Source organism: Cydia amplana, chromosome 12 (assembly GCF_948474715.1).
Source record: "Cydia amplana chromosome 12, ilCydAmpl1.1, whole genome shotgun sequence".
In the NCBI taxonomy this organism is placed as follows: Eukaryota; Metazoa; Arthropoda; class Insecta; order Lepidoptera; family Tortricidae; genus Cydia; species Cydia amplana.
The window spans coordinates 4,125,383-4,394,307 of NC_086080.1; the positions used below are offsets into that span (position 1 = coordinate 4,125,383).

The window sequence follows — 268,925 nt, forward strand, 5'->3', positions numbered from 1 at the left end:
TTCACATGCTATTTTTCTATGACAATTGATTCCATTCTTATCTAGTATCAATAGTTTCTTTGGGGTCAACTTACGATAATGTACTAAAAAGCCACAAATTAATAAAAACTTTTTCCATTGACCCCAAAAAAACTATTGATACTGGATAGGAATGGAATCGATTGGCATACAAAAATAGCATGTGAAAAATATAAGTTTTTATTTTCATACAAATTGTATGGGAAATGTTTTCCTCGATTTGTGGCTTTTCTAGCCGGATTTTTTTTTTGTTCCATACAAGCTTTTGATCCTCAATAGGAATGGGATCGATTGGCATCAAAAAAAAGTTTGTCAAAAATTACCTTTTCCTCGCACCCTGTATGTTTTTTCCAAAATCTGTAAAAGCCAATCTTCATTAATTTGAAATCGAGGGAAGGTCTTCTAAGACCGTTTTCTCGTAGCAGCACGGGATCTGGTAGCTGCCCTCACTGACCCAAAAAGAAAATCCACCTGTATTAGTTAGTGTGGTTCAAATCTTGGAAATGGCATTTGAGCCACTTTCGGATTTCCGATTGAGTTGAAATTTTGGATACGTATGCAAATCGGATGACAATGCAATCGGGTGACAAAAATGACTAATAACTAGTTTTTTGCCAAAAACTTATTCCCTATTCCAATATCTTATACTGATAGGGTATGCCCATTATAGGGGGCCCATTACTGGATCCACGTCCATTACCGGGGTTCCATTACTGGAGCTTTGGTGTCCATGACTGGAGAAAAAAACCATACTGTTAATTTATTAATTATGTGGAAACTAACTGCAGTATCTTTGATACAACACGCCTGAAACATGAAAGAAGGATAGGATATTCATCTTTTAACAAGCTAAGCGGTAGAACTTTTACATGTATCAGGGAAATATCACAAATACTCAAAATTTCCTCTTAAATGTCCCATGACTGGTGCCGTTACTATACCGTATTATCAGTTAGATAGTTGATAGTAAATTGATATTGAGCCGCAAATTGGATTAATTAATACGCGTCGAGTGGAACAGATCAAAATCATCCTGATTGACGTTTGGTATTCAATTTCAATAAAAACAAAGTTTGAATAAACTGTCATTTATTTTATTATAAGTATTAGACACTGATCATTTATATTTTAGTCTAAAAACATAAAACTAAGGATTTTTACAGTGCGTGTCAAAATGTGTTTATAAATGAATGTGTTACATCGAATATTAGTACCTAAACAAAGTGAAAATGTGTTGTGTGTAAAAATGAAATGGCCATGTGTGTTAGTGTTGTGTTTCGCGTGTGCTACGGAGAACGCGCAGAGGGAGATGGAAGCTCAAGATCCTAAGGTTTTGGAACCTGTGGTTATAGACCAGGTTTTAGAACCTGGGACAGAGGGATTGGAGTTTTTGGAGAGTACTGAAATAATCAGCGCAGAGAGAAATCATAGCGTGAGTTTTTTTTATTATTTCTTTATTTTTAACCTTTTGCTTAAAGGTCCCGTCACACAGGCGCGTTTTCCGGGCGGGGCGTGAGCGTTTTATATGTAAAGGCGGCACGCCCTGCTCACGCCCCGTGAACATACCTTGGCAACACAATCATATTTACGGAATAAATATTATCTAAGTATATAAACAATATAATTAAAAACGTTAACCTATAAGTATAAATGCAATGCTTAAGGTGAATTCTAATTAAAATTCCAATTGCGTACCAAGAAGCATCCAAGAAGCTCATAAAAACCTTGATGTTTGTATATTTATAGAGCAAAATTTGAGGCAGTGTTTACGGTCTACCGTGTCCTTACGCCTTCAGCTTTTGATTAAGTATAGAGTCAGACCAAGAAAAGTCTGCAGCGGATTTGATAGCTCACGCAGTGCAAGTGTTATTTTAAACGTCAAACTTCTATGAAATTATGACTTATTAGCTGTTGCCCGCGACTTCGTACGCGTGGATTTGTACATTAGCTTAGAACATTATGCAGCAAAAGATAGCAGTAGGGACGGTTAATCATTTGTTAAGTATTATACAACTTAATTATTAGATTTGTCTTTCACAACCTGGCTACGAAGTTTCAAGCCCCAAACTGAATAAAATTGTTCTCGATATAATCCCTCTCAACAGTCAACCCCCAGGAGATTTTCAAGTCCACTATTTAATAAAACCTACTACGTAACTACCTATTTACGAAGCTAGAAATTCCTAGGTTTAAATAAAATTTGAAACCTCTACCAACCTTACAACGCCTTTTTTAAACCTTTTAGGGGATGATTTTTTAAAAACACTAAAATCACTTTTCTTGTATTCTAATAATATGCCTTTATACAACGATTCAAGTCCCGCACTCAAATAAATGTTTGCCCTCCAAACAAATTTTCAACCCCTTGTTCACCACTTTGGGGGATGAATTATCAAAAATTCTGAAATTAGTTTTCTTTTCTTTTTATAAAATACCTTTTTACGAAGTTTCAAGTTCCTAGTTTTAAATAAAATTTGAACCCTATACAAACCTTCAACCGTTTTTTAACAGTTTTAAGGGATGAATCTTTATAAACGCTGAAATTACTTTTCTTGTGTTCTAATAATATGGCTTTGTACAAAGACTCAAGTCCCGCACTCTCAAAAATATTTGATTTCCATACAAACTTTCAACCCCCTTTTCACCGCCTCAGGAGATGAATTTTAAAAAACGCTTAAGAGTCCTTAGTCCTACAAGCGAGCGTTTTTTGCAATCTGTTACCTTTTTCATTCAAGATTACGACGTAACTATTAGTATTCATTCAAAAACTGATAACGTACTTAAATAATCATTTCTTAAACTAGCAAGTAAGACCGTTCAAGTTGACATTTTCTCTTTTTAAACCTAAAATAAATGAGTTTTCTTGGGAGGCTTTTTCAAAATTTGCAGTGAGAACTGTCGTTTCGGTTCTCAATTTTGCAGTAAACAAGAATCATTTGATACAGAAATGATTACAATTCAATTCACCATATCTTTTACGAGCGGCTAAGACTATTGAAAATCAAAGATTCATTAAAAAAAATGGATATTTAACCTTCCGAACTTTCTTCATTTTTTGGGTGAAAACAGGGTTACATTATATTTTTTTATCGCAAATTGTACTATTATTTTGCCCTAAAAATAATATTATAGCAAACTATAACTATACGTTAACCCATAAAAAAATAATCATAACTATAGGACCTACCTTGCCGTAAATTTATATTATTTTAAAACACGTATAAATCACGCTGCACCGACGCCGCGCGCTCATTCTCCGCCGAGGCGGCTTAGGGGACGGACCTGTGCTCGATCGTCAGGCGTTCGGTGACTATGGTGCGTTCGTAAACAGCCAGAGATTTCCGAGAAGTGCTGTATACAGCGACTAGAAAATCTTGATACAAATAAGTACATTTTTTACACCATATTTAATTTCAACAACAGACTCTCGCTAGGTGATAGGTTTTCAGTGTTACTTGAATACTGGTTAGGTTTTGCATTATTATTATACCCGGACGACCTGGATAATGTCCAGGTTCTCATGATGGAGTCAGGAGTTGGTCACCGAACTCCTAATCTACTCATCATAACTCCATCGTGTTTGGGCTCAATAGATTTGCCTCGACGAGCACCTTCGTTCTAGATGAGGTCCAGGTTCTCATGATGGAGTCAGGAGTTGGTCACCAGAACTCCTAATCTACATATTATCACTCCATCGTGTTTGGGCTCATTAGATTTGCCCTGACGAGCACTATATATCTTGAGGAGGTCCAGGGTCTCATGATGGAGTCAGGAGTCGGTCACCAGAACTCCTAATCTACTCATCATAACTCCATCGTATTTAGGATTATTAGATTTGTCCTGACGAGCACCATCTATCTAGATGAGGTCCAGGGTCTCATGATGGAGTCAGGAGTTGGTCACCAGAACTCCTAATCTACTTACCATAACTCCATCGTGTTTGGGCGCATTCGATTTGCCTTGACGAACACCATCTATCTAGATGAGGTCCAGGTTCTCATAATGGAGTCAGGAGTTGGTCACCAGAACTCCTTATCTACTCATCATAACTATATCCTGTTTGGGCACAATAGCTTTGCCCTGACGAGTACCATCGATCTAGATGAGGTCCAGGGCACAGGGCTATATTATAGTTCTTACGAACAGATACTTATCTCTCAAAGAAAACTCAAATGCCTACCGTTTTAATACCTACACAAAAATACAATGGAATGACCTTCAACGCACCGCGCGCACCGGCACAAAGCTAGGGTTGCCGACGCTTAGAAATTATTTTACAAATAAGTACCTACCTACTTACCTAAACTATAGATTGTATGAAAGATACCTACCTACTTACCTAAGGTACAAATATAAGTTTTATTAATTGTAAAATAACTATGAGCAAGATAAGTTGCAATAAGTAATTAATAATTATAATATTCCTTTTATCATTATTAATTACTTATAAATTTATTTTATTATTCTCTTTATTTATCTTTTGTCTTAAGTTAGGGTTTTTCCTTATTTTATTATTTATTATGATGAGTGACTGCGAAATATTTTAAAAGGTCATATCTCCCTACAGTAACCGTAGTGTTTACGCCGTTTTATAAACCGCGTAAACACTACGCGGTTTATAAAACGACGTACTACGTAGCTTGCGACTATCGTAAAAAAAATTGGTATAAGTACTTATATTGAGAACGTCTAATAGTTACTTTTCCTATTAATCGGTAGAGCAAACACGGATTTTTTTATTAGTTTTTTTTTTGTGTCTGCATCCATCCACAATTCCACACTACAACATGTGTTATTTGTTCGTGAAGAAGACATTTATTTCGCATACATTTTGGCATATTCGAGCGCCGGCGACCAACTAGCTTGATTTTCTACCGTGAACGGGAAGAGATTCGTAGGTATAAATCCGTGCTCGCGCGGAGAGTTCCATAGGCCTGAGCGCCTACCGCGAACCACGTTCGACGTGTTGCCTCTCTGTCGCACTTGTAAATTCGTACGTAAGTGTGACAGGGAGGTAACACGTCGAACGTGGTTCGCGGTAGGCCGTCTGTCCAGGGTATCTTAATGGAGTGGAGCGAAGATGGCATAATATAAATAATCGGATTTCGGTATTGACCCCGACGAGGCCATCAAACAAAAAAAAATGTGGAATGTAGTCAACGGTATCATGGTTTTAAATAAAAACAATGACTGGTTTTAACAGATAGGGCCAGTTGCATATCACAAATAAAGAAACATGTTTATTTGCAGTATGGACGGGCCCCGACTTTCCCCTAAAAACAGAAATAGTACAAAAAGACGACAATTTGTGGGCAGCAAAAATGTAAACAAAACTCATGGTTTGTCATGGTTTGTAAAAAAAAAACAACGGGTTGCACTCCGGGAGTGCCGGCAGAAGTGAAAACTCAATGACTAGTGCAAAATGTCTGCAGCACTATGTATAATTGATGTTAATGCCATCTAGCGTTATTTCGTCGCATTACTTGAAACCCCTAAGCACATCACTGTTGGCACTCGAGTTATATTAATACCGGTTAGAGGGAAACTCACTAGATGGCATTTAAATCAATAAAGAAAAACTCAATAACATTGTAACAGTTTTTTGATCAGGTCACGTGTCCGTCTTACGGTCACGTGATCTGTCGCGAGTTTAACATTTTTTCCCCACCTCAAAAAGTGCACAGCGCCGCTAAAGAAGTTTGAAAATACAACACTACTACAATGACGAATATTAGTAGTAAGGTTTATTCGGGTAATTCCGAAAATAATTGTAAAATCACTCATATTCCGTTGTAGTAAGAGTCAGCTTTCGGAATTATCCGCCACTATTTGTTCATTCGGAAATACCCGAATACACCTTATTCATAAGAAGAGTGATTGTCACAATAATTCCATGCCAGAGGTCAATATTGTTATTATTTACTCGCCTCTGGTTATATATTATCCCAACACATACACTCTATTGACTACGACCATGCTTATAAAATAAAATAAAGAGTGCCAATATAACGCTAAAAATAATGTTACTTTGCAATTAAATTGAAAAGTATCAATATTATTCTCGCCTGCGTTGAAACGCGCTTAACTTTGCCGGCGCTCGCGTACCGAGCGCCAACGCCATCTATCGAGTGTTATTTCGTGAAATCGGTGAACGCTCTAAGGAATAAGGCCTCTTAAAAGTAGTTTTCTTCTCTTTTAATGAAATAACTTTTCACGAAGTTTCAAGTTCCTAGCTTTAAATCAAATTTGAACCCTATACAAACTTTCATCCCCTTTTGGGCCCTTTTAGGGGATTCGTTTTTAAAAACGCTGAAAACACTTTTCTCGTATTCTAAAAATATGTCATTATACAAAGATTCAAGTCCCGCACTTAAAAAAATGTTTGACCTCCATACAAATTTTCAACCCCTTTTTCACCACCTTAAAGGATGAATTTTGAAAAACGCTGAAATTGGTTTTCTTCTCTTTTAATGAAATAACTTTTTGCGAAGTTACAAATTCGTAGCTTAAAATAAAATTTAAACCCTTTACAATCTTTCAACCCCTTTTTAACCCTTTTAAGGGACGAATTTTAAAAAACGCTGAATTAACTTTTCTTGCGTTCTAATAATATGGCTTTATACAAAGATTCAAGTCCGCACTCTCAAAAGTATTTGATCTCCACACAAACTTTCAACCCCTTTTTCACCACCTTAGGGGGCGAATTTTAAAAAATGCTGAAATTAGTTTTCTTGTTTTATAATTAATACCTTTTCACAAAGTTTCAAGGTCCTAGCTTAAAATAAAATGTTCACCCCAAGACAAATTTTCATCCCCTTTTTAACCCCCCTAGGGGTTGAAATTTTAATAACGTTCAAATAATGTTATTTTGCTATCTTATGTTATGCCTTTTTAAGAAGTTTTAAAGAATTTGTAATGGATTCCATCTTTCAACCCCTTTTTAACCCTGTAAGGGGATGAATTTTTAAAAACGCTAAAATTACTTTTCTTATTTTCTAATAATATGGCTTTGTACAAAGATTAAAGTCCCGCGCTCAAAAAAATGTTTGATATCCATACAAACTTTCAACCCCCTTTTCACCACCTTAGGGGATGAATTTTCAAAAACGCTGAAATTAGTTTTCGTGTATTTTAATAATATATCTTTTTACGAAGTTTCAATTTCCTAACTCAAAATAAAACTTGAACCCCATACAAACTTTCATCCCCTTTTTAACCCCCTTAGGGGTTGAATTTCTCAAAATCGCTTCTTAGCTCTTATACATTTTATAAATGCAACCTAGTGTCCAAATTTCAAATTTCTAGCGTTTGTAGTTTCGGCTCTGCGTTGATGAGTCAGTCAGTCAGTCAGTCAGTCAATCAGTCAGGACACGTGCATTTATATATTGACTTATAAACAACACTTGCACTGCGTGGGCTATCAAATCCGCTGCAGACTTTTCTTGGTCCGACTCTAAGTCTGAATTATTTTTGCACGTTAGCAGCCAGTCACACCTGCCTCATCTTCTTCCTCTTCTTCCGGTCCACAGGATTTATTAACGAAATATCAATGAAGAGAAATATCATAAGAAAACCGGAAAATCCAAATAAAGGCCTGTGTTTTGAAATGAAATGCGTTTATTTGCAGATAATTGCATTATGTGCAGATAAGATAGTAGAGTCAATATTATTATGTCTAGATAATGTCAATACTTTATTTTATACTAGTAGGCATGCAAAATATTTGAAACCTATTTACATTAAATTACATTACATAATCCATTACAATAATTTATGAAGTATTTACAATGAAAATAGAGCCAAGAATATAAATTAATAAATAATTAAGTGTCACGATATTAATAATAATCTACATTTAAATATTCCCTTATTGTGCTGATGTTTTCGTAGAAACTAGGGCCTACACTCTCCAACGCGCTTATTAGTTTCCTTTTCGATTCTCCTGGCTAATTAGAAGGAATCAAAAGATATGGCGCGCCGCGCGAGTTGCGACAGCAGATATGGCCGTTGCGCGGATTTTTACCTTTTAACTTAACAACACTCTCAATACTTCTGTTTAAATTTGGCTTGTCAGATCACTCGGCTATATTACAAGCTAGTAGTCGAGGAGTATAGTTTTCTAGCTACACTTTACTGAATTTTAATAATTCCACCACTCCAACAGTTCAGTAAATCAGTACTATTCAGTATTACATTACAAGCACTTGTTTACCGTTGTACAAACGAATCGTCGATCTACTGCCGTATTCGAACTTCAAGATATTCACAAGAGACGACACGTACTAGATCCATTCTAGATACGTTATAGTTTAGATTTCAACTAAGTTCTCTTTTGCTGCGCAATTCGGGCAACCAATGTCACTTTTACGATAGATCGTGTTAGATATCTATTAGATGTGAATTAGATCTCTAAGTAATATCTTGTGGAAATCGTTCAAAAGTATCTCCAGAATCGCGGAAATGTCAAATTTGACAGGTTAGATCTTAAACATATCGTTATCGTATCTTGGCGATGTCTAATAGATAGGTATCTATTACAAAATCCGAATCGGGCCCCTATTCGCGTAAATCGCGTACAATTCACGTTATTTGTTTATCTTATCTCCGATATCCGATTGACATCAACCCATCCCAACAAGAAACGCAGTAAATCCAAATCAATTTGATAAAATGTCAACACAATTGTATGCTTTATTTCAATGGCTTAAAATCCATTTATGTTTGTTACTTCTTGGCATTGCGTTTGTATTTGTCTGTTTTCGGTTATTCAGACAATCGTGTGCTTGCCTCATTATCATCAGATTGGTCAGAACGGAAAATTGATAACTTCAGTTGTTTTAGCAGCAGCAACTACATACGAGTATGTGTATACAAATATGTCTTAGTAAACGCAAGCGTAAATACACTATTTTAATCTGAGATTAAACATAAAAACTTAACTATAGTTTTTGCCTAAAATTTAGTGTTTAGTGTTGTGGTAATAATATTTAATAATTGTGTAATACAGTGTAATACCTACAAGGTAGCATGAAAATCACAGAACGACTAAAATACCAGTGCCTTTTTCCCTGTGTTATTCATTGACTCATTGTGATACCAATGTGTTAAATATGTGCAAAAGTGTGTTGTGTCTCAGTGTCTGTTTGTTTACATTTTCTGGCATGGCCACGTGGTGTCTGGGGCTACAGGACTTTCCGTTATTTCCCGGTAATTCTGGGCAGAGAATAATTCCCGGATTTCGCCCGCCTCACCCTCGCCCGATCTACTTTGTGAGTTCCATAATTTTGCGACGGGATTCTTAGTATTTTAATTTACATCGAAAATTATGTAATAAATAGGCGATCCATGACTTTAATGAAGTGAATGAAGTACATATTCCTTTTCCTATAATATTAGATTCAGTTTTTAGACATCGGTTGCCATCTGACATAAATACTTATCAGAGTGGCGTTATTCCTTCCTAAATCTCTTTCAAATCTAACAAACCGTCAATAATCGTTTGTCTTTATCCGTCATTTTGACATTTCTGGTTGTTAGAAAGAAACAAAATTTAACAGAACTTTGTATGAGGTTGGTAAGTTTTATTAATTAGAGAGTTTTTATTTTTGATATGGCGGCTTACCATGACGGCAAAGACAGGCGAACTAATTATGTTGGCAGCCGTAACACAATCACACATAAAATTACAGTAAAGCTTAGTAAGTTTTGTTAGCTTCGGCTAAAATTTACACCCTCGTTTGTTTATAGATCAATTTCGTAATAAGGCGAAACAAAGGAAAATATACACTAAGTCTCTTATTCCAGTCACATACTGAGTCTATCGCCTCAAGGGAACCAGTATACTAATATGTATAAGGTCTATAAAAGTGAGATTTTCGGTGACGCTTGGGTAGTTTTATGGACCTTAAAGTCACAATAAGCTTGTTTTTTTTCATGATTTTAATAAAACCTGTCGAACCAAAAATTACAAATAAACAAACACCAAAACAACGTCAGAACAAACAAATATCATAAATAAAATAAATTAATTAAAAATTAAAAAACACGACTGCAGTTTAAAAGCGAACTGAAAAGCTAAAAATAATTTTTAGTTATGTTAGTTACTCAACTTAATGAATGTAAAATATAATATATAAGTGTTCTGTCAGGGTCGTAAACAGCAAACGGAAAAGCTTAGGCTCATTTAGGATCGTGACTGTACCTGTATATTTTATTTCGATGCAGTCGGGGACCTTGATATATTGAATTTTTCCCATTCACAGGTCCCCGACTGCATCGAAATAAAATATACAGGTACAGTCACGATCCTAAATGAGCCTCAGCTTTTTCGTTTGCTGTTTACGACCCTGACAGAACACTTATATATTATATTTTACATTCATTAAGTTGAGTAACTAACATAACTAAAAATTATTTTTAGCTTTTCAGTTCGCTTTTAAACTGCAGTCGTGTTTTTTAATTTTTAATTAATTTATTTTATTTTATACATTTTAGTGACCATACAAACCAATCACCTTTTTTATATGATTTAAGGCACTTAAGTTGCTTCAAGGAGCTTTCATCATGTTGATATTTGATATGTTAGCATAAAACGTGCTTAAAAACCTAAATAGGCCGGACCCAAAAACCAGACGTATTGAAAAGTGCTATGGCTTAATATCTCTGCAACTACATAATTATTTCCCATTAGTTGGCTTTCGGCCTTCGCAATTAAGATACTTAGGGAAGCTGCAGAAAGCATGCACCTATCTTACGTTCCGGGCCTTCGGCCCTACGCGAAGCTCGGCCTTCGGCCTTTGCAATTAAGAATCTTGGGGAAGCTACAGAAAGCGCGCACCTTTCTTACGCTCTGGGCCTTCGGCCCTACGCGAAGGTCGGCCTTCGGCCTTCGCAATTAAGAAACTTGGAAAAGCTGCAGAAAGCGTGCACCTTCCTTACGCTCCGGGCCTTCGGCCCTGCGCGAAGCTCGGCCTTCGGCCTTCGCAATTAAGATACTTCGAGCTGCAGAAAGCGTGCACCTTTCTTAAGCTCCGGGCCTTCGGCCCTACGCGAAGCTCGGCCTTCGGCCTTCGCAATTGAGATTCTTGGGGAAGCTACAGAAAGCGTGCACCTTTCTTACGCTCTGGGCCTTCGGCCCTACGCGAAGGTCGGCCTTCGGCCTTCGCAATTAAGAAACTTGGAAAAGCTGCAGAAAGCGTGCACCTTTCTCAAATAATTTGTACATTTCGATCACATCTTAGATTAATTCTTCTAATTCTATAAAAATTGGTATGCTGGTAAAGTACATGAAGCTGAACAATTTCCACCATATTTCCCAAAATGTCCAAGAAAGTTTGTATGAAACATTCCTTTTTGTTACCAAATGTGTAAGGAAATCTGGTAACAAAAAAGGATGTTTCATACAAACTTTCTTGGACATTTTAGGAAATATGGTGGAAATTGTTCAGCTTCATGTACTTTACCAGCATACCAATTTTTATAGAAATCTAAGATGTGATCGAAATGTACAATTTGTTTGAGAAATGCTCACCTAGTCAATCGTTCAAACCGTTGCTTTCGTATTTGACACTTTCGCAATTGAAAATAACGTAAGCGCCACGTATGACGTTGTCGTATATAGCTGCAAAGGGAAATGTCATTAGCGCGATGTAGAACATTTCGTATTTTCTCTCCAACGATACAATTAAACATATAACTTATATATATTCGTATGATCGCCTTAAAAAATCCTTTCTTCTAATATCCCATTCAATAGATTTAGACAATTCATTTATCTTTGCGTTATACTTACATTTTGTAAAATCTTGTCCTACCAAATGAATAGTTTAAACCATATTTTGTGTACAGTTTTAGAATCGTCTTTCAAAATCCTTTATTTTAATACCCAACTCGATAGGTTTATAAGTTTTATTTTTGTTTCGGTTGCACAATTTGCAGTGCATAATCCGCCATATTGGTTTTGTGATGACGTCACATAGCCTATGTTACTCGGGATGACGTAAGGATTCCAATGACATCTCAAACACCTAAATCGGTTCAGGCACTTAGCTGTTACGGTGTAACAAAGAAACTTACATACCCACATACAAACATGAACCCTGAAAACAATACACTCTTTTTTTGGGGCAGTCGTGTAATAAATAAGGGTTAATTATATTAAAATTATTTTAAACGAGTCACTCACGTATTATTAAATCGAATAGCTCGACATGTTTCGATCCAATTTCCGATGATCCGACGTGAGTGACCCGTTATCTGTCGTTATGCTTAGAGAGGACAAACGACGATCATCAGTTGATTAACTTAGCAGACGTTTATGAATAAGTAACGCATAATCTTAGAATAAATTTAAAAGTGGAAAAATTACTGTCTTGGGTGAGACTTGAACTCACGGCCTCTGGATAGATATTCCAGCGCTCTGCCATCTGAGCCACCAAGACCTCATCCATAGCCAGCAAATCTTTCCACCATATTATAGGTTTAGGGGACCCTTAGCGACATCTACCGTATGAGAGTTCAAGTCTCACCCAAGACAATAATTTTTCCACTCTTAAATTTATTCTAAGCTTAATAGCATCGGTCGCAGACGTTTCTGCTTGTAAAAAATTAGATTAGTAACGCATAATGTTCAAATATCGTTGTCCACAGGACGGCGGTCCAGATCCTCCAGACCCTCACTACCCGGTCCAGCATGCTGGTCCAGCGAGGAACCTGATCGCAGTTCCACTGCCGCTTAAGGAGTCAGACCATGAGCTGATGTTCAACGTGTCCTGGCTGCCGCCTCTAGGTGAGTATATTTCGAGGAACATAGTTTGTTGATATCTAGAGAAACATGTTATAGTTAGTTTAGTTGGTTATTCAACCAATCAGGTTAGAAATCTTAGATATCAGGTTAGACATAGGGAGTTTAGGTGCAAACTAAGTTACTCTAGAATGCTAGTCCAGCGTGGAAGCCCTAGCCGTGCCGCCAGACGTGATTAAGGGAAAATGGAAGCTACCTTTTTGACCCACGGGCTACGGCCCATTGAATTGTATGAAATTTGGTTCTTTTTGCGGGCCTAGTTGGCAGTCTCGCGTTTCCTTGGTTTGTATACCCCTGTGCTAGGCTATTTGATAAAAGTGGGAGGGTTGACTAAATTACAGTAACCACTGGACTATCTAGTTTACCTACAGCAAATGCTGCAGCAAGGACATGGAAGAGGAGACTACAAGAGGGAGGCAATGTTGACGTTACAGTGCTATTTTACTGTAAGGTCTGTAAGGCCCCATTTCTCTGCTGATTCAACCTAAGCGGCAACGAGGCAGTGGAGTATGTCAGCGTCACATCACACCGCTAAGCCTCAAACGCGAAATCAAACAAAGTACACTCCGACAGTATACAATGAGGATTACCTTCACCTCTGACAAAAAATAGTATTTTATACAATCGTGATATAATGGAGAGCCTTTCAGTCGAGTACCGTGTTTAGGCAACGAAGCTTGCTGAGTTGCTTAAGTAAGGTACGAGATTGAAAAGCTTGATTATATCACTATTGTATACAATACTTTTTCTACGAGTCAACAAAAAAAAATACTTAAAACTAGTAGAAGAATCATATATGTAGGTAAAAAAACCAAAAGTATACAGTTAAGATGCGCGAGTAGCCGCGATACCTTCATACTCGTACGCGACCCGGCCGCCGCGCCCCGCGCCCCCGGCCGGTTGGTCAACGACACCTTCTCGTAACCCATGAGGCCCTGGTACTTGATCCGCGCTTTCAATTGGTCAATTTCATTATAGTTGACTAAACTGTATCGAAATGAATATTATAGTTGACTAAACTGTATCGAAATGAATATTATAGTTGAGTTGTGGGGTCCCATAGTGGAAAAAGTATACGATTTCACTTTGGTATCACTTTGGAGTCTTAATTCAAGCATTGCAGTCGACGAGTAGAAAAAAACAAAGTACGCTCGTAAACCACAGTAGCTCACAGTAACTACTTTATATAAAAACTCGGAACTGGACATTGCTATTTGTTTTTGTTCCAGGGTCGCCGGCTTTTGACTACTCCCTGGAGGTACACAGTGAAACTGACACTGAAGACTGCAGGATGACCATGTGTTATGAATACAACATTCCTGGGGTAAGCTACCTTTTAGGCAACCTTTCCACTGAGGCGGAAATGAGAGGAGAATACATCAATAGCGTTGATTTTAATCCAGCGTAGTGGAGAGGAGATGCTGTTGGTTGATTCCCGCAGGTTTTCTCTCATCTCTCATCTTCGCTTCAGTGGCAAGGCAGACTTAAGAAGATAGTACTACTAATATTGATGCGACCAAGTTACCAATCAAGCCAAATGCCAGTTGCCATCCAAATGCCATCTTAAGACCATGAATATAAGTGTTGGATTGTGTGAAAATGTTAAATTGGCCACGTAAGGTGTTTTTTTGTTTACAACAATCATTTCGATAATAATAATATTATTTTTCTCGTTAATCTTAGCGTTTCGTTTCGTTTTCTGTAGACGATTGTATTCTTGGCTAGGCCTCCAGATCCATGTACAAGGAATAGACTAAATAATTTTTATTTTATGTGATTTTCCTTTGCCTTTGCCTTTCTATAGTATTTCAATTCGCCCATGGCATATGCAGTATATACATATGTAGTAGCTATAGGTACAACTTATCAGTATGCGACGTAATAAGGTACGCTAACTGATAATTTGCGATTTACAAGCAATTTTTTGGTAATCAATGACAGTAGATAAACTAAGTACTTATCTGCTATCTATTACAATATCGTCGACCACGTCATTAGATAACACTCATGCAGTAAATACTAGAACCTAGGCAACAAAGCCTAATCGGAGTGCCTAGTCATGATAACAATTATTGATAGACGCCATTTGAAAATTAAATAATGTACAGAAATACATTATTTTTTGTTTAGTGTTTTTTTGTCAATACGATTGTCATCTTGGCTAGGTGCTCAAAATATCTGAACATGCACTTTAACTTCTTGATACATTTTTTGTTCATATATTTGTGAACACCCTAGACTCAGCTAACTATGCACGTTATTGAACAGAACAATATAAACAGAGGGGCTACCGCAAAAACCGAATTTCACAAATTGCGGTGATCTTTCTCCAATGAAGGCGTAATTAGAGTGAAAGAGAATAATGCCCCCGTAATTTGCGTACCTCGATTTTAGTAGTAGTAGTAATCACTTTATTGTACACAAGTTACACAACTCAGATTAACATAAAATTCGATTCTCGCGGTTACCCTGCGGGTGTAATTTATTAACGTCATATTTTTGCCACAATTTGTTATTGCAAATGCCCTGCAGAGTTAGCTTGGTCGGACTTTACCTTTGCTAGGTATAAATCCTGAAGAATAAAATAATTTCAATGTCACTGTAAGAAATAATCCAAATCAGATTTATTATGATTATGAGCCTCTCAGGATTTCCGTTCACTGCCCTCGGCTTCGATCAACACGGGCTTCCGACACGTCGGAAGGGATAGGCCCAAGCGATATCTTGACATTCAAATCATTCTGCCATTTTTCGCGGAGGGGAACGTGCACACAGTCGCACTTCTCACACACTTACATACAAAATCCAATCTGTAATGACGACACAAATACATAGAAAATGACACCCTACACAGACAAATCTTGCACACCTCGATCTGTTTTTGTGTACGGACGAATCACAAGTGTCACAACACGCACACTAACACATTTTCGTCAAAGAATTTTATTGTTTTCTGAGAGATGAGAAGTCGGATTTGTCGCTCGACCGATCCGCAATTTGTACGGGGCGAGCAAAATCGATAAATCCAGCAAGTAGTAACCTCTTTTTACAACAAAAAACCGAGCAATTAGGCATTTTTTTCTGCTGCTGTGTTCACTCGCGCGTCTAGTCTCGGTCTAGTTAAAAATCCGAGCGCAACTAGTTTTATTACCCGCGCTAGATCAGTTGATTTTGTACCTAGGCAGAGGGGAAACAGTGCGAATGCCGCATCCCTTCCGTGTTGATCTAAGGCCCTCGGGCACCTCTCATAATGCTCTCTCTTTTTATATCTCTGTAAATATGAAGTCAAAGTTCAAAATAAATTTAAAGTTGAAATAAGTTAGTGTAAACAGGTTTAAATACATTTAAAGGTTTTAAATTAATTACACGCGAGTGAGTTCACACGAGTTCAAATTCGCTAGTTCAATTTGCTACGCTGTTTGCATTCACTTAAAGATAACAAGATGTATAATGAAATGACGTTTCTATTATTTAAGGTTGTATCTGGCAGTTCATTATTTAAAATTAACCACCCTTGAAAGTAAACGAACTAGAGTTGGAACTTAATAAGATACACTGTTTTACCGTAGTAGGTATATATCTGTACCATACATACTGTCTTTTCTGCAATTGTATGATTTACACCCGTTATTGTCACCAGGACGCTACGTGGTGGACGATCCCTGCGCACGCGAGCCCCGTCCCTGAAACTTGCGCAGTGCGACCAGGCTGCGCGTACAAAATAAGGCTACTCGCGCATCCGTGGGACGGCCGGACCGAGGCTACTCTGCGCACAGAGTTACATGGTAAGATCCTCCATATCATCCTATGGCATTTGATCTAATTCATCAACTATCGACAATTTTGAGCGTTGAGCCACGTCCCGGAAACTTGCGCAGTGGGACCAGGCTGCGCGTACAAAATAAGACTGCTCGCGCATTCGTGGAACGGTCGGACCGAGGCTACTCTGCGCACAGAATTGCATGGTAAGTTCCTCTATGTCATCCTATGGCATTTGATCGAATTTATCAACTATAACTATCGACAATTTTGAGCGTTGAGCCACCTCCCTGAAACTGGCGCCGTGCGACCAGACTACTTAAGGATGACTCACGCTAGACCGGGCCGTGCCCGGGCCGGGGCGTCCGACATGTCATCTTCTATGACGGCGGATTGGTGATCACGTGGTTATTTCCAAAGAAAAAGAAGCGCCGGGAGCTCCAGTTCGGCCCCGGCCCGGTTTAGTGTGAGTCATCTTTTATTCGTTGCAAAATAAAAGAAGAAAACAACACGTGACACGAAGTGGTCCCGACTCAGCATGGTGCTAGCCTGGCTGGGCTAGCTGGTCTTCCGTCGTGGCCATGATTATGTGGCTGCACGACGTGGAACACAATGTATAAAACAAATAATAAAAAACACATCATTTATTATGACCAACATATTAATACATTATTATTATAATACCTCCACAATTCCCATACAGCACGGCTCTTTTAGTCCAGTCAAAGTTTGTAAACAAACAATGCTGAAATAGCATATCACTCGTCGCGATGCATTAAAATTTGTAGAACAGCGGCAAACGTTCGGTCACGTGATGCGGTTATAGGTAGGTATACATTATCAGAATTTAAGGCCCTGCATCGAAAAATAACAGGATCTTTGAAAGGTGGCAGTGGCTAGCCCCGGAAACAAACAGATGTGATTTTCGGATATGTTTCTTGACTATATGATAAGGGGTTTGATACTAGTCGAAACACGAATGCTTAAAATTTTCTCGATGAAAATAAAACCAAACTTACGTCTTAATTTTTCGTTTTAAGCGTAGTGCAACTAGAAAACATGCCTATATCCAGCATAATCCACCTTAAATTAAAGGTTTTCATCTCGTCTTAAGTCTCATTGAACTAAATATAAATTTTTGTAACGTCAGATGGAGCTAAAGCTCACACAATATTCATGTGCGGCGCGAAACGCTTCCATGTGTGTGTTCTAGCGGGGAGGGAAGAACTAGTGGGCGTGGCTTACGGAGCGGTAGACGCGGCTTTAGTAGTCCTTTAAACGTTAACTTTCAGCGTCAACAAAAAAAATGGTTCTCAATGTGGCCTTATGTTTTTTTATATGTTAAATTATTTCCCTAGAGCTCGGTTTCCCCAAAATCCTCTTAGATTGAGGGATGAGTCCAAGTAAGTTAAGTCCGCAGTGTGATAATGTTGTGATAGCAGCAGGTATACGGTCGAGTTCACAAATCACAACCTCCCGCCGCCATTCGCCTTGTATTAAACTATCATCTTGTTCCAGAATGCGTGTCAGGAGTATGCTCATGCGCACATGCCCCGCGCCTCCCCGCGCCGGTTGTACGCGCTGAAACCGTCTTGGACATGGGAGACATGTTTGTGAACATCAGCTGGTCACTACCTCCCCCGGCCTACCCACAGAGGCTACCGAAGGGGCTGAAGAAACAATTCTATTTTGTCAGGTATTTATCACTTCTTCTTCTCTCATGTCGAGGTTCCTCTAAAACCCTAAACAGTGGATGCCCAGAAAGCAGCGGTGCTGACAGCCCAGCCCTGACCGTCGCGTCCCTCAGGTCAGATTTGCCTCGCACCTGAAGCTTAGAAACTTTGTTGGTTAATCAGGCGCGGATCCAGCCCTCAATAAAGGTTGTGGTCACAGCCACCCGTAAATCGTCAAGTACGAGTCAGAGTAGTAGGCGTCGAACTCGCTCATGAAGTCATGAACAATCATGACTTTTGAACGACCATCCTGATCTCAATAGACCGTGAAAGTGTGACGTCACAAGTTAATGTAGATATGTATATAACATCTGCTATCCTGCTTCAGCATTACACACCATATCAGCTTTGTTGTGAAACGATTATTTAGCTTGTAAAAGCGTGCATCACATTTGTGCAAGTAGAAAAAGCGGCAAATAAAATAAAAATAGGTGCTAAAGGTTGACCTCCGTAGAATATTTGAATTTTGCTCCTTTTTTTACTGACAAAGTGGGTTTGCCAGAGTATACTTCAGTCTTCGCAGTGAATTTTTTTTACTGTTAGGGACCTCCGCTAAGTTTTTTTACCATTATGTGGGTATGCTGTACATGCTTGTATCGTGCGTGCCGGGTTTGATATACAGGGTGGTCCAAACCTTGACGTCCAAAAATTTTTTTTAGATTCCTCACGTCGTGGGCTATCAGAATATACCCCATGTATGTTAGCCGATTTTTCGTACTTTTCGAGTAATGATTTTTTAAACTTTTAAATTTTGTTAATGAAATTCCGGGGTTCCCGTACAGAGTGGCTAAAAATAACTGCATTCCCGTTGCCAGGGAGGTTATGGGATTATACTGAGCAACTTTTACTATGGGACCAACCCCGAAATCGCGAAAAAAAAATTACCCTTCCATAGAAAATGGACCATCAACCAAAATGTATCAAACAGCCAAATTTTCTGATAGACAGGAACCACGACGTGAGGAATCTAAAAAAAATTTTTGGACGTCAAAGTTTGGACCACCCTGTATATATGAGGTGTCAATCGATTAATCTACATGACAAAGATATAATTTTAAAATATTTAGCAGATTTTTTACGAGAAAAACTTTAGTAGGCTTAAAGATTTCAAACGTTTTGTTTGCTATTAACAGTATCGGTGAGCAAATGGTGTCCGACGCGCACCCATCGCCCTGGTTCGCCCACAAGATCATTAGGCATGTCCCAGCCTTCGGCCCTATAGCCGACGGCGACGGCCCTCGCTACTACCTGCTGCCGACGGCCGAGAGGAGAGAAGACAAGAGGCTGAAGGACGTAAAACTGCTGGCTAGAGTCAGCGTGGTGGATGACAGGACGTGCATTGGACCAGCGGGGAATGCTACGGCCTACGGTAAGAGAAAAGAGTTCCCCATAGAATCACCAGGCACGTTGCAGTCCCGCGATGAACTTAGATACTACCTGCTGCCGATGACCAAGAGAAGACAAGAGGCTGAAGGACGTGAAACTGCTGGCTAGAGTTAGCGTGGTGGATGAGAGGACGTGCATTGGACCAGCGGGGAATGCTACGGCCTACGGTAAGAGAAAAGAGTTCCCCATAGAATCACCAGGCACGTTGCAGTCCCGCGATGAACTTAGATACTACCTGCTGCCGATGACCAAGAGAAGACAAGAGGCTGAAGGACGTGAAACTGCTGGCTAGAGTCAGGGTGGTGGATGAGAGGATGTGCATTGGACCGTCGGGGAATGCTACGGTCTATGGTAAGAAAATAATCTCTTAGAACCTGGCACGTCGTATCCCCGCGATGAACCTGGATACTACCTACTGCCGACGGTCGAGAGAAGAGAGGAGGTTTCTATTTTATGTTCCTCAGTGGAAGAACAAGAAGAAACAAAACTGGAGTTTAGTTCGAGCCGTGGGCACTGAAAGCCTGGGTCACTTTTTATTTCGTAAATATATGACATCTCACATCTATTTCCGTTTTCGTTCGTTTTAGTTTTTAGTTTTATCAGGCCTCACTGAAAATCAGTGTCACGTTGTGGGTCCTTAGGACTCACTTCGTGACACTCACTGCCCTATTCGAACTTCAAGATATTCACAAGAGACGACACGTACTAGATCCATTCTAGATACGTTATAGTTTAGATTTCAACTAGTTCTCTTTTGCAGCTCAATTCGGGCAACCAATGTCACTTTTACGTTAAATAGAGTTAGATATCTATTAGATGTGAATTGGATCTCTAAGTAATATATTATGGAAATCGTTCAAGAGTATCTCCATGCAGAATCGCGGAAACGTCAAATTTGACAGGTTATATCTTAAACATATCGTTATCGTATCTTGGTGATGTCTAAAAGATATCTAGTAGATGTCTATTTCAAAATCCGAATCGGGCCCTAAGCTGAGTGGGGACCTTTTAGCACAATGTATTTTTTTCTTCTGCTCGTCCTAATGAATTTTTGTTTTTATATTTTGTTATTTTTTATGCTAATTTGTTAATTTCTTGTGCTAATAAATATAACTTACTTACTTAATTATAATTTAGATTTTTTCTACATAAAAGTTTGTAGGTAAGTATGTAGTGTTTACGCATACCTATAGATTACGCTACGAGTATTTAGGCATGGAAAACGCGTTGTCTTCCCAAACAAAATAAAACCATAACACGCGCTATATTTTTAGACAGATCACTCAATCGTTTGGTACATTGTACAGCCCAACGTGTTGTTACGAAAGTTACGAAAGCGCAAAAATAGTACAGTCGCCATCCGATATATCGGAGCGGCCGAGGTGCTCAAAAAATCTAAACACGCACTCTAGCGCCTTGACAATAGAGGCGTGTTCAGATATTTGTGAGTTGTGAGCACCTTGACCGCTCAGATATATCTAATGGCGACTGTATAATATGTTAATCATGGCTAAATTGAATGGAATTTACTGTATTATTATAGTCGCAGGCAAAAAATTCACCGAAGTAAAAGCGAACGAATTTTTTATGTAATGAACGCTGATGCTGCATTGAAATTGAAATTTTGCGACTTTTGAAATGAGAGAGATAAAATGAGGTGCTTATGTAAAACACAATCATCATTAGTCAGCACACAGCTTTTATAGAGGGCTGTGGTAAAGAAATAAATAAAAAAATAAAAAAAATAAAAAAGCCTTTATTGCCATGTAACTACATAGTTAAAACATACTTAAACACATGAAATAAATACAATTTAAACAGTTATATAACAATTAAATAGTTATAGTTTTTGTAATGTAAGTGAGTGTCACATGGCCCCAGTTAGGGTAAAGGCCTCCTCCATCAGTTTCCATTGTTTCCTGTCCTGCGCTTTCAAGATCCAGTCTCTACCAGCTTTCTTTTGAATTTCGTCTATCCAGCGTTCTTTTGGCTTCCCTCTGCTCCTCTTACCAGTGGGGCCCATCCACTCGGTTACCGGTTTCGTCCATCTTTGGTCTGTGATTCGCGCTACGTGTCCCGCCCATCGCCATTTTAATTGTAGTGCGTGTTGTCCGGCGTCTATCAGTTTGGTTTTTCTGCGGATATCTTCACTTCTATATCTGTCTGTAAGTTTAACACCAAGGATGCTTCGCTCCATAGCGCGCTGGCAAGAGCGTATTTTTGTTTTAGTTCTCTTTTGGAAGATCCAAGTTTGTGCTCCATATGATAGACAAGGTAGCAAGCACGAATCTATTACCTTCTTTTTGAGCTTTAGGGGAAGTTTAGATTTTAAAATTTCTTTAAAGCTCCATAACCTCTTCCAAGTCATGTTGATACGGCGTTCTATCTCGTCCTCATGTCTTGATTTCTCGAAGGAAATTTGTTTACCAAGATATATATAGCTGTCGGCGTATTCTATAGTTGTATTATTTATCGTTATAGGGTCTTTTACACTATTGGTAGCGACTTTAGTTTTGGACGTATTAAGTTGTAATCCTATATTTCCGCTGACTTGGCTTAGTTCTAAGATCATTTTTTCGAGCTCTGTAGATGATTTTGCGAAAAGGACGATATCATCAGCAAATCTTAGATTACTCAGGAATTCTGAATCGATATTGATTCCTTTTTTATTCCAATTTAGCTCTTTCATGATATCCTGCAACACAGCTATATAAATATCCTGGGGGACAGCGGGTCTCCTTGTTTTACTCCTTTTCTGATTAAGATTTTTGGCCCAAGTGTGTCCAGCTTCACCCTGCTTGTGCTCTTCTTATAAATATCCTTAATTATGTTAATATATATACTCGGGACATTTTGGTTTGAAAGTGCTTGCCATATGCTCTCGTGCGAAATTGAGTCAAACGCCTTAGCGTAATCGATGTATGCTAGGTAGAGTGGCTGTTTATACTCTTGATGTTTTTCTATTATAAGTTCCAATGTATGGATGTGATCTATAGTCGAGTAGCTCGAACAAAAACCAGCTTGCTCAACTGGTTGCTGTTTCTCGATCATCGGTGCTTTTCTTTTTTCCAGACACATTGCAAATAGTTTGTATAATGTAGGGAGCAAGCTTATGGGTCGGTAGTTGTTAATGTCCGTGGGGTCTCCCTTTTTATATAAAAGGATTATCCTTGATTCTGCCCATATTTGAGGAATTACTTGAAATTCTACAATTTTATTAAAAAGTATTGTAATAGGTCCCAATAAAATGTTTTTTCCAATTTTCAGAGCTTCGTTGGGAATGCAGTCAAGTCCAGGGCTTTTTTCTTTCTTCAGTTTTTCTATTTTGGCTGATATTTCTTTGTTTTCAAAGGGTAATATATTTGTTGTAGAGCTGTGTTCTTGTTCTGTGTCAACTTTTATGTACTTAATATCGCTGTTAAGTCCGTCGTTGTAGAGGTTCTGGTAGAACTTAGAAATAAAAAAGGTTTATTTTATACATGGTGTCGCGTTCAGTATGAATCATGTGAAAGCAAGTGACAGAGGACCATACTAGAAAGCTACCGATTTCTTCGAAATCATTAATTATCGCTGAACTTACATCGGGGTCATATCGGTAGCTTTCTGGTCCACTAGCACTTTATTTCTAAGGCTCGAATCGATTAATTTTGTTTATTTGTATGAGTAAAATGCTTATACATTGCATGTAAATTGTTTCAGATCCAGCAAAAGTTGCTGAATCCGCATTTGATACTTATGTAAGTACTATATCGCCGGATCAAAGGAAAAAACCAGCTATGTGCAAAAAAGTTGTAGAACGGAATAGTTAGTTTACGCCAAAGGCAGAACCAACCAATCAACCACCACCAATCAACTACATATGTCTAGTCGCAATCAGATATATCGGAGCGGCCAAGGTGCTCACAAAATATCTAATCTAAACACGACTCTATTGTCAAGACGCTAGAGTGCGTGTTCAGATATTTTTGACCACCTTGGCAGCTCCGATATATGTAATGGCGACTGTACATATATATAACTTTATATGCAGGAAAGGAAATGAAGTCTATAATAAAGTAATTATCATTACATTAAAAAATGCATGTCATATTTAGTGACCCTTCCATATTTTTGATCCCCCTTTTGTTGCCAGATACTATGGCTCGTCTGGGTCACACTGGGCCTGCTCCTGATCTGCGTGGCGGGCTGCGTGGCGAGCGGCGCCGGCGTCGTCAAGCGCGTGCTGCGCGCGCTGCGGCCCGCGCCCGTGGCGGGGTGCCCACCCACACACGGCTGGGGGTGAGTACTATTCAATAAGCTGGTTATTTGAGTGAGTGACGTCATTACAACGCTAAACTGGAATTGGGCGGGATATGTTGCCCGGCAGAGTAAGCGCCTGGCGTTCGTTAGCTCGTTGGGTGAAAGACATTCGGAGGATGGCGGGTATTTTCTGGATGAGACTAGCCTAGGACCGCGAAAAGTGGCGTAGGTACACGAAGAGAGGCATAATGATGAAGCTGTTTACAACGTTTTTTAGCTGACTTGAGATTGGGTGTTTCAGAACTTTCAGCGATATTGACAAGTTTTATTTGTCTTGTCTTTGTCCCTACTTAACCATTTCCCATGACCATAGTTAAGACATCTTGAATAATCTTAAAACTAAGTGTTTACTACAAACATAGTATTACTGGAAATGCTCCATAATACCTAAGAATTTATTTTCATAAATAAAATCTTACTCTTACTGTTTTAAAAATAAAATATTCTTCCATTAATGGCTATCGGCTATTTTTGTGCTTTCGTTTGGAATTTTCTCTCGATATATTTGACAGTCCACCGTTGTTATATAAAAGGTTTCTAATTAGAATTCGCTGTACAATAGTGTGAAAGTATTGAAAATAGTGAGATTTTAATCAAACCTATGGTTCACCTTTTCACAATCTACGAGCAGTATCCACGGGTCCTAAAATTGCGCGAATAATTCATATAGGCGAGGCGTGTGAACATTTTAGAAATATTAGTACAGTCACCACACGGGATTGTTACGCCATTTAAGGCCAGTGTCGCGTTCTAGAAGCGTTCTAACCTACTAGGTGTCCCGTTAGGTATGGGAAATTATAAATGAGTAGGCAGAAGAACGGTACAAAATATTTATTACCACAACTAGCTCAGATGGTAAAGCGGGTAAAATGTCGTGGTTCGCGCTAATACTTATTAGGATCGGATTCCGCTAATCATTTGCAGCCGAAGTACTCCCCTGACGGTGCCGAGGTGGTAGGCGCCGTTTTTCTGATCGGCGCTGAGTTCAGCGCAGCTCGGAACTGCGTGGCGCTGAGTCGGGGAAAGGGCCAGAAGCACGCCAGTAGCAAAACGGCAAGCGGGCGGCAAGCAGGAAGCCAACAAAAGTCACTCTGGACTTTGGAACTTAAACTTACTTTGGAAATACTTATGGAACTTTCTGATTAAAATACGGAATTTAATATCAGAATTCTAACGTAAATACCTATTGATTTATATAAACAGTCCTTATACTATTCCTGTAGGAGAATCTCATTAACCCTAATTTGGATTTGATAAATTACTTGACTTTGCATAAATAAACTTAGAATAAAAAGCATCGTTACGAACCCATCAGTCGTTCGGCAAAGTCTCTCAATCATCGTCAGTACAATATTTATTTTCGATTCAATTTGCGTTTCAAAAACGCATTTAGCGGTATTTTTCTACTCTAAGAGACGATCTAATACTTTGTAATGGCTTGTATTATATAAAATGCACATTAAGTAAGTAATTAATTTGGAAATTCACACATTCGTAAAATATATCATTATTAAAGTAGGTACTTACTTGCCTAAAGGCCTACAAAATCCTCAATAAAATTAAAAACATACATTTAAGAACTTTAAATGAAAGTTATTAAGTATCTAAACTACTCATGGTAACGGTAAAAGAATAGATTGAACATAATAATAATAATTCAAGATTTTTCGTAAAGTTAAGGCCACTGCACAGTAAGCAAAAGCATTGAAGCTAATTATTTTCCATTGATTACCGACAGGTCCTTACAAATTTAATATTGCTTAGTAATTCCTACTGCGTAACCAAACAGACAGGTCAATTCGAACGTAAACTGACATCATAATGATATTTGAATAATGTCATTTAGTTATCGTGCGTCTCGCGCGCGCCAATACCTACATGTACCTACGAGCAAAGATATATGTAACTCCGTATAAGATGAATATAAAAGTCTAAGGAAAAAAACGTGCATCTGAAATTAAGAAAAAGTCATTCTCGGATAGATGGCGCGCATACAGCATACACCTTTGGCCTATGCTCGGCTAGATAGCGTTGACGACACCATTTGATATTTAACAATTTTAACACATATAGGTATCAGTGAAAGAACATGGGTCGAATTGATATAAAAATAATAAAATAATTTATCCATATATATACATTTTTGATAGTATTATACATTTTTATTTTGAGTTTTAATCGTGTGTCGATAGATGGCAGTAAACTTACTGTGACTAAAAAATTTACTATGACAGGACCCCTCTAATATACTATCTATTCCCTTTGCTACGGACAATTACCAAGGAAATGCACGATTACTAACAGGATTCAAATATTTTCTGATGTCAGTGTGCGTTCGAATTGGCCTGAGATTTAATTGAAATTATGCTTTATTGGGCATTTGTCGGACATTGGCCAATAGAAAGCGGGGAAAGTGATTTACCGGCAATTCATGTTTGCTGAAGTATTTCTTTATATGTTAGATGCGAAGTCAATTCTAAGTTATCATCTTAGGTTTACGACAATCTGTATTGTCGGCTATTCGAATTCAAGAAAGTAACATCATAAAAACAATTAAATTAAAATCAGAGGGGCTACCGCGAAAACCGAATTTCGCAAATTGCGGGGATCTTTCTCTTTTACTCCAATGAAGGCATAATTAGAGTGACAGAGAAATAGCCCATCAGTGGTCAACTGGTCACGGTTCCGCACATCCACACGGAGGCTGATTCTGAGCGCACAATCTCAACTTGACTTGTTATTGTTTTGACACTACGATGACATGACTCGCAGTGCATTTCACGCGCACCAATAAGTGCGAGCGACTGTCTCATTATCAGCATTTTTAGAAACTATATTGCCTGTTTTATTAGTAGAAATAATAACTATAGCTGGTCACGCAGATCTTGTCAGTAGAAAAAGGCGGCAAATTTGAAAAATGTAAGCGTGAATGGATATCGTCCCATAGAACATTTGAATTTCGCGCCTTTTTTACTGACAAGATTTGCTTGACCAGCTATATGAAAATAATTTTAAAATGATATCCGTAAATTTCATTCATAATCATTCTTCAATTTTACCTAAAGTAAGTATCTATAAGTAGCATTATTACCTAATCTCACACTCTATTTGTATTTCCAAAGCGATTGCTCATATCAATGGCAGAACGCATTACCCTCCTTTCTTGCAATACGGTCAACACAAAATAAGCAAGTCAGAAGCTAAGCTGTTGGGTAAATTATAATTTCAGGTCAATAACAGTCAAGAATCACTTTTAAATTAAACCCTTTTCCTAATTTTATTGCGCATTTGGTCGCCTACCTAATAGTTAAACTTTACTATAAAAACCATAAGGTAAACGTACTAGTGTTCGTCACACAGTATATGTCATCTTGAAACTTAAGTCATTGTCAATAGAGGTGACAGCAGGGTGTCATCTATTGGGCATTAGCATGTCGAGCACAGGGACGTTTACCTTATAATCTTGTATAAAATTAGTGTACGTGACTTTTCGCAACATCTTTCATCCAGTGTGGCTACCACCAGTTTGGCACTGACATAAACGCCATCGAGAACGTAATTTACTTTCTATGCATCTCGCTCGTACTCGCATATGAGTGCGAGCGGTTTAAAATTAGGACGCGAACTGCATAGTTTATGGTCAGTCAAATAAATTAAAAGTTAAAAACATTTCATTCTTTATTTTCGCGACAGCAATGTTGAAAACTAATTCCATTATTTGACGAGGTACAAACTTTTGAAAAAGATGAAGCTTAGGTCCTTTTTAGCCAAAGATGTGAACCAATCTTGACTAATTTATCCGTGTCAGAAATTGCGCGCTTTAGATTTATATGAAACGAAATAAATATCAATAACTCTCATTATCTAAAAGGAAATGGGCAGTATTTACGTTACAATGTAAGTAATGCTGTCAGAATTGGTATTGGGGCGTTTTTTTTTTTGTTGTCCCCTACACTTTTTTTTAAATTTGGGATTTTTTATGTTATTTCTACTCAGAATCACGAGCTCTTTCTATCCTAATAGGAGAAAAAAAGTGGCCCAAAATTTCCATACATTTTTCGATCTTTCCATTCCGCGACCGCCATACAAAGTCTATGAAAAATGGTGACGTAATGGAAATAAAAACCTTAGGACACTTTTTTTCTCCTATTAGGATAGAAAGAGCTCGTGATTCTGAGTAGAAATAACATAAAAAATACCAAATTTGAAAAAAAGTGTAAAGGACAACAAAAAAAACGACCCAATATTGATATAGAGCTAACTATAGCACTATATGTATGTATATGTCTTAATTTAATTTAAGCGTATTTTATTATTTAATTAATTAGCTCGAATCCCATATGGACATATTTTCTGGAATAAATTAATTTCATTCAATTTCATTCAATCATATGATTATAATTCTACAGAAATGAAAAGGTACTACCGAACATAACTCATAAGGAACCTATAAAGGGCTTAAGTTTAATAATAATAACATTAAATTAACACCTCTGAGTAACTACCTAATAATTTCATCCTAAGTACACATTATTTTAATTTGCGTAATTCTAGCTTTCATATGGGATTGCTATTCAATAGGAGGGATTGTTAGTCACCATTGCATAACCTCTAGAAATCTGCACATGTGGTGGAATACGGAATCGCCTGTTTACGCGGATGATGTCACGGTGTTACCTAAATATAGGTAAATCTAGGTCCACTCCGTTTTGGAGTCAATTTCATCATGTTACGTCCGGGTGAATTGGGTTATGGACTTTTCGGGCTTTTGGAGCAATTTTCTAAATACTTTAAGCTAATCTGGTTGTTCAATAATATGAAATGTTTAGTTATATGCTTAACAGTTCTCAAGACCAAACTATAAATTTAACTATTAACGGATGTTAGCTGTAAAATCCATGCAAACGTTTACCTATGTGTAAATACTCCATAGCACATTCACATTAAACAAAATTAACAGTGCAAGCACAGAGTATTTACACGGAGCCTTCACTGGCTATTTCAAAATCCGCAATTAGGTAACTGGATCAATTTCACCAAACGAGCATTTTTGTCTAATTCCCATGGAATTTTGAAATACCAACATTACACAAAAAAAAATATGCTGATAATTTGATAAAAAATATAATAAACATTAATTTTCTTATGGGGTAAAAATATTCATAAAACTATAAAAGTTATTTCAATTTAAAATTTTGGTCAGGGCACGGGAATTAGTGTGTCCATGGGAATTAGATTTTACTAGCACGGAAATTAGAACATGGCACAGGAATTGTTTTCTTAGCTTATTTTGGTAGTTAAAACTATTATTTATGTATATTTTAATCTACAATAATATACTTCAACCATACTGAAGCGGCATCGAACATATTTATCTACTTTAATTTTAGTTTCGGACGACAAATCTACGAAAGTATGATACACTAAAAACTACGTATTTGACTAATAGTTTCCTTGATTTTAATGGCAACTAATCTCTCTTTCTTAGTAAAATATATATATTTCAAAACAATACTTTGAGTAGTTGCGTAAACATGTCCGCCTTACATACAAAACTATTCATTAAAAAGTGTCATTATGTATCTGCATGTAGATAGGTACAAGGTGTATGATCTGCTTTATGGCCGTATAGGAAATGATACTAAGAAATAAATAGGGGCACAGAGAGAAGAAGTTATTGTGTAAGTTAATCTGAAGAAATCGAATATGCTTCATAAATTCATAACACAAACAATTGTTTAACCACATATGAGGTAAGGTGGGGTAAGACTATCACCGGGGTAAGAATATCACAGACAGACAGACATGACGAATCCATAAGGGTTCCGTTTTTTGCCATTTGGCTACGGAACCCTAATAAGATATCTAATAGTATTACGGTTTTAATACCCCCCTGGCATTGTCTAAAATAACCGACTTGGTTTCACATTACATCTCAAAACTTTTTTTGTAGTAGAAGAACTGCGTTGCGAGACTTGCATCTTTTTACATGTAATGTTTTTGATAGGATCCCATCTCTTTTTGTAGGCTGTCCTTCTTTTCAGGTAATCATACCCATACCATACTGATACTATGTATACACATATCATAACACCTTTCATAACATCTTTATTCACACTCACATCGTACATCGTAGTGTACCTTTACTTTCCCTACTAATTGTAAGAACTAAAAGGTAAATTTGTTATCGCATATATTTCTATAGGATTACAAACTTATTTATGCAGTTATTAGATCTTTAGAACGTGACTAATATTGCAGTATTATTAGATTTTTATTGGCTTAAAAAGCTTAAACCTAATTACGTTTCAAATTTGGAACTTGTGGGTATGCTAGAAGTACCTTAGAATAATGATGATCGTGAGTGATTGTGTCAGTGACAAAACTAAGGGATTTTAAAGTGCATTAATTCTTAGATTACATGTTCAAATTAAATGTTATTTTGACCGTGCCACTTTGTTTTGCTCGACTTGGCGGCGGCACTGCCGTGTCCCCAGATCCTTTGTCCTTCCCCGGGCCTCAAACTATCTCCATGCCAAATATCATCAACATGATATTGGTTCAGCGGTTTAAGCGTGACGAGATAACAGACAGACAGACAGAGATACTTTCGCATTTATAATATAGTAAGAATAGGATATATTTAATTTTTCTTGTATTAGAAAAGCTAATTTATAACAACTAATCTATTAAACGAGCAATTCTTGTATATATTTCGGGGATCTCGGAAACGGCTCTAACGATTTCGATGAAATTTTATCATATATGAGGGTTTTCTGGGGTGAAAAATCTATCTAGGTAGGTATCTCTGGAAAAACGCGCATTTTTGAGTTTTTAGGTAGGTAGGTACCTATATGTTTTCCAAGCAAAGCTCGGTCTCCCAGATATTTAAACTTTATACGGCATACGCTGTCAGCTGTCAAATTTACAAAAACATTCATTTTGTTTCATGTAACCTTAGGTACAGGTATTATAATATGTAATAATTCCAGAAATAGTTTTATGTTTATATAATATTTTAATGTTATATTATAATATGATCAATGAATAAGGTAAGGTGGGGCAAGACTAACAGTACAAGGATTCCATACAAGTGATAGTCTTACCCCACCTTACCTTACGTATTAAAATTGCCCGGGTTATTCGGGTCGATCCTGTATGTAAATACTATAGTACTTATACTAAAAAACTATTCACAGATTTTTGTGCATTTTTTAAGATTTCCTTAAATGTAAAATAGAAAGATATACGTCGTATTATTATTACATATAATATATATTCAATGCCAATATATATAAGTAATAATAATATGACGTAAACATTGCCAATTAACTTACATTGCCCCCAATAAAAGATTTGTTGACAATATATGTAATACTTTCTAATTCCCGTGCCACTTAATCAGCTGTTTTAGGTAAATTTGTTATGGGAATTAGGGCACGGAAATTAGAATTCGTAATAAAAAAATTCGCCAAAAATTTAAATCGTGTTTGACCAAACTGTTATGTTATCGCTTACATAAAGATACATAAAGGGCTCCTAAATATGACAATTGCTATTGAAAAGCTATGTGGAAAATAAAATTTATAAGGGGCATCGAAATTAGAAAAAAATTGTCGCCCACCCGGATTCCGAAATACTTACGCGATTTGCTCGAACACGCCGCGGCTTGACTTACATCCGCTTGCTTTGAGAGACAGCCGAATACTGCCAGTACAGGTGAGGCGGGACACGAGGCGGTTCAAATACAAACGTCGGCTGTCAGAGCCCTTTGAGTTTTGCCGACGAAATTTTACTCGCGCGCTCGGACAAAATTTAAACATCGATCACGAGTTATTTACCACAATGAAGTTAATAGTATATGTGCTCAGTGATAGTAAATATCATCTAGTTTAAGTATTTGACACTAAATTAGTGGTACTAATGTAGAATTTTTCGTAGGATTTTTCATTATGCTCAAAAGTAGATTCCGGACAGGGCACGGGAGTAGTAATTTGAGCCTTTAGGTATTTTTATGTGTACTCTAAAAACCAACTAATCAGTGAATTCATATGGAACTCGGTGTGAAAGTGTGACTTCTTTATGTAAAAAAAAATTGGTAAGTATTGTCTGATGCTAACCCGCGATTTTCATCACGGACAGAAAAAAAATCGTGTTCAGAAATTGACCCTACTAACTAAATCCTATTTTTAATTTGCAACGCCACGCGGTTTTGAAGAAAACTTTGAGTCCTCCCATTTCAATACCTACATCAATTAGCATCAAAAAAGTTATACAACAGACCTGTCTCACGGCCCCCTCTTTAAGACAAGGATCTCCACAATGCGTTGGTCCTGTCTACATCGAACTGTTTCTGAAGATTCTGAACAGAAAGCACGTAATTCAAACTTATACAATACCTTTTCCTGTTAACGATCGCTCAAGAACCTTCATGCCCCAGTACACATCACACAAATATTACACCACTAGAAACAATATAAAAAGCAACATCATCCGAGATGCAGCGTCCGAAACATCAATTTACTTTTACTATGTATCATAATGCAATATCAGGGCAGTCGAAGTGTTAAGATTGCACCATTATGGACTATTTTAAGCCACCTTCTAACATTTCCTTTGCCTTTAAATATGAACCTTAATAATCACGAAACAAGGTTGCATTTTACGTTATCATTTCTCTAAGAAATGACGTTCGGTAAGTTATAGTTAGGATGCACTCTTAAATTATTGAACATAATGCTTCTTACGTTATATTGTATTGTGGTAAGGTTACGAAATAGTTTTTTAGCATTGTTAGTAAGTAGATTGAGTGCCTAGGTAACCGAAATCTAGGTGTTTGTTTCAACATTAAGAATGCGTAATATAATAAGTATAGTCATTACTTTGTTAATCCCAATAAAAGTAGACCAATGGTAATTAATGGGTTATTTGTAAAAAAAATTATTGCTTAAATAATATTCGAATGAATAACATAACTGAACTGACAGAATTAATCGATTGATGACCGATAGAAGTCGATTTACGTAACTGTGGACGATTTATCGAATGGTATCATTGTCATTATATTGGTAGAGTCTGGAAGCGACATCTTCTTTAGTTAAGTACCACTAAAGAGTAAGTACCTAAGCAACGTCATGACCTGGTATTCAAACAAGTCATATGGGTCAAACAAATTTCAAAAAAATCAGTTCTGTGGACAATATAAATTAAAAGGTAACGGACCCAGGAACAATATTAGTAATTAATTCGTTTTCATTATTTGAGTCTCAAATACCGTAAAATGGGGTGAGTAGGATTCGCGGGGAGAGTTGGGTTATGAATGGGGAGAGAAGGGTTGAAAGGGGGGTGAGATGGATTTTTAAGGCTACTGCTACAAAAATTATGTATTCCAATTTAAAATGGAGCTATAGTAATACTCATAATAAAAAAAATCGATCAATCAATCTTCCATAATCACCGTTGTATGAAAACCCAACTCACCCCAAATACGAGGGACTACGGGGTGAGGTGGGTTTTCCTGTTTATCGTCAAAGTTATGAAATGGAACTACCCAAAATAAAATAAAAACTAAAACACAAACGTCCGGAACACTTATTATATACACCATTCAGTTTGCATATGTAAAAATAAAATGTTATCGAGGTTTGAATGTCAGTTTTGCGCCTACTCACCCCATTTTACGGTACTGAAAAAATATATGCCTGCAGCCTGCGCCCTTACAAGCGCCGCGCAGCGTAAAAATTAGCTTTGGATTCCTTTAACTTTGCGATGTCTACTGGAAAGGCGGGAACGCGTGAAGCTTACAATAAAAAGTGTATATTACCTACCTAACCCAAATAGGCTCAGACCAATTTACAGTGAAGGAATTTGATTTTGTGCCACTTTGTGCCTATCTTATCTAACACATCTCGTAAATATTATCTACGTATTAAGTGTGCACGCGCAAATAAAAAAGATTATTCGCGCGTGTCAAGGCAGGCCAAGGCCGGCAGACGCCATTGGCTTTTTTAGGGTTCCGTAGCAAAATGGCAAAAAACGGAACCCTTATAGATTCGTCATGTCTGTCTGTCTGTCTGTCCGTCCGTATGTCACAGCCACTTTTCTCCGAAACTATAAGAACTATACTGTTGAAACTTGGTAAGTAGATGTATTCTGTGAACCGCATTAAGATTTTCACACAAAAATAGAAAAAAAACAATAAATTTTGGGGGTCCCCATACTTAGAACTGAAACTCAAAAAATTTTTTTTTATCAAACCCAGATTTTTAAATTTGTTTTGGTTTTAACTACATATTGTTATGTATATTTTATTTGCCTTAGGTATACTTTATTGATTAGTGAATAATTAGAAGATTTTTTCAAGACCACAAACTAAATTAGTACGGAGATAAGAAATCCAGCTTCATGGTCTAGACTGTTGTTATGTGTATCTTTCCCTATATTTCGTTTTTAGGTCACTTTATTCCACGTAATCGCACAGATTGTTAATGTATCGCGAGCTTTTGCCAATAATTATGTTCAATTAGTCTGACAAGTCACGTGGCGTTGCAATGCGTTATGTAATGTTGCCTGCGGGCTTTTTTGAATGTAATTTTATGGGAGGAAAGATTTAATACAAAAAGTAATGCCTCGCAAGATTCTATTTGGCCCTGAAATATTTAGCTCGTTTTTTTAGAATTAGAAAAAGACTACGCAATATTGACGTGTGTTTTAATTGAAAAACGCTTTTTAAAAATCAGTAACTACCTATTACTTAACTATTATTAAAGCAAAAGAATGTAAATAGTCGTATATGATTTATAATTGTTACATATTTGCCGAGACTTATTTTTCAAAAGTGCCTTTCAATAAAAAGACACGTCAAGATTGTTTACCTTTTTTCTAATACTAAAATAATTAACTACCTAAGTATAGTGTCGCTACAAGCAGTCACATAGTGGCAGCGTCGCAGCCAAAAAGGCGTTTTTCATAGAGTTTATTACAGAAACTAATATTCACAACAATTGTCATTATCTCTAAAACTAGACCGATTTCAAATAACTTTGTAGGACATTTTAGTATCTAAATGTGGTCAAAAATACACCTTTAAAATCTGTCGGGTTATGTGGGCCCACGGTGTATATCTACGTAAACATACTTAGATTATTTTATTTGCTCCGGGGAGTGGAAACAATATGAGGAAAATACTTACGTAAGTATTTTAAGTTAATTTAACTAAAGTATTCATTAATTTAAGTATTGCTTCCAGTGAATGAAGCTGTTATTAAATAAAATTCTTTTTTCAACTTTCCTAATGTAATAAGCCAGGTAAAATTCCGTTAAAACCACAGATTACATTTCTTAGACGTCGCATTAAAGTCTTTGGAAGACTCGCGGTGAAACACTACCGTAAAACTTCCCAGCTATGGTCCAAACCCTAATATATTCATTCAGGTGTGACATTTATTTGATTTTTAAAGTTATTAGGCTAGTACAAATGAAAATAAAGACCCATACATAACCAAAAAGAACATTAGTATTGATACTTAATTACTTATTGAACTTTTGGACCATAGTTGCAATACTGGACTATACTTAGTTGGAAGTTGGGAGGTTTTACGGTAGGTACTCCAAAACTGACTGAAATACTACGCATTCTACGCAAGGACCGCCAGACGAAAGTAGCTTCCATTTTATCTGACTTCAAAATTTAAAAGAAGGAATCGGTTGAATGTTTTATTTTACATTGATTAAAATTGTAATTTATGTGATTTCAAGTAGGTAATTAAAGTGGATTCAAATAAAGTACAGGCTGCGTGTTCGTTAAATTGCAAAAAAGTACAATGTTGGCAAAAAGTCGTCTTATTTGCACCATCTAGAAGGTGATTCGCATTAGAATTAGTATATTAAAGATTTTCCTGTTCAGGTTTTTTGTTTACAGTTGGTAATTTAAAGTTGATTGGTTTGTATTTTATATAAATAAAATTTCTTAAAATAATTAACTGCTAATGCTAACAACTTACATAGCTTGGCCACTTTGCTAAGCTGGTAGTGACACTATGTATATCTATATAGTGCAGAGTTGGTGGGTCTGGGTTCGAATCCATAACATCATCCTCATCATATAAAATATCATATAAAACTAGTATTTCAATGGTAACTGTAGTATATTCAAATGTCATTTAATTCCTTGATATTGATTTCTATTCATATTTTCTGCACATTAGTTTAATTTAGATTTAAGACAACCTATATCTTGGAGTGATTTTAATCTTAAACATACAATAATATGCTTAAAATTTTAATCATTTCTACATATGTACATATGTTTTTTGCATGCCTGTTGGTCAAATGTAGCGACACCACTTATTGTAAGATTACCATCACTGTATGTACCTATATTTGCAAATAAAACATTTTGAATTTGAATTTGAATTTGAATCATCTTGTCTTAAAGCGTTTTTGCCACTGTGCGAGCGAGACATGGCTACGCACCACCAGGCCCACACGCGGCCTATGGCTAGCCACCAAAATTGGTGTGGGACGGATGTACTTGTTCGCGGAGCTCACTCCGCGATTTCGTCACGTCGCAACAAGTACATCTGTCCCACACCAATTTTGGTGGCTAGCCATAGGCCGCGTGTGGGCCTGGTGGTGCGTAGCCATGTCTCGCTCGCACAGTGGCAAAAACGCTTTGAGACAAGATGATGAGGATGATGTTATGGATTCGAACCCGGAGTCATATCTGTCGTAATCGTAACAGACGCGTTTTGTTAGAGAGAGAATATTCTGTACCTAGTACTGTATCTATTCTGTGGCAGCACTAATTACAAGGTGAAGCCGCCCTTTTCGAAACCTCGTTAATAAAAAGTATTTCTTTAACTACTTCATATGCAACATTTCTAAGCACAAACTGTCAAGTGCGATTGCCTCATAATGCCAGAATGATGGAATGACCGTCCAGCTCGGATGTCAAGGGTCGAGTTTGGTAATGAGCGAAAAGTATAATACTTATGGGTATGTAATAGGTAGGTTACAACATATTGTATACCTTGGTTTTGCTATAAGTACACCTTGCTTTTGCATCCTCTATTTCAAAAGTTCTTGCAATTTCTCCGGATCATTTTTGAAAACCCAAACAACAAGTGATCGAAAATAAGTTTGTAATATTTGAGGACTATTAACTTAGATATGAACACGAACAACAAGATATATTTTTTCTAAGAGTTTATATGAATTTATTAAAAAATTAATCCATCCAAAAAAAGTTAAATAAAGCTAGTATAAAAAGATTTATCAATTAACTTAATGCAGCTGTTTTCGAAGAAATTGGAAAATATACAAAACTAGCGACCCGCCCCGGCTCTGCACGGGTTAACAAATTACCTATACATAAACCTTCCTCTTGAATCACTCTATCTTTTAAAAAAACCGCATCAAAGTCCGTTGCGTAGTTTTAATTATCTAAGCATACATACATACAGGCAGACAGACAGAGAGCGGGAAGCGACAAGCGACCCCTAACAGTGGGGAGACACTCCTGACTTCGGGCAAACTCGGCTCCGTTCGGCTCAGCATTGCTCCAAGCAATTATTAGGGTTATTCGACACAACTTGACGTCCTGTTGCGTGTACGACCACAGATAAGATAATGGCTTGAATTTTGACAACCCTAAATAGCCGAAAGGGATAGTGCCATACGTTAGAAAGGGATATGACGATTCGACCCTGAATCGCTGTCAAACTTCGGTTTTGTAGGAAGTGTCCTTTCTGTACGGTAGTACTATTAATTGTTCTGGGCTATAGCCGCGAAAATCGAAGTTCGCAAATTGCGGGCATTTTTCTCTTTCACTCTAATTACGCCTTCACTGGAGTAAAAGAGAAAGATCCCCGCAATTCGCGAATTTCGGTTTTCGCGGTAGCCCCTCTGTGCCGCTATCTCATATTTGAAAGGTAAACTGTAAGAGGCGATTAGATGGACGGTAAAAGTAGAAATGCTAACGATATCGAGTCGTGATTATGGCGGCATTATGGATTCTAAATTCTAAGTCTAGGAAGTCTAGTCGTGTACGGCCACGAAACTAGCGAGCGATCAGTTACACTTGACAAATACAAATAAAACTGTTTTGTTTAGTATTATTCTAAGTAAAATGTTTAACTGTTACTACTACCTATATAAACTGAGGACGGCTAGGGAATCTTCAGCTTAAGATAATATAATTATAAGTAAAACTAGCCACCCGCCCCGGCTTCGCACGGGTTAACAAATTATACATAAATCTTCCCCTTGAATCACTCTATCTATTAAAAAAGCTGCATCAAAATCCGTTGCGTAGTTTTAAAGATCTAAAAGGGACAGACTGCGGGAAGCGATTTCGTTTTACCTATACTATATGATTTTCTTTCCAAATGAATACCGTATATTCTGATTGTTTACTTAGAGCCTCCTCCACACTCGTGCGCGTCTGGAGAGGGCCTAATAGCGTTCGCGCGTTTCATGGCCCCAAGCGCGATGCCATTAATTTCGGATGACTCTTCGTTGCATAACGTCATTGTGGTCATAATGGCCGACGCAATAATGCCTTATTTAATAAAACTCTTAATTATTATTATTACTAGCGCCATGTAAGGGCACGATTACGATGTTAATGTTAACTCATCTCGCTTAATATGTTGATAATTGTGATTGTTATGTTACCTGTACATTTGTATGGTCTTATGATGAAAATTTCTTCATCTTTTTGTTTTTTAAGCGCAATCTTATTATTTGTTTTTTTTTACAGTATACAGCGTGTATTTTTATACAACCGCAACTGTAGAGTCTGTTCGGAAAGAGAAGAGTCGTAGAATGTATGGGCCCGATTCCGATTTTGATCTAGATATCTATTAGATGTCTAATAGACATCACTAAGATATGTCAGTGTCCAGTGTCATAAGTGACGTGTTTGTTTGAAGAAACGTCACTATTGACACAAGTTTGACACTGACATATCCAATCCATATCGTTTCGATATCTAGTATTTGACGTATTTTCAGTGGCATGAAACGATTTAAAATATTTTTATTAATTTAGCATTTATTAACTTTAATTAATTAATGCACTGCGTGCATTAGTCATGACTTGTCATAGTTGTGACGTCGCGTCAATAAGTGCCACAATTTTTTTTTTTACCAAAACATAATTATGAAAGTTGAATCATTTGGGTCTATATTAACTACCCTTACAATATGCGGGAATATCAAAAATACACACTGAATATTATTCTTGTACAGTGCATATGGATGGTGCTATTTTCCCGAACTAGTGCGGGAAAGAGCACTTTCCGTGCGTATGTCGAAAGTTTAAAGCAGGGATGTTGCGAATATCCGCATCCGCATCCGCAACCGCGGAACTTCCGCATTATTTTCAACATCCGCATCCGCATCCGCATCCGCATAAAATCGATGCGGATGTAATGCGGATGCGGATGTGGAACAGGTCGGTACAGGAACGTCTTAGCATCGGCGTAAGTGCTAGACTGCTAGGTAATTTAGTCATTAACCAAAAAACCTATTAGAAATGAGCAGTCAAGCGTGAGTGGGACTTAATGTACGGAGCCCTTGGAATGCGAGTCCGACTCGCACTTGGCCGGTTTTTTGAAATAAAAATTACTAAAATGTAATATTTGACGTTTTTTATGGTACTATCTTGACATCCGCATCCGCATCCGCATCCGCGGATGTAAGCCTTTAAAAATCCGCATCCGCATCCGCATCCGCGGATGTCAAAAAATCGGCATCCGCAACATCCCTGGTTTAAAGTGCCATATGTACTGTAAAACGTTGTACCTTCGATACACGAGCGAATAGTTACGAATTTCCTCTTTTCCGCACTTGTATCGTAAATAAGTCTATTATCACACCGAGTTTGATATTTGTACTGAAGTATGTTTAATCAATTATCATTATATTTTATTATATTTTGGCGATATCACAGCGGTGGCTCCATTCGTCTGATCTAATGTAGGATTCGGCAGTTTGCCCCGGAACCTCCGAAACACGATACCCTTCGGCGAAAAGTAATATAGGTACCTATATAATGTGAGGGCACGAAATACGCATGGTCAAATTATTATTTTCTGTTCTGACCTCTGAATATGTCACAATTTTTCATAGCTAACACACGCGAACGCGATAATTTTGCCATGTTGCAACAATGTGGCCAACATTACCTTGCCAGTTGCAAGATCCGCGTGATTCTGATAAAGAAATCATGACTCGTGTCAATCTAGCATCGTCATGACTTTTGACATGTGACCTGTGTTAGCAACATTGAAGGATTCTATATTTAAAATCCATGAAAATTATTATTATTCGTTGCCATAGCGGCACTTCATCAATTTTCTTTCCTACGACAATGTAACGTGGTTTCTATATTTTTACACGATATTTTCACCAATTTAAAAATTCAAGATCATGTGAAGGCCAGACCTTTTCATATGGTCCTTCTATGGAAAAAATCAGTGCCGAAGATGGAATCACGCAATAAAGTACATTGAAGGTCAGAAATCATTCTTTATCACGCCGACTTATTGAAGTCCTGAGCGGCGCATTATAAATGATAAAGAATGCAATATAATACATTCTTCTCGCCAACGGCGCAATAAAAGAAGAATAAAATAATTATCGTTTTTTCTTTCGCCGTCTTGCAAAGCCGAGCGGCGCAATACAAAGAAAAACGCAAGATTCATATAATATGAAACGCTATGATGCACCAAACAAGCGCTATCATAAAGCGCGTGCAAGCAACATTTAATCGTCTCGTGTACTCAACGTGCTATCTGAACGCATCCCTTCGTGCTCGTGCAAGCAACATTTAATCGTCTCGTGTACTCAACGTGCTATCTGAACGCATCCCTTCGTGCTCGTGCGGGCGGCAGCATTGCGCAATCCTCGAGTTCCTCGACCAATCGCAGCGCCGTACGTGAACGCCGAGAACGCAACAGCCCAATAGCCCAACACTGCGATTCAACACAGCGATAACGCGACGACGCCATTACCCGTTTCGTGTTTGAACAATTTAATTTCTTTACCGAATTCAGTAGATCACTTGTGAGTTGTGACTTCGTGTATTAGTGTATAATTGAAATATTTAAGTGTAGTGATTGTTTAGAGCATTTTATACAGAATTGTAAAAATGTCAGACACCGAACAGAAAGAGGCAATGGCAGCGAGAGGTCGCGCCAAAGGCTCGATCACACGTTTAAAAAACAGCTTTGACCGAGAAGCGCTCATAAATTCGCCGATAGAGTTAGTGCTAGCAAAGAAAACTAGGCTTCTAGAGGCCTTTCGTGAGTATGAGCGCCTCACTAGCAAGGTTGCCTCGCTTTTTTCCTCCCCACCAGTTACTCTCGCCACCGATGACGAGGAGGTTGAAGACAATTACATTTTATTGGTAGCTCAGTTAGATAGCATCATAAATGTTATCCGCCAAAGGGACAATCCTCAAGTGGCTGCTCAATCCACTACCAGCAGCGCAAATGGCGTAAGTGTCAAGTCGGACAACCTCAAACTGCCTCGGGTCGTGATAAAAACATTCACAGGTAAATACACTGAATATTACGAATTTATAAACATGTTCACAGCCATGATCGATAAGTGTAGTTCTTTTTCAGCCGTGCAGAAGCTGTATTATCTTAAAGGTTTTTTAAGTGATGAACCGCTCGATTTAATAAAAAATCTGCCATTAGAAGACAACAGCTATCCAGAAGCACTGCGCTTACTGAAAGAACGATACGATAATAAAGTTCGAATTACGCAAGAACATGTTAATGCACTGCTAGATATGCCTACAATCACGCGATCTAACGTCACTAATTTACGAAATTTTATTTCAGTTGTCAAACAGCATCTTGCTGCTCTGCAAAACCTGGGTGAGCCTGTAGATAAGTGGGATGCCATAATTATTTGCATCCTATCTAAGAAGATCGACCTGCCTACCTACAGAGCATTTCAACTGGAGCGAAATAACAATGTGTCGCCCACGGTAAAGGAATTCCTAGGTTACGTGGAAAAACGTGCCCTAGCATTTGAAAACACTGACGTGCAAAAGGGGCCTTCGCAGAGCTTTGTCAGCCATCCTGTAGCTGCACCAGCAAAGCCGTCAGCGCATAAGCCTCAGCTGCAATGTTTATACTGTAAGTCTGCACACAGATTATATAATTGCCCGAATTTTAATTTAGCTTCCATTCATAAACGCATGGAGTTCGCTTCAACAAACAACTTGTGTAAGATTTGTTTGTCACAACACAAGCGCAAATGCAAATTTCATTTTCGGTGTAAGGTGTGCAAGCTACAGCACAATAGCTTATTGCATCAAGACAAGTCTCCCACTCCTTCTGTAACCTTGTCTGCAACAAGGAATAGAGCCCATAATATAGTCTTGCCTTCTGCTCGTGTCAAGCTGATTACTAAGTCAGGGGTAGCAATATATTGCAAGGCATTGTTAGATGGTTGCTCACAGGCATCGTTCATTACACAGAAGATTGTCGATTTATTGGGGTTACCGATGCAAAATACTAGTTCTAATATAACTGGTATCAAGAATGCCAAGCATAAGATTGACAAATGTATAAACCTTGATGTGCATTCTGCTGTTTATCCATTCAAAATAAATGTCAATTGCAAGGTTGTTGATAAAATAACAACAAAGTTGCCACAGATTCCTATTAACAAGTCGCACATTACATTGCCTACTAACTGCAAGTTAGCCGATGAGAATTTTAATAAGCGTGGTGATGTGGATTTGCTGCTAGATGCTGGTGTCTTCTTTCAGATTCTTCTGACGCAGATGAAGAATAATGGAGACCAAGCTACCAAACAGCCTTTTGTGACTGCGGGCAGTGCAAGTACTTCGGCACCGAGCTTTACAACCTCGAGTGCTGCAGCTTCGAGTACTTCAATAGCATGCGCCGCTACACCACAAGGCCCTACACTAGTGCAGACATCATTTGGCGTGATCATCGGTGGTCGAATGCAGCTACCTGCAAGAAAAAAGTCTAAACAGGTAATATCTTTGCTGTGTAGGGAAGGCAATGAATATTCAAGCGATCTGTCAAGTGATTTTGGGGAAACAAAAAAGGTGCCTGGAATTTTCCTAGATAATTTACCAGAGCAAGACTATTGTGATAACCTTTTTAGGGAATCTACGAAGCTAGTAGATAATACATATGAGGTCTCACTGCCCACTAAGGTCCCTTTAGAGAAAGTCAACTCTGAGTTAGGAAAATCTTGTCACTTGGCACCTAAACTAGAAAAGAGGTTACATGAAAAGAATGAAACTCTTTTCACAAATAGTCATGAGGGGCATGGGCAATTAACCCTGCATAATGAAAATTGTATCCTTTCAGAATATTCACCTGTGCCCACCAAGTTGCCTGAACTGAAAGCCGATCATACCAGTGCTCTGTGCCTTACAACCACAGCGCACAACCCTGATCTCTTTGAAATAATAAAAAAGTTTTCTACTATAGCAAAAATGACCCATGTTCTTGCACATATTCTTAGGTTTTGCAATAATGTCAAACTGACATCCCAGAATCTTAAGGGTTTCTTAACTATAGTCGAACTCAACAAGGCCCTCATGTTAATATTCAAACATGGGCAAGCTCAATTATTTTCAGATGACTTAAAGATGCTGCAATCTCACAAGCAAGTTAAAGGTAACTTAAAACTGCTGATTCCCTTCCTTGATACCGAAGGAGGCATTATACGAGCTGGTGGTCGACTGCAAAACGCGTCGCTTCCTTATACTGCACAGCATCATGCTATTAAAAACTTGATTATAAGAAATGAGCAAATATGTTCACTAGATACGGGACAAAATTTAATCTTATGCTATTCATGACAAAGGTTCTGTATAATAGATAGTTTAACCACTGTAAAAAAGATAATACATAAATGTGTAATGTGTTTCAGACTGAACGCGGCTGCAATACTTAGCTGATGGGTTTTATGCCAGCCCCACGCTTCACAACTTCGTGCGAGTTCGTGCTTCGTGCGAGTTCGGTATTCCTAGTTTAGTCATACTGCGTAGTTACAATTCACCTCCTCTCGAGTGGCCCATGGCGAGGGTAACTAACTTATTCCCGGGGAAGGCCGGTACAGTACACGCAGTATGTGCGGTCATACTCACAATGGGCCCATTACAAAAATATGTGTACTGCCTATAGATAGGAACTTAGCCTTATCTTTAGTTATAAGTGTCTCAAGTGCCTATTATAAAGGCATACATTTATGTATTTATTTTAGTGTAAACAAAGAGCTTTTGTTTACATCTGCTAAGATTTGTTTTGAATTTATATGCGCTCGGTCTTAGTGCTATTAATTTTATTTTATTGAACGTTAACAATTAAAAGATAATAATTGTATCACTGTTATACTTAAACATGTTTCTTTAAAAGTAAGTAATATATAATTTAATTGTAATGACTCGATGTTAAATGTTGTTCATGTTAACATACGCATTTAAATGAATTTAATTTAATTCCATTCTCGTGGCGCAATAATGTTAGCAACATTGAAGGATTCTATATTTAAAATCCATGAAAATTATTATTATTCGTTGCCATAGCGGCACTTCATCAATTTTCTTTCCTACAAAGATGTATGTTTCGTGATTTCCTAAATAAAACTCAATTTTTCCTATTGAAGATATTTAATTTAAAATCTACAGTCCACAACAACTCTCCACCTATGAAAGCCATGACCTTTTCAACCTGTAATGGGCAATGGGTACTTCCTAGTGCAGCTTGTAGGGTTATGATACTTATGACACACGGATCTTATCTTAGGAGTCACACGAGCCCGCTTCAAAAAAGACGGTCCCATGCAATTGAGTTCGCACCCCCCTTATAACTAACTTTTAAACCATGGGTCCAAAAAATTGGGTAATATAGAAAAAAAACAACGGGTTGCACTCCGGGAGTGCCGGCAGAAGTGAAAACTCAATGAGTAGTGCAAAATGTCTGCAGCACTATGTATAATTGAGATTAACGCCAACTAGCGTTATTTCGTCGCATTACTTGAAACCCCTAAGCACATCACTGTTAGTACTCGAGTTATATTATTACCAGTTAGTGGGAAACTCACTAGATGGCATTTAAATCAATAAAGAAAAACTCAATGACAATTTTTCGATCAGGTCACGTGTCCGTCTTACGTCTTACGAATCTTACCTCTCGCGAGTTTAACACAAAAAGTGCACAGTGCCGCTAAAGAAGTTTTCACTTCAAAAATCTTGAAAGTAGAACTTAAGAAAGACATCCAATTAAAAACTATAGCGAATATGAATAGTTAAGCCGCTTTTGAGTTATCGCAAAAGTCTTCCCTTTTAGTAAAAAGACGTACAAAACGCTGTGAAGGTATTCCCTCTTGCTTGTGTAGGTACCTTAAACATACCTAAACTGTCATTCAATAGAACTTGCTAACTATGTAAACAAACCGCCATACTAAAATTGACACTGAATGTCAGTTTACTAGTAACTTTTGTTTACATAGTTAGCAAGTTCTATTGAATGACATTTTACTACATGATAGCCACCGTCCACGGCAGCCTATTCTGACGGACAGGTAACTACGGAACCCTACACTGAGCAAGACCCGGCAGGCTTTAGGCCGGATTTTTGTATAAGTTGTTCATAATGTGGAGTCTCTATGGTCTGTCGTTCTGATAAGCCCTATATAATATAGGTATAGTACGGCTCTTCTGAGGTGAACTTTTCGCTTCAAACCGTAATCTTTCAAACAAAGGCCATTGTCTCTATTATCGCAAAAGCGCTTGCTCCCGACTTGGCACGTGCCAGTACAACATTCATATTGAAAAACAACCGGTATCGTCATAGTATTAAGGTTCAAATTTAATGTCACTGATATTCTATATATTACGTTTTGGTAGTGTAGGACGATAGACCGCCCCGAAGCGATACGGCACTCATATTATTTTGATACTTAGTGTGGTGTTAAAAATGAAACACGGTTATTTATGATAAAGCGTTGTATATTTGTTATATAACAAAATCTAAGGTAACAATGTAAATTTAAGATTAATAAGTTTAACATAGGTATAATCAAAATTTTTCTGTGTAGGTATATAAACAGTTATACGTACTACTAGATAAAATCGTGTCATAAAAAATCAGATATAATCAATTTCTTTCTTATATTATAACCGACCTTTCTTCTGACCGTTGACACGTGACGTTTTGTTAGAAAAGCTGTACGCTTCAAAGCTCCACGTTTGCCTTATCAGTGTTTTTATTGTTACTATGCGTCGGCATCACATCAGAGGTGCTAATTTCACAGTATCGTTATTTTAAAGATAAGAAAAAATAACAATGCTTGCAGCTGCACCTTTGTAAATTATTACATTTACCACCGCAAGCTAATAATTTAAATAAAACAATATAATATTTATTACCGCGTTTCATTTTTAACACCACACTAAGTATCAAAATAATATGAGCGCCGTATCGCTTCGGGGCGGTTTATCGTCCTACACTACCAAAACGTAATATCTAGAATATCAGTGACATTAAATTTGAACCTTAATACTATGACGATACCGGTTGTTTTTCAATATGAATGTTGTACTGGCACGTGCCAAGTCGGGAACAAGCGCTTTTGCGATAATAGAGACAATGGCCTTTGTTTGAAAGATTACGGTTTGAAGCGAAAAGTTCACCTCAGAAGTGCCGTACTATATATCATCATCATCTTCCTCGCGTTGTCCCATTTTGCCACGGCTCATGGGAGCCTAGGGGTCCGCTTGACAACTACTTAATCCCAAGAATTGGCGAAGGCACTAGCTTTTACAAAAGCGACTGCCATCTGACCTTCCAACCCAGAGGGTAAACTAGGCCTTATTGGGGTTAGTCTGATTTCCTCACAATTTTTCTTTCACCGAAAAGCGCCTGGTAAATATCAAATGATAAATATTTCGTACATAAGTTCCGAATAACTCATTAGTACGAGCCGGGGCATAATATAATATACATTATATATACTAGTAAACAACCCCAGTATTAACGTAAATAAAATGGAAATAATATTCGTTATTGGGACGATGTTTAAGCTGGAAACAAATTATCGGACGCGGCTGACGGACGCGGCTCACAGCCGCGACTTATAGGTATCTAGATAATGAATATACACTGAACTGTGCAAACTATCGGAGGTAAGCCGTGGACGTAACCTTGAGCCTTCGGACATCCGACAGAAATCTGGCCCGCTGGATGTTCCTGACTGTGCACACTTTTATGTCGCGCGCGTCAGCCGCGTCCGTCAGCCGCGTCCGATAATTTGTTTCCAGCTTTATTTGTAATTCTGAACTTGACTGTACGTAAACACGCAGATGAATGACGCAAACTAAACAAGGAGAAAATATATTCCAAGCCGTAGAGAATACAATAACAATTATCGAAGGTTTCCACCCAATTTCAATAGTAAGTAGGTACTTTAATATTATAGAGGCCAGGACATAAGGGATTTCTAGTAGGTAAAGCAGTTATAGACGGACGAGCGTAGCGAGTTCTGATAGGGATACGACTGATACGAGGCATGCCTTTACAAGCCCAGGTATACTCTCAAACAAATGCACGGAAATATTAACCTACAAAGTAATACCTATTCCTTAAGAACCTAAAGCTTGAAGGACATATTTTAGTTCGACATCATTTACGTAGTTTGCTCTCGTCTATTTTTTGTCTACAGAATTTATTATATCGCGTCAAGATAATACATTCTGCTAATATTAGTGTATACAATTGGAAGTCCCTTAATTTCTAACAAAAGCTGTCAAAAAGTGACATCCGCTTGTATTACAAGTTACAAGCTTTTGAGAAACGGGCCCCTAGTCTTCTCATTGGCACAGTGTGGGCAGGAGGCATCTTTACTTAATACCCATTACCTTATTTATTAAGGTGTCGATTGAGAGGTATTTACGAGTAACAAGAGTGCTTACTCTTCATCTTAACCTTTTTAAATCTTAAGTAACCTATCCTTGTGCATTAAATGATCAATTATACATTGAGCATTGCATCAACAAAACCTCACCCGCTATACATATACAATCAGTCATTACCTCACTAATGTCATTAGTAAGTAGCTAATTAGCGTTTGGGGTCACATTTAAGATTGTTTATTTTGTGATAGTGACGAAAAATTTCAAAAGAAAGAAAGAATGAAAATACATTTATTTACGTCAAACCAAACCAGTAATTACACATTACGAAAGTATTTACCTAAGCATATTTTATATAAAAAGGTGCATTTGCTAAGCACCCTGAGCTCAGCAGTATCTCCTATCCAAGATGACAATCGTTGATAGTAAACGGAAATTGAAACTTGAACAAGTTTGGAGATAGTCACGTGACTTTTGGTAGCAGTTAGATTTAGTTACATTGCGGACCATTGAGGTTACATCGATTCAGCCGACCGATCAAACGACGCAATGTAATCAAACTCGCATGCAAGTTCTTGCCCCGTCTAAATGAGCCTTCAGTTAGGTAGCATATACGTAGTTTTGCTAACTTACAGGATATTGTTTTTTTCAATCAACCTTCTACAGTTCTCGAAAAGCAAGCTAAATAAACTCCAGCTTGCACATAGGCCCCACCACTGCAAAACGGCAATTAATAATTCGACATGCAAATACGGGCATGTAAATTTCATGCAAGCTAGATAATTACAGCTAGCCGATGAATTTGTCAGTCAATATTAACCTTTGGCTTTCGAAAGGAGATCGTGATCCGCACTTTAATGAGTTTCAGACTCTTACGATTTGGCTTTAGGCATAGGCACTAGGTAATTTGTGACGTTCGAGCGCCGACCGCCTTATGGTACCTTTACTCGTATGGCGGTCGGCGCTAACGCTGTTAAGTAAGAGCCCATCAACGTGCACACTAGCGCCACTGTTAAATAATCGTGATTATTTAAATTTAACGAAATATGTATATTTAAAAAATAACGACGCTTCAATACTATTGCTCTGCTGCGCGACGTAAGCACTCCTCTTTTGAGTTGTATTGTGGGATAAAGACGAAAGATCTTATTTCGCTCGACTAGCGTCAACTTCAGTCGTGCTAGCTGCAGCGTGTTGCATAATTAAGTACACAAGGCTTAAACTTTTAACACAAAAACCTATCCGAAAATGACAGTCAAAAGTGCAAATTGATTGCATCTTAACGTTAACTTTCAATGTTAGAATGTCAAGAGTACGTTCACTTTGCGGTTATAGAAGGTAGGATCCTATAGAAGTGGTATACGCGTGCCTCCGTGAGGGACAAAACATAGGCAATGCGACACTATGATTGGTCGAATTTATTTGTTGCCCACCATAATACATACTAAATTTACGGTGGGGAATAAAAAAAAATGAGACTGTGAAAAGGACAAACAATAATAGCGCTTTCGCTGCTACTCCTACTGAAAGATACATAAGACTATCCCGTTCGGTCATTTCCCCCACCCCTCATGCCAGATCCAGTTATATACTAGATTCATGTTTGCGGTTGACATGACCATTTGATCAATGCCCAATATGGCGGGTAATTGAATGCATGGTCATGACCCTACTGTGGTTATTTAAGTTTTTAGATTTTTTAATACATGGTTACAAAAACATTTAAATTATTTTGATAGACGGCAGTAGTTATTGAATCGTATTGTGTGTAGGCTGCATGTGGATGAATTTCGCAAATTGCGGGGATCTTTCTCTTTTACTCTAATGAAGGCGTAACAAGAGTGACAGAGAAAGATGCTCGAAATTTGCGAACTTCGATTTTCGCGGTTATAGCCCTGGGCCCGTTTCTCAAAAGCTTGTAACTTGTAATACAAGCGGATGTTATACTTTTTGACAGGTTACACTTGAAACAGAAAGAAAAAGAAAAGCTATATTTAGCGTACTTAGGTATGAGCATGTACTTTTGACTACCACTTTGGCTGCAGTAGGTAATGGTAAATGACATACATACATGATTTCAAAAATCTTCCTGAAATATTTTGACATAAGTACATCAAGGTACCATTTATAAACGCCTCCCCTCCCCTTTTTTAAAACCTGGAATTTCCATTTCTCTCTTTTTAATAACCATATATGTTAGAAAGAGACATGCTCGCTTGATTACTGGGGGCCTAGCCAAGTGACAATCGTTTGATAGAAAAGAAAGGGAAATAAAGTATGGAAATTATCACGTGACTTTTCGTTGGATTTGTCATCCCGGTACATTTTTCTTTTCGATTTTCAGATTTTCCAACAAATTTTCACAATTTGCACAAGTTTATGTGGTAATTAATTATCTAGCTTAAAAGTCGTAAAACAAAGGTTAAAATAAGTTGACCTAATTGAAAATTGTCACCGACAAATCTACTAGCCCTTTTTACCCCTTTTTGAGATTATTCACGTGATCTATGGGAATATATTCCTACATAGTACAATGTTGTTACAGAAATAGACCTGTTTCTCAAACCTTGCAAATACATCATAAGTAACTCCCACGCATTAACCGTGAAAAGATACTTCTCGCTTTTGAAGTAATTCAAAGACATAAGATACCTTGTCAAGATACATTATTTCGAAATCTCGACACCGCAGAGTGTATCAGCCAAGTGCGCAAAGTAATAAGGCAACACACCGACTAGATGTAATATTTAACAATAATTCCAATTAGCATTCTGAGGTCTAGTATGTATAACTATCTTGTAGTATTTAACCAAATCAAAAAATTCAATAAAAACGTCTAACAAAATGCGTCTCAAAATGCGTTTGTACGTAAAGCTTGTAATTTTTTTTTAATTATAAATGGGCTTAATCATAGCCACAGACTAGCCGAGGCGAAGACGTGACCTACGATGGAGCGAGCTAACAATAAGAATAAGATATGAAATAAGTTTACTCTCCCATACAATCGAAGTTATACGCTCTCATTTTCATTGTATCTATGTCTGGTACTCTGTTTAAACCAATTTCAAAAATGGAGGAGATTATTGTTATTGTAATATGTACAAAGAAAACAGAGCGTATGTTATACTGCTACTCGCGTGTAATTTCTTTGTATTACAATTGCTAGCAACGAAAACTAGTATCAGACATAGATATGTATATGTTACATAAATGTTCATGCTAAATTTCACGTTATTTCAGAATGTCCTTTTCAAATAAAAGCGTAACGGGTGTTAACGTCATAGAACTTGGCATATTTTTTACATTTTATGTTCTTGCGGGATCTTGACATTCCGCAATCAATCAATCATCGGACTGAATAAACAAAAATACTAGCGTAGTACCTAAGCGAAGCGGTGTTTCGAAATTAAACTGTTTTTCTTTTTGATGCATTTACTGTGACATTTATACCTAGTGGCTACACTCTGTCTCTTGCCAAATCTGTGCTAAGTTAACTTGGACCGCCTCCACATCAAGCATTACAAGTACATTATGATTTATGCATTGCAAATTCGTATATAATTAACATGCATATTTGTAGTACACGAGCGTCACTTTTACATTAAATCAACTTTGACCCTACTTTCATTCTCTAAAAGCCGTACATAAATTTAGCGCGCAAGTGTTTCTCAAACTTTACGTCCATCCTAGAAGATTGACCTTTAAAAGAGATCAATGATTATGTTAGGTTATCTATCTATCTTGTTTTGGACACATTGACAGCATCAGATTAGACGTGGGGTGGTTTAATGCCAAGAAAAATAAATTGTTTCAAAATAAAAATATTTGCCCAATATTTAATTGTCAACAATTTTTTTTATATAAAACTCATATAATATTGAAATGTGCAATATACAGGTGAAATCTAAATTTCGAATATTTTGCTGTGAGGATTAATTTTATACGAATATACCATGGTCTCTCTTGTTTATATTATTTTTCTAATAAAATATATAGGTAGGCAGGCATACCTTAATTTTAAGGTAAAACTAAATAAAATTTCAATGTAATTTTTTCTTTAAAATTAAATCACTCTTTTTATTTTAACTATAAAACTCCCGTGAGACTCAAATCTATTAAAATTAGCGAGCTATTTGACTTAATATTACGTGAGTGACCCGTTTTAAAATAATTTTAATAAACTTTTTTTGGTAAGGTGCCTGTTTTATTTCTTACTTTACCCTTTGCGAGTTCAACTATTTTGCTGAGCTTCAAAGTACAATTTTGACATCATTCACAACCGTGAACTCTGAACGAACACTTTGGGAATCCCAAAAACAAAACTTCTAATTTAAATTATGCTAATAAACGACCCAAAACCCGTAGAACAATAATAGCAAATCCGTTCGTAGGCAACGTTTATATTGCCACATCTACTGAGAAAAAAACATCACAATAATGGTTTTGTAACTGTTCATTTTTGGTCCATGCAGTGAGCGTAGGCGGGCAGCAATATGATGCTATTTTTAGGGTTCTGTAGCCAAATGGCAAAAAACGGAACCCTTATGGATTCGTCATGTCTGTCTATCTGTCTGTCTGTCCGTCCGTATGTCACAGCCACTTTTTTCCGAAACTATAACAACTATACTGAAACTTGGTACGTAGATGTATTCTGTGAACCGCATTAAGATTTTCACACAAAAATAGAAAAAAAAAACAATAAATTTTGGGGGTTCCCCATACTTAGAACTGAAATTCAAAAACTTTTTTTTCATCAAACCCATACGTGTGGGGTAAGTATCTATGGATAAGTAGGTCTTCAAAAATGATATTGAGGTTTCCATTATTGGCCGCTTTTTTTACTAGTTTTTAGAATCGCGTTAATAATTAAGAAATACATATTCCTCAGTTTATTGCATTTGTCGGATATAAACACTACTTAATGAATATATTTTCCCGGTTTCTATTTAATGCCACTGACTTAATATAAAAGAAATAGACACACAAAGCAGAACAAAAACGTCAAGAAATGTGGATCCCAATGACGTTTCGCACCATTTGCATTGATGATAAAAACGCTTACGTAAATTTTGAGTCAAGATAAATGTTTCGTACAGAAAAGAGCTTAATGTCGTAAGCATTAAGTGTCAAATTTGCAAACATAAGTACCAACACTGTTAAAAAATTTAGTCCGATGGCACTAAACGTAACGTATTTACGTCAAACAACGTCAAACGAGAATAATGAACGAATAGAGTCACTTTGGTACACTTTAATATGTATTACTGTACAGGAAAACCAATTGAAGTAATAAATAAAACAAATTTAATTTAATCGGGAGCTCAAATAAAATTAATTCGTGGTTCAAATTCAAACAAATTAAATTTTTAATTCGTAAGTATACGCCTTTAAATACTAATTTCCTTGAAATAAATTCTACTTATTAAATAACTGTGTATTTAAGATCTACATTTACTCATAGCACGGGTGCACGAGGACATTTAGGTACTGATTGGATTTTTTTTATAAAGTCTAAAAGTATAAAAAAATCCTGTGGTTGTCACTGTGTTCAGACAGATTTAGCATTTACAGTTAGTCGATATAAGCCCTTATTGGTGGTGTATATGTCGGAAACAGGGAAATGGACCGACACACAAGTGCCGTTTTGCCTTGTTTAAAACTGCATCACCCCTATCTCTTGCTATAATTAAATAGCAGTCCACTTTGCACGTCGCATAGGTTTTCTTGGAAATCTTGAATTTAAACATAATATTATTCCTTATGAATTCCATATAAAAATATAAAAAAATATTGACCTCACATCGACTCATTAGATTTTTGTTCCTTGACATCCCTTCTTTGGTACTAACAAATTAATTTATTCAAAACCATAAAATTACCACCAGATTACATAAATTATGTAATGCTATCCAAAGAACTAACCGAAAGAAATACATTCCATCCTTTTTCCTTGTTTTATCATTGTTATTTTTACATATTTTAACGGCACATTTCGTAATTGTTGACAACTTCACATTTGAGCGTTTCAAACAAGACTAAACGAAAAAGTAATGCATGATCTGTTTTGACATTACTTTTCTGGGGCCATTTTTGGCGGCTGATTGGGTATCCAGTTCTTTATACTACATCAATGTTTAATGCAAATTAATATCATTACCTACTTTTAATAAATGTATGTATTTTTTTTCTTTCTAATTCCGCCTGGTCGATGCGGATTAGGATCAATTGGTTATGGTCAAGACCTAGGTGAGGGTGGGGAGGGTCGATCCCTAGGGGACACTTGGTAAACTTCATTTTTAATCAAACCAAAAGAGATACATTTTTTTGCACTGGTAACACTCATTCATTCGTTCCTAACTTCACGTTCTGTCATGGCACTGTATCGGAAAAGTCAGTGGTTCAAAAATGGCGGACGGTGAAAGATTTTCTGCGTACTATATTAAATTTTCGGTAAGCTTTAACTGGATTTATTTTATAATATGAGATGGAAATGATGTTAGTGAGTGTGCTTATTTTATTTGTTGTTTATTGAAGTGATGATTAACTTGGATTACATTGATATACGCGAACACACGTTTCGAGTACGGCACGTTTTATAATCTTACTATGTATGGGGAGACTTTGTCTTTTTCTTCAGGGGAGATATGATTCCGGGATCATGTCACCCCCAAAGCGATCAAGTATACATTGTAATAAATTTACTTACAAAATGATTCATAGTGCTATCATAAATATTTTCTTTTCTTTAGTAAATCATGCCGCAAAAGTACGACCAGAGAAACACTGATTTAAACTTTCAAGGTTTTTGACTCATTATTGTTTACTAAAACGGGATTTAATGGCGTATAATTCAGTTTTTAATTATACAACCGACTCCGAACTCCGAAAACGGAATTATCCCCGTGGCCTTTGAAAAGACTAACTAAAGTTAACATCAACATTTTACGAACTACCCGCACTTGGTCTTGTTTATCAAGTTAAACGTTTTACACACAGGGGATGTTACTCGGTCGACAAACAACACTTATAACGATATTTGGTTTTCAACCGGCGATATTTGTTTTTATGGATGAAATGCTATTTCAATGGCTTTCCGACCTTATGTACTATAGAACCGACGGTCCATAGAAAGGATTTTAGGATTATGCAGCTCAAACACCATCCTCGAAACGTGAGCAGTAAATTTCTAAACTTATTCATTATAGTAAACAATAACGAACTGAGATGGGTACCTTCATAATAACTTTAAAAAATTTAGCTTGTTACAAGAAATTTTATGTTAATAACATAGATTTTTGTTTTTTTTTTTTAACTTTTTTTTTGGTTCAAAAATTGATTCCCTATTTTATGTTGTTTTATGGATAATACGATTACATTGTTTTTTAAACGTATAAGGTTATGGATTAATATGTGTTTGATATCTTCATATATTAATTTTCTGTAGATAAAGTGAATAAATTAATGTAGATACTACCCTCGAAATATGACATTGGCGCTTAAAATCTTTTTACCAAGTGTCCCCAAATCTGGAAGACTTGATCCCTTCGGCTTAGACATCTGATTACCGGAAATACAACTTCAAAGCATGGAAGATGCAATATATATATGTTTGCTGTGTATTTTACAAATTATAGATGCATTGCTAATAGCGATCCGAGTTATATAATCAATGAGAATCTGGTATGGGGAGACATGGTAAAAATCTGTTTACCATGTGTCCCAAGAACCAGGGTCACTTGATCCCCCTAGGATCAAGGCTCCCGACCAGGGGTAAACAAGTCTCCCTTACATAGGGGACACATGGTAAAAGTCAACAGTATGGGTTTTCATTAAATAATGGTCTAATTTATTGCACAAATCTGTTCTAATTCAAACTATTAATGAAGAGATAAATTCTGAATCGTATGGTCTATAAAGTTTTTCAATACTACAAATAGTTAAGAAAATGTATGCTAAAAACAAAAGGGGTGATCAACCCTCCCCAGTTTCCCCTATTCAAGTTTGTGATTGAATGGTCATTTGATTTCAGTTCTGCCCTAATTTTAAATCACAAAATAAACTTAAAAAAACAAACCTCCTTTGGATCACATTCATTTTTTCTCCGTATTTCTTTACCTCTAAACTTGATGTTTGATGTTTAATAACTGTAAACTGTCAAATATCAAATGACAAGCGAACACCACTGTAGAGTTTTATCCTGATTTCGCTTTTCTCTTATCACTTAAACCATAATCTGTAATCAGCATACGCCAATCGGCAATCTGTGGAACGATTCCTTTGCTTTACACCATTTTACGGAGCACTTAAACTTTTACAGCTTCTACATCAGGTAATTACCATTTTATCCATTGTTCTAAGAAGTTTATGATCAGTAAAAAGTTTTCTTGTACTTAATATGCAATGTATTTTGTATCGTGATATAGCGAGAACGTAACGAATGTCGTTTTATTTTATCGATTCCTAGTTATTTATTGAACTATAAAAGAGGAAGAGGAAATTATGCTTTTTAAATTTTCTAATGCATCAATCGATCATAAATAATATGAGAATTAAATTTTACCCATAAAAGTTTGGAACATGAATATTCCACCCTGTATAATATTTTCTAAAGCTATTTGAGGGTTGATGTTGTATGTATTCAGCTCTACAAGTCAAGTGAAATCAATATCAAACTGAAATCAAGTTTACAGTTTCGAATGCCGCTTTTGATTGGCTCTCATATTGCTAATACATAACAGCACTCAAATATCAATAGGACATACTATAGATCAGCGGTCGGCAACCCGCGGCCCGCGGGCCGCATGCGGCCCGTGAACCTGTCACTTGCGGCATCTAGTCATGTCATATTAACAAAGTGCGGCCCGCGTCAACTTCGTTACCTACTATGTGGCCCTTGGCTGCTAAAAGGTTGCCGACCGCTGCTATAGATGGATAGATAGATAGAGAACAAAAGCAATGTATGTAAGCTTTTGAATTATGAAATTATAAATCGATTCAACCGATAATTAGTGTTCATTGCGCCAGACATGTACCTACATTGTACAACACTCAGATGACCTATTGTGGCTATTGTGAACCTTAACACGAGGATATAAGATCCACAATTTGTGTGTTTAAATGATCATGTGCAATGGACTGGGTGTTGTTTGTAACTCATACCGCTTCTTGATAGCAATTCTAGACCAACCAGTAATAATTAATAGTTACAAAATGTATGTAGGTATAAGCTTTTAACACCTATATCCATACTATAGTTCGTTTTTTTTAGCATTAGAAAGAACTTCAAAGAAGGTAAGCGATTTTGACATGTCTTTTAATTGAAAAACACTTTTTTAAAATCAATAACTATTACTTATGAAAGCAGAAGACTATAAAAGATCGTATTAGATTCATAATTGTTACATATTTACCGTAACTTATTTTTAAAATGTGTTTTTCAATTAAAAGACACATCAAGATTGTTTACCTTATTTCTAATGCTAAAAAAAACGAAGTATATACCTACTTATCTTCTCTTTTTAACAGTAATTATTGAGACACTTAAAGTCTATTTTTTTATTCGGTAGACTAAAATGACATTTCATAATATGAACATAAAATAACATTTCATAATATGAAATGTCATTTTAGTCTACCGAATAAAAAAATACACTTTACAGCAAACCACAATTCAAGGAGGTTGCGTTGTGGTTTGCTGTAAGCCTGCCTAGTTGCTATGGCAACCTTCGGTCTCCATTATTAATATCATTAGAGTCTGTGCAGAAAAAGAAGAGTCGTGAAATGTATGGGGCCCAATACATTCCACGACTCTTCTCTTTCCGAACAGAGTCTATAATATGATATTGATATGATGAGATAAGATATTGTATTGTGAGATAGAAATAAAATCGATTTTCGTTGTTGGTGGTGGAATCTGTGCCTAATTTTTGCAATACATTGGTTGTTTTGCTGGCTGTCAGTTATATCTTATATCTGATCTGACCTGTAAATCTAACGCCCTAAAGTGTCATTCTTTGGAACTTGCTAACCATGTAAACAAAAGTCACTAGTAAATTCATACAGTTTCAATAGGGCGGTTTATTTACATAGTTAGCAAGTTCCATAGAATGACACTTTACTGCGAAAAACGAAAAACGAATTGTCTTCAATCTGCGTGTCTATAGCTCGAATATGCAAGAGCGATAGGGAGGCAGATAACGAAATTTGGATTTTCGTTTTTCGCGGTAAGCTCTACTTGTACAGTCAGCGGCAGAAGTTGCTAAGCGGGCCAGGTGTTTAAAATTATCTTGACGCGACTTTATTGTTGAGATAATAAGAGCGTGTCACGGTAATTTTGCACACCTCGCCCGCTTAGAAACTTCTGCTGCTGTACTGTAGATAAATAATTCAGATTACGCCAAATTTTGGGTAACTAAGATCTAAGGTCAAGTTATACTAGAATTGGTTTTACTGTACAAACAATATGATTTATGAATTGGTCGTTTGCAAACTGTGTAGTTATGATTTGCAACACGGACAGACGGACTGGCATGCTAATTAATAACAGTAGAAATGGTTGCTAATTAGACACTGCTCAGCCGGCCTAGCCAAGGTGACAATCGCTATCGCTTCAACAACGAAACGCTTTGTGTCTCTCTATCACTCTTCCATATTAGTGCGACAGTGACAGTTGCGTTTCGATCGCTACGGAGCGTAAGCGATGGCATGTTGGCTACACGGCCTGGTTTGATATCGATCTTGGGCATTGTTCGGGGTGTGCGACATGTATAGTTTGTCAAAGGACTGTCTCATTTCAAACATAGACAGAGTTAATCGTACTGTTTTTGTCTTCCACTAGTACTAGCACCCAAAAGAAAGGGATGGGTATAGTTTTTTTTGTGCTTATTTACTGTCAATTTGGTCTAACCAACTAGAGTCTGTGTGGAAAGAGTAGTCGTGAAATGTATTGAGCCCCATACATTCCACGACTTTTCTCTTTCTGAACAGACTCTATATACGATCCTATAGTTCGTTTTTTGTAGCATTAGAAAAAAGGTAAACCATCTTGACGTGTCTTTTCATTGAAAAACACTTTTGAAAAATAAGTCACGGCAAATATGTAACAATTATGAATCATATACGATTATTTATATTCTTTGCTTTCATAAGTAATAGTTACTGATTTTTAAAAAGAGTTTTTGAATTATACACGTCAAGATTGCGTAGGTAGGCTTTTTCTAATGCTAAAAAAAACGAACTAGCCCTGCTAAGCCAAAAAGCGCTATCTCAAATTGTTTTTCAGATAGCGCTACTTGGCTTAGGAGGACAGTATAGGAGACCCTCAAAATGATCCATAATAACTTCATACCAACCGCCTAATTAAGGTAAGAACTAGTTAGTCTGGTTACAGGAGATAATGATCGATAAATGCGTAATTATAGCATCTGCGTATTGTGACCGATGGGACTTTCACCGCGTGTAGGAAGCGGATGACGATCGAGCGTCGCGTGCGCGTGCGCTTGTTCAAACATAAGGCTGCTCTGAGGCTGTCAAGAGTACGTAGGATGCATAATTAATTCATATTAACATTAGTGACTCGCTTTATAGGTACAAAATGTCCTTTTGCAAATCAGTAACTATCTATCTAATACGTTTAAACAAGTAATTCATTAATATTTCGGGGATCTCGGAAACGGCTCTAACGATTTTGATGAAATCTGCTATATGGGGGTTTTGGGGGGCGAAAAAACGATCTAGATAGATCTTAAAACTCTGTGAAAACGCACATTTTTGAGTTTATATATGTTTTCCGAGCAAAGCTTGGTCTCGCAGATATTTACTTATGAAAGCAAAAGAATGTACATATATACGTATAAGTATATGATTCATAATTGTTACATATTTGATGTCACTTATTTTTCAAAAGTGTTTTTCAATAAAAAGATACGTCAACATTGTTTACTTTTTTTCTAATGCTAAAAAACCGAACTATAGCCGGTAGTGAAGTATCCCTGCGAAGTAAAAGTAATATTATAGTTGGTCAAACCAATTTGTCAGCCAGTAAGAACCAGGAAAACTATAATACTCATCCTTTTCTTTTGGGTGCTAGTACTAGTGTAAGACAAAGATAGTATGACTCTCCGAGTCTATGTTTGAAATGAGACAGTACTTTGACAAACTATAAATGCCTTTACCAGGATGCATTAATTTAGGTAAGTATATATAGAAAATATTTGTTCCTAACTTATGGATGTTTTCTATATTCATATTTATTTATCGTACACGTAATATCCCCAAAATATTCCGCGATGTGCACTTCTGGCGGTTGCAGTATAAAAATAATCGGTATATTGACTTCGATTTCAAAAGTAACGGAAAAAATATTGATTTAGTTTGCACTTTGTCTTTGATACAGGTAATGAGAGGTACCTGTGGAATTTATAAAACGCATTCGTAAAATAGGTAGGTCCGTAGATTAGATAGATATAGCGTAGATTCACGGAAACGGTAGAAAAATGATGCGACAACATTTATGGACTTTACTAAAATTAGTAGTTTTTGCACTAAGTATAATATTTTTCACATAGCTTGGGTACGATGACATAGGTATCTGTTAACTCCATACAATGTATAACCTCAAAACTCAAAAGCTTTCTAGGTTACAACTGTCACCGTACTTACTCAAGCTATGTGAAAAGTACTATAGAGTCTGTGCGGAAAGAGAAGAGTCGTGGAATGTATTGGGATAGATTTCACGACTCTTATCTTCCGCACAGACTCTACTTAGTAATAACAATAAAACCGACATTCGTCAGACATTGTACTGTTAAAATATTAATTATAGGTACATTTAAGTGGCACAATATGCGCAATCAATGTTTGCCGTAAAGCCTAATCGAATTAGAGACACTCAGATATTTAATTAGCGACTGTTCATCTATGACTGATTCAGTATCAAAATGACACAAGCGACTCACACGTCCACCCCATTATAGTCCATATACTGTAAGTTAATAAGGAATCGCGCGTATTACTAACTCTTGCGTAATTACAGATTTGAAGATTGGCTTTATTAGAGGAAATGTGTGAATTTTATGTTGATTCTTAATACATGTATTCGTAAGTGCCGAATAAACATTAAGGTTGACAATGAGAGACCAGCATTAATGTACATTAAGGATGACTCACGTTAGACCGGGCAGTGTCCGGGCCGGAGGTTCCAGGCCTTCGTTTTCTATGGAAAGCATCAGGTCACCTGTCATCTGTCATAGAAAAGTAAGCGCCGGAAGCTCCGGCCCGGACACGGCCCGGTCGGACTGATCTAACGTGATTCACAGATACACAGATATATTATGTTCCTGAGTCTTGGGTGTTTTCTATGTATTTATGTATTTGTATTATTATATATATATCGTTGTCTGAGTAACCCACAACACAAGCCTACTTGAGCTTACTGTGGGACTTAGTCAATCTGTGTAAGAATGTCCTATAATATTTATTTATTTGTATGTACTTATGTAGTTATACCTATATATACCTGTATAGTTTATAGAGCATAATACTAACAATATTTTATAAGGCATAGTCGTAAGTACTAACAAAAAATTATCCCTGATGGTCTTTAAATAAATGAATTTATTTATTTATTTATTTATTATTATATGTAAAAGATAACTCAGTTTTTTACTATTATATGACCATGCCCTCAAACAGTCGGATTTTAAATTCTAAAAACAATTCTAACGCCCAGATTATTTATTGTCACAATACCAATACAACCTTGATCAAAATACATATTCCATACGTTCCAAAACTCTCGTCTTACCTAAACGGCACATTGCGAAAGCAATCTCTTTCCATAAGAATACAGTTTAAATTCCAATGACGAATAAAGTTATTATACGAGTTTTTGAAATCGATATTTTTACGCATAAAATTCATAGTATGATAATAGGGTGCTTGGCTAATTTCGAATGTTTTTGTCATAATAGCTCTTCGCGCTGCAAACTTAAATTTGCCGTTGATGATACTACGATGCTGGAGTTAAAATCACTTTTATAGCAGCAAATATAACTTGGTGGAGTCATAAAATGGCGGTACGATATGTTTCACAGCTTGAGAGTTGAGAGATTGATTCATCTTGTTTTGGTTGAGTGCATCAGGATTCTGTAGTTTCCCACGTTTATTGTTTATTTATGATGTTATGACTGCGACGTTGTACAATTTACTATGAATTTCAGATAGATATTAGACATGGTGTTAGGTGTACAGGATGGCCCATTTAGATCGGTCAGTATGGGAAAATCTAAAACTATAAGACATACGACGATCTCTTCTTAGGAACCATGTCATGTAACAAGAAAAACTGCATACATTCATTTAAAAAAAAATGTGTACTCAGCTCGGGAATCGAACCCGGACGTTTTGAAAACAAAAATCTAAAATTATTTCTATTTAGATATCGATTGTGTAGGTCTTAAGCAGTAAATGTTACTATGAAACATGATGTCTGAAATGAATAAAATGCATTGTTTTCATATCCTTTAATTCTTATTAATGTTTTAAGTGGATATAATATTAAGTTGGAAAAGCTACAAAAATTCTAAAAATAAAATAAATTACCGCCCTTGGCCCTGGTTTATTCCAGTCGTTTTTAGACTATTGGCCCGATTCGAACTTTAAGACACGTCTAGATACCTACGATATATAATAATTTGACATATCTTAAAGTTCGAATCGGGCTGTATCATCGGTTCAGATAATTATATTTTACAGTATTATCCTTTAATTTATTTTAGTATGTTTTCGAAATGGCCACCATTTTTTTCAATACATTTTACATAAAAAAAATTAAATGTATGAATGCAGTTTTTCTTGTTACTAAAATCGATGGCATGGTTCCTAAGAAGAGATCGTCGTATGTCTTATAGTTTCAGATTTTCCCATACTGACCGATATAAATGGGCCACCCTGTATATCTAGGCTTATAGCAGCTTATTTTATCCTTTCACACAATCTTGACTAAGTATATCATTTACAACTTACAATTATTTATTCGTGAAGTTTTGACCGTGAAATGGCACGTGGCTATGAATGCGACCCAGTAGGTACCCCTTAGTGTAAATTTCATTCAATAGCGTGACGTGAAGTCTCATTTTGTATGGAATTGTTGAGTTTCCAAAACGTCCCGCTTGGCGCGCTGTTCAAAATCCCATACAAAAATAGACATAACGCAAACGCGAATGCTCGTTACACTATCGAATGAAATGTACACTCCCCGGTTCTGCTCTCGATGGCAAACTGAAAACGGAGTAGGTAATATAATACTGTAAAATATAATTATCTGAACCGATGATACAGCCCGATTCGAACTTTAAGATATGTCAAATTATTATATATCGTAGGTATCTAGACGTGTCTTAAAGTTCGAATCGGGCCAATAGTCTAAAAACGACTGGAATAAACCAGGGCCAAGGGCGGTAATTTATATTTTTTCTACTCCCGTACTTTTATTTGTCATTTAAAGAGTCGTGCACACACCTTTAAAACCCTACTTTATAGTTGTCAAGACAAGTCTTTAGTCTATTCCCCAAAAAAGAATTTGTGCATACACACGCAGTATCTTTTTGGCGATTTTACGATACTTCGTGTAATGACCACTTAAAGAATAATGAATGAAATACAGTGTTGCCAACCTTATTTTAAATGTCATCTCTGACAAATAAGTGAACCATAGACATGTTTTTTTTTTATTTCATTCATTCATTCTTTTCCCGCCAGTACCCTCCATTTTTGCTACTTCTTGAATTAAAAATATTTGTTACTCACGCCACTCGCCTTTTTTGACCTCTCTTAAACAACGGTTGCATAAAATACTATTTTAGAATATGTATTTGTCAGAATCGGAAAATCATACATTTGATCAAACAAATAATCGACCTTCACTGGACGTAAATCTGATTTGATAATGTCTCGTATCCGGTTAATCAATTACACTCAAGCGCAAATAAAATCGGCAACTTTCTATTGAATATTTTATACGGAGTTACTCGCTTTCATTGCTCTTGAGTTGAGTGTAGATGTTACATACGAGTTGATTGAGGCCGTCACGTCACAAGGGAGGTGTCCCTATTTGAACAGAATCACTAATAAGGTTAGTGATTTTGATTTTGCCAAATACCGAATCCATGGTCTCGGTCTAAACGCTTTTACTGTTATTACCTAACCCTAAATTAGTCATACAAATGAATCTTAAAACTTAAAAGTACTTATTGTTACGTGCCTATAAGTACAGACTTGCCTGAAATGCGGTTCGTACGACCTGTCACGGCCTAAGCCTCTACCATCAGTTGCCTGAGTATTTCTCACTTACTTTATGTGAATAAACGTGCCTTATGTCACGTTTTACGTTTCTTTACGGTCTAATGTGCCTAACTTCACTCCACTAGAAACGATGCTGTCCCTTTCTAAGTATACTAAAAACAGTGCAAGAATTATATCGGAGGATTGTACAGCGCCCCTAGGAGTCACCTAAAGAACTAAATATCAAAGTAACCTACCGAAAACATCGAAGTTTGCAAATTGCGGGCATCTTTCTCTGTCAGTCTAATTACTCCTTAATTAGAGTAAAAGAGAAGCATGCCCGCATATTGCGAACTGTGAAATGTTTTAGCTGTTTCTATGGTTTCTAATAGGGTGATCACTGATCAAAAACATAAATGGGAAATGAGAGCCAAGTCCAATATTTAGAATATGCCTCGGTGTTGATTTTGCGGAAAAAAGAATTGATATCTATATGGGTGCCAAGTTCTAGTTCGCTTGTGATGTAATTAAAGTTCAGGATTTTACTTGACTAGTTTTTACGTACACGCTATATTATATTTGTCTATGTTACTTTTTTAAGAATTTAGTTTGTTGGTATAAAAACTAGACAAGACAAATCCTGAACTTTAATTTCATCCCAAGCGAACTAGGACTTGCACCCAGGGTAATTCGCCAGTGACTGGCCAGCTGGCCACCTTAAACTAATGATGAATTCTATTCATCTATAAAATGAATTCAATGTAGTATAGGTTCAATAACTGGTCAGCTTTCAATAACTGGCCACCTAATACTAAAATGAATTCTGTTTATACGTGAATATAATTCATTTTTAGTTTAGGGCCAGTAACTGGAAAAATACCCGGTATAGGTAAAGATTTCAATTCGTTTTCCGGCGAAGTCAACAACGACGCATATTTTTTATAAGTACCTAGTATTGAACTTGACTTTCATTTCAAATTATTTTATGTTTTTGATGCATTATGATTACTTTTTGTACAGAAATCATTAGTATTCATCATAATTGATTTCGAAACTAACATTTATTTCTATTTAACAATTATTTCTAGTTAATATAACACATAGCCGCTGAGTCGCCAGTTCTCTTTTAAACTTGGCTTGACACGCTACCCGCCATTCTTGAATTTGTGTGTGTCACTTTTTACAGATTCAACCATAGAATTAATATGACTAGAACAACTGTCAATCTTCAAAAGTGCGACCAAAAATGAAATGCAAGTGTGTGCGTAAATTGTCTATGTGAGATCGAAAATAGTGATGTTACAACATATTAATAATCTGTCGATGTTTGATTGCTTTATCGACTACTTTTTCAAATGTGTTATTTTAAACGTTAAAATTCTACGACATTATGACGTATAAATAACACTTGCACTGCGTGTACTATCAAAATCGTTGCAGACTTATCTTAATGTAACTCTTACTGTGTTGGAAAGTGAAGTTTAAATTTACCGCTAAACATGAGCACCTTCAAAAAGGTATAACAATCGTTATTATTTGAAGTCGGTTATAAAAGCTAATATCTTAATGATGTCTTGTGAAGAAATAATTACATAGCTATTAATATACCGACAAGTTATCGATACTGTCATATGAACATTTTGTCAAGCCCTAGCGTAAAGTAACAGGTTATGTTTTTACACAAAATATTTTAAATTATAGACTAATATGATAAAATATTAGCACACAAAGGAAGAAAAACTTATAATAAACTTTATAAACCGGCTTCTTACACTTTTTACGCTGTTATTTTGACAAAATATCGTTATGAAAATTTCGCTAGGAATATCATAAATCCTCTGAAATTTGTGTTTGCTTGGATTATTTGGCACTGTAACACTGAAATCCGGCACACTACAAGACGCAATCTTCACTGAATTACTTTATTTAATACTTTTCGTCCTAATCCGTGTATATTTTTCAATTTGAAAATTACTGTGATACGCTCTTGGCCGTCCGCGGCCGTCGTCAAAGTCAAAAGTGGTCACGTTTTCTCATTGGTAGTCTGACTCTTTCGCACTCATGGTATGTTCATATACGTGATGGCTTCCCTTTCGCACACTTCAGCTGTCTGTCAAGCGCGAGCGCGAAAATGACAAGTCTGTGGATTCAACATTCATTTTACAATATTTAAAGATTTGACGTTGCCATAGTTACGAAAATATTAAACATATCAATGTTAGTAAACAATGTATAAACAGTGCTGTGTTCAAGAAAAAAATGCAAAATAATATATGATAAATACGTAAACACCATTAATAATCGTGTTAGAATTATACCTTTGCGTGTTAAAAAATATGAAGCAAATTATACGGGCTACTTTTGGCTACATAAATAAGATTATTATGTACTTATGTTGAAAATAGTACACACGTGATAAGAAATCTGTATTAAAATAGGTATGTATATATGTTAGGTCTTGCCCTGGCCTCGCTTTGTGTAGGTTGCTGTACGTGCCGGCGTACTAAGTAAGTAACATTATACGGCCTTAACAGCGATCTAAATTTTATGGTACCTAAATGATCTCGATCTTAGCACTTTCAGTGCCAAGCGCCCCTTCCCAATACAAAATGAACCCACTCAGCGGGTTTTTGGGCAGTGAATGTGTTAAACCTTATTTTAATTTTCAGATTGTGAACTACCAGCAAAAAATGTTAAGTTTTATATTTCCTGTTGCCAAACTGACGAGACATGAAACATCATCACCACACACATGAAACATCGAACTGAACTTGAACATCGGGAAATAATATATAGGTAGTAAAGAAAAATAAATAAACTCACAGAACATTTGTATGTTTTATTTTATTTAAGATATAAAATAATAGGCAATAATATAAAAAATACGTAGGAACTCTCTCTGTGTACATATAAACAACAGGTCTTGCAGTAAGTATGTATATTGTGTTACTATGTGGTATGTGCACCCGGCAACAACAACACAACATGTCTATGTACCGCTCCTTGACATCATCATCTTCCTCAAGTTGTTGTCCCGGCATTTAGCCACTTGCCAACTAATCACTTCTACAATGCATACAACAATGAACGATTTGCTTGCACGCATGTACCGCTGGATGCCATCCGGGTTTGTATGGAAATGTTGTTTTCAATCATAGGTTCATGCCTAAAAGCAAAAACTGCTCGTAAGTAATGTGATCTTTGCAAATGTACTTAACTAAACAGTAGAAATAGGAGTAAATATAACTCATTACCTTTGTATCAAATCAGCCTTTTTTCGAGCTACTATTTGATTTATTCCGTATTAGTTTTGCCTGGAGTTCACGTAACTCTTATAAATAAATACATACTACGTTGAAAATTGCAAAGATAATCGTGAAAAATATGTTTATTTGTTGTGTTTACAAGTTGACAGAAATGTAACGTCGAAAACGCACGTATTTTTCGATGACATCTGTCACGTTTATTCGCGTAAACGGCGTAAAGTAATTAACTTGTATAATTCTGGCTCAGTTTTCTTTATATAGTTAGAAAGAGAGCGTTTTAGGTGTGAAGTTAGGCATGGATAGAAAACTTACGTAAAAACGTTAGGAACTCATGGTACCAGTTGAAATTTTTAGTTCTTTAAGTGACCGGTAGAGGCACTGTACAAATACTCCATACATTTTCCTTAACGTTCTCACTGTCGACTGTCATTTACGGAACTCATGGTAGTGCTTCTAGAGACCAATTCCAAATCACATTTTGACATAAGTTATGTTATATCAGTCGCGCGTGTATTTTGCTCATACCCGTACATGTATTGGCCCGAGCGAGACGCACGGGCGACTAACATCATTTCTAAATGATACCCATATCACTAGCGACCCGCTCCGGCTTCGCACGGGTTACACAAAACCTTAACAAATTATACACCTAAACCTTCCTCAATAATTACTCTATTGATAGGTGAAAACGACATGAAAATCCGTTCAGTAGTTTTGGAGTTTATCGCAAACATACACACAAACAGACGGACGCGGCGGGAGACTTTGTTTTATAAGGTGTAGTGATTTTGATATGACAAAGTAAGTTTAAATAAGACGATATATCGACGCGGATTCGGCAAAAGCCGATAGGAAAAAAATGTATGTCTGCGCAATAAGAGCGAAAAATTCGTCGTTCGGCTCGGCTCGCATCGGCCGGCGCCTGCCGACGTGTCGACGTATTTTTCCTTCTTATTGCATGAGACACAAAGCTTTTTCCTATCGGCTTTTGCCGAGTCCACTTCGACCCGATCTGGGGAGACCCTAAGGGCTCATTTCGACGGTGCGAGAACCGGCATACGAGTTTCTTTACATTGCGCCGTTTGATCGGTCGGCTGAATTGATGTAACCTCAATGGTCCGCAATGTAACTAAAATCGTAAACGAGTTCGCGCGCCGTCTAATCACGGTATTCGGAAAACAAGATCCGTTGTAGAGAAGAGAACGATACAATATGTACTAGATACTAGATACCTGGTAGGTAGTTTAGATTTCAAATATTCTTCTCACTTGATGGTCTCATCGGAAGACCAGCGCTGGAAACCACCAGCAACATGCTGAGATGAGGCCATTTCGTGGCACTTTAATCTTATTTTGTGTTTTCTGTCATATTATGTATTGTCTGTGCTTACGAATAAATTATATTCTATTCTATTCTATACTATTCTAAATATCTTTTGCAGTTCAATTCGGGCAACCAATGTCATTTTAGTACGTTAAATTATCGTAATAAGATCGTTTTAAAATCTTTTTTAGATCTAAAAAAATACATAACGAGACGTTTTAGCCATTGTGGAAACCATTCAAATTTGACAGGCTGGATCTTAAAAATATCGTTGTCGTGTCTTAGTGATGTCACTGATGTCTAATAGATATCTGATGATATCTAGTTCAAAATCCGAATCGGGCCCTAAATGAGCCCTAAGCCTCTATTCTGTCTAAGCATAGAGTGACCTGAAACGCGGCGTACATGACCCGTCACGGCCTGGACCCGTCACTTCCGCTCGATTTGCCGTATTGACTGATACGTAACATCGATTTTGCAACCGCTTTCTTCTCGTTCATTCGATTTGAGCTCATAATAACGCAAAAGTAAATAACGTACCTACTAAGGAAATTACTTAAATAAGCGGCGGCGGAAAAAGGCGAAATATTTTTGATCTGAGTTACTTTGTATATCAATCACTAGCGACCCGCCCCGGCTTCCTCTTGAATTCTCTTGAATCACTCTATCTATTTAAAAAAAACCGCATCAAAATCCGTTGCGTAGTTTTAAAGATCTAAGCATACATACAGACAGACAGTTAGATTTGATGTACCTATTCCTATTGATATGGGCCGACGTTTTAAAATGGTCTCGCCGGAAGACCAGCGCTGACTTTCGGGTTAGCATTATGCTGAGGCGAGACCATTTCGTGGTAAACTATAATTTCTGTTTAAAATATACTTTTTGTAATACGTTTGTATTAAATGTAGTTAGTTTGCCATGAATAAACGAATTCTTATTCTTATTCTTATTCTTTTAAAAGCTTTTATTACGTTTTACGTCACTCCGTGACATCGGTCGAGTGTTGAGTATTAACGATTTTGAAGTACCAAACAATTCGTTTCCCTGACTCTTTGTTGTACTTATAATAATTATTTTAGGGCGTCTGATTGCCGGCGCGGTAGCGCGGGCGGATGAGCGGGTTAACGAAAAATACGGACGCGTGCGACGGATTTTATTTTACCTACAACGGCACCCGCATGCGTGCGCCCTATCTGTGCACCCGCCCACGCTAGGGGGCGTCCTTGACGTCTAGTCTTTGAGATTCTATGGGAATAATAGTTATTTGTTTTACAAGGGAGCTATGTTTATGTTAAACCCTCGTGATCATATTGGGTGTACTGTACCTTAAGCGTTTCAACGCACAAGGTTTACACAAACTTAGTACTTCTCACATATGTCTATCAAGTACTTCCTATAACGAGCCTAAACTCGATATGTTTGTGTTCTTGCATCGAGGAGTTCCTTTGGCTACCTACCTTCCGACCGCATCATCAGATCAGCTCCATGTTAGAATATTATTGCATTGTCTGAAGCTGAATACAAGTGTGTAAAAAACAGATTAATTGAATCTTTCATGTCACATATGTCTCAGCAGTGACAAGCATAAATATCAGACCTCCCGTTAACTATTTCCCCGTCTCAGTCAGTCTGTGAGACATCATTATTAACCCAGTCTCTTTGTGAATCGATTTTGACCTCAATGCCCTGAACATAAAGTCCACGCATCTATCGCGTAACGGATGATATGATAATGATGTGCGTTCGATACAGATCACGATGTGTATATTACGTTCACGTCTCGACAGAACTGTTGTAGCGCATGCTGTTGTGGGGAAATTATAAAGTGGTGTATTTCTGAAATGGCTGTGTCCGATTAATTATCATATTATTTACTTGCATTTATGGCCACGTTACATATTAATAGTGTCTTAAAAGCTTATTATAAAGATGTAATTCAGAAATAAATTTGTATGTACCTAATGGAGATTATCAAAAGTTCGTTCAAAGTATATAACAATCAGTATCTAAAGAGAGTAGAAAGAAGCTTCTATGCAATTGTATAATCTACATTCTCACACTAAACTGAATTGATATGTAGGTACAACATTTTCATAGAAAATTTCGTAACATAGGACTACGTACCTAGTACTTACCTTAAATTAAAATCTTACTTTAAAATAACCTGCTATTATTCCTTTGTAAGTTCTCGCAATTTGTCTTAGACTAGATTTACACATTAATTAGTGTTCATTCAATTCAATTCAATTCAATTCAATATATTTTATTTTGGACCATGTCCATAGTGTTAGTGTACATTCCCTTAATCTTATGTTAGTGAGACCTATACTAAATTACCTATAATAAATTATAAACTACGCCTCTGGACCCCATATGTACATCGTCCCAGTGTTTCCAGAAGGCGCAAGCAGGCGATTCTAGCGAAATGTGAGTTCATAAATTTGCTACGAAAGTATGGCTAGATATAGGGTTTGCAATCTGGATCCGAAATGTATGAAATTATCCGGATCTGGATCCGGATCCGCGGATCTTCCCATACATTTCGGATCCATCGTGCAAACCCTAGCTAGGTATAATGTAGGTATGAAATTACATTTAACACTAACCAATGTGTACCCAAATCGGGCCGTGAGTCACGCTAACCGTATTCAGTAGCGTGACACAGTCAAGTTAAACACATCAAACCATCATCAAACACTCTTAAACAAGGACCTACCCATAACATTAGTCACTTCCTGATTATCCAGATCGCGGGTTAGTCTGACGCAACCCGTTACGGTTACATCTTATTTGCCATTTGCAAAACAAAGCTCTTTCTATGACATAATTGTACCGAGGTCCGTTGATATGCCGCTTTGATTGGGTTGAGTGGGGCTTTCCTGAACTATACCTAGTTTTTTATTGAAAAACGTTGAAAAATTTATAAATGTTACTTATGAAACGAAAAGAATGTAAATTAACAAATTATAAATGGTGTATAATTGTTACGTAATAAGTATTTGCTGAGACTTCTTTTTCAAAAGTATTTTTAAATAAAAATACACGTGAAGATTGTTTACCTACCCTTTTTCTAATGCTAAAAAAACGAGGTAAGTACCTATAGGACTATCTGGGCCGATTTAGGGTTCCGTACCCAAAGGGTAAAAACGGGACCAGCTATTACTAAGACTCCGCTGTCCGTTCGTCCGTCCGTCCGTCCGTCCGTCCGTCTGTCACCAGGCTGTATCTCACGAACCTTGATAGCTAGACAGTTGAAATTTTCACAGATGATGTATTTCTGTTGCCGCTATAACAACAAATACTAAAAACAGAATAAAATAAAGATTTAAGTGGGGCTCCCATACAACAAACGTGATTTTTGGCCGAAGTTAAGCAACGTCGGGCGGGGTCAGTACTTGGATGGGTGACCGTTTTTTTGCTTGTTTTGCTCTATTTTTTGTTGATGGTGCGGAACCCTCCGTGCGCGAGTCCGACTCGCACTTGGCCGGTTTTTTATTTTTCGTCAGTTTTTCATAATATTGGGTAAGCTTGAAAAGCGCCTCATACTGTGCGGAATAAACACGAAAATCCAATTTGGGACTAAATTTTTTTAACATAATTTTCCCTTTAGTTACGATAATACCATAAGTTTTCTGAAAGATTACTTTTTTCGAAACCACGGGGACAATGCCGTCCTCGAAACGTCGGAGCTTAAAAAGTAGGTAAATGTGCCAATTAATGGTTTCAAACTTATAAAATTTGTATTGACGATATCTCTACCTCAACCCCAGGCGTTCTAAATAACTCCTTGAACTCTCCGATAAACTGCAATAACTCAAAACGCAGACCAGAAAATTATATTCAAATTGAAATGTAAGCGCTGCGATCGACGCTGTCATGAACCCGATAAATCATGCGCGTGGGCAGTTAGAAGAAAAACCCCGTAACCGCGGTTATTACTTTACAATAAACTAGCGACCCGCCCCGGCTTCACACGGGTTAACAAATTATACATAAATCTTCCTCTTGAATCACTCTATCTATTAAAAAAAAACGCATTAAAATCCGTTGCGTAGTTTTAAAGATCTAAGCATACATAGGGACAGACAGACAGCGGGAAGCGACTGTTTTATACTATGTAGTGATATGGGGCATTATCCATAGATAATGCCCCTTATCATAATAAGGGACCTTATTGTCGATGGCGTTTACGCCGCACAGCGTCGCGCGGCATTGTAATTATATCGGAGCATCGTTAATAATGGCGTAACCGCCATCGACAATAAGGTCCCTTTTCATAGATAACGTCACATATATGTATTGATTTATAGGCGCTTCCTCCAAAATCCTCAGAAACCTCAAAAAACATTTTTTCTGAAAATAAATATGTTCATGAATTGTACTTTGTAAACAGAGAAATCCCAAAATTCACACGTATGTAGATGATAATACGCGCATTTTTAAGTACACATCTTTAAATCAATATTTAACGCTAATTCGGTAAGCGTACATAACTACATACGTACCTATTATGCGTTTTAATCTTTATGTGTAAATATACGATTCCCACACACAGAGACGGATTTTAAGAGGAAAGGGGACGGAAGCTTCTCCATACAAAAGTAGTCCCCATTTTCCTCTCTGGATATTGACATTATGGACAATATTTTACATAATTTTGATGTATACCTACAATGCCTACGTTAGATTTTTTACGATTTCTTGATTAACTACTCGTATTTTAGTTAGAGTTAACAGCGAAAAACGAATTCCATATACAAATTTAAGCTTCTAACTTTTATAAAAATTCATAAATCAAAAATAAAAAACACTTCGTAATTAAGTGACACTTTTGTAGGATAAACTACGATAGAGTGCTTCTAATTTGTATTCGGCACAGAATGAAGAACTATTCCTATATACTAACCTACCAAACTTTATCCAACTCTGACAAAAACATCGACAAAGATTATTCTTAAAAATAATTATTATCAGACTTTAAAAATAATTATTATATCTTCTTTACATTGGCACAATCTAAATTTAAAAATAATGATAACAAATTCGCTAGAGACTACTACGTTGGCACACGAGTGAGCTCGCGGTCGGTGGTCGAAAGCGCAATGCAACATCCGAAGACTTCTTGCCAAAAAGGTCAAGAGAGTGCCGTATGTTATTATACGAGTATCTTGTGATACATACTCGTATTTGCAACGCCGATTTACAGACGCGATAATGTCACGAAAATCTTGTGTATTACTGTTGGTATGTCAACTGCTGAAGCACTTTAGACAGTACAGGGGCCTTACCATGTCTTATTGCAATTCTGTTTAGGACCTAAACTGAATTGCTAAGGAGGGAGTTATGTATTATGTAGCTCCGTCCTTTAGCAATTCAGTTTAGGTCCTAAACAGAATCGCAATAAGACATCATGGTAAGGCCCTAGGGGTTTGAATTGAATTGAAATATGAATTCTGACCCGCCCGAATGGTATATTTTTATTTCAAGTGTGTTTCAATTTTGCGGTTACATATAGGCACAATTAATACGACGTAGGTACGTAAAGAGTTAAGCCATAAGTAAAGAAGATTATCACTTTAAAAGTCAATTTATATAGACATTTAGTAAAATACTAAGCAGATTTTGGTAAGATGTCATTAATTCGTTTTATTTTGACTCATTAGGTTCCCTACCGCAACCTCAAAATATGTTATGTCGATATTTCACTTGCCAAATTTTCATGTTTTTTTTTCATAATCCATCGGATTGTCAGAAAGGTCAAAAGTCTAACCAAACCTTACCATTGCCAATGCCGTTTTCAAAGGTTTAGAAAAATTTATGGCTTTTTAATAACGATAATTTGCGATCTCCAGGTTAATGATTTATTCAAAGAGCGCTTGAATAAGCTTTTCCAACTGTTATGATCAGACAGTAGAAAAAAATGTATTATTTCCTTACTAGGTTCATAGTCATACGACTTTTTTACGTTAAAATATACCTTAATGCATTTTAATGCACATATTTAGCTTGTTGAATAATATTACGAGTGGAGAGTATTTTTAACAAAAGGAATTCGAGAAAACGGTATTTCAGAGGACAAAGTGCTGTATTTTATGAATAACCAATAAGAAAATTTAAATGTGAATCTTGGTGTCGTAGGTACAGTAAGCTGCAGAGATACTTAACGTACCTCTGCAAACAAGTTTCTATGCAGGGGGGTCAGTTATCTCTGCAGCTGTATGCTCGTTAAACTCTAGTATGAAAGATTCGTGACGACATATAGTTACCAAGCATGCAGCATTTTGTTTTGAGTACCTAACTGTTATAAAAATTACGTCATTTTACTCATTAGAGTCCGACTATGCCAGCCATACTCTAAGTGTGTTCCGCGGAACCCTAGGGTTCCGCGACACCCCTGCAGGGGTTCCGCAAGAATTTAGAACACTATGCTTTAGTCGCCTCGAAAAATTTTACTATGCCGCCACCGTATTGTAGGGTTCCATCAAGTATTTCGCTTTCCAAAAGGGTTCCGTCAAAAAAAAGATTGAGAACCGCTGGACTATGCTAACTTTACACTGACTTGAGTTATAAGTTCATCATCATCATTGGCCACAGCATTTGTTGTAGATGTTTGTTGCGGCGCTTGCGGGTTTACGGGGTCCCGTATCGCCGTCGAACCCACGACTACTAGATCACTAGTATAGTGCTCTGCCATCTGAGCTACCAAGACCGTACCCCTGCAGCGGTCGCGGCACGCGCACCACAAAAAAGTTATGCTCGCGAGGTGTACAGTCAGCACCAGAAGTTGCTAAGCGGGCCCCGTGTTCAAAATGACATTGACGCGACTTTATTATTAAGAGAATAAGAGCGTGTCAAGGTAATTGTAAACACCTCACCCGCTTAGCAACTGTACCTACTGCTAACGGAGCCACTAGTAAATAATAGTGAGAAATGAGCAAACTAAGTTGTGTGTAACCTCTTTAAGTCGGATTTTGCCGAAATTTTATGGGACGAAAAATCGATTTTTGCATTTTTATATGTTTTGCGAGCAAAGCTCGGTCTCCCAGATATTATTTATTATCTCGAATAGGTAAATAAGAAATCATTCTTGTGATCTTATCCCTGAAATCTTTACATAAAAGTTTCTGTTTTAACATTATGAAAAATATGCGTGAAGATGGCATGTGCAACTGTGCCGAAATAAGGATGACTCACGCTATAGTTCGTTTTTTTTTGCATTAGAAAGAACTTGAAAGAAGATAAGCGATTTTGACATGTATTTTAATTGAAAAACACTTTTTAAAATTCAATAACTATTACTTAAGAAAGCAGAAGACTATAAAAGATCGTATTAGATTCATAATTGTTACACATTTACCGTAACTTATTTTTAAAATGTGTTTTTCAATTAAAAGACACATCAAGATTGTTTACCAAATTTCTAATGCTAAAAAAACGAAGTATAGACCGGGCCGGGGCCGAGCCGGAGCTTCCGGCGCTTCGTTTTCTATGGAAAACACCACGTGATCACCGGTCAGCCGTCATAGAAAACGACATAGCGGACGCCTCGTCCCGAGCCCGGCCCGGTCTAGCGTGAGTCATCCTATATCGGGAACTCATTAAAACATTTAAACATCAAACATCAACATTTATCCAGCAAATAGGGCACGTTTACACGTCAACATGAAATTTAAATACAACCAAAAAAAACACACTTCAATTATGAAATAAATCTAACCGCAAATATCAATTGAAACTAAAGTACATAGGTATTACAAAACAAATATACATGGTAAATACAAAGTTTTCGATAGTGAAAAATAGAATCGCCCAAACGTCAAGATTGTATGCAATCTTGGGATTAACTCTATTCTTGGTAAGTCTTTAAGTTTTTGGGGGTTATGAAACATCAAGCAATATTATGTATCATCACAAATGTCATAAATTTGTACAAATTAAGATATTTGGGTTTACCGGGCGTAACCATGGCCTTTGACCATGTTTATGGAAGGAAAATTACGTAGATAGCCAAAGGCAGTGTCGAAATGTTTTATTATTATAGCCTACTAGGTACTTCCAGGACTTTAAGTACCTACTAATAAGTGCCAATCCAAGTTCCAATTTGGGAAAATTGATCTTGAATAAATAAGTAAGTACTGTTCAATAATTTATGTAAATATAAATAATTTAGGACCGTGCAAATGCTAAATTATGGATGTTGTGTAATAAACCTTTAAGTGAATTCAGTGTGACAGTGACCTACGAAATTGAAAGGATAAAAACTTGTCAAAGGACATCAGAAACATGATCATCAACGTCAATAAAATTGGCATCCTATACCTTCCATATGTATACTGGTCAAAAATCGTGAGTGCAACCCTCGGTTGTGCTGTATAGAGCAGAAAAAATCGTTCTCGAAAAAAATGCTAAAAGATGACTAAAAATTCAGTCAAGATCCTGGTTATATGTAAGAGGTTAATCACGCACTGATACGTTAATGCTATTACCTACCTCAAGCACCGATGACCGTTACGATCATTGTTTTCACCGAAGACGAATTCTACTAGTGTCATTAAATTCATAATTCTCATATGCCCGAAGGCCGAATGTTAGGAAGACACAGGGAGAGAGGTGTGGAGCTCACGGCAGTATAAAAGCGTACGGATTTTGTACGGAGCATCACACAACCTCGGCGCCTCCGCGAGTCAACATGAAAGCATTCTTGGTAGGTACCGTGCAGTGAAAGTGTTGTGACCCGTGACCTCACGCTTCCTTATGTCGACACGTCTTATGTTACCCGATAATCGTTTTTCCAAATTTCAATTCAAGTGGACCGTAGTTTTTGTCTAAATTGATTTCTTGTAATCGAGTGGTTCTTTTTCAAAATTGTTTTTTTATGGTGAATCAATCGGGCCGCAATTTGGATTTTGAGTGACGTGCTAAGGATTGGCAATTTTAGTGTTCTGTCCTGGAGTTGCAGTGATTTACATGTTATATAAAAGTGTTTTGTTTTCCGTAGGTATTAGCTGCCGTAGCGGCACTCGGCTCGGCCAGGCCCGAGGCGGGCTACAGCTACAACGCTCCCGGTGGCGGTGGCGGCGGTGGATTCTCCTCCGGCGGTGGTCACGGAGGCGGTTTCTCCTCCGGTGGTGGTCACGGCGGTGGCTTCTCTGGTGGCTTCTCCTCCGGCGGCGGACACGGAGGCGGCGGTTTCTCCTCCGGTGGTCTGAGCTCCAGCAGCTTCGGAATCGGCGGCGGCAGCGGTGGCGGCTTCTCCTCCGGCGGCGGATTCTCCTCCGGCGGCGGCGGCGGCGGTTTCGGCGGCGGCTTCGGCGGCGGCTTCGGTGGCGCTCCCATCGTCCAGAAACACATCTACGTCCACGTTCCTCCCCCAGAACCCGAAGAACAGCGCCCCCAGATCATCGGCGGAGGCGGCGTCCCCCAGAAGCACTACAAGATCATCTTCATTAAGGCGCCCGCTCCTCCCGCCCCCGTCGCGCCCATCATCCCCGCCCAGGCCCAAAACGAGGAGAAGACCCTCGTCTACGTGTTGGTCAAGAAACCGGACGAACAGCCCGACATCACCATCCCCACCGCCGCTCCCACCCAGCCCTCCAAACCCGAAGTTTACTTCATCAAGTACAAGACCCAGAAGGAGGGTGGCTCTATCGGAGGTGGATCTATCGGAGGTGGAATCGGAGGCGGCTCTGGCATTGGTGGCATCTCTGGCGGTAGCATTGGCGGTGGTATCGGTGGTGGACACGGCATCTCCGGCGGCAGCATCGGCGGCGGACACGGCGGCAGCATCGGCGGCGGACACGGCGGCAGCATCGGCGGCGGACACGGTGGCAGCATCGGCGGTGGCTCCGGCGGAGTCAGCTCCTCGTACGGCCCCCCCGGCCAGTCCGGCCCCTACTAAACACCGCGCCGAGCGTCCCCATGTGATACCTGCTTTGCCGGCGACTTAGTTTTAAGTAGAACAAAAAATTACGGTGCCTAAATGTATTTATGTAAATAGTAATTTTAATGTATCATAATTAATTCTAGTTGTATTGTAAAATACTTTTTTGCATAAAAAATCGATAAACGAACGAACATATCATCTTCTTATTCCAAGCCCTGAAACTAAAACTAAAAGCTCAAAAATCTCCGATGTCGCATCTTTGTATTAATTTACACAATTTACACATAGAGATAACAAACAGGTGGTTATGTTTGGTAGAAAGTACGTTTTCTACATGTGGGCGACACGAGTTATTACGTAACCTGGATTGTGACCTCTTGCGTAACCACTGAAACCATCTCGCCTTACGACACCTATAAGAGTTTCGCTAAATATCCATTGCAAAACTTATCCGTAGTTTCCACAATTTCACCACCTTGACATTTCGAGTCCTTTAAACGCGTTAAAAAGTGGATCACAACAATGATGTTCAGTACGGATATGATGGTCGTTCTTGTCTACGTGACAGCGTGATAAAACGGTGTCCGTCACTTTCTTTCCCACGGTGTTAAACAGTGACAGTTATTTTATCACGTGGATAAAGATGGATAAAGCTATCCATAATAGGCTGGCAGATTACATAAGTGCAGGCGGAAACCGGTCAACGGTTTATATTATTTACTGAATATTTATAATACTCGAGAGTTTCGTAATTCCTGTGATCGTGTTTGGGCATATCATTATTGAGTTAACGTATACGTTGGAAAGCTGACTCGTAATATTTGCCAAGAAATGTGTGTATTACGAAAGTGAAATTTTCTTTTGTGTAAAACGACGTTTGAGTGAGTCATCGATGTTTGTTTGAGTAAATTGACAAGTCGAGTGTAGAATATGATTAGTTCGGCATTTTATGATGTAAGGGGGAAATTTTCGTATTTTCAAGTTCTGTTAATGTGTGCCTATGATATTTATTGTATGTAAACGTCAGCCGTTACGGAAAACAATCAATCAATAAAAACTGTCTAATACAACCAAACCAGATATAATACAAATTCAGTCAGATTAATATCACATCAGCTCTGGCCTTAATTTTGCCTAATCAAGCTGTGTCAAAATAATTTATTATAAAATTCTCAGACTCGCAAATTACAAAACACCAACAAACTAAAGAGGTCAGACACCTGTTCGTATTCTAAACATTTCACACTAAAGAGGATTCTACATTTACCTTATTTTTTTCTCACGACAATAGTCTCGACTAGGTTAGACAATGCACACAACCAAATGCCCCATAACTTCTATAACGTCGTATATTTCAATACTGAGATACTGCAATAACAATCTACTTGCCCTACAATAGAGTTGGCTTTTGAATAGAGATGGTAAACACTAAAGGACATGTTGAAAGCATACAGTTTATTACTATAATTTGTATACACTCACGTAAGAGCCATTAAGGTCACGTAAGAGTTTTAATTGCTTGACTTTCTGTAAGTGTAACAACGTTTAAGAGGAAATGCGAATGCATTGCAAAGTCGTTACTGAGCTCCAGTTTTAAACTGTTATTTTTTTCACAAACGCCGAGAATCAAATTAAAAGTTAAAAGTTTACTACTCCAGCAGCAATTGTTTTATTGTAAAAATATTGAATAATGAGCTTTCTGACTTTGTCTAAAAAGACAGGGTCGATCTCCGAGTTTTATTAAGGGCGAGGTCACGTTAAATTTTTTTTTATGGCATGCTTTTTTTTAATTTACATGCGTACTGTAACTCCTTTTTACTTACGCAGCATCATCATCCATCCGATTTATGAGTAGAAAAAGGCGGCAAAGAAAAACAGGCGGGAAGGATCGATCTCCCATACAAATAATGAATTCCGAGCTTTTTTCTACTGACAGAGTTGGCTTGTGTATTAGAGCTTAGTTTTAGGTAAGTATAAAGATGTTCGTGCATATTTTCAGAGTTTGGACATAAACATACCTAACTGAAAAAGTTAAATTATAAAATAGCTTTCTTTATTATCAAATAATCAAAATATTTTCCATTTTCGCTCCTATTTTCCCGTTACGTCATGTTAAGTGAACTTTCTTCACAATTTATACATTGTAGTTATCTGAAAAAACAAATGAGGGTTATATTTCACTGACTTAAGGAAATTCTAAACCAACTTCCATAGATTATCGTAAAAGATTACCCTATGATTATGTGAACCTGCGAAACTATTGGGTAATTAGAAGATTGCCGTAATAACTGATTCCAATTCAGCAGAAACAATGAGATCCCACACTAGTGTTCGTTACGGGCCTAACCGGAGTACCAGTATGGCGATAGGTTGCTTTGCGTTTAAGGTCAGAGTTCCCGAAGCAAAATTAATTTAATAATTCAATTCATCGTTAACAATTAATTGTAATTAATTTATATACAGTGAGCGGTGATTTGATATTAATGGACTTATGTAATGTCTGAGTGATTGATGACTGTCGAATCCGTACTTCGTAACATGAAGTTTCTTATGACTATAGTACGAGTAGCTTTGCTCATAAGTATCAGTTTTTTCAGAAGCTGCATATAGTGCACATATATTATGTAACATACTTTACTTCGTATTTCAAGTATACCCCGCCCGATACTTGAGACTCGTGGTGACCACGACCGACCGACATATAAATAATGTAACGGGGCGTGGTGTCACGATCAGATAAAACCACTATCAATTATTACATGCACAGACAACGGGATGTTACGACATATTTAAATTGTTTCCGATTCGCAGAACCTGTAGAGAAACAGGTTCCGAATACCTAGTCAAACAAAAAACAACCATAACGGAAGCCTAATAAGGTTTAATTTCATGTTATGTATGTGTGCCTACATCTTAAAATTAGTGCTCAAAATTCGTTCAAAGCAAAATGAACGCAACGACACACGTTATTAAGTTCAAATTTAAATACATATAGGTCTGAAATGTACTTACCGGTACTATACCAGTCACGTTTACATTGAGAGTGAGAGTGTACGGTAAAAAGAGATTAATTTGATGGCTCAATTCGAAGTCGAACAATGGTTATAAGATGTCATAGCGATACGATACCGATGTCGGTGTCAAAAGTGACGTTTTTTTATCAAAAGTGACGTTGTGGTTGAAGCAATGTCACTTTAGACACTGACTGATCGGTATCGTATCGCTGTGACGTCTTATAAGCATTGATCGAATTGGGCCGTTGGTACGATGACGATATCGGTTTACACGTGTCTCATACTTGTTCATGCGTTATGTATGGATGACTGAATATGAAATTACATTATTTAGACGAAAATAACTCAGTGTAGGGTTTTCTTCCTTGTTATAATGTCTTAATGAAGGCTCCGTGTCTACTGATACCTAGGTACGTAGTTTTCGATATTATAATAATTACATAATATATTTACCACCATACCATAGTCCAATACTATAAGTAAAGTGTCAATCAATAGAACTTGCTAACTATCTAAACAAACCGCCATACTAAAATTTACACTGAATGTCAAATTACTAGTAACTTTTGTTTACATAGTTAGCAAGTTCTATTGAATGACACTTTACTGTAACAGAACTAAAGTTCACAGTGTCCACGTATTTAATTACAAATAGGTACCAATAAAACTTGGCTGGATCAGTACCGCGTGTCTAGACTCTAGATTTATAATTATAATATATTCACACCAGGGATGTTGCGAATATCCGCATCCGCATCCGCAACCGCGGAACTTCCGCATTATTTTCAACATCCGCATCCGCATCCGTATAAAATCGATGCGGATTTAATGCGGATGCGGATGTGGAACAGGTCGGTACAGGAACGTCTTAGCATCGGCGTAAGTGCTAGACTGCTAGGTAATTTAGTCATTAACCAAAAAAACCTATTAGAAATGAGCAGTCAAGCGTGAGTGGGACTTAATGTACGGAACCCTTGGAACGCGAGTCCGACTCGCACTTGGCCAGTTTTTTTAAATAAAAATTACTACAATGTAATATTTGACGTTTTTTATGGTACTATCTTGACATCCGCATCCGCATCCGCGGATGTGAGCCTTTAAAAATCCGCATCCGCATCCGCGGATGTCAAAAAATCGGCATCCGCAACATCCCTGATTCATACCTAAACCAAAATATTAGTTTTGGATCATAGTTGGGAGGTGTTGAACTACAGTCTATTTTTTATTTGGTAGACTAAAATTAGATTTCATAATATGAACATCATGTGTCATTTCATATTATGAAATGTTATTTTAGTCTACCGAATAAAAAAATAGACTTCAGTCGAGTGTTTTTTTTTATCTTTTTTATTAGTGAACATATATTTGTAAAGATTTATTTACGACTTTCGCTAACGTGTACATAGTAGGTGTGACAATGACTTTACTACCCGTTTAACAGCAGTTATTCAATAATATCAATAGTTTACGTTTGACAAAGTTCACCGACCCACGTGTCCGGAACACGAACTTGTAGAAAGCAAGCATCTTCTGTGTTTGTTTATGTTAATCGGTTCACGCCGTAGTATTTAGTAGTAGCCCTGACAACGTGTTTTACTGTGTTGATTCTTATCTTACGTAGCAAGGACTTTTCATGTTTGTTTGTGCATAATGTACATGTCACCTCGGCCTTCGTCGCCTAGGCAGTATTTAGTAAACAAAACCGGGTTCGGTAGATTTCCCTAGACCTGTCTAAATAGTAAATACCAAACGCGCACTACAAACGACACGAAGTGCACGTAATAATAGTCACCCCGCCTACGAAGCTCACGAAGCTGCATGTGCCGGGTTCAAATCCCGGTAAGGGTTTGTTCTTGTGACGAGCACGGATAAAGTTCATGGATGGCATTGCGAGTAGGTACCGATAGGTAGGTACAAGAAAACTTCCCGATTTCAAATCGTAAGTTTCGTAATAAACAGTGATAATGAGATGGGTTTCCCTTTTACCTTGGAAACTTGGAGCTACGGTTTACGACGTAGTTACAGGCTTTAATTCAAGTTACTTAGATAAAGTGACGCCGTCTTAAGTAGGGAAGGGCGGGGCTAAAAAGTATGCAGTTTTTCCTGAATGCCAAATTCTGCTTGTACCTAATCGAAATTCTCATGTGGACCCCAAGCTTCGCGCAACTTCAACGCTACGTTTTCAGCAAAATAAATCCAGACTTTAAAAGAAGGTTTGGAACAACCAGCCCGAAATCTATTAACTTCTTTATGAATTAAAATAGTCTTCCCTCAAATCCTAGACTCCGTCTAAGACTCTAAGCTTAGAGTCTGTGCGGAAAGAAAAGAATCGTTGACTGTATGGGGCCCAATACATTCCACGACTCTTCTCTTTCCGGACAGACTCTATACTGTGACTTGGCAAACGACAGTGTGTGGAAGCGTTACCATAAATGCACAATTCCTATGAGTAATATGGTGTTTATAATGGCGCTGTGACACTTTGTCGGTACAACATTAACTAAGACGGACTCTAAACTCCCGGCTATAATAACTCACCAAGCAGCCCTTGTTTATTGCCTCACAATACTCATTACATAATTTCCAAGCGAAAAGCTTATCCATGCCAGTATGACATAAGGAAACCTTTAATGAAGTTAATGATTAATAAAGGTCATTCAACCCACGTAACACTCATAACATTGTATCGTCGAAATAACGAAACTTAACTAACTTAAGACGAAACAGGAGCTGAGATTTAAATATTTTAGGTAAATATACCCGTCTCGCTAACGGAAAAGGCTCCTAAAAATCGAGGTTTCGTACTCGACTGTTTCCTCCTGCAAAACTTAACCAATCGTAACCAAATTTGGAAATCTAAATGATTATGAAATTATCTGTTTCGGACCGTTTTGCTTTTTTGGCTAATTGATATCAGTTTCGAATACCACGCCTCTCATTGCGGCATAGTCAATTAGGCCATTTATGAAGGGCTCTAGCGCCTTAAAAAACAAAATGATCAAAAAAAGCAAAACGGTCCGACACAGATATTGACAATATTAATCTGTGTTAAAAAAAATCATTGCTCTAGCTTCGAAACCCACGGAGGAAACAGTCAAGTACGTTTGTATGGAGAAATGACCACTCCTGTTGGCTCTTAAGAGCTGTATTATGAATGTCATCGGTGACATTGATTAAGTACAAATACAGTGAGTTGAGGCTGTTAAGAGAGCCCTTGTGGATTCGAGAAATTTTGGCCTGTTGGTCGAGTTGTCAGATTAGTCTGTAATACAAAAATAACTGGGGCCATTCGTATTTGGGCGAATCTACTTTTTGACCGACACAAATTTGTCCACAACTTTTAAATCTACTTGAATCTACTATTGTTTTATTACAAAATATTTCAATAACTTTGCTTATTTTTCAAAGTTAGTTTAGAAAAGGTCATGATGTTCATAATTTGTGTCGAAATCTAAAAGGTCCCACTTTGTCACTTACCATAAGGACGAGATTTGCTTGTATCTTTATACGAATAACCTGTCAAATCGTTCTTATGGCAAGCAACATAGTGGGACTTTTTGCTTACACACAGGGCCTTATAACTACTGTTTAAGTTAGTTAAATACGACGATAAATCCTAAAAGTTAATCATCTATGTAAATATACGATCTTTTACGCAATTTCTTTATATATTTTAATATGCATTAAGTGCTGTAAATGAAATACGACTAGTAAAATAATGAGTTTATTATGCATGAGATGTCTGCGCATCTTGTAGCGCATAAATTTGACGAGATAATCCATGTAAATGGAATGAATTATATTATCTATTATATTATGTATTAATTCGGAAAGAGAAGAGTCGTGGAATGTATTGGGCACCATACATTCCACCACTCTTCTCTTTCCGCACAGACTCTATATATTAATTAATCTAATAATGTTAAGTGTTTCGTTTTGGCAACAAGATTAGTGTTTGTACATTTTTGTTAATTTATAAAAAAATGGTTTTATTTAGGTTTAAGTAATAATTAAACGATTTCAATTGCTTAATAGATTTTAAGCTGTACCTATATTTTTAGCCACTTTGATAATACATAGTTTCAGAGATGTATAAACTTAGGTAAGTATAATAAGAAATGTATCATCTAACCAATTTAACGTCTGGCAAAAAATTCGCTAGTAACAGTCACTTGATTTTGGTGTTATATAATACACTAGCATACCAGACTACACCAGAATTACTTGTGCAGTATTGCAGCGCGACATTACTGCCGACTGCATTACTGCAAAATTGTCAAATATCCAGGCATCAACATCGATTTTTGACTCATTTGAGTAATGGTCGCGTTGCAGTACTGTTGTAGTACTTGTAGTAATGTCACCGACTGCATTACTGCCGCAAGCGTCAAATACTCCACTCCACTGACAAACGATTCCTCGCGCAAACTATAGTTTTTAAATAAGTTGATTGACATTCCTGTGTCGATCTTCAAAAGGCACAAAACAATTCTTACTATGCCATCAAAACATAATACAAAAGTCAGCTCCAGATATTGTTTGTAATTTTTTTAAGAGCTGGTAGAAATTTATTTAAGAAACACATAATAATATAAACTATCTACAAATAAACTTAAAATAAACGCCTGTTTATAAATTGTAATTCGTCACATTGTTCGACAGACATTGATCTACAATCTACAACGACATCCCACTACTCCGACATATGTCACTTACATATATCAACAGCAAACTCAACCATACGGCCTTATACACAAGGTTTCATTTCAAATAAATCTTGAATAGCGTGACGTCTATCAATGAATGGGAAGAACGTAGGTTCTCATGGCGTGTGTGACGCATTGTCACAATCCGGATATCCATAGTATGAGTTATGTTTTTTCCGGATTTCGTATAATGAACTCGGTTATGTAATTATAAATTATAACAATTAATCGTAAGATAATTATCGAGTAGGGTTTGATATATGTTTTTACACACGTAGGAGGGTTCCATACTACAGCGGGTTCCGGGTGATGATGGGGTACCATACTTTAACTTACACGTATTTTACAAAAATGCATTAATACAGTACATATATAAATACAAAGATGTCCTTATGCTATATCTTGGCATGGTCGGTTGACTTAGATCAGTGGTTCCTAACCTGGGGGTAATTACCCCCGTGGGGATAAAACTGGTATTTTACGGGGGTAATAAGCTAACCTAATATAACAATACAACAAACGTACACGTTTTATTTTTTTATTACCATTGGGAGGAGGGGTAAAATCAGGTTCCCTAGTTAGTCATTAGGGGTGACCGGACTGAAAAGGTTAGGATACACTGGTAGATCTAGCTTGAGTTTCAGTATTTCGTAATGGCCATCACCAATTTCTGTTATCCAATCTGGACACGGTGCGCGCATTCCGTCAAACCCACTCAGATCAGATCTAAAGATGGATATGTCTTGTCATCTTGAGAGAAAGGAGTCTGCAATCACTTGATCGTGTAAGAACTAACTTGATTAGGAAATTGATATCATTTTTTAAAGTTCCGTGCCTCAAAACGGAACCCTTATATCTTAGGATCACTTGTGTGTCTGTCACAGCCTCTTTGCTCCGAAACTACTGAACTAATTAAGCAGTTGAAATTTGGTAGACGTAGGTAAGTCTGTGACCCAAAACCGGGGATTTAAAGTAAATAGATAAATTTGAAACGTATTAGAACAAATTAAATTAATTTCAGAAAATATTTTAATTTGTTTTTATTTCAAGTAGTAACAGTACTATATAGCTATATTTATAAACTGGTTTTTAGATCATAATTAATCTCGAACATACATACATTACCTCATTTTTCCCCAGGTTTCTCGGGGGTTAGGTTAGGTTAGGTTAGGTTAGCATATTGATTTGATCACTGCCACTACACCTTAGTCTTACCAAAGTTGAAACGGTGGCGTAATATGAGGCATTATCTATGAAAAGGGACCTTATTGTCGATGGCGCTTACGCCGCACAGCGTCGCGCGGAATTGTATTTATATCGGAGCATCGTTTATAATGGCGTAACCGCCATCGACAATAAGGTCCCTTTTCATAAATAACGTCACATATCAGGCAACAAATTCTGTAAAAATTATAATTGAAATTCAAAGCCCCACGCACAATTTCTTTCGGTCAAACACAGTAAATGGGTCAAAAACGATCTGAAACACCGGTGTTTTTTCTGTGGACATTCTGATACATTGTTCTAAGAATTTTATCATAGGTGCAACTTTTAAGAAGTTAAGGTTTTTAACATGCCTATAAGGATAAACAAAGGATATTAGGCTTCAAAGTCCGTTTATTTTGTAAGTCTATAGAAAATTAGATACAAAATGTAAAACAACAACAAGACACTAAAATATTAAAATAGTATTTGATCCAAATACGATAGTGTCATGAATTCAATGTACCTAATGAAAAACCATATTAATATAATATAATAAAGATTTGGTTTCGAAAATAAATACCTACGTAATCCCCTCAATTAGGGCCAATCGTATTCACCGTGTAACCTGTCAAAAAGTTGTTCCATAAATCACAATGCATATCAGATTATATCCACCTGTCATATCATAACACAGAGCGGACATAGAACTAGCGGAATAGGACGTATATAGTTCTGTGATTATATATATAGGAGCGGCCGAAGGGCTAAAAATATCTGAACGTGCATTTTAACGCCTTGACAATAGAGGCGTGTTCAGATATTTGTGAGCACTACGACCGCTCAGATATATCTGATGGCGACTGTACATCAAATCAACCTTAAGGTTAGTGAGAGTATCTACAGTAACATTGAGAACAGTGAACTGATCTATTTCAAACCTTATTACCTTAGGGATAAGGTCTTTCAATACACAGTTTCATCTCCGTTTGTACTTACGTAAGGTAAGGCACGTAGAAAGCTCACTGCATTGTTTTTACTTAGGTACTAAATCAAGTCAACAGAAATGGGTTTTCACTAAGCATAAGCCGTGTATGTCGGTTGGTCATAAAGTGCAATCATGTTTTTGATCGATTTAAGCATTTATAATTGGACGTCAAAGATAGGTTTACAATTTTCGCCTTATCACAAGGGAGTAAGGTGCAAAAGTGTAAACATATCTTTGACGTCGACTGTAAAATTTTTTGGTAAGTTGTCATCATTACAACATGTTATTTTGACAAATCAAATAGACAGACCTCTGCCTCTGTAAATCTTGTAAATTTTGACAAGCGCGAGCACGCGCGAGCGCGTATTGGCAAGATAATTTTTGATCACTGAATGGGCAAAGGGAACTAGTCTACTGCAAACATTTGCCAAGTCATTTAATTAACATAGGTACATACCATTTGTATGTACGAGTCGTGACAAACAAAATAACTTGTCAAAGACGCGTCTGTAGAAAGCGGTTACACAATGTCGGATGTCTGGCCAATAATCGTGTATTTTAAAATTCACAAGTCGTCTTTACCATCTTAAAGGAAGTGTTGCCAACTCGATATCTTTAAAGATGACAATAGAGATGTGGAAAAGTTCCTAAAATTTTCAGGTGAAAATTTCGATGGATGAAAAATTGCCAGATTAGCATATTTGTATGCTAAGGGCCAATTTTTTAGTTTCCGGTTAAACAGACGGAAGACGGATAGGATTTGGTACATTGGTAACACGATTCCCACGTGTCATTTTCATACCTTAATTCTTTAGAATAGTTATCGGACGAGTTAAATGGTAACTGAAAATTCTGCCCTAAAGTGGTATAAAAAGTTGCAAAATAAGGCAACGAACTTGGTAAGTTGAAATGAAAATACAATAAGTTCTTAGTTTAGTCAGCTGAAATAATGATTTTTTTTTTACATATAGGTATATGGATAAAAAGTTGTCAGATTAGCAACTTCGTGTCCTAAATGACTGCAAAAGTTGCTAAATTGAGCATCTATCTTGCTAAATTGGCAACACTAAGCAGTAGACACTTAAAGTTTCTGTACATTATACGGTTGTTAAATTTGCTCGGCGAGTCTTGGCAAGATGCACGAACTGAGGACTCCTGAGGCTATTCTTTAATTGCAGAGACATGTTTACAATAAACTGGACAGGCTGGTCATAGTGTGTTTTTTTGTTGTAGAAACTGTAGATGGCATAATATAACCCATATTTCAGCTTCTAAGCGCATTATAATATATAATGTACCTATGTACCAGTATGTCTTAAATCCCTTTCAGCAATGCACAATTTTACAACCGGGGCTTTCCACCAGTGTCCCTTACAAGCGTTTTTATTAAATACTTTTGAAAAACTATTTTAGGTATAATATAATTATTACTTAATTGATATTTAATTGGCTTAAAAATTAAAACTTAACTTAGGATTCTCAAAAAAAGAGTAGCGGTCGGAAACACCATTCTGGAGTAACACTCCAGTGGCAATTGAATATGAACATGTCGAGCGATTTTCGACTTAACATACGTGAGTGACCCGTTTTAATATATATATTTAATATGTCAATTGAATACACATATCTACAGTCGTTATTACCAACTTGTCTGTTGTAAATGTAAACTCGATCGAGATTGCTTTTCTTTGACTCTCGCCGCCGGTAAAGAATGAGTTGACAGACGAGCAAGCAGACAGAATTAAAAGGATGTTGCACATTCATCTGTACGAAATTCACGTTTGTACTCGTATGTATACCAAGAGTACAAATAGATCACCTCACGTACCGCAGTAGGGTATTTGACTGTATTTAAAATAAATTGTCTTACACCATGCATAAAATAAAGCACCAGAAGATTAATAGAGAAAAGTAGACAGCAATAATTTTTAGACACTATTTCTATTTTAAAACCCGTATAAAACTATAAAGAGTATTTGATGGTGACGTCACATACTAGTGTTTCATACAGGGCGCTTCCTGTAACAGGAGCAATAAATTAAACTAAAGGCTGTACTCCTCAAACTGACCAACATTTGTTCAGCAACTTTTAAAAATTATGAATCCTTTACACTTCATCTTTTTCATACAAAATAAATATTGCCTTCAATGTACGCTGACATCAGTTTGTTTGACGTTGCTTGTTTGTCACGCTTTAAACATAACAAAATTTGCAATACATTGCGTCTTAGAATAAACTTTAAAGTGTAATAAAAATTAAAACATGAGTTATTTTCAAAAGTTGCTGAACAAATGTTGGTCAGTTTGAGGAGTACAGCCTACAGTTTAATTTATTGCTCCTGTTACAGGAAGCACCCTGTATAAATTCCATAGAAGCAAAATAGTGGTGACAGTTCGAAAAGAAACTGTTTTGACTTGTAGTCAAATACCCTAGACGCGTTAAAGACAACTCGCAGCTCAACGACATAAAGGCGCTTCCGTGTTAACATTGTATGGGAAGCGTGACTGCTTATTCCTGATGCGTCAACGTTCACGACATCAGGGCCTACCGCAAAATGGTAATTTGTTATGTGGTTCTTTATCGCTCGAATATGCAAGTGCGATAGAGAGGCAGATAACGAAAATTCGATGATCGATTTTCGTTGCAGGCCCTATGCACCTGTTCAAGTAAATTAAATATCGTATACATTTATTGAGCTCTATGGTCATCCTTAGGGTGGTTGTAGTATGAAATGCTGTAGGATGCAATGCAACTCAGTGATTCCAAAAATACATTGATTGTGTAAGAGGTGTAAAACACATTCCGTAACTCTGGATATCAATAATTGTCGTTTGACAATCCATGCAGTCACCATAAAGTTTATATGGCGCAGCACAAATCTATCTGGTTCAGCTGTCAAATAAGAGGCACTTTATTTAGCCTTTACCTCTCTATTACAAACATTACAATCAACAACTCTTTGGCTGGTTTTAGTGTCACGCGGACCGTCCGTGCGGATCGCTCCGCACTCCGCACCGGACCAATATGTATTAAGTCCAGGGAGCGTTTTAGAGTGGTGGAGCGACCGTCCGCGCGAACAGCCATACAATTTGGCGGTGCGAAGCGATCCGTACGGACGGTCCGCATGATACAACAGGCCTTTGGTAATGGTGACCGCGGTGCGTGATAGGTAGGTAGGTACAAATAAAATTGCATCTTTATGTGGTGACCTCGCACTTCGTAAAAGCTTAATAACGTGTCTGTGTAATCGGTGCAGTACTCGTATGATAAATTATCTACCATACCGTCCCTATACCGTAAAATGGGGTAAGTAGGCTAAGGCTACTGCTACAAAAATAATGTATTCCAATTTAAAATGCAGCTATAGTAATACTCATAATACAAAAAAAAAACGATCCAACTATCTTCCAAAATCACCTTTGTATGAAATACCATCTCACCCCAATTACGAGGGACTACTGGGTGAGGTGGGATTTCCTGTTTATCGTCAAAGTTATGAAATGGAACTACCCAAAATAAATTAAAAACTAATATACAAACGTCTGGAACACTTATTATGTACACCATTGAGTTTGCATATGTAAAAATAAAATGTTATCGAGGTTTGAATGTCAGTTTTGCTCCTACTCACCCCATTTTACGGTACTCCCAATATTGCTTGCATAAAATGTGTCTTGCGTCACGGTAGCAGTAGCACCTTTTACGGTATAACGCATCATTGGGGCCAGACCAAAACGGACTCGTTACAATTTACCAGCTGGTACAAAGTATGAGAGGTTATTAAATAATTATATTCTTACTTTACGAGCAATCAATATTAATTTCCTTGTCAATAGATATTATAAACTTCCTAATGCAATATTTTCTAACTTATGTACCTAAACTTTAGAGAGTGCTTTGGCAATAATGAGCATACCTATGCGATTATGTGGACTTGTTAGTACCTACTCGTAATAGTATTCATTAAGATTTCTTTCTAATTCAACTACTTATCAAAATTTGCGTCAAGTGATCTCAGTACAGATACATAATCCTGCCATCCGAACATCACCTCTAAGCAAATTCATCTTGCAACTCGGGTGCGTACTTTACGTAGTACTAATTACTATGTGGCCACAACTCACAAGGCAAAGTGTGGCCTAGTGGTGGCCCTCATAAAAAAACCGGCCCAGTGCGAGTCGGACTCGCACTCCAAGCACTCGTACATTAAGTCCGACTCACGCTTGACTGCACATTTCTAATACGTTTTCCTGTCATCTATAGGTAAATAACTATCTTGTGTATTTTTTTCAAAATTTTAGACCCATGCAGTAGTTTCGGAGATAAAGGAGGGGGGAATGGTTGGACAGACAGACGCACGAGGAACCCTCAAAGGTTGAGTATGGCTACTCGCTAATCGCTATTGGTCTATGACTTGTTAAAGTCCTTACCAAAAACAGCAAGTGTAATGTCAAAGGGCAAGTGAGTGGCTCCGGCGCAGGCGCATCCGATCTAGATCTAGTTAAGGCTCTTCGCGTCAAACCTCGACCTACTAGCAGCATTGAAGGAGAACTAATCGTTTATCATTTGCAGATAATAATTAATGTTTAATTGATAAGTGATACCACATAGATAGCAGTTATTTTTAAGCACAAGTCTTATTAATAATAGATCTGATAGAAATATAAAAAGTAGGTGAGTTGACCGTGACGTCACGATGTAATGTTTCATTCATATAAATTCCACATCAGCAAATCGTTTTGACAGTTCTAAAAAAGAAACTGATTAGACTAGTAGGAAAATACCCTGTTGTCTTAATAATACTAGATCACATAAGGTACCTTACAAAAAGGTAGGTAATTTTTGGAATGACATGTGTACTTACCTTATTAGTACACATGTCATTCCAAAAATTACCGTACAAAAAAGAATAAAAATAAAAATAATCATTTAAAATTCCTCTTAATTAAATAAACATGTTGATTTTCATCATCATCATCGTCCTCGCGTTATCCCCTCTTTTTGCCACGGCTCATATAGGAGCCTGGGGTCCGCTTGGCAACTAATCCCGAGAATTGGCGTAGGCACTAGTTTTTACGAAAGCGACTTCCATCTGACCTTCCAATCCAGAGGGGAAACTATAGGCCTTGTTGGGATTCGTCCAGATTACATTATGTACATCATTTTGATATCGGAATGTAAGTTCGAATTGGCGTTAAGGATATGTTATTTTTCCTTTCAAGAACTGACATTCAGAATTATAATAAATTAAAATATACCTATTTAGGTGTAAGTAATGGATATTTACTGAGCTTTTACCGCCAATCATAAAATCGAAATTTCACACAATCGCCGAAAAGAGCCCGTTATCGATTTTAGACCAAAAATTTAAAATTGATAAATTTAGTCGTTGAAATTGTACACCGTTTGTTACGTAATATCTAAATAACAAGTATTGGTTTCTATTAGCACGTTTTCTCATCTTGTCTTTTAATAATGAGGTCACGAGCGTGCGTCACCGGTAATATATGACGAGAAGGGGCAGTTTTTAAAAATTCATCAAACAATTATGGTGGTAAATTATACAAAATGATGTATAAGAGCAGTTTCAGGAAATGTTGTAGATTGTTTAAGTATCAAAATTACTTTGAAGTTAAGTTGATTTTTAGAGACATTGTCACTTGTTTTAAAGTAATTTCTGGAGAAAATTGATTTCGTCTAACTTTCATTTACACAACTTCGAAGTCATAATAACAAAAATGTTATCAAAGTTGGATTACAGGATATGTGTAATACAAAATTACCATTTTTAGCAGTCCAAACTTTACGATAATTATATACAAATAAGATCGACAAAATCAGTGCTTTACGCGCGTTTACCTAAACGTCCATCAGAAAAAAAAAACATTACTAATTTAGTGAGTCTGTTTTCAAAAAAATGATGTGTAAAAGTGCAAGATAAGAAGACGTGCTAATAGATACTAGTATGTACTTGTTCTTTCTATTACGTAACAAAAGGTGTACAATTTCATCGACTAAATCTATAAATTTTACATTTTTGCGACTAAAATCGATACCGGCCTCTTAAACAGTGATGTAAATAACTACTTAATATTTTATTACGGATATGATGAAATTTCAATTACAGACCGGGGTCTTTAATTGAAAATTCATGGCTTGGGAGGCATATACAAATTGCATCAATCATTTCCTCCTGGGTGATAACCCATTGTGCTTTGGCAAGACGTATCGTGAAGCTTTGAAAACGTCAGCTGCCGCTCCGTTGGTTGAGGATTGGTAGCCACACAGTAGAAAAACAACCTAATTCATTACCTATTGATATCTCGTGATACTCAACTTACTTTGTATGAAATATTAAAAAGAATGAACCTTAACAGCGAGAGAAGGGCAGTAGGATCGTCCGCGCAGCGTGAACCCAAGTCTTACTTCCAAAAGGCAGTAACTCATATGTGACACAAGTAGAGTTAATACATTTTGAAACCGGGTTTAAGTTCTAGCGGTCTTCGAGTTACAAGACTTATTTATGGCTTGGATTGATTACCAATTGCAATGCTATGTTGCATTGCTATTACTAAAACGCTTAGTAAACGTGATTTATTGCCGTTTGAGGTTTTACACTATCTAATAAAGGGTAAAATGTAGTTAGGTTATAAACGGATAGCGAATTTTAAGGGGTGACTAAAATTAAGTGACAGGTAGGGAGTTCCTATATCGATAGAGACAATTATCGATGCTTTTCCTATTACTAGTGATCGTTAATAGCTTTGTGTGAAAGTGACACAGATAAAGCAGGTTACAATGATAATTAATACGTATAGATAAAGCATAATAATACTTACCTTAAATTATTATTAAGGTTATTTGGAAAGAAACAATTAAAGAAAAAAAGCAATTATCAGAAAAAATTAAAAAATCCTTTAAAACAAAGGGGATAAACACAAAGTTTTTATTTTATTTAGGTAGGTAGGTATCATACTTTATAGACAATTTTTTGTTTGGGTAGAAGAGCACGTATAGATATTTCTGACCAATCCATTCGCGCAATACACACCTCAACTGTATACATATTTTAATTCAAAAAGGAAACAGACTGTTGTCGAAACAAAAGGCGACCGGCGTAACTGTACTGGCGATGAGAACATCAGCTGGTCAAACTACTACTTTCTATCTGTACTCCAAGAACTACACACATGAATCTTATAAGTACCGTGTGAATAAAGTTTAAATTTGAATAACGAAGGCTCTACATAACTGTAAAATAAATTTGTAGTTTTACCATCCTTAGGTTTGCATGCGGTTTTAGATGTATGTACCTTAACTGCGTGTCTTTAGAGTTTAAATTACCGGGAATGATAAGCATGTGAAGATTATAGGTTTGTTTTATTCTATTTTTACAAGCTTAATTTTACTTGTAGTTTCTGATTTATATACCTTATGCGATTGCATTATAGTTTAAATTAGCGTAAGCTACAGTTTAATATGTTTGTTTTGTCTGAGAACGGACGGCGGGTAAGGCACGTTACGTAAGGCTTGCGTCACACCGGTTAGAACATCGATCGGCGCGCGAGTCGACCTGTGACACATGACCTTTAGTGATGTGATGACAGGTCAATTATATCGATAATCTGTCTGGTGTTTGCGCATATCTAACGTGATTCGTTTTTAGGTTAGGATGATTGCATAAATAAAGGTAAGTACTTAGATTAAATTGGTATGTTATGGTCAGTGGTTTAGATTGATTTACATGTTTATTAGGTAGGTAAATAGGCGGAGACATGTTTTTTTTTTGAAACGAAAACTTCTTTAGCGGCGCTGGGCACTTTTAGTGGGGAAAAAATGATAAACTCGAGACAGCGTAAGGCGATCACGTGACCGTAAGCCCCGTAAGGTGGCCACTCATAATTTAAATGGCATTTAAATCAATAAAGAAAAACTCAATGTTATTTGACATTTATGTTGCGGACTCCTTTTCAAGACTCTTTACCTATGTTCAAATAATTTGACGTTGTCATGGCAGTATGTAAATAAACATGTCAATGAAAAAGTGTGATCTTATTTGAGAATGATAATAATATATAATAAATAAATAGAATATTTCCGCTAAACGTATGTATCGTGTTACTGGGGCCTCGGTAACATAGTGAGGTGAGTTTTTACTTCTATCGGCACTCCCGGAGTGCAACCGTTGTTGCTTATTTAAATTAAGTGTCCGCACTCTGCAGTCCATTAATACAATTCGGGCAGTAGTAGTTTAATTATATGTACCTACTGATGATCAAAAGCTGACAACTTAGCTAAGTAGCTAAGTAATAAAACTGTTTGTTATAATCGAAGTAGAGTAGTTTAAAAAAAAATAAGTTTCAGATGAAGAGGCATACCTACGTTTTAAGTTAGTTTTTTGGCCACAGAGCTCGAAGTAAGATTTTTTTGTGGAAAGCCCTCGTGGAGCCCTTAAGAACATCGATATCGATAGTCGATGGTAGTGATGGTACGTCACTACCTATACGTCGCAATGTTGCGTGCGTACGCGCTATCTCGAATGTGGCGTAAACTGCATCTCACTCTAGAAGAATCTACGCGATTAACTATAATGAGCAACAAAATATACATGAGTAGGTAAGGATTAATGTTTACTGTTTACAATAAAAAAATATATTTGTGTACAAATAAACATATTCGTAAAACCTCCCAACTATATTAACTCACATTTATTTTATATTTTCGCGAAATTTAATTTACCTAACCCTATTATCGTAGCCAGATTTTGAACCCATGATCACCGGTTTAGAAGACGCCCTATCAATCCTATCATTCGCCTGGCTAAAATTGGACTTCTGCCGTATTCGAACTTCAAGATATTCACAAGAGACGACACGTACTAGATCCATTCTAGATACGTTATAGTTTAGATTTCAACTAGTTCTCTTTTGCAGCGCAATTCGGGCAACCAATGTCACTTTTACGATAGATCGTGTTAGATATCTATTAGATGTGAATTAGATCTCTAAGGCCCACTTGCACCATCCCTCTAACCCAGGGTTAAGCGGTTAAACCGTTAATCTAATGTCAAATTGTACTGGTAACCATGATAACTCCTGATTTAACCGGTTAACCCCGGGTTATTGAAATGGTGCAAGTGGCGCTAAGTAATATCTTGCGGAAATCGTTCAAGAGTATCTCCAGAATCGCGGAAATGTCAAATCTGACAGGTTAGATCTTAAACATATCGTTATCGTATCTTGGCGATGTCTAAAAGATATCTAACAGATGTATAGACATCTGTTAGATATCTTTTAGACATCGCAACAAAATCGTAATAGTACAAAATCCGAATCGGGCCGCTAGTTGTATGCTTAACTCGTTCGCGTCTTTTTTGTAGACATCGCAAAAAGCTAATTTGGACGCTGCACCCTTTCAGACTGGATACATTTTATCAGGACTTGAGATACCGAGTGTGGCCTGTTATAGGAGCAAAAAGTTTTAACTGTAGGCTGACACTACTGAGCCTGACCAACGTTTGTTCAACAACTTTTAAAAATTATGTAGTCTTAAAAGTTGCTGTTGCTGAAAAGTTGCTGATCAAATGTTAGTTAGGTTGAGGAGTACAGCCTACAGTATAATTCTTTGCTCCTATTACAGGCCACACCCGATATGTAACATGTAGTTACCTTATGTACCAAAGATAACAAACTTTTATTGTATTGTCGACGGGAGAGACATTTCTAAAATATATTTGACACAATTTTCTTCTTGTTACAGAAACAATCAGATACCACTAAGAAGAGGACAGATGGAAGAGAGTCCGCTGTATGTCATGAAAGAAGTAGAAGTAAGTTTAACATTTACCTCCAACACAACTAAGGGACAGATGGGCGTTTTTTTTTTTGTTGTCTCAAACACTTTTTTTTTCATATTTGGGATTTTTTATGTTATTTCTACTCAGAATCACGAGCTCCTTCTATCCTAATAGGAGAAAAAAAACGCCCAGTTGCACCAACCTCACTTGACGGACTGAGTGAACTATGAAACTTCGCAAATTACTATCGACTGCATTACTGCCGCAAATGTCAATATGACATTTGCAGCAATGCAGGCGGTAGTAATGTCGCGGGGGTCCCGTTGTTTCCCATAAAGTTTTAAGTCATAATGTATTGTTTGTCATATTATCATTAGTCATAAAACTGAAACCGTTAACATTTCGGGATTTTCGTTAGGTTAGGTTAGGTTTGTTTTATGGCAATCCTGAAAAGTGACGCGTTTATGAACCAATGTACCGTTTTTTTTGTTGTCTCAAACACTTTTTTTTTCATATTTGGGATTTTTTATGTTATTTCTACTCAGAATCACGAGCTCCTTCTATCCTAATAGGAGAAAAAAAACGCCCAGTTGCACCAACCTCACTTGACGGACTGAGTGAACTATGAAACTTCGCAAATTACTATCGACTGCATTACTGCCGCAAATGTCAATATGACATTTGCAGCAATGCAGGCGGTAGTAATGTCGCGGGGGTCCCGTTGTTTCCCATAAAGTTTTAAGTCATAATGTATTGTTTGTCATATTATCATTAGTCATAAAACTGAAACCGTTAACATTTCGGGATTTTCGTTAGGTTAGGTTAGGTTTGTTTTATGGCAATCCTGAAAAGTGACGCGTTTATGAACCAAATGAATTATGACTAACGAAAATTCGGGCAAACAATACATTGTGGCTTAAATCTATTTGGGAAACAATAGAGACCCAATGTCGCGCTGTATTAATGCTACTGCCGAGCAGACACTGCAGGAGACTATATTGGGTCGCATAATAATTGACTGTCCTAAATGTAATGTTACGCATAAAACTCATTTCGCATAATTGTTATTGCGCTGAAACTAAATATTAAAATTTCTGAAAAATTATAAAAGAAACCTAACCTACCTGCACCAAACCTGTTCTGCACAACCTATGCAAAATATCTTCGAAAATACTTTCTGTTTCAGCTGGAGAATAATTATGCGAAAAGAGTTTTATTCGTAACATTACATTAGGACAATCAATTATTATGCGCTGAGAAACGAGCTTAGTTATGGCCTGATTTGTGTTACTATTACCTGATTACAATTTGAGTTTCAATATTACAACTTCAACAACGAATAAGCATAAGCGCGATCGAGGGTATCATATCAATATCAGAGCAAATCAAATTATACAATCTGAATACGCGTAAGTAATAAAAGTTAACTTGTTGCAAATAGGTTTATTACTAAGCCATGTTGAAATCTCCATCAAGCTAAGACGCAGTATCAAATGTGTTTAATATTAATTACATTGGAGTACGTCGGTCTAGATTGAAATGCCCATCAGATGCCATTTTGCAAGGGGTCAGGGAAAAGAGAACGTATTAAACTGTGTGAACCTGTGAATGTCTCAAATCAAACTTTTACAAATTGACATCTTACAAATGTCTAGAGAGAGGATCAAATAAAACCTTAAAAAATATCCTGTTCATGGGTACGCCCTATTCAACATTCAGGACTTGAAACAAGCTTCAGTAAAAGTTTGGGGGGAGGGGGGTGTAGCGGAAATACTTACCTACTTTTAAATTATTTTTACGCAGCTCTTGTTATAGTGAATTCAATGGATATCCTATTTCCGGGGCCACCAAATGGCGGACCGCCGACCTATTTTATGAGAAACGGACCGCAATTGTCATTTTATTTTAACAACCGGACCTCTATAATTTAATTTATAAACACCACAGCAATCAATTACTTACCTTAACAGTTTTTTACCAAAATACCATTTTTCAGGTGGACGAATGGGAAGTGTCCCGCTCCCGTGTCCATCTGGGCGCTCTAATAGGCAGCGGGGCCTTCGGGCGAGTACACGTGGCACAACTAGCTGCGCCGGGTGGTGAGACCATCACTGTAGCGGCCAAGATGCTCACAGGTATAATATATTATAATATACACTACTTGAAGACATGTAAGCTGTAGTGTAGGTGCCCAGCTGGGCTGGGCCTACTTAGCCTTTAAAACAATTATAACTCATTTCTTCATGAGTAATTTTATGGTTCCGTATTTACTTATTTACTTAACTGTATATCAAGATTCCAATTTATCAATTAACAAAAATGCCTAAAGGAATGTGCAAAAACATCTAACTATATGCTGCCAAGAAGGCATTATTTCTAACCAGTACTTATTTGAGACGAAGCAATCAAGTAATAAATAGAAAAGAAACTACAATTTCGCCAACAATGTGTGCTAAATTTAATAACAAGTTGTCAATTTTCTGGTTTCATCGCCAGTGTAACCAGTTTGTAAAATTGAAGAAAAGTATTACGTAAAACAATCATCGCCTAGGAAAGGAAAGTTTTACACGTGCGACGGACCGGTACTCGCAGACAAGACCATCGTTTAATTTTGTTTATTGACATGTTACATTGGTGACAATTTTGGGTCCCGTACGTTTGTTAAGCAACGTTTTTAACTGGACATTATGGACTGCAATGAGATATACAAATTTCCAGTCGATTGGACAATTTTTTATAACGTATTGAGGCAAACGAGTATACAAATCGCCTGATGGTAAGCAATAACCGTCGCCCATGGACACCTGCAACACCAGACGGATTGCAAGTGCGTTGCCGGCGGCCTTTGAGATGGGAGTACGCTCTGAAGCAAAATTCAATTACAAATGTGACATGTCTTGTATTGTGTAATTTATCAATTTCTTTTCAAGGGAACCCTTTGCAAAGGCGACTCGCACTTGGCCGGTTTTTAATTTATGTAACGTAGCTACTGTTACTACTGTTAGAGACGAGTTAAACAAAGTAACATGCAAATAGGCTACTTGTTTCTTGCGTCAAACAATTTGTACAAATATGTCGTCGGCGGATCGTAAAATCCGCCTGATCATAATTCGTGAATATCGTGATATTTTGCTTTGACATTTTACTGATACCTGCTTGTTAAATTTCCACCGGTTTGCGCGTTAAAAGTTGAATCTATTCATCTTTTCTGTTTTCGAGAACTAGGTACTTACTATCTACACTGCAATTGGTTTCAAGGAATAAATTATAACTATTTCCTCGAATCATGGACACAGTTAACAGCTCTACTTATTTAAGACTCTTGTTTATGGTAAAATGTCGCCAGTGTTTATAAACTGACGACCCGCCCCGGCTTCGCACGGGTTAACAAATTAAACATAAACCATCCTCTTGAATCACGTTACTCTATCTATTAAAAAAACCGCATCAAAATCCATTGCGTAGTTTTAAAGACCTAAGCATACAGACAGACAGACAGACAGGGAAGTGACTTTGTTTTATACTATGTAGTGATGATTACGTTATTTTACTGGAGCCACGTCGAAGTGTTTACTATAGGCGACTTTCATCGTCAAACAATGAGTTATGATAGGTTAATATAAACGGTATAGCATATGGTTGCTGGCCAAAATTAAATTATGAAACGGCGGCGTTTCATGATATGCCTGAGAATTTCCACTAAAAAATAATACAGTAGGTACGTTCCACAACTCTTCTCTTTCCGCACAGACTCTATGTGGTTGTTACAAATAAATACCTATCCTAAAAACCCATAGTTTTGCTTGACTAGGACCTAGGTCTTACATCAGATTAACCATCGTTTTTAATCCACAGAAAACGCATCAGACGAAGGAACTCAAGATTTCCTCCGCGAAATAGAAATGCTCAAACACGTCGGCTACCACAAGCACGTGATCCGGCTGGTCGCGTGCTGCACCAAGCAGACGCCGCTCATCGCGCTGCTCGAACACGCACCCAGAGGAGACCTGCTCAGTCTGCTGCGGGCGGCGAGGGGGAGAAGAAACGAACCGAAGGAGAGGCAGCTATCAGCGGGCGAATGTAAGTGACAATATAAGAGACTAGACACTAGAGGGAGACAGGAAGATGAACCACATCGAAATGCTCAAACACGTCGGCTACCACAAGCACGTGATCCGTCTGGTCGCGTGCTGCACCAAGCAGACGCCACTCATCGCGCTGCTCGAACACGCGCCCAGATGAGACCTGCTCAGTCTGCTGCGGGCGGCCAGAGGGAGAAGGAACGAACCGAAAGAGAGGCAGCTATCAGCCGGCGAATGTAAGTGACAATATAAGACTAGACTCACTAGAGGGAGAAAGGAAGATAAACCACATCGAAATGCTCTAACACGTCGGCTACCACAAGCACGTGATCCGGCTGGTCGCGTGCTGCACCAAGCAGACGCCGCTCATCGCGCTGCTCGAACACGCGCCCAGAGAAGACCTGCTCAGTCTGCTGCGGGCGGCGAGAGGAAGAAGGAACGAACCGAGGGAGAGGCAGCTATCAGCGGGCGAATGTATGTATACCTACACTGGCAAGCCAGCTTTGTCGGAAGATAAAGACGGCAAGTTTAAAATGTAGGCGCGAAGGATCGATTTTCCATCCATATTTTGAATTTCGCGGCTTTTTATATACCTACTGATAAAGTTGGATTGCCAAAGTAGGAATATAATAATTCCTAATCAAATTAGCTAGGTACCCATCATACCTTTAATTCAATTACGGCGCCTAATTTAATTCTACGAAATTTCTATCTAATTAAGTACCGTAAGTAAGTTTGTTTGACGTTCATAAGCGCATTGTATTAAACTATCTTTATCTTAACTATGGTTATCTAACTATCTTTATCTAACCTAACTAAGGTTTAAAATCAACATGTGTCAACGACGCTATTATATATGTTATCGTTGTTTCGTTGAATTGGGAGCTTTTACTGTATCGTGGTCGTTTAATCCAGGTTTACGATTATAATAACTCGGTTGTATTGTAGATCACTTAGAACACTATCCTTTCAGCTCAGTCTCTAGAAATCTTCCACCCATAGATAGATATAGAATAAAGTCAGTGATCATTATGATAAAATGTACGAGATTGTACCTATGCATCTCTTCTAAACCAAGGAAAAGTCTAAGCGGACGAACTTAATCAGACGAATGATGGATCCAAAAGCGCCTACGAAAATGTAATAGCAACAACAACTCGAAACCTCAGAGCTTATTGTTTTACAGGAACATCAAAACTTTACGTAAACTTCTCAATGACGCTGACGGGGTCATTCAGACTCAACATAGATTAGTTCTGGCTTAAAACAATTTCAAGCGGAATTGGAAACATGTTTCAGTAATTATTTTACGAACCAAAGTTTTGGAAATCACTTGCTGGCATTCGATAGGGTTCTTTGGTAAATTTTTGACTATAAAGGTGGCGCTTAATTTTTTGATTAATTTTTTTTACACATTACTCTTGCTTGATACTACCCAAAACACTATGAACAAAAAATCTGGTAATTCCTGTATCAGGTTTCCCGTGCCGACTTGCATCTGAAATTTCCATACAAATGAATATGAAAATTTGGTCACACAGAAAGTAAATAATTTTCTATTGGTCTTCTACCGCGCTCGCCCTCCACATATCCAAAAATAATAAGTTTCTTTAGACAATACTGTATCTTATAAGTAACTTACCTTATACTTTTATAACTAACACGGGACTTAATCGCGTTAGACTTACTTACGTTTATTTATGGCCTGACGTTTCGAACCCAGTGTCACAGGCAGACAAAAAGTATGAGTGAGAATCGTGTTAGTTTAAATCAATATAACTTATCTTACTCCTAATTTCAGCGGAATACACCAACTTAAGTGACTCCGACCCGCCCCTGGAGAAGACCAGCTTCTGCGGGGAGCAACGGCAAAGGCACTACGTGGCAGAACCAGCCCTGCATCTAGACAGCGCGACGATGCGCGACTACGCGCTGCAAGTCGCGCTGGGCATGCAGCATCTAGAGGAGCGCGGGATCACGCACAGGTAATAACAGCACTATACGATTAAGTAAGGGCTACAATCCATAACCGCGAAAATCAATGTTCGCAAATTGCGGGCATCTGTCTCTGTCTCTCTAATTACTTGGAGTAAAAGAGAAAGATCCCCGCAATTTGCGAATTTCAGTTTTCGCGGTAGCCCCTCAGCGTAGCTTGGTATTAGACAGTATCAAGTAGATATCGCAGCACATCTGCACTACGTGGCCGAACCAGCCCTGCATCTAGACAGCGCGACGATGCGCGACTGCGCTGTTAGTCGTGCTGGGCATGCAGCATCTAGAGGAGCGCGGTATCACGCACAGGTAATAACACAAATAACAGCACTATACGATCTAGTGAGCGTAGCTTAGTACTTATTAGACAGTATCAAGTACATATCGTAGCATAGAAATCAAACGAAGTCATTCTATTGGTGTTTAACGCATTCACTGCCAGGGAGCGTGGCCTAGGAACGAACTTGTATGACGGTGGCCGCACATGTGCGTCGGGGGCAGTGAATGTGTTAACAAAACACATATTATCCCTCGCTACGCATCCTCGCTCATCTCTGGTGGTAAAGCAGCTAGCCTAAGAATCAAATACATAATCTCACACATTACATGCCTTTTGTGGGCAGAGTAGGTAGTGCTTAAGCTAAACAAGTAATGTCATGTAACTCGTGTAGGATCTGATCGAATAGATAGGTAGGTACTTACCTATTATTTTCGAGTCAAGTAGGATCATTTTTATTAGTATTTTATTAACCATTAACCATTACAAATATCTTCCATATTTCAATCTGGGTTTTGTACGGCGCCTGCCATACAATAACAAACCCCGCATCCGTGATGAAACGTTGCTATGCGACCGTTGCTAGGCGCTCATTCTATATTAAATGTGAAGTGAGTATCGTACAATAGACTCTGTTGCTCAAGCATTAAAGCTCATTTTAGATTAGAAGGAAATTACTTTAGATCTAGGCCGAATTAAACAAAATAGATTATTGAGAAATTAATGCTGTACGTACCTATATTCATTAACAGTGTTAAGATTTCAGTTTGATTTAGGTCGACATGTTGTTTGCCGTTTAACGAAACGAGAATAATACCCAAACTTAACGCTGTAAGACATTTTCTTTTAACCCTTTGACTACCAAAGACTACAACTACTCACGCTCGCAGTTGCAGCCCAATATCAACCTTCGTGCATTCTGACAAGGTTCATGATGACATAATGACGCGCCGCACACAATACTAACTTACTTATTAGGTGTGGCGTTCAGGCACCAATTTCACATCGGTGGCAGGTGCGACAATTGTAAAACATCACTGTTGGTGACGTCACAGGCATCCATGGGCTACGGTTACCGCTTACCATCGGGCGGGCCGTATTCCTGTATCTCATCATGATTGTATTATTTAAAAAAAACTTTATTATATCGGAAAAAAACTGATTTTTCTCTTCCGAAGTTTCTGACAATTGTCACAAGATTTAAAAGAATTTTCGGTAATTCTTGACAGGAAATGAGTTCTGTGTCGGAATTTCGTGACAATTGTCGTGTTTCTTGTGACAATTGTCATAAACTTCGCAAGAGAAATATCTGTTTTTTTTTTCCGATATAATAAAGTTTTTTTAAATAATACAATTATGATGGCAAACAGGAAGGCCCGCCTAACGGTAACCGTATCCCATGGATGCCTGTGACGTCACCAACAGTGACGTTTTACAATTGTCGCTGTCACCATGGTGAAATAGGAGCCAGCAGGTTAATGTTAGTCTCAAGCAAAGGAAAATGTGTGTTAACCGTCTTCAAATTTAATTTCCAGGGACCTCGCAGCCCGGAATATCCTGGTCGACGGCGCAGGGACCCTCAAAGTAGCCGACTTTGGACTGTCACGGTCTGGCGTGTACGTCCACACCAGGGCGCGACCGGTGCCGCTGAGGTGGATGGCACCAGAAGCCATTTTACACGCTCAGTACTGCAGTGCAAGCGACGTTTGGGCGTTCGCCGTGTTATTATGGGAGATTGCTACTTTAGGTTAGTATGTATTAGGTATCTATAACTGTGTGATCGTGCGTCTCGTGTCTATAATACCTACACGCTAGCCCCAGTCCATAGTTGACACGATCGCCTACCGTGACTTACGCTGTCTCGCGCGATTCTATAAAGTCGCGATCGAAAATGGAAGTCATACTAGGCGGTCAGAAGCCATCCTGCATATAGCGCTAGCGTTGTATGAGCGTACTATTGGAGATTGCTACAATTCAAATCAATTTACATTTTATACCCATGAATGTCACTATCACTATCACTTCACTAATCTAAATAGGTATAAAACAAAGTCGCTTCCCGCTGTCTGTCTGTATTACGATTAGATCTTTAAAACTACGCAACGGATTTGATGCGGGTTTTTTTAATAGATAGTGATTCAAGAGGAAGGTTTATGTACAATTTGTTAACCCGTGCGAAGTCACTAACATCAAAATTTCTCTTCAAAAGTTTGCCACCCCTGCTGCTGCTGAGGCATATTCGTATTAAAAGTGAATAATCTTACTATTTAGTATTTATACATTTCAGGCGGCTTCCCATACGCAGAGCTGAGCAACCACCAAGTCCCGCCCTTCCTCGCCGCGGGCAGCCGCCTCCCGAAGCCGGCGCGCGCCTCCCCCCGCCTCTACCAGCTCATGGTGCAATGCTGGGCCCCCTCCCCCCACCAGCGGCCCAGCTTCGCCCAGATCGCCCGCCAGCTGCACGATCAGAAGCAACTGTACGTGGACCTGTCGGACTTGGACTTGGACCCGCCTCCGGACTACGACAGCGACTATGACTTTGAATGCGAGAGATAGGTGTAAAGACTGAGATTGTATTTTAATGTGCACTGTTAATATATTTTCTATGTGTGATGGCTTTTTTTACTAACCTGCTGCACCTGCCTAGCAAATAGCCTAGTCTAGTTGGTGCCTAGGACTATGGACTGTTCTAGGTAGAATAGAATCTGTTTGGACTCTTGAGGTAGGTAAACTCTGTAGTGACCTAACGGCGGCAAACAGTGGCTTCACACTGTAAATACTATGATAATAGAATCAAATATAATTTAACTAAGAATTTGACATTTATACTAGAGATGCCCCGAATAGTGGTTTTGGCCGAATACCGAATATTCGGCCCCTCTCTCGATCGAATACCGAATATTCGGCATGACATGCGAACATTTTGAGTCACAATTATTATGAAAACTGATCGCTAACAAAGCTCAACGTTAGATGACGTTAGCTAAGATATATTTTTGTTGAACAGCATGAATGAATAGAGTGAAACAAAACAAACTAATAATAAAAATAAAATGTTTTTTAATCAACAAATGCTCAAAAAAGCGGCCAAGTGCGAGTCGGACTCGCCCATGAAGGGTTCCGTATTTAGGCGATTTATGACGTATAAAAAAAAACTACTTACTAGATCTCGTTCAAACCAATTTTCGGTGGAAGTTTACATGGTAATGTACATCATATATTTTTTTTAGTTTTATCATTCTCTTATTTTAGAAGTTACAGGGGGGGGGGACACATTTTACCACTTTGGAAGTGTCTCTCGCGCAAACTATTCAGTTTAGAAAAAAATGATATTAGAAACCTCAATATCATATTTGAAGACCTATCCATAGATACCCCACACGTATGGGTTTGATGAAAAAAAAATTTTTGAGTTTCAGTTCGAAGTATGGGGAACCCCAAAAATTTATTGTTTTTTTTTCTATTTTTGTGTGAAAATCTTAATGCGGTTCACAGAATACATCTACTTACCAAGTTTCAACAGTATAGTTCTTATAGTTTCGGAGAAAAGTGGCTGTGACATACGGACGGACAGACAGACGGACAGACAGACAGACAGACAGACATGACGAATCTATAAGGGTTCCGTTTTTTGCCATTTGGCTACGGAACCCTAAAAAGGGTCTTCGTATTTAACAATTTTCCAAGAACACATTCTAAATATACCTACAGGTTTTTGATTATTTTTATTGTGCAATTTTTCTTATTAAGTAGGTGCAACAGATATTCGGTATTCGGCCGAATAGTAGGCAACACTCGGCCGAATACCGAATATTCGGCAAAGTGGTCGAACATGCCGAATACCGAATAGTTGCCGAATATTCGTCGCATCTCTAATTTTTACATTCCAGGCTCTTGCATACTCCGTCATTTTGACAATAATACGACAGGGCGAGCAAATACTACGGAAATTACGACTCTACAATTTTGTGACGTAGTTAATGAACGTAAATACTTCTATAATATATAGATCGTGTAAATAAAAGAGATTCAAGATTCAAGAGATGATGAATGTATTTTTTTAAGTCAATGTTTTGTTTCTTTAAGTGAATTGCTAAGAAAAATCTCCGCCCATCCCTGCCCGCCAATCACCACCGGTTATGGCTCCTCTTCACGATGGGCCAGCGTCGGCCACTCCAAGGGACGTATTTATGCGTTAGAGGGAGCAAGTGATATTGCTCTCTCATTCTACCGCATGGTTGCGTCCCTTGGAGTGGCCGGCGTTGGCCCATCGTGTAGAGGAGCCATTACATCTAATTAAATTATATACTCAGTGAAATGTAAAATGAAAATGAAAAGTCATTAGGTTATAGGTACCTATTTCAGAAATAGTAAAAAATTCGGTAGTAAAACGTTAATGCTAATTAGCAATAAGCTGTTTTCCGCTTTCCGATAATTGGGTATGCCTAATTATTTCATTTCTGATTTTCTGATGCTGAAGACACTGGGGTCAACAGCAAAGAGAAAAACAGTAAGTTGAACATTAGAGTCGGACCAAGAAAAGTCTGCAGCGGATTTGATAGCCCACGCAGTGCAAGTGTCATTTATGCGTCATAATTTCATAGAAGTTTGACGTTTAAAATAACACGTGCACTGCGTGGGCTATCAAATCCGCTGCAGACTTTTCATAGACTGACTTTACCTACCTTTTTTTTAAATAATAATTTCACCCCGGTTCACTAAAACCCGTTCTGAGCCATGCCGGGTCCAAAGGTCCTCATCACACTTGCAGTGTTACCAGTACGGATATGATGGTCGTTCTTGTTTACGTGACAGCGTGATAAAACGGTGTCCGTCACTTTCTTTCCCACGGTGTTAAACAGTGACAGTTATTTTATCACGTGGATAAAGATGGATAAAGCTATCCATAATAGGCTGGCAGCTGTATGGCGATTAGGGTTGCCAGATCGTAAGGCGCTATTATCGGGAAAAAATATAAATTTTTCTGGATTTTGAGACTTAAGTCGGGAAAAATAAACATTCAAATTAAAGTAATTGTATTAAAAACAACGATATTTTACACTATTGGCACTACGTCAGCTACTCTGCCCATAGACGTTTTTATAACGCTGACGCGCTCGACACGGGTCGCTCGCTCGCTCGACGACAGTTCGGAACTTGAAATTATTGTTTTATAACGTGCAGCTGTTTTTCGGGGCAATTTCCACTTTGTCGGGAATCGGGAACACATGCTAAAAATCGGGAGAATCCCGCCAAATCCCGACCATCTGGCAACCCTAATGGCGATGAAGACCTGTTGGACAAGCCATGACTCAGAATAGACTTGAAATATTTATGAAAGTTCATGTGCAGGCTTCAGTGTGGATTAGTAAGTGAATCATTATGATTTTTGTTTCAGTGTTCACAATCATTGTGGTTATATTCTCAGTGATCGCAACCAACAACGCTTTTCCGCTTAGTCGGGCCATAAATGACGATCCATTAATATTCATATCCAACCCTATAGAAGCTCACTTCCCAAGCCACTGGATGCCACTGAGTATTGTTAAAAAGATTCTAAACAAACCAATGAGACCAAGGTTTTCATGGGTAACAAGAACAGCAAAACACAATGAACTCAATGAAGTTATTACCACTAAAATAGTGCCCACTGAGAGACCAATTGTACCTAAAACACCCAAAAATTCTCACGAATATTTAACTAAAGAAGCTAATAAAGTAACAAACACTAAAATAATGCCTAATGAGAGAGTAATTAAATCTAATACTCCCAAAACTGTTACTAAAGCTACTCCTAAAGAAACAACAGAAAATGAAGTAATGAGCACTAAACCTACAAATAAAACGATGCATAATGACATACCAACTGAACCCGAAACCCCCACAACTACTCAAGAAACTGATACTAAAGAAGAAACTATCAATGAAAGTAGTACCAAAAAGGGTACATACACACGCATTAAGCCCAACGATGAAAGCAATACCCCAGCGGATGGTGTCCAAAATGGAAAATAATATTCTACTAAAAACTTTCTGTCAAAACAAGAAATTGTTTACACAATATAATATCGACTCTTAATACCATTATACAAGGTGTCCCTAGTCATTGGACAAAGCCGAAATGTACATAATTATGCATTAGGGTATTAAGAACCAGTATACAAAGTGTCAATCTTTAATAGAAAAAAACCGACTTTTCTAACTACTAACCTAACCCCGGCGCGTGCGATGCGGTGTATGTACGGAGGGCTGGGGGCCTAGTCAAAACGCATTTCGAAAAAAGATATCGCTAACGAATCGATAAAAAATTTATGGGAGTGACAGGTACCGTAGATGAGTCTGTCTAAAAATATTAACGAATACAAATATGCTACCCAAGTTACAATGTTGTAACGAAACCACAGATTATATAATAGTTCTTATATACGAACAGATACTTATCTCTCAAAGAAAACGCAAATACCTACCGTTTTAATACCTACACAAAAATACAATGGAGTGACCTTCATGGCGCCGCTCCCCACACCGCGCGCACCGGCACAACGCTAGGGTTGCCGATACATAGAAATGATTATAAAAATAAGTACCTACTTAAACTACGTCCCGTCGTTTTGAATAGGACGGATATCCGGATAAAACGGATATCCGGATTGCATGCCCTAGTTCCAGCCATCTCTCTCGCTAGCTCGGTATCACCTGAGATGATCCAGTTAGAAGGTCGAAACATACTGTTCTACCTTAGGGGTGGCCAGGGGGCGCCATAAGCCTTCAGTAAGAACTTAAGAAGTGCATATTTGTACTGGGAAAATATTCAACCTATGCCGCTGTGGCCGGGTGGCCGAATGGCACGTACAGGCACCTGCCGCGATATCAGAGGACGCTGGTTCGATTCCAACTTGAGGCACTGGAGCCTTGGCACAGGGCAGACACGCCATACATCAAAAATGATTTGCGTTTATATGTGTGTGTGTGCGCGGCACGTCTGTACAGTGTACACGCGTCGTTGTGTATCTGACGGACTTCTGGCATGCTCTCAGTAGAGTGACTTACGCACACATTCATGTCGCGGCCAGTCGCGGGGCGAGGTAATCCGAGTCGGGGCGGGGCGGTGCGTGTCCGTTCTGTATGATAATACTATTACTTATTCTGTGGCCTTGGTTACTTTTTCTTAGAAAGTATATGACATTTATTTCAGTTTATAATTTATAGAGTAGTAGTGTTTATATCAAGTTGGCGCTTGAACCGGAAGTCCTCTTTCACTGACCGTTTTTACACAAAAAACCGGCCAAGTGCGAGTCGGACTCGCGTTCTAAGGGTTCCGTACATTAGGTACACAATTTTTAACAATATATATTTTTATGTGAAACGTGAGTGAAATGTACATAGGGTTACCAGATACAAATTTAGAATTTCCTGACAAAATTCCTGATTTCCGAATATTTTTCCTGACATTCATATTTTTCACGACGACGGGGAGGGGGGGTCTAGCCGTTAGCGATGGCCATCCGATTGAGCCGAGCCGCGCGCGCCATGTATATGTACCTATGCTTGATTAAAGATTTGTTAATTAATAATTATGAAGTTGAGTGGATCTCATTCATTATTTTTTTACAATGTTTGTGATTAATTTAAGTAAATAAAAAGGTACTTATAATAAAGTCTATCAATTCAAAAATTTCCTGACATTTTCGTGTTCCGTCCCCATTCCTGACAAAATGCCAAAATTCCTGACATGTCAGGAAAATTCCTGTCATCTGGTAACCCTAAATGTACATATATTAAAAACCCGTAGGGGTCGGATCAAAAACTAAGTAGGTAATTAAGTCCTACTCACGCTTGACTGCAAATTACTAATAGGTTTTCCTGTCACCTATAGGTAAAGAACTATTACGGGTAAAATATATTTTAGATTCTTACAATGAGCCAGGGATCGGAACCGGTTTTTAGCAAAAACCTCGAAATAACCATATTTTTCGAATTATTTTATACTCTAAATGTAGGACTCCGCTATGTTTTAGGTAACGACTTCGTATTATTAGATTGCCCAATTAGAAATGAAATAATTAGCAAAGAACGAAAAAATACCGTTTTCGTTCTCATACAAAAAATACCGGTATCCGATCCCTGCAATGAGCTCTTTCATTTGATATGTAACACGATATAGTTTGAAAAACTTTGCTCATTTACCCCCCAAAAGTGGCATCCATATTTAAAATTCATTTGTTTACGTTACATGTCCGTCTTTGGGTCACAAACTTACATAATAGGCTGTGACAGATGGACAGACAGACAGATCACTCGTGCGATCCTATAAGGGTTCCGATTTTTCCTTTTGAGGTACGGAACCCTAAAATTGTTCCTAAGGCCAAAGAAAGCTGATTTGGCCCGGTGTCCACAAGACCGTACCGTCCTATTTCTGAAAAAAAGTTCAATTTTCTCGACAGCGAATGTATGAGAATTGTAAGGGGGAAATTCAAAGGGCTGGTGGTGGAAACGGCACCACTTTTCAGCCCGGCAACATAGAGTTCCTTGAAGCCTGGGAGCACCGCTACAAGGATCAGAAGTCAAACTGCGGTCTAACAATTATGCATTCGACACAGTTCTATCTGAGATCCTGGTCTATAAAAGCTACCGCTAAGTAACTAATATGCTCAACAACATAAGACTTTCCAATTGGTGCTACATCTAATTGTCAAGTAGCAGTAGGTACTGATAATTCCGCTACTCGATGCTAGATGTCGACACTGAAAATAAGTCTTTTTGGTACCAAAACTGATGTAGGATGGAGTGAGCACTGAGCACTCTTATCTTACTATATTTCTCTATGGTAATAACAAAAAATGCGATAACGAACACGATATTGCCTAAAGTTTCGCTTAATTTAGTATTGTAATTAGGCTTTTAAATATTAATTAATTATGGCGCTTATAGGTAATTAGTACGTTATTACCTACTAGAATTGATTTTTAATTTTTTATTCTTACTTAGAAAGTTTAACCACTTGGTTGTAACTTGCAATTAAGAAAAGGTGCCACAAAAAGCATAAAGTAAGTACTAAGTACATACATACTTATCCCATCAAAAACATAAGTGTGAGCCAAGTTCAATCAGGAAATAAAACTAATTAAACGATTCTTGAATCTATACTTGACACAATAATATGTTTAAAGACACTCGGTTAAAAATCCAATGATGAATCAATTTTCTTTTTGTTACTTTACTTTATTTTAGTTTATCCAGAAATTGTTTGTTGCAGTGTTTCCGCATGTGCTACTTGCAATAACCACCGCGGTCGCAGGCGCCGGTGCGGCGCCCATACACCGGGGCATGAAAAACGACCCTCTGGTGTTCATCTCGAACCCTATAGAATCCGAGTTTCCTGGACACTGGATTCCCGAGAGTATCCTCAAAAGAATTTTAAATAGACCAAATAACCCGTCTACAAAACAACCGTTGAAAGCTACAAAAGAACGATTGAGAGCTACAATATCTGTTATCCGACCCAGACCTATAACTATAAAACCAACCACTACAACTGAAATTCAAACAACAACGCCAAAACCAACCCCAACAACAACGACTACAACACCAACTCCAACCACAACAACAACTCCAACCACAACAGCAACTCCAACCACTACAACAACCACGTCTTCACCAACAACAATAACACCAGCCACACCGCCAACAACACCAACAGAACCAACAACAACAACAACCGACCCAACAACCACAAAAACTGAACCAACAACAACAGAACCAACAACATCAACAACAACAGAACCAACGACAACAACAGAACCAACGACAACAACAGAACCAACAACAACAACAGAGCCAACAACAACAACAGATCCAACAACAACAAAACATAGAAGATTGACAACAACAACACCGAAACCCATTGAAAATGATACTAATGCTAACAGTGTAAATGGATAAAGCTATTAATAAAAACCTGATGTACAGTGAGCTGCGAAAATGCATGGAGAAATTATTGAATACTACCTTTATCTATGTTAGTGTACTATATGTAAAAGAATAAATACCTAAAACTACTTAATACTATTTATTTTGATGATGCGTTGGGTTCGTGTAATTGATTCCAACGCCTCATCTAGGGTTGCCAGATCGAAAGGCGCTATTATCGGGAAAAAATATAAAATTTTCGGGATTTTGAGACTTAAGTCGGAAAAAAAAAACATTCAAATTAAAGTAATTGTATTAAAAACAACGATATTTTACATTATTGGCACTACGTCAGCTGCTCTGCCCATAGACGTTTTTATAACGCTGACGCGCTCGACACGGGTCGCTCGCTCGCTCGACGACAGTTCGGAACTTCAAATAATTGTTTTATAACGTGCAGCTGTTTTTCGGGACAATTTCCACTTTGTCGGGAATCGGGAACACATGCTAAAAATCGGGAGAATCCCGCCAAATCCCGACCATCTGGCAACCCTACTCATCAGTGGGCAGTCTACTCTGTCGACAAATGCGTTTAGGAGACTGTTGGTGCTGCCCCGCACTCTATGCAATAGCTATGACAATAGGGATGCCGCTTTTTTACGCATAATAGCGTAAGTCATCCGTACGGGCATCGGCGAACATCCCCGACGCACTGCAGTACCGAGGCAGACCCATCAGCATCCTAATAGTAGTTTATGTGACTGTACATAATGAAGGGCATTAAACACGAGTGTGGGTTTAAGAAACGAACGAAGTGAGTTTCTTAAAAGGATCACACGAGTGTTTTAATGCCTAATTATGTACAGTTACATACACTACTTTATCTACCCACATATCATAAGCCTTCATGATGCATTCAGGAGCCGCATATTATGACCGGCATCGCGGCGTTGTTCAGGGCCACTAACAACAATTATTAGTAAAATAAAACAGAAAACAAATGCGAAAATGAAGAAATTGATTTAGAACAATAATAATTATTTACAGTTTGGATGGTGCAATTATTATAATTCACTTGCCCAGCTCGGACAGAAGTATGTTCCTTTGTATTGTTTCCTTGACTTAGCTGGTAATAAGTCATTTATAACGTTAGTTGCTTTGTCACGGATATCAGGAGGCGTCGCCGAAATATCTATATCATCTTGATCGCTCATTTTTAATTATGGTTTAAATTCAACAAATTGAACAATTTTATGCAACAAAACATTTTACCCGGTAATGGCGGTATTGAAAAGTTTTCTGGCAGCTGTCATAGTTTTTTTTAATTCAGAGACAAACTAGAGTCGGCCCCAACTATCATATCGTTCGATATCTTACTTACGTGCGACATTTGTCAAATTTGTTTGCAAATTAACAATTCATTTCGAACTAAACGTCATCTCGACTGATATTAGAATAGAGGTCAAATCAAATTTCTTTGTTTTTCAAAGATGTTCGAAATTTGAATGCATAATATTATCGAAATCGATGTTATTATTTAGCAATAATAACATTGTTACAGATAGGAAATTTGTTCTAACAAAACAGTCTATTTTTATGGTGGTCATAATGTGTGGTTCTTGGACGCATCATGGAGGGTTTATGATATTTGGGTAGATAAACGCATTATTATATTGCACGCGCAGGGCATTGTACCACATTGTACGATCGCTGCGTGAAGCTGGTCCACAGGCTGCAAGCATAAAAAGACTGACAATAAGCTTTAAAAAGTGTAACCTTTACGTCATTGCTACACTTTGCAAACCTGCATTAATGAATTCATTGATGAAGTCGCCATGCACTTTTGCGGCGTACACCTATTAAAATATCATAAATTGTTTCATTGAATTTTTTTTTTTCAATTCTTTATCTACCAACCCCGAAAACAAGAAAGGAGAAATTGTTGTCCCATAGCCAAAATGTCTATTAATTGCCTTTATCTAAAGAAAGGACATTCCTTTTTTACCCGACTACGGCTACGGGGAGGGTTATGATTTTGACAGGTATGTATGTGGGTATGTATGTATGTATGTTCATCTGTTCCCTCATAACTTCTAAAGTATAGGTGAACCAGGATCTATTGAGGGTGCGCCATGTTGCGGAATTCCACTGGAACTAATTTTTTCATACTACACTGAATTGTCACCCTATACATGAGAATAACAGCGCCCTCTTGACAATTATCATATATTACTGGTCAGGCTATACTCATTATAATTTGTCAAACGATTTGTCATTCGAATCGTCTTAATCGTCCGCTGGTTATAGGCTATATGACATATGACGTCACAAAAAAACCGGCCAAGTGCGAGTCGGACTCGCGCACGGAGGGTTCCGCACCATCAACAAAAAATAGAGCAAAACAAGCAAAAAACGGTCACCCATCCAAGTACTGACCCCGCCCGACGTTGCTTAACTTCGGTCAAAAATCACGTTTGTTGTATGGGAGCCCCACTTAAATCTTTATTTTATTCTGTTTTTAGTATTTGTTGTTATAGCGGCAACAGAAATACATCATCTGTGAAAATTTCAACTGTCTAGCTATCACGGTTCGTGAGATAGAGGACGGACGGACGGACGGACGGACGGACAGCGGAGTCTTAGTAATAGGATCCCGTTTTTACCCTTTGGGTACGGAACCCTAAAAAATGAACACGGCGCCCTCTAGAGGTTATAAAGTCACGAACCAAAAAAATAAAAATAAATAATGATGACGTGTTGTATATCATTTGAAAGAGCTCAATTAGCACATTTCAAATATATACATATTGTTAGCTTTTGCACCTGGCTTTGCTTGGATGCACCCGATAAAACATTAATTTATCGGGTAGTTAATTCGAACTATGAATTTACAAGCGCTCTGGATTATATCCGCGTGTTAAGAAGGTTTTTGCAAAAGAAATTTGTTTGACTGCTATATACATGGTGTTTTTTTAATGACCTGCAATATTTTATAACGTGAATAGGTATAGAAGTCCAGATCAGCCAAAATGTATGAAACAGCCAATTTTTTTTACGAGATCGGGTTTGGTCCCATAGTAATAGTACATTATTGTCGAGGTTCGGAAGTAGCTACTTGCTGGCTGAGGATTCGTTTTAAACGGACGACCTTGGGAGTCCGTTTAATTGAATCCGAAGCCAGCAAGTAGCCTTCCAGCCGAGTCATATATAGTGCTTTTCTCAAAAATGGTGCAAGAAATAGAAATATTTTACAGAAGCAACGTTCTAATTTTCACAGAAAAATACAACCATTAAAAAAATTTGCTTGCCGCCTTTAAAAAAAAAAAGAAGTGTATTTTTCTGCTGAAAATACGCCAACCTATTTGAGACACCTAAATAGTCGCGGTACCAACATTTAGCCTGTAACAGACGATCGCACCGCACCGCGACCTTGGAGCGTCGCACCCATAAGTGAGAGCGAGAAACAGATATCTTTCTCCCTCTCATTTATGGGTGAAACAGATATCTCTTTCTCGCTCTCACTTATGGGTGAAACAGATATCTCTTTCTCGCTCTCACTTATGGGTGCGACGCTCCAAGGTCGCGGTGCGGTGCGATAGTCTGTTATAGGCTTTATAATAATAAGTGCTGATCATCTGTTTGGCTGTTTAAGGGACCTATGCGTTCATTTGATATGGCCATTTAAAGTTTTAAAAAGTTTGGAACTCGTTAAATAATGGAATTTGTATGCGACATTGCAGTCCCGAAATCGAGACTGCAATGTTTTTAACTTTTTAATTTTTTGAATGACCATAAACTACGCACTTCGCGACCTATTTTTTAACCGGCAACGTCGACTTTGCCGTCCATTTTTGAGAAAAAGTTGCTTAGTATATTCACAGAATAACTAATAGTACTACCGTAGTATATTTACCTCGTAAAATATTGCAGGACAAAAAAAAACGCCTTCGCTGTGGTCAGACGAAACATACTGAAACGTACCTATGTATGTGACGCAACGGACTCTGTCCAAAAGGCGCCTCCACACTAAAACGTACGCGGTCCAAAGCCGGGCGCCTTCATACTAAAAGAGTCGGGCGTAGCCCGACGTACGAGGCACGCTGTACGCGTTCCAAAGTCGGGCGCCTTCGGCGCCTCATACGAAATGCTGAACCCTGGCTGTACATAGTGGAACTCAGGTTTGGTGCTACATAGGCCCAAGCTATTTTGGTCATCCGTCACATCTTGATGAGCACTTGGGAGAGCAGTACCCAAGATAAAGCTGATGCTGAACCCTGGCTGTACATAGTGGAACTCAGGTTTGGTGCTACATAGGCCCAAGCTATTTTGGTCATCCGTCACATCTTGATGAGCACTTGGGAGAACAGATCCCTAATTACTGATATAATTAATAAGTCATTAGAAAAAGGCATATTTCCTCAGGCATGGAAGTCTTCTGTTGTTAGACCTATTCCAAAAATATCGAATCCAACAAGTTTCAAAGATTTTCGCCCGATAAGTATTCTCCCCTTTTTATCAAAAATCCTGGAAAGGGCAGTGTGCCTATGCCTACAACTAACAGAATATGTAGAATTCAATGACATCCTGCCGCGGAAGCAGTCGGGTTTTAGAAAATCACGTAGCACAACAACAGCGTTAATAGATGTAGTCGATGACATTCTGGGTGCCAGAGACAATGGCGAAAATGGAATGCTTGTGTTGCTAGATTTTTCACGTGCTTTTGACACTATAAATACTACGCTGCTACTATCTAAGTGGTCCTTCTATGGAGTGGACACACGATCTCTTGAATGGTTTGCGAGTTATCTTAGGTACGTGATGTTAATGGTGTAGTATCTGCATCTAATCCCCTAACTGTTACACGGGGCGTTCCGCAAGGCTCTATTTTGGGACCACTCCTATTTATTTTGTATAGTGCAGATGTTATAAACAATATAAATTACTGTAATTATCACTTGTACGCTGACGATATTCAATTGTATATTTCATTTAAGCCAAATGAAACTGACTCTGCAGTTAACAAATTAAATTCTGATTTAGGACGCATAGCAAAGTGGTGCATGTCGAATAATCTTGTCCTGAATGCAAATAAGTCTAAATTAATGATATTTGGTTCAAATAAGCGACTAATTGATCTTGAGACTTACGTGCCACAAGTAGTTATCATGGGTGATATCTTAGAGCGTGTTTACGTAGCCCGTAACTTAGGCCTTATTATGGATGAAAAGCTGCGTTTTGAAGAACACGTCACGGAACTAGTGCGAAATTGTTTTTACAGGCTGAACGTGTTATATCGTTTTCGTGACTTTATTAAAGTAGACTTACGAATAAATCTCTGTGACTCCTTAATTTTGTCTAAGTTGGGTTATGCCGATGGTGTCTATGGTAGTTGCTTGCTGGCGCGTACTTCTACTTTGGTACAACATAGGGGTGCCATATAAAAATTATTTTGTGCTTTTCAGTGGGTTGGTTTATTGAAGGCGGTTCCCTTTTTTTCAAAAAGAAATTATATTAAGTTATTTTGTTTTGAAGCGGTGGTGGCCGAGTGGATATGACGTCCGACTTTCAATCCGGAGGTCGCGGGTTCAAATCCTGGCTCGTACCAATGAGTTTTTCGGAACTTATGTACGAAATATCATTTGATATTTACCACTAGCTTTTCGGTGAAGGAAAACATCGTGAGGAAACCTGCATACATCTGCGAAGAAATTCAAAGGTGTATGTGAAGTCCCCAATCCGCATCCCTCCCTGGGCACAGGCCTCCCTCTTGCGCATGAGAGGAGGCCTGTGCCCAGCAGTGGGACGTATATAGGCTCACATTATTATTATTATATATATTTTGTTTTGGTTTTCTTTTTTTAGGCTATCCTAAAGGGTTTGAAGTCCCGCGACCTGCGGATTGCAAGTCGCACGCTCTTACCGCTAGGCCACTAGCGCTTCTTGTGCCAGCGCCGTTTGAAAGATATGAGAAATTAAGTATTTTTTTATAGATTTAAAGTACATACATAACTGAATAATTCGCACGTATCCCAATTCCTAACGTACCTTAGTTGTGTGACGCTGCTGTCGACGACCATTTACGATATTGCCTAAAGTTTCGCTCAATTTAGTATGGTAATTACGATTAAGCTTTAAAAATATTAATTAATTATGGTCCTCACACCTAGGTAATTAGTACATACTAAGTATTGATTTTTTTAAATGCAAGTAGTATAAATACTTGCTTGTAATTAGAAAACGGTGCAACAAAAAGCAAAAAGTGAGTACGAGTACCTACTTATTATCTATTTGAATATGTCCATTTATTAATTTATTTCACCCATCACGGTACATAGTAAAGTTAGAACTTTATGGACCCTGAGTAGAGAAAAAAAAATAGGAATAGCCGTCCAATAGTCCCTAATATGGTCGTGAGAATAGGGGTTGAGAAGAGTTTATTTTTTGCGCTTCGATGTTCTTTTGTAAAAAAGGGACATTTTAATAAATAGATGGATCCGCCGGTAATAGTCCGTAGATTGGAAGCTGGCCCCGAACGGCTAATCCTTTGTCTATTGTGTTAAGTAAAACCGCACGTGCCGCTACCTGCGAAAAAAGGGTAAGCTGGCACTCAGTAACCGTAGTTCTTGCCATTTCTTGTGTGGCAGGGACACAAGAAATGGCAAATTATTATTCCATTCGTTCATTTTGAACCTTATTGCAATTGCCATAGAGTGGTAATTCAATAACCGGTAAAAACGACCCAACTATTTTTTAGGCAGGTACAAGCACGTGCGGTTTCACTTAACAATAGACAAAGGATAAGCCGTTCGGGGCCAGTTCCGAATCGACAGACGATACCAACTGTTACAGTTTTGCAGATATATACGTATGTAAGTACCGTATATCAGCTACGACGGGACATCATAAAAATCTGTTGACAAGTATATTAGGTTTCTACATTCGTATACAACTATAGCAAGTGTAGATGGTACTTAATTATCGTAATCGGAAAGCCGATGGTAATTCAGTTTTGTACACATACGTACACTAGGGTGGAGCGAAATCCAAAATTCTTGAATATAGCAATGGAACCCCTCTGAAAGGATGTCTATTTTTTTATTATTTAAGGGAAAAAAAATAAAAAATATATTGGTATATACTTTTAGCCCTCTACTATTCGATTATATATAGCAATATACAGTATGTGTCACAACGAAAGGCCAAGAAAGAGACCCATTAATGTTTAAGTGATACTGAGTAACTTTTACTATGGGACCAACCCCGAAAACGCGGAAAAAAAATTGGATGTTTCATACATTTTGCTGGTCTGATGTTGAAATTTCCTATGGGAGAGTCACTTTTTTTTCGCGATTACGGGGTTGGTCCCATAGTAAAAGTTGCTCAGTATGACTGAAACATTAATGAGTCTCTTTCTTGGCCTTTCGTTCTGATACATACTGTATGTATATTTTTAATTAATTTAATTTATGCTTTTTTTTATAACAAGTTTTATTCATTAAATAACATCTTTTTGTTACAGATATACTCGATTCCTATACTTATTTTTGTTTATAACGTATATTTTTATGACACGGTAAAACCACGTAAATCGAGGTTTTATGGAAAAGGCCCTTTAACCCTGATACTGTGCACAAATTGGAGTTTACAACTAATTACAGAACCGTGAAAACTATTTTGAACGTGATAAGATAATAAAAATACTACTAGTAAAAGTAAATATATGCCTAACATACGTGTGAACATGACCCAAAAATGGCGTAAGCGACGCCGAAGGGCAAAATTTGACGCTCATTTAAACATATAAATAACCCATTTTTTGCATTAAAATGATACTTTTCGTAATCAATAACACCGTTACTTTGCCACAAGAACGTCTAAAAAAAATTACTCATATGTTTTTTTACACTGTAGCATTTTCCTTGTTTTGCATGAAATTGCTGTTTAATATGAAAGTTTGAAATTTTATTATTTCATACATATTGAAAAAGGCACAAAAATTTTGGTAATAACTTATTATACGCTTATTAAGTATTATAATTTCAATAAAATGTACACATATTAGTGAAATAGTATATTTAAATAACTGATGAAAATTTACCTTTATTAATTTCTTTAGCGGCTGGGTAGAGGGCTAAAAGTAGTGTTTATTTTGAAACTTGATATAATCACTATAATCTACATGACAAACTGCAACTTTTTGTACCGGTTCCACATTGATAATCAAATTTTTATTTTTTCCCATACAACGACGCTCCACCCTAACTAACGTACACTCCACCACTGCAGTTTTGTAACGTCATCGATAATCATGCTTTCGTAAAACAGAATTGTAGGTTGCAAGTTTAGCACGAGTGCGACGCGACAGTAATATCGCGCGAGACATACTATACGCATGCGTTTCTACTTTGTACAGTTAGAAATAGACGGGTAGTCCATCTTGCGAGCGAGTTATCGTCGCGGTGCACTCGTGCTAAAAGCTTACAGACTCCCCGGGAAACAAAACTAAAGAAACGATTTTAGAATCTTTACTTGACTCAATTAATATGATTAAAAACACTAGTCGTAAATTCAATGTGATAATCCTCTCAGTAAATAAAAACCAATGACACGTCTTTAATTTTCTTTTTACTCTAGTTTATCCAGAAATCGTTTGTTGCACTTGCAGTGTTTCCGAATGTGCTACTTGCAGTAACCACCGCGGTCGCAAGCGCCGGTGCGGCGCCCATACACCGGGGCATGAAAAACGACCCTCTGGTGTTCATCTCGAACCCTATAGAATCCGAGTTTCCTGGACACTGGATCCCCGAGAGTATACTTAAACGAATTATAAATAGACCAAATAACCCATCTACAAAACAACCGTTGAAAGCTTCAAAACAACGATTGAGAGGTACAAAATCTGTTATCCGACCCAGAACTATAACTATAAAACCAACCACTACAACTGAAATTCAAACAACAACGCCAAAACCAACCCCAACAACGACTACAACACCAACAACAACTCCTACCACTACAACAACCACGTCACCACCAACAACAACAACACCAGCCACACCGTCAACATCAACAACAACACCGACCTCAACGTCGCAAAGAACAACACCAACCACTACGTCAACAACAACAGAACCAACAACAACACCGACCACAACGTCAACAACAACCGAACCAACAACAACACCGACCACAACGTCAACAACAACAACAACAGAACCAACAACTACGTCAACAACATCAACAACAACACCCACCACAACGTCAACAACAACAGAACCAACAACAACACCGACCACAACGTTGCAAACAACACCACCAACCACTACGCCAACCACAACAGAACCAATACCAACAAAACGAGGAAGAAGAAGATCAACAACAATAACAGTGAGAACTACGGAGGGTGAAATCTCTAACGCTATAAATGGATAAGTACCTACCTATTAAAACAATCATAATGATATAGTTTCATTTGAATTAAATTATTTATTTTTTTATCTTCCAACCCCAAATCAAGAAAGAAGAAATTAGTGTCCCATATCCTAAATGTCATTCATGCCTTTATCCAGTCAACCTTTTTACCTATGTAAATTAAATTAAATTGTACCTATGTAATATTATTATAGCGCAAGGTAGTTGATAAGTAATTATTTTTTTCAAAAAAGGCCTAATTTTTTGAACTGTATTGCATTTATAAAGAAATCCAGCGTCACTCGTACTGTGAGTAGTCTGAGTGTGATCCACGGATGATATGCCGCAATGGCGGTCGTAACATGCGGTTCCTGAACACACCATAGAGAGCTTATAATACGAGGGGTGTTCAAAATATTCTCGGTATGAGAATGAAAACAAACAAGTACGAAAAGTTTGATATTTTTATTTTTCAATATACTCCCCCCCTATGTTCATACACTTAAAAGATCGATCAATTATTTTTTTTAATCCCTCGTAAAAATATTTTTTATCTTTCGTGTAAAAATGCTCCTCCACTGCCGCCTTCAATGCTTCATCGTCAGAAAATTTATTTCCACGCAGATCCTTTTTAAGATTGGGGAGCAAAAAGAAGTCGCTGAGGGCTAAGTCCGGACTATACGGTGGGTGAGTAACAGTTTTAAACCCACATTCAACAATAGCTGCCTTGGCAATATGAGCAGTATGGACGGGGGCGTTGTCATGCAGAAGCAGAATACCTTTGGTTAACTTTCCTCGCCTCTTTTCTTTAATTACATCCTTTAATTGACGTAGAATGTTAGCGTAGTACTGTCCTGTGATATTTACACCTTTTTCTTTATAATCGATTAGTAATACTCCTTCACAATCCCAAAATATCGTGGCCATGACCTTGCCAGCTGAAGGGATGACCTTGAACTTCTTGGGATGAGCTGAACCCTTAATGTGCCACTGCATGGACTCTTGTTTACTCTCTGGGTCATAATGATGAACCCAGGTTTCATCTCCAGTAACTATTCTTTGCAGCACCTCATCAGGATTTTCACCGCACAGGTCAATAAAATCGGAACAACAAGCTACACGCATGTCTTTTTGAAGCCGAGTCAGCATTCGCGGAACCCATCTTGCACTTACTTTTGACATATTAAGATGGTCATGTATAATATCATGTACGGTACCAATAGAGAGATTGGTTACTTGTGCTATAGATTTTACCTTCACTCGACCATCTTCCAATATAAGTTTTTCCACTTTATCAATATTTTCTTGTGAAGTAGCTACTACAGGCCGGCCAGGTCTAGGGTCATCTTCAATACTCTCCCTTCCGCGTTTAAACTCGCTTGACCACTTTTGAATGGTAGATAAAGAAGGAGCAGACTCACGGTAAACACAATCCATTTCCTCTTTTATGGTTTTTTGATTTTTACCCTGTTTTGTCAAGAATTTTATCACGCATCGATGTTCTAATTTAGTTAACATTGTCAATTCGCACATGATGTTCATGTTTGTTCAGCAATTGCAGAAAAACAAAAGACCATCTCGGTTCGAATTATACTTTTTTTTAATGTCAATGAATAAACCTTAGCGGCCAGTAACGAAAGAAATTTTAGAAGAGGTCGTAAGATATCAATACCGAGAATATTTTGAACGCCCCTCGTATGTAAGTATGTAGATAGAGCAGTGTATGTAATTGAGAGTACAGCTACCTGCAATAATATTATGTTACTCTTCGAAGGCCGCAAAAATATGTGACACGCTCTTATGGCTCTATGGCAGTGGTTCCTAACCTGGCGGTAATTACCCCCGTGGGGGTAAAACTGGTATTTTACGGGGTAATAATCTAACCTAATATAACAATACAACAAACGTACACGTTTTATTTTTTATTACCATTGGGAGGAGGGGTAAAATCAGGTTCCCTAGTTAGTCATAGGGGTGACCGGACTGAAAAGGTTAGGAACCACTGCTCTATGGCTAGAAAACTAGAAAGTGTAAATAAAGCCATGGTAAAAAAAAACGAACCGGCAAAGTTCGTCAGAATGTGTACGGCAGTCGACAGCGCAAACCTAGCGCCGGCCGGCTACCTACAAAAAGCGGCCAAGTGCGAGTCGGACTCGCCCATGAAGGGTTCCGTATTTAGGCGATTTATGACGTATAAAAAAAAAACTACTTACTAGATCTCGTTCAAACCAATTTTCGGTGGAAGTTTACATGGTAATGTACATCATATATTTTTTTTAGTTTTATCATTCTCTTATTTTAGAAGTTACGGGGGGGGGGGGGCGACACACATTTTACCACTTTGGAAGTGTCTCTCGCGCAAACTATTCAGTTTAGAAAAAAATGATATTAGAAACATCAATATCATTTTTGAAGACCTATCCATAGATACCCCACACGTATGGGTTTGATGAAAAAAAAATTTTCGAGTTTCAGTTCGAAGTATGGGGAACCCCAAAAATTTATTGTTTTTTTTTCTATTTTTGTGTGAAAATCTTAATGCGGTTCACAGAATACATCTACTTACCAAGTTTCAACAGTATAGTTCTTATAGTTTCGGAGAAAAGTGGCTGTGACATACGGACGGACAGACAGACGGACAGACGGACAGACGGACAGACAGACAGACAGACAGACATGACGAATCTATAAGGGTTCCGTTTTTTGCCATTTAGCTACGGAACCCTAAAAACGCACCCATGTGGCGCCACCACGCAAATATACACCTTAGATACAGTTAGGAATTCAAATAAATAGTGTCTTATGTTACCGTTTAATACGGTTCAATTTGCAATGACGTGGTCTCGTAGCGTCACGGCTTATTCCACCATGCCATGCGTGCGATTCAATAGGTACAAACCAATATCGATTTCATTATATCGATAAATATTATCTCGACAACAGACGCAGACGCAATATAAATTTGCTTAGCTTCTGTTACTTAAGATTAGTTAAGATTATGATAAATATAATTGTAGTATGATAAGGGTTTTTGATTCTGAGGGAAAATCTGCAGTTATAGAAACTACACGCACGCACATCAATTTTAGTATGGTTCAAATTTTGGTTAAGTGTGAGTTGTCCTTGAGGGCCCTGAGGTATTAAAATGGTGAATATAATATGGAAATAAAAGGGTGATTTTTTATAGTTTTGGATTACCTCCCAGTTTTATAGTTAAAAACCTCTCACATAATAACTTAAAAAAGCGGCCAAGTGCGAGTCGGACTCGCCCATGAAGGGTTCCGTATTCAGGGGATTTATGACGTATTAAAAAAAACTACTTTACTAGATCTCGTTCAAACCAATTTTCGGTGGAAGTTTGCATGGTAATGTACATCATATATTTTTTTCACGTTTCATAGTCCAGTATAAACATTAACATTACAATTAGAACATTGTTTTATCGACTAATTTAATAGAATGGAATGAGTCCCATCACTACGTTTCGGCCGGCGTCGGATTCGCTCACTCGCTCTTCACGTTCTTTTCATTCGCTCCTCCTTCTGTCAGTGTCAGCCGTCAGGTCAGTATCACATTGTCCGTTGCGGTGGTGTGTTGTCGCGCAGCGACCGAAGCCGTAAGCGCGTGTTCAATCCAAAACTTAATTATAAAAACATTGAAAATAACCCAAGTGTGTAAATTACCTAACTATAATATATACGTAATCCAGTGTAATATCAACTGTAATGTGTTTTCCGTACGAGTGTTATTAATAGAAGTTGTATTTTCAAAATAGAATATTGGTGATGACTGACGCCGTGCGTGTTGGGATTGTGGCGATGTTTGTTTAGTGTTTATTAGTTGTGATAGGTTTTAATTGACATAGTGATGGCGGTCAACTTGAGCTTGTGTGTGCTGCTTGTTGTGTGCCGGGTGTCGACGGCGTATGCAGACAGCTTGGATGTGACTTTGACCGGTAAGTCATCAACTCGATCATGTATTTTGGCTTTACCCAGCAGTAGATTTCTACTGCTGGGTAAAGCCTTATTGCTTTATCCAGTCCTTAAGGGCTGATTCAGACGGCGCGTGAACTCGCATGTGATTTTAGTTACATTGCGGACTGTTGGTTACGTCCAATTCAACCGACCGATTAAAACCCGCAATGTAATGACCAATTCTCAACAGCAGTTTGTATGGACCTTAAAAAGTTGTCTAGCTCATCTCCCTATCCCTATCCCTATTTGTTGGTCGTTTCGAGTTGGTCTTTAACGACTTTGACAGCCTCCTAGTCAGGTGACCCTGCCTACCAACCCTGACCCTGCCTAGGTCCTGGGTTTGAATCCTGGTAAGGGCATTTTTTTGTGTGCTTATTTAGCTTACTAGCGACCCGCCCCGGCTTTGCACGGGTTAACAAAACCCGTATAAACCTTCCTCTTGAATCACTCTATCTATAAAAAAAAACCGCATCAAAATCCGTTACGTAATTTTAAAGATCTAAGCATACAGACAGCGGGAAGCGACTTTGTTTTATTATGTAGTGATTAACAGAAGTTTATACATAATGTGTGTAATGACCATTTCTAGCATGTCTCCCTATCACTATTTGCTGCAACATTTTCTCTTCTAGTCACAAACACCTTGTATGTTTGTAAATGTAAAAAACTTTCTTACTTTTATTAAATGAAATAAAATCTTTTCAAAAACTACTACTATGTAATTTCAAAATAAGCACACTAACATACAATAAAGTAACTTAAATTTAATATGTCTATGTATGTATATTCCCGCCCGTCTGCTTGTCTGGTCTGGTCTGGTGGTATGATGCCACCTTTTTTAGAAGTTTCACAGATTAGGTAGGTAGTAAACTATTACTTAAGCCTTTTCCAACCTTTAAAACCAGATAAAGTGCAAGTATTAAAACTAATTACATACCTAGAAATAAAAATCTTAATTTGAAATTAAAAGCGAGACACCAATTTTAATGCTTTGAATTGCACTCACAGTGCTATTATTGCTAATTAAACCAGTCAATTGTTTTCTGAATAATCATCACTTTAATAACAATTAACTTATTCTTACTTGTCTTGCAAATTAATGTATGTGTACTTTGCAAATATGTTTACTCACATGATTTCCTGTATTAATTAAGTTATTTAGCTAAGCAAACATAATTATAGCAACAGTGACTAATGAGTCTAATGACACTAATGCCACTTACTACTGTTTGATAATTATAAATAAAGGCTTCTATTAAGCAATTAAAGGCCACAATCACACTATTAACTAATGAGATTCCAGAACAGACAACACAGCAATTTTGACATTTTCTTCAACTGCTGATTATATTTTAATCCAGTGTAGAAACACGATTTCATCATTGTGCATCATATTAGCACACTTTTAAAGTAATACAACACGAACAGCTCACTATTTACTTAAAACATCTGAAAATAAAACTATTTAGGGCTAAATACCGAATAATGGAACTCTAAAGACAAATGTAATGAAATAAACAAAAGAAAAAAAAACACGTGGGAAATGTGAAACTACAAAGTGTATCTATGGTAAAATTTGTTTTTAAAGGGCTCTGCTCACCCTGCAACAAATTTATCGCATACGATCGGCAATGTTTTGAAAATCGCATGCGATTTGTTGCAAGGTCTGTGGTAATATGAGGATTGAGGAACTCGCTCAGGAGTCTCAGGGCATGAGAGTATTTATGTGTATAGATCTTTTCTTCAGGCCTATTATACCTACTGGGTCAACCAAATCTTGTCAGTAAATAGAAAAAAAAAACTATACTCATCCTTTTCTTTTGGGTGCTAGTACTAGTGTAAGACAAAGATAGTATGATTCTCTCTGCTATGTTTGAAATCAAACAGACCATTGACACACTATATGTACATTATAGATGAAAAATAAAAGTACAGGTATCTATAGAAAAACCGGCCAAGTGCGAGTCGGACTCGCGCACAGAGGGTTCCGCACCATCAACAAAAAATAGAGCAAAACAAGCAAAAAAACGGTCACCCATCCAAGTACTGACCCCGCCCGACGTTGCTTAACTTCGGTCAAAAATCACGTTTGTTGTATGGGAGCCTCACTTAAATCTTAATTTTATTCTGTTTTTAGTATTTGTTGTTATAGCGGCAACAGAAATACATCATCTGTGAAAATTTCAACTGTCTAGCTATCACGGTTCGTGAGATACAGCCTGGTGACAGACGGACGGACGGACGGACGGACGGACAGCGGAGTCTTAGTAATAGGGTCCCGTTTTTACCCTTTGGGTACGGAACCCTATAAATTAGATATAAATACCTAGGCACTAGTAGTACTAGTACTAGGTACAGTAGGTACTCGTCAAGGAGAAGGAGTAGTTTTTCATGACATCTAAAGTGAGTCATGCCACCAAGGCATCGATAAGTGATAAGGCAAGCTGGTACAACATTGAACAGGTTTAGACATGTTCTATGCCCCTTTGTCATAAAGGAACAATCATGGAACAATGGTTTTGTACAAAGCAATTGAATTCTTTCAGCTTTTATGTAAAATAAAAATAACAGTTTACTTTGCATACCTATTAACATTAAACTGTAGGTACATATACTTATATGTAGTAGGTATTATTAATTTATATTTATATTTTTGCCGTGTTTGTGCCACTTTGTGATGAGCAGAAAAACTACAATTCTAATAAATAAATGTAACAAAATAAACCGCGATAGTTAGTATGTTTTAGTAAGTTACCAATTTTAATTTAGGTACCCATGTAGTTATTCATGGTAAGTACATTATATAAGTACTTATTTTTGATCACTTTCGTTACGCCTTCGATTCGTGGAGTTACGGCATCAGCCTACCTACTACCTATAGGTACTTACCTACATATTTTGGTCCAATGCAGGCTTATTCGTTATCGATTACGAGGCATAAGTATCGATTCTTGTTGCCAAGCTGATAAGATGGCGCCGCCGTTGTCTGGAACTTACATAAAAATCCCCAGTTACTATTACAGTCAGCAGCATAAGTTGCTACGCGGGCGAGGTGTTCAAAATTACCTCGACACGCTCTTATTCTCTTAACAATAAGGGCGCGTCAAGATCATTTCGAACACCTGGCCCGCTTAGCAACTTCTGCTGCTGACTCTACTGTAGACTAGACGCCTAGGTATATAGAATGTTCATAATGCCTAGGTGGTCGTTAATCTGTAGAGCCCGGATTTAGTACCTACTGTGGATTTGGCGTTAGCCTTGTTAGGCTTTACTTTTTTTTTGCGTTGTTAGGTTGTTCTTTTATTCTTTCTTTATGGAAACCTCTGCTTTCGGTAAATCCAGTCGTTATACCTATCTAATCACAATTTGACCAGTAACAACCGTACAACGACAAGCGCCATACGAAAAAAAAATTGTATCGGCATGACAGATGCTACGAAAAATCACATGACTATTTCCATGCATTATTTAAGTATAGGTAGATTGGCGTGTTCTATCAACGATTGTTATCTTGACTAGGCCCCTAGGCAGTTCTGCATAGGTAAATATTCAAATAGTCGGAACCTTATCAATGACGTCATCGTAACGAATCGATAAGTTATCATAACGATCTGATAACGAGGCGCCGCTCATCCGATTACTTACAGTTCAATCGGTATTTACGGTTTGCAATATATTTGGCTATTATCCATTATTTGACAAAGGACCCTAATTAGGCAAACATTTTATAGGGGATGTAATTTTACTTGATCTCTGCAAAAAAATTATGGTTCAAATAAAATAGAGCATGTAGAGACATAGGTATATTGATATAGTATACCAATTATATTACTTGAATGTCCGTACCAAATTTCACGTGTCATGTGAAAATGAGAATGTAACTTCGATTAGTTCCATTGTATGACACTTTAGTGTAAGGCCTGAGTGGACGCTCGAAGCGGAGCGTTCGGCGGGGCGTGCAGCGTGGCGTCGAGCTCCCAAGTGATTTGAGCAGCGTGCACTAAGGCCGCTCCTATACGTTTGCATTTGTTTAACATGCACGCCGCACGCCCCGCCCCGCTGCACGCCCAACTCGAGCATCCACTCAGGCCTTACACTTAACTTGTCATAATTATAAGTAGGTATACAATACACATTCTTATAAAAAACTCCGTTTGTAACAAATGTCTGTCTACATTACATTCCATAACATAGGATTGAAAGGCGTGCCCTACACGCCACTGTCCTAATTGTTTGCCTATGCCTTAAGCAACGTAAAACTAAAAATATCGTAAAGCACTTTGTAATAAACAAATCCTATCATTCTTTAAATTACATACGTTTAAATTAACCGCACATACTTTCAGCCTCATAAAGGTGAATCTCAGTCCACAATGCTCATATTTATTTACCCGTCAGGGTAGAAATCCCCTGCGATGCTTGTCACTGATTCACCGGTGACGTCACAGGCGCCTGTCTCCCGGCGCGCCAACCACATGTCACACCCTTAATACTAAAGAGCCTTAACTAGAATTAATCACGCATTCCAAAATAAACCTTAAGACAAAGATATCAGGTTGAAATTTAAAGCAGCGTCGCTGTGGAGTTGACCCGTTTTGTTATAAAAGCGCGTCTGCCCAACCCTCAAAGCTAAACAATCTTAGCTGGAACAACAAGTGTATTTCAAATCCGATCTTAACATAATGTATTTAGATATGAATTTGAATACGCAGTTTGGAGATGATGAGTTTTTTATTTTATAAGGGCGCTTGCCTGCAGTTTTTGCAAGTCTAATGCTTTATGCTACCATTTACGGTTGGCTGTTAGAGAAATGGTCTTAATTTCGACTTAACGGAGCCACATTCCGGCGATTTGTTTTATGACAAAGAGGAGACATCATTTGTTTTGTTTAAAACAACGGTTTTACTGCAGAGAATCGCAGAACTCTCGTACATAATAGCAATACTTCAATTTGCACTTCCTGGTTCCATTTATAGGCCGAAGTTATAATTTACCACGCCACGAATTTCATTCTTTGAATTTTCTGTACTGTAGACCAATACTACAGCTATGGTCCACGAATTCAAGTCTGTGAATTCAACACTGAATTTAAGACATAGGTACCAATACCAATACATATTATTTTTCGTATTTTCTGGGTGATTTCCCTATGAAAGTATGTTGTATTGCATCAGAACTATGTAGGCAAATAATAGTCGCACCTGAACCAAGATATTCGGGTTTGTTTTTGACCATAGTTGTAAGATTTTGGACTATAGTTGGGAAGTTTTACGGTACTCTCTACCTAATGCAAGAATGATGTAGATACTGTTACTACTAATACGTTTAACGGTTGGTCCCGTAGCCACAGTCGAATAGTTCGTCGAACTATGCATTGTCTTTGCTCAGTTCAAGCTAGCAACGGGTCTCTTGAGATAATAATCATGAGTTCCCAATGCTTTTTATGTCAGATAATTCCTTTTTATCTCAAGGCTTAGCTTAAAACCGTTGGGCAGTTTAATTATCTTGCAATTACTTCGAGACCTGGGCCTTTACCACATGATGTCTATACCGTACCATATGAAGCATATGGGCCCTTACCATATGAAGGACGGAGCTATATAAGTCGCATAGCTCCGTCTCTTAGCGATTTAGTTTAGGTCCTAAACAGAATCGCAATAAGGACATCATGGTAAGGCCCCTGTAGAGAGAGGCGCCTCAAATCATTTCTATGCTCGCTCCACCACTGTTCCTTGCTTTACAAGAGTCGGACTAAGGTAACTTTACAAGGTTTTGCAATAACCGAGTGTGGCCACGTCACCATTAATCTCAAATTTCCATGTAAATATGACGTATATAATGACACCATCTTACTTTGTTCTATTTAAGTCGGTGTAAACGGATTCTATTATTATCCTCTGGTATTGGTAAGGTTGTCAATATTGATTGACCAGTCTATAGTTAGGCAAGACTACGCGCGCCGACTGTTTAAACATGTTTTGCATAAGCTATGTAAATGTTACCTTCGTTAGACTAGACTTAGGTGTTGCTAACTACGTATATTGTGTGTAGTGTAAAAAACAGGCAGCAGTTACGGTATTTGTTTTGTTTCTAGTTTCTAAGGCACACCTACGAAGCCACAACTCAGTATAAAAGTTACATCGTACTGCATAGGTATTTTCTAACAAAGTACGTGGTTCTTCAAAACCAGTGAATTTTTTGTATGTTCCGTGTTCTACAAGCTCAATGGCTAATATGGATATGAATCCATGATGATGATGATGACATCATCATATATTTAAGAGTTAGACTCTTTGCCGGTAGAGTGATTTCCAAATATGGCTTAAGCTAAATTAAACCGTCTAACATTGTATTATGTAAACACCTAGAACCTAGACCATCCTGTCAGTGCACATGCTTATAATCCCCAATCACTTGCAAACTCGACCATGTCAATCGCTCAGTGTAATAGCGGCATTAGACCGCCCCGTCACGGTGTCGCAATAAGTAAGCAGGCTCTGTGTATGCGCGAAGTGTTTTGCTGCAACACGTCTATATTAAATGGGTACTGGCGAGCTTTGGGGGGTCATATACTGTTAAGGTTTTTTTATTTAGACGGGTGCGAGTCGATGGATACCTAAACACAGGCACGCGAACGTACCATTCTGCCAGAGCCATTTGAAATGAAAACCAAATTTCATACAGAGGGACCCGCTAAACGGAGACTCTGACCTTCGCCTACGACGTGCTGGTCAAAATGTCTGGAGACCCCTAGTTTCACTAAAAACCATCGAGATTGATTTAATTCTGGTTCAATAGCGATCTTTACATCATACTAAAACTAAAGGAACAGTCGCGTTTTCAAGCAGCTTCTCTCACTAAATGTCAGCCCCGTCGTGCAAAAAGAAATAGGTAACATAACATGGAATTTTGTAAAATCCTATCCCACAATAGACCTGGGCTGTGCTAGGGAGATTATGTGAACTGTGAGATACATCTGTATCCTGTTGTGCTGTTCCCAAGAACGGATAAAACGGATAAAAACACATTGCACCTCAATTATGTTTATCCGATTGCGATTTCTTCTACACCGTTTCTACTTACTCACTTAAAAAATATGTTTCCAGTAGGTACAATTAAAAATGAATTCTACTGGCTCTTGTTAGAGTTAAATGTACCGTGACTAATTACAGGAAAGTCCCATTAACAGTCCACTGACACCCCTACGGCGCCTAAATTCTAGACATGGCGCCCATCATATCAACCTTTAACACCATTGAAATATGGACTTTAGTTTAAGGACATTAGGTGCATATTTGTATGGATCGGCGTGTGAATCCATGAGGGAAATTAAAGTAGGGCTGAGCCCCCTCGGATTGTATCAGTTACATTCGGTTTTTTATCGCATCGTTATATTGTCGATTTATTTAGGGTGTATCGAGTAAATGTCAGGTTAATGTAATCGTTAATTGTCAGGCGATTGATAATTTTACACTTGTATGCGTTTGTAGTGTGAAAATGTAGCGAGTTAAATATGTTGAGGCAAGCTTTTATTGCAAATATGTAGTAGATTTCTTCGTTTACGCTATATACCTACCGAGATAATTGTAATAAAAATAAACTTCAGAAGGTTTTACATTCTATGTAAGTATGTATGTTGCAGCGTTGTCATTGTCACGAATCTCGATGATTTTGTTAAATAAGTTTTTGGCAAAAATTTAATTTTTGGTACAAGCTCTTATCGCTGACTGTACTTTTCTTACGACAGACAACTAATACTCATCGAGACAATTCTAAAAACCCCTAACACAATTAGGTTACGTTGTTTAATCACAGAGTTCTTATGGCCACCTCCTGTCTCCATCATCAGATCAGTTCGACAGTACCATATTATTGTATTGACATCAGAACTACATACAGCTGCCAATTTTCATGACGCTACGATCCTTGCAAGATGGTTAAATTAGTTACCTTAGATTCCATTACATAGTTACATACAATACAATACAGGTCGACCTAATAAAAGCTTGTTAAAAAGGTTCAAAAGTCGTATGAACTTATCATTACTTAACTAATTGACATTCCTACCTATTTACCCACAACAAGAGAAGGTTTGCAAGTTTTTAAAAGATTGCTCATAACATAAGTTACAGCCAGTCGTTCTTCTCATGCCGATGGAATTTGAACCATTGATTCATGGTAATCAATGTAATCATCACTCATATTAATATCAGCAATTTGCCTTAAACTCATAAAGGGGCCCACTGATTACCAGTCCGCCGGACGATATCGGCCTGTCAGTTGCTCAGAACTGTCAACTTTTTGTTCTAACTGACAGGCCGATATCGTCCGGCGGACTGTTAATCAGTGGGCCCCTTTACAGTCAGAGTATCAGAACTTAAAATATCTTATACCTTTAAACGAGCAATTCTTGTTTATTTAATTATATATATATTTCGGCGATCTCGGAAACGGCTCTAACAATTTCGATGAAATTTGGTATATGGGGGTTTTCGGGGGCGAAAAATCGATCTAGCTAGGTCTTATCTCTGGGAAAACGCTGGTTTTTGAGTTTTTATATGTTTTCCGAGCAAAGCTCGGTCTCTCAGATATTTATCATAATAATGCATATTCATTATGCACGCATCAAACAGAAGTTTTGTGCCAATTCGTTCCACATTTACAGGATTACTCACGCTCTTGTGTCCAAGATTTTTCATCGAGATATGTTCTCGGAAAACGGCCGGAGTCACTTTGTGTCAGAAAATACATTCTTTGTTCGCTTGGCGTGACAGTGCTTTTAATATATTCTGTTTTGATGTTTGTTGAACAGCAGCTATCTTTGTGTAGTTGGTTGCAATGATATAAGTATATAGCCACCATATATACTTCCAATTATTTATTACCTCGGCCCAGATTACTTAGTGTTTGCTGTGAAAATGTTGGTACTGTGAGATGGGGTAAGTTGAGGTGTAAGGTAAGGTTATCCCACCTTACCTTACACCTCAACTCAACTTAAGCTCACCATATAAATTTTTTTTAGCAGACTTGACGCAAATAGTATTATATGACACTTAATAAATTAAAAGACATCCATACCATCCATTTTGGTCTGCGTCCCATTCCACCGCCCAAAACTCCTTTCTTTTCACCCCATTATTATTAGGGATTGCTCCTGGTACTGATTAATACAAACTCAGTACCGAGAGCAATCCCTAATTATTATGCGTATTTTGGAGCGGATTTTAGAAATAATTTCTATAACGGTGGCAAAATGCATACGGCCCGCATAATAGAAACCTTTACCTACACTCCTTTTTTGAAGGACCCCATACTTGGAAAAAACCTAAGCAGTTGTATCTGATTCGATCAGTCCTGTGAGCTACCGCGAAACACGAAGATCGAAATTTCGTATCTCTATTATCAGTCTATGCGATACAGCAAGGAAATGTCGCCAGCATCCTTGGTACAATGCCTCAAGGGCCTATTTTAGATTGAAGCTAGTTTTTAATTTCTTTTAGTAATACACTGTATATATCTTGTTTGTAAATAAATGATTATTATGCATTATCAGTTGTCTTGTTGTCTATTATTTGTCAGTGCTCGCTGTGTATTGCCTATTCGAGACATATTATAGAATCCATAGAGACGCAGATAAAGAGATTTCGATTTCAATAAACAGCGTTTCCATTGTACTTCCCAAGTGACGAATGCGAATATAATAGGTACAGTCACAGGTAAGCCGACACGTTGGCCACTAGTGCGCGACGTTGACAGTTGCAGCTGGCTTCCTGTAGCCGCCGGAAGCTCGGCGCCGGCGCCTGCGAGTGTTGCCATCAAGGGAAAATGGCGGATATTTACATTTTTATTAGATCACTCAATTATATATATGTAGACATGTAGAGTCCACAGATCCAAACCTGAACATCATACCGGGGAATATTTCCTCAATTATACTTTAAAAAAGAAACGAATTGACAAAAAAATTGTATAAGGTAAACGTCCTGGTGCTCGACGCGGTACCAGTACATGTCAGGGCTTTAAATACCGTTAAAAAGTTGGTATCGTTACCACAAGGTGACAGATTTAACGTTAAGTTGTAACTAACGTTAGACCAGGTACCGTTAGTTATACTACTCTTTACCGGTAACAAAATGGTAACGTTAGCAGCTGTCAATTTGAGCTAACGTTAAGTCAAAGGTATCGATACACCATTGTTAACGTTAGTAGGTAACGTTAACAGCTGCTTATTTACCGTTTGATTAACTGATAGGTGCCATCATCGTTGACAATCGAGCGAATGTTCATTCACTCTCAAGCAGAGATGGGCAATTTTAATAACAAAACTTCCGTGAGACAAAGACATATTAAATGGAGATGGGCATTTCGTAATTGATTCCTGGTTCCACGATTACTCGAAATTACTTTGTAATCTGATTACCGATTCCCAGATTACTTTGTAATCTAACAATACCGAATTACTAATAGTGGAGTCAATATAAAGTTAAAGTTACATTAATTGCACAGTAAAATGTTTCTACACGGGTGAATTATATATCATATTGAATACCCGTCTGCAAATTAACAACTTGATATCTGTTCCCGTTTTTGAGAAATAACATTTTTTTTTTTTTATATTTTATACTACCTAAACAGTAATTTCTAACTAGAATTTTTTTGAAGAATGGGCTGTGAAGCTTACACGACTACACGGTCAGAATTTCTCCCGACAATAATATTAATTATAGATTTAATGAAAAAAACAATAATTTTGTAAGTTTTCCATGACCGATAACATCCCACACTGAGAGAAAAGTTTACTATTGTGGTTAATTTAATAGTATTTGTTTCGATCATGTTTAATTTATCTGCCCGAGGAACTGCTATATTCGCAGAATAGCAGCATGATTTTGGAAACAAACAGCAAATAATGTTCTACACAATTAATGGACACTTCTAGTTTTTTGGCAGTACATAACTGTACAAGTTATTGAAGACTACATACTTATTTTTCTCGCAATAATTAAATCAATTTCCAGCATAAAAAGTCAATGAAGTATGCTGTTGTATTTCCAGGCTTCCACAGAGGCCAAGTCAAACTTTGTTTAAGATGTCAAAAAGATATCATTTTGTTATCATTCGCCCAACCGTCTCGCTCGCACCAATACATATTTCATCTAGTACGAGTGAAATGCACGCGCGAATGATATAAAATGACATATTTTATAACAAAGTTCGAATTAGCATCAAGGTATATTAGGAAAATATACCTTATGACTTATGGCATTGCGTTAAGGTTTAATAATTCAATGCATAAAGTGTCTGTGTTTATGTGAAAAATGATAGGTGTCAATTTTTATATCTATTCACAAAACGTTTAGAATACAGGATGCACAGTCAGATATAAATAGACCCTTGAAGTCTTACAACTATCTATGATACTGGATCTCAAGCTTATTTGGTTAGTAAGTACCGTCCACCAAGTTATACTTCGAATAGCCACCCGGACAAATTCCAAAGCTAATTTCGAATTTTAAAATTTGACAATCCACGAGAAGAGTAACGTAACGTCAAAGGATATGTTTGTCCCTTTTCAACGATCCTGTCATCCGATGCTTGAGTAGAGAAACTAAAAGAAGCAAATGTCAGCAATTCGTAACGCTTAGTTTTTGTTAGCGATAGCGCATCGCGACATGAGAACTAGTATGAGCCTGGCCCTCGATTACGTATAATTGCAAGGAAACTTGGGATCAAGTTATCTTAGTCAATTTAGAGCAGTTGGAAATCAACTCATTGTGAAATTTTTGAACGTTTTCAAATAATTTGTTGGATTAAGTAGTAAAAGTGTTACAGTATGTTATATATTTGTGATCTACTCACAAGGCCCTTTCATTTGGTACCCCACATGGTATGTTTAAAAGAAAAATGGTTAAAACTTTGCATCACAGTAACTACCCTCACCACTTTCGCGCTTGTCATCTCATATATTTGTGTTCAGGATATTATACTGAATGCACTGATACCAAATATACTCATATCCGAGACGACATGAGCGTAAATTTTTCTAGAAGACTTTTCGAGAAAAGGCCAGGCTACAATATCTTTACAGGATGATTGATACTGAGTGTATTAACACCATGTTCACCCATATCCAAGACGATATGAACGAAAAGTAACCTAAAGCCACCCTACCAACATTTTCGTAACAATGAGAGATTACACTGATTTAAACTTTCACGATTTTTACACATTATTAAATTATACAACGATACGCGATTAAGTCCCGTTGTATAATTTAATAATGAGAGATTATTTCTTGGAAATAATGTTGTAATATAAACTCCTTGTAGAGCACCTACCTGCGAAGAGATCGTGCTGTCAAAGTTGTTAATGATTTAATATAATATTGTTAGTTAACTAAAGTTTTATTAATGCATCATTTCATCTTATACACCGCGGGATTTAATAACCCGAAAGATTTAAACCACGTATTTTTGACGACAGTACGAGTAAATAATGTTATATCAACATGGGTCCAATTATATATTTTAATTAAACTACTATTTCAGTACAAATTAAATCATATTAATTTACCGCTTCTTTGTGAACAAACCTTTATTCAGAGAGTGAGCGACTTTAATTAATCTCAAGTAGAGAAACAGAGAGCGAGCATGACATTTCACGAATCACTCCGATATCATACGATGCACGGCGAATGCAGTGACATGTGTTCCATGACAAGAAGTGTCAAGTTATGTCTAGGATCATGTTTACGTTGAAATTATTTCAATTGATTGGCACCTCAAAATACCACAAATTGTATCAAAACTTTATTAATTACTACAACAGTAGGTACAGTGCAGTTATTATTGTTGAAACTTTGCGATAAAATCTTTTCCTTTGAGTGAGATAACCAAAGCCATTAACCATGATTATATCCGAAAGAAATCATGTCTCTTATTGTTTTAACTCATACTACAGCTGGAAAGGGATGATTACTTTGTTAAAATCAATGAATGACCTTTTGTTAAAATATCGATCATGCTTATCAGTACGTATTTTAAATTCTCGATGTGTTGATTTATACTGAGTAAAGTAAAATAAACAACTATGTTAAACAATTACGCTTTTTTATTAATTTAATGAATTAGGTTTTCACACCTGAGGATGCCGAAGACCGGGCAAAGTGGAGAAGGCTGAGCAGGAAAGCGGACCCTGGCGCTAGACCGGGAAAACGCTAGGTTGAGGAAGAAGAATGAATTAGGTTTTCGAAGTGTGTACCACCGTTTTCAGCACAAAGATTTAATTTTAAACGGATTTCATTATTTAGGTTTACAAAAGTGTTCTTTATTTCTTCGGAAGCCGTTCGAATTTTTATTAATAATTCTTCTCCAGACTTCACTGGTGTTGAGTATTCCTTCCTTATCTTTCAGAGTTCCCCATAGAAAAAAAACCAATGGCGTTAAGTTGGGTGACCGGGCGGGCCAGGTTAGGACGTTGCTTCCACGGCCAATCCACCTCTCAGGGTATTGTTCGTCTAGCCAATTTACGAACTGGGAACGAAGCTGAAGTGGGTCCGTCGTACCGGAAGCACATAGTTCTTCGGGTTTCCAAATCCGTACACAAAGTGAATATCCGCTAAATGAGCCGGAGGATAATGCGGCATGGCGAATTTTATTTATTACAGTCAATCAAATTTAAAGATTTTATCTTGCGCATATCTTGACATCAATTTCGTCATTTTCGTCAAACTATCAGCCAGTTATCGTGAAGGTAAATAGTTTGCACTCTCGTGATTGAGAACAGAACAAAATTTCGTTAGAAGTTCGAATTTGGCTAATAACCATGCAGTTAGTGCGTCTGCGTGTAAAATTAGTTGGTGGCTACGTCACGCATAAGGGTGTGTTAGAATTGAGATTTTTTAACTTGTGATTTGTTTTAAATAATTAATATCTCTTAAATTAAGGGTTTTTGGACTATGTGTTATATAACTTTATATACTCTAATTAGGATCTAAAATCGTTGGTTTAAATCTTTCGGGTAATAACCCCCGCGGTGTATATAACCCTATTACCCTTTGAATTACCTTTTTCACGTTTTCTACAGCAATGCAGTCGACTGCAGCAATTTTGAAGCGCGACATTGCTACCGACTGCATTACTGTGGTAAATGTCAAAATCGAAGTTCCTGTCTGGATTTTGGCGTCCATTAAAAATAAATAATCAAAGGAGGTCATCGATCAAATGGCCCGGAGGACAAGCCATCGTTAACTGGTAGAGAATGCCTTATGGCATTAAGTCCGCCTCTTGTACTATAAGGTTTTTCTTTTGTGCAATAAAGATTAACCACTTTATTCATAAACTTTACGGGCCTGATTTAGTTCAATTATGTTTATCCCTTACTTACAAATACATAAGTTAAAGTGACAGATAAGGACAAACGATTATTACTATTATTAGCTAATTGAAGTTTGTAGCGCGTTTATGAATAAGGGGTTAAAGAAATAAAATAAATACAGATGATGACAGTAATTATATACGCATTTTATTACGGAAAAAGATTTAATATTGGGTGTAAATGAAACGGGAATTGGAAATATAAAATAAAATGATATTATATTATTCATTTCCGTAAGTCAAACCATCATCTTTATTAGCATTGACATAACGCTCAACTTCGCACAAACCGTATGGTTTTTCACTAAGGAGTGATATATTCTCTTTACGCTAAACTTTATGGTGGGTAGACAAGTCTGTATACTTGTTTGGAACTAACTGTCACAGTCTGTCATAGCCATGTCATAGCCTCATAGCCTCATAGCTGACATATGTGACATATAGAAGATACCGCAATGTATGCATGCATTGCGCGTTTTATAGGAGCTTGGCCTGAGGTGTGTTAAGTAAGCGCGCAACGCATACCGATGAAACTGGGTAAGATACTCATGGGAGAATTAACGGTCGACCGGATCGCGAACTCTCGGCTGTTGAAGCGGAACGATCGTCTGCCGCGAACATTGAAGTGAGACGGAGATATGGAAGTCGATAAAACGTTCTCTACAGTGAATCAGTACCCGCCATTTAGGGTAATTTAAATAGCTTGGATGATTTAATAATGGTTTTATTCCATACAATATGTATTACATATACGTGGGAGATTTTTTGTTGTTACACTAACATGAGAAAGAGATTTGAGAAAGTGAAAAACAAACCCACTGACCATTTTCTCGAAGCAACGGAAACATTTTCAAAACAAAAATGGTTAATAGTAATTAAATGGATTAATTTACGTGAGAGATTTTTTTGTAGGATATAGTAAATATACAGAGCTTAATTAACATGTAATTTTTATGTACACATTAGTTGTTATTTTTATGAAAAAAAATATTTTTAATAAAGAAAATTATTGGGAGCTGGTTTTGGTGTCAAGCTGGGAGAAAATATAAATACATAATGAGTATATATTTGAGAACTGCATATCAAAAATCTCGAGTGTCGGATTCATGTTTTGATATATTTTTTGTATTTTAATAATAGTTTGGATTTATTAAAAGAATGTGACATATTTTGTGGAGATTTCTTTTTAAATATAATATTTGCAACATAGGTTATCACATCTCAAAAAACGTCTGGTGTGAGAATTCATGTAGAGCGCTCATACATTATGAACTGTGCTGACCAGACTATTTTACAAGCAAGCAGTAACATCAATAAATAGGTGTCTCATTTAATATAATCCGACTAAATTACATTTCAGCAACACCTCCATATTTCACAAAAAAAATCAAGACATTATCCAACCTATATAATCTTGACGTATATTATATCAAAGACGCCTGTACCTAATATAAACCGACCAAGTAACGAATTAGCTATACCATCATATTTAACAAACTAATTTATGACGTTTTGCAACCTTCTTATTTTGGCAAATATATTCCGACACAGCCGGGTGGTATTTTATCTGTCCAATCTCGGTCCATTGTGTATTTGCGTCTCACATGACGCAATGCATATTAGACAAAGATCTTAAACAAGTAGAATACCACCTCTTTCATTTGATAAACATAAAGAATAATGACAAAAGACTATGAACTCTAACTACTAGAATTAAAGTTGAGTTTTACTAACGTACATAATTATCTTTAATGTATTTTGACTGATTCTATTTCAATTTGACAGAAGCCCTGCCGTATTTATGGTCAATAAGGTCTACTGGCCTTAAAATTGTGTATGAAATTACAAGCAAATATCAGCTTAAAGAATGATAGTGTTAACGTTAGTTTGGTAACGTTAGTTTATAATGTGAATTGGGTAACGTTAACAAGCCCTGCAATAAAAAGTAAAATTACCGGTAAAATTAACGTTAACTAGCTAACGTTATAATAATGTTAAGTTATCAAGTATCGTTACCATTTACTACCGGTAATAAGGTATTTTTATGATTTTAACGTTAAGTAACGTTACTTTATAATGTGAATTGGTAACGTTAACAAGCCCTGGTACATGTCATCTTGAAACTTAAGTCATTGTCAATAGAGGTGACAGCAGGGTGTCATCTATTGGGCATTAGCATGTCGAGCACTATTAGTACGTTTAACTTAATTCTCTCAAATCAAATGTTCTTATTTGAGCCGCGTCCGTACGTCCGACAAGGATGTTCACTTTGTCTGAAATTGAGAACTATTGAGAGCTAAAACGAGTTTCAGTTCTCGATTAATTCACAAGTCTCATTATCATATTTCCAAGTTTCTCATATACCCTAATATGGAGGCTGATAATTTTGTCCGGTATATTTTTAACCCGTACCTAGACCAAGTAGCACTAGAACAGAAATCGAACATTTTTTTTAAGTATAAAATAATATTACTCGCAGCATGTCATTCACGCCAGTGGGCGAGCGAATGATATAAAGTTAAAGTTGAAATCCGCTTGGCTAATTATTCCCAATTCCCATGGAAGTGGAACTTTCCATCAGGCGGTCTATCACAACTTGCGTTCTCGCGCGCGAGTCCATCAGGGATGTTGCGGATGCAGATTTTTTGACATCCGCGGATGCGGATGCGGATGTCAAGATTAGGTACTTAGAAAACGTCAAATATTACATTTTTAGTATTGTTTTATTAAAAAAACCGAAACGTTTAGTATTTGAGCAAGAATATAGGTGCGTTATATTTAATAAACAGTAACTTCGCCGACTTTTCTGGATCTAGACGTTTTCGTTATAGGTAATGACCAGAGATGCGATTTATTTGAAATACTTCTATTTAAAATGCAAATACAAAATGCAAAATACCTATTTTGTATTTTGCATTTAAATGCCTTTTAGTAAAAACCATTTTGTATTTTATTTGAAATACTTTTCGAGACGTATTTTGCATTTTTAATATTCATTTCAAAATGCAAAATACTTTGTGATTAAGTTTAGCCAACATTACCAGTCAAACAAAATGAAATGAACGAATGACGCTTGTATTGCCGAATTTGACCGATAGAGGCGCCTGCTAGCGCCTGGCGCCAGCGCCAGGAGGCCGATTTTTGAAATTCGACCGCTCGATTTCGTGTATTTCGTTCAGTAATATCTCCACTACTAGGCATGTAAATTCTACTAATAGAATCAAAAACTAGTGGTCAATACCACTAAATTCATAATTTATATCGCTCGTATTTCAAAAATCAGCATCTCGTTTTCCACCGATTTTCGAGTGACGAAATCGAGCGATCGAAATTCAAAAATCGGCCCCCTGGTATTGTTAAAAAGCGTAATAAATAAAAACTGATGTTTTTAGGGTTCCGTAGCCAAATGGCAAAAAACGGAACCCTTATAGATTCGTCATGTCTGTCTGTCTGTCTGTCCGTCTGTCTGTCCGTCCGTATGTCACAGCCACTTTTCTCCGAAACTATAAGAACTATACCGTTGAAACTTGGTAAGTAGATGTATTCTGTGAACCGCATTAAGATTTTCACACAAAAATAGAAAAAAAACAAACATTTTTTGGGGTTCCCCATACTTTGAACTGAAACTCAAAATTTTTTTTTTCATCAAACCCATACGTGTGGGGTATCTATGGATAGGTCTTCAAAAATGATATTGAGGTTTCTAATATCATTTTTTTCTAAACTGAATAGTTTGCGCGAGAGACACTTCCAAAGTGGTAAAATGTGTGTCCGCCCCCCTGTAACTTCTAAAATAAGAGAATGATAAAACTAAAAAAAATATACGATGTACATTACCATGTAAACTTCCACCGAAAATTGGTTTGAACGAGATCTAGTAAGTAGTTTTTTTTTAATACGTCATAAATCGCCTAAATACGGAACCCTTCATGGGCGAGTCCGACTCGCACTTGGCCGCTTTTTTTCACTTTTTAACAATACCAGTCCAGTTGTTATTAATAAAAGAAAAGTGTAATAATAATAAAATAAGAACTAGATGCACAATCAACCGAAATAAATGGCCACACAAGTCACAAAATGGAGCCATGGCTCTCTTTTCGTTAGTCTCGTTTTTTACATTATTTTAAGTGAGTATTATTTCCTTTATTTATTTCTCTTCTTAGGTTGGTTTTTTTACAATATGTATATAAAATTAAAATATAAAAACACTTACAAAAATAATATAAAAAAATATAAACACATTATAAAAAACCTAACCTAGGGTGCCGCCAGCAGCGGGGCAGGGCCCAAGCTGCCGGTGGTCAGGGCCGCAGAGAGAGGAACCGACGGACTATTATTAATACCATAACAGAATTTATTGATACGCGTACTGATAAATATGACCAAAATGTCATGCATAAGGTGCCATGCCATGATATTAGACGTTTTTGTTCGGCTCGGCATTGTGTCTCTATTTCTCATGATAAATACCTAAAATAAATAAAAATATCTGAGATTTGCTCAAAAGGTATTTTATTTTAAAAAAGGATTTTGAAAATACCTATTTTGCATTTAGCATTTGAAATACAAAACGCAAAACTATTTGGTATTTTGCATTTGAAATAGTAAATCTGAAAAGTATTTTGCATTTTGTATTTAAATGCTTTTTTAAAACCATTTTGTACATCTCTGGTAATGACGACATTACCTAGCACTTACGCCGCCGCTAAGACGTTCCTGTACCGACTTGTTCGACATCCGCATCCGCATAAGCTCCGCATCGATTTTATGCGGATGCGGATGCGGATGTTGAAAATAATGCGGAAGTTCCGCGGTTGCGGATGCGGATGTTCGCAACATCCCTGGTCCATACTAGAAGTCGCGCCAGATGTATGGAGTCGCGCGCGAGAACGCAACTCATGCTAGACCGCCAGGTGTGACTAGAGTCAACCGCCGATCAGTTATTATAAACAAGAAAAAAAAGTATAGGTACCTACAGAGTTGTCATATTCAGAGTTAAGTGGACCCCCCCCCCCTGAAAAACAAATTTCTATGCAGGGGGGAGGTCACTTTGCACTGAATACTATAAGGTTCTATACTAAGTACAATACTGATTCCCTTTGGTTTCGATTCGTTCGTGATGGGAAAACGTTTGTAACCACACTGCACGGTTCGTTTACGCTGTAATGAAACTAATGAACGAACACATACATTGCCTCTGATATTAACTTTTTTATGAAAATTAAAATTGCATTTTAATCGTCTTATTAAAGTGCTATTTTCATAACTTTTCGCTTAGAAAGCGCAGTTATGGCGCTGCGACTTAATATACATAGTTAATTAATATGTATGTCTAATCATAAAATACTTTAGTTCATCTTGGCTTCGAAAGAACTAAAGATTATTTGGAAAAGCTAGATTAACCTTTCGTATAGTGTGTGGCGGTCTAAAATCGTGCCATATACCTGAGGCAGAAAAAAACAACGGGTTGCACTCAGGGAGTGCCGGCAGAAGTGAAAACTCAATGACCAGTGCAAAATGCACTGTGTATAATTGAGGTTAACGCCATCTAGCGTTAGCGTTAATTACTTGAAACCCCTAAGCACATCACTGTCAGTACTCGAGTTATATTAATACCAGTTAGAGCGAAACTCACTAGATGGCATTTAAATCAATAAAGAAAAACTTACTGACATTACATGTAACTGTTTTTCATGTAATGTCATTGGCCACCATCTAAATCTTACGGTCACGTGATCGTCTTACGCTGTCTCGAGTTTAACATTTTTTCCCCACCTCAAAAAGTGCACAGCGCCGCTAAAGAAGTTTTCACTTCAAAAATCCCGAATAAATGGAAAAAGACTACTAAAAATTAGGTCAGGATCTTTACCATACACAGACGAGAGGTTTAGACGATTAAGTAACTTTTAAGCCCTTGCCACACGGTCGCCGACAAGCCCCTCAGACCGCGTGGCCTTGGTCTGGACGGACCGTGTAGACAGTTGTTTCCAACAAAATTTGACCAAAACTGACCAAGGTCAGACCAAGGTCAGACGGTTAGAAGGCTTGTCGGCGACCGTGTAGCAAGGGCTTTATTGTTCAATTTGCCAATAGTATAGTATAGTATTTATCAAACGATTTGAGTCACAATACTAAATGTAAGCTATAGAATAAGAATCCCACTCTGATCATTTACAAACTCCTCTTAACATGAGTCATACGACTACGTTTTATTTTTACCTATGATAATATTTTCTCTGAATTATTATAAATGCATTCTCGCAGACTTGATCGCCATACAAGGCTTGGGTGTTCATATATGTATGTCAGTGTAAGTCGATTCCTACCAGTCCGACTTATCCTCTGGCCGCCTAGACGTCAAAACGTGCCAAGTCAAATGCAATTTTGATTAGTCAAAATAAAGATTCAAATTAGAATGGAACGGGAGACCTTTTTATAGGCCTCTGGGCGACTAGTGGATATACTTAGAAATTAGGGCACGTAATAAGATTTCTTTTGGCATTTTGTTGAAAAACGAGAACAAATATGTATATATTATGTAGGTACTTTATTATGCATTTTATTTTATTTGAAATGAAATTAAATGAGTTGTTTTGTAGAAGTATAGGAACTCACAAAATAGATGACGAAAACGCCATAATAATATGATCGTAAAAGTGTTAAACTAAGGCGCTATAAACGGTCAAATATAGACCCAAAAAAATCATTAGAAATCATTACATAGTGTCAAACAAAGTCGCTGTCTGTCTATCCGTCCTTATGTATGCTTAGATCATTAAAACTACAACGGATTTATATGCGGTTTTTTTTAATAGATAGAGTGATTCAAGAGGAAGGTTTATGTATAATTTGTTAGCCCGTGCGAAGCCGGGGCGGGTCGCTAGTTAACTCATAAAATAATCTCCTATTAAACCGGCATGTCAACTGCACGTAAGCAGACACCGGCGTTCAATTACTGACACCCACGCTTATCGCGGTAGCGCCGTATCGGACCTACATATCGGATTTGTCTAGACTTGTTTGTATAATACCTACTTAGTGTTTAAGAGTTTACCTAGACTTCTGTTCTGGCGCCTGTTGTGTACAGAGTGTATCGCGTTTGTGTGCATTAATGACGATCTACGAATAAAATGTACTGTTATCAACTTAAGGATAGTTGACCGTGGTCAATAAAGTATTAGTGCTTTAAATATTTGATTAGCGATCTAGCTTATCAAGAACTAATATTTGGTACAGTTTGCCTGGAAAGGCTGGAAATGACACAGATAGCCAGTTGCTTTCTTAGCATCGTTCGACGGTGGATTCCATCGGTTAGAAAATGGTTAACGACGTGGTAATAGTCCGTAGTCTGACTATCTTATACAGGATGTAAATTAAGTCACCTGAAATAATTTACGGGGTGGATATACTTATAGGTCATACTGAGCAACTTTTACTATGGGACCAACCCTGAAATCGCGAAGAAATTGGTCCCGTAGTAAAAGTTATTCAGTATCACTTATAGCATCCCGTAAATTATTGCAGGTCACTAAAATTACACCTGTATATATACAATACAAATAAGTAAAGGTTTAAGAATCGAAGACTCGCTAAATGTCCAAATACAATAAAACCACTTATGAGTCTTACGATTAAGCTCTTGGAGTACCGTTTTGTCACGTACCATTACGTGCTTTTGTCTAATTTCCGACCATTTTACTGTTTCAAAGTTAATCTCCATTGTTTAAGTACTTAATCAGCATTTGATGGTTTTCTAAAGCTGTTTCAATTTACTCATTGTCCAGTTTTGGGAATGCTAACTGAGCATTTGTTAAGTCAGTTGGGCCACCCGTGAGCTGATAAATGTTAATTATTTACAGCGAATGCAATATAAGGCGATAACTTACTTAAAGGGATTGCTGCTAGTTGCTTGAAAAACTTGTAAGGTGTAAAGGCAACGAGCGGCCATGTAGCGGCCATTTTTTCCGAGCTCATTTAATTTATCTATCTAAAGACGACGTTTATTAGAATCGATAATAATAGTTGACACCCAGCTTCAAACTCTTCAAAGAGTATTTTTATTTATCACTTTTTAACATACATAATGTACTATTTGATAAGGTCCTTTACTTCTATTCTAAATGGTGACATTTTTTAGGTACTTAACACAAGAAACATTGACAGGTGGTCCAAACGTCCAAAAATTTCGTCAAGGTTTGGACCATCCTGTATATTACGCAATGTTACTCATTTCTATGATACAAGTGTAGGTACTATACTATAAGAACTCTGATTAATCTCAAATGTTTATAAAAAAATGTACTCCGCATTAGATCCTTTCGCCCCGGCTCAAATTCTATACGGTATTTAACTAATCATGCTCCCAGACAATGCCAAAAAACCGTCTCAATAAAATTAAAAATAGAAGATCTTTTATTGACAGCGAATCCGTAGGCGTGATTTGCACATAATTAAAATGATCAACAGCATTATTAATTGATTGCCCAATAAATGGAATTAGCTCGCCCACTCGACACGAGACACGGATCAGATATCCATCTGCTACTGTATCGAATAAACATTTACATGTTTATGGGTTTAGTTACTTAAATGTATTTCTTAGGTGTTAAGCCGACATAAGTACTCGTATAAGGTGCGTTGGGGTAAGTTCGACAAGGGAGCAATTTCGAAAAACGCTTATATCTACTAGACTAGAGCACTTCATTATCAAGGCATGTTGCGTACTATTGCTACATTACATAACAGAGTAGGTGCTTCTAGTTTAGTAGATATAAGCAATTTTCAAAACTATCCTAACGCAGCTTACCTAAAATTTCATTACGTATCTAGTAAGTAGTAACAAGACAGGTTTTCTGAAATGACTAATACGATCTTGGAAAATAATCGATAACCCCCGTTTTGAAAAGAGTGTACAATTTTTTGGGTCGGGAACGCGCAAGTGACAGTCTTGTAGTTGCAAGCGTCCATAGACTACGGAACCAGCTTATCATCCGGTGGGTTTTGTCGTTGTTTGTCATCGATGTGGTATTAAAATAGTTACCTATTTCTTGACATCTACATACCCGCTTTCAGCTCGACACATATTTCCACTTGTACAAATATAGCATTGCATATTTGTAAAGCCAACAATATCAAGACGTTTGCAATGCTATTTTTGCAACTACTAAAGTGAATAGCACAGGAAAATATGCTTAAACTACTTGAAATAAGATGAATGCAAATTAAGACCAGCCGCAAAAAGATTTGGCGTGCGGGTTACGAGTGGTTTTGCTATTGTAGATTATTATGTTATTGTAAACAGCAGCGGCCTTTATAATTGATATAATTTCACTTCAGTTGCCATTGAAATCAAGTTAAACAAACGCCAAATGTGTTTAGTTTTCATGTATTGTTTTTGCTCGAAACATAACAAAATCATTTGTTATTAAACTAAGAATAGCTGCACCAGCGCGCTGCTCCTAAGCATAGGCGATGAATTGTCTCAGGTAATCCAATATGAGCAAAATTTCTGGTAGTTGGTATACTTAGTATATCTTTTTCTTATTTTACTCGTAAAAACATGTCTTATGAGCCTATTCTTGGGTTATTACCCCAGCTATGAATTCTTTAATGGTGGAGGCGCGAGGACAACAACATAACATCTAGACACTGACCACGCTAACTTTGCACAAACTTGGCACTCTTGGCAGTAAGAATGCATACATATCCCTATAAGCACCATGAAAACTTGGTCTGACTCTACTGGTACTAATCCCACACTCATTAATCTTAATAAACTGGTTTACCTAACGCTATGTAAGCTGAAGGAATAAATGTCCAAGTCTGAGTAATCCTTTAGCATACAAATCACTATACTTTACTATGCAATCTGCGTTTCGCGGCCAAGTCGTAAAGGGCGCATGTCAATGACAGACCAACTATTTTATGATCTTACGTGGAATAGTAATCTCCGCTATTTCAATGTCGGTTATGAATATTCGTTAAGTTTATCGCGAGGTAAATCGAAATACCATTCGATATCTTACTATGACTAGATGTGAATATCGAGTGCAAGCGTGCGACTTTCACGAGCTCGTGCCTTCTCGAAGTCTTTTATAGTAGAATCTGTGCGGAAAGAGAAGAGTCGTGAAAGGTATGTGATCCAATGCATTATACGACTCCTCTCTTTCCGCACAGACTCTACAAATAAATTTGTCCTACGGCTTTTCGTTAAAGGTTAAACATCTTGAGAAAACAGCCTAGTTCCAAAAAAGAACTCACTTTTCCTTTGGAAGGTAATTTCGACAGTTGCTTTCGTAAAAGCTTGCAGCGGGCTTATGATGGACGGTGTTAGCCACGTGACAGAGCAAGCATCACTTTTTAACATCACTATTGAAAGAGACAGACATTGTTATTATCACGCTCTCATGTCGATAAGCTCGATCATGTAGCATATGTTGGGATTAGATATTGTACCTACGTAGCGGGACTCACCCAGGGTTCCACTTTGGTTCTACTAGGATTCAACCGTGAACGCTTTAAGATGCGGCCTGCTGACTACATCAACTACTTTATGAACATATTCCTATATGTGTTCATCAAGTAATTAATGTATATTAATGTCAGTATTATTCTTAGTCCCTTTAGGAAACTGGGATAGCGATGAGGCTGTACTACTAACTAGATTGACTTCTTAACTAACATCGTAGGTAAAAACCGAATGTTCATTAAGCTAAGGCCGGGAAACGTGCAAACGGAGCCTAATTGTATGAATATTCATGTTTTACTTAACTGGAACCAGTTACATTGTGTGGTCGTTCATTAGCGAATGTTTTGACGTGCTGAGACTCATTCATTTACGGGTTATTTATATTCACAAAACATGTATGAAATCGGTTAGAAATTGGGTAGAAGCTGCTTTGTTCGTTGCGTTGGGGTAAAACGGTTTTTGAGTATTGGAAGAGCCAGTGTGCCGGTGTGGGAAGGCCATAAACCATGTGGACTAGTCGTTGCAGTGCGTATGAACTTGTTTAGCAATAGGTTTTCGGCTGCTATTATGATTGGTTGCTTTGCTACGTATTTCTGGCCAAGTTTTTAGGTACACGATTTTGGAAAGTATTAAGGATACACCAAAAACTAAGACACCAAAAGGCGGCATCAATCACATGTGATGTCTCGCAAGTTTTTTCTAGAGTCAAATTTCGTACGCAAATAAAGATCCAAAGGTCTAAAACATGATCCCTAAATACATTAAACGTATCCTTAGCTCCCTCAGTTGATTAGGCTCGTTAAGATCGACGGTTCAATCGCACACATCAATTAGTCACGAACCCCACACACCGACAGTACATAAATTGATTTGATGAGTTTATAACAGGCTTTCACAAACAAAGGTTCTCACCGTACCGACACGCGATGGCTTGGCGACGCTCCGGCGGGCCTCGAGAAAATCTAAACGAGTATTAGAAGTTAGAATCAACCATGCAAAGACTTTAGGCACGGCAGCTGCCAATCGTGATAACAAAACAACAAAAACGTCCACAATAGACGCAAACTAGAAAATTACACGATTAAATATGAAAATGCGCATAAATTACCGTCTTAATGAATAAATTATGAACGTCGCTGTTGAGCGCCGCGGGAAAAAATAGCGCTAAGTGCGGCGCCGGCGCCAGCGGTGTAAGGATACAGTCGCACGCGCAACTGTATATAATCAACAGGCGATTTTCAACCTTATTAATGAGAGATACACTTTAAATTCGCACGGCGAGCACTGCTTATAAGTCATTTGTTACGCATTGCGGAATCTGAATGCGCTCATGCGACCGTAGCGAGTCATTACGATTTGAAAGTGTTTTACCTTAGAAAACACACAATTTTACACTCTGATTCAACGATATAAGGTCGATCTAATGATTGTGTAATGGCTGTCCTTTTTGCTCGCAATAGAAACGAGCGGGAGACTATTGCAAACCTTCATCTTGACACGTTACAAGCTTGCTTATGCGCGCGGGTGGATAGTTCTCAGGCTAACCAGTGAAATGTGACCTCAAAACCCTGAATATACGTAAAAGAAGGGCGTATTTTCTGATCATTAGACTAGCCTTTGCTCAGCGATAAGAATAACACCTCAGGCAAGGCGATAAATATTCTTGCTCGGACAGTTGCTTAGTACGTAAATTCAATTTAATAGCGCGACAACGCGGAAATGCACTAAACGAGTTTAAGCGTGAGAGAACCACGCTCAAGAACCCGAATTCTGTAGACACACTTGAACAACTAAATAACCAGGCCCATCAACCACCACTTAAAACTCTCGAAACTACCTGCATTAACAAAGCAAACAGTCAGCGTTCAATTGTCCTGAGAATTAAAGCCATAGTCTTAAGTTGGTCTTAAGCAATATTGCTTTCTGTTTGGATAAGATACAGGTGCTTGAACGGCAGATGCTTGTGACATGATTAAAGCAACAGGCATCTTGGTTTACATAGTTGATAAATGTTTATTTTTAGAAAGAATTAAAAGTTGTAAATTATATTTACTCGTACCCGAGGAGCTACTACATGCTGTTCGTTCTACATAGATATAATATAAGATTTTCTGAAAATTTGTAGTAAAAAGTAAAATGAATGACAATATCAAGTCTGTTCAAACCGTGAACATATTTATTTTACTTGGATACATCGCTATCAAAGAAACATTTACTTTTAAAAAAGACATGATTGAGCAACATCAAGTAATCTCAGCGCATGTAATCAACGCGGGTTTGCTTTTAAATGAAAATTTTATCAGCAACAAAAAAAGAAACAATCAAATAATGGCGTTCAAACAAGCCTAATCTCGAGTCTCTCGAGTGGCATCCTGAGTCCATTGCAATAGCTTACCTCATGAACTCAAACCACTATAAGCATGATCTTCTATAACGCAGTACCATTACAGATCCAGAGGTCATATAACACTGGTATGGTTTAGGAATACACGGTCCAGACAGCAGTTTATTATCGTCCCCGGCACCGGCACCGCTATCTCCCAGCCGGGTCCCACAAAAACTTATCAGTCTACACGAACCTCCACTTAGCCGACCCTATTTTTACTTTGCTTTTAACTTTTAACCGTATCGTCCTGAGATTTACAACCGTCTGGAGCGGACAGGTACGGAAGTCTGGCTAGCAGAAAAGTGCCCTCACTCATTTGGTAATTTAGAACCATTAATGGGGGAGACATTGCGTTTGAAAGTGTCTCATTGAAGTTAAATGGAGGATGTTACATTAACAGCTCCAAAGAAAGTAATTCAGAAGGAGGATTGGGTACCAGTTTGATAGAATCTTTAGAGATTGATACAAGAAATGAACTGTCTAATTTTGTTTTGATAAGTAGCTTACAAGTTCTCTTAATGGAAGATTTATCGAATTGCTATACATATAAGTTTCTAACGGAAGAGTTACTAGTTAAAAACTGTTAAGCTTCTAAAAGGTGCTTTAAAACTGAATCTTTTACGTTTCAAAATGTCTAACTAAAGTAAAAATCTAAAAGAAAGAATCAACTGAGGAATGTCAACAATATCAGAAATCTTAAAACATTTATAGAAAATATTTAACAGACGCATAAAAAATACCGCGTTATCTATTCTCGTAAAAGACTACTCTTCAAGTTGTTTTAAGGGATAATGAGTTCCTCTGGAATGCGACGGTGTACTTATGACAGAATAGAATTAGTCGCTGACAGGTAGAATATGAGTCAGCGACAAACAAAGCGAGAAACAAAGCCGGAATAAACGAAAATTATTTTAAGGACATCTTGAGACGTAAACTTGGTTTATTGTTTTCTGATGATGAAATGACGCTATAAATTTGTGTCATAATTATTTTAACCATCATAAATAAAATTGCTACAGTTTCAATGAAGCGGTTTGAAAACTACTGAATAATAAACTCAGAAACTGTCGATTGCATACTATTGATGATTTTCTGCAGAACATATTTCTAAAATAAATAACATTGCAAATTTGCAACCAAGAATATCTACCTACTACACAGTCTACACACATTTTGCGGTTAGCATAAATTTTACTGCAATAAATGCAAAAACAAGCAACAAGCGTTCGTTTTAGCATCCACTTTAAACAAAATTTAGTAAATCCTTAGCTAAGCCGAGATTTCTTGTCGGACCAGTAAAGGCTATCTTGTCCAAGAATCCATTAATCACAAAAGCAATGGCGGCTCTGTAATTAGCTTCGTATCTCCAGACCGGGAGAAGCCACATAAATAGATAAAAGCACTTGACTCAGGTAAATTTTTTGCCAGTGAAATTTCTTTGAATCGGTCCCATGTTTGGCAAATTCAGGTAAACTACCTGTCGGGACTCGAGACAAAAGGGGCTAGAGGCGTCGCCTGTTAATGGCGAGCCGTGTGGGCGACGTCAATTAGGCCATCCGTGCCGACGCCATTCCCGGAATGTACAAACGAAGAACCAACCATAACAACAACTTAATACCTTGTAATACGGTCTAAGAAAGGTCAGTTAAGTGTCGTTGACGCTACCCGACAAATGACTGCGCGCGATAAGCCCATACAGCTCGCTGTTCAGCAATACTGTTCGCTCGTCCTTTTTCCCTGGACCTTCTGATAACACTTAATTGAATTTCTGTGTTTTAGTGTCCTTTATCGCCAAATCACTGGAGATGGAGGTCCACTCAAATTTATCTGCGTGAATAACGTACGAAGTTTTATGAGGACGATGATTTTAGAAGGTTATTAACATAAAGATAAACCGCTAATATATGCGGTGTAGATAAACTGGTGATGGATAATAATGTTGCCCATAAAGGTTTACCGCGCAAAATTCACATGCTACTTCGATTTCCTCAATACTTCAAAGCTACTAATGAATATTTCTGTCGATACGAGCATCCGCTTTAGGTACTTGATAAAACAAAACAAGAGAATACACCAGCAGTTGGATAGGCACATGCAAGTCGTAAAAGTAAGATAACACTTGTGACTCAACTCGTCTGGTGAATCAGTTCTGTTTGGGACACTGGTGTTCTTTTTGATTGCACTTCCAGATCCAGATGCCAGGCCGTCCAGTCACGTTCCCTTGTGGACCTGATATCATACTTGGCTCAGATTCAACAGTCTTTTAATCCAAGGAATGCGCTTTGTTAATTTCGTAGTTCCATTGTTTTCAAGCTTTGTTAAGACGGTAATTTAAGAGCTCGTCGTACTCGTACCATTTATCATGCTGCCTTTATAACCGGTATGTAGACATTTAAAAGCTTTCGTGCTTGCGGATAGTATTGCATATTGAAGCTGCAATCGCGCTTACGTTGGCATTTGACCTCAGGTCGAGGGCTTTGTATGATTATTAAAATCATTATTATTCTGCATGGATAGGATTAAGAAATTACACATTTATTCATGTCATATTGAAGATATTGGCAATTAATAGGAATTTAATTGCAGATAAAGAGCACCTAATACATCTCTTTAAAATCTTTGTTTCGAATTGTGGTAAAATACGCCATCAAAGCCCCGCCATTATACTTTTTCGTTAGTACTTTGTTTTTTACAGCCTCAACGTTTCATATTATTGAATTACGCTATAATAATAGTCATTATATTATTTCGGCTATAGTTCATGTGATTGTAATGGTAGGGACATAGTTCTGTTAATGAACGTAGGCACGCAACGTCCGACCGGTACATCTGTTCTGTTTAATTTACTATTATAGGACCCTGTATGGTAATTACATACTGTAGCTTATTATAAATAAGCAAGGGTATAATTTATTCCTCTGGGTTCAAAATGTAATTAGCATTCACTTTCTGTTTACACATGACATGGATATTTGATCTTGCAAAACATGCAAAAATACAATTGGTCTTGGCAGAAGCATCAAAGATAACCGTCAAATATGTCTTCGAAGAATAGATATTAGCAACAAAATGTCTGTCCCCTGTAAAGTTCATTGTTTTTGTAACTAAATCAACGATAGCCTACGCAGATAAGCAACCATTCAAACATGTTCTATAGACAAGTATGCGGGCTCTATAAAAACAATACCGAAGAACACAGAGCGCTGAGTCATTGGTAACGAATTAAAATATTCATGAGACCAAGTGGGGAGAACCTGGTCGTAACCTGGTTATGAAGGAACGGAATGAACAACTGTACATAACATACCATATACATACATAGCATAGCCTCCTGAGACCCAGAAGCAGTCGTATTGTTTTTGAATTTGCAACTCTTAGTTACTTTATAAAGGTTCAGAATAGATTGTGGAATAAGGACTAAAATTGGTAGGCGGGGTCTCAGAAGGGTAAGATATCCAAAGAACATGAACGAATAGCCATGTGTTGCTGTAGTATCCACAGACAATGAATTTAAGCCACATGTTATCGTGAAATATTCAAAGAATTCCTATCGTCTTGCCAAGTGCATATGTACATTAAGGAGTCGAGATAGCTGTACTACTGATTGAGGTTGATGACTTTGTGCTGAAGCCAAAACCGGGCTTTTCTCTACACAACTAGTTGACTTAGAAATTGAGGACTCTTAAACTTGCACTGCTCTATAGAGAGTTACAGTTCAATTCAATTATTAAAATGCGTACACGAAAATCGGAATCCTATTTATAGACGCAGCAAGGGGCTCCAATAGAAGCATTCTAGAAAAAGGGCCGCTTGAAAACTTTACCTCTTTAAAAACAAAAAAAATATCAGTCAGCGCAGTCCTATGATCATATGACCTTTTAAAATTAAGCGGCAGATGGGGTCGTTCATCACCAAATAAGCGTGAGCTCTGGGACTACCGTATCTTGAACCTGTCTCACCCTTTTACTTGGTAAAGAGGGAGGCGGGAGAGGTCTCAATGATTGGTTTAAAATCATGCGCAAGCGGCGCGTGGCGACAGATGTGGATGTAAACCGAAAAAATGGTACCGTCAACAGATTAGGATGGATATAAACATTTGTGTTTTCTGTTTGGTTAAAGTTTTTTACTGGTGTTCGAACTGTTTTGTATAAAACAATATTGGTAAGGGTTTTTCTATAAAAATGCTTTTTACTCCTTATCAAATAACTGTTCAAATAGACGAATCAATTCTTTCAAATTAGCAAATGTGGTGATGGTGAGATACCAATACCATCAATTTTGATGAAACCTTCATTTGCTCTCTCTGTTGACGTTTGATTTACTTTACGTATTCGATGACGGTTACACAGTTACAATCACAGGGGGCCTAGCCAATATGACAAACGTTGATAGAAAACGCAAATCGAAACTTAAGTACTTGTGTCACCTGACTTTTCGTAGCATTTGTCATCCCAATCAATGTATGATTGTCATTTTGACAAGGCCCCTGTAGTCATCTAATAATCCATCATGACAATCACAGGATTCATAAGCGCATGTATTTGACATACAGATGTTAGATGGCGACTCTACCACATTTATCTTCTTCTTCTTCTTTTTAGCCTTTTTCAATCCTTGACATATACAGAACAGAATGGCAAAAATAGGCCTCCTTCTATTTTTGCCATTTTGTTCTATTTTGTACTCTTTGTACCCATTTTGATACAGCTGTACTTTTGATGTCGTCATACCAACTTCTTCTTATTATCGTGTGAAGGGATCATATCATAACTAGATAATATTTCGCCAATATCTTGCCACCTCTAACCCCTCTTATGAGGTCTTTTGTAGTGCACGTAGTTGGACACAGGGAATACTGCATCATATGTCGCGTTGTTTGTTGGTCGCCACATTCGCATAGTGCATCACTTTGTCCCGGGTTGATTCCTCATTTCAGGAGGTTATCTTTAGATCGGCCAACTCCCGATCTTAATCTATACCAACTCATTATTGTTTTTTATATCAAACCGCTATTCTGTTTTGCCGACGCTACCACGAATGTTTATTTATACCGGACAGTGGCTTGTATATCGGAGTATTGTTTACGATATGAGTTTAGCGTTGCGCCGGCTGAAATAATAAATAATGCTACCGTTACCAGGCCGTCTTGCTTGCGGAGGGTTAAAAAATTAATATAAAATACGTGTTACTGTCAGAATAATTCGTAGCTACCGTCCAAATCTGTGTGATCGTAATCAACATGGCAAAAGTGTGTACTTTACTCCCAGGGGGCCTAGCCAAGGTGACAATCTTTGATAGAAAACGCCAATGGATGGAAATAGTCAAGTGACTTTTTGTAGCTTCTATCTTCGCGATACATTTGTTATTTTCGTTTAGCTTTCTCTTAAAATAAAATGCACTTACCATATTGTTTAATCTTTATTCAGAGACCATACTTTTATATCCGCAACGCAGGCTTCGTCAGGTAAACATAAACTTACAATCAGCTACAGGCATTGTCACAAAAAACTACAACGATAAAATCCGCAACAGGCTTCGTCAACTCACTTACTCTAAAACCATACCAACATAACTTACCATATTAAATCTTAAATTAAATCTTTGTATTTTAATTGTTAATTATACAAATCGTAGAATATTCAAATGCCTAATTGGTTTCTGTTTGTTTTTTACAGGTAAATATCATCAAACTTCTGCAACCAGCTGCGAAAACCTATCAGGAATTGGAAAAGACAAGTACCTATTTGTCTGTACCTAAATAATCAAACGAACTTCATGAAGTTAGGTCAATATTATTTGGTTATATCAAATATTAGTGTAACTATATACGACTACCATCAAAATTACACAAACAATATATAACTGTAAACATCCCAGTGCTAAAACAACCATATCGTTTTCAAACCCAACAACCGTGCAACCAATAAGGTGCAACAATCATAACCAGTTTATTGAGACAAAGTCCCACGAATGGTGGTTGACAATTAAAATCCTTTTCAAGTACGGTAGTCATTGTTTGCGATTGAGACTTTACTTAATTGATAAGGGTATTAAGTGCCTATAAAGTTGATACGAAGTTAGTACGTTTTATTTTGAGAAGGGTTGGTGGCGCCAGGCGCCGGCGCATCCGCTAGTGACGCGATAATGTCGATAAAATGCCAATTGTCGATTAGTCATTGTTCTCATTATAAGGACAGAAAGACAAGATAATTATGATACTCTGGTTCCTGAAAGTTAAAGGTAGAGACGATGTACGATTTGAATACAAGAACCGCAAATAGTTAAAACAATTTTTGTTTTAAAATGGTTGTGAAATGTATTAAGTATTGCTTACATTTACTTTTTATATAAAATAATCTAATCTTTAATGTAGAAAGAATGGCATAACAGCCTTTGGATAAGGATATTAATCGGATTTCACTTTCATAACATGCATAAAAAATCTTCAAAATTAGCAATAAAAACCGAATTCGGCACAAATTCATTTTTGTACGAGAGCATGCACTAATAGTGCATATGTCGAATTGTTGATGTTCGCTTTTGTAAGTAGACTCTTATTTATGTATAGTCTAACGACAGTGAAATCAGTACTAGCACTATTACTAATAATCCATAATATCAGCTGGGAGGTTTTGAATTAACAAGTCACGACCCGATAACTGTGTCTTATGTCTGCTGAATGAGCTTGAAAATGTAATCAGCTTTTCATACTAACCTCAAAACGCATCGAAATTGTCCTGGCGCCAATGCAATCGTAAAACGCATGACTAATTGTCTGGGATTATCCAGCACGTCAATAAAAACACTTATTTTAAAACCTTCGACACAGCAATTCGAACCTTCCCGCTTATATTACAAAGTCGGTATTCGAACTGGATGTGTGGTTGTAGTTAGTTTTATTCGATTGCCGATACGATGTCGCGTGACCTCGATAGACGAGTAGCGCCCAGCCCTATTGTCTGCGGTAATTGTTTTTTTATTTATTTGAACATTAGCGTATTGTGCATACAGTTTACGTGATGTGATTTAATGGTGATGTGAAAATACGCGAACTCGTGTAGCGTTTATTTATGGTGGTCACGTTATTCGTTTTTTCCTGACAGCGCGACGCATAGGTTTTACTTTGCTTCCATTATTGATATTTTTGGGTCGAACACATTTCAGAAAAAAGTATCTTCTGTGAACATTACAATAAAAGTGAACGACCTGGCTAGCACATGATTGGCGCGACAGTATCTCGCGGCAAGAAAAAGACGGGTAGTCTATCTCGTCGCCGCGAGATACTGTCGCGCTAATCATGTGCTAGGCCTGAGGCCTGGGTTCATATATGCACATATATCACGTTCGTCATATTTGAGTCTCGAGTCCTGAAAGAATTCTGCCTGAAACGGGCAGCGTAAAGATTAGCTTCTAATTCTCTAATCTCTGCGGTGTCTATGGGACAGGCGTGAAAGAGTTAACCATAAAACAAAATGTGTATGACCCTTTTATTTTTTTAAATTGATGTGTAACTAATAGACTATAGACGATATTAGAGCATAGTTCCGTTGGTCGCGGCTGCGGCGCCGGTTGCAGTTGGCCGTCTGCCCGCGGTGTTAGTGACATACTATATAAAAAAAAACTGTGGTGAACGAACGTCCTCTCTCACGTTCAATAAAACATTATGTGTAGCTACACTATAAAGTAATCGTCGGACTCATTTCTCATGAAGTATTAGACTAATATTATTAATAGCTTTTGCCCGCGACTTCATCCGCGTGGAGTTAGTATTTGGGTAGCTTATTTTTGATCCAATCTGCTTTTTACCGATTCCCCGTACCAACTTCCACCCCCCTTTTCACCCCCTTAAAGTTTAAAGGATGACTTCTGGGATAAAAACTACCCTATGTTCTTCCCCGGGAATCAAACTATCTCTATAACAAATTTCAACTAAATCGGTTTAGCGGTTTAAGCGTGAAGAGGTAACAGACAGACAGACAGACAGACACAATTTCGCATTTATAATATTAGTATGGATTATAATGTTAGCATTGAACCCAGAGGCCCATTTCTCGAACGGTATTAGTCTAATATTATTAGGGTATTGCCGTGGTAACCCATACGATTTGACAGTTCGAGGACTAATAATAACTTGGCGGGGGCACTGCCGTGCCCCCAGATTAGACTAATATCATTCGAGAAATGGGCCCCGGATTAGACTAATAATTTATTAGTCCACGTACTGTCAAATCGTACGGGTTGCCATGACATTAACAACACATAATATGAGACTAATACCGTCCGATAAACGGGCCGGGGCCCCAGGTGACAATTATCACTGTTGTGTAATAACACAACTCTGCATAAATTTTATCATTATCACTGACTTTACAGTTTATCTGATAAATACGCCTGAAATGATTTCAAATGCTTTGCCAAATATTGTTACTTAACTAAGATTGCCAACTCTCTAACATGTTTTGCCGGTTTTGCGATTTGGAAATAGGTTAAATATTCAACTATAAACCAATTGCCAAAAAGTTCCTAATACTGGGCCGAGACCAGGTTAGACTTAACCCAATAAAACATTTACTCTATTGACCAGGATAATACTTTGGATTGAGAGCTCAAGTTAAAATATGTATCATCTTACCCCCGAGGCAATCGTATTGCGAATAGACGTGAGTTTTGGCATGTCATCGAGCCGATAGCAATCATTGGGTGGCGCCAAAACCGATGCAATGAGGTCACCGGTGGCGGCCAGCCAAGTGCACTAACTATCAAATGAATCTAATCGCATAGAGGCCGATTCTCAGCCTGCACTTGCAAATCTTTATGTTTTCCAGGGGGCCTAGCCAAGATTACAAGCGTACATCGACAAACGCCAAACTAAAAGTAAAAATGTACCGGGATGACAGGTACTACGAAAAGTCACGTGACTATTTCCATTTCTAAGATATAGGTACTCGGATAGCATTTTACCTTACAATTCAACGTTTAAACAATACACTACCTATTTTTCAGAGGGTCGTGCCTTAAAAAGCAAAACGAAAATAGCTGGCCACTAAAGAAACCCCTTTTCTTTAAATTCACCCACGCAAGCAACACAGAGCTTTATTTCCTAGCACTAAAGTTCGATTTAAAGCCAATCTGATTGGAAATAATGTGCATTTATTTTTCACGCACCATGATCAAGTGAATAAAGTGGCAAACTGGCAATGGCTCGGGTATTTGCGTATTTTGTCTAGACAGGGAAAGGGAAACCACTAGTTAAATAAGTGAAATATACCAGTAAACTTCAGTAAAGCCGTGTAGTAGAATGGATACAAGTAGGTGTAGGTACCTAATCGTGCAAAAATATATTTCTCTCACACGGTTTTAATATGAACATATGTTTATTAGTGTTGTGGAGTGCAGTAGAAATATTAGGTTTGTTAAGTTATGTACCTATAAGTAGTATTCCGGTTCGCTCTTAAACATTTGGGCATGTCTTTTTAATGTTCTATACGCTTCTTATCTAAAAATTGCGAGATTTCATAGCGAATTTTCAATTTCAAGAATATATTTTTATGCTTCATTGATATTCGACCTTCGGTAATAAGAGATTCTTCCGGAAACATAAACATATCGATTTAACTGGTGGCCTACAGACAGCCCATCATGTTGTGCTGGAATGCAGCGGAGTGGCTCCACATACAGGGCAAAACATCTCGGATCTCCGAGAGATCTCCCCGAGGTCGTAAAAATCAAAGGGTTGATAGGATTCCTTGAGGAGTTGGGCTAGCAGGACTAGCCTCCCCTACCCTCGTCACGCAAAATAGGCTCCTGCAGTCGTCGAGTTGCGGGAATTCGCCCGAGCTACAATACAATACAACTTGGTCTCAACTGACTCAACCACTATTTTAATTTAATATTCCGGGGTAAATGAAGCTCCGAAGTACCTATTCCTTGATTTACAGCGGCCACACTTAATAGATAATGCGCAGACATCACCCACAAATCAAAGGGACACTGACAGCAGAATTAATGTACGGCCCGATAAGTGCAACTAATAATTTACTTCTGTTATTGTTCATTTAGAGTTCCGTATACATGCAAGATAGCTGGCACGGATTTTGTCTGAGAGTTCTGATAGTTTAGTAAATCTTGCGCCTGTTCTTATGAAAGCTAGTGCCTTCGCCAATGCTTGGGATTAGTTGCCAAGCCGCGAGGGAGCCTAGGGGTCCAAGCTCCCAAGAGCCGTCGAAAAATGCCGGGACAACGCGAGGAAGATGATGATGCGCCTGTTATTATGAATCAACCCATATTTGTAGGGTACATTAAGCATCAATATTTGCAGCGAGCGGATGAAACAACACGCCACAAGCCACAACCATCTACGTAATACAGAAAAGTTTATTACGATTGGCTGACCGACCTCTAGGTATATTATTGTGCAGCGAAATTTGCATATTACCTAATCAAGCTCTGGCCAAAGACACTCAGAAAAGTATTTATATTGCTCAGTACGGAATTCCTGAAGCTCAAATGCGACTCACACTTGACCGAATCATATTCGTATCTGTAAATTTATTGTAAACATTGTTTCAATATCGTTCCTGCAGTAATGGCCGACTTCCAAACATTAGTTATTAGGTGTCAAAATAACCCCCGCGTATTTCGTCGAAATTAACTAATTTCGCGTAGTAACTACTACGCGATATATTTCTACGTTCACCTTGAGTCTAGAATTGTATGCAATAAATACTATCGCTATGAAACTTAGTTTTCGTAACATTGATACTTAGGGCATACTGAAAATTTAGAACTTATGAATTTTATTAGACATTTACGATTCTGGCTTGTCATCGCAGCGATTTAGTCGTTTACATCAAAGACCGGTTATGATAGGTGATGTCTTCTTAGTATAATATTAATATGTACTTGTCGGCGTTATTGACATTAGCGCCATCTGTAATTGATTATTTTCATGTTTGTCTGCGCCATCTAGTGGCGGACGGTGAAACTATGGTCTGATGATTTACGTTGACAAGCGGCTTAGCTTGTTACCTGTGTTTGCGCGCCATCTATTGGCGACTTTATTAACCATTCGGTGAATCAGGTGACCGTTGGCAGACCGGTTGGCTTGTTTTGAACGGAGGAGAGGTTACTTTCGCTCGAGCCGCCGGCTTGTCCACGCGTCCTAAGGGTGAGCTGTATCACACCTGAATCACTTTGTTTATCTTTCTGTTTATGTGTTTATTCATCTTTATGTGTTCCCTTTAAATAATTACGTGATTAAATACCGTATAAAGAAAACAGTGTATTGATAAATTAACGGCAACATCATGGAGGGCCAGGGCGAGCTGGATGATGATGGCTCGGTTTCTCCTATAATATCAACCTATAAATCCGACATCGGAAGTGGAAAAAGATTGCTTAACGCGTCCGCGACTCAGCAAAACCCTGACGTAAACAAAAGAGTCTTGTCGATTTCTACCACGTTAAATAACAAGAGCTTGACGCTTTCAACTAGCAATAACAACCTGTTGGTACCCGCTGAGATAACTCAAAATAACGTGCCGATTTCTTCTGCGACCATGCAAAATATTGTGCAAATTCCTATAGCAACAGATAATAATAACGTGTCTAATCCTGTCGTTATAAATGAAAATATGGTGTCGTCTTTTGCCGCGATAAATAATCATATACCAGCTTCTGCCGTGATAAACAATAACGACATGCAAACTTTTACTACGACGAACGCTCCTAACAATGAATCTAGTCGAATCTTATCGTCATTAGCGAATATATTAGATAGGTTGACAAACCAACAACAAACAAATATGAATACAAATAATGAACTGTTAGCTGGAATATTGTCAAAAGCTGTAACTTCGTCACAACGTCCAAGGCTAAGCGATATTTATATTGCGCCATTCAACCCTGATGGAGAAGTTCCAGTTAGAGATTGGTGCGAGCACGTAGATAGAGCTAAACAACATTGGAATCTAACAGATTACGAGATTTGTACTAAGATTGCGGGTTTATTACAAGGTCGAGCGAAGACCCTCGGAGATACGTGGCTTGTAAAATCCCCACTTTGGAGCGACATGCGCGATGCTTTAGTGCAGACGTTTGAGCCTGAAGCACGATATTCAAATGATATAGTGAAATTACGCGACTTCAAGTTCGATGCGTCAAATCCGTCAGAATCTATTACACGGGCATGGACTATTTGGAAAAGAATTATGAACGGTGATAAGGAAAAAGATGCTGTCGAAGCGATTATAGGCTGTATTGATAATGAATACTTACGATTACGTCTGATATCTAGTAAATGCACCACCGTTCCTGAATTGATCTCTGTTGTGGCAACTACAAAACCCCGTGAATCTAAGAGTGGTGAACCACCAGCTAAACGGCCTAGGCTTCGTAACAGTCGAGACGAATCACTCCTCTCTTGTTTCAAATGTGGGAAGCCTGGCCATGTTCAATCTAATTGTCTCAACAGTAAGGTTAATGAACCCAAGCCTCTGTTAACAACTGATGACTCAACATTGAGCACAAAACCCTTAGAAAAGCAACCATCAAAGTGTAATTATTGTGGGAAATTAGGTCACACCGAAACGGTATGCTTCAAAAAACTAAGGGATGATGCTGACAAGACAGCTTAGGTTATAGTTAAATCTAACGTATACTTATCCGTTGCAATGCAAAATGTGGTTAATGAGCGTAAACTTAGTGGTATTTATTAGCGGAACAGATCTTTCCCTATTAGGAAGATCATAGGTCAAACTTTACCCGGAAACAAGTTACCTTTAATGCTATTCGGAGAAGGCGGTCCTAGCTACGAGTAGGAACCTATAGTGTCAAACCAACATACCACAGTCCTGTGCATTATCAGTAGTATATTCATTAAAATATGTTATTATGTAAGTAGAAGATCACAAAATACCAATCGAGCTTATATTATATTGCTTAGAGTAGATAGAGCTTATAATTGGATTCGATTCGGTGAAAGGGACCGGCTTACAGGTCATCATTACTTACTGAAAGTGGTACTGCTCAAGTACTCGTAGTTACGTCGATGATAGCAATGTGTAAGTTATAGAGCGTTCTCAGGTTTCCGAATATTTCTAGAATATTTCATGGATTGTTCTTATGCAGTTCTTAACTTTTGATGGCCGTTTCATTTAGCACTTGTGTCGCTCATTGTCGTCTTTCTCTTGTGTCACTGAGGCCGAGACTAGCTGTGGAAAGATTTGGCAATAAACGTGCAGAGAATAAAAACACCGAGAACATTTCGTGGGAGATCTACAATTTTTGGAAATGTTCTTTGGCAAATTGCTAAGTTCCTAAGTCGATGAAGATTTCATACAAACCATTGATACCAACAGATTTGACTAACGTAAAATAAATTTGGAATTAACTTAATTGACTGAATTGCGGTCTTGAAAAATAATAGGGATGTCTTTTGCATTTGAAATACCCAAGACTGAAGTTCCTACAGGGTAGGTATATAGATATTGAACTTGAAGATCTCGAAGCGGTTAGTATACCGTAAATTATATGACTTGGCACCTATTAAGCGATAAAAGGTAAAAAATCATAGTCGATGATCTTATCGCTAATGGAATAGATCAAGAAAACAGTTCAGAGTTCGCGAGCCTGTGTATAAAAGAACGTGTATAAAAGAATGGCGACGATCGCATGTGTACGGATTATACGGAATTACACGAAAATAGGTACTGTCCTCGTTAAATTCCCCTTGCCTACAATTTCAGACCAGATAGATAGATTAACTAATGCCTCTTATTTCATCTGTCATGATATGGCCCAGGGTTTCTATCAGAGAAGAGTCTATCACAAAAACAGCTTTTATTACTCCGGACAGTTTGTTTGTGATGCAATTTGAGCTTATGAACGCACTAGCAGTGTCAACATATGATAATGGCGTTTCTGCGCCCATTTTACAACTACATACTGATTTTTGTGGATGATGTTCTTAGTCCTTATAAAATGTAAAACTTTCAAAGAGTGATTCCAAATGTTGGATCAAGTGCTGAGGGTGGCTTCTCCACCAGTCCTAAGATTTGGCTAAGAGAAATGCAAGGTCTTCTGTCATTTGTGAGAGTGTGATTTTTGGCTTATGAGCAATAATGATTGAAATAAAAGATGGCCGGCAACACATACGAACGACACGCGACAGAGCCAGAAAGAATCCATTATTGAATCGTTTCGTCATCGTCATTTGTCTAATATCGTCAATGGAACCGCATGAATTACTCATGAGTTCTAATTATTGTCGCATATACGAAGTTCACGATGTTTACATACCTGGTCTATGTTACAAATAAGACTAATATCTATGCTTAACGCTCTCAAAACTCCGGTATCCATGCTTCCAGCACGTCATCAAATAATAAGTGACCAGGATACTGCTTTCAAAGCTGAATTTGAGACATAGTGTAAGGAGCACGGTATTCAACAATATTTCATAGCGCCACCGGGCTACCGGGAGTAAATCGATCCAATGTTCAAGTGCAGCGAATGATGGCAGTTTTGAGAAAAGGAATAGCTAGTAATCCGCTATTATGTGATTAATCATTGATGACTTCTTTAAAAACCTTTACATATGCTGCAGGTTAAGTCTTGTACCCGCTTAACTATTGTGCTTAATTGATGATGCTGAAGGTATCGTTGATCGCAACCAACCCGTACATAATTAATGAATCGTGGAGTTAAAGATAACCAGAGATTTGACGAAGAAAAATCGGATAAGTAAATAGATTTCAGAAAGACATATCTCGCCAAATATGTGCTAATGAACGTTATTAGATTAACAAAGTGACGGGCCAAAAGCCATAAAAAAAAAGCAAAATTAGCTTCTTGCACCCAACCCCAGAAATAGTTACAGTTGTCAAGAAACCATGTCGGCGTTCTGAGAAGCAGACGTTGTACAAGCCTCAACATTTTAATTTTATAAAACAAAAAAAAAAACATTACAATTAATCTTTTTGAATTCAACGTGAAGTAAATGTGTAATCATTAATAACTTACAACTAACAGTAAATTCTGATCAAAAAAAAAAGGAAAAGGTTTAATCACTGATTTTAATGCATTGCTACAAGTATAATTTACAAATCACTATACGCTAAGTAAATGTACTGAAAATCACCTGTCACGAGTAACAATCACGAGTTGTTAAATTATTTGTATTTGTCGAGCTCTTGGGGTACCAAGCTAGGTATAGCAAGATCCCTTTTTGTAAAACATTTAATCTGACATATTCACTGCAATCGCAAGTAAATATTTAAATTTCAATCTTATACTGCGTTACCGTTGTTACATAGTTGTCGAGGACAGGGGCCTCCATCTATGACAGTTGTCAGTAATGTCAGTGGAACATAGTTGTTGAGGACAGGGGCCTCCAACTATGAGCTCGAATGCTTGAATTTGTAGAGGACAGGGGCCTCCATCTTTAGGATTTGATGCTATCGCATGGTTGTTGAGGACAGGGGCCTCCTTCTATGAGATTTCCTACTGATGCATAGTTGTTGAGGACAGGGGCCTCCTTCTATGAAATTGTTGATGCATAGTTGTCGAGGACAGGGGCCTCCTTCTATGAGATTTTTGGTGATGCATAGTCGTTGAGGACAGGGGCCTCCTTCTATGAGATCACTTATGGTTGCATAGTCGTTGAGGACAGGGGCCTCCTTCTATGAGGTTTTTGATGATGCATAGTTGTTGAGGACAGGGGCCTCCTTCTATGGCATCTCTTATTGTTGCATAGTTGTTGAGGACAGGGGCCTCCTTCTATGAGACTTCTTATTGTGGCATAGTCGTTGAGGACAGGGGCCTCCTTCTATGAACACCATAGCTTGCAATGTCGAATTGGCCGAGTGGCTGATGATTGGTTTTGTGTGATAGTTACTGTAGAGCATGTCGAGCGCGACCTGCAGCAGGATGGTCGTGTCGGCGTTATTGACATTAGCGCCATCTGTAATTGATTATTTTCATGTTTGTCTGCGCCATCTAGTGGCGGACGGTGAAACTATGGTCTGATGATTTACGTTGACAAGCGGCTTAGCTTGTTACCTGTGTTTGCGCGCCATCTATTGGCGACTTTATTAACCATTCGGTGAATCAGGTGACCGTTGGCAGACCGGTTGGCTTGTTTTGAACGGAGGAGAGGTTACTTTCGCTCGAGCCGCCGGCTTGTCCACGCGTCCTAAGGGTGAGCTGTATCACACCTGAATCACTTTGTTTATCTTTCTGTTTATGTGTTTATTCATCTTTATGTGTTCCCTTTAAATAATTACGTGATTAAATACCGTATAAAGAAAACAGTGTATTGATAAATTAACGGCAACAGCATGGAGGGCCAGGGCGAGCTGGATGATGATGGCTCGGTTTCTCCTATAATATCAACCTATAAATCCGACATACTGTTATTTATTTCTTAAATATTTGTCCTTAATTTTTATTTTACCTACATCCCTTTACGATAAGTTGTCTCAAATTAATTTCAACACAGCTATACAAGTAGGCATGCAGTTCACAATTTTCACATAATTAGGCTCAGAAGAACGCAGCCAAATAAGTGCTATAAAAATTAAGAGCCCATCAACGTGCACACTAGTGCCACTGCTAAAATAATCGTGATTATTTGAATTTAACGAAATATATTTAAAAAACCGGCCAAGTGCGAGTCGGACTCGCCCATGAAGGGTTCCGTATTTAGGCGATTTATTAAAAAAAACTACTTACTAGATCTCGTTCAAACCAATTTTCGGTGGAAGTTTACATGGTATGTACATCATATATTTTTTTTAGTTTTATCATTCTGTTATTTTAGAAGTTACAGGGGGGGGGGGGGACACATTTTACCACTTTGGAAGTGTCTCTCGCGCAAACTATTCAGTTTAGAAAAAAATGATATTAGAAACCTCAATATCATTTTTGAAGACCTATCCATAGATACCCCACACGTATGGGTTTGATGAAAAAAAAATTTTTGAGTTTCAGTTCTAAGTATAGGGAACCCCAAAAATTTATTGTTTTTTTTCTATTTTTGTGTGAGAATCTTAATGCGGTTCACAGAATACATCTACTTACCAAGTTTCAACAGTATAGTTCTTATAGTTTCGGAGAAAAGTGACTGTGACATACGGACGGACAGACGGACAGACAGACAGACAGACAGACAGACATGACGAATCTATAAGGGTTCCGTTTTTTGCCATTTGGCTACGGAACCCTAAAAAGGGGGCCGCTACGGACTGTATCTTGTATTAAAGTACCTTTTGAATACATCAAACTAGTTTTTAGGGTTCCGTAGCCAAATGGCAAAAAACGGAACCCTTATAGATTCGTCATGTCTGTCTGTCTGTCTGTCCGTCTGTCCGTCTGTCCGTCTGTCTGTCCGTCCGTATGTCACAGCCACTTTTCTCCGAAACTATAAGAACTATACTGTTGAAACTTGGTAAGTAGATGTATTCTGTGAACCGCATTAAGATTTTCACACAAAAATAGAAAAAAAACAATAAATTTTTGGGGTTCCCCATACTTCGAACTGAAACTCAAAATTTTTTTTTCATCAAACCCATACGTGTGGGGTATCTATGGATAGGTCTTCAAAAATGATATTGAGGTTTCTAATATCATTATTTTCTAAACTGAATAGTTTGCGCGAGAGACACTTCCAAAGTGGTAAAATGTGTGTCCCCCCCCCTGTAACTTCTAAAATAAGAGAATGATAAAACTAAAAAAAATATATGATGTACATTACCATGTAAACTTCCACCGAAAATTGGTTTGAACGAGATCTAGTAAGTAGTTTTTTTTATACGTCATAATTTCATAAATCGCCTAAATACGGAACCCTTCATGGGCGAGTCCGACTCGCACTTGGCCGCTTTTTATGTTGTTGGATTCGTAGCTCTATGAACTCAAAACAAAAAGCGGCCAAGTGCGAGTCGGACTCGCCCATGAAGGGTTCCGTATTTAGGCGATTTATGACGTATAAAAAAAAAACTACTTACTAGATCTCGTTCAAACCAATTTTCGGTGGAAGTTTACATGGTAATGTACATCATATATTTTTTTAGTTTTATCATTCTCTTATTTTAGAAGTTACAGGGGGGGGGGGACACACATTTTACCACTTTGGAAGTGTCTCTCGCGCAAACTATTCAGTTTAGAAAAAAATGATATTAGAAACCTTAATATCATTTTTGAAGACCTATCCATAGATACCCCATACGTATGGGTTTGATGAAAAAAAAATTTTTGAGTTTCAGTTCGAAGTATGGGGACCCCCAAAAATTTATTGTTTTTTTTTTCTATTTTTGTGTGAAAATCTTAATGCGGTTCACAGAATACATCTACTTACCAAGTTTCAACAGTATAGTTCTTATAGTTTCGGAGAAAAGTGGCTGTGACATACGGACGGACAGACAGACGGACAGACAGACAGACAGACAGACAGACATGACGAATCTATAAGGGTTCCGTTTTTTGCCATTTGACTACGGAACCCTAAAAACGGCCGTTTTAACTTTGGACGCATAGATTGACGAATCCAACAACATAAAAAGTAATAAAAAGTAAAAACTAGCGTAGCGGCCCCCTTTTTAGGGTTCCGTAGCCAAATGGCAAAAAACGGAACCCTTATAGATTCGTTATGTCTGTCTGTCTGTCCGTCTGTCCGTCTGTCCGTCTGTCCGTCTGTCTGTCCGTCCGTAAGTCACAGCCACTTTTCTCCGAAACTATAAGAACTATACTGTTGAAACTTGGTAAGTAGATGTATTCTGTGAACCGCATTAAGATTTTCACACAAAAATAGAAAAAAAACAATAGATTTTTGGGGTTCCCCATACTTCGAACTGAAACTCAAAAATTTTTTTTTCATCAAACCCATACGTGTGCGGTATCTATGGATAGGTCTTCAAAAATGATATTGAGGTTTCTAACATCATTTTTTTCTAAACTGAATAGTTTGCGCGAGAGACACTTCCAAAGTGGTAAAATGTGTGTCCCCCCCCCCCCCTGTAACTTCTAAAATAAGAGAATGATAAAACTAAAAAAAATATATGATGTACATTACCATGTAAACTTCCACCGAAAATTGGTTTGAACGAGATCTAGTAAGTAGTTTTTTTTTATACGTCATAAATCGCCTAAATACGGAACCCTTCATGGGCGAGTCCGTCTCGCACTTGGCCGCTTTTTAAATACCTTTCGTTAAATTTAAATAAACACGATTATTTAGCAGTGGCGCTAGTGTGCACGTTGATGGGCTCTTAAACACTTAAATAAATATTATATTTAGGACAATATTATACAAATCGGCCCAGGCCCACAGTAAGTTTCTGTATACCGCATCGGTGTTTTCTATGTATTTAAGTATGTGTATATTAGATATGTATATCGTTGTCTGAGTGAGTACCCCCAAAACAAGTATTTTTGAGCTTATTGTGGGGCTTGGTCAAGTTGTGTAAGTCCTGGAAGCTATAAGGTCTCTTATGTTTACATAAATCTACATCACTATCTTTACATAAATTTCTTGCGCGAGATAATAGCCAACCCCTACTCGCTTTCTCCCAGTCTATAATTATTTGAGCTTTTTGGCAATGATACTGTAAATTCAATTCATATTCGAATCTAGCGTAAATAGAAGCCATGTTCTAGCCAGTCGTAAATCTCCTCATCTGTCATTACGGCAGTAAACGGGCTGCGTGCGCGCCGGAGTGGTTCTTATGATTATTGCTCGCTACGAGTATTTGAGACTATTTTGCTATTGCAAATTGGATTTTTATAGTTAAGTGCTACCTTAAGAAGACCCTTTACTTTTGGTGTTTTGTGCTACGTAATAAAACCGGCCAAGTGCGAGTCCGACTCGCGCACGAAGGCTTCCGTACTATTACGCAGAAAACGGCAAAATAATCACGTTCGTTGTATGTCCACTTAAATATTTATTTTATTTTGTTTTTAGTATTTGTTATAGCGGCAACAGAAATACATCATCTGTGTAAATTTCATCTGTCTAGCTATCACGGTTCATGAGTTACGGCCTGGTGACACAGACGGACAGACTAATTTAATATTATCTTGTTCCGTTTCTTATATCTGCCATTTAGGCGCCTCTGTCGTGTGAGTCATGTCCCGCACATAGCCAACAGGTACCTGTTAAGCATACTTTATATAGATAGTTTGTTTGTCTGCCGCATATTGTGATAATTACTTAATTAGATCACAATCAGCTTAAGTAGCCAAACTAATTACTAGAGAACCGATAGCGGGCGTCTGCATATTGTACAAAATACCTATTTAATTATTAAATTAAGTAAATTTGAGATAAGGAAATTAATTTCTTTGTAAGACCGCGTGTTGTTACCTCTATTCAATAGTGTTTGTTTCTGTACATGTATTGTCAACTTTGTGAATCACTACATTAATAGTAAAGAATAGAATAGAATAGAAACACTTTATTGACAAACTGTGTACAGAAGATGACATTTATATAATAAGAACATTGTCCCAACAGTTACCCGACATGGGCATGCAATGTTTACTTACCTATTTATGTCTTAAACTAATTAGTTAGGTACTACCTAGAACTAATAGTTCGATTTGTGATTTAAAAGCTAGGTGATATACAATATTATCTCTATCATATTCAAAATATTGCTTAATGTTGTAAAATGCTCTCTGTATTAGCCAACGTTTTAATACAAAGTCGCTTCCCGCTGTCTATCTGTCCCTATGTACCTATGCTTAGATCTTTAAAACCACGCAACGGATTTTGATGAGGTTTTATTAATAGATAGAGTGATTCAAGATGAAGGTTTATGTATAATTTGTTAACCCGTGCGAAGCCAGTGTATAATAAAATAATATTGTATTGTAATTATTAGGCGTGTGTTGCCTTCGTCCAGACTTTTTCTACTACAGTGGAATGGAACCCGCTTAATATAATTTAACGCTTGATAAATTGGATAATCATTAAACAAACATAATTATCCAGCTAAACCAATTATGTCGCTGGAAGTGCTAATAAAAATGCCCGTCCCTAATAACTAATAAGCCATCAAAATGCGCATTCATTCCGGCTCGCATTGCACACGGCGTTCAGCTTATTAGTGAGGCATTCTTTACAAGATTCAAACACTAAAGCAACACTGTAAAACATTTTTTTAAGCGCGTAAGCTCGTGAAGACACGGGTTCGATTCCCGCCTCGGCCAACTCCGGTGGACTTGGTCACTTTTTCTTTAGTGTATAATATCTAATGCGGCCAGTGTCCAGGCTAATTTAGGTTTGTTATTGATTTAATCTCTGTTTTAATAAATAAATCCTCATTTATCAAATTGAGTTGTAAAATACAGACTGTCAATGATATCTATTTGAGTTTATAACATATTTTAATATTTATTTTGTCCGGTGTAGCTTTATTGACGTTCATAAGTGCATTGTAACATGCCTACTTGAATAAACTATCTTTTATCTTTATCTTTGAAACAAATGGAGTTTTAGTTTTTATTTTAGTTTGCATGTTACTTGTCTATTTGCCCGTCCGGGCCTTTAGGGTCAGTATAGTTGCTCTTGTTTAGTTTCTCTTCTTCCTAATGGCTACCGCCCACGCTACACTTTATCACTATTTATGGTATGCGCTAGTTTTTTAAATCATGCAGTTTGTTAGCCTAGCCTAGTTTGTACCTATTAAGGGGCCCAGATTACCAGTTCGCCGGACGATATCAGCCTGTCAGTTGTTCGGAACTGTCACCTTTTGCGTTTAACTTACAGGCTGATATCGTCCGGCGAACTGGTAATCTGTGGGCTCCTTTAAATGTAGGTATACCGCCATGACATTATACATGTATATTTGTGCGGTTTTGTAGGTACAATCAGCAAAACTGCTTACATTTTTATAGGCAAGGGTGAGCATGCTAAGCGAAGCTAATATGCTGACCACACATACCTTGTCCCTATGACAAAATACAAATGCAGTGGCTCAGAAATCAAAATCCTGGATCTAGAGTTTTTAGCTTTTTCCTTTCACATGTTTGTTTATTCATAAGTTTTATAACAGCTATTTTGACTTTAATATTTTTGTGACACACCAAGTTTACTTAAATCAAAAGTAATGTTACTAGCTGTTAAAATGTCTAAATATTCACGAATCATTAATACTTTACCGCGAATTACGGCAGCTCTCCATATGATTTATATATTGATCTCCTAATCTATGCCACTTTTGAACTACGAGTCGGGTCAAGCAACTAAAACTCGTTGCCATTCCAAAAATGTCTAATTTAATAATTTAATCACTTCATCATTCAAGTTCCATACCAAAACCTATTCGGCGTCGTTTTATACGAGCAGGGGTCAAAATAACCCGTTTGTTCATTAGAGAATCGGTGATATTAATTAAATTAAAGTGTTGCTGTGATAATGATAAACTTTCTCATATGTTTCTGTGTTTGTGCTGGATTTTTTTAATGGACCGTATCTATGTAGCTCTTTGTCAATTTAATTGCCTAAGTAGATGTATTTTCTGCCGAACTAAAATGCCGAACTAGGTATAAGTATTATAATTATAATACTTACCTAGTTCGGCATTTTTAAATTGTTTTTCTATTTATTCATAAGTCCATGAAGCAATAAGTTTTTTCTTTTTGTTTGGCGTTTGCCGAAGTGCGATTGTTATCTTGGCCCCCAAGTGTTCAAAATGATTTACACATACGCTCACCATAAAATTATGGTCAGATCTAGACAACTCACTCGGTAAAACATTTCTGCTGCTAACATTAATTAATCGCAAATTCAATAACGAAATAACACCAATACAAATGTCCAATAAATAGGTACCTAATAACTGTTATCCGTCTATCTATACTAAAATCATCGAAAGTTACTATTACAGATTTCCATCAGATACTAATAGCAACGCCTACTTGCAAATAAATCAAATCCGTTGACAAAAACACGGCACATTTGATTGAATTTAAAATATATTGCATGGAGTTGCGCGTGGGCAGAACGCACTATAAATATACAATGACAAAAGATTTTAGAGATTATTTAATGTAATTTTTTCACTAATTTGATTATGTGAACTAGTTCAGAGACAGGTGGAAATTTATCTTTTGTATGTGGAATTTGAATATTTTTGTAACAGTCGGGCTCTTTGTAGTTCCGTTTTGAAAACGAATGTTTTATATCATGTCAAACCCAGTTAAAGTCAAGCTTAAATAATGATTAAACGTGCATAATGAAACGGGCTAATTTTAGAGAAAATAGGTGAGGTGCGATGGGGTAAGTTTTTGAACGGGATCATTTTGGAAAGCACATTTGGCCGGATAAGGTTGGACGAAGTAATAGAGGAACATTGGGACAAGGCTAACACTCGTAGGGAATCCTCATAGTGTTTCTCTTACTCCATGACCTTATATGTATACAAACATAGATACGAGTATGAAAGAAGTTGGTTCTATCATGTAAATAGCTTCACGTACATAGTGGACGCATTGCCCCACAAACCACAAGTATCTCAGACTACTAATTAGACGTCCTTTTCCGGCTTCACATTAAAATAAATGACCGCAAATGACCGTTCGTATAAAAATAATTACGTATCCGTCGATTAAACTCCAATTTTCTGTATAAATTGGTCCAAAACACGAGGTCCTACTACTATTATTCTCTTCGACCCAACGTGTATACTCCTCAACGAAACCAGTATTAACCCTAATCTTTTCCCGCATAGTTTATATGAAACTTGAGACAACAGTTACGCTGGATCTTTCGAGTGAATGGTTCGGATAGCGTTAGGAATATTGGGTCGGGTACCAGGTAAAAGGTAGAACTGAAATTGGGGCAAATTATACAGATGTTTCGGCAATCGAGATGTGAGGTATTTGTGATTAACCGACACTAGACTTAATCATGTAATTCCTGGGGGCATTTAGATCGTGATGGAGATGTGATGCAATTTTGTAAAAAAATATGAGATAGTTATTAACATTTTATTGGTAAATCAAGGATGTTGGTTTGCAGTTTTGTCGCAACGTGTCGTGTGTTTTCGTATTTAGAATATGTATTGCCGTATTAAGTTCCCGCAAAAAAACAGTCAAAAAAAGGTTAAAGAAACTATGGTTACAATAAATTCTTTGTACTTTCTGTAATATTATGTTCTCTCTTTCTGTAATGAATCCTCTAACGGACACTTTTAACTACATATATGCTACCATAATGAAATGGCTGAGTAACTTTTTGCTTCGCGGCAATTTAAGTAGTTTTTTTTCTTTTTCGACATACTATCTATCTACAATCCAAAACAGATAGGTTATTTCCAAGCGAAATCTCTACTCTACTTTTATTTTAATTATAAAAACGGACACTAAAATAACTATCGTAATTAACGCGCTATTTCCATTATTCGTTGCACATTCCGTTACGTCGTAAATTATGTACACATCTCGAAATCACCAGTAAATCAAGCTAACCTAACCTCACTTTAAAAACACTAGTATAAATTTAATTCGAAGCTAGTTGGCGTAAGAACACGAATGACAAACGATGCCCGTTTAATGTCAATTAGAGACTCGCACTAATCCTATTAAAATCGCTAAGTGAGTTAAACATAAGGCCAAACCAGTATAAGGTTCCACTCTGACTGCGTATAATTCTTAAGGGTCTTGATTTACACTGGTCGGTATTACTAATCAACTTTGTAAGCAAATGGTATACGCAGCCAGAATCGTCCGTGTCTAAGTATAAATAACCTGCTACTGTAAGCGTATTTAAATTGAACTCTAGTTATGTTAGAATAAGGGCTACAGGAAATTCAGGTTGTGGACACTTTCCAAATGAATGCAAGCGATAGTGTAACGTGTTTTATAAGTTTTTAAATTTTGTTGAATAACAGATGAGTTTGTAATTTATAATTAATTTACTTGAATAATTCACACATGAGTGATGTACGATAGTTAGGGTTAGGCATATTATTTAAAATGACAGATCAAATATATTTTAAGACATTGTCTTAAGTTTTTAAATGATGATATTGTCCAAACTATAACTCTGTTGTTTTCTTGCAGGTAAATATCGTGACTTCAGTGAAACTGACCACAATTATAAAACCCTTGTACGTAAGTAAAAAAATGACGAATGCCGCATCGAATCATTGTGAACGCACCACATTACTTGCAGTTGGCCATTTTTATACATACCAGTTCATTTAGACCTGATCTGGATGATTCCAATCGCTATTCGATTTCGGGCGACGTGCAAGACAACCAAATAAAATATTATTTAACTTTTAGTTTTATTATTACAAGTAATATTTGACTGAAAATAAAAGAAAAAGGTTTCGCCCATACTAATTCGCATAATAAAATCCTGGTCACGGCACCAAATTGTAACACATCCGTAAATCCGTAATTATGTCGTAATTTCGTATCAATTGTAAGACAAAACCCAACAAGAAGCATAAAGTAAATCAGAATTGCACTTAGATTCGCTAACAGCTAACCTCCTAATTTTAAGGGTATTTTGGACTCCTGAGCTTTAGCCTTATTAGGTATACTAGCGACTGAAAACTCGATTCACATGCGGTCGCGCATCTAATGGAATACACGTCTTGATCGATTATGCTTCGGTTATCAGACTTTAATAAACACCCTAACCGACGCGAATTGCCCATTAAGTCTAGGCGGTCTGCGCCACTGGCCATTTTGTCATTTGCATACTTATTAGCGGCACGAAGAGATAACCGAAGTTAACTTCTTTAAAGACGCGACAATGCAAATTATATGTTTGTGGATAAAGGACAATCTGCGTAGACACGCTTTTGAGTTAGTCAATTTAATAAAGTCACGATATGAAGAAGGCACAAAAAATACAGTTAGGCTAATGACTATACACGGAGAGAGTTGTTAAAAATATAAAGTTATTTATCACTACATAGTATAAAACAAAGCCGCTTCCCGCTGTCTTTCTGTATGTATGCTTAGATCTTTAAAACTGCGCAACGGAATTTGATGCGGTTTTTTTTAAATAGATAAGAGTGATTCAAGAGGAAGGTTTATGTATAGTTTGTTAACCCGTGCGAAGTCGGGGCGGGTCGCTAGTGAATGAATACCCAAGGGTTACAATGGGCGCTAATGGGTTAAGCTGTGTCAACCGACGACCTGTGACGACGAGCTGTGTGACGACCGTGTCCTCAATTATCATTTTTATTACAAAATCTATTTTCTAATTAATCCAGCCAGCACGCAGCTAATTTCTATTAAAATTGCCCATTACCGTTTTACGGCTAGGGCTGCACCGTCGTAATTTTATGCAGCAATTACGCTCGCCGCAAAGGGTCATCACTAGCGAACTTAATTAACATTATAAGTACACCTGAGCGTGCATTCTGATTGGTGGCGCGAGAAAAGGCGAGCCGATCTCGATTATTCGAATTTTAGATTATTCGAACTAATCTCAGTCCCAATTAGTTTGGATAATTGAGGTTCTAACTGTAAGTACCACCAGTGTTTGGTAATTAATTGCAATATGCTATTAAAACGAACGCACCCGGAATTAGTACGTATGAGTCTTTCATTCGAGTGGTTCGTATCTAAATTAATCATAATCAAACTTCACCAATTCTTCAGTATCTTGAGTCATCACACGACCGTTATGAGTAGAGTTCTATTTCGAGTATTTTTGAAGTGTGACTCAAAAGGCCTATTATAAAGATACCGTCATATATTTCCAAGATCTGGCAAGATGCAATTGCAACATTTTACATTTAAGGTTTACCTTAATAAAAGTAATGTAAAATGTTGCAATTGCAAGTTAAATAGCTTGTAAAAACGAGTGCGTCCAACCCCTCGTGTTCGGTAAGCGTCTGGAATGACCTCCCAGGTATTATCATGAGAAAGATATTTAAATATAAATTGGTACGTAGTAATTTTACGTGTCTAGTCTAGACACATTAGACATGTGTGTTATAGGTATCCCTAACGACTTTAGGAAGACAGACATGTTAGTCTTGTAAAGTTACAGCCACGGTGATATTATGTGAATTTTTTTTGTGACATAAAAGCGTGTAAGATAAATAAATATCATGGACATATTCATCGCAATCGGGGTAAACATGGTGAACAAAAAAAAATTGGGAAAGCGAGTTCGATCCTTGCCTGAGGTACCTAACAAACTTATTCTTTATTCCAAAAACTGTAAGTAGGTATACATGTTTATTTAATGAATGCGACTGTATAGGCCGTATAACTAGTAATCAGTAATAAGTACCTATTTTTTATGTCCCCGACAAACGGCTTTTTGCCATAATATCGGTATCAAATAATTGGCTCGGCTCATACATATTCCATAAAATCGCACATTAAATAACGTACGAGTATCTACGATACGAGCCTTTAAGGTACAATAAAAAATGTACTTTGGTTGCATTAAGTACCATTATCATAATTAAACAATAATTAACGTTATCATAATGGCGTCGAGTGTCATGACATAGAAAAAACGTAAAAAAAATATTATGAGGATGTGTGTGCGTTCAGTCAGTACAAAAAGTTTAATCAGTTTAAGTTAATTCTAGACTGTTTCCTCCTCGAGTTTTATCTTACGATATAATGGCATTATGGCACTAAAATAGAGCATGTCACATTTTTCCTGAAAATATACAATTTTAAATTATTTCCGTTTTAAATACCGCTCTTTAAAACATGGACTTTATTCAATTTTAATTGTGGATTGAGGATTTAGTAATCTTTTGAATAGAGTGAGTGTGCTTTAGCACTTAAAACAATGAAAAGTGGCTGGTAATGTTAATCGTCGTGTCACAAAACCGGCGATATCTCCAGCCCTCTTTAATATAGTCGAACAGAGCCTTCGTTCACACAATGCTAATTGTATAAGTGTCGTTACGCGTCGTTCGATTATTGACGTGGTTTTTACTCCCTGGCGCCAACGCAGGGGAAAAACTGGACCTTAGGTATGCTAGACAGGTCCTAATTGAGTATTGGAAGCGTTTTGATATGTACAGTCGAGGATATAAAATAAATAAATATACCTGTCATAGTTTGATTTTTTAAGATGTCCGAATGTTACTTGAGAGCTCTGCCTACCAATCGAAAAATATCTTTAAAAATTTAACTATACATTTGGTTTCTAAAAGTAACCTTTTTTTAACTAAAGCTGGCGTTCGGATGTCATCTGCAGCTGCATTACACTGTTGCGACATTACTGCTGCGGGCTTGACGCGAGCGTTGTCACCGTGAATTTCCCTGCGCTCTCAATGTCTTGAATGTAATCATCATAAGCTAACTTTTAAATAAATATTTAAAGTAGCTTTAAAGTTTAAACAGCCTCTAAAGTCCATTTTTTTATTCGGTAGTCTAAAATGACATTTCATATTATGAAATGTTATTTTATGATCATATTATGAAATGTCATTTTAGTCTGCCGAATAAAAAAATAGACTAGCCTAGCCGAATTATCTCAATTTATTAAAAAAATATTTTATGTGGTAGCTGCCCAGAAATTCCAAAACGAACAAATATGTTCTTAATTGAGAACATTGGGCAAAATCCTGAAGTTTCTTAGAAACTGCATGGGGAAAGACGAAACTAAGGCTGCATTTCCACTGAGGAAAATGAGAGGAGACGTGCGGGAATCAACCAATAGCATTAGTTGTTCCACATCTCTTCTCCGGTCCACTCCGCTGGATTATAACAAATGCTATTGGTTAATTCTCAATGGAAATGACTTACCGATAGTGTTTTATATTTGTTGCCGATTATACATATGCTGGGATAATATCGATACTAGGAATCTAAACGCAGATGTATGTGCAGTAATGTGCAATGTAGTGGTATGTGGGCTTGAACAGCTTACATACAATTGCGTTTCTTTGTAACAAATACCTGGCTGTTAACACTTTCGCTTCCAAGAACTAACTAGGACGATTCTTTTAAGGAACTGTGAATCGTGGAACTTAAGTATCTCGTTTTTACGAAGGATTGTTGCGATGTTTTATCTTGCCACTAGTCAGCCAAATCTGTAGACTTTAAAATGACGTTCGGATGGCAACTATAGCTGCATTACTGTCGCGACATTACTGCGGCGGCGTTTAAGTCGCCGCTGTGTCTGTCAATGTGCTTGATAAAATCAGTGACGTTCGGCACTGTAAGTATATCTATGCGCGATTATGATATGACGTTCAATCCCTTACTCATTTTATCAAAATGTAGGTAAAGTATGGTTCTGACAGCACCAAAAAGCATTCTCGCAATCCACCTTATTATTGTGATTGCTTTTTATAATCAGCGCTAAAACGACACTAAGCGAAAACAAAAGAATGATACAAAAAGCAATAACAGAGCACGCAGCGCTTCCCCAACGCACGCAACCAGAAATATTTACAATCAAGACCTTATTATTAAGTTATTACGGGTTATTTTGAAATGGCAGGTGTATATAAAACTTCAAATAGCGCCGAGCCCTCGCAATTAGACTCCAAATCGTGGTTAGATCCTCCTTTTCAATTTAAGACTGAAAGGTCCTAACGATCCCACGGATTCTGTTATTAAAGTACCGCGTAATGGTTTACCACAGTATAATAAAGAGTACTTGACTTTACTGTCATATTTACTCGAAAATTGCTACTTTAAAACACATTTAATCGTGACGTGAACCGAACTGTGACTCGGAATTTAATCGGTTTTGAGAAATACTTTGTAGTTTCAGGTACTTATTGTACATTACTCATCAGTTAAATGTATATTGTTTAAATAAATAAAAGAAGTAAAAAAAAGTACTAGGTATATTACAAAATTCCGATTATCATTTTAAAGTAAATTAATCCTTTTGCAGCGTTTTATTTTGAAAACTAAAAATGAAACTGAAAACGATTACGTAGCGGTGCTTACAATCGCAAGTCGATGTACCTATAAAAAAACATGAGTGTTATCCAAGAATACGTTTTCTGAGAAAGATTCTTGAATTACCAAAATAAATAAATTGCAAACGTAAAACGATTACAAGCACAACATAACTGTCATAATCTTAATACTCTGAATTAAAAGACCGTAACCAATTTTATATATAGATGTCTTTCGCAATGAAATGGCACACTAATAACACTTCTGAATTAAATAACTAAGAATTTAAAAATTAAATTTAAGTTTATGCTCATGTGAAACTGCTAAAAGGCTAAAGCATTCGTGATCTCGTTATATGTGACGTTATCTATGAAAAGGGACCTTATTGTCGATGGCGCTTACGTCATTATTAACGATGCTCCGAATCTCCGATATAAATACAATGCCGCGCGACGCTGTGCGGCGTAATAAGCGCCATCGACAATAAGGTCCCTTTTCATAGATAATGCCCCATATCAAGGGTCTCAAAGCCCGGCGCGGCGGTGCGGTGGGCGGCTACCCTATAATCTGTAGGGTCCCGTGATTACGGTGGAATTTTACGGCTGGTTCGTTAGCTTGGAATCATAGTAATGGCTTAAGCTCGTGTCATTTCCGTGGCGGTAATGGTCTGTGAATTTGGGGGAAGGAGTCTAAAGTATAGTGTTGAAGGAAAGTTGGTAATGTTAATCATAATATATGCCCCGTATGCCGTATATCCTGACAGGATTACAAAGGTACCATTTGAGTCTTGTAATGACTTATGCATGGTCTGAGTTTATGCGAAAATGCTTTAAAACCTTAAGGAATGGATGAGCCCTCAATAACTTGAATTTTATACAATACAACACCGAATAATTGTTTAAAAGTAAATCAAAATAATATAGCAAATAAAATATAAAGCAAGAGAGCTGCAAATCGTCCGAAATGACGAGGGTTGATTTTTATTCGAATAATTAAGTGAATTTTTTGCATAGTTTTTCGTAACCATTATGGTAAATGTCGTTCTCGTTCATCATCATGACATCTTACCGGGTAAACATCTATCAAGACATTTCCTTCCACAGTACTTATATTTACTGTACAAGATTGATACCTATGACTTTCCGTGTTTAGCGTTAATTGATTTAAGTGGAACATAACTCCCATGATCTGCTTTAATAACTCTTCCCCAGAATGATAAGCATCATCTCACCAGCCACTGATCCGACAGCCTTTTTACTGACATTACGGATTGATCAATCTCCAATGTAGATTCTGCATTGCTGAATCAGTCACGCTTGAGCAAGCACTTTTACTCTCAAGAATGCACTGATTGCCAGTTACTGTTATGGTGATTAGGCTTTTTATAATCAGATTACAAGATGCCACTGTGGCATGCGATGCTGATACATGTTCGCTTTGCATAACCTCCTAGGTTTAATGTCCTTTTATACGGACAAATTTATTTCGAAGTTAATATTGTTATATGACTGACTTTATATTTTCAATTTCATGCATTATCTAAAATTTAACCCCCTTATTCATAAAACGTAGCAACTTCTAACAAACTTCTGTTAAATTTGGTAATTTTCTTAACAAACAGAAATGACGGATACGGACAAACGATTGTCAACGGTTTGTTAGTTTTGACAAACGTTTATAAATAACACCATAAGTGTAAATATTTTTGTCAGACCTTAAGTGTCAATGTTTATCCCACCAAAAACATTTTCGTGTAAAATGTTGCCAAGACGAAACCATAAGGCTCGCACTGACAAAAAGTTATCAGATCTCTTGTAGAGCCAAGCTTCTAACTCTACGAGTACAAGCCCTAACTTCACAAACTCTACACCTTAGTCAAAATATGTGGCTTGACCGTTTCGCTACTGTCACATGGACGTAAGGTGAAAAATGTATTCACTATTCATTATTTTTTATAATACAATAGTTCTTGGAGTAACGAAACGGCCAAGCCACATATTTTGACTAAGGTGTAGAGTTTGTGAAGTTAGGGCTTGTACTCGTAGAGTTAGAAGCTTGGCTCTACAAGAGATCTGATAACTTTTTGTCAGTGCGAGCCTTATGGTTTCGTCTTGGCAACATTTTACATGAAAATGTTTTTGGTGGGATTTCACTTCTTTTTGTAAGTTGCTTCCATCCCCTAATTTAAAGGGTTGCGCGTGTGATTTAAGGACCTACTATTAAAAATCCTGAAATACGTACCTCGGGGCATCTTTTATACAATCTGCTTTTTACTGATTCCCCATACAATATTCAACCCTCTTTTTCCCCTAACGCCCTTTTCCACCCCCTTTTCACCCTTACGGGGTGATTTTGGGGTTGAAAACTATTCTATGCCATTCCCCATTACAAAAACTATCTACATACCAAATTTCAACTAAATCGGTTCAGCGGTTATTGATTTCCCATACAAAATTCCACCCCCCTTTTCCCCCCCTTAGGGACAAAAAATTTCAAGTTTTTGAATTTTTTTGTTGTTTGTGTACTAATATTATCTTACATACCAAATTTCAGCTTCCTAGGACTTCAGGAAGTACCCTAGAGGTTTTGATGATCAACAGTGAGTGAGTGAGTCAGTGACGAAATCGGGATTTTTTAGTTATGAATAAAATCTTAAGTATAAGAGCTATGCAATTGAATTTTTTTATGTTTAATAAGTCCACTATTGACATCATATCCCGAGAATTTTGTTTATCTGGTATAATCCAAACCGAAGTTATGAGGGTTCAAAAAAACGACGAAGCGCTTCGAGAAAAGGTAGTAGTGCCCTTGCGCTTCGCTTTGCTCGTCTTGGCGGGGGCACTACCGTGCCCCCAGATAATATAAATATATACTTGTTTTACGACGTATTTGCTTTAGCATGATGAAGCTACCGACATATCATTTGCGGTAAATACGGCTATTACTGCTCTGTAACAATAATTTTTTACATATTGCTCCTTAATTTTGTTCCCGACGCCGGTATTACAAATACAATGTTGCCAACATGCTATACATCGAGCCGATAATTGCTGATTCCTGGCCGCGTGCGTTTGTGTTCATGTCTCATTCGAGTGAGTACCAGTATAAGTGTGCTCTTCGTATTCATATTTTTAGGATAGCTAGTCCTTTTACTTTTAAGTTTGCACCGAATTAGCACTTCATTATTTACGAAAACGGTACTTAATCGCGTATATTTAAGCTCAAAATTTTAACACTTAATTAGGTATACTCGATTAAGTCCCGTTTCATCACTACATAGTATAAAACAAAGTCGCTCCCCGCTGTCTGTCTGTCCTTATGTATGCTTACCCAACTAAAGTTCTAAAGTTACGCATATTTTGTTGCGAAAGTATCAATACTGTTTAAGACGGTCGCGTTGTTTCAAGCAGGGGCCGGCGTTCGGTTACTGTGTAAATGTCGTATCTTCGCGCGTTTTCAAATCGACTACGGCCTCTTAAAACTACGCAATGGATTTTGATGCGGTTTCTTTTAATAGATAGAGTGATTCAAGAGGAAGGTTTATGTATGATTTGTTAAACCGTGCGAAGCCGTGGCGGGTCGCTAGTAAATAATAATGTGTAAAACTCGTGAAATTTTATATTATCATTCAATGCGATTATACTCGTACGGCCCCAGATTACGAGGTCTCTATACACTGGTTTAATTCGCACATCGCGCAAGCAATCGTTACACGGCGCATGCCCTGGCGCACGATCGGCAAATTGCCGGCTGTTTGGCGGCCGGCAATTTCTCTTTGTTGGACAACCCGCTAACAACGTGATTGGTTGCGGTCGAAGTAAGTGCTCAGTTTAGTTTAGGTATGTGAAGCTTTGGACCTCGGAAGCTTTCGGGTTTATTTTTCGACATTTTGTGGCATCTCATCACTCATCAGTGGACCAGGCAGGCTTACTAAAATTCAGTCCCAGTTATACTTGTAGTAATAACAATAACTTACCCCCTTGTTCATAAACGTCTGCTAAGTTAATCAGTTGATGATCGTCGTTTGTCCCTCTCTATGGCATAACGACAGATAGGGACAAACGACGATCATCATCTGATTAAGTTAGCAACCGTTTATGAATAACGCCATAAGTCTTTATGAGTCTTTTATGTTTCGTAAACTTAAGAATTGCCCTGTCTGTTTATACGTGTCCGAACTGCTAAATACGTTTACAGATGTGGTGCATGTGGTGTGGTGTTTTCTATTGTATTTTCCCGGCAACGTTCGTATTTGTCATGCTACTTCAGTCAACCTCAGTACTTTTTGTACCGAGACTGACTGAAATAGCAAGACACGGTACGTTTCCGTGAGAATTCGATGGAAAATAATTATGCACTACATCTGTACCATTCCGATATTCAGCAATAGTTTTAATTCCGATATAAATTCCCGCCCACGTTTTCTAAAGAAACCACGACGGTTCTCAAGAGACAGAGCGGATCACCCATCCCTCGATAGCGTCCATAAGCTACAGTAACCGCTTACATTTAGGCAGGCAGACCGCGTTATAAAAAAGTGAACGTACTTAAAACTGGCAAGAAACCTAAGAAGATTAAATACAGGAACAGAAGTTTTCACCCCTCAACAAGTACGTTAAAAGTCGTTAAATACTTGACTTAGAGACTACCAGCACACCTAATTGACCACTGGTAAACCTTATCTCATGGCAATAAGGTTTATAATTGATCAGTCAATTGTTTTAACGATGGCACAAGTGGAAACCCAAACAGTGCTCTCAGTGAACAACCGCGCGCTTGTTCGTTGGCAAATATTTGAACAGCCCGAGTTGAGAACTGACGGCGGGTTTGATGTTAAAAAATAAACACGGTGGCAAACAAGCGTACAGGCCGTCTGATAGGAAGTTATGGGGGCTTTAGATGCTTCCATTGCAACTAGACAGCGGTGCAGACGGTCGGGACAACTGGCATCTTTTCTGTAAACATTGCAAAAGTTAAAGATTTGGATACATTTATGTAAGACTTTCAGCATACAACTTTTAATGCCTATAAGGATAAAGTAGGGACATTAGGCTTTAATGTCGGTTTGTTTTATGATGTCCACAGGAAAGACGCATAATCTTAACTCATGGGTACTAAAATTTTTTATCTAGGACTCCCAGGAGTATTATGAACGTTTATCAGGAAAGGGTATTTATGATCGTTCTTATAAATCAATTCCTACTTCCTCAATTATCCAAGTTCTAAAGCTTCCGACTACAAATAGTTAGTAACAAATCTAATTTAAAAAGTAAATTGTATTTTTAGGTAGAATAAAAACACCGTCGTAACATTTTTCTTTCACTTCCTTAGGCCCACTTGCAGCATCCCACTTACCCAGGGTTAAGCGGTTAAACCGTTAACCTAATGTCAAATTGTACTGGTAACCATGGTAACTCCTTATTTAACCAGTTAACCCAGGGTTAGTGAAATTGTGCAAGTGGCGCTTATAGTCGCCTAAGGGCCACTTGCACCTTTTACTAACCCGGGGTTAAACGGTTAAAACTGGAGTTACCATGGTTAACAGTACAATTTGACACTGGGTTGACTGTTTAACCGGTTATCCCCGGGTTAATGGGTTGGTGCAAGTGGCGCTAAGTGCTTATAACTTGCAGTATAGTTTGTTTAGTTGTCCACGGCGTCTCAAAAGGCCTGTGTGGTCGCGCGGCAGGGCTCCGGCGGCGGCGGCCGTCCGTAATGTGTATGAAATATTGTTATGACTACTTATGACACGAAACCCAATCGGAGTTGGGTTACTTCAACATTGACTCTTAGCTCCCAAAAGTCCCTAACGCCGAAAATTAAATTAGTAAAATGAACATTCTAAGACATTCTTACACAGATTGACTAAGCCCTGCGGTAAGCTCAAGAAAGCTGTGTTGTGGTTACTCAGACAACGATATATATAATATAGAAACACATAAATCCATTATAGTATACACCCAAGACTCGGGAACAAATATCTGTGCTCATCACACAAATAAATGCCCTTATTCGAACCCAGGACTGCGGCTTCACAGGCAGCAGGCAGGCAGGTTTATAGTTTAAAATCCTTGGATAATTTGGAAACATGTTTTCCTTTGGCGGATGGTCAGCTATCGGAATTAGCAGTGCATTGGACCGGCAATCCAAAGATGTGGGTTCGTTCAAATTTGCCAGACTGTGATCACATATTTTTTTCAGTGTGATACACATATGTATGAATGGTCGGACAGACAGACAGGCAGAAGCACGAGTGATCCTATCCAATCGTATGTACCTAATATTTATGTAATAATGTATTGTATATCTTAGCAAGCTGATGCTGTCACATGAATATTTACAGTTTAGTTAGATTCAAGTCTCAAAAGAAAGTGGTCTACTTGAAATGAGTTATGTCTTCATTGTCTAACCATACTTTGCGTAACCCTTTCCATTGCAACATTTATCACATAACGCGCTTATAACACTACCATCTATTTATCATGCAACTTGTATACTCAGTTTTATAGTGGATAAAGTAGAATCGAGTTTTGTCTTTACGATGCTGGTAAATAATATGTTGTATATTCTGATACAAAATAAGAAATTTGAGATCATTTAGCATGACAACGCCATAGGTATTATCCTACATTTACTTACGAATACGAAAGTAGCATGATTTTTTAACTCAAACTATACCATATACCATATCATAAACTATACATATCTGCAGATATCTTCAGTGGCTTTAACCATCCATATTTCAATGTCCAAAAATAACCATCAATTGACTAAACAGCTGCCTAAAGCTAATCTAATTAGAAGTAATTTTTTATCCAACAAAATGAGTTTAATATAAATAATATGTTTCTAAACACAAGTATCCAACGGGACATCGAACTTTTTTACAGTCGCTAAACTAAACTTGTGACGTGTTGTGATAGCAATAAGGTTCAAAATATTTAGATTTTCTGTTTAATAAATGCAAATGTCAAAGTTAATGTAATCCGCTACAAATGAGATTCTAAGATTGACAGAGTGAAAGATCATAAGCGGCATTTTATTGGCAATATAAATAATTTTACAGGGGATTCTATAGTGAAAGGTACTTAAAGTACAGCCTCATATGACTCTTCGTTTTTCGACTTTAGGAATTCTACAAACATAATAAATTATCTCATTAATTGCTTGTAATCGTAATGAATGGCTCTGTATTAATTTATGCCACTCGAAACTCGGACCGGGAAATGTATTCGAATAGTCGAATCGATTAATGTAATGCTTAATCGTTTCTCATTTGGTTTGCATTAAGTTCTGACTGATAATGTTTGTGTATTAGCTAGCCTTTCAGTCTTCACATAGGTCTCTAACTAATAGGTATAGTTTTACTCCTTAGTACTATATTATGCAACGGAATAACCCGATTTTCAAGTTCTATAAGTAAATTTCAGTTTTTATCGTTTACTTTTCAATCCAGTTTTTTCTTGAACATTAAAACCGGATTGTAACCGCTGACTAGTTATAATGCTCTTATACAAACACCACATTCAATTTAGAACAAATGAAAAAACAAATGCCGCTCTAGGAAATGCCATAAAACCAGTAAAGAAATCAATTTTAAAATTCGAACGAACAATCTTGGCGGCAATCAAAAGGTCATGAATTTTAAAATTAAAATAAAAGTGCGCTCTAAAATATGCCTACACGTGCGAGGACAAGGTCTAAACTCGATTGACAAGAAATCTTGTTAGTGGTCAAGACTGATTGCTGCCACTAGTGCCACTTCTAGCTTTCGAAATATGGGAAGAATTTTTACTGCGTACAAGTATCTTAATTATGGAAACTATAAAATTCTATCTGTGCAATTAGTTGCTTTGATATGCGGTATGCATCGTTTTATCGACGCACTTTACTCACGATAACCTGTCGCAAGTTTCGAACAAAGCGCGTATTGAATATTTTTATTCAGTTTTAAAATAAGAAATATAACGACCTGTACATTATGTAAATTATCATAAGGAATTTGAATAATATATTGGAGTTTTTGGAAACACCTTTACCTATAAAAAGCGGCCAAGCGCGAGTCGGATTCGCCCATGAAGGGTTCCGTATTTAGGCGATTTATGACGTATAAAAAAAAAACTACTTACTAGATCTCGTTCAAACCAATTTTCGGTGGAAGTTTACATGGTAATGTACATCATATATTTTTTTTAGTTTTACCATTCTCTTATTTTAGAAGTTACAGGGGGGGGGACACACATTTTACCACTTTGGAAGTGTCTCTCGCGCAAACTTTTCAGTTTAGAAAAAAATGATATTAGGAACCTCAATATCATTTTTGAAGACCTATCCATAGATACCCCACACGTATGGGTTTGATGAAAAAAAAATTTTTGAGTTTCAGTTCGAAGTATGGGGAACCCCAAAAATTTATTGTTTTTTTTCTATTTTTGTGTGAAAATCTTAATGCGGTTCACAGAATACATCTACTTACCAAGTTTCAACAGTATAGTTCTTATACTTTCGGAGAAAAGTGGCTGTGACATACGGACGGACAGACAGACGGACAGACGGACAGACAGACAGACATGACGAATCTATAAGGGTTCCGTTTTTTGCCATTTGGCTACGGAACCCTAAAAATGGAAACTTTTTACAGCATGTCAACATTAAATGTAATTGGGTAATGGCTATTTCCTAATCAATATTTACAAAGTATAACTCAAAGAAAGTAAAAGATATTTCTTTTACTTTCTTTCGACTGAAATTACTAAAGTACAAGACAATATTTATTTATTTATTTATTTAAACTTTATTGCACAAAATATATACAACAATGTACAAATGGCGGACTTAATGCCAAATGGCATTCTCTACCAGTCAACCATAGGGCCAAACAGAGATACCTTCAATTGGTGCAGAGAGAGAAAATATATTGAGTGAGTTAAAAAAAAGCAAACTATACTTATAAATTACATAAATAAATAAAATATATATAAACTACCACATATTTATAAAATACATACTATAAATATAATAATGATGGATATTATTCGAACTCTTGCTTTAGCAAATGCTTACGTAACATCCGCTTGAAAGAAAACTTACTAGTAGCTTGTCTAATATTTAGAGGGAGTGAATTCCAAAGACGGCTAGCCTGGACGGCGAAAGAATGAGTCATGAAACCAGTACAATATTTTAAATTTGACAATATTTTCTTTTACAATATAACTGAATATAACTTTCAAGCTACAAAGCATAATTACGCAGTTGAAAAAGCTTACCTATTATTAGCTTAGCTTAAGTGAAAACTAAGTAAGGTTATAAAAATACATTTTTCAGTCGCAACTTCACAAGAAATCTGCAAAATCATTTTCTTTCAAGATTTCTATAAATCGCTTAGCTCTCGTCTTGCCTTCAGTTTGAACAGTTAACGGGTTCCTTATAAATTCCGCCAGTTATCTTTAGTAATGCATGCAAAACATGGCCTCCGAGATTAATAATGCAGATACATGTATCGGCGTGACTATGAGAGCAGCCGCCGAGCTCTTACTACTTCAGTATAATTACAGTAAAAGTGAATAATCAAGACCAAGTGCAGGTAGTTTGTAAAATTCCATCCATACAATTTCTCTCCAGTCTGACTGCGACCAAGAAAGCAATGTCACGTTCGAATCGGAAGTAAGTGCACGTGGTTGTGTTTGTATAAACTTCTTTGACTCCTTTGGTATTTCAATTACTGGATGGGGTGGGGTTTTATTGGCAGGTAACGGCGCAGGATCGGGAAAAGTGGTGTGCTCTCGTTTCGGAGGCCAAGATCCTCTTTTGGTCGCTGAGCCATAATTGTTAGTTAGTTATTTACTGGGTTCTGAATGAAATTCAGGGTAGAATTCTAAACATTGACAGGTAAATCTCGCGTTTAAACTAGAAGATATTTTTTATAGTCCAAACATCACCTCCAAGAAGCATCTTACTTCACTCATACGGGCCATGGCTACTCGTAAAATTCGCCATTCACACTGTATCGCGAATTCTCGATTCGCTGCTTAAACGGCGAGCTATTTCATTTCGATTTATTTTGCTTTTTCCTGGGAAATCCTTGTGAAATTAAACAAGTCTGTAGGAACCAATGGATGACGTCATCGCATAAGCGATTGGTGTGGAGGCCCTGAGGATTTAGTCCAGTCCAGCAGCTAATGCTACTTGGGCAGTCAGCAGTAGAAGTTGCTAAGCGGGCGAGGCGTTCATAATTACCTTTACGCGCTCTTATTCTCTTAACAGTAAAGTCGCGTCAAGATTATTTTGAATTCCTCGCCCGCTTAGCAACTATTGCTGCTGACTGAACATGGTGTAGCAAGTGTTCTTCCAAAATTTGCCTCATCAATCTTTTCCTTTCTTTCCAATTAATTAATAATAATGTAAACGTTATTAAGTGAAATGCTGACTGACTTCATAATTTGAAGAGGCGGGAGAAACGGAGCGTGCTTAAATATCCGCAAAGTATATTTAATTTGCTTATATTTAATGGGATCTATAATTGCTGCAAGCGAGCGATAAATTAAGCTTTAATGGTTGTTTATATTGTCCATCTTTTGAATATTATACTATAAATCTCGTTTCGAAGCTCACGCTAGCAATGCGTTGCTTAGAATGTAAATTATGAGGCCTTACTTTGTTTTAAACGGCCTATAAACTTTGGTAGATTATAACTGTGTCGGCTATTTGTTAAGGTACTTTGTGCTCATACTTTATTGGAATAATTATAAGTACTAATAATCTCTTTCCCACACTCAGCTAAAGTTTACAGCTCTAATAGAACAAAAGAAAACTTGACGCAAAATCATTAACCCCCAACGAAATTTAAAACGTCCAGCCAACCAACCTTTGCAAATTCCCGGAGTAACATCGCTATCCTTTTTTTAATTCAGTTATTTCCGTAGACATGAACGAGAAAGATATATGGCCTTAAGAACTTTATGAAGTATAAAAGTCGTGGGGCTCGGAATTCCGCGCATCCCGCCGACAGCCGCATTCCGGCCGGCTATTGAGACATTTCTAACTGGACCCAAATAATGAGTGTAAGAACTGAGGCATTGAGGATGCTGGTACCGTAACCAGGAAGACCGAAACGTTCTGGATAGCTTTTGAAATTGATGTATTGTGTGATGTGTGGTGCAAAGGATAGTTAGATTAGAACTCAACTGAAGTGTGTAGACTCAACTATGATTAAGAGTGTTCAACATTGTTTTTTTTTTTCTAGGAAATATTACTAAAATTACTAACAAAGCTGATAAGGCTAAGGCGGATCAAAACGCATGTAGATATTCGGTTGTTAGGTTTTAAAACGGTCGTCATATTGTTGCCGTAACTAAAAACTCAAAATGTTGTTCCCATTCCCAGTGCTGTAAAAGTTAAGAACTTTCTCGGAAATACTTTTAAAACCAGACCATATATACTTGTTTTAAACAATATTCTGATTTAGGTTTTGATAACTGTTCTGTTACCTGTCACCCTGGTACCGCAAGGTAAGGAAGACTAAATTGTACTAATTTAGCTCTCAAAACTGCTGTAGGGACTAGAAAGTAAAAATTCGAAAAGTAACTGCAACAGCAACACTATCATAAAACTTAAATAAACACTTGGCAGTTTTTAGGAAACCGTTTTTAACCAACTGTAAAATAATTGCAAGCTAAATACCAAAACATTAAATTAAACATAGCGCCACTTCACTTAGCAACGATCCGGCTTGTCGATCGATCCGAATACTTTTCACGATCTAATTAAATTGAAAGGCAGAGTCGGCTCGGATAAGAGCGGAATGCGGCCGCTGTTAAAATATTGATTAAGCTTTCTGTTTTACTTCTCACTCGACCGACGCTTGCTTTTTATACAACGTAAACGGCCAGGTTACTGTAGCCTGTGGATGCTTGTAATAGAAACCTTTAAAAACCAACACTTTGCTGAAAGTACCCGAAACAAACCTCAGAGTCCTCAAACTATTGTGCCTTAAGGTAAGCCTTAGCACCGGCAGAGATTATACAGCGGGTTCGTTTGAGGTATTTCTCTAAAATCGCTACGTGCGCGTTTAATAAAATTCCAAGTTGTGTTAGGATAAACGCTATGCTTAGCGGCGACGGGTGCAGTGGTAGAAATCAGTCTTAGTACAATTTCTTTAATCGATAAAACACACAGATTTCTACGAGCGACAGTTAATTTAATACACACAAGAAGCAAAACCTCGCGTTTAGACTTGTGCAAAAGAAAAAAATTAATCGCGTTCAAATTCAATATCTCTGGAATTCAATGGTTTCATATTATTTCAAGCATGTCTTTGCTTTTGACCATCTAGACCTCTTGCTTGGCGCATCTGTTAAAAAAACAAAACTTTCCGAACGTGTTAATTCCTCTAAACACTAAAAGGTGTCGCGTGTTGCAACTTCGTTACCACCTATGTCGCCAGTTAACACCTGCGACACACACGACGTCCATGTTTACACAATAAATACAATCCCAAACGGTATTTCGGATTATGTTTGTGGACGCACGCGCAATCAATAAGTATTGACGATGTTATGATTTAAACGACAATCGGGCTTTCAAGAGCGTTAAACGAGCAGCATTGTGTGTATGACTTTAATGTCATCTACACAATCGAGAAGCGTATCCGTTAAGCTCACTCGGAAGACGCGAGACCAAAAAAACAACTACGGTCATATCATCACAATCACTGGTACGGCTCAAGGGAACCAGTATAAATACGCTCTTCGATTACACATACCTGTTACAGATTTTAAGATCATCTTGCGCTAGTTCAGAAGAAAAGGGATTCTCGCGCAACCAAAAAATAACTCATCGCCAGGTAGTCGGCCTTTTGTGGCTATTGTTGCTTAACGACCCGTTGAATAGTCGATCCACCGAACAGGTGGCGCTTTCAGATCACATCGTCACCTCTTCCTTCTTCATTTTGCACTTTGGGAGTTCGATGAACGTATTATTCAAATGTTATTCGAGCGGCGTGAAAGCGTCGATAACCCCGGGCGTGGACGGCATTTCTGATAAACTCGCGTGCCTAGATTCGCGGACGTCCTAGCAACAAAGGCTATCGACTAACTAACTAGGCGCCGACATCGGAGACGGATCGGCTCATTTGCATTAGTATCGATGCGAAAGCGACACCTGAGGAATCCGCGCTAACATTGATCAAACACCGGTATTGAATAACATTATGAGGCGGAGCTAGGAGTACTTGTAACTAGACGTGTGCGCCGCGCCGGCGCGCCGCCGCCGCCGGGTTTTTTTGCCACGCCGCCGCCGCCGATAAATGATCGGCGTGAAATCGGCGTGACCTTGAGTGTTGTTAATCAGCTATTATAACTTGGTATTTGGATTTATTTGTATTATATAGGTATGTTACTGTTGTAAAATTGTTACGATTTATTTTTAAATGAAACAGATTTAAGCCAGTGGCACAAACTTTATGTTATGACACACAAATTAAAGTAACTGAGTTATCCTCAGTGTTCAGCGTCAAGAAAGATGAGGGAGTAATATATGAAGTAGGATTTCTCCTGTTATGTAATTGTGTATTCTCATTCAACTATTAGGTTATTAGATTTTTTTATGCCCTCACCTAACATAAGAAGTTAGAACGCTACGTCATGAAAATGCTTACGTTGAAATTAACTACAAAATACAGGGCTCATGTACCATGTGACCTCAAGGTGCGACAGAAAAGGAAAACTGTCTAACTAGCTAATGTTGCGATCATCATCCTTGCTTGTACTATTGTTGACTGGCTGACAGGAATAACATCAAGAAATACATTGAAATGGCGGCTCTTCAGACCTCTCTAGAACTTTCAACTTCCATTTTAATCCATCCATTCCATTTTAATTTTTTCCATTTTATCAACCATTCCAAGACCAAAGTAATGGTAGTAGTAGACAGGGCAAACGTACTCCGAGTTACCGACGCACTCGGCGATTACGAAAAACCAAGCTAAGTAGTTTGTATATCTTAATTGGGTTGATAACTAGTGCCGGCGGTTTGCACCGTCGAGATATGCCACAGATCTGGCATTGCTAAGAGTGCTATGGCTTCGACGTGCAACTAAAGTGCACTTAGTATGAGTTATCGTCTTTTTAATATTCTAGTAAGGTGCCGAAACGTGGAGCTCCAAAAAGGGTGACGTCCAAAGGTTGGCGCTTTTGAGATGTGGTATTGGCGAAGACTGCTGCTTATACCTAGGACAGCTAGAAGAACTAAACCACTTAATTCTCAGAGAGCTCAATATGGCCACTCGGCTCTCCACAACATCTTTCTTCGGACATATTATGCGGTTTCCAAAGCATTATCTGGAGAAACATATAAATGAAGGCCCAATGAATGGCAAACGTGCTCGGAGTGGAGCATGTGTAAGATAGTCGATGGCTGGCGGCAGTCTGCACCGTGCAGTCCACACGGCTTATAACCGCGAACGCACTAAATGGAGACAAATTACAAGTGGTCGCAATCCTCAGCAATGAGAAAACGAGAAAGATGAAGATACGTCTCAGTGAGCCTGGTGCTTGTAGGACAAGAGCCATAGCATTCCACTATGTCTAGCAAATTTCAAGGATATTTAAAGATAAGCCATGGAAAGCATGAGAAAACGGAGCAAGAGATACAGATCGGATCGAAAGTCATTGGGACCAGGTAACCCCTTAATGCAAGCCAGTTACTAGGAAAATCAATTTATTATAATATCCTATATTAAACTACAAACGCGACCCTATTTTACTCACAACCTATTCAAAACTATACGTAGATTACGTAGTTCACTTACCACCAACCTGGAATAATCAAATTTTCAAGAAAAAACGACAAATTAATGATTTTTACTTAGAAACCTGAAAGTCAAGGTCACGCCGATTTCACGCCGAAAACACGCCGACGCCGCCGATTTTTTGGCAAACGCCGCCGCCGATCGTTTTTTAATCGGCGCACACGTCTACTTGTAACTATAGCGCCGGCATCTAGCGAATTCCTGGGATATTCTTATTACTCGTAACTGTTGAGTTGAACACTCGGGTGAACCAGTAAATGATTCCTGTCTGATTACCCATCCTAAATAAAACAAACTCGCGACCCATTTCAACATTACTTTTATGAACAATTATCTTTTTCTTTCTGCGGTTATTATGTATGTTAACATTATGTACTCATTAATGAACCTCCAGGTCTCTTTCATAAGTATGTTAAGTACACTACATTGTACTAAAAATCCATTTGCATTATGTGACTGTTTGTGTTCTAAATAAAAAAAAATAAAAAAAAAAATTATGTACCTATACGTCCTATACTCAACGCAACTTCGATCAACACGGGCTTCCGACAGGTCGGAAGGGATAGGCCCAAGCGATATCTTGACATTCAAATCATTCTGCCTTTTTTCGCGGGGGGGGGGGAACGTGCACACAGTCGCACTTCTCACACACTTACGTACAAAATCCAATCTGTAATGACGACACAAATACATAGAAAATGACACCCTACACAGACAAATCTTGCACACCTCGATCTGTTTTTGTGTACGGACGAATCACAAGTGTGACAACACGCACACTAACACATTTTCGTCAAAGAATTTTATTGTTTTCTGAGAGATGAGAAGTCGGATTTGTCGCTCGACCGATCCGCAATTTGTACTGGGCGAGCAAAATCGATAAATCCAGCAATTACATGAGACTAAAATATAATAATTGTGTTTAAATGTTATTAAACGTATGACATGTAAAAAAATATTACATGGGAAATGTAACACCTTCTTTTTGTAAATTTGATGTCCCCGACCTCTTTTTACAACAAAAAACCGAGCAATTAAGCATTTATTCTGCTGCTGTGTTCACTCGCGCGTCTGGACTCGGTCTAGTTAAAAATCCATGGTCTAATAAAACATGGTCTTCTCTTCCCAGAGTGTCACTTGCCTACGTCACAATAACATTGCCACTTTATTTCAACATAACATGTTACATGGGTACATTATATCTATGGTTAATAAGTTAAAATATTTCTTTATAATTTTATAATTTTCATTTATATGTATTTTATCTTAAAATTTACAATAACACGTCATTTTTAATTATTCGTTAGCAATATCTTCCGATTCACGAAAGAAATTTCAGACGTTCGGGTAATTCTGTTTACACTACTGGCAACACAGGATAGCGCTGTCACATTTGACAATCCGCCATTTTGTCCCTGACCGTCATCCTTGTCGAACGCGTGTTAATTGTTATTTCCTTCTCGCTCAGTGTCAGCAGTCGCAGTGTTTTCCAAACTTTTCACGTCGTAAGCTTGGTAATTAATGTTTTGTTACGAAAATGGTTGGCTGCTCTATTCGGAACTGTAAGAGTAGGAGTGAAAAGTGCAGTATAGATTTGTTTTATTTTACTATGTTTCTACATGAATAACTTAAAATTAATGCCGTTAAAATAATTTTCACCGTTGGTTAAAATTCTCCCACATTTTAAAGTTTGAGAACCTGTAAACAGCATGATGACGTAGGCAAGTGACAGTTAGGTCATTCGCGAATCTCGGAAGAGAGTACCAGGCGGAGTATATTATTATACCATGTTAAAAATCCGAGCGCAACTAGTTTTATTACCCGCGCTAGATCAGTTGATCTTGTACCTAGGCAGAGGGGAAATAGTGCGAATGCCGCATCCCTTCCGTGTTGATCGAAGCAACGCAACAATAACAACTGCATGGTCGTCCACATGGACGCGAACGTGATGTCATGTCAGATATGCCTTTCAGTAATAAAAAAAACCTTACGCAATTACTTGGTTCAGTGGATCACAGACATCACAGTAAAGCGTTCGACTCTCTTGCACTCTAAGCAAGAATAAATAGGCGGCCTGATACGTACTTACACTTGTATGACTTTGTATAGCCACGAGTCTAAGAGAGAAAGAGCAATTTCCGTGGAAGTGTTCTCAACTGGTTACAAGCTATTTACGACCGCTATCATACCGCCAAGGAATTATCGTTTGTTGCAGAGTTTATCGTCGGAATTCGTCGATTGTACCGCTACTCGGTGTTTTTGGATACACAAAGTAGATACATAAATTGTAAATGTTCAAACAACATGCTAAGCACAACAACTATACTTTAACACTAATCGTCTCTCTTATGGTAATTTTAATCAATCCGACTTTTAATTCTGGTTTTTTGATTAAAAACTGACCGGTGATTGACCCTCGAGTCTAAATTAAAAGTAGCCACAAAGCCTAAGATAAAAAGTATAAAGACTCGTTCTGCATCTTACTATGACTTGATATCGTCTTGTCTTCTTTATAGGTGTATTAAGTATGGTTCTTGTGTTTGTTTTTCTATCATATGCCTCTTTTAATAATTGCATATTTGCGAAAAATAAAACGTTGAAGGTCGGGAAGATAAAAGGACCATCCTAAAATCTAATCCATTTTCCGTTATTGATTGACTGAATCTACGCATTTTATTCTTCGGCCGAGGTGTGCAACAGAGTATTTTGTAATGTATTGTACGTTGTACCTCTACATACTGAAGAGAAATGTTGCTGTAGATGGTGCGATAGTGCAAAACGCTACTCGACCCAGAGCAGGCCTCGTATTCTCATCTTCATTACTACTTATCTCATCCTCAACTTTAAGAATCCAGTTTATATATGACCTGGCGATTTGAAACAACTATGCGTAATCGGTAGACACTTTATACTGGTTCCCCAGAGCTTCGGAACAGCTTGCGCAAGCGCAAAGGGAATACACACAGTGCATTCCGATGGAAATTGCCCGCAGCGAGATTGCCGGCGCCTCGCCTTGCTTAATTACAATTACGCACCGAGGACATCCATTACTGGAGATTCAACGCAATTAGAGGATGAGTCGTGATCCGATGGCGATAACAAAACCGCGTTTACCTACTGTTTAGCATTCCGAGGAGCATCCCGTGATACTCGACGATTCCGAGAGCCTTGTAGGGGTTTCAAGCGTCAACGTTTATGGAAAAGTCACGCTTGCAAATTGCCGTGGAATACTGTAGTACGTGGTATGCATTCATTTGTATTTATCTTGGAAGCGACTATTAAATAGTAGGGATAGAAGAAGCTCCTCCCAAGCAGTCTTGATTCCTGAAGACGCTGCTGTTTGTTTAAAAGTCTTTGGTAATCCCTTGGCTTCGCTCATAGCGGTCGTAAGTGCCGCTGTAAAAGCAGTAGCGTGGATAAACGGAGCTAAAGAGGTTTTTATGTAAACTCGCGAAAGTGGGGTAATTGATGTAAATACAAATCCGAACGAGATTGCGGTAATCTTTAAAACGGTCCAATTCAAATCTGACAGGTGATAAATAGTCGAATAGCGGCATTGGAATGCCAACAAGGCCACGGACCAGCCTTGCCGTTTCCGCGTCCAATCAGCAACAAGCAAGAACCGGACTCAGCAGCAAACATTATTAAAGTTATAAACTATTAGATAAAACGGGCCCCGACAGCGTGTGAATCGGCGGTGAAAGTCTGTCGCGGCGGCTTATTACCATCTCGGAATTTTGACTACAGCTGTAAAAGAATGATTAGAAATTACTTCTAATCGTAGCTTGAACGTTTAAACACGATTCTGCATCCCGCCGAGTTCGCTCGATGAATCATTGTTTGTTTTGAAACGGGCGCTTCTGTTTTAAGAATTATTGCTACTGGATCTATTTTAGGAAAGCTTTTATGTTAATCAAAGCTCGCACTCAAAAGGAATTATACATCACAATAATGCAGTTGTACAAGACGGACGACGTAACTAAGATGCCGCAATAAATAAGGCTAGACAGAAAACAGCTGATAACGATCGTACAGGAACAGCAATTTCAGCGCAAGAACTTTCGCAATCAAGCACTTGATCTAAATCGATTCGAAATAAGCGAAATGTTTCAGAAACTCTGTATCCCCTTAATGAAATCGGGAGGACGTTGCTAGCGAAGCGGATTATCTCCCTCCAGATCGGGCCAGCGGTCTCGCGAACATTTCAATCGCGATGTACTGAAACCGGTCTCGAGGATGCATATCTATTTGAAGACTAAAGCACTCGCAACTATAGAAAGTTGCTATCTGTTTAAACATCTCAGCAAATTGGTCGTACGGAATCGACGGATCAGTTTTTGTGTTTGAATTTCGATCCAGCGATCCTGAATCGCTAAGATGCTTTATGTAAAAAGTAAAAGAATTTAATGAGGGCCCACTTAACCAAGACATTAAAGTGAAATTTACAAGGGTTTGTACACGATCCCATTTATCTGCATTAGCCTTTCGGTCTTAAATTTGTGGTCAGGAGAGAAGCTTTTGATGTAGAAGACCTCTGTTCGCGAAGTCAAAAAGTATTTTTTGAAGGTTCTTAATTATGTCGAGTCTCGGCTGGTTAACAGATTCGAGACGCAAATCAAGGAGCGTTAGCACCTCATTGAGCCGTGACTCGTGCCTGTGACGGATTGGCCCCTCGGATTAATGTCTAAACAACTCGGACGTCCTTCGTGACAGATGGCCACATGCCGCCATTAAACGGGTTTTTATTCCATTTTGATTTCAATGTTCTGAAACCAATGGCCATAATTTTGCATAATTATTAAGGGACAATTTGCATTCCACCTGCTTTAGATATTTTTTGCGAATTTATAAAAAGGTCGGCAAATGCGATGGCAATAAATTTTATCAAAACATTAAGTTCCCCGTGGTCGCTTTTGGTCATTTCGATAAAACCTTTTTAACATGACCGTGTAACACTAAAGATAAAAAGCACTTTCCTTTATCTTTCAGCATTCTATCCCAGACTTACGAAACGTCTCCGACTCATTAGTTGTTTTGTCTCACTCCGACCTCGCTTCGTCCCGCTCGCTCTCGTCTCCGGGGGCCATTTATCAATTCCAAATAACATGCCGGGACCTTTTCTCTTCTGTTTATTTGTTTTTTATTTACCTTATCCTTCGGTGTTCCTTTTATACGTTCCTTTTTGAGTTGAAATTGATTGTAAAGCCGGCCTAATGGCAGCCGTATTCTAATGTAAGATGCATTGATAAGCTCTCCTATGGATAATTAGTTAATGTTTTCCTAGACATGGTATAAACATACGATCCGAAAATAAATTGGAACAATAAAGCGATAAAATTAATTGTTGATACGAGACTCTAAGGGCCACTTGCACCAATTACTAAACCGGGGATTAACTGGTTACACCTGGAGTTACCATTGTTACCAGTACAATTTGACACTGGGTTAACGGTTAAACCGGTTAACCCCGAGTTAGTGGTATGGTGCAAGTGGCCCTAAGACTAACACCGTAAACTCGACGGCGGTAATAGAATCACCGTTCAATAATAAACGTACGCGCACTGCAATTAATGAAAGCAATTTTGCGTGCAAAAGCCATTAAAGTTCGCTATTAAAAGTTTCCAATTTCCTCAGCGCAGACTGGGTTATTAGCGGGCTGCCCCTTTAGTCCGTCCGAATCCTTTTTGTTTTTCTTGATTATTTATTTATGGTCCAGCTCAGAATGTCAACATGTGACTTGATTCTGGCCCTATTTTTTGCTCAGCAACAATTTGGGTACTTTCATCGAAGCGCTCAAATTCCTCGCAAGCTTCCAGTAAGACTTCCTCTTAATTTATTTCTGTAATTCCCAAATTGCCGTTTAGAATCTGATTACTCTTGTTCGTTAAGGTCTGTGTTTTTATCTGGATTCTCGATCGATGTCCCACCGTCAGCGGCTGAGTAACTAATCATCCGAAAATTAGACTTTTAAAAACGATTCCGTGAACGACAGAGATATTCTTAAAGAGGCTCGGCCTCAAGGGGGGTCCCTCGAGGAACCGTTCTCGGTCCTCGAGAGCAAATAAAGCGGCGTCCCTCTGAAATTAATTTCGTTTTTTTTCATCGTCTGGAGCCGAAGCATTTACATTGAATGCGGTCGGAGGCTGGCTCGTATATTTTATGTAGGGGCCCGTGGAGTATGACGTGCACATTATTCATACACGATACACGGGCTATGTTTATTTTTGCCAGTTCATCGGCTCGTCGTCAACTGGTTCTGCTGCCGAAAGCTTTTTGTTCGGTATCATCGTTATGATTTCACAATTTTCGATAAACGTTCTAATGGGTTGTCCGTCGAAGTTTGTTTGACCTGGTACGTGAGTGATGTCATGGGCTTTTTATATCGCCGTTATTCCTACCCCCATAGTCTATTTACCTCTAGTCTAGTTACATACTGAATCGTTATGTTTTGGTGCGCCCGTTTTGACAGTTGAATTACCTGTCTTTATCAATAACCTCCAGTTAAATAACCTCTAAGTTATCTCATCCACACCATCAAGAACGCAATAAGTGACTTAAGTAAGCTCCATAAATATTTAAGTGGTAGGGGAAGCTTAGCCAGAATGTCAGCCATCTGCAAAAGGAGAAATCTATGATCGCCTTCATCAAAATCGATGAGTAGACTTACCTATTATTTATAACGGGGCTTGATCGTCGTGAAAACGAATAGGCAAACCGCTTGCGCAAATCCAACTAAAGCCATCAAACTTTATAGCAGTGTCAGACGCCGTGCTGACGAGTATCATGATTGCATTTGCAAACATGACTCCCTCTAGCAATCGCACTAAACCGTTTAACTATCAATAAACCTATTGTTAACTGAAGATTTAACAGAGTGTCAATTTCTCCGTAACATTTTTCGGTCATCCCGTTAGATTAAAGTTTTTCGTGGTACTGTGCTGTGTGTGCTGTTACCGAGATTGTGGTATAAATATAAGGGAATATTTCTCCGAGATTGAAAAACAACGCGTATTACGGGCCCGCGAATGACGTATTGTCTTAGACCGGATAAATATGAGGCTCTCTTCGCTCCCACAGAGCCTGCTTGGACTATCATTTTATTTTGCTATGCAAGTAGCATGCTAGCATGATATAGTTATACCAACTTGGCTGTATTCTCTACAGTTTCTTAGCTTATATCATCACAGATTCTCTCGATCTATGAAATACATATAGAAATCTCGTAAATATTTGGAGGTATGGATGTATGTAAGTTGCTTGGTATATTGTATATCATAAATATGATTAAAAAAATTACGACTGCCTATGTGATATTGTTTAAACTTTGTCAAACGTCATTTAATATCGTTACCAGAAAATCCCACTTGTCAGAAGATGACGGAATCTGTACACCACTATAAAAAAAGGTGTTAAATCGACGATTTATCGCTTATGGATCGCGTGACAAAACCCTGCGACCTGAGACATACTTAAATGTATCGCCCTAAGTGTCTATAAAGTCGGTAGTAAAACAACCAACTTTATGTCTGCTTTGGTTTTGAGGATGACTAAGGTAATTATATTTATCATGAAATGCGCCATTAGTAATTTATATGAGCCTGGGTGTCCCACACTGCTGAGGATTTAGGCAAATGTCTCTTTTCACGTGTCCCGCTCTTGACCCAACACCAATCAGTTCCTATCAATGTTCATCTCGCCATTAGTGGAGTTTTCTTCATGCTAAGTAAAAATAAATGTGTTTCTGACCTTAACTTTTTCTTTCCAGAGCCAAAACCCGAGGTCTCCGAAGGCGTGCGGTGCTACTGCAACACGGCGCAATGCGTTAGCACGGGCTACATGTGCCGGTCTACCCGCGGAGGAGGGTGCTACAGCGAGCTGCCCGCGCCGCGCCGCCACCACGCCAGCCACGGGTGCCTTCAGCATCTCGCTGACACGTAAGTTATCTGACAAAAAACAATAAGATAATAAGTTGTCCGAAGAGTCTTTGCGTCGGACCTTATACTGGGATATAAGATATCAGCTCTTCTCGTACGCATACGATGATGCTCTGCCATCTATTTATCTTGCGAATATTGCGTCCTTGCGTCAAATCCCTTCTTGGCGAAGGCACTTTCGTGCAAATCGTGTGATGTTCCATTGCAACGCAATGTTAAAACGTTAGGCGGATTTTGTCTGTCCATTGTCCAACAATAGGTAAGTACCTAGATATTAAATAATTTTAACTTACTAAGTACCTGTGAAGCACACAGTAACATGTCAATTATTACACAGAACATCATCTTTACGCCGCTACATACACTAGCAACGTTTTACACAAATGGTGATGTTAATGTTACAAACGGTTACTTAAAGCTATAAAACTGTCCAGTCGTTAATACCTTGGAGATATTTGATACCTGATGTGAGAACCGTTACTATTCCGAGAGAATGCAAATGGAAACTTATCTTATGTAGCGGCAAAACGTACCCGATACGTTGGGACCTGGGACGAGTATGTCCTTTAACTACGTCCAAAAGTGAAGGGCACTGTCATATCGCGTTGTGTGGTAGGGCACAGCACAGCGGATGTCATTCCAGATCTAAAGCAGAGCCCAACTGGGGAAATACCTACCCCCAGACCTCCACCTTACAGAAAACCGCAGCCAAATAACACTAGACCCTACTCATAGTGTTGTGTTCCTGACGGTGAGTAAGGGTAACATTCCATTCCATTTCTGACCGCAGCTGCACTACTGGTACTGAACGCGTCGCTGTTACTGTCAATTATGAACAGCTGCGGTTGGAAATGGACTGTCACCTTAAGGCTGTCTGAGGTCAAGGTTGCGGGGTGTTAGGGTCGGCAACGCATATGTAACACCTATGTAGTTGCAGGCGTCCATATGCTACGGTGACCGCTTACCATCAGGCGGGCCGTATGCTTGTTTGCCACAGACGCAGTATTAAAGTAATATGAGAGATAACTAATAAAAGGCGGTATCGTAATTTAGCGGTCTTCACATCACTACAATAACCTCTGCGACAGCACTATGACGTCTGTCATCTAGAAGATCGGTTTTTGCGCGTGATCGGCGTCGCGTATTACCTAAGTCCAAAACTCTGATTATTATTGTGATTCCCTAATAAATATTGTTTAAAATGGTGCTCTGGTGTTTTTACCCTTACAGCTTCAGAAGTGCGATAGTGGATTCCCGCCTACTACGATATAATTTGTCGAAATTGACATTACGAAATTTACCGCGCGTAGTCCTTCCTTGTTTCATTGTTCTGATCGTTAATCTGATTGTAATGAGTAAATGCACCAACACCACTCATCAGTTAGGGACTTAAATATACAAAGTCCAAGATTGGTGTCAAAATCATACCTACAAGAATAGCCTACAAAACTAACCTGTGCCGGCTATTGGCTGGCGTATCGTACCTTTGCCGTGTGTTTTGTGTGTTTTGTGTTTGATTTCAGATACCTATTTCAGTTTATGTACACCAATGATCATGACTGTCAAAAATAAAACATATTGACAGTGCAATAAAGCTGCTGGCATGTATGTATTACAATATTCACAGCAGAAGATCACAAGACATAATCTGACAGATACCATTAGGTACAATTGAATTTTGATATTGGTATGAATGAAATAAATCCTTGGGATTATAGAGTAACTCAGGTAAAAGTTAACTCAGGTAAGAAGTCTGTCGATCCAACACCTAACAGTGCTCCGGGCCATAGTGGTAAATGCTGCCTCACTTATATGTTGTGTTATTTTTGTAATCTATGTGCTTTCAGATACATAACATAATGTGATTAAGTATGTCTACATGACATATTAAAAAAAAAATGCTATGAACATTTTCTAAAGTTTGTGTCATGGTGAAATTTACATTCAAGTAGAAAGCATATTATAAAACAAGTTTGGTAATGTAAATTTAGCCTTGATTGATGCTATATGTATGGTGGTATTATGCTTTCATGATTAACAATGAGTGCTATTTAATACTTTATCCTTTCAGTCAAATTAAAATAGATTACAAGTTTTCAAAAACACTGGAATATTGGTTACAACAACAATAAGGAGAAATTACTTGTTTCATATGTGTGTGTGTATGATATTACACATGCTTATTGCAACTGACATAATGCTTTGTTGGTGTGTTTTTGGTTTGTGTAATTTCCAGAAATTTGACAGCAATGATTCTTGAACTGAACGACCATACCGTTGAACGCACTAGAGTGACTATCGGGTCAGGCCTCTATAATGAACCCAAATGGACATGGGTAATATTTGTTAATTGGTTATGGATGCCAGGTATATTATGTCCTAGTGCTCATAATTCATATATGGAGAAAATATGTTGATAAGTGACTAATCTCCGATGTCATGGAAAATGAGGTATTTATTTTGAAATAAAATGTTTGTTCATGTTGTACATGTATACTAACGGTCAGTACGTGTTACATTGACTGTGTGTGGTTAGTAAAATGCGCTTTGTGAATAAGCGAAAGGTGACATTTATTTCAAGCTGGTTAGTAGTGTCTGTGACAAATGTAGTCACTCCATGTATCCGGAGCCTCCTCGGACTGAATATTTTAAAAGACAGTTCATATCACATTTAACCTCCTGCATCTTTGCAATTAACATTAAGCTGCAGACATACTGATAAATAAGGCAGTAAATCATTTGAGATGTTGAGAAAATTTCTGTCTGTATATATTATTGATTGGTTCTATGTATGAAAAATCTTATGAATGTTTATACAAATTAATTGCATACAGCTTATAGTATGTTGTGGTTGTTACTGGTATTTGCTGCAATGCAGGCCTTAAAAGGCGGACCGTTGCATGTGAGCTTAGATTATCCTTAATAGACTAATTTTGTTACTGGTATATCTGCAGTGCAGGCCTTAAGCGGCGGACCATTGCATGTGATATAAGACTATCCTTAAGAGGATGGTTGTTTACTGGTATTTGCAGTGTAGGCTTTAAGAGGCGGACCATTGCATGTCATATAAGACTATCTTTAAGAGGATGGTTGTTACTGGTGTTTGCAGTGTAGGCCTTAAGAGGCGGACCATTGCATGTGATATAAGACTTTCCTTAAGAGGATGGTTGTTACTGGTATTTGCAGTGTAGGCCTTAAGAGGTGGACCATTGCATGTGATATAAGACTATCCTTAAGAGGATGGTGGTTACTGGTATTTGCTGCAATGCAGGCCTTAAAAGGCGGACCGTTGCATGTGAGCTTAGATTATCCTTAATAGGCTCATTTTGTTACTGGTATATCTGCAGTGCAGGCCTTAAGAGGCGGACCATTGCATGTGATACAAGACTATCTTTAACAGGCTAGTTTGTTCCTGGTATCTGCAGTGCAGGCTTTAAGAGGCGGACCATTGCATGTGATATGATATTATCCTTAAGAGGACCATTATTTCTACTACCGATGAATGTTTTATCTATATCGTATCGTACTATTTGTTGTTGACCTTGAGAGGTTGGCTTGAGACCTTGTTTACAAAAGGATATTTTAATGACCTTAAGACATGATCTCAAGGTTACCTTGAAAGGGTTGCTTGCACTTATACCTTCTAGGGATCGCTGGCGAAGTACCGGATCCAGTAGAGTTGGAGGGAGTGCCTGTTCGAAATACCCAGTTGGAGCGAGTGCGTGCACCGGGCTCCGTGACAACCTTATCGTGAAGGGCCGACTTCTACGGTCGTTGCGCCTACAAGGGCAGTGGTGTCCTAGCCTAGGCAGCTCGCACATGCATGAGACGTGTCCCATGTTAGCCTCTCACGAGTTGTACGCATTTTTGTGCGTGCATGCGAGGAAGTCTTACATCCTACAACGGAGAAGCCAATTGTAAGTTTGTTCCAAGTCTTTGCTTTTAAAACGACACAAATAGTCATTGTTACGTTAAGCGGTCAGTATGAACGCTCCGCTCAATGGAAGGTTTGGGCTAGCTGCATGGGTATACATGCTAGAAATTTATCAAAATCTAATAAATCCTTGAAAGTTATATGACGTTATTCACAAGAAAATAATTTATGTTAGATGGTGTTACAAAAAAGGGGGTGGTTTATCTACCTGCCGCTAGATGTCACGCTCATCGCAATATTTTATTATTTTGCATAATTAATTGGTATTTATATCCTCTTGGTGTCATATGCACGTGAATTAAGCCTTTTGTGTATTTCAAGCAAGTGCTGAGCAGACTTGCATATCCTAACACCTCTCATACCACGGATTATTTGGTACCTAGCCTGGTCATGCTTTCTTACATTTGGTTCAGTCGGCTTAAGCCCTTACTCCAATTCGACTGAAATAGAACTAAATATCTTGGTGTAAGTTGACAATAACGAAATAGACCGTTTCAACGGAACTCGAGTCGAATTACTCAAAAGGACCAAGGCTTGTATATCGGCTGAGCGTAAAAGGTGCTTGTTCAGTTCGCAGAATATTGAACTGGTGGAGGCTACATCCACCTGGTGAAGACCCAGCTTGCTGCGACTGCGTTGGCTGTGGCAGACTTCAGTGGCTGCACTGATGACAGTGACCTGCGGGGCGCTGGTCGGGTCAGGCGATGGCCGAGCTAAAAGGCGGTATCGTAATTTAGCGGTCTTCACATCACTACAATAACCTCTGCGACAGCACTATGACGTCTGTCATCTAGAAGATCGGTTTTTGCGCGTGATCGGCGTCGCGTATTACCTAAGTCCAAAACTCTGATTATTATTGTGATTCCCTAATAAATATTGTTTAAAATGGTGCTCTGAAGCACTACCATGAGTTCCGTAAATGACAGTCGATAGTGAGAACGTTAAGGAAAATGTATGGAGTATTTGTACAGTGCCTCTACCGGTCACTTAAAGAACTAAAAATTTCAACTGGTACCATGAGTTCCTAACGTATTTACGTAAGTTTTCTATCCATGCCTAACTTCACACCTAAAACGCTCTCTTTCTAACTATATAAAGAAAACTGAGCCAGAATTATACAAGTTAATTACTTTACGCCGTTTACGCGAATAAACGTGACAGATGTCATCGAAAAATACGTGCGTTTTCGACGTTACATTTCTGTCAACTTGTAAACACAACAATTAAACATATTTTTCACGATTATCTTTGCAATTTTCAACGTAGTATGTATTTATTTATAAGAGTTACGTGAACTCCAGGCAAAACTAATACGGAATAAATCAATTAGTAGCTCGAAAAAAGGCTGATTTGATACAAAGGTAATGAGTTATATTTACTCCTATTTCTACTGTTTAGTTAAGTACATTTGCAAAGATCACATTACTTACGAGCAGTTTTTGCTTTTAGGCATGAACCTATGATTGAAAACAACATTTCCATACAAACCCGGATGGCATCCAGCGGTACATGCGTGCAAGCAAATAGTTCATTGTTGTATGCATTGTAGAAGTGATTAGTTGGCAAGTGGCTAAATGCCGGGACAACAACTTGAGGAAGATGATGATGTCAAGGAGCGGTACATAGACATGTTGTGTTGTTGTTGCCGGGTGCACATACCACATAGTAACACAATATACATACTTACTGCAAGACCTGTTGTTTATATGTACACAGAGAGAGTTCCTACGTATTTTTTATTTTATATCTTAAATAAAATAAAACATACAAATGTTCTGTGAGTTTATTTATTTTTCTTTACTACCTATATATTATTTCCCAATGTTCAAGTTCAGTTCGATGTTTCATGTGTGTGGTGATGATGTTTCATGTCTCGTCAGTTTGGCAACAGGAAATATAAAACTTAACATTTTTTGCTGGTAGTTCACAATCTGAAAATTAAAATAAGGTTTAACACATTCACTGCCCAAAAACCCGCTGAGTGGGTTCATTTTGTATTGGGAAGGGGCGCTTGGCACTGAAAGTGCTAAGATCGAGATCATTTAGGTACCATAAAATTTAGATCGCTGTTAAGGCCGTATAATGTTACTTACTTAGTACGCCGGCACGTACAGCAACCTACACAAAGCGAGGCCAGGGCAAGACCTAACATATATACATACCTATTTTAATACAGATTTCTTCTCACGTGTGTACTATTTTCAACATAAGTACATAATAATCTTATTTATGTAGCCAAAAGTAGCCCGTATAATTTGCTTCATATTTTTTAACACGCAAAGGTATAATTCTAACACGATTATTAATGGTGTTTACGTATTTATCATATATTATTTTGCATTTTTTTCTTGAACACATCACTGTTTATACATTGTTTACTAACATTGATATGTTTAATATTTTCGTAACTATGGCAACGTCAAATCTTTAAAAATTGTAGAATGAATGTTGAATCTGTAAAAAGTGACAAAATAGCTCGCACAAATTCAAGAATGGCGGGTAGCGTGTCAAGCCAAGTTTAAAAGAGAACTGGCGACTCAGCGGCTATGTGTTATATTACCTAGAAATAATTGTTAAATAGAAATAAATGTTAGTTTCGAAATCAATTATGATGAATACTAATAATTTCTGTACAAAAAGTAATGATAATGCATCAAAAACATAAAATAATTTGAAATGAAAGTCAAGTTCAATACTAGGTACTTATAAAAAATATGCGTCGTTGTTGACTTCGCCGGAAAACGAATTGAAATCTTTACCTATACGGGGTATTTTGCCAGTTACTGGCCCTAAACTAAAAATGAATTATATTCACGTATAAACAGAATTCATTTTAGTATTAGGTGGCCAGTTATTGAAAGCTGACCAGTTATTGAACCTATACTACATTGAATTCTGTTTATAGATGAATAGAATTCATCATTAGTTTAAGGTGGCCAGCTGGCCAGTCACTGGCGAATTACCCTGGGTGCAAGTCCTAGTTCGCTTGGGATGAAATTAAAGTTCAGGATTTGTCTTGTCTAGTTTTTATACCAACAAACTAAATTCTTAAAAAAGTAACATAGACAAATATAATATAGCGTGTACGTAAAAACTAGTCAAGTAAAATCCTGAACTTTAATTACATCACAAGCGAACTAGAACTTGGCACCCATATAGATATCAATTCTTTTTTCCGCAAAATCAACACCGAGGCATATTCTAAATATTGGACTTGGCTCTCATTTCACATTTATGTTTTTGATCACCCTATTAGAAACCATAGAAACAGCTAAAACATTTCACAGTTCGCAATATGCGGGCATGCTTCTCTTTTACTCTAATTAAGGAGTAATTAGACTGACAGAGAAAGATGCCCGCAATTTGCAAACTTCGATGTTTTCGGTAGGTTACTTTGATATTTAGTTCTTTAGGTGACTCCTAGGGGCGCTGTACAATCCTCCGATATAATTCTTGCACTGTTTTTTAGTATACTTAGAAAGGGACAGCATCGTTTCTAGTGGAGTGAAGTTAGGCACATTAGACCGTAAAGAAACGTAAAACGTGACATAAGGCACGTTTATTCACATAAAGTAAGTGAGAAATACTCGGGCAACTGATGGTAGAGGCTCTGGTGTTTTTACCCTTACACTAACAACACTAATAGTACGAGAAATAACATACTTAGCCTTGTTTAAACTAGTCGTTGACCTTATCGAATACATTCATTTGACTAATGTCATAAAACGTCTTAAATGATGATTGTTTACTAATAAACAGGGGTCGGACAAAAAGTGCGGATGACGTAAAAATGACGTAATCTTGCACACAGGATGATGTTTGAGTTTGTATTTAAACTTCCGTGTGACATGTAGTAACAAAGTAGTATTAATGAAGTAACAAAATAATCGTAAATAAATCCATGGAATTAATAATACAGGTGGTAGGGTGATGTAGTGAATAAAATAAATTTCACGAAACTTGTTACCATAAGGTATAATTATTTGAAATTAGTTAGAACACTTAGAACAAGTCTGTGGGATCCTCAGATAAATAGGTTTAATAGTCAAAAGTGGGAACAGTAGGTAAGATTAGTAAAAATAAAAAAAGATAATTTGATGTTATTATACTTTTATAGCTAAATTTTAGCTAAATATAATCGTGAAGATACAATAGCTAAACAATAACGAAGTCAATTTATTGTTCATCTGATTGACAATGTGTCAGTCAAAAACGTACTTACTCATTTCAAGTGGCGATATCGTTTAATAAAGAGGTTGATAAATGATAAGTGATAATTGTTTATGAAAATCAAAAATACTATTTGAAATCATCCTATAAGTGGTTTGACGTCATCCGCACTTTTTGTCCGACCCCTGCTAATAAATAATAATGTAATCTCCAACTTGCGTTAATGGCGCCATAGAAGCAAAACAATCATTACCAATAAACTTGAGTTAGGATTGTAAAACTACACGGTCGCTAGTAATTTATGAAAGACAACGCGCACCATACATCAGTCAAAGCTGTTGCAACCAAGATAGAAAGTCCAAACAAGCTCACAAATAAATAAGCTTTGGAAATATTTATAGTACTGCAATAGTTTTCATAATGATGTTTGTTTTAATGCATAATATATGAACGCCTGTCGTAAACCGCCTTTACAAACCTGTCTTCTTTATTAGTATAATCATCCTTCTGTATTACGGCTTGTTACTATACTATACTTATGCCTCATTCCAGCCGTCATCGTAACTTACAATAGCTTTTCATTAAGTATATTTTATGGGTCGTATGTATTTAATACGACAAGATTCCTTGTCGTTGCTCCTGAAGATTTTATCGTTACTAATTATACGTCGCCAAATTAATTAGGCAGACATGAGATATAAAGTAAAACCACCACGTCGGTAGCATTCCTAAATTTATAACGCTACATTATAATATAACTTTCTGCGTTAATGTGTAGTCGATTCTAATTTACACAAATTTTCCCCGGCAACTGTATTTTTATAGCATCTTCATTATGATTTATTTTACATTCTCCCAGCTTAAAAATTTCAAAGAGATCCGTAAGTACGTAATTTACACATTTTCTTCTCAGCCGCGTGATTTTTTATGCCGTCTTTTTGATTTATCTCATGGCGCGTTTTCGTGACTAGTAACGTGATAATAATTAATATTAATTCGTTGTTGTACACAAGAAATGCATTGTCATCGATCATGACTGCTAGATTGTGAGTGCCCTCAATCAATTTATCTTTCGGCGTCCCGAACCAGCTTTCATCGGCGGTCGTTGTCGAGAAATGAGGTGTTACTTCATTTGATCGAACACCATTGTGTCTGGCTAATCTATTAATTACATTGTTAAGGACAACGTTACAAAGTTTCCTAGTGTCCAATTGTTTTGTAACAAGGCTCAAATACCGATGAGGAAACATTCAAGTTCATCAGTTGAATCAATGACCCTGAAACATTTATTCTGCTACGCCGTTTTATTATTTTGGAGGCTTATTTAGACCAAAGCCTTGATTGTTTTGATCTCGTTCTCAAAAGGTCTTTATAAGCTTTTCAATTAAACAGATAACGTTTTTTCCCATCTAGCAGAATAGTGATTTAGTTCTGGTGGAATTATTAATTACCCGTGCCGAAGAAGGCACGGAGGTTTTTATTTGGCTTTTTTTATACTGAAATTACCCGCTCACTTGATTATCTTATTCGGAGAGCTGCCGTTTAAAAGACAAAGGTAGTATGTCTTTGTAAAAGTCATAGAGGCTGAAGGCTTTTTTCTCTAGGTGGGTAAAGCGGCTGCCGTCCGCTCGGAACCTGTTCAGAGTTCTTATTTCTCTCTTACCGACCTCGCATCGCTTGGACTCAGGCCTACCAACGTACGTGCAGTCTCGGAGTGCCTATATTTGCTATGAATCTGTTATACTGGTTCATGTGCGTCGAACGCTCCCTAAATCAGGAATACTTCACCGTCTCAACTCCGGCGCATGCCCGCTTTTATTTGCTTTAAACATTTTTATACCTTTTTGGCAATCTCTGCTATTATCTCCGCTAACGATCGGCGGTCTTCGTTAACATTTCGATTTTCAAATTGAAATTCTTGCGTATAATCGCTGCGTTCAAATAGGCAGCGAGCTCTATGTATGGCAATTTAGAGCATACAAAAGCCTACGAATCAAGACAAATGGCACATCGCGCTCGCATTCTATTTTTAGCTTAATTGTTTATTTTAACTTTTTCCCGCATCTTTAAACAAACTGTAATGATAGATTGTTTAGGTCAAGAGATTGATTTTTATTAACGCTTTCTTATTTGAAAACAACAATTTATTTGTAGCCTACATAATCAGCAGTAACTTTTGATTCGTGTGGTCAAAAGACATGATAATTTAATTTAATTTAATTTACTCTGTAACTATGTTTCTCGTGTTTTTATTTCCATGTGTAATAAAGTATATACATACATACATACATACATACATACATAATCCTTATTAGCTCATTTAATGTATATCTGTTATAATACTGGACCTAATTACAGTTTCATTTCTGATGCAGTTCCAATCATTACCGCACAAAGGCCTCTCCAAAAGGCATCAAGATCGTCCCGCGCCCGATTATGTCATGTCCGTGCTCTGGACGACCGTAATGTTGAATTGAATTAAATGGACGTTGTCTTGTTCTTGATGCTTGTGTAATGGTAATGACCATGTTTTATGTTATCGAATAATTTAAGGAATGGACAAGAAATTCGCGTTAGTCTTTCAAAAAGGAAGGGGCTCTATGTTTTTTTAATGTAGATATTTTTTTAAACGCCACGAAGAGCAATTTTCAAAATTGGATTTTAACCGATTTAGCATTTTGGAAAACATTAGTGGATTTCTCTCAAATAATTTAGAGTTGATGAACTTAGGAAATAATCGCACGGAACATAGAAAACCTAAAGTGGATTGCAAAATCGTTACGCATGATCGAAACAACAAGCAAATTATCTCACGCTTCTGGTGAAAAAGAGAATCAATATTTATTATCGAGTGGCAGATTTAAACGCGGGTCAGCGGCCGCGCAGCTGCGCTATCTGGGTTCCTGACCTCTGCCTTATCGATGAACGAGGACAAAGATTCATACACTATTATGAGCATTTACATAGATAGCTTGAAAGGCAAGAGCTGAAATGGCAAAGGACTGGTCACGTATAATGTGCTCAAAACTCGATATAATGTGCTCAAAGCTCATCAGTTCTTCTATTATCGAAGAACTTTGGGCATTCGTCATCAGGAAACACCTTACGTAATGTAATCTTTTGCTATTGAATGGATCAGGCTGAAGTTAGTTCAGGTCACATGCAAGATGGCCAATAGTGTAAATTTTGCTGCGTAGGATCACTTGGGCCAGCAATGATCTACTGAATCGCTTACAGTAATTGCAATACGAAACAAGTATTTTTACAAACTACGTCTAATGCAAATTGCACTTAACCTCGTTGTTTGCGTTAGTCATTTGACATTCTCCTAATATCAGATGTCACAACCAGGATTTAGGTATTTTCAATATGTAGATTAGACGTTATCACACTTTCACGGAATTTCGTATCTCTATTACAATGTCTTTGTTCTCAGTTCTAATCTTGATTAAATTTTACTTCCTTTCTTGTTTTAAATGTAACGCCATTTCAATATAGCTTTTAATTGGTATTAAAATGTACGCCAATCTTATCTCCTGCGCTTTTTATTTATTTACACTAAAGTTACTTTCTTATCTACACGAATCGAGTGCTCTTAATGAGGCTTAATTTTTTTTCCCTTTACAAGTAAAGCGACCGCTTTATCATTGTCGTTTAATACTTTTAATCTCCTGTTACTTTATTAAAAAAGCTTTAAGCAGCCATTTTAATATTTATTTTGCTATCAACATCAGCCTATTCACTTTTAACTGATGATAAAGGTTCACTATATTCGCTGCTTAATGGAATACTAATTAATGTTAAGGAAAACTTACGAGTACATGATCATTCAATAATATAAAGATCACTGCAAGCAACAAATAAAAGTTCAGTACCCCGTCGCGTCTGCCAACGATTTTTCGCGATATTAAACTGGAACAATCCCGACGTTCTCAGTCATGTTATTAAAAAAAAACTTAATTCCTGCCTTTTTAATGTTTACTCATGCATCGTTTTATGCATTTTTTTTACGTTGCATGTTGTCGGATGATTGGAGGCCGCGGGCTGCATTAGGGTTCTTTTTTTGGGTCTCTCGAATTTATTTAATGCTCGCCTTGATCCTTTTGCGTTTCAGATAATTCGTTCGGACCAATTTGCCAATCAATAGTGACGTAATCTGTTTTATCAGAACATATTTCAGATCTCTAGATGATCGTCATCAACATACTTACGACGGAGGTTTAATGCGTAGAAGCGGAAACCTGGATATTTTTTTATTTGTAAAAGGACAATGAAAAGTTGGCCAAGACTGCAATATTAATTTATTGAGACCGGTTTGGCCGTTTAAAGTACAGTCTCCTTAAATACTTTTGACACACGCGTATTTCAACTGTTCAAAGTGCTTGCTATCAAAATAATGGTTATATAATTTTATTAATTAACACCCAAGTTATCTCGCTGTCAGTAATGTTTTCTTCAACAACCCGACGTTCCGTTACATAACTAAATTATTGTTATTTTTTATGTCCCTGTCATTAAAACTAATTTAGTTCAAGTGACAACAGACAAGCTATTAAGCTTGTAGCATGTACTTGTAACATGGACAAGGCAGACAACCCGTCACTAATTATACATGCGCTCATACAGTTCAGTCAGCTAAATTGATTTTTTATTTGTCTAGTCATTTTAGAGGTCCTTTAGATGGTGAAAAACTTTTAAATATCAACAAGGTAAAGAAAAAAAAAGGGCAAGTGCGAGTCGGACTCGCGCACGGAGGGTTCCGCACCATCAACAAAAAATAGAGCAAAATAAGATAAAAAAAAACAAGCAAAAAAGACGGTCACCCATCCAAGTACTGACCCCGCCCGACGTTGTTTAAATTCGGTCAAAAATCACGTTTGTTGTATGGGAGCCCCACTTTAATCTTTATTTTATTCTGTTTTTAGTATTTGTTGTTATAGCGGCAACAGAAATACATCATCTGTGAAAATTTCAACTGTCTAGCTATCACGGTTCGTGAGATATAGCCTGGTGACAGACGGACGGACGGACGAACAGCGGAGTCTTAGTAATAGGGTCCCGTTTTTACCCTTTGGGTACGGAACCCTAAAAACTAGGATGACTGCAAAATGATGAAATAAATGCGTCATCTAGATTTGCTTGATGATCTATTTACACGCACTGTTTTATACAAACAGTATTGTCATTCCTTTATTAGATAGCGTTTGTTTATTTTTTTATTTGTAATGGCAACACAAATAATTGGGACTTTATTTTTATTATCACGATTGTTCTTTACTTCAAAAATGTTAGGACCATTATCACTATTATCAGTAAAATATTTGTAGAATGCAGCAAGCTCACTCAAAGGATCATTTATCTACTTTTTGTGTTTTGCCTGTTTTTAAAGCACTATTGACTTTAAAAAGCCTATAAAGGATTTCTTTAAAGCCTACTGGCAGAAGATACTTGAATTTCGAATTTCCGATCGTCTTTTTTGTCCTCCAAAAAAAAAACTATTCCTTTGCAGAGTCACGTCTCAATGCGGCCGGCCCATTGTCTTCTTTATTTGTTCTTATCTTTTGTTTCCAAAACGTCTACCTTTAGTAGAAGGCACTTCTTAGTTAGAACCTTTTAGTTCTGGAATTGGACCGTATCTCAAAAGATCATCTTTTAGTTGATTAATTGTATTCCTTTGGAATCTCATGTTGATTAAATTTTACGTCGGTATTTTCTCTTGTACCGATAAGGGTTTGTAGAACTTGCATTTTTGTCATAACACGGTTTTGTGATTTGTTGTTGTACTTCTCTGTATTTGAAGTGCTCATGGACTCATGGTGTAAACTTAGGATTAGATCATTGATAACATGATATATTTACAGCTTGAGGCATTAATATCCTTTTTAGAAGAGATTTTAGTATAAATTGTAAATAATTAAACATAATCCCTTCCTTTCTTTAATTATCTCCTAGTTCTTGAGGACAACGACAGCCGCTCAATCGCCCCAATATTCCTACAGCATTCCTTGATCAAGAATTCGCTGTCACGGAAGCTAATATGTTTGACACAGTAATCTGAAAAATTCTAATGGATTAATAAAAAATAATAGAGGAACTGGGAATAGTCGTATTTCCCACGAGAACGTCGCTGATTCTTTGAATTTGGAATTAATGGGTTGTAAAGATGACCAAACTAGAACAATCAAACATATTGGATATTATTTAGATTCCGTCTGAGCAAAGTTTGCATCGATTTAGCAGTAACAAAGTATGGCTGCACCATACTTGACGTACCTATAACACTTAATGGGCTGGCTAATAATTATGTAGGTACAATACCTATACTTAAGTACTTAATACATATTTAACAACCACCCATTAGGCAATAACAATAAGTACATGAAAAACTGAAACTGTCTACTTTGAGGATCTTAAAGTAAAAGAGTTTAAATTCCTTGGTATTTACAATTACGTCCTTTTGGACCGGGATGAAAGATTTTGACAGGCGCCGCGCCAACGCATACAAATTGACCACTTCGTTCGCAAACCACTCACGGACTCTGTTCTCACGGTTGTGTAAATAAATTAAACAATTTCGACACTTAAAATAAACAATTGTTTTATTTTTTCGTGACAGTTCACTGGTCGAAATAACGAACCATATTGTTACAAACTTAAGGTTGATATTTCAATCATAAATTTGATGGAACCAAACGAAACGTAACTGCAAATAATTATTGTAATCGGTTTTGCTTTGTTTATTTTTTCTGACGAAGACGAGTCAAATTTGAGAGACGATAACTACGAGGCTTTATTAGGTTTGATGATTTCAATAGCTTTGAGACAGACGTTCCGTGGTTACCTACTATTCAAGACAGTTAACTAAATCAGTTCAATCACCGAATTCGACAGTGCTTGTTGCTAAGCCTATATGCTACTAGATCTGACTGATGGAATTGCTCTTTTAATCCATTCATATCTATTAATGGATAATTATGACAGTACGTCCTTGAATCGGCCAAAATGGTCACTTTTTGTTTCATCACAACAACAAAGATTAATAATCCACCTTCTCATTTTCAGGGCCGAAGAAGCAGTGTCCCGTTGCCAGAACTCACCTTCAGCAGACATACGGCCGCCTTCAAGGGATCATTCGCTCCTACTGTGCTGCTTTAGAGACCTGTGTAACCACGAGGACAGTCCGCTGGCTCGGGCCAGGCTCAATCTCACGCATGATTCAGGTAAATATCAAGAACATCGCCCCTTTATCATTATCAATCTTTCCCTATCACACATAAATATTTGGAACTACGGACATTTAAATTCAAAAGACTGTTCAGGAAGGTTGGTGGTTCTTTTTGACCTGACATTTCTATAGTACCAGTATCAAAATATGTTTTACAGTTGCAAGTAGATATAGCTGACTATAGGGGTTCAATTCATAAATAACTATTAGAGGACTAAAATATTGAGAGATCATATTACAAATCTTCATTACGGAATTCAAGATCATCAGAAATCCAAAAATCAGATGTTTATACCTACTCATAATCCCGTGCCAATGAGATGTTATCTCTCCTGTATAACAAATGACGTAACCCGGCAATTGACTCAGCCATCACTCCAGTTTACATAAGACAACACAACAATATCTTTGTTCTTGGAAACTGGAACTTCTCCGATATATTGGAACCGCCAATTGTTTTCGTTCAGATCATGTAGATAACTGTATAGGTACATCCGTTATCATAATATTTTGGTTTAATAGCTTGTGATGGGGTAAATTGATAGCTAAATGCTTGTTCCATGCGATCATTTAAGTCTTATGTAATCTTATAGGTTTTCAAGATTTATAGTATTCAGTTAGTTGGGTAATTTGTTTTTTGGAAAGATCTTGCCATTGGAAATATCTAGTCAAAAAATAGATTTCAAATACGCCACTTTTATCAGCTCTCATCATTCAGAAAATGACACCAATCGTGAAAAATCCTACAAATTATGATAGTAGACTCCACCAGGGATCGGATACCGGTATTTTTTGTATGGGAACGGAAACGGTATTTTTTCGTTCTTTGCTAATTACTTCATTTCTAATTAGGCAATCTAATAATACGAAGTCGTAACCTAAAAACACAACTGAGTCCTACATTTTGAGTATAAAATAATTCGAAAAATATGGTTACTTCTAAGTTTTTGCAAAAAACCGGTTCCGATCCCTGGACTCCACAACTCATGCCCATATGAATTAAATTATTAAAGTGACTAGGTATGTGACAGACCCTTGGCCCGAGACAATTATTGATATTTTGTAAGTTTTAGATAATGCCAAGAAACTTGGCGACTTCGCCTTTTTATGACTTGCGGTAGTCCACAGTTGATGACCACATGAATAATATCAATAAATGAATACCAAGCGGCGCGCCTCGGCACACAAGGCACCATTGAAACCCGGCTTCCTATAATTACGCCTGCGTACACGCATGCTAGCATAATTGCCTCTTGCTCTATTCACTAAACATTTTGTACTCGGCTTTTAGTGTCTAATATAACTTAAGGAAGTGTATTATATTTCCGTTCTTATTTCATTTGTTTTCACTTTGATGGAATGGGGTTGGTCTCGGACTGTCTAGAACACAAAATGACTAGTGTAATATTTTGCCTATATCCCTTTTAGTCTACATCGCAAACGGTCTAGAACCCAAAATTACTACAATTATTTAGACCTTTATTTACCTACATTTCGTCGGTTTATCTTTACGTTAACGATGTCGACGGAGCCCCACTGCCGCGGGGCGCCTATTTCTGTGCGGTTTTGCCTTCGGCCATTTGAAGATACCTAACGAACCTAACCTACCTATATGTGGTCATTTTGTGTTCTAGACCGTTTGCGATGTAGACTAAAAGAGATATAGGCAAAATATTACACTAGTCATTTTGTGTTCTAGACAGTCCGAGATCAAAGCATGGAATGGTGAATAGGTTGTTTTAGTTTAGGTACTGTGTCTATCTATTTTGCTTTTCTTCACTTTTGTACTTTGGGCGCCAGATGGTAAGAGTCTAAGTCTAAAAATCAGTTAAAGCAAAGTTGATAAACTGAAAATATCGATTATTGATAACATTAACGGCCTAGCTCGACTGGTTAATTCATAAAGATGACAGCCTGCTGCACCTTTATTGACAATGACTTAAGTTTAAGGAAGAAATGTATTGAAACAATGACCAGCACTGTCGTCTACCTTATAGGTTAAATTTTAAAAGAGGAAGCTCATAAAGAAGCTTTTTTAGCCGGTATATCGGCATACATCTTACTATGCATCGCAGGTCAGACTATACTGGTCAGCATGTGGCTATGCGCTCAGCCAGTGTAATTAATATAAGCGTATGCGGGGCGGTATCATGGAATTAGAGGGTGGATGTTTTAGTAATTTCATAGTCAGCTGGTCGCGTTATTGTTCAACAATGTAGTCGTACGGACATATGTCTAGAATACAATGTAGAGACCATTGTAGCAGCATATCCAATTATGCATAATAGGTTCACTGTAGATATGTTCACTCTTTATTCTTTATATGGCATTCTGCTCTGGGGTAATTCACAGTATAAATTTTCCTTTTTCGTAAACGTCCATCATATCTGTAGGGTTAGCACACTTAGCACAGGAGCGCCGCGACAGTATCTCGTCCGCGAGATAGACTAGGTACCCTTCCCTCTCTAATTAATACAGTTAGATAAACGCGGGTAGTCTTGCGCGCGAGATACTGTCGCGACGCTCCTGTGCTAAGCCCACTTCAGTTAAAATTCGGTCTTTATTGGTCACTTTGAGTTTCTTAAAAGACATAAGCTTAAACTATTTCTTTTAAACAAACCTTAGCTAAGTTATATGAAGTATATGAACCGTAGGTTTGATGAAGTATTGTAAACAAGCGATGATAATGTTGCTACTTAAATGCAGTTCAATTAAAATGTTGGCAAATTATCTGCCGATCGTAATTATTGATTCTGAGGCTGTTATAATTGATCTGTAATGACAGGATGATCGTTCCGAAGTCGTGTTTTTGTGTTCAATGTAATTATTATAATTGCGACATCGAAGCCGAAATATGGGATAATTTGATGCATCTTTGAACGGTAGGGAGTGACTGGGTTTCCGTATGATATTACGTATGTATGTACAAACCTAACTTTCAGTACTTTACGTATAGAAAATCATTGCACCCTCAGGAATGCAGCTATGTCTTCTTTCCCTTTTCCGTGTGACCTTAATTGTCCCGGACCCAGTTACAGTAACTTTAGTTCTGCCATGAATATATAAGAAATACGGTAGCGGTAGTACCTATACCTAGTACCTACAGAGCACAGCACATAAAACAGTAGCGCGAATGCCCCTATAACAAGAATCGTTATCACCCGCCAAAGTGTCAAGCAAAATTTATACCACATCCTTACTTGTCGATAAGGCACTACAGGCATAAAGTTACAATCGAAAATCATCCTTATCGACAATCGATAAAGCCTTTTTCTCGTAACCGTTACAATATGCTTGCAACTGTTTTCTAAGAAACTGCGTCCTATAGACGAATTTAAAACTAAGCGAAAAGTCGTATCTCGTATCTTAGCAGTGTTCTACTTGGAACTGATGAGCTGACGCCGACTTAAAATGAAATCTAAAGCTGAAGAGACAAGGTTGGTTTTCAAATGGTTAGCAAAGTATTTTAGATCGCTCGGATAAGTGTAGACAATTGCATTCTTTATGACAATTGATACGTTCATTGTTCGATACGAATACGAACGATGGGTAATTAAAGATGTTCTTTAGTGGGCCACTTTCTATCTGATCATGAGTCTACTTTATAACTACATATTTATAAGTGCTCTTAAGACTCAAGTTATGTTTTAAGTATGATTCAATTATTTTGCGTCATATCGCAAAAGTTGTTTTTCGAACAATTGCGCAATGAGAGAATAAATGGCATGAAATTAGCGATAACACAAGTGACTATACATTTTATCGCCGATGCTGTGAAATTTTATGCTACAACGTCACCTCACCTCATGGGCAGAAAATCACCGCCAAATTATAAATAAGGCTTCATTTGACTACAATTTGTAATAATAATAACGACTAAGTTGATTTGAGAGATTCGACATTCATATGGTCTCGGCTAAACTAAAATAACATGGCATCAGGAGCGCTTTATCCACATTTTAAAAGTCAGGAGCTATCCGTCAGAATCCTTACCTACGAGTACCTAACAAGATTTTTTGTTTTTATAACTGACACATCCCGCATATCCGCGTACCATACAGCACAATCAACTCAACTTCACAATCGTGCATCTAATTAACACTAATGAAGTTATAACACTCATAATAAGAAACAGTACCAAGCTCATCAAACCATATTAGACCGAGATCAATTATCCATCCATATTACTTAGAATACTTCTTAGATCAATAATCCGGTCCATGGTATATTATGTTCCACTAGTAATTTCCCGGTTTGGACCTGGATTGATATAAAATGATGGAGAGAGTATGTTTTTTAAAAGAATATTATGATTCTCGTAATTAATCTTAGACAAGGAAGTTATACAAATTTGATATGCCTACGCAAGTTAAAGCCTAAGCGTCCAGGAACAGAAAGTTGAATTCCTAAAATGTTGAAATCCTGAAATGTTGACTATAACTTGAACTTAACTAGACGGAGCCCCGCTTCGCGGGGCTCCTATTTCGAGGCGGTTTGCCCTTCGGGCATCTGAAGCTACCTAACGAACCTAACCTACCTACCTATTGATTTAATCTGATATCAGTGATATTCGTGAAAACATTATTCAACATTTTGGGAATCCAACATTTCGATAATTCAACATTATGAGAATTCAACTTTCTGTTCCTGGAGGAGAATAAAGAATGATGTTCAGCAGCAGTACTGAGTAAAATGACATACGAGTAGAACAACGCACCAAAAGTTTCTGACAAAAATTCCATGACAGATACATAGATACCAATTTTTAACGAAATGTCTTATCTGATACTGCAGGAGACTATACGTGTCGGAATTTCGGTTAGGCGTTATATACCTAGACCTAGTCAATACAATTATGGCACAAACTTATTTGGTTAGCAGAAAGCAATAGACACAGGAGGTCTGTATGAAATTGATGTTTGACAATTTAGGGCTAAGAACTTTCCGTTGTTCCTCGACGCATTGTGCGGCCTCTTTCAGCTCTGTGGTGTATTCATCATATGTCGCTTTCCAGGCAGTGACTTTATTTTCAGGCAACAATTGGCCCATAGATAAATAAAGATTTACCGATGGTTATACTCATCTTTAAACGAGTCTATTGTTTAACATTAATGGGTATTTCTTTCCACTTAGCAAACGCGCGATTAGAGCGAATCGCACGTGCTCATTTGCGAATACAAAGCGTTTTGCAAATCCCTTTGATCCTTCCCTATTCATTACCCCTTTTGTTCATTATCGCTAAACACCGGACTCGTGCGCAAGTGCACAATAATCGCTTTATGGTGTAGCAAGTGTTTGGAGTAGGGTGAAAGACACATTGATTGGTATCGGAAATACCAATATTTTTAGGTACAAGATTTTTTCTACTAATGCTATAAAAGAATTAGCATAATTTAATGTGTCTATGTACTTGATTCCTTTAGAATTAACATAAGAACGTCACGTCGCTTTCAATAAGAGGCTTGAGATTTGAGAACTTTTAGGTTATGATTTTGCCTAATAAAGATTAGATATAATTATGTTACTTATCGTTTGGAAATGATGTCTCATATACTGTAAAGATAGCATGGGCAAGAATTTAAATAGTTCTTGTTGTTGCTTATAAATTGGCATACTGATGGTACGAGGGGTGTTCAAAATATTCTCGGTATGAGAATGAAAACAAACAAGTACGAAAAGTTTGATATTTTTATTTTTCAATATACTCCCCCCCTATGTTCATACACTTAAAAGATCGATCAATTATTTTTTTTAATCCTGCATAAAAATATTTTTTATCTTTGGTGTAAAAATGCTCCTCCACTGCCGCCTTCAATGCTTCATCATCGGAAAATTTATTTCCACGCAGATCCTTTTTAAGATTTGGGAACAAAAAGAAGTCGCTGGGGGCTAAGTCCGGACTATACGGTGGGTGAGTAACAGTTTCAAACCCACATTCAACAATAGCTGCCTTGGCAATATGAGCAGTATGGACGGGAGCGTTGTCATGCAGAAGCATAACACCTTTGGTTAACTTTCCTCGCCTCTTTTCTTTGATTGCATCCTTTAATTGACGTAGAATGTTAGCGTAGTACTGTCCTGTGATATTTACACCTTTTTCTTTATAATCGATCAGTAATACTCCTTCACAATCCCAAAATATCGTGGCCATGACCTTGCCAGCTGAAGGGATGACCTTGAACTTCTTGGGATGAGCTGAACCCTTAATGTGCCACTGCATGGACTCTTGTTTACTCTCTGGGTCATAATGATGAACCCAGGTTTCATCTCCAGTAACTATTCTTTGCAGCACCTCATCAGGATTTTCACCGCACAGGTCAATAAAATCGGAACAACAAGCTACACGCATGTCTTTTTGAAGCCGAGTCAGCATTCGCGGAACCCATCTTGCACTTACTTTTGACATATTAAGATGGTCATGGATAATATCATGTACGGTACCAATAGAGAGATTGGTTACTTGTGCTATAGATTTTACCTTCACTCGACCATCTTCCAATATAAGTTTTTCCACTTTATCAATATTTTCTTGTGAAGTAGCTACTACAGGCCGGCCAGGTCTAGGGTCGTCTTCAACACTCTCCCTTCCACGTTTAAACTCGCTTGACCACTTTTGAATGGTAGATAAAGAAGGAGCAGACTCACGGTAAACACAATCCATTTCCTCTTTTATGGTTTTTTGATTTTTACCCTGTTTTGTCAAGAATTTTATCACGCATCGATGTTCTAATTTAGTTAACATTGTCAATTCCCACATGATGTTCATGTTTGTTCAGCAATTGCAGAAAAACAAAAGAACATCTCGGTTCGAATTATACTTTTTTTTAATGTCAATGAATAAACCTTAGCGGCCAGTAACGAAAGAAATTTTAGAAGAGGTTGTAAGATATCAATACCGAGAATATTTTGAACGCCCCTCGTATAAATATATGAAAAGATGGAATAAAATTTGGTTTAATCGTTCGTAAGATTTTATCAACTAACAGAACTTTTCAATCGATTCCAGAAGGCAACACAATAGCCAGCGACTGTGGCGCCAGTTACAACAGTGAAGTGTGGTTCAAAGCGGCCACCATAGCGGTACCAGTGTGTGGTGCCATCATATTATTCCTGCTGGTCGCGGTGGCTGTGCGATTGCTCAAGGCGGACGCCTTGCTACATGCGGATCGGAAGCTCAGGTACCTATGAATATATTCTAGAAGGCAACACAATAGCCAGCGACTGCGGCGCCAGCTACAACAGTAAAGTGTGGTTCAAAGCGGCCACCATAACGGTACCAGTGTGTGGTGCCATCATATTATTCCTGCTGGTGGCGGTGGCCGTGCGGTTGCTCAAGGCGGACGCCTTGCTACATGCGGATCGGAAGCTCAGGTACCTATGAATATATTCTAGAAGGCAACACAATAGCCAGCAACTGTGTCGTCAGTTACAACAGCGAAGTGTGGTTCAAAGCGGCCACCATAGCGGTGCCAGTGTGTGGTGCCATCATATTATTCCTGCTGGTGGCGGTGGCCGTGCGATTGCTCAATGCGGACGCTTTGCTACATGCGGATCGGAAGCTAAGGTATAATACCTACGTAATATAGTTAGCATTCGGTCAAGGACTTGAATTCTGAGTGCACGCTACCCTCTCGTATCACGCAGGACTTTGGGTTCCATTGTTTATTTTTGTTTAACCTTGCTGGAGTTATCAGTACAATACACTGGACAAACTCATCATCTTCCTCGCGTTGTCCCGGCATTTTGCCACGGCTCATGGGAGCCTGGGGTCCGCTTGGCAACTAATCTCAGGAATTGGCGTAGGCACTAGTTTTTACGAAAGCGACTTCCATCTGAACTTCCAACCCAGAGGGTAAACTAGGCCTTGTTGGGATTAGTCCGGTTTCCTCACGATGTTTTCCTTCATCGAAAAGCGACTGGTGAATATCAAATGATTAACCCCGGGTTAGTGGGTTGGTGCAAGTGGCCCTAAGCTATTTTAAATAAATAACTCACGCCCACCGTTAGTAGTAGTAGTAATCACTTTATTGTACACAACACAGATTTACATAAAATTTACAGAAATAAAGGTACAAAGGCGAAGGCGAGGGTTAGTACCAGCCGTACCAGGCATATTAGGTAGTTAATCGACACTAAATATATACTAATGTTGCCTATAACGTTTTTTCAGAGGCGGCTACTCATCCCCCCTGGCGCAGCACTCGGACGACGTGAAGAAGGTGTGGGTGGGGAACTCGGCGCCGCTGCTGGTGGCGCCGGGCGGCTGCCTCGTGGCCGTGGAGCGCGCGCAGCTCGTCGACATGCCCGTCTGTGATATACAGCGATAGGCTTCTGGTGAACTGGCAAGATGAACACCGTACGCACTAGAGGGGTCTTTAAACTTTTTGATCTGAGTGCCATGGTCTGCCTTTGCGTGCCGGATTGTACGCAATTTGGCTCTTTCTGCGGATTGGCAAGCTCGCGGGTTTGGAGAACCCTCCATTGAACTGGCTATCGGAATATTATCTCTCACTCGTATTAAGCTCTGTTTTTGTCTTAGGTTAGTATTCCACCTGTCCAATTTCTCGGTCCAATGTGCATTGCGTCTGACTAAGCAAAATGTGAGACGCAATGACTAAGAAATTGGACAGGTGGAATACCCTTTAGATACTAATTTGATAAATCGATTGGCTAATTTACACCCTAATCTTGTTTTGCACCAGTTTTGCACTAAAATTTCATTCGGTTAAACAAATTGAGGCAATGGAACTGGTCATATTTCTGGGATATATTACCATAAAATGTGAAAGATAAGTTTTACGGCCCCGGTTGCCATGTTGACTACGAGCTACGAGTGTATGTTGCTCAGCCAGGTTGTTTAAAAAAGAGGCAACGGTAGGAATAGCTCGTTGTTCCTTTTCTAAATCGCAAGTGCGTAGGTCATAGAGTTCATAATCTGAAGTGTCAGTTTTATGGACTAAGAGGAGCCCATCTCTGGGTCGCGCTGTTATATTGGATTATGGTCTGAGTGGATGTGGAAACGTTTATCGTTGTAACGTAAATGCTTTGTTTTTCTTTAAATAGCTAATGTGAATAACTGTTGTGATGGTATTTCCACTGATTTACTATAGGTACCTCGTTTTTTTAAAGATTAGAACATTTCTAACCTCAAAAGTAGTCGTATTTATATTTTTTTCCGAAATACTAGGGTTCCTATGATATCTAATATTGTGGTACATAATATGTAAACGACACTATAATTTAGTGCGTAGTTACTCAGATTTAATTTTGGAGGAAAAAAGTTAGCACTACTTTTGAGGTTATACCTACATTTTATAATCTGAAAAAAGAACGGGGTATAACATTGTAGTTAAGAGCAATGGCGGCTACATCGTGGACGGATAAGTCTGAGTCCCGATTTAAAGATTAATGTAAGATGCCTTTAAATATTTTACAAGCACCTGTATATATCTTCATATTCTTATCATAAATTTTCTTCTAATTTAAAGTCTATTTATTTATTCGGTAGACTGAAATGACAGTTCATAGTATGAACAGAAAATGTCATTTCATACTATGAAATGTCATTGTAGTCTACCGAATAAAATAGACTTTAGTTGCAAGAACGACTTCCAACCCACACAAATTGATCTCAAAAAATTTATACACTTTTGTCAGTGACAGCGCGGCCCGATGACATACCAAAACAACTGTGTATATATCTTGTATCGTTTATATATGCGCTTGGTGTTCCTTTAATATAGTATATGTACCCTTTTTAGGTTTAATTTAACCACCCAGGCCTGTTAGTCACTGATTCATCGATTTTTTATTTATTTATTTGGGATATAGTTTTTTGATACATTTCCAGTGGCTATTCTGTCTATTTTAGCCTTGACAATGTAATCCAGTTACGGTCTTCTTCAATTTATTAATTATTTTAAACCCTATCAATATAAAACACTTCAAAATTAATACAAAGTTGTTTACGATAATTGTTCATCTTCGTGAATTTTGAAATACATATGTGCCGTCAATCTAAATATTTTAAGTGTACCCCTTTTATACGATATCAGGTATACTTGGTCAACCAGATATTGACAGTAGAAAAAGGCGGCAAATTTGAAAAATGTAGGCGCGAAGCGATATCGTCCCATAGAAATTTTGAATTTCGCGCCCCTTTTTACTGACAAGATTTGATTGACAAGCTTTATTTATCTATCGTGAAAGTAAATTATGAAATCTTATCTTATCTTATGTGACTGGCCGGGTGGTTCTCATGTACTATCGACTGACTTTCCTTAAGAATTGTGTAAAGCGTGAAGTATGAATTCATTTACTGATAATAGAAAATCTACATGTCCAATGCAATTCAATTTCCGGTTGATTTACGGAAATATTTTAATAATGTAAACATTTTACACCCCGTATATCATATAATTTACATTCGTATTGTGCTACTTTACCGCATTAGTGCGGTAATTAGCACTTTACGTGCCTATGTCGAAATTTTAAAGGGGCGTATGTCCTGTAAAACGTACGATACACGTGCGAATAGGTAATTCGCAATTTGTGTCGATTTAAAATACTCCCTTCGATCATGTTTTAATTTATCGCCACTTGTTGCGAATTTCCTACTTTTCGCACTTGTATCATATCGTAATATACTATTATTTAAAGATTGATGGCAAGTTATTCATTTTTAAATTATTATTGAAATATTTCCATAAATTGATTTATATTCTTAATCTAGTTTTTCCCATGTCTATAGTCGGAACAATATACAAATTTCATTGTAATTCTTAGACCGACATTGTTTACATACTTTTGCATGCATTTCCTTTCTCATGTACATGACTGTATTGTATAATGTGTAAATATAGTATATATGTTAAGTTGTTACCTGTTACCTATATTATAATCACAATGAATTATGTAAGGTGTTTCTGAGAGTTAAATCCATTTGGAGTTTACTAGTCTTTTTATTTATCTGATTTTTGCATTGATATGCGATTTTATGCTATAAATTAACTCCCCATGGATTTTGCTTGTGGTCGAATAAATGCAATAGATACCTTTTAGGTTTAAAAGCACACATTATTTAAGTCCAGTGTGAGTTTAAATTTATATTTTTAAGAATTAATTGTAAATAAAATTAATGTTTGTGATTTTTTAAGGATTATTTTAGCACATGACAAAATTATGAAAATAATATAAGACTTGCCAAATTGGCGATTGTCAATACAGTGACATTTTTAAATAAAATATTATAACAAATTGTTCCAAACCGTAGGGTAAAAAAAATTGTCATGTATTAGGTAAAAAATGTATGACATTAAAACAGGAATCTGTTACAGAAAATTACTTTATTAATTAAAATCTGTTTTTTTTTGGGTTAGTGTAATTAGTAAGAACATGTATTATTCGGTTGTACGCATTTTTACCATGTACCCTGCTGATATGTAATAATAGTGACCTATTTAGATGTAAATCCATTTTCAACCGTATTTATATCAGTTTAAAATTGCGTTTCGTACACAGATTGTTTTTGAGTTAGGTCCATATAGGTAACGTGTGATATTTCTTCGACCATACACAGAATAGCCGATGCTTCCCAAGGTGCCTTACTGTAACTGTAGTCATACATTATGTAGGTGCAATTATAATACTCCGTAAACCTACGATCTTATGTAAATATAATGTAATGAATTGTGTAAAGTTAATAAAAAGAAATTATTTTATTACTGGATTATGTGGTTTCTTTTATGCATTCCTAAGACAATAAATGACAACATAAAATTTTGTACTATAACCTTGGAATTAGGTAAAACGTGCCGACAATAGGCAGATTTACCCTGTTCATAACTTCATAATAAACACAAGTAGCTAGGTATTAATAGATTAGAGCTACTTTTGGATTCAGTTTAGATATTAAAGTATATGTTTTGGCCAGGCGATCACTTAAGTAAAAAGCCTACCTTCGCTCCTTGCTTGTTTATACAGGATGGCCCAATAATACGTAGATAAAATGATAAAGAATTTATATTTTACAAAATGTCGTTAAAAATTAACCAAAACGTATTTATCTTCAAAATAATTATACTTTTGGCTCAGGGGGCCGATTTTTGAAATTCGATCGCTCGATTTCGTGACTCGAAAATCGGTGGAAAACGGCGATATGCTGATTTTTGAAATACGAGCAATAGAAATTGGAAATCTAGTCGTATTGACCACTCGTTTTCGATTCTATTAGTAGAATTTAAATGCCTAGTAGTGGAGATATTACTGAACGAAATACGCGAAATCGAGCGGTCGAATTTCAAAAATCGGCCGCCTGATACACAAACGCAAATGTTTTTTAATTGTTGATAATAACGTACATACAATATACCGCAGCATAACTTGACAAGTAACGCATTTTTGGGCTAACCTGTAGAACGTAGCTCCTATCTTATCTAAAACTTTATTTTCTATAAGTACGAGTATTCGATTTATTTTACACCGTGATTAGGCAACTTTACCAGAGATTTTGATTTTAATAATGAAAATAATAAATAGACAAAAGTTTTTTGAGCAAAATGTTGACAGGTAAATCTATTAGGTATGCCAAGTTCGCCGTCATATTGTATGTGATTTGTAGCTAATGTTATATGGCTAATACCGAATCACGAGCAAAATTACACGTTACGTGTGCGAAAATTACTTTTTAGAAGCGTAGAATCACAACACGGGTATTTTTTTTATAAAAAATTAAATTCATTATCATCAGATTTTAGTTAAATTTTGTAAGGTTGAAAAGCTTCTCATTGTGGATGGAATTAACACAATATCCCAATTTGGGACAAAAAATTTAATTTACCGTTGAGTTACAAAAATTCCATAGGTACATTTACGTAATTCAGGGGAAGATGAAATTGCGCTTTTATTGTACATAGCCCGTACCATGAGTCACTGACAGTGTCAAAACTGACATTTACGCTATCGAGAACGTAATTTACTTTCTATACATCTCGTTTGCACTAATATGCGAGTACGAGCGAGATGTATAGAAAGTAAATTACGTTCTCGACGGCGTTTATGTCAGTGCCAAACTGATGGTAGCCGTACAGAATAGGGAACTCTATTCATTCAATATTATTAAAATTTGACGGATAAAAACGAGAACAAAAAATAATTGGCCCTATTAGCAACGTGACCAATGTCTATACTCCGAGTCGTAATTAGATTCCAAAAAATGTAAGAGAATGTTGCCACTGCAATAATTTTATTGTAAGATAGTAAATTCCTTTTTATAAATAAACATGCTAAGATAATTTATTTATTGGTAATTTTACTCCTACGATTTAAAAAAGTACTTTTATTTACTTATTTTTACATAAATACAAGACGAGTGGCAACATTGTCTTACTTTTTTTTGGAATCTAATTATATACGACTCGGAGATTAATTAATAAATTGAAACATGTTATGTAAAAATTATTGATGTTTTAATTAGTAACGTGTTTTATGACTTCATCTAAAATCCTTGATAGTTACGATTAAGATGCATATCGGTCCATCACCGTGTACCTAATAGTTGTTAGGGCATATGTAATAGTTGGCCAATTAAATATGAATAGGTATCCTTGCTTCGAGACCTACTATAAATAGTGAAATGATTTATAATACCTATGCTACAAACTTTGGTTTGCCCATACCATACCTACATAGTACTAAAGTGTCATTCTATGGAACTTGCTAACTATGTAAACAGACCGCCATATTAAAATTGTCTCTGAATGTCAATTTACTAGAGACTTGTTTAAGTACATCGTTAGCAAGTTCCTTAGAATGACACTTTACATACCTAGCGACGGACCAAGCCAATTCAACGTCACTCTAACGTAACGGAAATATGGAAATATCATCATTAATGTGAAATTGCTATAAACAAAAACATAATATGACGTTCTATCCAAGTCGGTGCAAAGTTACCTTAGATGGTAATGTATGTTTTGGACGACCGGTCTGGCCTAGTGGGTAGTGACCCTGCCTGTGAAGCCGCGGTCCTGGGTTCGATTCCCAGTAAGGGCATTTATTTGTGTGGTGAACACAGATATTTGTTTCTGAGTCATGGTTGTTTTCTATTTATTTAAGTATTTGTATATTATATACATCATTGTCTGAGTACCCACAACACAAGCTTTCTTGAGCTTACCGTGGGGCTTAGTTAATTTGTGTAATAATGTCCTATAATATTTATTTATTTATTTATGGTCTCTAGATAAACCGCCTGGGGCCCGTTTCTTAAAAGCTTGTAACTTGTAATACAAGTGGAAGTCCCTTTCTAACAAAAGCTGTCAAAAAGTTACATCCGCTTGTATTACAAGTTACAATCTTTTGAGAAACGGGTCCCAGGCCTGGTACACGTTCCATAGGTGAAGTGGCGACGATTTTACTAAACATCCTGTCTAATATTTATAGATAGGTAGATAATTTGAGTCTCGGCCATTAGGTGTTTACCCCTAAGCATAGATAAATAAGTAAGACAAGAGTGCTCACTCCATACATCAGTTCAGACTATTAATTTCAGTGTCTACATCTAGCATCGAGTAGCGGAACTATCAGTACTGCTACTTGACAATAGATATAGCACCGACCGAAGTCTTATCTCAACAGCATAAGACTTTCCGGTCGGTGCTACATTTATTGTCAAGTAGCAGTACTAATAGTTCCGCTACTCGATGCTAGATGCTAATAGTCTTTTTGGTACTAAAACTGATGTATGGAGTGAGCACTCTATGTATTTTTTTCTCTATGCCCTAAGTGCCCCAGCTGATCTTTTGGGAGCCCTTAATATCTCTGAAGAGGCTCAGTCAATAGGGCTCCTTTTCAACGCGGGATTAATTCGTGAAATCTTGAGCATAGCGAGGGATTCCACCGCCTTTAGATTCATGAAACATAATTTGAAAAGTACTAAATACTTGTATTTTATTCGAATGAACATTCGGCTGGTACCTGGGTTATTCAGCTATAGTTTATGTTAATGAAATAACTGCACTCAACTTTCCTGGCGATGACATTTATATTCCCGTAGCCGTAGACAGCAGAAACAGGAAACATAAAAATATTTCACAAGAGCCATTATAATATTTCTTATCGATTATCTAATGGAAGTACTCAATAAATATGCATGTATATCACATCAACGTCGCCTAAATATTTATACAAGTTTGAACTTTAGGGCGTTGCATTAAAACTTATATTTTTAAATATTTTTTGAGAGACCTTTAAAGTGGTAATAAATAGAAAAAATATGAATGTTAAATATTGCTAAATACTTGTAATAACTATGTTAGATCTTCTAAATAGATAAGGGTTGGGATATAAATGTATGTTTTGCTTTTAATGTGTTTATTTTGAAAAGTGCTACCAGTGCTTACACTCAATACAACTGAGTTTTGTCATCTTCATAAAGATGTGAGTTTTTTCGCTCTATTTTACTGATAAATAAAACAATCTGTGCTTTAGACCAGTGATATTTAGTTTGTGTTTTGATTAAGTATATGTAGTAGGTACTATGTATTTCGCACATCAACTCCAAATCTTACATAACACACTCGCCGAGACGATTGCAATGTATAGAATTAAAAAATATTGATTTGAATTAATGTGATTTTTCCGTTTGATTTAAACTTTTAATAAATTTAAATTACTTTATGTGATTTAAGTGACATAAACCTAATTTTACAAATAGGTAGGCTTTATTACCTAATTAAGTACATACAACATTTTATATTCAGTAATTTGTGAGTTAGCTGTACTTTAAGTACCTACCTGCAGGTGCTGGGCATCCCTGCGTTTCCTTAATTCCGTCCCAGGCGGTGTTAAGTCTGGAGAGGTCATTGTCTCTCCGATTTGCACCATAAATCGTCTGCAATAGACGCAAAGGCCAATGGAATGGAAGTACCTACCTAGGTGCATGCTTAATGCAAAGTTATTTTGTTTAAAGTCGCCGTATTACCTAGTTTGTATTCTTGTATCTTAATGTTTGAAAAGGAAGGTGAAAATATAAACAACTACATACATCGGTAGGTATATTAGGTAAATAGGTAGGTAAGTTCATAATTATGTAGGAATAATATTTACTCACCTATAGGTATTTTCTGCAATCGTTTTTCAATAACAACTACCTATCATGGAATGTAAGGTGACAAAAACATTGAGCATAATAGACATAAACAACGCATATAATTGTGGAACCAGTTTATAATTATCTGATTTGCCTCTGATTTGCTGTTTTGTACACAGAGCACGTAGATACGTAATTGTCAATTGCAATAACTAGCTATAAAGTACAGTCAGCAACGCATATCTTGTACGTTCAGTTTATGGAGAGCTGTACCTACCTACACCTTTTTAATTTGAATTACACTTAATTATCATCTAATATACATAATTAAGAAATGATATCTTTGTTTATTAAGGAACAAAGAGGCTTAATTATCATTTTATTATTTATGCTACTGTTACTTAACTTTATTACTATCTAGGTACTTACCTACAAACAAAACATGAAAGTACAAAATATGTATATACAAATAGACATTATCCTGAAGATATTCTGTACCAGTAAACCTATGCCTACTAGATAACGCGTTTAAATTAAATCAGTTTTGAGGTACCTATTTATTGCATTGATACCTAGTCTGTCTTGTGATAGCCCTATTTTGGCATTTTTATTAAAATTATTATTAAAAGTTTAAAATACCATTATAAGTATCTCATAGTAGTAAAAGACAAAAGTAGTAGTAGCTAGGTATAGGTAGGTACCTAATACATAGTCGGAATTTTGTTAAATATTTGTTTCACGAGCATTAAACATTAGGTAGGTATTTTAAAAATTTAATAATTTAATAATCTAATTATACGAGTAGGTCCTCGTAGTTAGTAGAAACGTTTCCTAGAACTTGGCGTACCGCTCTCCCGTGCCTATAGGTACGCAAGGACTCAGATTTTAATAACTTCTTTATTAAAGCCTATAAAAGGTTGTGACGGAATAATAACTAACTACAAAATTCATGGTTTTGTGGTTACCGGACTATTCTCGATAAAGCAGCATTTTTCTAAAAATAAATTATACTGGAGCATTTTTCTTAATAAAAACCAGAACAATAAACTCACGTCAGTAAGTTATTTATAGATTATTATTATTATAGCCTCATTTATTCCTTAATACATTAAAAATACGTAAAAATTCGTAAATAATTTCACGTGCAAAATTATTTTAGATTGGTAATTTCACAATTCATTTTAACAGCAAGTAAATTACATTTTTATCTAACCTAATTCATTAATACTTTGGTTATTTTATTATTCAATATATGTCATGCAAGTTTTAATTAAATTATTTATTTATGTAGAATTCGAGTTTGAATTAAGGACCTCTCTTTGAGTGAAGGCCTCCTCCATATTATTCCATACATCTCTATCGTTAGCTATGGTCATCCAGTCTTTGCCAGCTACTCTGTTTATTTCATCTATCCATCTCTGTCTTGGTCTTGTTCTTTTTCGTTTATGTTGTGGTCCTGGCCAAGTAGTCACTTTGTATGTCCATTTCTGTTTGCTCATGCGTGCTACATGTCCAGCCCATCTCCATTTCTGTTTTTAGGGTTCCGTACCCAAAGGGTAAAAAACGGGACCCTATTACTAAGACTTCGCTGTCCGTCCGTCCGTCCGTCCGTCCGTCTGTCACCAGGCTGTATCTCATGAACCGCGATAGCTAGACAGTTGAAATTTTCACAAATGATGTATCTCTGTTGCCGCTATAACAACAAATACTAAAAATAAAATAAAATAAATATCTAAGGGGGGCTCCCATACAACAAACACGATTTTTTTGCTCTATTTTTTGTTGATGGTGCGGAACCCTCCGTGCGCGAGTCCGACTCGCACTTGGCCGGTTTTTTTTTACAATATTCCAAGGCGTCTATTACATTTGTTGTTTTTCTGATATCCGCGTTTCGTTTCCTGTCTCTCCTTTTAATATTTAAGATACTCCTTTCCATAGCTCTTTGGCATACTTGTAACTTATTGTTTATACTATTGTTGAATACCCAGGTTTGGCTGCCATATGACAGACATGGAAGTATACAGGTGTCTAGTACTTTCTTCTTAAGCTTTATAGGAAGGTTTGATTTCAACACTTCTTTATAACTCCAGAATTTACTGCATGTAATTAATTCGCCTGTTTATTTCGTCGTAGTGTCTGGACTTGGTAAATGCTAATTGTTTACCCAAATAAATATAATCCTGTACATATTCCAGTTGGGTCGTGTTGACGTTGATGGGTATTTTTATACAGTTAGTCATGATTTTAGTTTTAGTGGCATTTAACTCTAGTCCTATTTCCTGGCTGACTTTGTGAAGTTCGCAAACCATTTTTTCTAGTTGTACTGCTGTTTCTGAGAAGAGAACGATATCGTCGGCGAACCTCAAATTGCTCAGAAAATTGCCTTTTATGTTTAAACCTCTCTGTTTCCAGTCAAGTTTTTAGGGTTCCGTACCCAAAGGGTGAAAACGGGACCCTATTACTAAGACTCCGCTGTCCGTCCGTCCGTCCGTCCGTCCGTCCGTCTGTCACCAGGCTGTATCTCACGAACCGTGATAGCTAGACAGTTGAAATTTTCACAAATGATGTATTTCTGTTGCCGCTATAACAACAAATACTAAAAACAGAATAAAATAAAGATTTAAGTGGGGCTTCCATACAACAAACGTGATTTTTGACCGAAGTTAAGCAACGTCGGGCGGGGTCAGTACTTGGATGGGTGACCGTTTTTTTGCTTGTTTTGCTCTATTTTTTGTTGATGGTGCGGAACCCTCCGTGCGCGAGTCCGACTCGCACTTGGCCGGTTTTTTTCATAATACTTTCAAGAACAGTAATAAAAATTCTAGGCGAGAGCGGGTCTCCCTGTCTAACTCCTCTGCAGATTTTGATTTCAGAGCCTTTATTTTCCATTTTTACACAAGATACACTTTTGCTATATATATCTTTTATAAGCTCTATAGTCTCATACGGTACGTCACATTCATATAAAGCTGCCCACATGCTTTTGTGAGATATGGAATCGAACGCTTTCGCATAGTCGATAAAAGCTAAGTAATGCGGACTTTGGTGTTCTTCATATTTTTCTATGATTTGCTCTAGTGTATGGATGTGATCCGTTGTCGAAAAGCTTGTTCTGGTGGTTGATGTTTTTCAGTGTATTTTGCTAAGTGTTCTTCGAGACAAGACGCAAATAATTTATACATATTCGGTTGCAAGCTGATAGGTCTATAATTATTTATATTGGCCGGGTCGCCCTTTTTGTACAACAATATTATATCTGACTTTGCCCAGTCGTTGGGTATTTTTCTAACATCTAGGATCTTGTTAAACAAATTTGTTAAGTGCCAAAAATTTCCAGCAGAAATTTTCCTATTTTTATTGCCTCATTTGGAATACCGTCCGGTCTATGACTTTTGTCCTGTTTTAGTCTATTTTTTTCATAATTTCAGAATCAGAGAATCTGTCTAAAGTTGTAGAGTGACTGGCTATGGGTTCAATTTCCTCTTGGTAGTTATCTCGCGATGAGTAGAGATTTTTATAAAACGATGTGGCAGTCTCTATTATTTTTGATCTTGAGAAAGTCTTTTTGTTGGTAGAGTTTTCATTTAGGCAAGGAATCCAATGTTTAGTACTTTTCAGCGCTTTGTATCCTTTTTTCAAGTTGCCTGATGAGGTAAGGTGATTTTCTAATATTTTTATCCTATATTCTTGATGTTTTTTCTTCATAAGTCTATGTATATGTTTATATAAGTAGCTGCGCTCCTCCTTTTCTTCTTTTGTCAATTTTTTCTTAGTTGTTAGTTCATGTCTTCTTGTTATTAGCTGTTTTATATCTTCCGTGATAACACTGTATTTTTTCAAAGGTTCATTTTGAGTGCAGTTAAGGCTCTCTAATATACATTTTTTTTAAATGTTGTAAAAGGACTCTACATCTTCGCATTTGTCTAAGTTGGCTGTGTTAATTTTTTTACTTAAAGTTTGAAGGAAGTTTTGTTTATCTTCTGGTGTAATTAATTTAGATTTAGTACTTCTGTAGTTAGCTCTACTTTTTCTCAGCTTTGACATAACTATTGTACTTCTTATAAATCGATGATCGCTTGGGAATGATAGACTGTTTAACATTTTCTTTGTGATTAGTCAGTATGTAGTCTATTTGACTTTTTCTTTTTTTTGGGGATAACCATGTCCACAAGTTTTTCGTATTTTTTTTGAAGAGGCTATTTAGAATGAACAGGTTATTTTCCCAGCAAAACTGTAGAAGCCTTTTTCCTCTATTGTCTCTTTTCCCGTAGCAGTAGTTACCAAGGATTCTTTCTTCTCCAGCCAGACGTTGTCCGACGCGCGCATTAATCTCCTAGTATAATTTGGTGATGGTAGCATTGTCGACGGGCTATTTGGAGTTGATTGTAAAATTCGTTTATTTCTTGTTCGGTTGATTCTGCAGTTGGCGCGTAGACCTGGACTATTGACAATGTTTCGCTGTCGAATTTAAGGTTCAAAATACATATTCTTTCGGTTAGTGCGATAAAACTCTCTATGTTTAATTTATACTTTTTCTTTATGATAAATCCGACTCCATAATGACCTTTGGCCTCGCCATAGGAGCAGAATATATGCTCATCATCCTCTTCTATGTTATATCCAGTTCTTCTAATTTTAGCTAAACCGATAATATCGTATTTATATTTTTTATAGATAACTATAGGTATTTTCATAATTGTATTCACTTTTTGATTGGTATCACTTATTTCATAAAATTGATTTATTTTCTTTAGTCTCTGACTCGTCATAGTTTTATTTTATTTTATCGTACCTAGTTCATATTTACACTTAGGAATCACATAAACATGCTCCTACTTCTTTTTTCGAGAATCTGTAGGTATTTACACATACACAATACTACAAGTATTGTACAAGTTGTACAACGTATTACCATTGTATGTCAATCATGTATGACGAGGTTTTAAGTAAGATGCGAATAATTTTACTTTTTTCCCAAAATTTGTCTCTAAAACATATTCCAGTTACAAAAACATGTTGTGTTACGTTATCATGTATATTATAAATTGTGTTAAACAGTTTCTATGTTTAATATTCTTCCTCTATATAAAATTATTTGTGAACAGACCCAGAAAGTCAAGAAAGAAGATGACCAAAGGAAAGAAATCTGAAAATAAAGTGCCTAAGGAGGGAAAAGTGTTGAATTTTCACCATCTCGTGTTCAGAGTGGCTAATGCTAAAACGGTAAGTTAAATTTTGTTCCTTCTGATAATATACTTAACCCCGGGTTAGTGGGATGGTGCAAGTGAACCTTAGTTTATTAATTAATACCGCTAGCCGGCCACAATTCAAAATTTGCCATGACAAATGCAATTATCATTTTTCAATATATATAAAGATTAAAAATACATTGGAACAGAAGGCCTTTTTATAGGCCTCTGGGCGGCTAGAGCTATAGTTTCTCGAACTTGATATTTCAAGTTTTCTTAAAAGTAGTTCTAACCAACTACTGCTATTTCAAACTTGTAGGCGCATGTGTAACTAACATAGTGCCTCTTAACTTAGCTTCAAGACTTTCAAGAGACATCGGTTGCAGCCTTGCAGCCACAATTACTGATTTAGGGATCGGCATTATGACTTCTCGAAAACGTTGATAAAGAAGTAGGTAAATAAGTTTTTGCTACTCGATAATTTGTCGACCTCGATGATCCGGTCCTCTGACGTGGATACCAGTCGGCCTAGCCAAGGTGACAATCGCTATCGCTTCGCCATCGAATCGCTTTGTCTCTCGTCACTCTTCCATATTAGTGTGACAGTGACAGTTGCGTTTCGATCGCTACGTAGCGTTAGCGATTGGCATGTTGTCTACGGGGCCAGGCATATTAAAAATTGACTTAAGTGAAACATTTTCAGGCGTCAAGCTACTTCGTGACGCGGTTCGGATTCCGACCGTTCGCCATTCGCGAGTCCAGCGACTCTGAACCTGTGACCACCATTGTTGTGAAACTTAATAAGGTCAGTAAATACAATATTATTAACTTTTAAATATTTTTTTTCCTCCTTTCGAAAGGTAAAAACGGAGAAAAAGGGCTTTACCTAAACTAAAGTGGTTCAAAAGAAAGTGACGCGGCACATTTGAGCAAATACCAATATTATAAATACAAATAGGTGAGGGTAGCTGTGCTATGCTACGCTGTGCCACTTCATTTACATATACATAGCACAATGGACATTTTCACGGCTTGACCATGCCTATAAATTCAGAAAAACAATTCCCTATCTTGTTCCAGAAAGTGATTTTAATGGAACCTAATTTCTGGATCATTACCCGTCCCAACGTAGTTTTGGGCTGTAATAAAATTGTAAACGTTTCAACCCTACATATGGCCTATATTTGACGACCGGTCTAGCCTAGTGGGTAGTGACCCTGCCTGCGAGGCCGCGGTCCTGGGTTCGAATCCCAGTAAGGGCATTTATTTGTGTGAGCACAGATATTTGTTCCTGAGTCATGGTTGTTTTCTATGTATTTAAGTATTTGTATATTATATATATCGTTGTCTGAGTACCCACAACACAAGCTTTCTTGAGCTTACCGTGGAGCTTAGTCAATTTGTGTAATAATGTCGTATAATATTTATTTATTTATTTTATTTATTATATGGGATCCAGAGGCGTAGTTTATAATTTAGTATAGGTTTCACTAATATACACTAATTCCGTGGAAGATAGGCCGTGCTGGTGTGGGACGCCACCTGTGTGGACACCCTAGCCCTGTCTCATCTCCACGGCACTACTGCAAAAGCCGGCGCGGCGGCAGAGGCGGCCGAAAAATTAAAAAAGACCAAATATAGGGGTCTCGGCTCCGAATACGATTTCGTACCTTTTGGTGTCGAGACCCTTGGCCCGTGGGGTCCGAACGCGTCTACGCTATTTAAAGATCTATCTATATATCTGCTATCCAAAAGGATAGCAGACGCCACTGGTGACCGTAGATCTGGCAGCTTCCTCGCACAAAGAATAAGTATTGCGATACAACGAGGAAATGCTGCCAGCATCTACGGTACCATTCCGCAGAGGGATAGTTTGTAATAATTTATTTTAAGATTAGTTTTATTTATTTTTAGATTTAATTTTTAAGTTTTGTAGGTTAGTTATTTAATTATGTTTTGTTTCTAGGTATGTATTGTATATTAAGTTTTTATGCACTAATAAACACATATACACTAACACTATATACATGGTCTGAAAATAAAATATCTTGTATTGTAATTCTCTCTCAATTCAGATAACAATCGCCTTCGAGTCACCAACAACTGTGAACTCCCCGTTGGCCCCCGATTTGTCCCTCCACGGAGACTTCGTGAAGGATGTGGCTTTCCTGGTGGAGGACTTGGACGCGCTGGTGCGGGGGGCCAAGCAGGGGGGCGCGGAGGTACAGGGGGTGAAGGAGGAGGCGGACGAAGGGGGGGTGGTGAGGTATGCGGTGCTGAGGACGGTGAGTTCATTCATATAGTTTGTCAAAGGCCTGTCTCATTTCAAACATAGACAGAGAGAATCATATACTATCTTTGTCTTACATCTTTTTCTTTTCACCTCTTGCTTTAGTCTGTGCAGAAAGAGAAAGAGTCATGGAATGTATTGGTTCCCATTATATTCCACGACTCTTCTCTTTCACAGACTGTTATCTTATCTTACAATCCTCCTTTAAGGATTGTGTACCTATTCGCACTGTGATGTGTTTACCTGTCTTTATAAATCGGTGTAAATAGATCGGTAGTACTGTGAGGATGTGTTGTTTACCTCAATAAAACGCATTAGATAAATACGACGCAGTTGTACCAATTCGTAGTAGGCATGCAAATATTTGAAAACAAATAAACACTGAGGTACTTATACAAACAGTAAACAGGAGCTACCTACCTTATTATGTCATTTGCTTTTTCAGCTGGGTTTATATGGGTTAAGTTAGGGCTCATTTCAGACGGTGCGTGAACTCACATGCGAGTTTCATTACATTGCGTCATTTGATCGGTCGTCTGAATTGATGTAACCTCAATCGTCCGCAATGTAACTAAAATCGTATGTACGAGTTCGCGCGCCGTCTAAATAAGCCCAGTTCGCTTTTGAAGAACACAGTTGACATTAAATTGGCTTGCAACTTATTTAAGAATATCGAACTTTTGTTTTTTCCAGTATGGCGATAACACGCACACACTAATCGATCGCAGTAAATATAATGGATTTTGGTTACCCGGCTTCAAACCTTTGGAAAGTGATCCTTTAGACCAATTACTGTAAGTATCAATCAGAAAATTTGGCCTTCAACTTTTTTTAATTTTGTAAAAAGTGGCACTGTCATGCAGTTTTTTGAAGCCTGGGGCCAAATAATAGAGGACACCTTACCATGATGTCCTTATTTATTTAAGGACATCATGGTAAGGCCCCAGAAAGTTATTTTGAAATTAACATTATCACTCGTGATTATCACCACGTATCACATCATACTAAATAGCGATATGGTAGCAACATGACATGACTAATAACCAGCGAGGGAAATATTCTTTCTTATTTTTTCCTGAGTTTAACAATTTCTTTGTACCTATCTCACAGATAAAACTGGAGTATTCCCAAACAGTTGTCCTCGCCGGGCAAATATACAGGGTGCTTCCTGTAACAGGAGCAATAAATTAATCTAAAGGCTGTACTCCTCAAACTGACAAACATTTGTTCAGCAAATTTAAAAATGATGAATCCTTTAAACTTCCTCTATTTCATACAAAATAAATATTGCCTTCAACGTACGCTGACATCAGTGTGTTTGACGTTGCTTGTCAGGCTTTAAACATAACAAAATTGGCAATACATTGCGTCTTAGAATAAACTTTAAAGTGTAATAAAAATCAAAACACGAGTTATTTTCAAAAGTTGCTGAACAAATGTTGGTCAGTTTGAGGAGTACAGTCCACAGTTTAATTTATTGCTACTGTTACAGAAAACACCCTGTATAAGTGGGGCGAGGACAAATGGGAATACACCATATACTTATAACTTGGATAGAGAGGTACCTCCTTATGTTGTTAATTGTGTTATTTTAGTCCGGAGACGAACTTAGAGTACATAGACCACGTGGAAGGCAACGTGGCAGACGGGACCCTGGAGGATTCCATAGCCTGGTACGAGAAGAACCTGAATATGCACAGGTAATACTAATACCTAGGTACTAACAACCAGGCCCCAGACAACATGCCAATCGCTAACACTACGAACTAAACGCAACTGTCACTGTCGCACTAATATGAAAGAGTGCTAATAGAGAGCGGTACTCGGTACTCTCGGTAGCATGGATTAGCCTCTTCCCCCTCCTGTCTTGGACTTGGATATAGACACCAGGATCTTTTCTTCTTTTGTTTTTTTTTTTTAGATTCTGGTGCATCGACTACACCCATGATCTAGTACCCTACTCGTGCATTAACTCCGCTTCTGTCATCAACAAACACGACAATGTTCTCGTAAGTACGAAAATACACATAGAAATAGTAAATAAAAATAAAATAGTACCTATACACACAATTATAGAAAGGATAGAAGCATCAGGTAAATCAAAACGAAGGTTGAGACATAAGTACTTACTTTTGTTTTATCGCATTCCAAAGTATTTTTTTTATACTTATTACTAATCGTTAACCATCAAACATCGGTCGTATCCATTGATTGCATCAAGCAAATAGCCAGTTTTATAGTTTGTTGCTCTTTTCCATATTGTATTTAACCCAATTCGTCACAGCTTAATTTAACTAAATACTTATGGCATTATTCACAAAAGTCTGCTAACTTAATCAGTAGATGATCGGCGTTTGTTCCTATCTGTCGTTATGCCATAGAGAGGGACAAACGACGATCATCAACTGATTAACTTAGCAGACGTTTATGAATAAGGGGGGTTATACTGTAAAGTTTGATCTAGAAACATTGGAGCAAGAGAATCTCATACCTACCGTTTTTCTAATGTCCTCCCCACATGACCTTACCTGTATTTATAATTTCACTTCACAGTTATCAATGAACGAAGCGGCCAAGGGTCTCAGGCCGACGAGCAAAGCCAGCGAGTTCGTGAAGGCGCACGGCACGTCGGGCGTGGAGCATGTCGCCTTGTATACCGACGATATCATAGCCACTGTAAGTAAACCTAAACTAAGGAACTAAGGAAGACCTACTGACTTTAGAGGTCGACAAGGATGCATTCTCAAGATCGAACGATGAAGCTAGGTAGGTACCGTAAAATGGGGTGAGTAGGATCAAAACTGACATTCAGACCTCGATAACATTTTATTTTTACATATGCAAACTGAATGGTGTATATAATAAGTGTTCCGGACGTTTGTATTTTAGTTTTTATTTTATTTTGGGTAGTTCCATTTTATAACTTTGACGATAATCAGGAAAACCCACCTCACCCCGTACTTAGTCCCTCGTATTTGGGGTGAGCTGGGTTTTCATACAAAGGTGATTTTGGAAGATTGTTGGATCGATTTTTTTTATTATGAGTATTACTATAGCTCCATTTTAAATTGGCATACATTATTTTTGTAGCAGTAGCCTTAAAATTCCATCTCACCCCCCTTTCATCCTTTCTCTCCCCATTCATAACCCAACTCTCACCGCGAAACCTACTCACCCCATTTTACGGTAGGTACTACGCAAAAGTTGCGGAGAATTTGATGCAGGCAACTCCACAAACAAACCTGGCACGCAGCACGAGGAGTTAAAAAACAAGTTTACCCCCTTGTAAAGCAAATAACTATTTTCTACGCAATATGAAACTGATCAGAAATAAAAATGTATTTAGTACTCTGAGATCCTCCACTTGACCGTCCGGCCCGCGAGACTGTTTTCCTCTCAACCGTCCGGGTTTTTTTAGCGTCGCACGCCCCGCGCTGAGTATCCACAACTTTCTACAAAACCCTAGCGTACAGTGCCATCTATATTTTTTTAGAGCTAACTATTTAGTTAGGCTACGTTGTTGCATCAAGAGAATTAGTAAATAATGCCGAAATATTCCGTTAGATGGCTCTGAAATCAATTCTTTCTTCCACCCCTTTGGATAGTAAGGTTCCCGCGGACGGTTAAGAGCATATTTTTTTCGGATACTATGCTATCGTCGGACGGTCAAGTGGTTAGCCTAAATTCAAATAGCATCCTATTCCATGAAAATAATATTTCTAATTCACCAGATCCGAAACCTGAAAGCTCGTGGCGCGGAGATCCTGGCATTCCCGCCGACGTACTATGACGTCATCCGAGAAAAGCTGGCCGGGAGCTCCCTGAAGGTCTCCGAGACCATCGACGAGCTGCAGGAGAACTGTGTGCTGATAGATTTCGACGAAAAGGTGACTGAGGTTTTAGTGTAGTGATAGGGTGTTTACTATCAATTGCTGTTTACTATCTTTAGAAGGATCCAAATGTTGATACTACTACAAGCAATGATTATGGACAGCTCCTGGAGCTAGAGGTCTTTAACAAAATGCAACCGATCGAAGAGCGTTAGAGCATTCGGTGGACATCCAGCTAATAAGTAATTGGAGAAACATAAAAGAGAGAAACTTTTCGCTATGTCTCTCATTAGAGAAAAAAAACTTATTAGATCATAAGTACACCCGGAGATTAGTTTTTTTATTTCCAAGAGTTAAGGAAAATTAATCTTCCGGGCAATCATTTTTAACCGTTATTAGGTAGGTATATTAGGTTTATTTTTAACAATTAATGAGCAAATTGTGCAGTTGCTGGTGTTTTATAAATGTTTCTAAATTGATTTAGGGCTACATGCTGCAAGCGTTTACCAAGCACGTGCAAGCGCGCCCCACTCTGTTCCTCGAGATTCTACAGAGGAGGAATCACAGGGTAAGACATGTGTCTTTTTGTCTAAAATGTATAGACATACATATACTTAACTAGGGTTGCCATACGTCAGGATTTCCCCTGACATGTCAGGATTTATGGTCATTTGTCAGGATTGCGGAAAACTTGGCGAGTGTCAGGGTTTTTTATAAACCTCATTATAATAATAATAATAATAAGGTGGTTGGATCAAGGGTCAGATGCAGAAGGCGGTGATCTTGGACACGGCGCGGATAGTCCGCCGGTTCCTCTCTCTGCAGCCCTGACCACCGGCAGCTTGGGCCTTGCCCCGCTGCTGGCGGCACCCTAGGTTAGGTTTTTTATAATATGTTTATAAGTATTTTGTATTGTTTTTGTAAGTGTTTTTGTATTTTATTTTTATATCCATATTATAAAATAACCTAACTTAAGACCAAAAATAAATAAAGAGAATAATAATAATATAGCCATTTATTCCGAACGATATCAAGTTACAATTGAATATACAAATGTTTTTATTTTTTATAATATATCTCTTAGTTCGGTGTGCCGTAAGGCATAGGCCTCCTCCAACTGTCTCCATTGGGATCTGTCTGCAGCAACCCTCATCCAGTATGGCCCCAGAGTCAGACGGATGTCGTCTTTCCATCTTGTGAATGGATGTGCTTGCTTTCTAGTACAGCCTCTGGGGTACCATAGAGTAATCTGTTTGCTCCATTTTTCTATTGGGCAGCGTAGCATGTGGCCTGTCCATCCCCACTTTAGATGGTCAATGCGAGCAAGTATGTCGGTAATCTTTGTTTTATTTCTTATTTCTGAGTTTCTGATCTTATCTGATAGTTTGATCCCTAACATACTACGCTCCATTGCCCTTTGACACCTTGCAAGTGTCTCGCGATGGTTTTCGGTAAGAGACAAGGTCTCACAGCCATACGTTAGGCAAGGTAGAACGCAGGTGTTGAATGTTTTCTTTTTGATGTTGACGCTTAAATCTTTGCTCTTCATAATTTCTTTAAGTGACCAATACTTTTTCCACCCGCTGGCTATTCTTTTATTTATTTCCTTGGACATCATATTCTCCACAGAGATGATTTGTCCCAAGTAAACATATTCGCTTACATATTCGAAACTGGTGCCATCCATTGTTATATCGACGATTTTTGTGTTAGTCATCATTTTTGTCTTACTCGCATAAACCTCATTAGAAGATAGCTAAGGCTGAAGTTGGGCAGAGGAAAGTGAAGGTTGTGCATTTGTAAACCTGGGGGCCGATTTTTGAATTTCGATCGCTCGATTTCGTCACTCGAAAATCGGTGGAAAACGGCGAAATGCTAATTTTTGAAATACGAGCGATCGAAATTTGGAATCTATTGGTATTTACCACTCGATTTCAATTCTATTAGTAGAATTTAAATGCCTAGTAGTGGAGATATTATTTACCGAAATACCTACACGAAATCGAGTGGTCGAAATTTAAAAATCGGCCTCCAGAGAGAGATCACCAATGGAAGAATTGCCACTTGGACTAATTTTAGGTCCAAAAAGATACCTATGAGGCTTCTTGGCAAAAAAGTCTATTGAAAGATGTATATTTTTAGAAAACTTTCTTGCCAAGTCCTAATTAACGAGACCAATTGTTTAGAGAATTGTCCAGTAAATATCAGGATTTTCAAGCTGACTTTTGTCTGGATATTCCATCAGGCTGTCAAACACTCGAACGTTTAGCTTTAATAACAATTTTCTGTCCAGGGTTTTGGAGCCATGAATTACAAATGGGTGTTTGAAGCCATCGAACGCCTGGACGCTCAGAAGACAACAGAATTGTCCGAAGACCAGAAGACAACAGAATCGTCTGAAGACCAGAAAACTGAAGAATAAAGATCAAAAAAAACGTAACATGTACAACCAGCAACACTTAACTGTCCATAGGTAGACCTTATGCCTATTTTAATAAGGTTTATGAACTGTCAGTTAACAGTGTAGATGCTACTTGTATAAGTACTTAAATATTGTAATCATTAAATTTTACCTACTTTTTTTTTATTTTTTTTTTATTTATTTAGAAGTTTAATTCAGGCAACAAGGCCCATATTACAAATACCTTACAGACTAACATACATATGTATTTTATAAACTTAAAACTAAACACTAGTTATTTAGTCGACAAAACGGCGTGGCTCCGCTGAATCGTCTGCTCCTGCCCTAGTAGCACGGTCGCATTTTTATCATTTGTCACCATGTCTGTCACGTTCTAACAAGTATGTAAGTGCGAAAGTGACGTAGTAGCACGGTCGCATTTTTATCATTTGTCACCATGTCTGTCACGTTCTAACAAGTATGTAAGTGCGAAAGTGACGGGCATAGTGATAGTCGATAAAAATGGAACCGTGCTGAGCCCGCTGTGTCGGATTCGGCAGTTTGCCCCGGAACCTCCGAAATACGACACCCTTCGGCCAGAAGTCGGCGCACTCGATGGTCTCCTGCAGCGGCTTTTAAATGTCTGTTATTTCTCACACATATGAGCGTCGAATCTCACTAAGTTTTCATGCCAAGCGCTACGCCAAGTGAATAATTTATAACATGGTTATAGTGGGAACCTGTTTTATGAGAAACCAGAGTAAGTACTCAAAATTCCCCAATATCCGATGGTTACTGTTAATGCAGGACCTAAATACATGTAGATACATAGGTAATTAGGTACATACATGAGATGAGACCGGAGTGGCGTCGTAACCTGCGTAAAGGCATGGCAAAGCAAGACGAGCTCTGGTTGGACTACCTTAAGCAGAAACGAATTGGTCTATTAGTCATCGCAGTCGATGACTTCCTCCTTAAAATACCTCTTCAGTAGGTGCAACTATCATCTGCAAAGATGCTGTGGCCAATGATGACCTATTTTTCTCCAATCACAAGTACTTACGTACCGCGTCAGTTAGTTATTTTTCCAGAAACTCAACTAAAGTGTTGCGCCATAATTTGAAATAAGCAGTTATGCAAATGAGAGCCAGGTTGACGCAAGCAACCCTATGGTATTTTATATGAAGCTTGGGAAGTGGGGTGGATGCGCGCGCGACAAAAATCCAACCGATAAACAAATGATGAGCGTGTGCGCTGTCGAAGCTATCGTCTATGGAACTGGCATTTTGAGCAATTGTAAACTTTATCATGGTCGAATATGGTAGATAATCGCTTGAGTGTTTTTCTTTGTTGAAAATCTAGCAAGAATTAAACTACATTTGTTGCAGCATCCCTAATGGAAACTTATGCTACCATCTTACTTTTAAAATACAATAACTTGTTGTCACTTAAGTTATATAGGGTATCAAAGCAAAAACTAAATTAATAACTATGCTAGACTACCTACCTACATATAGATAATAAAATTATAATCATGATAGGTACGTTTCCTATCATTATAAACATTTTGTAGCCATTGCTTTTGAAGGTGTTTTTATTTCGTACTTTTTCATTGCAGTTTTAAAGTTTTACCGTCTTTAAATACCTATTTACCTGTAGCTAAATTATGCAACAACTACGAGTAACTTTAAATAAACTATCTTATGATTTTGGTACTTCTGATGCCTAAGAGACCAGGGATGTTGCGAACATCCGCATCCGCATCCGCAACCGCGGAACTTCCGCATTATTTTCAACATCCGCATCTGCATCCGCATCCGCATAAAATCGATGCGGAGCTTATGCGGATGCGGATGTTGAACAAGCCGGTACAGGAACGTCTTAGAGGCGGCGTAAGTGCTAGGTAATTTCGTCATTACCTATAACGAAATCGTCTAGATCCAGAAAAGTCGGCCAAGTTACTGTTTATTAAATATAACGCACCTATATTCTTGCTCAAATACGTCAAATACTAAACGTTTCGTTTTTTTTTAATAAAAAAATACTAAAAATTTAATATTTGACGTTTTCTAAGTACCTAATCTTGACATCCGCATCCGCATCCGCGGATGTAAGCCTTTAAATATCCGCATCCGCATCCGCGGATGTCAAAAAATCTGCATCCGCAACATCCCTGTAAGAGACAGATAAAAGACAGGACAGATACTAGGTCTACCGCTAGCCGTAGGTCAAGAGTGTGACGCCACGCCACCCCATCTCTGTGCTGTGTTCTCGAGAGGAATCCAGTTTTCTATATCCAATGCCATTTGCATATTGTTTACCGGCTTCTCGCACTGTATTTCGGTGCTGTGTGAACTGTGGACAAAGTTGTTTACTCATGTGATTGGCCTATTTTTCCATTAAATTTATGGAAATTTGCCATAGAATCAAACGGGTTTTTGAGTCTTGAAATTATCTTAAAATCATCAAAAACAGAAAGAAAGAAAAGAAAAATATTTAGGTACATATATGTGCTTAGTAATTTAGTAATATTAGTTTTACGGAATTAAATATCCCTGTAAAGCTTAAGTAAAAATAAATAAAAGTATTAAATTAGGTACCTAACAAATCGTTTTGACATTTCATAGAGTAACTGCAGGGTTTTACTGTTACTGTTTTAAGGATGACTCACGTTAGACCGGGCCGTGTCCGGGCCGGAGCTTCCGGCGCTTACTTTTCTATGACAGATGACAGGTGATCACGTGATGCTTCCCATAGAAAACGAAGCTGCGGCCCGGACACGGCCCGGTCTAACGTGAGTCATCCTTTACCTAGTACATATTACACAAACCTTTTATGGGCTTTTTTTGGTTTATAGTTGATAAAAACTATGGAAATCAGTATTGCTCACTTTCTTACTATTTATAGAGAACTAAGAACAACCTATTTACCTACCTAATTATGACCTCAAAAATATGGCGCAGTACCCATCAGTACAGCGCCATCTATTTCAGTTGTGCTTTTCACTTTTAAAATCAATAACTCATTATTAACTCACATTTATAGACGGGTCTAACGCGAAATAAAGGTATGTGAATAAATTTCGCGTTAGACCCGTCTATAAATGTGAGTTAATATGTGTTCAAAACGCGAAAGTTTTCAATAACTCATTGCTAATAAAAAATATCTCTATTGTATGTTATCATCCATGAAATACTTGAAGTGGTGAATTTTCCTCATGACTGTGTTGTGGAAAATGGCCCACTGTGCAACGGAGGCTCGGCGCTACGCAGCAACAGTGTTTATTTGCCTATCGCATGATTTTCTGACCACGCCTCCACATTGGCATCTAAAGAAACGTCCATTGCTGATAAACACTCCTTGATGTGATGTGTAAGTATTACAACAAAATTAAATTGTTTATGACACCTAAATTGAACTACCTGCTGTGAAAAAGGGTTAAAAAGGAGTGTAATTGTCGGAACTCTCATATGGTAGGTATTACGATTAGATTTACAAGCATCCGTAGGCTAAGGCAACCGCTTGTAGACCTGCGTCCTTGTTTGCCACCGATATGCTTTAAAAAGAATTGTGGATTCAAAAGTTCTACCGCATGTATTTTCTACCCTTAGCCATATTTTGCGTAGGTATACCTATATACTTTTTTAGATGAATGAATAGGTCATACTGACCAAGTTTTACCACTACCCCAACCCCGAAGACATGAGAAAATTTGGCTGTTTCATACATTTTGGCTGATTAGATGTAGAATGTGTTCTTTTGGAGGGCCAACATTTACTTCGCAATGACGAGATTGGTGTCATGGTAAAAGTCAGCTCAGTATGACCTATAAGCACACCTCGGAGGCTAAAGTACGAAGAGACACCCCGTATTATGTATGGGTGGCTGCTGGTTGCATCGCAGAAATAAGGAAGAAATAAAGTACCATCTCTAACCGTGAGCACTGTTTTAATAAACATTTGTCGATTATAATTATCCACGCGAATTAATAACCAAAGGCGTGGAAAATTCTACTTACATAAGTACGCCGCCACATGGACGCCGCTTTACTTTCGACTTGTTTTCTTATAACGAGAACATTTCTGGTTCCAATATAAAACGGACGGAAGATAACAGGTCCCTAGTTCATGTGACATTGCCACACTAAACTGTTGTGTTTTTATAACCAGGAAAATTTACGAACGTGATACTTTTAAGCTTTAACGGATTGATATTTGAAAATGGTGAGTACCTATTTCTCATTTTATCGTGAAAAAGTGAAGTTTTTTGTTTTATTTATTGATTGATTAAAATGAATCGAGTAAGGCTTCAAAGGTTTAAATCGAATGTTCCAGACTTAAAGTTCAGATCGAGGATTTAAGTGTGAAGAAGATTTTGCCGAAAAGGCTTGCATGCCCATATAAAGTCCGTCAACCAAATCTTGTCAGTAGTAAAAGGCGGCAAATTTGAAAAATCGCGGGTTAGCAACACTGTGTTCAAATAATTCCAAAACGCGTGTCATCTGTGTTTTATCTGTGGAATGTGGAATCGTGAATGACAGCCGTCACCTTATTTGTTTTCATTCTGAATCGTTTCTGTTTCAAGAGATATTTCTGCTGTCACCATTAAATACCAATACATTAAATAAGAATAAGCAAAGCTAAGGGGCCTACAATGTACAATCATGCTCGTTGATGGTAAACATTACTAAAAATTGCGGTTATGACAAGTACTGGAAGAACTCTTTCGAACTTTTAAGATTATGTTCAGTTTTTTTGTTTTAGGGTTAAAAGGCATAAATAAAATTAAAACGTATGCCTAAATCTATCTAACAAGACCATAAATTGTGTCCTGGAAACCGTCCATAGGCCCACATGTCTAATATTTTCAGCAATCAGTTGTGACTATTTACAAAGGTAAACCTTTTAAACAGTATTAAGAGCCTTGATTATATCGCCGTTCTTTCGCAATATCTACCTAATCCATACATGTTTGTTGCAGGATTAAATCTTGCCCAATATAAGGCGTTCGTAGTAGGTAGTATCTTTTCAGACAATACTTACCTATGGCGGTTTATGTACGTGTACAACGCAACCAAGTCGAAAAGTGACCCTTATCTTATTTACCTTTAAATTAAATAAACACCCAAATATCAGTTGTTTTATTTTTAATATGTATATTGTACAATATATACCAATCAAAAAAATTACACAGGTATGTCATATTTATCCTGAACAGTACACTAATTTACATTAACAAGTGGCATATTATATTGTAAATAACAAATATATGCACTATCTAATTATCTGCATTTTGATATGATTTTATTTTAGTAAACTTAGAAGACAAGGGACTTAGGGAACAAAGAGAATATAAGCACTACGATAGGGAGTTGTTTTTGATATCTTCAAATTTGTTCATCATTTTGATTAACATTGTTTTAACATCGCTTTTAAATTGTCCGTCCATGTTTCAATTTTTTTCAATAAACCGCGAGTGACAATTTGAATTGACGTACGCAGGGCGCGCTCAGCGGAAAAAAAAATCAGTTGGTTCGATGTACATTGCTGCTTTTCTTAGCGCAATACTGCTCTTTGAGTGTTGCCCTACTTTAGTTTGCTTTACATTGCTACTGACAAGATTTGGTTGACGGACTATATATATGTATATCTTTAATACCTATTCTAAAATGGCTTTGAATTATCAGAGTACCTAGCTGTAGCTAAATAAATTGCAAAAACCGAGATACCGAAATTAAATACCGGTCAATTATATGAAAAATGAAAACATTAAGTAGTAGAGAGTCCTCTGAAATTAGGTATGCTCTATATTTTTGGCCCCTTAACATAAAATAATAATAACAGTTAAATTACAGCTTTATGGTGCTAAGTATAGGTACGCATCGCTTCAAATTTCTTTGTTTTTTACTTTTTTAACAAGAGTTGATGAATTAATGAAAGAAGGGAATAAAACAATTACCTATTAAGTAAACAGAGTCGCCAGAGCCGACTGTATATCCGAGGGAAATACACCTAGTATTACTTATCTACCCGAAAGCTCAGACCGGCGGGTTTACGTATTTCAGAATAAATAGGTATATTTACGGAATATGTACATACTTTTTATCGAACGTCTTTTGTTTCTTTCAGACTACGTACACAGATAAGGGAAAGAAACCTGAGAATGGGAAATTCCTGGCGTTCGACCATCTCACCTTTTGGGTGTCTAATGCCAAACAGGTAGGTGTCTACGAATCTCTATATACGGCATTACAATTAACAAGTTGTGTACAGAACGACATAGTCATACATAGTCCAGGAGGTCAGTGCTCAAACCAAAGAGTAAAGTAAGTAGAGTCGGTTCGGAAAGAGAAGATTAGAGTCGTGGAATGTATTGGGCCATACATGTTACGACTCTTCTCTTTCCGCACAAACTCTATGTTTAAACACAGAACAATAGTACAAGTGTCTAAATGCGAAGGTCGAGCTCCACGTAATAGGGGCAAAAAGGTCCGAAACGTCCAGGAGGTTAGTGCTTAAATACAGAACAACATTGAAGTACCTACCACCATATTAATACCACCAAGACCAAAATAGTGTCCTTCATAATTTTTCCAGCGATACACTTGAGTAATATCTTGCGTAATTAAACGCGCGTTTCGGGTGTGTTAAAAAGTCAAAATTGTCATCTTATTCCAGGCCGCCAGTTACTATGTGACGAGGTTCGGGTTCGAGCCACTGGCTTTCAAGGGCTTGGAGACTGGCTCCCGAAAACTGTCTTCGGTTGCTGTCAGATTAAATAAGGTAAGATAATTATATGTATAATAATTATATGTATAATAAATAAGTACCTACATACATTTTCATTTCTCTTACACAAACATTTCTCTGGATAAATTTGTATCTACCAACAGTCAGATTGATCCATAGGATAGGATATTCTCTATAAGTAAACATACCATGCGAAATATTGTTGTGTTGGATGTTGGATTATGTTGATATTCAACTTTTTTGTAATGCTGCCTTCGGGCAAGGGTTTGACCAAGGCAAAGTTATGCATTCAGGCGTAAAGAGAGAACATAATTATGACAGAATATTCCTTATTAGAAAATTTATTAATAACTGAATCTAATACAGACTTCACGTATTTTTAAATTCCCTCAATGCATTTTTTGAAAAAATAAACCATGAACCTGTAAATGTGGCTGGAATATTTTATGATGTTTGTAGATAACGTAATATGTTTATCCTTAGATCGTATTCGTTCTCCAAGCCCAATACGAGCCCGAAGACTCGCAGCTATCCACCGAGGTGGCCTACCACGGCGACTTCGTGAAGGACGTCGCCTTCCAAGTTGAGAACCTGGACTACATCTTGTCGTACGCCAAGAAACAGGGGGCTGTGGTCGTGAGGGATCTCTGGGAGGAACGCGACGAATTTGGTGTAGTCAGGATGGCTGTGCTGAAAACGGTATGTAAACGCAGCTGTAAGCGCCAGCAGCACAGGGGACCTCGCGAAGATGACAATGACAATCGTTGGAAACAGTCACGTGACTTCGTAGCAACTGTCATCGTAGCAACTGTCATCCCAATACATTTTATATTTTCTTTTCGCGTGTGTCGATGAACGATTGGCATCTTGGCTAGGCAATTTTAATAACAAAACTTCCGTGAGACAAAGACATATTAAATACATTAGAAACGGGTCACTCACGTATTTTAAGTCGAAAAACGCTCGACATGTTTCACTTCGTACCGAGAAGTGTCATCAGGAGCTTGCGTTTACGGTGGCGGACCGGCGCAGACTGCGGGCCGTAGCTCTCCGCGCCCGATGACTCGGCGCAGGCGCCGGTGGCGGCAGGGGGGGCGAGAAACTACCCTCATTTATGGCATTATTGTCAAACGATGGGTTGCACACAACACTCACTCACAACATGTCGAGCGTTTTTCGACTTAAAATACGTGAGTGACCCGTTTCTAATATATTTCATGTTTCTTGGCTAGGCTTTCAGTGCTTTAAATAGTTTAAATCGACCTGCAAATGTTTTACTTTCTGTCCTTTAAGTCGTATCCTGAAGATTGTATACTTAAAAAAACACTTGTTGTACTGTAATACTGTAAATACTTGTTGATATTCTGTGCTTTCTACAGTAGGATAACTTGACTGGACGGTGAATTCAATGTAGTTTACAATTGTTTTGTTTCGTATTAGTGGAGTAACTAATCCCGTTTTTTACAGTACGGTGACAACACACATACTTTGGTCGACCGTACCAACTACAAAGGGCCATTCTTGCCTGGATACCAACTGTTACAGCAGGATGCTATCAACAAATTCTTGTGAGTATCTCTTTCTATATTCGCTGGCTCCTGGTTCAGGGTAAGGAGAAAAACTTTGAATAGGTGTATTAGGTGTATAGATCACCTCGTAGATCTACACAGGTTTATGCAGGGGCGTATTTACCCTAGGGCCAAGGGGGCCATGGCCCGGGGCGGCAGGCCTCGGGGGGGCGGCGAAGCCGCCCCCTCTTGGTGCTTTTTCTGGGCGCCTTTTATAATCAAACTTAGCTATATTTTTTATTATATTTTAATTGACATTTAAATTAATAAACAAACGAATGCTTCAAACCCCACCAATTGCTTAAAATATCTACCTAACAACAAGTACCTAAATTAAGCAACATTTTCGTTCAAGAAGTATTAGTACGGCGTAACTAAAATAAAATGTGACTCTGGCAACCAAACCGTGTTAATGAAAAATGAAGCTAGGGTTGATTAAACAGCTAAATTCCCTGGAAACGGCCATCTTGTCAGAATTTTGGGGAGCTATTTTGAAGCAATTTAACATAGCTTCAAAAGTTCTGCAAGGGGTTGACTCAGACCTGGAGGTTGTTTCTAACCTTTATGACTCCTTAATTAAATTTATTCAAACTAAAAGAGAATGTTTTGACGAGTTTGAAGAGGCAGGTAAAAAGAAATCAACCGAAGACTACAAGCACAACCAAAAAAGAGTTATCAAGAGGAAAAAACGTGATGGCGAGAGTCGCGAAGAAGAAGTGTTACTTACTACAGGGACGTGACCACTTTCGACTCAATAAGTACCTTTTTCCCAATTTATGATCAATTGTTAGCCGAGTTGAGGAAGCGCAAAACGTCATACGACGTAGTGACGGCCAATTTTGTCTTCTTAGGTAAATTAGACACAATGTCTGAGGCAGAAGTTAGGAGTGCCGTAAACCTTCAAACAGTATACCCGTTAGATCTCGCGGTAGACCTACAAGAGGAATGTGTTTTATTAAAACATTTTTTGACCGCCTACGAAAATAAAATAAGCTTAAGGCAACTAAGCTTAGGTACTCATAAAAAATAAGGGCCTTAAAGAAGCATTCCGATATGTAGAAATTGCATTGCGCATTTTTCTTTGCACCGCAGTAACTAATTGCAGTGCAGAACGATCATTTTCTGCACTCAAAAGAATAAAAAAGCGGCCAAGTGCGAGTCGGACTCGCCCATGAAGGGTTCCGTATTTAGGCGATTTATGACGTATTAAAAAAACTACTTACTAGATCTCGTTCAATTCAAACCAATTTTCGGTGGAAGTTTACATGGTAATGTACATCATATATTTTTTTTAGTTTTATCATTCTGTTATTTTAGGAGTTACGGGGGGGGGACACACATTTTACCACTTTGGAAGTGTCTCTCGCGCAAACTATTCAGTTTAGAAAAAAATGATATTAGAAACCTCAATATCATTTTTGAAGACCTATCCATAGATACCCCACACGTATGGGTTTGATGAAAAAAAAATTTTTGAGTTTCAGTTCTGTATGGGGAACCCCAAAAATTTATTGTTTTTTTTTTCTATTTTTGTGTGAAAATCTTAATGCGGTTCACAGAATACATCTACTTACCAAGTTTCAACAGTATAGTTCTTATAGTTTCGGAGAAAAGTGACTGTGACATACGGACGGACAGACAGACAGACATGACGAATCTATAAGGGTTCCGTTTTTTGCCATTTGGCTACGGAACCCTAAAAATTATCTACGTTCCACTTGACAGCGAAGAGCGCCTGAATAGCTTAGGAGCTGACAAACGTTTAAATTACGACAGCGTCATTGATGATTTTATCAACCAATTTGTACATAGGAAAACAATATAAATGCCTATGTGAGTAAATGGTAAATGTTTCGTTTTTTTTTATTTCACACCCCAAAGGTACCTACTTGTTACAGGTTTTTTTTTTCTTAAGTAAAATACTTTTTTCTACTCCCGTACTTTTATTTGTTATTTAAAGGGTCGTGCACACACCTTTAAAACCCTACCATATATAGCTGGTCAACCAAATCTTGTCAGTAAAAAAAGGCGCGAAATTCAAATTTTCTATGAGACGATATCCCTTTGCGCCTACATTTTTCAAATTATAGTTATCAAGACAAGTCTTTAGTCTATTCCCCAAAAAAGAATTAGTGCATACACGCAGTATCTTTTTGGCGATTTTACGATACTTCGTGTAATGACCACTTAAAAAATATTGAATGAAATACAGTGTTGCCAACCTTATTTTAAATGTCATCTCTGACAAATAAGTGAACCATAGACATTTTTTTTTTATTTAATTCATTCATTCATTCTTTTCCCGCCCGTACCCTCCATTTTTGCTATTTCTTGAATTAAGAATATTTGTTAAATTTACAATTTTATTTCAAACTAAGTGCTTGGTCGTAGAAAAAGTATTGTATGCAACGTTGTTTAACTGAGTCAAAAAATACTCGTGGCGCCTTTATTAACAATTTTCGGCTTCACCTCAAATTGTTACTCACGCGACGCCACAGTTAAACAACGTTGCATACAATACTTTTTCTACGACCAAGCACTTTTAAATAAAATTGTAAATTTAACAAATATTTTTAATTCAAGAAGTATTTAGCAAAGATGGAGGGTACGGGCGGGAAAAGAATGAATGAATGAATGAAATTAAAAAAAAACATGTCTATGGTTCACTTATTTGTCAGAGATGACATTTAAAGTAAGGTTGGCAACACTGTATTTCATTCAATATTTTTTAAGTGGTCATTACACAAAGTATCGTAAAATCGCCAAAAAGATACTGCGTGTATGCACAAATTCTTTTTTGGGGAATAGACTTGTCTTGACAACTATAAGGTAGGGTTTTAAAGGTGTGTGCACGACCCTTTAAATGACAAATAAAAGTACGGAAGTAGAAAAAATACTATATCGTCACTGATGAAGGGGGGCGGCAAAACAAAATGGCCCGGGGCGCCAAATTTGTAAATACGCCTCTGGGTTTATGATTAGTATTTAATTACAGTGGTAGGTACTCCAGATTTGGTCCAGCGTCTAAAATGTGTCAATCAAACATATTTAGACTTTGGACGGAGTAGGTATAGAATAGACCGATCATATTCACATTTTGTGAAAATGAATAAAAATAACCAGCTTAATAAAGTCACGTAGGGCATGTAGGTAGTATTTTTATAAAAAAAAATATATTTGTTGTTTTTAGGCCTAAAGTTGAGATAAACTTCATCGACCACGTAGTCGGCAACCAGCCTGACAACGGTATGGAAACGGCCGCGTCGTGGTACGAGCGGTGCTTGCAGTTCCACAGGTAAATTATCTGTAAAAAAAATGATGAATTGTGTCCGAGACCATCAAAATCTTTGGGTCACTGAGCCAGCTGTCAGCTTTTCGGTATCTTACTACTGATGATGGACTGGTGCTCATCAATATAAAAGTCAGCACTGTCAGTAGTCGTGTCATTCTTACAAAAATATAGGTATTTGGTTTTTCCAGCATCTGGATCGGTGTTATTTTTATTAGCAAACTACCTATAGTTACTGTCACGGAAAAAATATAATAAATACAGTATATTATAGGTCCATGACTGTATTTATTGTATTTTTTCCGTGACAGTACGTAACTAGGTAGTTTACTAAAAATAACACCTATCCAGATGCTTCTTGCCAAGACCATCCCGTTCTCCGTCACTTTCTTGACTTCTTTCGTTATTTTGTGGCTCAATTGCATTGGACCGGTACGGTATTGCAGAAGATGTTCAGAAGGCTGCGGGTTTTAATCACAGATATTTCTCCATAGCTCTGGTATTTTGTAATTTGCTCTTTCAGGTTCTGGTCAGTAGACGACAAGCAAGTGTGCACAGAGTACTCAGCCCTCCGCTCCGTCGTGATGGCCAACTGGGAGGAAACAGTCAAGATGCCGATAAACGAACCCGCCCCTGGGAAGAAGAAGAGTCAGATCCAGGAGTATGTGGAGTATCATGGGGGCGCTGGGGTGCAGCATATAGCTATTAATACGGAGGATATTATTACTGCGGTGAGTTTGGTTGAAGACAATCGTTAATAGTCGGACAAAAAGAGATTAAAGGGAAGGTAGGAAAATGAATCGACTGGAAAAGAAAGATCGCAGATTGTAGGCCAAGACTTACCTATCTGTAGTATGAGTTGTAGAGGGAGAGGTGGGTTGGGTAAAGGAAGAGGGGAAGACATTTTTGTGTGAATGAATGGATGAGATATGAGACCACACTGGTAAAGCTAGGACCTTAAAGTTAATTTAATTTTACTCTTTCCAGATTACAAACCTACGCGCCCGAGGCGTCGAGTTCCTCTCAATCCCTTCAAAATACTACAAGCTCATTCGCCAGCAGCTAGCGCACAGCAAAGTAAAAGTAGCCGAGAGCATAGACATCCTAGAGAAGCTGAACATCCTGATAGACTACGATGATGATGGATACCTGCTGCAGATCTTCACGAAGAACACGCAGGACCGACCGACCTTGTTCCTGGAGGTTATACAGAGGAGGAATCACAATGTAAGTAGAATGCTTCTAAGCTTACAGTCTGAGGGGCTACCGCGAAAGCCGAAATTCGTAAATTGCGGGGATCTTGCTCCTTTACTCCAATGAGGGCGTAATTAGAGCGACAGAGAAAAAGGCCCGCAATTTGTGAACTTCGATTTTCGCAGTTATAGCACTGAGCACGAACTGCGTGCGTTTTTGACATAAGGAAATGCGCCGTGCATCGAAAGGATAATAGGGAGTGGGAGTGGGCGAAAGGGTCCCTCTTGCCTTTATCTTATTATTCCTCGCAATTCCTTTGCGAAATGTAGATATGAACACATCGGAGGAGGAAAAACAATACTGGTTATGCTTTTTCGCATAACCAATATTATTTTTCCTCCTTTTAAATATATATTTGCCAAACTAAAGCACCAAGGCTTTTTGTGATTAAAACGTAGGATAGGTACACTGCTGGCATTTGGCAACTTATGTGGTGTATGAGACCCGTGCACTTTTTGACAAGATATGCGTTGAAACAGAGGACTAACCGCGAAAAACGAAATTAAGTTATCTACCTCTCTATCGGTTTTCTATATTCGTGGTATAGAGACAATTAACGAAATTTAGATTTTCCTTATTCGCGGTAGACCCTCTGGACATAAATCCTGGCAGGTGATACTTAAAACAGGGAAGCAAAACTAGCAAAAGCCATGATACGCGTAGAGCGCACCTTTTTGGCACTTGTGACGACTTTATGCGTTATTATGTTTTTTTTTTCAGGGTTTTGGCGCCGGAAACTTCAAGACCCTATTTGAGTCGCTCGAGTTAGAACAAGAGAAGCGAGGCAACCTGTAATAGGTATAATTTTAATGTTAGTTAATATAACTACAAGGTCAACCGCCGTAAGTCGTCAGGCCGGATAAATAGCTTGATTAATGCAAATTTTAGCGTGTTATGCGCAAATATTAAAGGTTGGACAGTCATTTGGAGTATTAGAACACGAATTTATTCAATATTTATCAAATCTCTGTTTGGGAGGAAAAGTAACGCCCTTTTGTGTCAAACACATATATTTTTTTATCGAATTGTTCATCACTGACTAGTAGCTAAGTGATATTTAATTGAGTTGATTGTAAAATGCAGGGTTGACGGGTTGACTAAGCATACATGTTATTTTATTATGACATATAAATCCGTCTGCCTCGCGGGCCAAAATAGACTTGTCCTTTTAAAAGTATGACTTGCTTACGAAACTAATTCTATTGTAGAAGTTGTAACTGGTTCCCCGCGATACAGGTGTAACCTAGTGCGGGGGCCCCTGGTAACTATGTTTGTAACACTTTTAGAAAATAAACTATTCTTATTCTTATTCTAAAAGTTCTAAAGTCACCCCGTTTTACGGTATAAATAGGTAGGTAGTGCCTAAATATATTTCTTTTGTAAGAAATTGCCATATTAGTGTGTAAAATAAAGAGTAATAACTTGCAACAACTGTTTTCATTGTATATAACCTTTCGAACAGGTAGGTACAGTCAGCAGCAGAAGTTGCTAAGCGGGCGAGGTGTTCAAAATGATTTTGACGCGACTTTATTGTTAAGAGAATAAGAGCGTGTCAAGGTAATTTTGAACACCACGCCCGCTTAGCAACTTCTGCTGCTGAGTGTACACGTTATCTACTTGAAACCTTTATAGCTAGGTACTGCGGCTGCTGTCTTGTCACGAAATGTCGAAAAACAATGTGGAATTGCGCCTAAATTCTGTAGGAAAGGCATGCGACCACCGGATGCATGTGCTAGATGTGCACTTATACGTGTGCGTTGTAATATACAGATACTTATGAGAGACGGCACACTGCTTGCGTGACATCTACGCACACGCAGTCGGTGTGCCTTAGACTGATCACGACACAGTATATGGAAAACAAAAAACAAATGCGAAGTAAATGTCGAATAGATTTATTATCAATATCTTATCGATCTATTATTGAGAATCTTCTAAAGTGACGAATTACAATACCGTGTAGGTACCTTAGATTCAACGTCTATTACGGATAACATTTTATACAAAGGCGATAAATAAATTCACAAATGTACACAGTAAAAACTATACAGACACAAGAAATTATAACAAACCAAAAATATATAGAAAACATTGAAAATGTAAATATTTAACTCAAAGTATAAAATTTATCACACTAACGCTTGCGATTGTTGAAGCTAGCGTTTTATTAGGATACATATATCTACTTGCTCACTCAAACTTATTTGACCAAAATAACCCCCTTATAAAAACAAAGATTAATTGTTTGTATTAAATGTGTAAAGTCATCTTCAACTGTCAACCTCAGGGCACTATTTTTCTTATAGTTTGTCAAAGGACTGTCTCATTTCAAACATAGACAGAGAGAATACTATCTTTTTCTTACACTTGTACTAAGCACCCAAAAGAAAAGTAGTTCTTTTTGTTCTTATTTACTGACAATTTGGTTTGACCAACTATACTCATATTTCCACATCTGAGGTCGTCCGCTAGCTGTAGCGGGTGCACGGAGCGGGTTAACGAAAAAAAGCGGCCAAGTGCGAGTCGGACTCGCCCATGAAGGGTTCCGTATTTAGGCGATTTATGACGTATTAAAAAAAAACTACTTACTAGATCTCGTTCAAACAAATTTTCGGTGGAAGTTTACATCATATATTTTTTTTAGTTTTATCATTCTGTTATTTTAGAAGTTACAGGGGGGGACGACACATTTTACCACTTTGGAAGTGTCTCTCGCGCAAACTATTCAGTTTAGAAAAAAATGATATTAGAAACCTCAATATCATTTTTGAAGACCTATCCATAGATACCCAACACGTATGGGTTTGATGAAAAAAAAATTTTGAGTTTCAGTTCTAAGTATAGGGAACCCCAAAAATTTATTGTTTTTTTTTTATTTTTGTGTGAAAATCTTAATGCGGTTCACAGAATACATCTACTTACCAAGTTTCAACAGTATACTTCTTATAGTTTCGGAGAAAAGTGACTGTGACATACGGACGGACAGACGGACAGACGGACAGACAGACAGACATGACGAATCTATAAGGGTTCCGTTTTTTGCCATTTGGCTACGGAACCCTAATAGTATGAGCGTGCTAACTGGCGCGGAC

At 37.6% G+C, this 268,925-nt stretch overlaps 7 protein-coding genes across 10 annotated transcripts; all 7 read left to right on the forward strand.

The window, feature by feature from the left end:
• Positions 1 to 1,264: 1,264 nt before the first annotated feature.
• Positions 1,265 to 19,806, forward strand: LOC134652696 (uncharacterized). Its single transcript, XM_063507858.1, has 6 exons — positions 1,265 to 1,450; positions 12,667 to 12,805; positions 14,050 to 14,144; positions 16,461 to 16,605; positions 18,098 to 18,275; positions 19,446 to 19,806. The coding sequence occupies exons 1-6, from the start codon at positions 1,265 to 1,267 to the stop codon at positions 19,804 to 19,806; spliced, it is 1,104 nt and encodes a 367-aa protein (XP_063363928.1).
• Positions 19,778 to 107,337, forward strand: LOC134652831 (fibroblast growth factor receptor 4-like). Of its 2 annotated transcripts, none has more exons than XM_063508014.1 (9): positions 19,778 to 19,865; positions 23,398 to 23,435; positions 23,831 to 23,976; positions 98,341 to 98,410; positions 100,374 to 100,512; positions 102,233 to 102,457; positions 104,261 to 104,444; positions 106,264 to 106,475; positions 107,016 to 107,337. In XM_063508014.1, exons 4-9 carry the CDS (start codon positions 98,372 to 98,374, stop codon positions 107,282 to 107,284), a joined length of 1,068 nt encoding a protein of 355 aa, XP_063364084.1. In that variant the 5' UTR covers positions 19,778 to 19,865; positions 23,398 to 23,435; positions 23,831 to 23,976; positions 98,341 to 98,371; the 3' UTR covers positions 107,285 to 107,337. The 2 variants fall into 2 exon arrangements, with proteins under 2 accessions (XP_063364084.1, XP_063364083.1); XM_063508013.1 differs by lacking the exon at positions 19,778 to 19,865 and adding an exon at positions 19,929 to 20,049.
• LOC134652842 (uncharacterized) lies at positions 77,425 to 78,860 on the forward strand. 2 transcript variants are annotated; one of them, XM_063508034.1, is made up of 3 exons: positions 77,428 to 77,490; positions 77,785 to 77,857; positions 77,969 to 78,860. In XM_063508034.1, exons 1-3 carry the CDS (start codon positions 77,476 to 77,478, stop codon positions 78,682 to 78,684), a joined length of 804 nt encoding a protein of 267 aa, XP_063364104.1. In that variant the 5' UTR covers positions 77,428 to 77,475; the 3' UTR covers positions 78,685 to 78,860. The 2 variants fall into 2 exon arrangements, with proteins under 2 accessions (XP_063364103.1, XP_063364104.1); XM_063508033.1 differs by having other exon boundaries at positions 77,425 to 77,490; positions 77,785 to 78,860.
• A 3,127-nt stretch (positions 107,338 to 110,464) lies between the features above and the next one.
• LOC134652652 (integumentary mucin C.1-like) lies at positions 110,465 to 114,670 on the forward strand. Its single transcript, XM_063507814.1, has 2 exons — positions 110,465 to 110,672; positions 113,985 to 114,670. Exons 1-2 carry the CDS (start codon positions 110,465 to 110,467, stop codon positions 114,668 to 114,670), a joined length of 894 nt encoding a protein of 297 aa, XP_063363884.1.
• Positions 114,671 to 127,613: 12,943 nt separating this feature from the next.
• LOC134652846 (BMP and activin membrane-bound inhibitor homolog) lies at positions 127,614 to 231,533 on the forward strand. Of its 2 annotated transcripts, none has more exons than XM_063508040.1 (5): positions 127,614 to 128,003; positions 207,676 to 207,844; positions 223,011 to 223,168; positions 230,373 to 230,544; positions 231,344 to 231,533. In XM_063508040.1, exons 1-5 carry the CDS (start codon positions 127,916 to 127,918, stop codon positions 231,498 to 231,500), a joined length of 744 nt encoding a protein of 247 aa, XP_063364110.1. In that variant the 5' UTR covers positions 127,614 to 127,915; the 3' UTR covers positions 231,501 to 231,533. The 2 variants fall into 2 exon arrangements, with proteins under 2 accessions (XP_063364110.1, XP_063364109.1); XM_063508039.1 differs by lacking the exon at positions 230,373 to 230,544 and adding an exon at positions 230,566 to 230,737.
• A 12,724-nt stretch (positions 231,534 to 244,257) lies between these two features.
• Positions 244,258 to 252,994, forward strand: LOC134652697 (4-hydroxyphenylpyruvate dioxygenase-like). Its single transcript, XM_063507860.1, has 10 exons — positions 244,258 to 244,486; positions 245,156 to 245,257; positions 246,528 to 246,737; positions 247,436 to 247,536; positions 248,338 to 248,442; positions 248,664 to 248,751; positions 249,296 to 249,418; positions 250,474 to 250,629; positions 251,057 to 251,140; positions 252,866 to 252,994. The coding sequence occupies exons 1-10, from the start codon at positions 244,277 to 244,279 to the stop codon at positions 252,992 to 252,994; spliced, it is 1,308 nt and encodes a 435-aa protein (XP_063363930.1). The 5' UTR covers positions 244,258 to 244,276.
• A 4,065-nt stretch (positions 252,995 to 257,059) lies between these two features.
• LOC134652794 (4-hydroxyphenylpyruvate dioxygenase-like) lies at positions 257,060 to 266,738 on the forward strand. Its single transcript, XM_063507960.1, has 9 exons — positions 257,060 to 257,196; positions 259,102 to 259,191; positions 259,651 to 259,755; positions 260,206 to 260,421; positions 261,190 to 261,290; positions 264,481 to 264,585; positions 265,103 to 265,310; positions 265,567 to 265,806; positions 266,554 to 266,738. The coding sequence occupies exons 1-9, from the start codon at positions 257,194 to 257,196 to the stop codon at positions 266,626 to 266,628; spliced, it is 1,143 nt and encodes a 380-aa protein (XP_063364030.1). The 5' UTR covers positions 257,060 to 257,193; the 3' UTR covers positions 266,629 to 266,738.
• Positions 266,739 to 268,925: the final 2,187 nt, after the last annotated feature.

Excerpts from the sequence above, each read along its gene's own strand:
- LOC134652696 (XM_063507858.1), top strand. The coding sequence starts at position 1,265 with ATGAAATGGCCATGTGTGTTAGTGTTGTGTTTCGCGTGTGCTACGGAG. Across the intron at positions 16,606-18,097 it reads TCTGCGCACAGAGTTACATG|AATGCGTGTCAGGAGTATGC; the intron begins GTAAGATCCTCC and ends ATCTTGTTCCAG. Across the intron at positions 18,276-19,445 it reads AAACAATTCTATTTTGTCAG|TATCGGTGAGCAAATGGTGT; the intron begins GTATTTATCACT and ends TGCTATTAACAG.
- LOC134652831 (XM_063508013.1), top strand. The coding sequence starts at position 20,013 with ATGTGCATTGGACCGTCGGGGAATGCTACGGTCTATG. Across the intron at positions 98,411-100,373 it reads ATGTCATGAAAGAAGTAGAA|GTGGACGAATGGGAAGTGTC; the intron begins GTAAGTTTAACA and ends ACCATTTTTCAG. Across the intron at positions 100,513-102,232 it reads AGCGGCCAAGATGCTCACAG|AAAACGCATCAGACGAAGGA; the intron begins GTATAATATATT and ends TTTAATCCACAG.
- LOC134652652 (XM_063507814.1), top strand. The coding sequence starts at position 110,465 with ATGCCTAATGAGAGAGTAATTAAATCTAATACTCCCAAAACTGTTACT. Across the intron at positions 110,673-113,984 it reads TGAAAGTAGTACCAAAAAGG|TGTTTCCGCATGTGCTACTT; the intron begins GTACATACACAC and ends TGTTTGTTGCAG.
- LOC134652846 (XM_063508040.1), top strand. The coding sequence starts at position 127,916 with ATGGCGGTCAACTTGAGCTTGTGTGTGCTGCTTGTTGTGTGCCGGGTG. Across the intron at positions 207,845-223,010 it reads CTTCAGCATCTCGCTGACAC|GGCCGAAGAAGCAGTGTCCC; the intron begins GTAAGTTATCTG and ends TCTCATTTTCAG. Across the intron at positions 223,169-230,372 it reads CAATCTCACGCATGATTCAG|AAGGCAACACAATAGCCAGC; the intron begins GTAAATATCAAG and ends AATATATTCTAG.
- LOC134652697 (XM_063507860.1), top strand. The coding sequence starts at position 244,277 with ATGTTGTGTTACGTTATCATGTATATTATAAATTGTGTTAAACAGTTT. Across the intron at positions 247,537-248,337 it reads GATCCTTTAGACCAATTACT|TCCGGAGACGAACTTAGAGT; the intron begins GTAAGTATCAAT and ends GTGTTATTTTAG. Across the intron at positions 249,419-250,473 it reads CCGACGATATCATAGCCACT|ATCCGAAACCTGAAAGCTCG; the intron begins GTAAGTAAACCT and ends CTAATTCACCAG.
- LOC134652794 (XM_063507960.1), top strand. Across the intron at positions 259,192-259,650 it reads GGGTGTCTAATGCCAAACAG|GCCGCCAGTTACTATGTGAC; the intron begins GTAGGTGTCTAC and ends ATCTTATTCCAG. Across the intron at positions 264,586-265,102 it reads CGGTGCTTGCAGTTCCACAG|GTTCTGGTCAGTAGACGACA; the intron begins GTAAATTATCTG and ends TTGCTCTTTCAG.